Source organism: Myotis myotis, unplaced genomic scaffold, assembly GCF_014108235.1.
Source record: "Myotis myotis isolate mMyoMyo1 unplaced genomic scaffold, mMyoMyo1.p scaffold_m19_p_3, whole genome shotgun sequence".
In the NCBI taxonomy this organism is placed as follows: domain Eukaryota; kingdom Metazoa; phylum Chordata; class Mammalia; order Chiroptera; family Vespertilionidae; genus Myotis; species Myotis myotis.
In genome coordinates, this window is record NW_023416335.1 from 198,594,831 (window position 1) to 198,883,188 (window position 288,358).

Below are 288,358 nucleotides of genomic sequence, written 5' to 3' on the forward strand. Positions count from 1 at the left end.
ACCTGAGGACCTATTGTATACAGCTTTGGCTTTTTAAAACTATATTTAAAATTCTATTCCCAGCCTTGAATTATTTCTTGAACTATTTAACATTTGGCTTGAAATTTTTTCAGTATTTTAATATTTTAAACTTGGATACAGCATTCTTTATTCTTGCTATACCTGCCAAATGCTATATAGAAATTAAAGAAGATTCTATTGTGCCTATTTACTGTTTATCTACAAGAACATGAATACTCTTCCCTCCCAACTAATAAGCATTCTGAATGTCACTAATGCACATGTAAGAAAGACATGGTACTGAACCTGGTCTGGTGCAGACACTTTATTGTTTGTCCAAGGATCGCAGTCATGGTACCTGGAATATAGGGCGAGCCCACAAAGCACTGCACAGACGAGGATTACCCAGAGTCCCACAAGGTTGATGTAGAGAGACCTAGAGACGTGAAAACAAGCAAGCAAATGTCAGTTGTGATTTCCATCCCAAAGAACAGGAAAGTTATTATATAAACAGAAGAAACTTCCATGATTATATTCAATAAATGTACATTATCTTTTATCAAAAATGCTACTACCTATTTTATCCTGGCCTAACCTTCTACGTATGAATGACATTGATCAACAATGTGCTTGGAAATGCTTGGGTGACGTTTTCCCATTGAATGAATGCATTCTCCTGGTTGGAGTTCCAAGGGCATTATTAGCTTTATAATGGTATCTAATTATACTGCTTCAGGGTTTCTTGTCATGAAGATTTTAATAGTCAACAGATCTGCAACAATTACTCATTTTCCTTTTAAAAGTGATACAATTATAAACTACTAAATGTACTTAGCCTCTACATAGCAACTCATCAAACCTGTTTAAATGTGGTTTGTCATACCATCCATTAAGTATGAAAGGCAAGCCTATATTCCATGGGCAGTATCTTCCCAAACAATGTTCAGCATTATAATGCACAGCGTGCACCCCAGTGGGGTGCAAAGGTTTATAGAACAGTGCTGGAGCCAGACCTGAACATAAATCACATCTCTACCAACTATATGTGACCCTGGGCAAATGATTTAGCCTTTCTGATTCTCAGTTTCTTCATTTTCACCTAGAGATAACAATGTCGACCTCACAGAGTTATAGGACTAAATGAAATAATATATATCATATGGCACGGAGCTTGGCAAGTAATAAACACTTGCTAAATGGTAGTTGTTGATATTATTAGTATTGATGCCATTGAATGCTATGCCTTAATAATCAGTTGAATAGTGAATTTCTCCCACTAAGGTGCCTACATTTCTCCCCAGTGGTGCTATAGTAGACACTGTGATAAGCTGCCCAAGGGCAAAGAGGGGTATTACCCACACAGCCATGCAGTGTCTAATGACCAATGGATTCAGAGATTTAAAAGGCCCAGTCTCCTTACCCTCACTTGGGACAAGCCTTAGAGCTTTAGAGCTCCCCTGAGGTCTCTGTTGAGGCTGTATCACAGTCCAAATTCTCCCTCTGGCCAATCCTGTTCACTTCCCAGATAGAGGCTGGCATGCTAACTCAGAGTTGGCTTCCAGGAGACCGCCATGCAACAGGTGCCCGGCAGGTGCCAAACAACAGACTGCTAGCCTTTTCCCTTGATTCACTAAATTCACTGTGTTTTGTTATTGTCTAAAAATAGGATAAGTAACTATGTCTCATCTCTGAATCATAGAAAATATGCCTAGACACTTTCCTGTTCAGACACCTCCCTTGCTTACATGTGAGTGTAATACTTTACCATATCGTTTTATTTATTTTAATGGTATTCCAATAGATCAGTTATCAACATCTGTTGTCCCCAGTCACACAGGGTCAGTAAGTCTGACTCTTGGGCTAGGATTCATTCTTCCCATGGAACCAGTGTTGGAAAGCCAGAGAAAATGGTTCCCCTGAGCCCTGGGAATCTGCCTTGTTAAGGAGACCCATTGGGCTATTCGGAAGGAAATTGCTTCTTTTTAAGAAAGCTCTAAAGCTGTTTAGTTATAAAAATGGGCTTTTTTTTTTTTTTTTGAGCTTTGTGGTGCTCCCAACACAACAGAAGAGCATGCGCACAATTACTTTGGGAAAGGCATCAGTTCTAATATAGATTTCCACTCTGGTGGATTGCTGGATATATACATTACATGCCTTCGAAGTTCCTTCTAATACCACAACTCTTAAGCTCACTTTTGGGGGACTGCCTATCCAGTTATTGTACTCATATTCACACCGATTTTTCATTGTGGAATTATCCAAAGAGAGGTATGTCTAAACCAATTTACTCTCAATATATTGAGTTCTGACATGGGACATCACAATATTTTCATGTTCTCCTTCGAACAGAAATAGAATTGCCACTCCTTCTCCTACTCCAATCACCCTGTTACTCTTAATCACTCTATTTCGAGTTCTAAAGCCCCTAAATTCCTGTGGGCTGACTCAGCCTATTCATCAGCATGAGGAGTAGTGGTCACAAGCTTACCTGAGGCCTCCTGGGAAATAACCAGCCACTGTTCAGACTCTTGGCTTGAGCCAAGATGGGCTTGAGAGTTCTCTGATCATGTGGTCCTTCTGACCTCTGTGCTTTGTCCAAATGACTCTGCCTACCTGAAATGCTTTCTCATTCTTCTCAACCTGCCACATGTGGTCATTCTTCAGAATCTGCTGGTTGACAGGAATCTCTCAACTAGGATTCACATCCCACGATTTGAGGTGGAAAAAGGAATTCACCTTTACTAGACCCCTACCATCTGTGTGTTGAACACAGTATTCTACAGCACCCTCCATGAGATGTATAGTATGTCTTATGTTCATTTTACAAGTTTAGAAACTGAAGTTCTGAGAGACTAAGTAACTTGCCCAGGACCACTCAAGTAGCAAGTCCTAGAGCAGGATAATAAACCCATGACTGTGTTTGAAAATAAAACACACCAGCACATCTGGCAATATAATGCTCTGGAACATTCCCTCTATTGTTACAGTGTTTCGTGGAACTGTTATACCTCTCTAGTGTTATTTCACTTTTTGCATACTTGAGCATATTTTCCTAATTTGCTGCTAAGATTCTTCATGACAAGACCCATGTATTTACATTTTCCCCCACAATTCCTTATACAGACAGATGAATAATATATAACTATTGATAAGATTTGTTTTAATAATTAATATAAATATGTTTAAATATCTTATTTAAAAAATACAGTACCACTTTGTGCTTACTACTTCATCCTTTCATAAGTATAGCATTTACCTATTGGAATTTCATGATACCAAAAACAAACTTGAACAAATGTAAGCTTGACTTATGAAAGAGTTTTTATAAAGACAATTAATGTTAATAATGATAAAAAAAATACTATAGTTAGGCTTACAGTTTTGCCTGGAATCTGCTTTTACAGGAAATATATCTCTGCACTTGGGATTGGTTGACACCATACAGGCTGGTCCACGTGAAGGTCCCTCCTAAAATAATTGTCCAGAATGTGTGTCTTTGCAAAGGATTAGGATTAAAACTAAATGAAAACAAACAGAAAACAAATCTGAACTATTGGCAAAAAAAAAATCCCTACAGGAACCCCCCTTCCCCCCAGAGTAATTTTGGAAACAAGCAATGTAAACCTACATATATATATATATATATATATATATATATATATATATATATATATATATATATATATACACACACACACGTACACATTTTTTTTTTTAAATTTTATTTTTATTTTATTTTTTTTTAATATATTTTATTGATTTTTTACAGAGAGGAAGGGAGAGGGATAGATAGTCAGAAACATCGATGAGAGAGAAACATCGATCAGCTGCCTCCTGCACACTCCCTACTGGGGATGTGCCCGCAACCAAGGTACATGCCCTTGACCAGAGTCGAACCTGGGACCCTTGAGTCCGCAGGCCGACACTCTATCCACTGAGCCAAACCGGTCAGGGCCACGTACACATTTTTTAAGTAATTATAAAAGGCAGAAATATTCCTAATTTAAGTTCAATGAAATAAAATTGATGCTATCAGAGGTTTGAGAATTCTGGATGGGATTGGGGAACATTAATATTCTAGTCATTCTGAGCATTTATGTAAATTGTTCTCTCATAGCCACAGAAAATAATTTAAATAAGCCATGCTGTAATCAGAGAAGAACATGAAACAACAACAAAAAAAAAAATGCAAAAGGTCCTAAATGCATCACAGCAATAGGTAATGTACTGAAATAAACATGAAATTGATACATCTTGTGTGTCTAATTCTTCTCCTAGCACATGTATAGTCATAGTTTTAATTTATAGTCACACTTAAGAATTCAGTCAATTAATAGTTTAAAGTTTTTCATGTTCTAAAGTTACTATGCCATTATAATTGTGCTTCTTAATATGCTGTGTGCACAAGCTAAATATTAACACAGTTGAAAGTCATTTTATGACTTGTACCAAATATTGTTACAAAGAAAGCTCAACTTCCACATTTAATACATCTTTAAACCCTTCTTAATGTATCACCCTGGGAGGAATGATTCTGCTAATCTCTGATACACAATACAAACTTGAAAATTTTCCGCAAAATTAGCTTTCATAAAAACTTCCTGAACATTATAAAATTCTGAACATTTTTTTTCAAATCTCATATTTGAGATCGTTGAGTAAAACATTCCAATTCTGTGCATATTCTGGCATTCCTATGGGCAGATGAGAGCCTCTATTCCATATTTTAACCTTTAATATCAAAGTCAAGTAGTTTCAAGGGTGTTGTCACTTTATCCCATAGAGAAAGTAGCTATTATATTAGCTAACGGAAGACAAAAGCCAAAAGGATTCAGTGAGCTATTTGAGACAATACAACCTTTAGAACACCCGGCTCGGAGATTTTAGGCCATACATGTGCCAACTACAGACTGTAGGGAAAATACCACGACGAAGTCCTTCTCTTTGTTTCTCAACCAGAGCAGATCTATCACCCACAATATTCTTAAAACATAACGGAATAGCAAGGGAGATTCAATAAAGATTTTCATTATTATTTAATTGTTTGGCAACCTGCAAAGTAAAGGTCATAAAAATATCTAATCTTTTACTTTTTAAAATCTGTTACTGATGTATAAGTTATTTGAATGTGGCAATATGTTTATCCTTTTTATAAAGTGACATTTATTTTGCAGAAAAATGATTGGTTCCATACCGTCTCCCCTCGACTACTAGAAAGAGATGTAGGAGTAATCAATGTCCCTGAGTGGCCACTGCTGCTTGTATCCATTCCTCCCTCTCCTGATAACAGCAACTCAGGTTTGCTCTGGAGAAACCACTATTTCTCCATTAAATATTTTACATGGCTGTCAGTCAAAATGTCCTGCTCTGCCCAGCCAGTGTGGCTCAGTGGTTGAGGGTCGACCTATGAACCAGGAGGTCATGGTTTGATTCCTGGTCAGGGCACATGCCCAAGTTGTGGGCTCAATCCCAGGGGCATACAGGAGGCAGCAGATCAATGATTCTCTCTCATCATTGATGTTTCTATCTCTCTCTCCCTCTCCCTTCCTCTCTGAAATCAATAAAAACATATATATTTTAAAATGTCCTGCTCTGCCCTATCTGAGTGATGACATCATGGCCAAACTGGGTCAACTAGAGACTCTCCTCCTTGGAATCTGAATCTTGGGGTAAAAGGAAAATGAAATATTGAAAACAGTTAAAATTGATTCTCTGTAATACATTCCTGCAAGTTAACACAATGACCCTGTTCAATTTATGAAAAAGCTCTTCTCAAGCATTAGTGCCTATTTTCAGAAAGCCAGAAGAGAACCACCAAGAGCAAAATAATTATTTTCCTCTTGAAATAATTTTAGTTTGCCTGTCTCAAAATAGAGCTACGTAAAGAGAAAATAAGCCCATGTAAAATGAGCCCCTCTCCACATTGAACACGACGCACAAGAATGACACTATGACCCAAAAGGAAAGGTGTCTTAAATATTCTTGTAAACTGTATGAAATATTTGTGGTGAAATATCTAGTTTCTCTATTAGTTCTTCTTTAGGAAAAATGAACAGCTGTTGAACACATGTTCTATCAAGTGCTATGCTGACACTTAAGTCATCAGCCATAACTTCTCTAGTCAATGCTCTTGAAATAATATATAATAGTATATAATGCAGATTATACATTTATACATATATACTATATGGTATAATCCTAAATAATAAAGATATAATATGCAAATTAACCCTCACATCCTCACAAGATGGCTGCCTACGACTGAACAAGCAGGCTGCGTGGGGCGACAAGGTGGGTGGGAGGAGAGGGCTATGAGGGGTGACCAGGCCAGCGGGGGGTGGGGCAGTTGGGAGCAAACAGGCTGGAGGGGGGGCAGTTGGGGGCAATTAGGCTGGCAGGGACGCAGTGAGGGGCAACTAGGCCAGTGGGGGGGCAGTTGGGGGCGATCAGACCAGTGGGGGGGGCAATAAGGGGTGACCAGGGAGGCAAGCAGGTGAGTGATTAGGAGCCAGTGGTCCAGGATTGTCAGAGGAATGTCCGACTGCCGGTTTAGGCCCAATCCCCAGGATTGGGCCTAAACCGGCAGCCGGACATCCCCCAAGGGGTCCCGGATTGGAGAGGGTGCAGGCTGAGCTGAGGGGACCACCCCATGCACAAATTTCATGCACCGGGCTTCTAGTATAATAATAATAATAATAATAATAATAATAATAATAATAATAATAAATAATAAATGGCATCATAATAACATACTATATAATGCCAGGGCAATATAAATATCAGAAAATAAATTCTCCAGGCTGCTTGAAACCAAAAACTATCAAAGTGAAATCACTGTCTTTTGGTGTTTTTCTCTTAAGAGGTTTCCTTTCCTTGTCTATCTGCTATTTCTTCCCTTATCTCTCTACCCCACCCTTCCAACTCCTCCAGACTTTATTATCTGGAAGCATATACTCTTTTTTTTAAAAAAAAATAAAATATATATATATATATATATATATATATATATTTTTTTTTTATTGATTTCAGAGAGGAAGTGAGAGATAGAAACATCAATGATGAGAATCATTGATCAGCTGCCTCCTGCATGCCCACTACTGGGGATCAAGCCTGCAACCCTTGGGCATGTACCCTTGACCTGAATCAAACCCGAGACCCTTCACTCTGCAGGCCGATGCTCTATCCACTGAGCCAAACCGGCTAGGGCAGCAAATACTCTTTTGCTATCAATCTTTTCCCAGGAGGAAGTGCCATCCTAAGTACCATCTGACTGATTTAACCCCTTAGACACCTGGCGAACACTCCTTACACATTTACTAGTACTGCCAGCTTCAATTTCTGTGCCACATCCTTAGTGGCTGGTTTGTTTTCTAACGTAAGGTTACTATTTTAATAAAGATATTATTTCCACAGAAAAACAAAAATGAAAGGAATATTCTATTAGTTAAGAGGTAAATAGCAACTTACTTCCAGAAGTTTAATCTTCCACCATTACGGGCATCATTTATAATAGTGCCGATTCCCCCTTGAATCACTGAAGCTTGTATAAGCACAGAAACAAATCCCGCCAGCATGATCCCGACTTGAAACACATCCGTCCAGACAACTGCTTTAAGACCACCCTTTGAAGGGAAAGTGTATTAGGATTAATGTTTCTATCAGACATTATTAAGCACCTGTATGCTTATGCATTATGCTGTGAAAACTTATGGAATACATGGATATTGGCCAAGAAGTGCACCCCAGAGAGACAGGTTGGAAGAGCCTTCAAGAGCAGGTGATATTTAAGCCAAACTTTCAAACGTACGAGAGGCAAAGATAGAAGGTTTTCCCAGCAGAGAAAACAGCATGGGTGAAAGCATAGATAGGTCAAATTATATGGCATGTTGAATGAAGATAGATATGTATTTTGGAGTAAAGTGGAGTGGTATGGAGAGATTGTTGGGAAGAAATTTCAGAATCAAATTGCAACAGCAATATCATAGATTTTTATCCAATAGGCAGGGCTGATATTCAAACACTATCCACACAGAAGGTCATATCAATTGCTGAAACACTAAAACTTTTTTTGTATTAGCCACTGCCACACACTTCCTGAGTATCTCCCTTCATTCCCTTGACCTTGGCTGAAACAGCCCCTCCTTTTAGGAAGAGGCCCTGTCTCCTAAAAGATCCAGCAATTAAACGGTTAAACTCTAACCCACCACAGAGCTCATAAGACTTGCACCACTCTAAGGACCAGCATCCATGGAAGTATCAGTGCCCTTGCCATACTGGTTCTTCAATATTTTGACTGTCACTAAAGGCAATGGAAAGTTATCTCAGGTTTCTGAGCTGAGGAATAATATAAACACAGCTATAATAACTTGGCAACAGTAAGGTTGAATTAGGAGATAAGATTAGGGACCATTGCATGGTTCAGATGAAAGAAAACATTTTCAGTTATGATGAATGTTCTAAAAAGGATCAAATATTACCCCAGACTGAATATTCCTTACCAAAAAAAGTTATACTGTGGGAGGTAGGAGAGTAGGTGTGAACAACCCTGATTGCAGCACACAGCTACTGGAATTTTCGATTTTGCAAAAGCAAGTGCGTAGAGTGAAAGGAGAAACAATGGTCTTGACATACCAGCGTGCAGTAGAATGTGCAGACCACCCCTGTAGCCACCACTGCGCCCCACAGATCAAATCCTGTGACTGTTGAAGAAAAGAAAATGCATGTATAACTATGAACCATGTATAATAAAAGTACTTCTCAAAAAAAATCAGGGGGAAGCCATATCCTTTATTGGGTATCTACCTCTTTCCCACTTGCCTAAAACTAAGTCCAAGTCTTGTAAGATGTACCAAAACAACTGGAGTTTAAAATTCTATTTGATGAGTTAAATAGACCTGGTTTCTATCCTCAGACACCATACATAGATCCAAAAATAGCTAAATTAGATACATTAAAACACATTTGCATTGTAATTAAGCTAAGAAATGGCTTAATACTATGAGGTAGTTATTTGGACTGAATGGAGTCCTAGGTATGGTACTTGTCACCTTGGTTCAAATAAACACACTATCCTACCAACCCTTTAAAGAAAGTTGTCCATGTTACTAAAATGGGACTAAGGTAGAGAAAAGTCTATATAAGTTTCTACCATTTACCTAAGTAGTAGAGGGGCATATTATATTATATAAAGTAGAAGGATGACTCCATGACCACAAATTTGATAATGAAACAGTTCCTTGAAAGACATAATTTGCCACAATTCACACAAGTAGAAATAGGTGACCTGAGTAGACTATATCCATTAAACAAATTGAATTCATATTCTTCCAAATCAGAAAGCTTCAGCCTAGATAGGTTTACTGGTGAATCTTAGCAAACACTTAAAGAAAAAATTGTACCAACTCTCTTCAGAGGACAGAAGCAGAGGAAATACTTCCTAACTCACTCTATGAGGCCAGCATTAACCTAATACCAAAAACAAAGACATTACAAGAAAAGAAAACTACAGACCAATATCTCTCATAAACACAGATGCAAAAGTCCTCAACAAAATATTAGCAGATCTAATGATAAAAGTGTAAAAAAAATTATACACCATGACCAAGTGGGGTTTATCCCACATATGCAAGGGTTTCAGCATAAAATGAGACAAAATATAAACCAAATTAGGCAAATACCCAAATTTGAATTTGAAAAAGTGGAAATATTAATATGTTTTTATTGATTTCAAAGAGAGGAAGGGAGAGGGAGAGAGGGATAGAAATATCAATGATGAATCACGGATGGGCTGCCTTCTGCATGCCCCCTACTGGGGATCAAGCCCGCAACCCCGGGCATGTGCCATGACTGGGAATTGAACCCTGACCTCCTCGTTCATGGGTTGATGCTCAATCATTGAACGACACTGGCCTGGCTAGTATAAACTCTTAATTTAAGTTTTCTTTAATATATATTCGCTAGTTCTGTCCACTGAAAAGATCTAGAATAGATGGGGCCAGGAAATTTACAAGGTAAGACTGAAACACCTTGCCATTCCAGAAAGCATGGTAGCTATTAAACACTACTGGAAATCATGTCAAAAGAATTCAAGAGGTAACTTAAGGAGGCCCCTGCTGGACAAAAATGAGGTATTAATGTTAATGTTTTAAATATAATGATGGTATAACAATATTTTAAAAACACATCCTGGTACAAGCGTTATAAAATACATAAGTCATAGGAAAGTAATGTATAGCACGGTGAATATAGTTAATAATACAGTATTGCATATTTGAAAGTTGCTAAGGGAGAAGATCTTAAAAACTCTCATCAGAAGAACAAGAAATTTTGTAACCACATATGATGGTGGATGTTAACTAGACTTATTGTGGTGATCATTTAGCAAAATACACAAATATTGAATCATGTTGTATACCTGAAATTAACATCATGTTACATGTCAATTAAACTCAGTGAGGGGGGAAAGCATGTATTTATTTCTAAAAGACATTGAGTTAATAAAAATGATAAATTATCGGATTTACAGCAAAATAATCTAGTGAGGGAAACAGGGAGTGAATTAAACCAAGAATTAAGAATTATTAGTGTAGGGATAAGGATACATTAGGGTTCAATACACTATCCTTTCTATTCTAGTAGATACTCAAAGTTTTCCGTGAAAAAGGAAAAGACTTGACCTAGAAAATGTTCAGCTCCCATTCAGTTAAGTAAGTTTCTACTGAGCACCTGTTACACAATAAGTAATATGTCCACTGTCTTGGCAACTGTGAAATACACAATTGATATTCAAGTGGTCAAAATACAGGCCCTCAGGCTCTCATTTATTCCAAGGAAGTTGCTCAATAAACTGGTAAGAACAGAGTCCTTGGTTTCTTTACATATTGAAGGTACTGCTCTCTTTTTCCTAGAACTGCACTTTAAACCCTAAAGTCAACACCTTCTTAACACTTAAAGCCAATACGTAACTTATGAAGTTTACAGCTCAGTTTTTTACATATGAAGTGATTCATTTATGATGTTGGTACTATTGACATGGAACATGCTCCACATTTAGAAGTCAAGAGCACATTTTGTAATGGAATTATTCTTTGTAACGATACTGTTGTACTTTATAAACTTGGGTGGTAACTACTATCTATCTTGAAATTTTAAAAAACTTAGTGTGGAGTAAGCAAGGTGTTTTGTGGTTTGTGTGTGTGTGTGTGTGTGTGTGTGTGTGTGTGTGTGTTTTCATTTTATTGTACCACATTCTTCTGATCACAGAATCCATCTGTCCATTTTACAAGGAAGTTTTAGATGTACACTCCCTTCTAATGGATAAGAATTCAAAGAATGTGGAGTTTCCATGAAGCCTTTTGAGAATCTGACTTACATGAACGTAGGCCTCAATAAACTATCCCAGTTTCACTGCTATTATCTGCCCAAATCCAGAGAATATAATAATTTGTTGATCAGTACAACCTTCACACATTTGTTTATAAGAACCCTATAGCCATCTGTCTTTTTGTCACTAGGAGCAGTCAGGTATTTCAAAGCACACAGATCTATTTCTTTTACATTTTGAACCACAATAGAAGTGAGAAGAAAAGATTCTCTCCCTTCCCTTCCAGATTTTACAATGTAACTGAGCCAAATAAAAAGGGGGGGGAGGGAAGCCTCGTGGAGATGGGCTGGCCTCGTGGAGATGGGCTGGAGGTTGTAGCCACAGAGAGGAAGTATAGTCATTCACTATTTAGACTATAGGAGGCGCTCATTCTGAAGGGATGGGGAATGGCTGTTTGGCACTTCCCAGAGACTCACTTGCCCAGTGAATTCTGTCCTAAAGCGCAGACCTTTTGAAGCTATGGATCCAGGAACCCAAAGAAACTGCTAGTGTAGACACTGAGCCTACCTTTCCTAAGTCAAGCTGATGCAGGTTATTGGAAGCATTCCTCCATCTTCCCATCTCCCAGAGAATAAGGTCTACTAAAAATGAACTCCCAAATTGACATAATTGGTAACTCTAAAATGTACCTTGATTCAACGCCAGGGCAGGGGCATAAATAACAATTCCAGTATACAGAACCTGGGGAGGAAAAGAAGACCAAATAAATTATACGAATTACAATATCTATGTTTTTCTACAAATTCAATTATGAATTAAAACAGCAGTTTCAATACACTTAATAAAATTTGTTTATAACTTGAAAATGTTATTTAAGTAAGGTTGATTCTCCTTTTCCATTTGTGGTATCATCACAGGTTACAAAAATCTCTTACGACCAATTTTGTGTAAAAATAGGGACTCTCACCCTGGCTGGTGTGGCTCAGTTGCTTGAGCATCATCCTGATCACCAAAACGTTGCTAGTTTGATTCCCGGTGAGGGCACATGCCCAGGTTGTGGGCCAAATACCTCGTAGGGGTGCATGCAGGAGGCAACTGACCCATGTTTCTCTGTCACATTGATGTTTCTCTTTCTCTCTCAAAGTCAATAAAAACATAATTTTAAAAAATAGGGACTCTTCATGTGGTACTTAGTGTAGATGGTGATCCATCAACACAAGCTAGATATCAATTTTCCTAGATCTAAAATAATTAAAAAGAAATAACGTAAATTTAAAAGTGGATGGTCCCTTATTCTTATGCCTTCAAACAACTGTTAATCACTGCATATTTAATTAGGAAAACTGAAAATTTTGGAAACTGGTTGATAAAAGTTTGCATGTCCATTAATTAAACAAAAGTGTAAATTTGCCCTATAAACTGCTGAAAGTCAACCAAAATTGCATTTCTTCTTGTTTTTATATTATTCACTTTGTTCATTCATATATGTAATAAATATTTATTAATCTGGGTACAATAGTGAGTAAGATAAATAAGGTCTTTTTTTCTCAAAATATCATCTTCATTGCACTTGATCTTTCAAATATATTACATAAAAACTAATTCTATGATCACTCTATACAAACATATTATGAAAAGAATCATATTATGTAGTATTAGAAGTCAGTCCTTCGTATGGGAGATGCTAAAGCTCCCCTCTTTTTGTAAGAATGAACTAGCTTTCCAGTCATTATTCTATCTAAGTTGAAGATTTGAAAATGTTACCACAGGCCACCTTCTTAACACTAGTCCCCACTTTTCATTTCTGTTGGTATTTCTAACAATGATCCAAAGAGGGTCTGAACTGTTAGTAAATACAAGCTACTGGTCTCAGCTCTGTGTCACAATGTCTACTATACCCTAAAGGGCCCCTTCCTTTTATACTGCAAGTGTTAAGGACTGACATAAGTTATGTAATTCACAAAGACATAAATTGGAGTCTAGCCAACTAATTTACAAAGGCACTCTGCCATGCTATAGCAAATGCTCAGGTAGTTTTTGATTGGAGAGATGATCTATATATATAAAAGCCTAAGTGACCATCACAACCGAATGGACAGCCAAACAGGCTGTGTGGGGCAACCAGGCCGGCAGTGGGGTTAGTGAGGGGTGACCAAATGACCAAGCAGCAGGCTGCATGGGGCGACTAGGCCAGCAGGGAGGGCATTTGGGAGTGACCAGGCCAGCAGTGGGGGGCAGAGAGAGGTGACCAGGCCAGCAGAGGGGGGCAGTGAGGGGCGACCAGGCTGGCAGGGGGAGGGGGCAGTTAGGGTGACCAGGCTGGTGGTGGGGGGCAACTGGGGGTGACCAGGCTGGCAGGGGAGGCAGTTAGGGGTGATTAGGCAGGCAGGCAGGCAGGTGAGCAGTTAGGAGCCAGCGGTTCCAGATTGTGCGAGGGATGTCCTGGGGATCGGGCCTAAACCAGCAGTCGGACATCCCCCAAGGGGTCCCAGATTGGAGAGGGTGCAGGCTTGGCTGAGGGCCCCCCCCCGCATGAATTTCATGCACCGGGCCTCTAGTATTATAAATAAAGATGAGAATGAAAACTTCTTCCTAGACTTCCATTATAAAGCCCATCCCTAAAGCACTTAGCTGCCAAGAGAAGATAGGTATAAATCATGTGACAAAGATCATGACAAGCCTCCAGCAGCTGGATGGAGAGTGGGAAGCAATCTCTGGCACTAACTGCTTGGCAAATCTTTGCTTCCCATTATGTGAATCAGTGAATCTATACTTGCATATTCTTGAATTACTGGATTGTCTGCTTGGCTTTAAAAACACCTTTAGAGTGTATGGCTCTATTGTTTTACCCTCTGTGACTGCTTCAGTTGGGTTTCAGGTTCCATTTTTAAAAGAGAGAACACATTCACTTTTTAAGTATGCTTTCATCAAAGATATTTCCTAATGTCTTCCTACATCAATTTTTTCAAACCTATTATTTCACATGTTGCAAAAGTACTATGAAACATACAACTTGTTTTCCCAGTGTCACAATTCCTGTTCTCAGCTACTACAGCTCTTTCAAAAGTCTTTGTCATCTCAGTAATGCCCTTACTGTCACTTGGGTGGGGAGGAGCGATGGGGAAAAGCATATTTTTCTAAAACAATATAACTGTTGTTTAATCAATATAATATTTTTTAATCAATATAATATTTAACATTCACTTATATCATTCTGTTTCCCAGGAAAAAATTCATTTGTTAAACACTGCTCACTGTTTATTTGTTAAAACACTGATCTTATGGGTTGATGCTGTGTATTGACAAGTGTTTTTGCTTTTTTGTTTCCTCCTATTTTCAACATCTCTTTTTTATCTTTCATGTGTTCACCAAAAATGTGTGGCCCTAATGCCTTAAAAACATTTTAGATGACAAAAGGTAAAAATTAAAGAACTGTTACTTACTGTTTGAATAATGTAGACGATTGTTCCACAGAGACGAACATATTTGTTAAATCGAAGTTCTAAATACTGTTTCCAAAAAAGAAAAAAATGGTTAATATGTGAAACTTCTGGACACTTTTTTTAAATCAGCAGCTTAAGAAGTAAAGAGCTCATACAGAACAGTTCCCTCACCCCCAGAAAACTCCCTTATGCTGCTCTTTTGTAGCCAAACTCTCCATATTCTTCCAATATTTTTAAATATATATCTTTATTGATTTCAGAAAGGGAGAGATAGACACATCAATGATAACAGAGAATCATGGATCAGCTGCCTCCTGCATGATCCAACCGGGAATCGAACTGTGACCTCCTGGTTCATAGGTCGACACTCAACCACTGAGCCACGCCAGCTGGGTTTCAAATAATTTTTTAACTTAAATCAGTCCACATCCATTTCTGTTCAGAGCTAACAACCTTGCCATTCTTCCAACTCTCCTTGACATCTGTTATATCTCATAATATAGTCTGCTCACCTTCTATATTATAGATCAGAACTAGAGGCCAGATGCACAAAATTCATGCAAGAGTAGGCCTTCCTTCCCCTGGCTGCCAGCACTGGCTTCCTTCTGGCACCCAGGACCCGGGCTTCCCTCTGGCTGCCGGCAGGCACCCGGGACCTGGGTTCCTCTTGCAGCCCCAGCTTCGTCCGGAAGGTTGTCCGGAAGGATGTCCAGTATAATTAGCATATTCTGCTTTTATTATTATAGATGTATTATAGAGTTAGAATCATAGAACTTCACAGCTGGAATGAAGCTGGAGTCTAAGACATTCTTTCACTTAAATATTATCACATGTAGAGTGAATTTTAAGACTGACAATAGTCTTTTCATAAAGTAGAAAAAAAGAGGAAAAAAACCCTGACATTAGGTAATAAACAGGGGAAAGGATATTTTTGCTCCATAATCACAGCTAACATTTATAAAGTATTTGCTTTGTATATATACTGTCCTCTCAACAACTACATGAGTAGGTATCCTATATAATAAAGAGGTAATATGCCAATTGACCATCATGCCCTCGCACAAGATGGCCGCCCCCATGTGGTCTCAAGATGGCCACCACAAGATGGCCTGCAGGGGAGGGCAGTTAGGGGAGACCAGGCCTGCAGGGGAGGGCAGTTAGGGGCAACCAGGCCTGCAGGGGAGGGTAGTTGGGGGCAACCAGGCCAGCAGGGGAGGGTAGTTAGGGGCAACCAGGCCTGCAGGGGAGGGCAGTTAGGGGCAACCAGGCCTGCAGGGGAGGGTAGTTAGGGGAGACCAGGCCGGCAGGGGAAGGCAGTTAGGGGTAACCGGGCCAGCAGGGGAGGACAGTTAGGGGTGACCAGGCCAGCAGGGAGGGCAGTTAGGGGGACAACGCCTGCAGGGGAGGGCAGTTGGGGGGATCAGGCCTGTAGGGGAGGGCAGTTAGGGGTGACTAGGCTGGCAGGGGAGTGGTTAGGGGTGATCAGACTGGTAGGCAGAAGCAGTTAGGGACAATCAGGTAGGCAGGTGAGTGTTTGGGAGCGAGCAGTCCCAGATTGTGAGAGGGATCAGGCCTAAATTGGCAGTCGGACATTCCCTAAGGTGTCCCAGACTGGAGAGGGTGCAGGCTGGGCTGAGGGATACCCCCCTCCAGTGCACGAATTTTGTGCATTGGCTTCTAGTTAAATATAAATGCATGAGGAAATGGGCTTAGAGAGAACCCCAATGTTGCAACTTAATAATTGTCAGAGCCACAATGCAAATCTAAGAACATTTGATGCCAAAAGCTGTGCATGTAACCACGACATTATTTAAAATAAACAAATAAACAAACTGACCACTGTCTAACACTCCTATAGAGTGAGTGATAGCATTGGCACATAGTAGAACCTCCAAAAATAACTAATGGATAAAAGTTATTCAGTATAGCACCTTAGGGGAATAGTTCTAGCCCTTGTCCCAACCTTACTCCTGACTTCATCAGCTTGGGGCAGTCACTCAAAATCTCATGTTCCTTCCTCTTGAAAATAAGATCTTATAAATAATTCTTTCCTCTCTTGCTCTGCAAGGTTTTGGAGACTATCCTATATAATAAGGAGCTAATATACAAATGGTCACACACCCACATGCCATCACACCATAATGGCCCAGACACTCAACACTGGGGAGAGAGGAATGGGGACCAGCCAGGCATAAATGAGCTTGTGAGAGAGAAATGGGGACCAGCCAGGCTGCGGCCCAGGAAAGGGACAAGCTGCCCGCCCCGCAGTCCTGGGTGCCAGCGGCTGCACCTGTGCCTGCAGCCCGGGAGAGGGACAAGCCACACACCCCGTGGTCCTGGGCACCAGCAACTGCACCTGCAGCCCAGTCCAGGAGAGGGACAAGCCATCCAGGAGAGGGTCAAGTTGCCTGCCCCTTGGTCCAGGGCACCAGCAGCTGGGGCTGCGGCCTGGGAGAGGGACAAGCTGCCCACTCCACAGTCCTGGGTGCCTGCAGCTGTGGCCAGCCCAGGCGAAGCTGGCCCAGATCCTGGGTGTATGCGGCTGGCCAGAGGGAGGGAAGCCTGGGTCCTGGGTGCCTGTGACCGGCCAGAGGAGGGAATCCTGGGTCACAGGTATGGGGTGAGGCAGAGGAGGTTAGGGGCGATCAGGCAGGCAGGCAGAGGGGTTAGGGGCAATCAGGCAGGCAGGCAGGCAAGCAGTTAGGAGCCAGCGGTCCTGAATTGCAAGAGGCAGTCGGACATCCCCTGAGAGATCCCGGATTGCAGAGGGTGCAGGCCAGGCTGAGGGACCCCACCCCCTGTGCACGAACTCCTTGCACTGGGCCTCTAGTCCTATATAATAAAAGGCTAATGTGCAAATCGGCGGAAAACTGGTCGCTATGATGCGCACTGACCACCAGGGGGCAGGTGCTCAATGCAGGAGCTGCCCCTGGTGATCAGTGTGCTCCCACAGAGGAAGTGTCGCTCAGTCAGAAGGGGGCTCACAGCTGGCAAGCACAGCAGCGGTGGCAGGAGCCTCTCCTGCCTCTGTCGCAGTGCTAAGGACCCCTCAGCAGACATCCCCCGAGGGGTCCTGAACTGCGAGAGGGCGCAGGCCCGGCTTGGGGACGCCCCGCCACCCTCCACCCCCCCACACCCCCCCACCCCCAGTGCACGAATGTCATGCACTGGACTTCTAGTCAAGTGATATATAAATGGATGGGGAAATGTTGTAAACTGTTCATTCAGAAGAAAGACGTGTAGTTGGTATTCAAATCCATAGGCCTTGAGAATTTGAATCTCAGTGAATTACATGTGAAAATCATCCAAGGATAATTTGGAAGGCATTTTAGAAGACCCATCAAGTAAGCTTGGAAACAGGGCACTGTTATCTCTTCAGAATATTTTTGGTAAAACTATTAAAAATGAATGTACATGAACAGACAGAGAAGTATTTGCCTTTTCTGGGTATATGCATCTAAATTGCTGGAAATTAAAGAAAACTGAAGAGAAAAATGTGATGAAGTTAAGAATGTATATAATGAGTTGAACCAAATAACTTGGTTCAACTAAGTTAATTCTCCTATCCCCCCCGCCCCCCGAGGTTGCTGGATCCAGGAAAACCTAAGGATTTAACCTCACACAAGACCAACTCAAGACAGAACCAAGAAGTCTATCATTATCTCAGCTATCAGTGGTTACTGGGCTGCTAAAGAAATACCTGGAGACCTTCCAGAAAGAAGCTCAAGTCACTGAAAAGTAGGTTCAGAGGAGAGCTTAGGATTTCCAGACAAAGCTAGAGAAAAATAATAGGTGCCTATAGTCAATCAAGATCAGTTATAGTCCTCAGAATTTTGAATAATTTAGAGACAACAAAACTTCTACTGAATAATTTTTAAGAGTCTGGACAATTCAGTTCAAACACACAGATTTCACTGGATCCAGAAAGATACGGAAGAAGTGATGAGTGAAATTGCATTCCTGCATTTTACTCTTATCTGTGACTCTGGAAGTTGCTAAACTCCTAACAGGACTATACTTTGAAGGCAGTGATAAATAGATGTCAAAAATGCTTCTGAACAGCCGATTTTGGCTAACTGTAAACGGAGAAATCTCATACTTGAGTGAGAATGCCAGTATCACTCAATGCTGAACTCCTTATTCTCCATGGGTGGCTTCGTCATTCACCATAAAACAAAATATTCCTCCAGAAGACTCACCAGAGCCTTCAGAAGCCGCCAATATGCCCCACTGCACAGCCTCTGGTCAAGTGTCTGCTTTGCTTCATGCTCTCTTATGTGGTTTAATTTATTCTGAAGCCTCTTTGTCTGCGAAGTGGGGCTCTCATAGTACCTCCCTTCTAAGGATTGTTTTGAGGACCGCGTTTGATAATGTACGTAAAACAGGCAGCCAGTGCCTAGAATACTCAGTAAACATTAGTGGTTTTCTTGCTTGTTTTAGCTGGAACCCTCCTAACTTAGCCTCCAGCACTCAGGAAATGTGTGGGAAATGCGTTTCTGGTTGAGTTAACGTGTGCCCTGCAGGGGCACGCACGGGTCAGTGGTTATGAGAGCAGAATTCACCTGTGAGAACTGAAGTCCTCTTGCCAGATTCTTCGAACTCTTTCTGCATGTTGGACTTGGTTAACTACAGATCAGAGCTCACAGACTCAAATGCCTACAGGTCCCATTAGGTAACATGCATGAGGTGAGTGGCATTGGCCAGGTGTCCCTATATTAATATGTTGGAATATTCCCCATGTCCACTAAGAAATACATTCTCTCACAGCTCCCTTGAAACAATAACTCCCTTCACCCCTGCACAGTTTCCCTTTTGCATTTTTGATGAAGTCATAAATACAGATAAAGAATTATCTTTCTAGCACAAGAAAGTAACCATGCAAATGCAACAATGAGACCTCCATATAGAAATAAGGAGTGACGCCCTAGCTGATTTGGCTCAGTGGATAGAACATCAGCCTGAGGACTGAAGGGTCCCAGGTTAGATTCTGGTCAAGGGCACATGCCCAGTTTGTGAGCTCTATCCCCAGTGTAGGGCGTGCAGGAGGCAGCTGATCAATGATTCTCTCTCATCATTGACGTTTCTATCTCTCTCCTTCTCCCTTCCTCTCTGAAATCAATAAAAAAATATTTTAAAAAAAGAAATAAGGACTGATAGCAATGGCTGTAAATTGGAGTTCCTGTGGCCACAGGGGATATGGGCTCGGTATCACCAGTCTTTTGGGTTTCCAAAAGAAGCCAGAATCTGGAATTTTATTTGACTTCCACTATCATTAAATGCTAAATTCTTTTTTTTTTTTTCCAAAACACCATAAAAGTTAAAAAAAATAAAAAAATAAAAAAAAGACTGAAAAATGAATTTGGCCTGGAGCAGCCAATTTGTTACCTTGGAGCAAAACAGAAATTGCATCCTGCTCCCTTCTAGGGTGATGAATGAGTGCTCCCAAACACAATGACCAGAGATGAAGGCAATGCTGTCCCAGGTGTGCCTTTCCCTGGATGACATCACCAGAACCCATGATGTTTGTCACCATCACTTAGTGTGCCATTGGGGCCCTGTCCACAGCACCAGTTGAACCAGCCTTACTAGGAAACCACCTTCCAGTGATTGCAGCCAACACTAAGCTCTAGGACAGAGGCAGCTGCTGAGAATGAGGCTCTGATCCCTCCGGATAATGGCCTATTAGAGAGGAAACTTCTGCAGGTTTGTGTATGTGGCTCGTGGGTTAGTGCCTGGTTGAAGGAGACCACTGAGGGCACTGAACTGGGCCCCACCCGTTCCCTGAGCTTTTATCCCCCCCAACACTCCCATTCAACAGCTTTTTAAACCAAACACGCACCATCTTTGCAAAGCCCTTTTCTGCAGACAACTTGAGAAAAACTATAACCAGTGGACCTGCGCAACAGGAAAGATGGTTTTCCTTAAGCACCCTTCCGCAGTGAGAGAGGGTAGAACTGTTTAAGAACCTCATAACTTCTTAGTGATCCCAAGATAATCACCTCTACCACCAGCACGCCAATACCGATAGCGAATATCCATTCAGCACTTACCCTGTAGCAGACACTATTTTCATTGGTACACTTGCATCATCTCATTTAACCCTCCCAACGACTGAGTGAGATAGGTGGTGTTATTATTTTCATTTTGAAATGAACAGGCACAAAAGGTTAAATTAAGTCACCCAAGGTTCCCTAGCTAAGTAAGTGGTGGAATCTGGTCTCAAACGCAGGTACTGAGATGAGAGATACAGCACCTTAAGCCCTGGGGCGCCTGCCTCTCTTTGGAAAAGGCTGTGTGGAGGGGGAATGTCTCCCCAACTATCCTGGGAAAGTGATTGGTCCCTGAGAACCTGGAACAAGGAGATTCACTTCAAGGAGGAGGAGCTGAGACTGGTAAGACCTTCCCTCCCTCAAGATAAAAAGTTTTAAAATCTTTCTTCTTGACTCAGAATCGCAGACATTGCGGAAAGGGCCTTAGCGAGCACTAGTCCCAATCACTCCGTTTACTTTAGAAGCCTCTCTTTTTCACTGAGATCCTGAGAGTAAGTCCCAGGATTTTTTCCCCCCTCTTCCCTAAAGGGGTGGCCTGGGGAGGAGATGGACCTGCGCGGGGAGAGATATCAACTTGGTGGTGAGTCTGCTCCCTGGAAAATCCCTTCAGGAGCCTGACGAGTCATCCCCTCTACCCTCCCAGCCCACCCTCTGACCCTTTACCTCGTAGGTGCTGGTAATTCCCAGTTTATAGAACACCGGGAGGAAGATCTCCGCGCTGATGACCACCACAAGGAGGTAGGTGATGCCAAAGAGGCTGAATATGGCCCCAAAACGGTAGACCTCGGTGGGGGTGCCCAGGACAGTGACCGCGGACATGAAGCTGGCGGTAAGGGACAGCGCCACCGGTACGGCGCTCATCCGGCGGCCGCCCATCAGAAAGTCCTTGGAGGTCTGCTGTTTGTCCCCCGCGAAGGCGTAATAGATGCCGATGGCGGCCGAGATGAGCAGCATCCCAGCGAACACCACGTAGTCCCACACCACGAAGGTGCCGATACCCCGCGACGGGTCCATGGCCGCACGGTCGCCGGGTGCACCTGCGCGCAAGCTGGCGAGTCCAAGGAGCACACACAGCCCGAGCAGCTGCTTTCCCTGGGCGGCCTGGCGCGCACTTCTTATTTCTCCGCGCGGCGGGGCGTGGCGCCCTGCGGGGATTGGAGGCGTCCTCCAGGTGTCTGTCCCCGACAGTCCTACCCGCGAAGTGGGCAGGGGGAATAGGCGCTGGCAGCAACCTCTGCACCCAACACAGCCAATGGAGCCCTCGATTGGGGACTTCGGGGGGCCCCCACCCCAAGCCCAGCTAAGGACCGGCCAGGTGCCCGGCCGGGGTGGCCCGGATCTCCCTGGCGCCGCGGAATTGGAGCCTCCAGCCACGTCTGACGAACGCGCTGGGAGCGCTCAGCACAAATTTTATCAGCTGCTCGCAATAATAAGACGCACCATTTAAATGAGCAGGCCACTGATGCGGGAGTGTGGGGCGAAGGGCAGTGGCCACGCCTTTACTTTTAGCTTTCCGGTTCAAAAGTCCGGGTCCTTATGAGAAGATACGCCTGGAGTTTTTAGATTGCCTTATTTAGAAATTAATGGGCACTGAGCTGAGGTGCCCGTCCTGGGGCAGGTAAGCGATTCTAAAGGAGAGGAGGAAGTCTGTGCTGCTGGTGGCCTGCTTTTTCATTCAAAAAATATTGTTGATGCCCAACAGTCTCCATAGAAATGATAGTTGCTGTAACATTAATACTACCTACTATTTAATAAGCCTTACCATGTGACATATAACATGCTTGACACCTTAAACATCAAATAGGGATAGGGATCATCTCCATTTTTCAAATGAGGAAACTGATTTAGAAAGATACCAATGGCCTTATATGCATATATGCATAGCCCACGGACAGACAATAGTGCTGGGAAGGCCTGGAGAGGGGGCTGAAGCTGGGTAGAGGGAATAAATGGGGGGAAGGGGGGTATCTGTAATACTTTCAACAATAAAGGTAATTTTTTTAAAACCACACACACAAAAACAAAGATTAAATCACTTGCCCAAGGAAATGGTGATTAAGATGTTTAATCCAGATCTGATTTCAGAGTTTGTTCTCTTGCTCACGTGCATAGGCATAACTAGTACACTTAAATGGAGGCACTTGAAAGCACAAGGAAGACAAGACCATTTCCAGTAACAGTACTGAGGATATATTTTAAGTGGCTTGCCTTGCAATATTACTAATAACTCTCATGAGTCACACTTATAAAACAATGTGATTCTCCAGCTTTTCTTCTAAAATAGACTGTCCAGCCAAATGTGTCCAGGCATAGATAGGTCTATTTCAGGCCATCCTTGTTCATTTTCATACATCTGTATAATTTACCAGTTGGTCTTGGTCAACAATCCTTAGACTGCATTTAGCCCAGCCCAGGACAAGACAAAAGCTTTTTTTTTTTTTTTTTTTTTTTTTTGTAACCTGGCATTATTTGCATAACATTTTCACAAGGAAAAGGAAATGGAAGTTAAATCCAAGTAATGCAGTTAGTATTTAAATAAATATGTGGTTTGCAATTACATCACAACTGTCGTGTATATGAGAGAGATAGAGATAGAGATAGAGATAGAGATAGAGATAGAGAGAGAGAGAGAGAGAGAGAGAGAGACCTATAAGCGTAACACAGAGGAATCTAGCTTAATAATTCTAGCAATTGAATCAATTTTCGAGGAACTTTCTTTAAAGTCAAGAGCCCTAACCTGGAGAGTATTATGCTATGCAAAATAAGCGAGCCAGAGAAGACAAGTATATCACATGATCTCACTCATATGTGGAATCTAATGAACAAAATAAACTGGCAAACAAAATAGTTCCAGAGACATAGAAGCATGGAACAGACTGTTGAATCTCAGAAGGAAAGAGGCGGAGGCTGGGGGAGGGGGGAATGGGGGCTGGAAGAGATTAACCCAAGAATTTATACGCATAACCCATGGACACAGACAATAGGACAGTTCCCATCATTTTATGTGACAATTCCACTTATATCCCATCAGACAGAACTCAGTCATGTGCCAACATCTAGCTGCAAGAGAGACTGAGAAATAAAGTCTTTGTGCCAAGGGGCCAGGTGCCCAACTGAAAACTGTGGGTCCTATTTCCAAGGAAGAAGGGGAGAATGCATACGGGGGCCAACCAGCTGTCTCTGCCACATCCAACTGAACCACAATTTTCACCAAACAGACTTCTCAGAGACCAATTTTCCAAGAAATTTACTATTTCCTCATAGATCATCCTTAGCCGACAAAATGAGTTCTCAGATTTAAAAACACAGATCAACTGTGACAATGACTAGTTTCGAGTTTTGACCATCTCGACTTAAAATTGATAGTCTCCAATTTCTCCTCCTGTTTTTTCAACTAGCTGTTCTCTCTTTAAGAATCTAGTCAGAAGACCACTGGCACTAGGGCCACAGAGAAGCAGACAGGAGCTGCACAGGAAGTGACAGGGCACTGAGTAGCCGGTGTGATGCCTGGTCACAGTGGGCAAACCCTTCCTTGGTTGCTCATAGCCCTTGAAGAAAGCTTTTCTCAAGTGCATTCTGAAATGTGATCTGTTTTTTTAAATCCCTTTGCATGGATTTTAGGAGCACACTTAGCATGCAGAGTGAAGTAAAGTCAAAGCTCATTAAGATCATGTACAAGGCACTATCCCAATTGTTCTGTTATATGGACGGTGCTATTTTAAGGCTGGCATAGGAAAATCTCTTCAGATTATAGAAAATGTTTCAATGACATCTGTTGTAATGAGAATATCTGTGCCAGACCCGCAGTGCAAAAAAGGACAGGATTTCGAGCTCATAGAAGTTCTAAATACAAGGCAATGATAAAGATTGGTTTGGGCCTGGCTGGTGTGGCTCAGTGGTTGAGCATTGACCCATGAACCACTGGTTTCATTTCCGGTCAGGGCACATGCCCAGGTTTCAGGCTCGATCCCCAGTAAGGAGTGTGCAGGAGACAGCCAATCAATGATTCTCATCGTTGATGTTTCCATCCCTTTCTCCCTCTCCCTTCCTCTCTCTGAAATCGATATAGACATATTTTTAAAAAATAATTGGTTTGGGAGAAAATAATACTTAAAATTATGAATAGGTCAACAGTTAAGGGAGTTATGTGAGCTGACTTCAAATTTATAACTTCACTGGCTTGTTGCCTAAAAGTTATTTTGGTATAAAAACTAAAGATTTCCCTCAATAAGGTAAATGACATTAGCTATGAGATACAAATCTCACTTTTTTGTTTCTCTCCAAAACTATACTATTCAGTTTTACTCCTCTCACTAATCAATGTACTTACAAACATATAAAAATATAAAGTATTCCTTTATATTTATAAGTATATTAATTAATATACTTAATTAATTCCTTATCACTAGATAGTTCATTCAAGTTTAGAAGTATAGTTTGTGGAAAATGGCTGTTTAAACTGTAATAGTTATTTTACACACTTTTTTAAAGTTCAATTTTTCTGTGTGTTTTTAAAATCTGGCCAAGTATCTCTTTTCCCAGAAAAGTAATTGATGGCCCTGAAAATGCGTGGTCTGATACATTTGATATATACATTGAGAAAAGAGCTAACAGAGCCATACAGGTTTTCCTGGACTGAAATTATATTTGAATTTCCGATAATTCACCTCACACTGCTGGGAAGTGTTCAATTACTACTATTCCTAGAACAAGGAAACAAGAATGAAATTTACATTACAGATCACAGCACTGCATTGTTAATTACTTCACATCTTTAGGGAGTAATTTGTTTGCTTTTTCTGTAGAAATAACAGTTTTCTGGATGATTTTTTTAGTGTTTTGGTTTTTTAAAAAATATTTTTATTGATTTCAGAGAGGAGAGAGAGATAGAAATATCAATGATGAGAGAGAACCATTGATCAACTACCTTCTGCACACCGCCTACTGGGGATCAAGACTGAAACCTGGGCATGTGCCCTTAACTGGAATTGAACCTGGAACCCTTCAGTCCACAGGCCGAAGCTCTATCCACTGAGCCAAACCAGCTAGGCTAGTGTGTGTGTGGTATTTTTTTTATATTTTATTGGTTTTTTACAGAGAGGAAGGGAGAGGGATAGAGAGTTAGAAACATTGATGAGAGAGAAACATCGATCAGCTGCCTCCTGCATACTCCCTACTGGGTATGTGCCCACAACCAAGGTACATGCCCTTGACCGGAACCGAACCTGGGACGCTTGAGTCCACAGGCCGACACTCTATCCACTGAGCCAAACCTGTTAGGGCAGTGTGTGTTTGTTTATAAGCAAAGTAGCTAGAGTAGCAGTTCTCAACCTGTGGGTCGCGACCCCTTTGGCAGTCGAATGACCCTTTCACAGGGGTCACCTAAGACCATCCTGCATATCAGATATTTACATTACGATTCATAACAGTAGCAACATTACAGTTATGAAGTAGCAACGAAAATAATTTTATGGTTGGGTCACAACATGAGGAACTGTATTTAAAGGGCCAGAAGGTTGAGAACCACTGAGCTAGAGGGAGGCTGATGAAACTGGCATGACACTTGCTGATAATTATTTTCAAGTAGGAAAAAAGACCTAGAAACAGTGGTTCTCAACCTTCCTAATGCCGCGACCCTTAAATACAGTTCCTCATGTTGTGGTGACCCCCAACCATAAAATTATTTTCGTTGCTACTTCATAACTGTAATTTTGCTACTGTTATGAAATGTAATGTAAATATCTGATATGCAGGATGTATTTTCAGGGGTCGCGACCCACAGGTTGAGAACCACTGATGCTCATGCAAGGATAGGAATTCCTAAATTTTCACAAGGAGACATAACCATCCCGCTCATCTTGGAACCAGGCCACCAATTTTTCTCTCTCCTGTATGGTTCCTTTCACTTATAAATGCTCCCACCCCAACTTCTCCTGTTAGAATCTTGCCCAACATTCATGGTGGACTCAACTGTCAAAGTTTTTCATGGAATATTTCACTACTCCTATTTCCACCTACTCTACAATCAGATATGCCCTCTCTCTTTGCATGTTAATAATCACTTTCTGGCCTTCATAGTGGTACAGTGTTATAGTTATTTTAATCAAGGCAGGAATATCTCATGGACTTCATGAGTCCAAAAGCAGAAACTGAAAAACCACTCTACATGCCTGTTTGGTTTTTCCCTCTCTCTCCAGATCGGTTTTCTCTGCACTGACACAAGTACGTAGTCAGAAATGTCCAAGCCAGTGCTTATATGCCCTCAATTCAGTGGGCAGCGGAGACCAATTAGCACCTTTGAATTTTAATTCAAATCCCATAGAGAGGAAATCTGATTGGTGCAATTTGGGTCACATGTCCCTAGACCTCTAATTCAATCAGCCCAGGCCAGAGGAGCAGGGTTCCCACGGAGGCTGCACAGATTCACTCTGAGGGTGGGGAAGGCAGACTAGTTCCCCAGGTAGGAAGGTGGGGAGCTGGCTAGACTCTCTGAAAGGTGTCTTTTCTGTTAAAAGTCTGTGTCAGTTAATTATCTCCTGTGAAAGAGAGATAAGCTCCTTAGGAATAGGGACCCTGCATGTTCACCTTCATAAACCCATGAACCCAGCACTCTTTTTTTTTTTTAAATATATTTTATTGATTTTTTACAGAGAGGAAGGGAGAGAGATAGAGAGTTAGAAACATCGATGAGAGAGAAACATCGATCAGCTGCCTCCTGCACATCTCCCACTGGGGATATGCCCGGAACCCAGGTACATGCCCTTGACTGGAATCGAAGCTGGGACCTTTCAGTCAGCAGGCTGACGCTCTATCCACTGAGCCAAACCGGTTTTGGCGAACCCAGAACTCTTTATTGCCTAAAGAAAATGCTACCTCTGGCCGGTTTGCTCAGTGGTTGGAGGGTTGGCCAGCTGGTGAACGGTTCCAGGTCTGATTCCTGGTCAAGGGCACATAGCTCTGTTGCAGATTCCCCAGCTCTGGCTGGGGTGTGCACAGGAGGCACCAATCCATGTGTCTCTCTCATGTTGATGTTTCTCTCTCTCTCTTTTTCCCCTTCTTCCTCCCACCCTCTTTAAAAATCAATGAAAAAAATATCCTCAGGTGAAGATTTTAAAAAATGCTAAACCTGTTATTGCACCAATTCTACTTTACAATACTCATTGGCACTGAGAATTTTCTGAAAATTTCTAAAAAGTGAAATTCAGAGATCTGGTTGCCATCAGGAAGGGACACCAGGAGGGCCCTTAGGGTGCTAGCAATTTTTATTTCTTTATTTGAGTATTGGTTAATGATTGTTCACATTATAATTATTTGTTCAACTATGCAAATATTTTACAATTTTTTTAAAAACTGCTTTTTAAACAGTATGGCAGATTGAAGACATATATTTACCTTTTCCCCTACTAAACCTCACTAAAATCACTGTAGTGGAATAAAACCAGCATAAGCCATAAAAGATAAAGAGAGTAAAAACAAAAGAACAAGGATAAAATTTTGGAAGCCAGAAAGCATATGAATGAGTAGAAACTTACTTTAAAACCAGAGACAGCTGACATTTAAGCCAGCAGCAGGCTTGCTTATGCCTTAGAACAGGGGTCCTCAAACTATGTCCCGCGGGCCACGTGCAAATATAAATATTGTATTTGTTCCCATTTTGTTTTTTTACTTCAAAATAAGATATGTGCAGTGTGCATAGGAATTTGTTCATAGTTTTTTTTTTAAACTATAGTCCGGCCCTACAACGGTCTGAGGGACAGTGAATTGGCCCCCTGTTTAAAAAGTTTGAGGACCCCTGCCTTAGAAGCCCCCAAAGGAGTAGGAATTGAAGGTAGCAAGAGTTCTTAAAGTGGGGAAGATGATTGGGAGGGATCAGAAAAGGGAATTGGTTGAAAAAATCTGTATATGAGGAAATGTTAGCTATCCCATGCAGTTGAGCAACTGCCCTAGCCCCAGCCCCAGCCCAGCAGAAGACTGAAGCTTCACTCACAGAAGAGGTTACACCAGACTCTGGGCAGAGGACACTGGGCCCAATAGGGCTCGAGCTTCTGTACTGAGACCTGGGGACTAAGGGAATACCTACAAACTCAAAAAGAAAACCCCCCCTGCATCCTTCCCCCATTCATCACTTTCCCAGACTTTTCCAGATGAATATAAGAATATAAATGTCCACTCAGTATGTCTCCCTACATCAGGCAATCACTGCAGACTCTTTGCTCTCTGGACTGATGGGCTGCACAGTTGTTGCCCTGGGATCTCAGTTTATCATATTCCAGGGATTTTTCTGGCCTTTGTCAACAATCTCTTATTATCTGAATCTCAAGTTTCTTCTTTGGCTTGCCCCTTTGTCTTGGCTGTACACACCATCATGTAGCTTCCTGAGAAAAGAGTCCACACGAGGTAATTCTTTTAAGAGTCAGCATGGCCCTAACTGGTTTGGCTCAGTGGATAGAGCGTTGGCCTGCGGACTGAAGGGTCCCAGGTTCGATTCCAGTCAAGGGCATGTACCTTGGTTGCAGGCACATCCCCAGTAGGGGGTGTGCAGAAGGCAGCTGATCAATGTTTCTTTCTCATTGATGTTTCTAACTCTCTATCCCTCTCCCTTCTTCTCTGTAAAAAAATCAATAACATATATTTAAAAAAAATATTTTTTAAAAAGAGCCAGCATAACTAAAAAAGCCTTTATTCTCCCTTCATACTTGAGGGGATTGTTGGGTGGGGAAGCTTGTCAACTACAGTTGTGCAACGGATGACGACGTTTTGGTCAACAATTGATGGCATACACAACAATGATCCCGTAATGCTATACTGGAGCTGAAAAATTCCTATCACCTAGTGATGTGGTAGCCATGATAACATTATGGCCCAATGCATCACTCACTGCAATTGATACAGAATAGCGATGTAAAGAACTATTTTTGCACAGCTGTACAAGGTGTTTGTGTTCAGCTAGTGTTACTACAAAAAAGATGAGAAATTTTGAAAAATAGGAACATGCATGGTAAGTCATTATGTTTACGTTAAACATCTGAGAATAAAGACATATTTGAAGAAACATACAAAAATGCTAATACTTATTGGAAAGTTTTGATTATGGATTTTTTTTCTAAAATGTCCAAATATTTTGAAATGTTACATTGTTTTATTACACACACAAAAATCACATCCCAAGTGAAAGCATATTGAACTGCAAGTCCAGAGATCTGGATTCCAATCCTCACTGTGTTGTGTGATTTTAGGTAAATCTCTGAACTTCTGTTTCCTCTCAGGAAGTAGAAGGTCCTAGGACTTCTCAGCTCCAAAATGTTTCTTCCTGCCAACATTAGCCACCCCCACCCTCCCCTCTGTGGTGCCTATTCTTCACTCTGAACCAGAGGGTAGAAACGTTCTAGACGGGCAGTAGGCCATTCTAATTGAAACAGGTGGAATTATTTTCATTACTAACAGTCTCCATGAGTGTTATTTTTGTTAAAGTGATAGGCTCTGCTGTACTGCAGTGACTGCTCCAGTTTCTGGCAGTGTGGTGCGACCAGTTCTCCCAATTTCTCCAGCCAGGAGTCTAGCTGGTGGCTGGTAGCAGGAAAAAGCCCAGAACATTCCATGGCATTAGGCTCCTGTTCTTCTGGTTTGGGTGGGGTAATGGGTTGGCCCTGGGCTGGTGCTGATTTCTCTTTGCTTTCATTACATACAACACTTGCTTTCTGGAGATTCTCATCCAGAGAATCACAGGTAGGGTGAACCAGCTTCCGCTGCCCACCTGATGAAGCAATCTTCTGGGCTAAAAGGCCAACCTCAAAACCTGCGTATGTTACAGGCTGTATTTCACTTTAATTTTTTCTTTTTTTAAATCCTCACCCAATGATATTTTCCCATTGATTCATATATATATATATATATATATATATATATATATATATATATATTATTGATTTTTTACAGAGAGGAAGGGAGAGGGATAGAAAGTCAGAAACATCAATGAGCAAGAAACATTGACCAGCCGCCTCCTGCACACCCCCCACTGGGGATGTGCCTGCAGCCAAGGTACATGCCCTTGACCGGAATTGAACCTGGGACCCTTCAGTCCGCAGGCCGACGCTCTATCCACTGAGCCAAACCGATTAGGGCCCATTGATTCTTAAAGAGAGTGGAAGAAAGGGGGAGAGACAGAAAGAGAGAAACATTGATGTGAGACACACACCTCAATTGGTTGCCTCCCACATACGCCCTGAGCCTGCAACCCATGTACGTGCCCTTGACCGGAATCAAACCTAGGACCCTTCAGTACGAGGGCCAACACTCTATCCACTGAGCCAAACCGGCTAGGGCTGTATTTCATTTATTAGAGTCATTTTCAGAGCATGTGTGACCACTCCATGTGTCATGAGATGAATTAGTCAGTCAGGGTGGTACTTGAAGAATTCTCACACAGTGGCAAGTTCTCTCCATGCCAAGAAGTGGTAACAGGGGCTCAGTTGATGCTCAGTTTCCAAGTCTCTGATCATAAGAAACAATTTCTTTAGTTTCTTTGTACCTCTACTTATGACACATATGAGTCCCAATTCCATAGTAAGAGTGGAGGCCCTCCTTGGTACCAATATAATGACCATTCCCCTAAAGTCTTTCAAAAAGAATGTACAAGTGTTGCTGCATCACTGTGACTGGGATCATAAAGCAAGCACGTCACTCTGCTTACATAAAATCAGGAAATAACCCAGCTTTCTGAGCACAGAATGTTTCTTACGACAATGCTGACACATCTGTGATTAGAAGAGTCATTTTTAGGATTAAATGAGCTAAGACATGTAAAGCACTTAAAGTAGTTCCTGGCACATAGTAAGTGCTCAATAAAAGTTAGTTTTGGTTGTTTTATTTATTTATTATTTTATTCAAGTACATTTGTGGCTCCTTTTCCCTCTAGGAGGGAAGAATGCTGTTGAGGACAGAAATTCTCCCCCCAGTTGTAGAAAAATTTGAATATGCAGATAAGCGAAAAGAAGAAGACCTAATATACCTAATTTAGCCCAGGTTTTTATTATGGATATTCCTCAATATTATATATATAGAGAGGGGAAAGTATTTATAAATGTCACCAATACAGAGCATATATTGAGTAGCTACCATGGTCTAGGAACTGAGATAAAAAGAAATGAGTCACATGATCCTTGATTCCAAGGACCTTATATTCTAGTGGAGAGAGGACTTCGGAGGAAAGTGAAAAAAATCTATAACAGGAGAAAATCATTCATAAGAATAATTGTGATTTTTGTTTAGTTAGCATGTATATCCAGCTGAGCACTATTGTCCTATACAATACACATCTGAAAAAAAATGTATTGTATATGGAATTTTTATCAAGCTAATAGTTTAAGAAGTCCTGTGGTAACTCCTTCTGTAAAGGCACCTATCTCAAAGGAGAGATATATTGTCTAAGTGACTTTGTAACTCAATTTTTGCATTTCAGACTCAAGACAAGGTACGCTTCTCTGCCTCCTGAGACCTAGGAATGCCTGAGGGAGATGTCATATAAATGTGGCATCCCAGCAGCAAGCCTGTACTTGACTTTCCAGCTCTACGTGACACGGGCTGTCCTGGAAATTTTGGCAAAGGTCCCGTCCAGTCCTCTCTGTGAGAGAGCAAGCACAGAGCTATCTTTCTACTGAAGTAAATGGGCCCAGCTACTCTAAGATAAGGAGGGCCCAACAGAAAACAAACACTCCACACTTCCTTTCTCGTAAAGGGAGAAAGGAAGGAGTGAGTCCCCACATTGCAAGAGTTCTGCTCACTGACTGTGAGTGTCTCTTCTGCCCCTTTCTTCTAAGGGCAGCCGCCTGGACGAGGTGGCATGTTGGGACTTTCACTGGCCAGCACGTGTCTGATGCCAAAGGATAACTGGCTCCTGGGGAAACGTGGCCTAGCGCAGCGATGAGAAACACTCCCAGCTCAGCCCTGGCTGCTTTTCCAATTCTAGCAGTTGGGGTGAGTTTGCTAGCCAAGTGGAAAGGACCTGCAACCCAATCCAAGCTCAAGTCTGAACCTAGTAGACTAAGAGCTTTCTCTTGTCCCCAGAAATTGGGAACTTGACTGAAGAATTCTGAAAGTTGGCCAAGTGCCATTATGCTGACTCTATTGTTGATTTAATTTCGTTTCCATGGCATCCTAAGTGCTTACCCTAGTAAAAGCTCTCCCCTTCAAGTGCCATCACCAGACCCTTCCCCTCCTTGAAATGAGCAAAGAAAGGAAGGAGGCATGAGTCTCCCAGCTTATCCTCAGATCAGAAAAGGGGTGCTGAAACCGGTTTGGCTCAGTGGATAGAGCGTCGGCCTGCAGACTGAAGGGTCCCAGGTTCGATTCCGGTCAAGGGCATGTACCTGGGTTGCGGGCATATCCCCAGTGGGAGATGTGCAGGAGGCAGCTGATCGATGTTTCTCTCTCATCGATGTTTCTAACTCTCTATCTCTCTCCCTTCCTCTTTGTAAAAAATCAATAAAATATATTTAAAAAAAGAAAAGAAAAGAAAAGGGCCCAGGAGGCTTCAAACTTCATTTCTATGTTTATTTCTAGGAAAAACGGAATTAGATGATCCTGGATAAGTGGGGAGAGCCAGGTTGCATCTAGAATCTCCTAGAGCACATACCATATTGAGTGTGAAATGTAGCAAGACCCATACTTATCCACAGGTTATGCTTCTAAAATCTGTTTATTTACAAAATTTGTTTGGAAATAAGAATATATTCCATACCCTGCCCAAAGCAATCATCTCCTCCTTTTGATTTATTATTATTTAGAAATGTTTAATATTAGTTTAGTTTGGGGGGGGCTCCTCGATTTTATTAAAATGTTAATTTTATTAAACTAATCCATGTTTATGGGTAAAAAAAGTCAAATTATACTATAAGGCTTTTAAAAAAATAAGCAATATCCCCCTCCCACAAGTGTCCTCACCCCCCAATTCTAACTCCCCAGAAAAACTACTTTCTATTCTTTCCACTGTTTCTTCTAGTATTGACCTTTATATTTCTAAATAGCTAAGTACTATAGCTATTTTTTAATATTTTAAGGCTTAGGGATTTCCTACTAACTTCTTACTAGGGAAACTGAGAACTTAGCATCCTTATCAGGCCCTCTTTTTTCCCCGCCTTCACACACAAATACACAAACTTTCCATCCCCAATTTTCCCAATAGAGACATATCATAATTTTTTTTAATTAAATCTTTATTGTTCAGATTATTACATTTGTTCCTCTTTTTTCCCCCCATAACTCCCCTCCTCCCAGTTCCTGCCCCACCCTCAGCCCTCACTCCCCACCCACTGTCCTCATCCATAGGTGCACAATTTTTGTCCAGTCTCTTCCCGCATCCCCCACACACCTTTCCCCCCCAAGAATAGTCAGTCCATTCCCTTTCTATGTCCCTGATTCTATTATAATCACCAGTTCATTCTGTTCATCAGATTATTTATTCACTTGATTCTTAGATTCACTTGTTGATAGATGCATATTTGTTGTTCATAATTTGTATCTTTACCTTTTTCTTCTTCTTCCTCTTCTTAAAGGATACCTTTCAGCATTTCATATAATCCTGGTTTGGTGGTGATGAACTCCTTTAGCTTTTCCTTATCTGTGAAGCTCTTTATCTGACCTTCAGTTCTGAATGATAGCTTTGCTGGATAAAGTAATCTTGGTTGTAGGTTCTTGGTATTCATCACTTTGAATATTTCTTGCCACTCCCTTCTGGCCTGCAAAGTTTCTGTTAAGAAATCCGCTGACAGTCGTATGGGTATTCCCTTGTAGGTAACTGAGTTTCTTTCTCTTGCTGCTTTTAAGATTCTCTCTTTGTCTTTTGCTCTTGGCATTTTAATTATGATGTGTCTTGGTGTGGTCCTCTTTGGATTCCTTTTGTTTGGGGTTCTCTGTGCTTCTTGGACCTGTAAGTCTATTTCTTTCACCAGGTGGGGGAAGTTTTCTGTCATGATTTCTTCAAATAGGTTTTCAATATCTTGCTCTCTTTCATCTTCTGGCACCCCTATAATTCTGATGTTGGTACGCTTGAAGCTGTCCCAGAGGCTCCTTACACTATCTTCATATTTTTGGATTCTTTTTTCATTTTGCTTTTCTGGTTGGGTGTTTTTTGCTTCTTCGCATTTCAAATCTTTGACTTGATTCTTGCGCTCCTCTGGTCTGCTGTTGGGAGTCTGTATAATACTCTTTATTTCAGTCAGTGTATGCTTAATTTCTAGTTGGTTCTTTATCACAACATCGAGGGTCTCATTAGATTTCTTGAGGATCTCACTACATTTATCGGCAGTTTCTAGAAAATTATTGAAAGACCTTAAAAGTGTGGTTTTGAGCTCTATATCTTCCATTTCTGTCATTTCTGTCCTGTTTCTTTGTCTCCGCATTTTTTTATGTTTTCTTGGTGCACTCCCTAGTGGTCTTTGTGTGCAGTCTTGTTGTAGTTAAGCCTTGATTGTTGTAGCTAATACCAGGGAGGGTTTGACCTCCAGGCCAAGTGGCTGTGAGAATCAGCTGTGTCTGCAGTGAGAGAACTTCAGTCCTCTAGGGAGGTGCTAATCTAGCCTTTGCCTGAGGCTATCCTGCAAATGGCTCTGTGCAGGGCTTGGACTGGGTGTGTCCCAGGGGATTAACAGGGCGGGCGGAGCGAGCAGTTATGGCTGCTCTCAGTCCCATCCCCAGGTTCTCTGCCTCTCAGAGTCCCAGCAACTGCTGCAAACCTCAGAGAGAAAGCTGCCTTCGAGTTCCGACCGAAGCCAGACAGTCCCGCTTCTCCCTGAGTCTGGGTCCCTAGAGACTCGCCCGGAACTGGAGCTCAGAGTCTGGGACTCCCTCCCGATTGAAAAAGACAACTGCGCCCTCTGCCTCCAGCCCGCTCTGCATGCACTCCGCACCTTAGTATTTGACTTCAGAACTGCGCCTCCTCTGAGTCTCGGTATGCTATTTATTCTCTTTCCTCCTAGTTGTAGAACTTCCACTCATCCAGCCTTCCTGTGGTTCTGGATGATGTTCGTTCCGTCTTTTAGTTGTATTTTTGAAGTGGTTGTTCGAGGCAGCAAACTCCGGCGTTAACCTATGCCGCCATCTTGATTTCTCCGAGATATATCATAATTTTTGTTAGAGAAAAAAATAAGCATATATTTTATTATAACTATATAAATGCATTCACAGCCAAGTCACATAGTGTACTAAGAAAAAATTGACTTTCATATGTAACCGCTAGCTTTTCCTGGAGTTAATAATTGTCTCCCCCCCCCTTTTTTTATTTGCTTGTTTTCTTTGAACCTCTTAGGAATTCTTTCATCCTTAACATCCCAATTTACTCTTCATCCTCAAGCCAAGACTCAGATTTGGAAAAGCAGGAACATTTCTGAACTTTCTTCTAACTTTATGCATCTCACATTGTACTCAGTGAGATACAATTCTTGAAAAAATAATTGGCTAATCAAAGAAACTCAGTTTTTAAAAGACATTTCCTATGACAGAATGAGAACAAACTCCTTATTGCCCTCCCTGCTTTGTTGTAAAAGCCTTCTATTGGTTTTCTTGTACAGAAAAGCAACTTTTTGCTTTTAAAAATAAAACTGGAAACTACTGACAGCACAAAGAAAAGAGATTCAAAGGAAATTCCTGTCACGTATAGAAGGTATACTGTGTCCGGAAAACACTGAATGTGTAATAAGCATTATGAAAATACTTGAAAGGATACAAAAAACACATGACCACATGCCGCCTGCCTCACGGCATCAGCCCTCTCGTTTCTATGCGCCAGCTGTGTGCTGATGGTATTCCCTGCTTGGGTTATTTAATGACAAGTTGCCATTACTAAGTAATGGTTAAACAAAGGCAGGAGGCACTGGGCACGCACTTAGAAAATCTGGGACCTCTCCCCCAGAGCAGTCACAAGGAACAAGTTAAGACCAGGAACTGGTCAAAGGTGAGCCCAATTCTCAATGGGGAATTTCCCTTTGCTTTGCATTTGTTGTTGTGGTACAACTTTTCTATTTGGTTTATTCATTGTTCCCGATGATAGTACAATAAAACCAGTTATTCTGCCCAAACTCATTGAGTCGTACACATTGAATATGTGCAGCTTCTTACATGTCAATCATGCCTCAAAAAAGTGCTTTCTTTTTTTTTAAATGACTCATTTAAAGAACAAAGTCTGACTCATTAAATAATGTGTTGATTTTAAAGCGGTTCCGAGCAACTGTTTATTATGAATGTAAGAGATTGGTTAAGGTGTAATTAAACAATGTACACTAATAAAATCCACATACTGTTTGTGGCTTGTTGCCTCCTGTGTGCTCTTCTTGGCTGTAATGTCATAAAGTCTGGCAATTAGATAAGTTGATCCCTCGTTTTAAAACAAAATCTCAAGGTAGTGGCCTTCAGAAACTGTATTCTAGTCCTGTAATGCCACCATTATACAAAGCAGTTTCAGAAACTCCTCTTCCAGAATTATCTTCAACACTTGGATACGGATAGGGATGCCAGATACAATTCAGGAGCCCAGTTAAATCTGAATTTAGTATAAGCATGGAACATATTTACACCCAAAAAAATATTCATCATTTATCTTAAATTCAATTTTAAATGGGCATCCTATATTTTTATTTGCTAATTCTGGCAACCCTAAACTCAGGTACTTCTAGGAAAACACCTTAACTGATGACAGTCTTCCGTGGAAGGTGGTTGTGATTTTAGACTGTCTAAAGTCTCTCAGAGTGAAGTCTGATGCCAAGAAGGGTAATGCCACTTTTGGTTAAAAACAACATTTAAAAGTAAGCAGACAGGTTTTCTGATGAGCCTTGTAAATTGGCTCTTCTAGAAGTTCTTAGAGTTTTCCAAAATGATCTTAAAGGCAGACTTTGAAAGAGTATTTAGCCTTGCAAAATTATCAGTGAAAGGGTAGCCAGATACTGAGCAGGAACTAACGAAACAGAGCCCTGGATTTGTGAATCGTTCCAAATATTAGTATCAGATTAAAGAACTGAATATAACTACTCAACCTTTTTATATATTTGGCTCCATAGGTTATGGCTTGGTTTTGTCATTTGCATATAACTCTAAAGTCTGCTGTTCTTTGGGAAGACCTGTACAAAAAAAAAGAATATTTCTTCTGAGAAAATCAAATTAGTATCCTCCCTGGTGAATTAACTTTCTCCATTAAAAATTTCAGTTATTTTTTATACTTTCCTGTCACCCCTGATCAATAGTAAACTTCAGATTCTGTATCATAGTCACTCTATTTGCCAAAAGTCTTGACAGTATGTCTTTCCAGGGTAGCTATTCCATAAAGTATTGGTGCATTGTTGGCAATGTATCATTTTATTATTGTTGTTGTTATTTTCATAACAATACCATGATATTGGTATGGCAGAAATTATTTCCCACCTTTGCAGAAGAGGTTACTGTGGTTCAGAGAGAGAGAATTATTTGCTACCAAAAAGCATCAGACAAAAGTCCATTTGTACTAAATGGATGCTTTTTCCTTTAGTTCAACCTGACTCTGAGAAAAAGTTACATAAACAACATTTTGAGTTTCCTTCCCAACTTGAGGGTTAGGAGGTGACTCTAAAAGATCAGGAAGTTGAAAACAATATTTCACTGAAATGTGAAACATCCCAAGAAACATTTGTTAGTTACTGGACTCCACCCAGAAACCAAAAATTCAAGGGTCTTTCCAAAGTAACTGAAATATCAACCTAAATTGATGTCTATTATTATTATTTTTTATTGTCTAAAATTTTACATATGTCTCCTTTTTCCCCAATTGACACCCTCCCCTCCCCCAGCCATTTCCACCCCAGGCAAGCCCCCACTGCCCCAGCGTCTGTGTCCATTGGTTATGCTAATATGCATGCATGCAAGTCCTTTGGTTGCTCTCTAACTCCCTCCCCTACCATTTGTCTCTAGAGATGTCTATTATTGATGAGAAGTGACCTGAACTTGTGTCCCCTAAAATATCACTGAGTTTGATAAAATATAATGGAATTAAGTTTGCAAAGGTATCTTAAATAGGACACAAAAACCACTAAACACAAAAGGAAAAAAGTAATAGATTATGTTAAAATTGAGAACTTTGTTTATCAATAGACGTGATTATGAATGAAAAAGCTCCCATAAAGTTGAAGAAGATATTTGCAATCATTACATTAGGCAAATTACTCATATCCAGAATATATAAAGAAGTTCTACAAATCAATAAGAAAAAGACACTCAATAAAACAATATCCAGAAGACCTGCTCAAAAAAGATATCCAAATAGCTAACAAGCACATGAAAAAGTGTCCATCTTCATTAAGTCATCAGGGAATTGCAAATAAAAACCATAATGTGATATACTACTTATGGCTAAAATGAAGAAGATGAAAAACACCAAGACTTCGCAAAGATGAATCCTGAAGCAACCTAAATCCACATAGACCACTTGTGAGTGTGTAAACTGGTACAACCTCTTAAAAAACTGTTTGGTACTAAAGCTGAATGCAAGCAACCCTCAGACCCAGCAATTCTACTCCTATGTGTATACCCAACAGAAATGCATGCATGTATTCACCAAAACACAAGCACTAGCATGTTCATAGCAGCACTCTACATACTAGCCCCAAAATGGAAATGTCCCAAACACCCATCAATAGCAGAATGGATAAATAAATTGTGATATAGTCACGCAATGAAATTCTATGCAGGAATATGAATGAATAATTTATAACTATGACAGCAATATGGATGAATCTTAGAAACATAATGTTGGGCAGAGAAGCCAAACACAAAAGAGAGCATATGGTATTGTTCCCTTTATGTCAAGTATTAAAATAGGCAAAACTAATCAATGTTGTTAGAAGTCAGGGCAGTGGTTCTCCTTGATGGGAGAGGGGAGTAGGAATAATGACTGAAAAGGAACATACCACAGGGCTTCTGTGGTTTGGTAATATTTTTGATCTGGGTGCTGGTTATAATTTTCACTCCATTTATGAAAATTCATGTATGTACTGTTATAATATGTGCAGATTATAATGTATGTTATAGTTTTAACAAAAATGTTTTTTAATAGCTAGGATTATAAATAGATCTAATCCATATTTACCAGAATTTCTCTTGGAGAGAAGTTCGTATGTGGTTGGAAGCAGTATTTTCATGAGCTGCTTGTTACAACAGTATGGTAGAGAGCTGCTGTTTTGCCTGCGCTTATACCTCTTGTTCTTTTGGAAACAAATTCCAATTTTCCTTTGGATAATTATCTATTACATGATGAGGCTTTCAGATACAATGTCCTCCCCCATCCCCACTTCCCTACTACAGGGGTTTGCCTGCAACTCAAGCCAACCACTCAGAGAACCTTATCCATCTAAACATAGTTATTTGTCCTAATATTGGCATATATCCCCAAAAGGGTCAATCAGAATCCTTTTTAGTAGATCTGAGGTCGAGGGTGCTTGGTAAACCCTCAGATTCTCAAATACGTCAGCCAATAAACCCCATTTTCATGTAAGTTCGTTAAAGTGGGTTTCTGTTGCTTGCAGTCCAAAGAGTTCTGACCTTAGTGGTAAGGTCTCTGAAAGTATGTTCAGGTAATATAGCTGGTTTCCAAGTTACCTTGTAAGGAGGTGGTTCTATTTAACATGGGAACTTTAATTAGGTGTTATATGCAACCTTCCCAGCTCAGTACTTGTAGTAATTGATTGCTGTATAACAAATTACCACAAACTTAGTGGCTTAAAACAGCACATGATTATTACCTCTCAGTTTCTGTGGGCCAGGAATCAGGCATGGCTTAGCTCGGTCCTCTGCTTCATGGTCTCCTACAAGGTTGTAATCAAGTGTCAGCCAGGGTTGGAGGTCTCATCTGAAGGCTTGACTGGGGAATTGAACACAAATTTAAATAATATCAGTTTGAAGGGAACCAAATTATTAGCCTGCCTGGGCCATATGTTTGGGCCTGATATATATTCACAGCTAGTATAAGTATTTATGGAGTCCAGAAAGTCAAGGAGCTTGGAAATGATGCACAGCAAATTAAATTAAATCTCTAAACCAAAGTGTAAAAACACTCTATAGTAAAATTCCTCTGTACTCCTCAAACCTTGAGAAATAAAAGGAGTATCATGAACTTTATGGAAGTTTTGCTATGAAAATACCGACAGTCAGGCATTTTATTTTTTTTCCATCAAGCACTTTAAATTGCCTTTATATTAGTCATCTCTTTGGATTCTTCTATAAGTTCTTAGACATGCATCAGAAGAGGCAATATAAATTGGTGAAGATCACAGATATATCCCCCACTTAAAACTTGGAAAAAAGTGTTATATATATATAATATATATATATTATATATATATATATCACACAAATAATTATTATATTTATAATTTTTATATTTTATATAACATAAGTATCTAGTATTTTATATATTATGTGTACCATATAAAATATAATATAGATAGGTAGGTAGGTAGAGATATATGATACATAGATAGATAAATCACATTATTTCCCTTTGGTTGATGAATTCTATCTTTATTTCCACCTTACTTATGGTTCAAATTTCATATTTTTGAGGTTATAGGAAGAAATGGAGAAAGAAAACTTCTGTATGTACACTTGCGTGATTTAGAACAAGGGGATTTGTGCCAGTCCACCACAGAGATAAGAAAATAAAAACCTGTTGATTCATAGCCAATACAGCATGTCTAGCCAGCTCAATGCTGGCACACATTCTCAAACTCACAGTTTCAAGCTTATGAATAAGAAATGTTCCAAACTCTCATTTGTAAGCATGCATTAAATAGTGACTACTAGTATTATCAAAGATACACATGAACCCTGATAAATATAAAACTATTCTGAAGATATAATATAGTTAGTAGCAGTTTTTCCTGCCACAGAAAAAGCACATGTGTGTTCCAGATCTGAGTCAACAGCCTAGAGATCTTGGCACTAGGTTCTATATCAGCTATTTTCAACCGGTGTGCTGTAAGAATATTTAAAGCATGCATTACCTGACTATTTAATCAGGGACACTGACTTCTTTTCCCTTATATTGTCAAATTTAAAAAAGATGACAAGAGCCAACACAGCAATAGCCACCCAGTGTGAATGAATCCAAATTATACCTTTTTTTCTTTGTCAGATCAGCAACAAATGTATTTCTTGGAGTGCTGCAGAATTTTAGTGATTAGTTTATATATGCCACAAGATAAAAAAAAAAAAGGTTAAAAATTGCTGTTCTATATGCTGGTACTCATTGGAAATGTGATTTATCTGAAGTCCTGGTGCATTTGTGGAAGCTTGTGTTTTGAGTCCTATCTCCCTTCCACCAGCTGAACACCTAATATGACCAGAAGCTGAGCAATAGTGGTGGCTGGAAGAGAGGGGGACGAACAAAGCACCCCAGAAATCCAGAGTCTCCATTCCCATCATAGTCTAAGTGAATGCTACCCACACAGTTAGAAATATATGAAAAGTGAAAGTGCTGTCACTTTATTATAGAGACCTGTATTGAATATTTTGCCTGCCCAGCACTTCTTCCTCACTCTTTTAGTAACTACACACAGCTCAGGTGAGCTGACCACAATACACCAGGGGTGCACAGATGAATCACTCGGGCCTAATAAATCAGAGTCACAGTGATTGGTTTATGGGTGAGTATGTGGGCACACGGCCCAGTTTGAGTCAAAGAGTCAACCAAGGAACTTATCCCAAAACAATTACAAAAGAGGCATTCTGGACTTATCAGGGGGATCGTTTTGTAAGATATATAAATGTCTAACCACTGCCCTAACTGGTTTGGCTCAGTGGATAGAGCGTCAGCCTGCGGACTCAAGGGTCCCAGGTTTGATTCCGGTCAAGGGCATGTACCTTGGTTGCGGGCACATCCCCAGTAGGGGGTGTGCAAGAGGCAGCTGATCGATGTTTCTCTCTCATTGATGTTTCTAACTCTCTAACCCTCTCCCTTCCTCTGTAAAAAAAATCAATAAAATATATTTAAAAAAATAAAAATAAGCATATATAGGGACATATACATATTTTTAAAAATGTCTAACCACTATGCTATACACCTGAAACTCATATATTATTGACTATCAACTGTAATTGAAACAAATTAAAATTAAAATAGCATAACACCATCTATGATATGCTTAAAACCTATTAAAATTTATACTGTACATACATGTTTGTATATGTGTGTGTGCACCCACCCATATATGTATATCAAATCTTCGAATTCTAAAAAAAAAAGAAAGAAAGAAAGAAAAAGGCATTCACTTTGGGGCTTGTAAAATGTAGAGCCAACCTGAGAATTAAACTCTCCTGGGACAGGGTTGAAGCAGCATTTGAGTAGCAAATCCCAATGTTGTACTGAAAGTATTGCTAGTAATCAATGACTGTCCGTGGTGCTTAAATTTTGTCCTCGCTTGGGGTAGTTTCTGGTGTCCTTTGGATTCCCAAAAGGGCTGAGGAATGCCTTTACCTCACCAACTGTTAAGGAGCTTGACCTTACTTTCCTGGATTTAATCTCTATTTGCCGAAGTCCTCTTTAGTCGTTTTTCCAGATGCCCAGTATGATTTTAAACTTTAGAATACCTGATAACCTGCTTGATATGCCTGTGTTCAGGAAATGTGTATAAAGACCAAACTTAAGATGGCAAAATACCATTATTTAAGAAAGAATTTTCCAACAGAGATCCCCCAAATAAAATGGATGTCTAGTGAAGTCCCATGTCACTGGAGGTGTCTGTACTAGTAAGATTCCACAAGGCTAAGTAAATTGCCCAAGATCACATAGCTGGTAAGGGACAAAGCCAAATAACCAAATCTGTCTGTTTCCAACAGCCATGCTCCTCAAATCATGCCAAGCTACATTTTTTTTCCTAGTATCCCTATACAGATGGATTGGCAATGGCGTTTTGGCTTTCCTCTACCTTTCACTCTCCTTCAATAATCAAAGGTGTGTATTTTCAAGAAGGGTACCAAGTATGTGACCACAGAGCAATATGGACTAAATTACACAAAGAAGGACTGATCTAGAATCATGCCTAAGTCAAAACATAATATCACAGTATGTTTCTTCATTGGTAAAATGAAGGGTGTCCTAAAGAATCAGGCTCCATTTTTTGATGTTTGACTTCTGACAGCTTTTAAGCCTCACCCCTTCCTCTTGCCCCTTCTTCCCCACATCTGGATAACTAACCAGAAAGTCTGGGTGCTCCCTCCATTTCTGCTGATGAGTTCAAACCATCTGTGGGAATCCTCACCCTAGTCTCAGTCTCTCTCTCTCTCTCTCTCTCTCTCTCTCTCTCTCTCTCTCTCACACACACACACACACACACACACACACACACTCCAAACCAGTATCATTTCCTTGCCCTGTCTCAAGTCATTTTCTCCCATCTGCTTGGGAGCCACCAGCTCTCCCCAGAAAGCCTCATTACGTGAGTAATAAGCCTTTTTATACCCTCTTGGTATGTTTGTGGCATCGTCAGCCATGACATGCCAACCAAATTTTGGATGGGGGTCCTTCCTGTTTCTAAGGAGTGGTCACAACAATGGAAATAATATTATCTTCAAGGATTATTGGAAGAATGAGAGATAATGCAATAAAGTACAGTGCTTTACAATCACGTAGTGTGCTCACAAGCCTGTGATAAAGTGGAAATGAGTTAATAATTATAGAGCCACTTAGAGCAGTATCTAACAAATATTAAGTGCTTTTCTTTTTATTTATTAAATTTACGAGGGTGATGACATTGGTCAACATGAACATATAGATTTTAGGTATGGGTTTCTGTTATAAGATCTATATATTGCAATGTGTTTAAGTGCTTTGTAAGTATTTGAAGCCTCAGAAGAAGCCTTAATAGAAACGCAGCATGGCAATTTTGGCATATTTACAATATATACTCTCTCTCATGCAAGTTTAATATGCATTTAATGCAACTCCCCTATAAGCATGTGGTTGCACTAATCTGTGATCCTTCATCAAGTGAATGTCTGCAGCCCTTGATTTGAAGTGCCTGTGACCTGCAGGGAGAGGTGAGAGACCTGAGTTGCCTCAAGGAGAACTACCAAGGCCTATCTGAAGAATAGACTGACAGCTACAAACAACTTGGAAGGCCTCTAGGAAGAATAGAGCTTAAGGGCAAAATCATCATCAAGATCTTGAGCTGATGTTTGGAAGTCAATCTAACCATTCCCAACCTTAACCCCATAGGATGGTAAATGCCTCTATGAAAGATTTCCTCCGAAAACAGTAAGCAATATTAGGACTATGATGGGCCAATGGTCCCTTATTCCCATTGACTTTGATAGTACACCTATTTCCTTTTTAGAGGTAGAAAGAGGACATTGTGTTTTTAACTGGAAAATCTCTACCAGACACATTAAATTGAAATCTCTAAAGTGCATGGAAGACGATGTCTTCCAATTTTATGACTGGTATTTCTAACCAAAAACTTGGGTATGCAGCAAACGTCAAAATCATGAGAAGTTTCTCCTCTGATAAAATGGTTTGCAATGCGTGGGTGATGTATATTATGAAAGGTAATTTTAGGTGATGGCATTCAAATATATTAAATTATATGGAGGAAAAGTTATTCCTCTTAATATTTTATTGTTTCTGATTGCACCCTCAGTAAATTCTTAGTTGCTGTTGGCCTTCTAGTAGCCCGATAAACAGGGAGAATGCCTTCAACAGTATGGTGATAGCAGAAGAAAAGGGGTGTGGGGAATGGTGGAAAAGGGCAAAGGGGGGATAAATAAGGATGGAAAGAGACTCGACTTTGGGTGGTGAGTCCACAATGCAGTGCCGGGGTCCAACCCCAGCGGGTCCAGGGGTCCCCAAAGGCGTAGACGGAGTCGGCGAAGAAGGAAGGACACGGAGACAGTGTTCAGTTGATCAGCAGCCTAGCCAGGATCTCCAGCCAGGATCTCCAGCCAAGTTCTGGTCTGGATCTCCAGAGAGGTTCTGCTTCAGGATCTCCAGCCAGGTTCTGTGTCCAGTTGTCTTGCTAGGTTCTCCAGCCAGGTTCTCCAGGTTCTCCAGCCAGGTTCTGTAGCCATGTTCCATCGCTAGGTTTTCCAGTCAGGTTCTGTCCAGGTTCTCCAGCCAGGTTCAGTCTCTAGGTTCTTCAGCCAGGTTCTCTCGCTAGGTTCTGTCTCTAGGTTCTGTGGCCAGTTTCTGTCCAGGATCTTCTGCCATGTTCTCTCCAGTGAAGTTCTTCTGTCTCTAGGTTCTGTGTCTAGGTTCTGTCTTCTAAGTTCTGTCTGTAGGTTCTGTGTGTAGGTTCTGTCTTCTAAGTTCTGTCTTCTAAGTTCTGTGTTCTAAGTTCTGTGTCTTGCTGTCTTGTTGCATCTGTATTTATACCAGTTGATTCCAATCCTATCAATCTCTATTCCAAAGGTTAGGGCGTTTCTTATCTCCATTCCAGGGAGTAAAGATTATGTAGCTTAAGTGTGATTGTTCGTAGTTAAAATGATTAATTACCCGCCTAGCACTAGTTAAGAGGTTTTATTCCCTCCCTAACTTCAGGGGAAAATCCCTACCTGGGGATTCAACCTTTCTTGGAGAGGTGACCTTGGTTAAAACACAGCGCCAAGAAGGTGAGCAAACATACTAAGAACCGTATGCCATATATGCCAGGTCCCTTGAAACAGCAAGGATGGACCGGCTCCCGGCAATGCAGTGTACAGATGATGTTTCATTGAGTTGTAGACTTGAAGCCTGTATGGTTTTATTAACCGATGTCACCCCAATAAATTCAATTTTCTGAAAAAGTTAAAAGGAATATCAGGAAAGAAGTTTAGTTGGAATTTTTTCTAATATTTTCTTCGTTTTCATTATATTTACTTTTATAGGTACATTCAATGGTTAGCAAATGGTGCCTGTCTCCAATTTGATGGTATGATAGAAAGACCCTTTTCCCCCCAAAAAATTAATTTTAAGAAAGTGATTTGATTAAAAAATCAGTTCAATACTAGTACAGGTAACAGAAAGATCTTCAAATACTGGGACGGTAGTTCAGAATGATGAAGCTTTGGGAATCACTGACCTAATGTATATTTAAATTACAGGCACAAACAATTCCCAGAAGATGATATCTCTGATTAGTTCATCTCAATTCTAAATCCTGACCTGAAACACCTAAGCAGTGTAGGGAGGGTGAAACCTGAGATGCCAATATGCTCCTGCCTGTACCCTACTTTCTCTCTCCCACCTTATTCAACTTTCCAATATGCATGTGTCATCTTCAACTGCTCTTCAATGCCAGAGTGTCACCATGAGAAGAGAGGAGAGTCCAGTTTTATGGGTAAGAATAAGCTCAATCTAATCATTTTAATTCAAAAGTTATTTTCATCAAACCCACAGAAGTATCTAATCAACACTGCTGAAAACATCTTCAACTTCAAAGGACGATAACAAAGTAGTTAGTTTTGTGGTTATCATATGATAGTAAGTATAAAATAAATTATTTGGCACAAAAATTATGGGATGGTCTTCAACTGAAATCAAGGTAAATGCACTTTTTTTACTTTTATTTTATTGTTTAGAGTATTACAAATAGTAGTACATATGTCTCCTTTTTTGCACTTTTAAATGACAATGAGCTTTAGCAAAAAAAAAATAGATGATAGATAGATAGATGATTGATAGATAGATAGATAGATAGATAGATAGATAGATAGATAGATAGATGATAGACAGGTATACACATAACACATATATGTTCAAATCATTCAACATATGGAGCACTTACTATAGACAAGACAGTGTGCTACTTGCTGTAGTGGATGCATAGATGAGTAAAGACACGGCCTTGTTTACTTTAGCTTCCCCAAAAGATGACATATATAAACTTCCTGGCCCAGAGCAAGTGCTGAATAAATGTTAGTTCTCTTACCTCACTTTCTCCCTTCCATATTCTCATTCTTAATACAGAGCAAAAGAGCCTCGCGAATCCCTTTTAAGTGAAAGGAAGAGGAATGCACTGCAGGAGCCCCTTGGCCCTAATAATGCAGGTCATTTTACAACAGGCACAAAAGGTTTAACTGGAATGGAGTCAGAATTTGCAGAGCAAATAGCTTTGTAGCCTCATTATCCTGGCCTCAGACTAGCTGCAGGAAAGCTTTTGGAAAGCAGGACAGAGGCTACTCTATGGGAGGCTAACAGGGCAAGTGCCAGGAACTGTGTGTCCTGGCACCAGGCTCCACCCTGCTATCACCATCCACTGCCAGCCCTGGCAGCTCTGACCACTGCAGGTTTGACACTGATGCATGTTTGGGAAGAGCTGATTTGGGGGAATTCCAACACACTCCCCACATTATTGAGGAAGTGACAGAATTCTTTACAGGTGAGCCACGGAGCATGTTCACACTCCCAAGAATCCTGTTTGATAAAGGGAACTCCACAACCCCAACCACAAAGGTCCTTGAGAAGACATGAATAATCAGTTTTTCTTTTTTAGGAAAATGGGAAATGGGCGCTTTTTAGTTGCCCGGAGCCTAGCACAGTGCCTGACTTATCTAGGCATCCAGGATATCATGTGTTGTTTGAATAAACAATAAACTAAAAGTGTCACTTAGGAAATTGCCAGTTCTGTGTGACCTGTTAGGAGTCTAACAGAGTGATAATGATAATAGCTAAAACTTACATAGTTTCTATTATATGGTAGGCACTGTTCTAAGTGCCTAAAGTTATTACATATTTTACTCTTGCAACAACCCCATGAAATAGCTACGATTATTAACAGGAACAATTATTTTATACCCACTGTACAAAAGGGAAAATAGAGACTTGTACAGTCTAAGGCACTTGCCCAAGACTGTCCAGCAACATGAAGCTGAATGCAAGCCCAGGATGTCTGGCTCTGGAGTCAGTGCTCCTAACCACTGTACTGTACTGCCCCACAGAAAAATGGAAGCAAGTTTCCACTCATGCTGTGTCCTTCTTATGAGGAGATACTTGAACATATGTATAGCCATGTGTGTTTTAGTAAACACACACCTACATCCCGTGGAGGAAGTACAATCTGAAACTCTGGACTCTTTTCTATCTAGTTAGTGCCAGGGAACTTAAAAATATACAGTCCCTTTCAACTGAATTAGGAAGAAAAACCTCACAGCTCAGACTGAACAATAGCTTGTAAACACCTTCACATAACAACCCATAATGAAAATGTATGAACCAGACTTTGGCTTGAGGTCTTACTATGAAGCACAATCATGTATTTAACATACAGAAGACCCCAGACTGTCTTCCTGAGTACAATTATTAACTCTGAACAGGACAGAGCTAATGCAGAGCCATGGAGAAAGAAGCTCAGTCTAGTACTATTTCTTGAAGCTCCTACCTGGATCCAAGAGGGAAAAAATACAAACACGTGATTTCTTGATGTGTAGGTTTTCTCACATATTCACAAGTTAATAATTTAGTTAATTTGTAAACAAAATATGATATGAAGAAAAAATTGTTATTTAAAAGGTAACTGAAGTGCTTATAAAATATTAATTCAAAATACACTACAGAAGATGTCATTTGGTAATGGGACACAAGTTTAAAATTGCAGGTAAATGTAGTTTTTGTGAATGTGGTAAAAATCTCATTCCTTCTATATTCCTTTCTCAGTTACTGGCTTCATTTGGAAGCCCAGGTGATGAAACTAGAGTAGTGTCTGCCTGTCTCTCTCTCTCTCTCTCTCTCTCTCTCTCTCTCTCTCTCTCTCTCCATTTTCCAAATCATATTTTGGTACAGGCCAGAGTTTTAAAAGAGAAATTGATAGGCACCCTACCCATTGAAGAGACAGCTTAATACATAAAATAAGACTCAGAGATGCCCCAACAAATAAGTGATGAGTCCATGTGCAAGCCCTGGTGTGTTGACCCCAAAGCCCATGGATTTTTCACACTGCTGTTGTAAGGAATGAGGGCAGGATAAAAAAACTAATATATGGAAATTTTTCTAAGTGCCCGTCCAGTGTTAGACATCTTACATGGTTCACAAGATCTAATTCTCCCAACAACTCTACAAAGGAAATGTAAACTCAAGAGCAATCCTCAAACCATTCCACCAAAATGCCCTTAGCATGCAAGGGAGGGCCAGCTCTCCTCCCTGTGTGATCCAGAGGTGTAGCTGTGAACAGATGCTACAAACAAGAAATATTTGTGTGGTCTCATGTTTCTTCTGTAATTTCATAAAAAATTTGGGCTTCAATTCCATACAATGTTTAATATTTGTTTTAATTTTAAAAAGTGATGTTCTTTCCCCATTAAATCTTCAAGTGAAATTAACATTCCAGAAGGGTAGTCTTTGTTTGTGTTGTGGATTCCTTCATTGTGCTTCTGATGCATCACCAAGTATTAGGAGTCATTGGCAGTACGTTTATAAATGAACCTATCCAATGTCAGCAAATAGCAGGATGTAATTTGCATGGGAAGAGAAACCTTGCCTGTCTTGTTTACCACACTATCCCTAGCACATAAACCTAGGATAGGCGCTCAATACTTGTGGAATGATGAAGCAATCCCTGGAGCGTAGGCTTTTTATAGTTGGATCAAGCCCTAGCTGGTTTGGCTCAGTGGATAGAGGGTTGGCTTGCAGACTGAAGGATCCCAGGTTTGATTCCGGTCAAGGGCACATATCCAGGTTGGGGGTTCTATCCCTAGTAGGGGTTGTGCAGTAGGCAGCCAATCAATGATTCTCTCTCATCATTGATGTTTCTATCTCTCTCTCCCTCTCCCTTCCTTTCTGAAATCAATAAAAATATTAAATTAAAAAAATAGTTGGATCACTCTCTTGTTGTCTCCATTTGAAAAATTGATAAACAATCTGTATAACTGTATTAGCTCTATGGTTGTGTAAAGATAAGTCAAGATTAGTCTAAAGCTTGCCCAAATTAGGGATTTAGCCCCTCTCTTATCAAGACTTTATTTTTATTCTTGTTTTCTTTCAAAGAAAAGGATATTGAAGAAACGAGAAATAGCAGATGGACCACTAGGCACCACCCTTCCTTGGTTCCCTATGACATGTTTCACTAAGTACTATACAAACATTAGCTGTTCTGCTTCCATCTCTCAGCCAGGCATGAGATTTCTCAACCATCCACACAGTAGCCTTGTTGTCTGTCTGAGTCAATCCAGTTATTTTTCTCTAACAAGATGGATCATCAAGAATAGAGCTATTTTGCCCCCTTTTATTATCTCCTCTAGGGAAGAAGTTATGGGCCTATAACAATATCTGTTATGATCTGAATGTGTGTGTCCCATTCCAAAATTCACATGGGGAAGCTGCCAATGTGATGTTATGAGGAGTTGGGTCTTTAGAAGTAATTAGACTTAGATGAGGTCATGAGGGTGAAGCCCTCACATGGGGTTAATGTCCTTATAAGAAGAGGAATAGAACAGAGCGAGCTCTGTCCACACATAAGGACACACAGCTGGACGGCAACATCAGCAAACCAGGACTGGAGTTCTCACCAGGAACTAAATAGACTGGCATCCTCATCTTGGACTTCCATCCTCCAGAACTGCGAGAAAATAAGTGTCTGTTGTTCAAGCTACTCAGTCTGTAGTATCTACAATAATAAAAGCATAATATGCTAATTAGACCAGACAGCCGAACTACCCTCCAGACGAAGCTGGGGCGAATTTCGTGCATCAGGCCTCTAGTTTTGTTATACAGCCCAAACTAAGACAATATCCAACCACAAATCTCTTTTTAGCTTGTTTTGAATACAAAGGGATAATTTTCTATTTTTACATACAACTGTGAAAAGAAAACAATATGGTTTCTAACAAAGGGACTTCAAGAGGGAGGTGTGTAGATGTTACTTGTTTCCTTTCCTTAAAGCAAACAAGTGGCCTTTTTCTGGGAAAAGGGCACCGAAATTCGGGTATAATTTACTTAATAACAATAGGCAATTGTCATAGTATGTTAATCTCAATTGCTTCTCATGACAAGGAAAAATTGTTACCAGGCCTTGTCATGAAAGATTTTCCCAAGGGTTTCCTATAATAATGATCTATTGTTTTTTTAAAAGCAGGTTATAAAATAATATGCATTCTATAACTATAGTTTAGTAAGTATTTATAGGCATAAAGATGTTCTGGAAGGATACACTTAAGGATGTTGACAGGAATTACAACTATATATTGAAATTATGAATAATTTTTTTTCTTTTTGCTTATCTAAATATTTTAATTCTTGTGCTACAAAAAGGTATGCTTTTGTAATAAGAATTTTGTAATAAAATGATTCCACTACTAAAATAATACAAGATTCAGAAAAGCTGCATACACAGTTTCTGAGAATACCAAACTTGCACTTAGAGTTTTTGCTTTCAGAAAGGAGTAAGAAAATTAACTATTAAGTATTTGCTATGTTTCAGCAATCCTGCAAGGTTACTGATACTGTTTCCATCTTACAGATACGGAAACTTGAGGTTCAAGGGGGTTCCATGAATAATGTAAATCATAGACCCAGTACAAGACAGAGCCATGATTAAACCAGATTCATCTGACCCACAAGGCCGCCCTCTCAACTTGACTGGACAGTTTATAGAAAGTGCAGAGACCTGGTTTTACTCATCACCACTCATGGCGCCTGTATACAATAAATAAGCTGTAAATAATGGCTGCACCTCAGTTGCATCTGAGCCAAATTCCTTTCTTATAGCTCAGGGAAGGAGCACCAGGTCAGGCGCACTCACCGAGTCAAGACAATGTCTCTGATTCTTGCTACAACTTCAGTGCAAAGCGCTGAGTCTTTTAAGACTCACTGTGGCTTACATTCTTTCTGCTTGAGGCAAAAGCCCATTATTAGGGTGACTTAGAGCTTCTTGATAATTCTGAAATACACATGCTCTTAAGGGAAGCATCTCTACACCATGGTCCACTGACAACTGGCCTCTTATCTTAACAACTGGCACAACATCACAACGTTGCCTCACTTGTCTTTTGTTTCCTTGTCCTGTCGACTGCTTTGTTAAGTATTAATATAACTTTGATTCCCATCACACCAAGGAGCGTTGGGCAAGTTATTTATGATCTCTCCCTGCTGTCACATCATTTCTGTGAAGAACTTAATTGCCAAACTTTGTTTTCCCATGATTAAAATGGACACCGTAGGACACTGCGTGCTGTTATCTCATGGAGTCAGTTTGGCAAAGTGGCAAGTGAAGAATTATTGGCAAGGAGTCAGTGTTATAGGTGGAAGAGAACCAAACTCTGACCAAAACATGAATGAGTGCTGACATTTAGGGAGTGAGCAAAATTATGTGGGATGTGTGGTGATGGAGGGAAAGTACCTGTATGACAACAAGGACTATTTATGGAGCTCTTAGAATGGACAAGACGTTGGGCTAAATGCTTTACACATGTTATGTGATTCATTCCCACAAGCAGGAGCCGATCCAAGTTGTATGAGGCTGGGAAGACTACACTTTGGGATGGAGTCTCTTAATTACAAAATTAAAAATACATGTCTAAGCAACGCCCCCCCCCCCCCCCGCAATGATGGTATCCTGATGCCTAAAGTCCTTAGCTTCATGGTAAACCCATAAACCCTCTCAAGTATGTATTATCCAGTCCACATATAAGAAAGTTCAACTAGGTTAAGAAACTTGCTCGGTCACAGAGCTACCAAGAGGCAGAGCAAGGATTCTAATCGAGCTCCCAAAATCCTTTAAAAAATTCCCAAAGCCCCCAAATAGGCAATTCACGAGGACCAACTCCCTTGAAAGAGCAGTGTGACATCTTGATGTGGCTCTGAGAGTTTCCTGGCAGGGCCCAGCCCCTGTCAGAACCTGCAGGGCGTGGGCATGTGGAGTCTTGCCAGGACCTCTGCAGGAATGTGCACCTTTCAGATTCACAGACTCTGTAAGAAAAGCCCCCGTTGAGGGAGAGAGAAAGACAGGTTTTGATGACTTTGCTCTTTGCAGCTACAAACCAAAAAGTAGGGAAGAAAAAAATTTATTTTTAAGATACACATATTTAATTTTGCCCAGCCCTGGATAAGGAAATATCACTGTTCAAAGCTGAATGCAGTGATGTGCTGGTAACTAGCATGCAGGGCAGAGGGAGGCCTGTTTTGTAGCATTTGCCAATTTCTATGCTGTCAATTTCCCATATTGATAAGATGTGTGTTTCAAATGACCAGTGATTGTCTGGCTTGCAAATGTCCTGAACACTGAGCAAGCAAGCTCTTACAAGCAGGACCAGCTGCTCCAGCACACCATTCGCTGCATGTTGGACTTGGCCCTGGTGGTCATGACCTCAAGATCTTGATGAAGATCGTTCTTAAAACTCAGCGGCAAATATTCTTGGCCCTGAAATCTTGTTGCACTGTGGAAAAAGGACTTGAGATGAATTATAAAGTCTCAGGAATGTTAGGGAAATGAGTTAGGCGTTCTGCGTGGCCCACCTTGACCCATTATAAAATCTTTTCGCAACATGTACTCAATTACTGATGCAGACATGAACCCTCAGTCCCCTTCTTTTCCTAGTCGCCGTACCTATGACTCCCTCCCCACCCACCCCTGCCTCAAGCCTCTGCCATCTGCACCCCTCACCCTCTAAGTAACTACAACAGCCAATAGCACATGTCAAACCTCCTCATTTTACAGATAGGCAACTGAGGCCCAAGGAAAGAAAAATTACAAAGGCCCTATAAAATTTTAAATACTAACAGTGGACTAAAACTTAAGTCTTCTGACTGTCTATAATCCTTTCTAACACCTTGCTGTTGAAGCAATTAAGCCGTACAGTAAACATTTCGTGATGATATCCTTGAACACTACCATATCTTCCAGATTTTGTAACAACATCAGGAAAGTGATAATTTGGCTGCTTGGGGCCCTGACTCATTTCCTCTGCCTTGTTCAGTTTTCCGAAGCTATAAACATTCAGCCCTGTACAGCTAAGCTCAGGGCTGCCCAACTCAAAGACTGGCTAGATTCCCCACAGAAAACAGAGCCTCAGATAGCAGCTCACAGAGAGGTAGTTTATTTTGGGAACTAGCCTGGGAAAGCAAGGAAAAGCAACACAGGTGTGTTATCAAACTGAGCTATTGGGACTTTCCCCACTGGGACCCCAGGAGGAGTCTCATAGAATGTCTTTCAGAATTAGGGGATTCCTGCAATGTGGTACTTTCAGTGTGAAAACCAGGAAAGTCCTGGGAAAACTAGGACAAGTTGGTCACCCAATCAGAGTCATCTGCCCAACAGCCAGGAGAGAGAAATGTTTACGCACCAGCTCCCATCTTTCAGTGGCTGAGTTGCCCCAGGAGACGCCAATTCTCGCACACTTGCATGTTTGCATGTGTGAGACTCAAAGCACATTTCTTCATGTGTCCAAAGAAGTGGCATGAGAGTAGCCCCCCGAGTAGAACGAGATGCAGGGCACCTGAAGAGAGGGACTGGTGGCTGGTACTGCAGTGGTGGCGTAAAGCTGGGGACAGGATGTGCACAAGAGGCATCCCAGGCAGGGCATGAAGGGTGTACAAACAGCCTTGGTCCCTGAGCTGGTAGGAGTTCATTATCAAGTGACCCTCTGGGACCTGGGATATGGTGACTACTAAAGCTGCCTTGCAGTTCACCAGGCTGCCCTTTCATGAATCTACCCTTGACAAGATGTTGTCCCTTATATGGTTTTCCTTCCTTCCTCCGTCACTTCCTTCCCCGCCCCCCCTTCAATATTTAGTGAGTGCCTATACTATCTAGGGACTATACTATGTACTTGAGATATAAAAATAACTAAACACAATCCTTGTCCTCAAGAGGATGTAGATGAGGGACCAATCATAAAACAGTTATAATACAATATAACTCTGGCAGGGAAATGGACAGAAGGGAAAAGGGAGAAGAAAGACCTCACATAGGAAGTAACTTCTTTAAAAAAAGGAGAGAGAGAGCTATTTTTTTTTTTGATTTTTTGTTCCACTTATTTATGCATCCATTGGTTGATTTCTGTATGTGCCCTGACCGGGGATCAAACCCACAACCTTGGTGTATCCAGACAATGCTCTAACCAACTACCTGGCCAGGGACCTAAGAAGTAACATTTTAGCTGAGTCTCTAAGGAGGAGGATGATAATAATAACAACAGCAACAGAGAACTTCGATGGGATGCTGACCGTGTAGCAGGCACTGTTTTTAAGTCTTTATAGCACTAACACATTTAATCCTTACAATATCCCTGTGAAGGGGGTGCTATTGTTATCCTTGATTTAGAAATGACAAAGCTGAACTATTGAAAATGGGTTTTGGTGAATTACTATCAGTCTTCAAAAAGCTGCCACTTGCCTCATGGAGTCACTCAGTTCAGTGGAGGCATTGCATATTTCCTTCCTCATGACAAAAAGCTCAAAGCTTTTTTTTTTTTCCTCCCTCTTTAGGGCGGTTCCATTTTACGAAAGGGTTCATTATCTGTAGGTGATCATAGATGAATGTAGGATTGATGCATGCCACTTCCAGGAACTCCTCAACAAGCTCAGAAAGGATCCTAGCTGTGGTCCGAGGTGGAGGGCATTCAACAGCTTTCACCACATAGATATCATCAGGAATTTTGCAAATTTCTTCAGTTTCAAAGAGGATAATTTCTGGCAGCTTCACCCCCAAGGCTTCCTCAAGCTCTTCTACCATGCTGCTTTTTTCTGGAAGGGTGGGGTGAAGTCAACAACATAGGCTTGGCCCTCCAGGCCATCTGGATGGTGGGTAACCTTGTAACCATCTGTAATGTGCTTTACCATCCCCGAAATCATCTTCTCCATGATTTTCTTGAGGTCATGATAATCTGCAGAGGCCTTGGAGAACTCACAGGTAGTGAACTCAGGATTGTGAGTCAAATCAGTTCCTTCATTCTGGAACTGGTGTCCAATTTTATAAACCCGGTCAGTGCCACCAACCATCAGCATCTTGTGGCAGAGTTCTGGTGCAATTCTCATACATAAGTTCAGGTCCAGCTCATTGTGGATGGTGCTAAAAGGCTTGGTCACAGCTCCCCCTGGGATGATGTTCATCATGAGGGTTTCAACCTCTAGGAATCTCAACTCATCCAAGAAACTTCTTATATATGTGATGATCTTAGTGGATGATACATTTTTGCCTCACGTCATTCAGGATCAATTTCAAGTATCTTTGATGATACCGTGTTTCCTTGTCTTTAAGGCCAAAGTGAAAATGAGGCAACATATGTAAGCAAGGATACAGCACTGTGATTTCCTAGGAATCAGAGCTCACCTTTCTTGGTTTACCCAGAATTCCCCTGAACTTCAATTATGTCTCCCCGAAGCAGTTTGATGATTCTTCTGATTTATAATTCTTGGAATTGGCCATGACTTGCAACTTGATCCCCTCTTCTCAAAGGTCTTAGAAGATGAGCTTCCCCTTGGAAGCTCTTTTGGCCCATGGATCCTATCTAGAAAAAGAACTGCCACCTTTATGGTAATATCACTCAGGTGGTTCCCAGGCTACAGGTGACTGTATTCTTGGATGAAGTGAATGACTGAGACACCTCTATGGAACTTGTGTGAGTATGGGTCTTTCTCATTGGCCTTCAGCTGATGGACTGCTTGGCTGCAGATCTTGTAGTATTCGTTTGGGTTTAGGCTCTCCTTTTTGGCACCCACATCCTTGTCAGTGGTATGGTTGGTGGCAGCCCTGGCTTAGTTGTTTCTCCCTGAGCTCCTTCTGCTTGGATGCCTCCTCTGCTACTTTCTTCTCAACTTTCAGACATCTCTTTAGCTTGTTTTTGCACACTTTCAGCTCACCGCATTCCCCTCAGGTCCCTGCACCAAAGCCATCTTTCTGGAGGCTCGAACTGAAAGGAATATGGGCTGTTCCTGTGACTTGCTTTGCCCAATAGCATACAGTAAAAGTGGTGGTGTGACTTGTGACAGTTCTGAGCCTAAGCCTTTCACTCTTCCAGGCTCTCCCTTGCTATGAGAAAAACCCAGGCTTGCCTTTGGGATGATGAGAGACCACATATAACAGACATGTAGCCAAGTCATTCAAGTTAAGGCCATGTTAGATCAGCCAGTCCCCAACCAGTGGTCAGCAGACCACAGATGCTTGAATAAGCCCAATCAAGATAAGCCAAGGCCCTTTGGGGTTCTTCCAGTTGTAAAATGTAGTCATTCATGCGTTTGCATCTGATTCATTACAGGATTTGGCCATCAAAAAATACAAATTAATTTTAAAATTGGACTCCCCATTTATTACACCATGCCACCACTCCCAGATATCTGAAGCAACACTGTTTAGGTAACAACAATATCTTTGTTGTTATTTTTCTTTCCTAACAGTTGGGTAGATAAATGTTTGTGAAGTAGGTGAAAAATAAATTTCTAACTTCAACAACTTAATAGCTAAGTGCTTATGCACTGAAATGAAAACAAGAGAAAATAAATAGCATTTGGGCTCTCACTTTGGCATTTATGACTTGCTAGGTGGGCAAAATGAGCACATCCTGAGTAAAAGAGAGCTAAAAGTGACTAATAAAAAAGAAGAAAGATCAGCCAAGGCTAACCCGGAAGAGCAGAATCACCAAAATGAGCACATCCTGAGTAAAAGAGAGTTAAGAGTGACTAATTAAAAAAGAAGAAAGATCAGCCAAGGCTAACCCAGAAGAGCAGAATCAACCACAGACTTGGACACCACTGTGGCTTTTTTCCATGCAGCTTTACTGTGGCATTAGATAATGGATGCAGTTTAGCTTTCAGGCATAGCAGGTTTTAGACCTGTATTAAGCAGAACAATTTATTAATCAGGGAAATTGATCTAGGTTGCAAGCAACAGAAATCTGACTTAGATTTGCTTAAACACAAAAGGGAATTTTTTGGCTTATGTTATTGCAAAGTCCAAGGGTAGACACAGCTAGATCTAGATGCCCCAAATTTGTCATTAGGAACCTAATTCTCTCCATCACTTGGTTCTACTCTTGCCTGTCTTTGAGTCATTCTCATGCAAATACTCTCATGGGGCAAGATGGCCACCAATAGCCACCAGCTTATACTCCATTGTATTAGTTATTAAGTGGAAGAGAATGTCTGTTTTTCAATAGTTCTAGTAAAAGTCGTAGGGACAACTTTCATTAGACTGACCAGGATCACACACCTGTCCTTGACCAACCATTTGGTTTTTTTTCAGGGAGATACATGGGACCTGGGCCAGGATCATGCATGCAACCCTGGAGATAGGGGATGGGTGGGTTAGTACTGAAACCACATCGACTAAGACTAAATAAGGAGGGGATTTCCTAAAGGAAAATCGAAATACTGCAACTGAAAGAATGGGGAATAGATGTCTTCTATACTCCTCAGCATTACTAATGAAATTTTTTTTAAAAAAGAGAGTGATGACTGAGCATTGTTTTTCTGCAGAAGTCAGTTCACTCCTACCTGTAAACACTTTCCAACATTGATGCCAAAGTAGCTATTGTTATGCACAAGGCTTCTTCCACCCTGCCCAGGTGAATAGTCTAAAAATAAAATTTTGATCACATCACTCTATCACATAAGTAGATAATAAGATCTAGTGGCCATACACGTGACAGGGCTTATGACAGTCTAAGAGCAATAAGGTGTCTGAACTTAATCTCAAAGACTCTTTGAAGTGTGCTTATGAGCTACCTGAATCATAAAATTGTTTCCATGTCCTAACTGGAGGTAGCATAGTGCGGTGGCTATGAGCACAGATTCTGGATACAGACTGCCTATGTCTGGGTTCCAGCTCTGACTACTTTCTGAGACTATGTGACTTTGAGCAAGTTAATTAGTCTCTCTGTGCCTCAGTTTTCCCATCAGGAAATGGGGATCATAGAATTTACTTTATCAGACGAGTAAATGAGTCATTATATGCAAAGCACTTGGAATATTATCTGGTACATAGTCATACCTACAAAGTGTAAGCTATTAGTCATCTGGGAAAATGCATGTGGCAACAATTCCTTTCAATGTGGAAGAAAAAGCCTGACACCGGCAATTAAAGATACATGACCTTGATAAGCCACTTGCTGTCTCTGGGGTTATTTTACTTCTTCAGCTATAATATGACGGAAATTATATCTACTCCGCTTACCTCACAAGGCTGCCACAGAATCAGAGATGATGGATGCTGAAGTCTTTGAAAACCTCCAAGTCCTTTATAAATAAAAGGCCTTGTTAATATGAATTATCTTCATCCAGATGATCTGATTAATGTGCAATCAGGGCAGTGTTTCATCCTACGCTATTTTTCGCAAGGAATCATTAGGAAAGAAAATCTGCCGCTCACATAAAATAATACATTCCCCAGCCAAACCCAGTTCAAAAGCCTTTGGGACTGTGCTGGGATTTGAAATATCCTCCACCATCTTTTGTACCTAGCGTGAAGTAAAGTTGATTGTAATAGAAAAGTTATTAAACTGGGGGTGATGACACCTGGATTATAGCTCCCAGTTCTGCTGTTCATTTACTGTCATCTCACATGAGTCATTTCATTTCTCCGAGCTTCCCTAGTCTATAAAATGATGAGTGCTTATAACACTGTGACTGCACAGCTTTTGTGACAAAGGTATTCCTGGGCGTTGGGGTTCTGGTGACTTCTTGGTGGACTATCACCTTCCTGGCCACTGCTAATTGTTGGAGCACTCCAGGGTTAAACGTGGGTCTTCTCTTCTTCATCCTCCTTTTTCTCCCGTTCTCCCTAAATGATCTCCTCCAGTTCCATGGCTTTAAGTACGTCACACTTTCAGTAAAAGTGCATGTAAGATATTTAATACACACCTTCAGCCCTGACCTCCACAGTGAGCTGAAAGCAGAGATGTTTCCAATTGTCTACTTAACATCGCTCCTTAGCTATCTAAGATGTAAGCACCTCAGATTAAATATTTCCAAACAGAATTATTATTATTAGTACTCCTATTGTCTGTGTTGTTCAGCTCATAGAACAATGCATGGCCATAGTAGACTCTCAAAAAATATTCCAATGAATCAGTGAAAAAATATATATACAGTATTCACACACAACTGTTTGTACAATTATGTTTAACAACATGATATTAGAGTGACGGGGGAAACACCAAAATGTTAATGGCTGTGCATGAAATTATAAGTTTTTTTTTTAATTTAAAATTTCTATTTTTCACTTCTTGGTAGAGTATCATCTTCCTGGCCACTGCTGATTGTTCATCATAGGAAATTACATCTACCCTGCTTACCTCACAAGGCTGCCACAGGATCAGAGACGATGGATCCTAAAGTCTTTAAAAACCTCCAAGTCAAGAATATCAAACTTTAGGGCATGATTAACCAGGGAACTTATATGCAGATATGCAGAGCCCCTGGACACAGACACTAGTGTGATGAAGGCCTCGGCGAAGAGGTACAGGGATGAAGGGGTCCGTGGGAGAAAAAAAGAGGGACATCTATAATACTCTCAACAATAAAGATAAATTTAACAACAACAAAAAAAGGAGTATCAGACCTTGGAGCTGAGCGACCTCTGCAAGACTGCACTTACCTTCCTTTCTTCATATGCCAAAGGGCTTAAAAATAGGTGCCTCATTTATATTCATGCATCGTTCACAGTGCTTGAGGAACTGAGCGAAGAAATAAAATGGAGTCACTACAGTGAAGCTGCTCCATTGCGAAAACCAAGTGGTTGGAGAAAGGGGGAAAGGCTGTGTCAATGCCTGCATATACCAGAGACCTCGGATAACCCTCTGATTACCCCCTGAGGGATTCAGGAAAGAATGGACACTGATCCAGACCAGGGGTCATCACAGGTGTATCATCTTGCATCAATCCAGAGGCTAAGGATGCAGGGCTGATCCTTCTCAAGAATACAATTTAAACTATAAGAACTCCCAGCTTTTCTTTCCTTTTTCAGAATACTCTGGGTTTTGCCTAGCTGTATTTTCTGTTTGCAAGCCCTGGGAACCTTGACTACATTTTTACCACATATTTCTAGACAAAGGTTCCTGATTCGCGCTTTCCTGTGACATTATGAGCGTGAAGAACTTCGCAGGGTGCAGGATACGTACTAAGCGGTGGTGAGTCTGAGCTGATAATGTTATACACGGTTTCTTTTGTAATAAAAATACACATTTTCCTTATATACCTTTACTAAAAGGAGTAAAAAGAACTCCACCGACCTACCCACCAGCCGGCGCCTCCCGCTCCCCGGCTCCCCCGAGGCTGCGCCTGCTCCGTCCCCTCCTTCCGCCCACGTGACCCTCCAAGGCTCCTCCCCTTTCCAACATGGCGGCGCCCAGGCGCGCCGGTCGCACGTGAGAAAGAGTTTGGACACCTGGGGAGCCGAGAGCGCAAGTGTGTCAACGAGTTTCCCCTCGTTCCCTTCTGTTGCATCCGCCGACCTTTCCCCGGGCCCTCGTGGGCCGCCGCCGCCCCGCCGTCATGAAGCCAAAGCCCGTTTCCCACAAGACGGAGAACACACACCGGGTGAGCGAGGGGCCGGGGCCGCTGGAATCCCAGCCGTGGAGTTGGCCCTGAGCGGGATCCGGGGCCGCAGGGTTCTGGGCCTCGCCGGAGTCACTTGCCCGGAGGCTCTAGCGGAAGAGGGGGGCTCTCCGCGTGTAGTAAACATGGGGCGGAGAAAGAAGTCTGGCAGCTAATTTCGCCCGCAGTTTGTGGGGTCCGGGGAGTGCTTGGATCCCCTTCCGCCGGAGTTAAACTCACTCTGACAGGCGAATTCCTTAGGTCCTCAACCTGTGGGTCGAGACCCCTTTGGGGGTCCAACGACCCTTTCACAGGGGTCGCCTAAGACCATCGGAAAACACATATATAATTACATATTGTTTTTGTGATTAATCACTATGCTTTAATTGTGTTCAATTTGTAACAATGAAAATACATCCTGCATATCAGATGTTTACATGACGATTCATAACAGTAGCAAAATTACAGTTATGAAGTAGCAACGAAAATAATGTTATGATTGGGGGTCACCACAACATGAGGAACTGTATTCAAGGGTCGCGGCATTAGGAAGGTTGAGAACCACTGCCTTAGGAGCTGTTCTCCTTTGCTGTTTTATCTTTAAAAGGTCAAAGTAGGGGGCGGACCGGTGGGAGACTCTGAGTGATTTCCAGCCAATGGCCGCCACCCCACTTCCTCTGTCCCCTGAGAGTTCCTTTATTATGGTACAACCTAGGTTTATATTATGCTTAAAAACACGGTTATTGCAACGACCTAGCCGGGTACCTGTGAAAACTAACAGTAGATCTAGCAAGGCCGCATCGCCAGCTTTCACCTAGGTCCACCACAACCTAGCATGGGAATTTTATTTGAAATGACATAACTGACAGACTTATGCAAATATATTCATAGACCTATTACCTTTGTCTAGCATCGCAGTGCATTTGTTTAAGGCTCTGTGTCTTTCCATGTGTTTTTACACTTTTGATTCATCAGTGATAATCTACTTTTAGTTTCAAAACTCCATTATACAGTTTTGTGATTGACGGAAAATACAAGTCTGAGATTGCAAGTGTGAAGGGTACCATTATATGTAATGATAGTTCCTGAGTAGGCTTATCTTGATAAGTGTTAAATGATGATGTATCTTAAATATGCTCCCTCGCTCCCTTGCAGTTTCTAACATTTGCTGAACGATTGGGGAATGTGAATATCGATATTATTCACCGGATTGACAGAACTGCGAGCTACGATGAGGTAAGAGAATGTTATACTAACCAGTCTTCTAATTATTCGTAGTCAATTTTCAGTCTCTCCTCTTAGAAGTAGATTGTTTTTCAAGCCATTCCTTTATGAACATGAAATGCATTAGACCTAATACAATAGCCATGCATGGCAAATTAGATTTAAATTAAATTTAAAATTTAAATGCTCAGTAGTCACATGTGGGTAGTTGCTGCCTTATTGGACAAGTGCAGAAATGAAACATTTCCATCATTGCAGAAAGTTCTATTGGGTGATGCTGTGTTAGACAACTGACTTGATACTCAGGTGGCTTCTGTGATCCCGGCCTCTCCCTGTCCCACATGTATTCCAAGCACTGTTGCAGATTCATATTCTGAAGCTACAATTTTAGAGAAATTATGAGCAAGTCACTTTCCTGGGCTTAGTTTCCCCTTTTATTAAAAGGCACTAGGACTACATAATTACTTTCTACTTCCAGCCATGCTGTAACTCAGTCACACCTCTCAAAAAAATCTTGTTTTTTGTTGGCATCAAGTAATTAATTCTCTGCTAGGCTTTTTAAGATCCAGTATAACATGCTTTCAGCTTAGGAATTCCATCTCAGTTCTTAACTGTTCATCACTTGGCTGTAGTTGGACTCTGCTCACTCTCTCTTTGAATGCCTTGTCTCCAATGTATGAATTCAGTGTGTTAAATGATGTTCTCGAGGTAAGCACATAATGCTTGGGGAACTCACAGTTAAGGGAGCCTAACCTAAATTATTTGGGGTTGTAGGGTGGTGTGTAAAAAATGATACAGTAGCCTGGCTGGTGTGACTCGGTGGTTGAGCATCATCCTATGAACCAGGAGGTCATGGTTTGATTCCTGGTCAGGGCACATGTCTGGGTTGCAAGCTAGACCCCCAGTGTGGGGTGTGCAGGAGGCAGCCAATTAGTTATTCTCGCTCATCATTGATGTTTCTCTCGCTCTCTCCCTTCCTCTCTGAAATCAATAAAAATAAATTTTAAAAAGTTTTAAAAAGATAAAGTAATTAAAGTGATACCTGAATTTAGTCTTGTTGTTTGTATAGATTTTGGCTTGGCAAAGAGGACAGGAAAGGCTGTCTAGGCTGAGGGAGAAGCCTGTATAAAGGAACAGAGCCGGAAAATGCATGTCACATTCAGAAAACTACGAAGCAGTTCATTGTGGTTATCATTGTATGTAGGTTGTGTGCGTGTATGTGTGTGTGTGTGTGTGTGTGTGTGTGTTGATGGTGACTGGAATGGGGGAAGGGAGAACCTGGTGAGAGAGTCAAGAATCATAAAGGGCTTCATATGGCAAGCTAAGTTTAGATTTTATCCTGAAGCTATGGGAATTCTAGGATTGTAAGTTAGGGGAGTGAGTGACATGACGAGGTTGATGAGGTTTAAGCTTTAGATCTCTCTGGCTTTAGTGTGGAGGAAAAAGTAGGACTGGAGTCAGGGTAACCAGTTGTGAGGATTTGGTAGTTACCTAAGTAAGAAATGATTATGGTAGTAGCAGTCAAATGGAGAGAAGGGAAGGATTCCAGAGATATTAAATAAGTAGGATCAATAGGGCTTGTGACCTGCTGGATATCCAGGAAGGAAGGGAATGGAAGTTTTTTGGTTTCAACAACTAGATGGTTGAGGATATTATTCATCAAGATAGATTTGTAGGAAAAAGAGCGTGGGTTGGTTTTGTTTTGGGCTGGTTAAGTTTGATATACCTGTGACCATCCAAATGACGGTGTCCAAAAGACATTTGGATGTATGGATCTGGTGACTTCAGGGGTGAATTACTGACTTAACATTCAGCATATGGTTTTTAGTTTAAGTCACAGGAGAGGTTGAAAGTACTAAAGGGTTGAATGTTAAGTTGGTGGAGAAGAGAGCCTAGAATAGGATCCTGGGCTGGATGGGCTTAATGGCCTCAATCAAGTGTCTGGGACTTGTTGGTCTAGGTTGTCCTCACAGCCTCTTGCTCTCCAATAAGCTAGACTGGGCTTCTTTTCTTAATGGCAGAACCTTTCCAAGAGAGCAAAAGCAGAAACTACGAAGCCCCTTAACCTAGCTCTGGCAGTCACAGGATCATTTCCATTGCACGTTATTGATCAAGCAAGTCATGAGGCCAGGCCAGATTCAGGGGGCGAGGAAATAGACTCTGTCTCTTGGGGTAGGGGCTGCAAGTCACATTGCAAAGGGACAGGGACACAGTCTGTCACCAATGGTTGACATGTGCCAGTCACAGTGCCAGGCTAGGAGTGCCTTCTACCTTAAGGTTTTAAACTATTTAGATGTATTTCCCTTCTGCCTTAAGAGGCACTGAACAGTGTATAATTAGATTCTCTTTTTTCCTCTCTAGTCTCCATAACTATTGATTTTATTTCATTTTTATTTTTTTAAACATTTCAGTCTCTCAGAAGTAGATTTACCTCTTTTTTTTTTGACATGTGGAGGATTTAGCATGCTGTTTGTGTATGTGCTTATGTATTTGTCCTCTCTCTCTCTCTCTCTCTCTCTATATATATATATATACACACACCTACATGTATATGTACATATATATACACATGCATATACACGTATATGGTTATAATTTATTGGTCTTACCTTTCAAAATACAAAGTAATATATACTATGTTAAAAAGCTAAATAAAGTGATGAAGTTAGACTATTGTATTATCTCAGCCCTCCACCCCTATTGCTGAGGAAACTGATATTGGCAGTTTGGTGTATGTGTATTCTTCCATTCTTTTCTCTCATAAAATATGTGCGAATGTTTATAGAGGTCTTTTTTAAAAAGAAAAATTGGATCCTACTGTACACTTGGCTGTGGAACTTTTATCACTTTGGGGGGTATATCATCAACCTCCTTCTTGTTCAATATGGTATAGATCATTTTAATTGCCATATAATATATCTTAGTATGTATAGACCACAAGTTATTCCAACCATTTTCCTATGTTGGATATTTAGGCTGTTTTATGTTCTCTCCCCCACTACAATAAAGCTAAATAAACATCTATATGCTTGTATCTTTGCAAGTTTTATAAGAAATATCTCCAAAGGGGGAATTACTGGGTCAAAGGCTATACCTGGTTTTCATTTTAATAAGAAATGCCAGATTACTTCCCCTTAAGATTAAAGAACTGTGAAGAGTCAGTAGATTTTTATGGGCCTAAAAGTGTAAAAAATAATAGAAAAAAAAGTTTTTTCCTTAGTATGACTGTTTTATAGATTTTAGAGAATTATATGCTACAACTAAATTAAGCATCTCTCCTTACTGTACTATTGTATAGTACACTTGAATGCTTTTCAAGTATGTTAGCTAGTGCCCTTTTTTAAGAAATGAAAGTTTAATGCTTGACTATCGTCATCATTTTCTTAAGATATTACTCTATCACTATTGTTATTTACTTTGATTATGGTTTGTCTTTGAAATAAATAATTAATGGGTTGCTTTCATCTTGACAGGAGGTTGAAACCTACTTTTTTGAAGGTTTACTGAAATGGAGAGAATTGAACCTTACGGAGCACTTTGGTATTTTCTACTTTGTTTCTATTTTAATAACTGTCATTTGCACTTTATATGTTCAAAACAACTAAATCATGGTGTGATAGGAAAACAGAACTTCTTTTTTTTCATCCAGGGAAATTTTACAAAGAAGTTATTGACAAATGTCAATCATTCAATCAGCTGGTCTATCATCAAAACGAGATAGTTCAGTGTTTGAAGACTCACCTGCAAATCAAGAACAGTTTTGCTTATCAACCCCTTTTGGAGTAAGTAGCATGTTGAGAGAAAGCTCATGGATAGTTGTCTGAACTTTATGAATGGTTGTGTTTATAGCTACATATGACTTAGATCTGATGTTTAAAAATAAAAAATTACCTTTTCTGTTAGTCTGAATACTAGTGCATTGCCATAAAGCTGAATCTTAGGCATATATATTTTTGCTTTTGTTTCATACTTTTCAGAGAGCCCCATTTTTCTTTGATACAATAGGAATGGTTGACCATAATTTGTGATGGAATGTACCTTCTTGCTTTAGCCTTATTTTTGCTGAATTCTTGAAATATGAAAAACTTTATACCTCTCTTGAGATTTGATTCGGAAGGTTTAATTAATGTTGTCATCATAGGCGATCAACTATCATTTATGAAATTGACTTGCAGTATTTGTTTTTTGGTCTGTATGTCTCACAAATGTTACTTTTCTTGTTGTTAATCCAGTTTGGTTGTACAGCTGGCACGAGATCTGCAGACAGACTTCTATCCACATTTTCGGGATTTTTTTCTGACTGTCACCTCAATCCTGGAGACTCAGGACACTGAGTTGTTAGAATGGGCTTTCACCTCGCTGTCGTATCTGTACAAGTACCTGTGGAGGCTCATGGTGAAGGACATGCCCAATATATACAGGTGACCCTTTTCTCTCTAACAGAGGGTTTATCTTTTTTCTTTCTTTTCTTTTTTTTTGCTTTTAATTTGTATTTTATTGACAATTCAGTGCCGTTGGGTAAGTTAATAAAGTTATGCAAGCATCACCACAATACAGTTTAAGAACATTTCCATCATCTCCAAAAGATTACTCATGCCTGTTTGCAGTCAGTCCTGCTCCCATCTGCATTAGTTTTGTGAGCAAAAGCAATGTATGCATATTCAGTGTTCAAGATTGCCTCTGTGAAAACAGCTGTGTGCTCGAGGATATTAATACTCCCTACGCCAGTGATGGCGAACCTTTTGAGCTCGGCGTGTCAGCATTTTGAAAAACCCTAACTTAACTCTGGTGCCGTGTCACATATAGAAATTTTTTGATATTTGCAACCATAGTAAAACAAAGACTTATATTTTTGATATTTATTTTATATATTTAAATGCCATTTAACAAAGAAAAATCAACTAAAAAAGTTCGCGCGTCACCTCTGACACGCGTGTCATAGGTTCGCCATTACTGCCCTACGCTATAGAGTTGTGCTAAGTAAAGTAACAGAGGAAGTGCCTACATGAATGTAAGCTGGAGTCCAAACTCTTCTGCTTGGTGTTCATAGCTACCTGTTTACTGGGTAGCTTTATCTGCAACTGCCTGCCCCGACTGGTAGACGCCTCCTTGTTATCTCTTGATCATGATCATTTCTGTGAACTCTGTCTTTAATCTTGCTTTTATCTCTAGTGATATGCACTTTGGTATTCACCTGAATTCTTCTTGTTTAGGGCTTACTACAACTTTCAACTTTTCATGGAGTCCTCTCTATAAGTCCAGTACCACCAATCCTTGCTTCTTAATTTCTCTGACCTTCAGTCTTCTGTTCCAGCATGTGGGTGGGTGTCTTGGTAATCAAAGGAGATTTTAAACTTTTTGTTTGATGCCTGCTACAGATTCCTTTCATATCTAGTTCAGTGTTAGTTGGATATATAGTTGACATTTAGCTTATCTTTATTAAAATTATAATTATTAAACATGTTTTTTCCCCCCTCTCATTTATAGAATGTATAGTACACTCCTGGCTCATAAAAAACTACATATACGAAATTTTGCTGCTGAAAGCTTTACTTTTTTGATGAGAAAGGTTAGTCTGATATTTTATGTTTATTGCTCATTAATTCTCAAGAACCTGATGAACAAAAGCCTGATATCTTTTATAATGTAGTTATTATGGAATAATTATATGTGTATATATGTTTATATTTGTGTGTATATATTTGTCTATCTATGTATACATATACACACACACAGACACATCGCATAAGTATTTTGAGTTTATATCACCATATGTTTAGTCTTCTCACTAATGTGAAATAATTTGGGTCATTCTTTTGTTGTTATTTAGGTTTTTGGTAGTTTTCACTCTCCGTCTGTGTGTGTGTGTGTATGTATGTGTGTTTAAAAGTGCCACCTAATTCAAGCGAGTAAATACATGAACAGTGAAATTAACAGGAATTTTTATAATGATTTCCTGGAAGAAACTGATTGCATAGTGTCAGTTGTATTGGTTTCCATAGAACATTTTAGAGGGTTTTGTAATAAAACAAAAAACATTGATATTAAATGTCTCTTATACTCATAAAATATATTCTATAAAAGACAGAATGTCCCTTATGTAGTTTTTCTTGGTACATCCCTTATACTAATGAATTACTCTTGTGTGATGTTATAAGTGTTAGTAAAATATTATAATAGTTTGAGATGATTACAAGGGTCTTTTCCTAGAATTTTGTCCTAATTACAGTGGGGCCTTGACTTACGAGTTTAATTCGTTCCGTGATGGAGCTCGTAACTCAAATTACTTGTATGTCAAATCTCGTATCTCAACTAGCGGTGGGGTATCGGAAACTGGCTCGTAACCCGAACTTTAGCTCTCAACTCAAAGCAAAAAATCAGCCGAGAGACGGCTCGTATCTCGAAAAACTCGTTAGTCGGGACACTTGTAAGTCAAGGCCCCACTGTATATTTAAATATAAATATGTAGAATAATGAGTAAAATTTCTTCATTTGGATGTTTGTGTTTTAAATACAATTTTCCATTTACATTTTGTGTTTTAGGTTTCTGATAAAAACTCACTTTTCAACTTAATGTTTCTTGATCTTGATGAACATCCGGAAAAGGTAGAAGGAGTTGGACAGTTGCTCTTTGAAATGTGCAAAGGAGTGAGAAATATGTTTCACTCTTGTACAGGAAAGGTAAATAGCTGGGGGAAAACTTTCAGTCTCTGTGAAAGGGGTTGAAAAGAAAACAGAAAATATTTACTGAAATGATGGACAGAAGACTGCGAGAATAAATAACAGTAAATGGGGAGCATTAAGGCTTTGATAGCAGTGTTTACCTAATGTAGGCTCTGGATCAGTAGGTATTTTTACTTACAAGATCATTGCTCTCTTCTTCATCCTGAATCCTAGTAACATCAATTGATTAATGAGCAAAAGTAGGTGGGTGGGGGCAGCTGGATGATGAAATTCCCATCCTAGTTAGAAAATTCCTTTTAAGACAGTTAACCTTCAAATATCCTTGATTCCTAGATTCAATTTTAAGGTGACTAATATAATCAGAGTGGGAAATCACAGTGTAATATTTAAAAACGAAGGTTTACATGTTTATTTTAATGACTCTTGAATTCCCACAGGCAGTGAAGCTAATTTTGCAAAAGCTAGGACCAGTTACTGAAACAGAAACTCAACTGCCATGGATTTTAGTTGGAGAAGCACTAAAAAACATGGCCAAATCCACCGCTTTCTACATCTACAAGGAACATTTTGGTATATTTTTTGAATGTTTGCAAGTGAGTTCTAATTTTTCAGGATTTGTATGTAATAAGGAGTCCAAGAGTTGATTGTTCTTGCTCATTTAGCAGACCACTCCTGGTGACTGTTTTTTATAGTTGCCCTTATACTTTTATACACTTACTAGAGGCCTGGTGCATGAAAATTCATGCGCTGGTGGGGATGGTCCCTCAGCCCAGCCTGTCCCCTCTCACAGTCCAGGAGCCCTCAGGGGCAGCAGATGACCCCGTGATCAGGGGAAGGCACCCCCCATCACACCTCTGCTGCTGCCACTGCCGACAGTGCAAGCCTCGGCTGGCCCTGGTTACCTGAGCCTCAGGTGGCTGGGCAGCCGCCATCCGAGGCTTGCCTGCACCTCGGGCCAGCCCTGGGCAGCTGGGGGGCTGAGGGGACTGGGGAACTCTGGAGGCAGGTGCTTTGCCGTGCACCTGCCAGCCTGGCAGGGCTGAGGGGACTGGGCACCGCCATCTTGTGGCTGTGGGCGCCACCATCTTTGAGGGTGTGGCAGTCAATTAGCATATTCCCTTCTATTGGCTGTGGGCACTGCCATATTTGTGATGGTGTGGGGGTCAATTAGCATATTCCCTCTTTATTAGATAGGATTGGAATTTTCCTTCCTTCAGCCTCCTATACTATTTTGATTTGATTTGATACTTTGAGATGCAGTAGGGTATAGTGATAAGAAAGCAGGCTTTGCATCCAGACTGCCTGTATTTGAATCTTGGCCTTGTCGCTTATTGTTAGTACTAGAGGCCCAATGCATGAATTTGTGCACAGGTGGGGTCTGGCTGGCCTGCCCCGATCAGGCCAATCAGCCCGGCCTGGGTGGGGGAGGGGACAGCCTGGGGAGGAGTGTAGGGGACGTGGGAGGTTGGCCATCTGGTCCTGCCCCCTGGTCAAACTCACAGTCGAACTCCTGGTTGAGGGGACAATTTGCATATTAGCCTTTTATTATATAGGGTAACCTGGGAAAGTTATTAAAGTCTCTGTTCCCCCATCTTTTCATCTGGTAAGTAGGGTAATAATTTTTTCTTCTTCATGCTTGCCATGTGGATTGTGAGGAGATACTTATAAGGAGCTTAACAACCATGCACTCAGAAATGTTAGCTGTTATTTTCTTTAGTGACTCCCAGTAAGTGTGTCCTTTTTTTCTCTCTCAGAGCAAAAGTAAGTGAAATCTTTGAATGCTTCACACAATATTTTTATTATTTGGTTAACAGATCAGTTGGATATTTTATAGTTATTTTCTTTGTTAAATATTCTCTCTTTTAAATTAAATTTTTTTGTTTGCAGGAGTCACTCCTGGATCTACATACAAAAGTAACCCAAACTAACTGTGGTGAAAGCTCTGAACAGATTAAAAGGTTGTTAGAAACATATCTGATACTTGTAAAACATGGGAATGGATCAAAGATAACCAAGCCAATTGATGTTTGTAAAGTGAGTTCTCAACTTAATTTGCTTAGAGTTTGTTTATCATTAAAAGCTGATTGCTAAGTACACATTGTTTTTTCTTTTACTTATAGGTATTGTCTCAAACATTACAAATAGCCCATCTCTCCACATCTTGCCGGGAGACCCTCTTGGATGTCATTTCTGCTCTGATCCTAGGCGAAAATGTTGCCTTGCCAGAGACCCTCATCAAAGAAACTATAGAAAAAGTAATTTACTTCAGCTTAATTGAGTGATTAATATGTTTATCATTGCACAAGCCTCCTGGGGAGTATAATTGAATCATGGCAAAGGCTCTGCCTTCTGGGAATTTATAATCTTAATAATCTTTGAATTGCATGCTATAATAAGGAAGACACAGTGTGATAAAAGCTAAATCTGTTCAGCAAATGTTCACCAAATGTATATAGCCTACATTGCGCTGGGTATGGACTAGATTTCACAGTGGACACTATGGTGCCTATGATTTTCGATAGGGAACGGTGCTCTGAGAGTCAGTCATTACAGTTTGTAAACTAATCTATTGATGTCATATAGAAACATAATGGTTAGTTTTGTCTGGGGTTGAGGGACGGAGATGGCTTTTCAAAGGACTTGTATTTGGGATAGTCCTTGAAGGTTAATAACAGTCTGCCAGTCAGAGGAGGGGTTGAAAACTCTAGGAGAGGAAACAGCACAGGTGTGTTAAAAAAAAATTATGCTGTTGAGGCACATGGACACATGAGGAAGTGTGATGTGCATCATGTCAGCAAGGCTCTGCTTGGCTTTGAAAAGTTAGGTTGGATGTTATCCTGCAAGTGTTGGAGGTCACCTGGAAAAACTAAGCAGGGAAATGATTTGATGAAATTTGCATTTGAGTGGGGATTGAAAATAGAGCAGTTAGGTTCTTCCTAGCTTCATGTAGTGCATAGAAAGTATAGTGGAAAGTTTAAATCGTGCTGCTGGCTCCTATGTAATTCTCCATAGCTGGAGAGAAGCGAGCAGCTCTGGCAGAGCCCTGTGTCATCACTAGAAACACAAAGTCCTTCACGTCTGTGTAAGTTCCCGTGGAGAAGGCTTAGCAGGGGACAGATTGCTCCAGCTGCTTTCCCGCAGGGGCCTCAGTGCCTGCGTCTCCCACTGGGTGTGTCCCTCTTGCAACCGCAGACTCAGCAGTCAAGTTCTTCTCACCTCGAGTGACGGTATTAACTTGTATTGAGCATCCCACTACTTTCTGCTTGCAAGTGGAGGACCTTGAAGGTTTTGGAAGTTTTTGTTTCTTTGCTTTTTCCAGGAATGGGGAAAGTACTCCCTGTGTACTTACATTAAAATTTTTTTATTTGTGGTTCACAGACTTTTGAGAGCCAATTTGAAAGACGTTTAATTTTGGACTTTTCTGAAGTCATGTTTGCTATGAAGCAATTTGAGCAGGTGAGGAAGATACTATGTTACCATTTGTTGTGTTTTTAATCTGTTATAGTAAAATAAATGTAAAATCCTGTGATTTTTATTTCCTTTTTTTTTAAAAGGAACAGAGTATGTCTTGGATGTTTGTATTCATATATATGTATATAAATTTTTTAAGCAATTATATTCTAATTTCAGGTCACAGTGAAGTTTTATTCCATATGCTAAGGCATTTAAATTGGTTTTATTTTTTTAATTACAGTTGACATTCAATATTATATTAGTTTCAGGAACCAACTTGTTTTTAAATAATCCTTTTGGGAGTTATAAAACCATATGGTAAAATTGGGGGGGAAACCGTTTCAGAGACTTTAATGTGAATTTGAAGCATAGAAAATAGTTTCTCAAACACTTTGCATTGTAGGGTTGTTGTGAATTTGATTTCATTGCTACACAATAGATCCTGATGGAATGAAGTCGAAATCTTTCTTATCAAATCCTAAGTTTATTTTATCCCTTTCCTCTCACTCCCATCAAACATTTGCCACTCTTTGAATACTTCATGGGAACCTATCTCTGTATCTGTTCTTTCATTTTCCCTTTAGTCTTTAATAATAGATATTATCCTTTGTCTCAAAGAGAAAAAGTCTGTGTACACATACCAGCTCTGTTCCTTCCTGCCCAGTGAGGGGCCTTTATCTGCCTTTTTAAATTTAAATTTTGTTTTAGTAACTTCATCTTTTCCTTCTTCCCTGTTCCCTTTTGCCTTTTTTAAAAAAATATTATCTTTATCAGAGTACTCTATGATGTTTAAAATTTAAAGTCAAACAGGGCTAAAGGCAGTCATTGGTTTTCCACTCCCATCTTACTCAGGAGGAGCAAACCATCTAATGACTTTAGGTGTTTTTTTTCTGATGTTTACTTTATATTTTTAAATCATCTGAATTTGCTACTTTGCCTCTATGCATTAGTTTTAGCCCTCATCTATAGACTTCCTCCTATGGTAGATGAATTATGGTTCTTTTACTCCTCTCATCTTAATATATCACAAATTTTGGCTGAGTTCATATTCACCATATATTTGACTCTTATTTAAAAAGGAGTATTTTATAATTATATTCCTTTCTTGTATACCTTGACATTTTTCCTGAAATTGCTTCATTCTTTAAAAACTGGAAATTGTTTTCTTTGAATAGCGGTCAGTGAGTCTGTTTTCCAACAGCATTGTAGAATGCCTTTCACATGACACATGGTCAGATAATCTAGCAGCTCAACCTTTTCTGGAGACATTCCTCCTGGAGCAATTCTAGTCCGACTGTGTTGCTTTCTCAGCCTACTGCACAGATGTCAGACAAGAACCATCCTTTTCTTTTCTCTTGTTTCCTAGATCACACATTTTTCTTGTGTTATAGTTTACTTTCTTATTTTGATGAACATTCTTCAGAGGTTCCTTCAGAGGTTAACGGAAGTAAAATTTTGAGATTTAGTACATCAGAAGATGTCTTTATTCTCTCCTCACACTACACTGCTAGTAGGCTAGGTACAGAATTCAAGATTGTCATTTTCCCTCGGCTTTTCAGGCATCACTCCATTGTCTTCTGGTTCTTATTGTTCCTGTGGAGAGTTCTGATGCCATCATGAGTCCTGATTCTTGGTTATGATATTTTTTTTCTCTGTAGAAGTGTTAGACTCTTCTTTTCCTTAGGTGTTCTGAAATTTGTATGTTAATAGTGTGATTTTTCTTTCTTATTTTTAGCTTTTTCTACCCAGCTTTCTCTTATATATTGAGAATTGCTTCTTGATTGATGACACTGCAGTCAAAGATGAAGCTCTGGCTATTTTGGCCAAGCTTATTCTGAACAAAGCTCCACCACCCACTGCTGGCTCGATGGCAATTGAGAGGTACCCTCTGGTTTTCTCACCACAGACAGTGGAGTAAGTTCTACGTCTTTATTCCCTGTATTGCTGGTAAAAATAATGCATTAACAGTACCATTAAAAAATGAAGATCTATATGTATTAACTGGAAAGATGTCCATGATATGTTGTGATGAGGAAAAGCAAGAATATATGTGAAATACTCATTTTGCAAAGCTAAAACAAAAAGTGTATGTAAGCATAGGAAAACACATGGAAGATACACAATGTCAGGAGGATAGTAAGTGAAAGGAAGATGTGACTGTAAAATTTTTTAACCTGTTTTAAAATACATTCACATACAGTTGCAAGAAATATTTCAGAGAGGTTCCATATACTCTTCACCCAGTTTTTCCCAATGGTAACATCTTACATAAGTTTACTGTAATATCACAACTAGAAGATTGACATTGGTACAATGCACAATTCCATTTTTGTAATGTTTGAGACCTAAAGCTAGGCAAAGTTCTTAGACTTGACATCAAAGACTTGACCTTGCACCCACCTTACTCAGAGTTACCAGTTTTACATGCACTTAGCTCTACATGCGTATGTAAATGGATATAAGTTCTGTGCAGTTTTATCACATGTGTAGTCGTAACCACCACCAGGGTCAAGATACAGAGCTGTTCCATCACTACACTGATCTTTGTGCTACCTTCTAATAGCCACACTCACCCTTCTCCCACTCCATCTCTACCTGCTGGGAACCACTAATCTAGCCTCCATTTTTGTCATTTTGTCATTTTAAAAATACTATATTTTGAGATTGGCTATTTTCACTCAACACATTTCCCTTGAAACCCATCCAAGTTGTATCAGTAATTCATTCCTTTTTATTTCAAATGTCATTTCACATTCTTATTGCTGAGTAGTATTGTTTAATCATTCACTTGTTGAAAGATATTTAGGTCATGTCTAGCTTTTGGCTATTATGAATAAAGCTGTTGTGAACATTCCTGTACATACTTTTTGTTTCTCTGAGATAAATGCCCAAAAGTGAATTTGGGTTATGTGGTATGTGCATATTTGGTTTTATAAGAATCTGCCACATGGTTGTCCAGAAAGGCTGTGCCACTACCTGTTCCCCACGCAGTGAGTGACCCAGCCTCTGCATCGTCATTAGCACTGCATGGTGTCACTGTTCTTTATTTTTACCAGCGTTAATAGGATATAGTGATGTCTCATTGTAGTTTTAATTTGCAGTTTCCTAATGGCTGATGATGTTGAACATCTTTTCATGTGAATATTTGTCATCCACATGGTCTCCATAGTGAAATATCTTTTCCTTTTCTTGACCCATTTCTAACTCTATTGTTTCTTTACCGCTAGTTTTGAGAGTGCTGCATATTTTTTAGATACAAGTCCTTTCATCAGTTATGTGGTTTGCAAATATTTTCTCCCAGTCTATAGCTTGCCTTTCTTTGCTTAAAGATTTTTCAAAGAGCAAAGTTCTAAATTTTGATGAGTTCCAGTTTATCAACTTTTCCTTTTATGGAAAATTTTTTTGATGTCAGCTCTAAGAACTCCTTGCCTAGCTGTAGTTTCCAAATATTTTCTCCTATTTTTCTAAAAAGTTTTATAGTTTTATGTTTTACATTTAAGTCCATGATCCATTTTGAGTTAATTTTTATATAAGGTAGGAGGTTTTGGTCAAATTTATTTTTTTGCCTATGGCTGTCCAATTGCTCTGACAACATTTGTTGAAAAAGCTTTTCTTCCTCATAGTACTGCTTTTGCACTTTTGTCAAAAATCAGTTGGGTGTAAATGTGTGGGTCTATTTCTGCGTTCTCTGTTCTGTCCCATTGTCCTATGTGTCTATTCTAGGCTAATACCACACTGTCTTGTTACTATAGCTCTAAAATAAGACTTAATATCATGAAAAAATATTCTTCTTTATTCTTTTTCAAAGTTGTTTCAGCTATTCCTGTTCCTTTGCTTTTCTATAGAACTTTTAGAAGAAATTTGTCGATGTTTACAAAAAGAAAAGAAAAGAAAAACCCTTCTGGGATTTTGTTTGGAATTGCATTAAATCTATAGATCAGTTTGGGGAGAACTGACATCATAGGGACACACAAACTGTTAACTTTGTTTACATTACGTACGAGGCTGGCAAGAGGAAGAAAGAGGTGACTTAGCACTTAGATCATATACCTTTGCATTGTTAAAGGCCGTGGATTACTTTCTTAATTTTATTAACAGCAATGCATACTCTTTGGAACTTGAAAACAGTTCATGTAAGTAAGTGAAAGGATTCTGCTTATCACTTTTCAAATAGTTTGAGTGGGTGTGCTTCTAGAAATTATGCATAGGAATACATAGGAATAAAACATTTTCTTTTGGATTAGTTAGACCTGTTGCTGCGTTCCTTGAGTTTGTGCTGAGTAATCAGCTTTGAAGCATTGCAGCATCCCTTGAGATGGTGTCATTGTCCCCACGGTCACACAGCAGAATTAGGTTTTGAATCTGATGAGCGTGAGATTCTGAAGGAACCCATCTTCATGCGTTGCTCATATACTGACCTTAAAAGGAGCTTCTCTTTCAAAGCATACCAATGGGGTCCTGTTGGTTTTTTACTTTACCCAGCTCTGATTCCTAAGGAATGGGTACTGAATGACCTCTGTAGGATTATTCTGTTGGAACTTTTCTCGTGATTTCGCAACACCAAGCCAATCCCCAATAGGCAGATTCCTTACAGATGGCCAGAACTGTGGGTTTGGGCAGGGGGAGTCAGCTGCGTTGTTGGCTTCCCTGAGGTGAAACCAAGGGCGCCCTGAGGCCACTGGTCAGATCTGCTCACACTCCAGCTCAGCCTTCTCAAATCCTTCTTAGAATGTGGCATGACAAGAATAAAAACATGAATGGAGGCATGGTAACTAACGTGAGGCAAGCGCACAGCTTCTGTGTTCATTTCTCCAAGGAAACCTCCTTTGCCGCCTCCCCAGAAATAAGCTAGATGCGAATGTTCGGCCACCCATCCACCCACTCACAGACTTGTGAGAATAAAAAGAGATGATGGATGTGAAAAAACTCTTTGGAAGATGAATTTATTCTGGCATTTGACAGATATTTATTGTATCAGGCACTGTTCTGGGGCATAAGAATGAAAGAGAAAAAGGTTTCTTCTTTTGAGAAGATGACATTCTTGGGGTGGGGTAGTATGTGAGGCAGGGACACAAACAAAATAAGTTTAGATGGTGAGAAAAAGAAAATAGGATGTTGGGAGGGAGAGTGAGTGAGAAGCTGGACTTTCTCTAGGGAGGGGACTTTTGTGTCCGTTGTAACGATGGGAGGAGCCAGCCTGGCCAAGGAAGGCTTTCCAGGCAGAGGGAAGAGTGGCTGGGACAGGAATGGGCCCCGTGTGTGTGAGGAACAAAAAGCAAGCCTGTGTGTATAGGGAGCACTGAGCTAGAAGAGTGAGGTAGTGAGAAATGGGCGAAGGTCAGATCACTTAGGACTTCACAGCGTGAGGTAAGGGGTGTGGCTTGTATTGGAGGAGCTCATTGGCAGGTGTGACGAAACAAGGGAGTGACATGGCAACTAAAGATGCACTTTTTTAAAGCTACTTGTAAGGTTTTTGCAGTTTGTTCAGTCATGGTTAGTACTTGACAGACTCTATATCAAGAGGTAGAGATTTTTAGAAATTGCCAATGAAATTATCAGAATTTCCAAATATTCAGTATCCTGATAAGTATGACACGAAAGGGAATGCAACTTTTTGGTTCATTTTAATGATAAGGAATAAAAGCCTGATATTCTACTTCTGTTGGAAAACAAGCTAAGCAAACTGGACATGGTGGATAAATTATAAAAATATCATTTTACATGTTTTTATGCTTTTTCTTTTGATTCGATTTTTGTCTTAAAGAGGACTAAGGTATAGTTCATTGGCAAAAATAAAAAGAGGCTAACAAGAATGCCAGAGTAGTAGATACTTAAAACTGAACGTCATATCAGAAAACATCATTGAGTGACCATTTATCAGATTAAAGCAGCCGAGAAAATTACTTCTAAATCATAATCATTTCAGTGACATTTGTCAGATTCGGTACGAGAACTTTGCAGTGTCGTTCTACATGTTCTACATTTGTGAAGTATAGTATAGTGCCCCCCCCCCCCCCCCCCCCCCCCCCCGGTTATCTGCAAAGGATACATTGTTCCAAAGTCCCCAATGGACGCCTGAAATCTGGGATAGTACCAAACCCTATATATACTATGTTTTTTCTTTACATACATGCAACACTCATTTTTCTCACTCACAGGAAGTCTTTGACATATCAGAGTTGCTAGCATCACTATCCTTGTGTTTTGGGGCCCTTATTAAATAAAATAAGGGTCACCAAACACAAGCATGGTGATACCTGATAGAGACTAACGGGCAGGTAGCAGGGTGGAGAAGCTGGACAAAGGGATGAGTCACACCCTGGGTGGGGCGGGATAGTGCGAGACTCCATCACACTCCTGGGAACAGAGCCCTATTTAAAATGTATGAATTGTTTATTTATGGAATTTTCTAGCGAAACTGCAAGTAAGTTGGGGTAGAGAGGGCAACTGTAGTAAACATACCAAAAAGGAAAGAGGATGGTGGAAGTCAGTTTATTCCAATAAACTTACCTCTCCAGTTCTTAAAAATATGTGCATCAGCACAAAATTCAGAAATAGTACTTAAAACTGGAAAAGACTTCCTTTAAGTTATGAAGCAAATTAAAATGGAAAATAGAAGAAAATAGAACCAGTTTGGTTGAAAAGCCTTTCGCTAAAATCAGTAAGCGATACACATTTGTTTGTTGTGTATATTCACCCATCACCACCAGTTCTCTCCTCTTCCCAAATGCTCCACACATGGAAAGGAGCCCAATTCTATTTCCAGCTTCTTAAGGCAAGAGCGATTTCATTCCTGTTTATCTCTTATTCTTTCAGATCCTATGTAAGGCTGAGGAAGACCAGATCCAAGGGAGGAAAGGAACAGATCCCAGTATTGGACCATCTTCTATCTATAATTCAGTTACCTCCAAATAACGATACTACTTTCCTCTCATGTTCTTGGGCAGCCCTTGTCGTGTTACCTCATATTAGGTGAGAAAATACACCGTGTTTTATTTTGAAAGAGATACTTAGCATGCTGATTAAAACCTTTATTAGCCATTCCCAGCTGTTTCATGAAAAGCCAGTGTGAACTTTTCCCTTTTTCTTCCCATTTCTTGGATAGACCCCTTGAGAAAGAGAAGGTGATACCACTAGTCACATGCTGCATAGAGTCACTCTTCATGACGGTTAACAGAGGGAACTTTGGGAAAGGTCAGTAGCAATTCCTGTCTTTCTTTTCTGACGTACCCTGAGTCATTTATAAAGTCACAGAATGCCAGAGAATAGTGCTACATTGTGTTCTGGCATAACCTCTCATGTGGTAAATACGGAAAAAGGAGGGCAAGCAGGAGGTGTTGCACTTGTACTTCTTAACCTGGTGACCAGATCAGGGCAGTTTAAACATAAGCTGAATCTAAAGGTCAAGGTAATACGATCCCCCCACTCCCCACCCACCTGAGCCCAGCCTGCGTCTTGTTCCTTGTCTTCCAGGCCCAAGCTGCCCCTGGTATACACCTTCTGCTCCAGGTATTTGCTGATCCTAGGAATGCACTTCCTTTTCCAACTCTCTGGCTGCCCTTGGACATGCCCTCCTTCCTGGAGTTCTCTCTAGGTCTTTGCCATTTAGTGAATTCTCACTTGTCTTTCAAAACTCAGCTCAAGCACAACACCTCTAGTGCCGGGAGCCGGTCCATCCTTGCTGTTTCAAGGGACCTGGCATATATGGCATACTGTTCTTAATATGTTTGCTCACCTTCTTGGCACTGTGTTTTAACCAAGGTCTCCTCTCTGAGAAAGGTTGTTTCCCCAGGTAGGGATTTTCCCCTGAAGTTAGGGAGGGAATAAAACCCCTCAACTAAGTGCCAGGCGGGTAATTAATCACTTTAACTATGAACAATCATGCTTAAGCTACATAATCTTTACTCCCTGGAATGGAGATAAGAAACGCCCTAACCTTTGTAATAGAGATTGATAGGATTGAATCAACTGGTATAAATACAGTTGTAATAAGACAGCAAGAGACAGAACTTAGAACACAGAACTTAGAAGACAGAACTTAGAAGACAGAACTTAGAAGACAGAACTTAGAACACAGAACTAAGAAGACAGAACCTACACTCAGAACCTCGACACAGAACCTACACAGAATCTAGAGACAGAACCTAGCGAGAGAACATGGCAAAAGATCCTGGACTGAACCTGACTACAGAAATTGGCAAGAGAACCTGACTAGAACCTGGTGACTGAACCTGGCTGGAGAACCTGGCTGGAGAACCTGGACAGAACCTGGCTGGAGAACCTAGCGAGGGAACATGGCTACAGAACCTGGCTGGAGAACCTGGAGAACCTAGCAAGAGAACATGGACACAGAACCTGGCTAGAGATCCGAAGCAGAACCTCTCTGGAGATCCAGACCAGAACTTGGCTGGAGATCCTGGCTGGAAATCCTGGCTAGGCTGCTGATCAACTGAACACTGTCTCCATGTCCTTCCTTCTTCGCCGACTCCGTCTACGCCTTTGGGAACCCCTGGACCTGCTGGGGTTGGACCCCGGCACTCTAGAAAGGCCCTCATGGCTCTTCCAGGTGGAATGTGGCCACCCTGCCCCAAACACCATTCCCTGTGGTGAACTTGTATGTCTCCCCTCACTAGCCTGAGAACAGCATAGGGATTTTGTTTTATTCTAGCACAGTATTTTTTTTCTAACAGTAGTCATTCATTCATTCATTCAACTATTGATGTGCTGTATTCTGTGTTAGAAACTAAGCAGACATATTGGAGAATAAGGTAGCTCCCCACACTTCCAGTGCTCGGTCACACATGACAACTGGCTACCATATTTGACTGTGGCTGCTGCTTGTCCCAAGTAAGAACATTCATACCATTGCAGGAAGTTCTGTTGGGCAGCACTGTTCTCAAGTTTAGAGTAGGGCTTGGTAAAATGTTTATGTGAGGACTAGTTAGTAAATACGTTAGGTTTTGTGGACTGCATTCAGATTTGTGGTATATTCTATTTGTTTGGTTTTTGTTAAAAAAACAAAACCAAAAATACAACAACTTTAAAAATGTAAATAATTATTCTTATCTTGCCAGCCATATAAAAACACACTACCTACAAGATTTGACTTGCTGGCCATACCTTGCCAACATCTGGTCAAGGATTAAATGAATGTATAATTAATATTAATTAAGTGGATTATGGATAGTAGCCATTGGATATGTGACTTCTTATAAATTGGAGACATAAAATCTACATGAGCTTTATACAAAAATAGTCTTAGCTTTTGAGAAGCCCAAGTCTGCTCTCCTCCTAAATTCTAATTTTGATACTGCCAGTCGGTGGAACCATTGAACTTCGTCCTCATCTCAGTTAATGGAACATGCATTTTTATTCTCTAATTCTGAATATATTTTTCTCTAAAGTTACATATAACTTGGAGCTTTCTCTTGTAGTTCCTTTCTGTTAAATTCTGACATTTGATGGATTATTCTTTAGAAGGCTCAAATTTAACTTAATTTTGTATAAATAGCATGTGTCAGATAAATGAGATGTCTGGTAGTTACTGTGTCAAAGAAATAAGTACTGTGGCTTCTCCTGTTTTTCTGTGTTTAGGAAACTTGTTTGTTCTTTGTCAAGCTGTAAATACTCTGCTGAGTTTGGAAGAATCTTCTGAGCTTCTTCATTTGGTTCCCGTGGAACGTGTGAAGAATTTAGTATTGTGAGTAAACACATTCTCCATTTACCTTAATAACAAGTAAACTACAAAAGCTTCTGTGTTTGTGAAATCTTGGACATTTTATACCTGAGCTGTATTCACATTGGAGATTCATAATTGATTTAAATCCTCCAACTAAAATAAATACAATTCTTGAGAGTCTTTATATGCAGGTTCATCTTGGTAAAGGGGTGTTTTGCTGTGTGTGAATTAATGTAGAATTAGTAAAGGGTATTTCATGCTGATTAATCCCAACGATAACATTGCACAATGTTGACCTTTTGTAACTTGTTGAGTGATTCCTACACACACATTCCTGCTCCTTTAATGTTCTCTCACCTTGACACGATCAGCATCTCAGAAAACTTTCCTGTGGTCTTTATACCATATACCAGCCAGCTCTGGTTTGGGTAGTAGCACCGGGCCATTAGCCATTCATTACTGGATTTAGCCTCCTTTTTAAAAAAAGGCCTTCTGGAAACCTGGTAAACTAGTTTGTTTCTGTTTCTGGAGTCCAGAACATTTTATTCCTGTGCTTCTTAAAAACAGATTTACTCATGAATATTCATTCGCCTTTTCTCATGCACCAGCCCCCTCTTCTGGGTACTGGAAGACGTAGTGAAAGAATCACTAAATTTCCTGCCTTCAGGGAACTAACATGCTAACAAAAAGAGACAGTAAACAAAATAAGTAAGTAAAATAACTAGCATGTTAAGTGGTGGTGAGAAAATTAAAGCAGAGGCAGCCGACAGGGGATGTCTGGAGGTTGGGGACAACAGCAGTTTTAAATAGCGAAGGCCTCACCAAGAAGGAGACATCTGAGCAGAAGCCCGGAAGTGGCGAGGGAGTAAGCCACGAGGATGTCAGGGCTCTCGGGCACTCTCTCTTCCAGGCCTGGGGCGATTTGTGTACCCATGGCAGGAGGTGGGGAGAGTGTGCTGGCTTGAGCAGCAAGGAACTGTTGTGGCTGAGCAGAGCAGGGCATGGATAGTAGCACAAGAGGACATACAGGTGGGGGTGGCAGGCAGTGTATGACCTTTGGCCTTTGTAAGGCCTTGACTTATACTCTGAAAGGGGACAGAGAAGGATTTGGGGCAGGGGGATGACTTAGGCCTAATCATCCTGGCTGCTGTACTGAGAAGAGACTGAAGGGGAATAAAGAAACCAGTTAGGATCTCTTTACATTTGCCATTTACCACGCCCCATATCAAATAGCACTCCTCCTCATCCCTCACCCTCTCTCCCCTACCCCCACAACCCAGGCTCTCAGTCTAGCCTCCTTCCCCTGATTGACTTTTCTCCACCACACTCATCGCTCTCATACTGACAGTTCATTTGTTTACCGCTACCTTCCCCTATTGGAATACAAGCTCCAGGAGGATAGGGACTTAGCCTATTGTGTACTGCAATATCCAGTGTCTAGAAAAGCCCCTAGCACATAATAGACACTCAGTAAATATTTGTTAAAGGAGGGCGGCACGTAGAGGTTAAGCGGCTTGTCCAGGGTTATATGTTGATGGATGATGGGCTGCCCCACCCCAAAGTCTGTGTGCGGGACCCCTCCTCTGTACTGCTTCCTCATTAGCTCAGTGTCATTGTTACTAACAACTATATAGATTGCCAAGACAGCGTAATCCCGCCTCTGTCTCCGACTAGCTATGTGTCCTTGAGCACATCATTCATTGTCACTAGCCTCAGATTCATCTCTAAAGTGATGCTAATGTCCACGTAAAACTTTTACCTGTTCTTTTCTACATTTCCTTCACCAGTGATAATTTCCCATGGTTTCTGTTATAGTCTGAATGCTCTGGGGTATACGGGCCAGTTTGGGTCTAATAAACGTCTTGTTGCAGAATGTTTCCTTTGGAGCCATCTGTGTTGCTGTTGGCTGATCTCTATTATCAGAGATTATCCTTATGTGGCTGCAAAGGGCCACTTTCTGAAGAAGCTTTAATGGAATTATTTCCCAAGTTACAAGCAAACATTTCAACTGGTATATCCAAGGTAACATTGTCATGGCGTGTGTTCCCATCTCTCATTTTTTGTTTGTATGTGTTGCCAGTGGTTGTCACAGCTCCTTAGTCAGAAAGTGCTGCTGTGGGTGATTTCTGTTTAAAGCAGTGATTCCTGAACACTGACCTACAAACTGTTTGCAGCAGTTCTAATTGGGGAGCTTAATAAAAATGTAAATTCTGGATCCCACACCCCAGCTCTGATCCAGTGGGGGCTTTAAAGCCCTCTGGGTGATTCCACTGCTCATTGAGGTGTATAGAAATACCTGAATACATTATTCAGAGATAAAACTCACTAATGTCAATGGAATTGTCAACTTAATAAGATTCATTGCATTTATTTACGGAAATGCCTATAGTGTCACAGTTCAAAGAAACAACGTGGTTTTATGTGCAACCTTCCCTTCCCATCTAGTCTGGTCATTAAGTGCTCCATTTGAATAAGGTGTGTATTGGTGTTGAACATGAAATAAGAGATAGAATAAACTTATATTACACTGACAAGTGGTATATTTTTCATAATTCTATAAAATTTAGATCTCACTGACTATTAAATAGTTTATTCTTATGTTTAAACTTTGGACTTTGATACATGCCTTTTATTTTTTCTAGATTCGGCTTTTGACAATAAGGATCCTAAACCACTTTGAGGTTCGACTTCCGGAACTAATGGAGGTATTTTAACTGTTCGATTTGGATAACTTTTTAAAAATGTAACTTGATACATATTTTTATTTCCCAAACAAGAGGCCTGGTGCACAGATTCAGAGATAAAACTCACTAACGCAGACATCCCCGAGGGGTCCCAGATTGCGAGAGGGTGCAGGCCCACCAGTGCACTATCAGGGCCGGGGAGGGACTGCAGGAGGGCTCCAGGGTGTGTCCAGCCTTTCTCCTCCATCCCGACTGGCCGGACCCCAGCAGCAAGCTCACCTACCCAGTCAGAGCATCTGCCCCCTGGTGGTCAGTGGCATCATGGCAACTGGTCGAATATCGAATGAACCTTTGGACACTTGGCATATTAGGCTTTTATGATAGAGGATTGTGATTTCATAGGAAATTCAAACACTATGTAAATATCTACCAAAAATTGAAATTTTTTTTGTAATCCTTATTCCCGCTGAGCCAACAAGGCCACCACTGAAACTCCACAGTTAATTGGTGCATATTGTTTCAGACTTTTGTATACACACACACAATTTAAACTAATGGTGTCGTGAAGGTTTTCCATATCAGTGCCTCTCATCCTACCTCATTTCTTTTGAGGTTTGAATAGCAGCCCACAGTTTAAAATATCCTATTTAACCAATTCCCTGTTGGTGAATGGTTCGGTGAGTTGCTCACAGTTTTTCAGGATACCCAGTAATATTGCAGGGAGCATCCTTACACAGATAGTTTTGTATAGCTAAATATTTCCATAATGAAAATTATTACTTCTTGAGGTAGAAATTACTTCTACTAAAGAGAGAATTATTTAGTGAAAATACATTAACTTAGTTTTTTAACAAATGTTACCAATCAGTTTGAGTTATTTTGAGAATTACTTTCCTCTTCTCCTTATCATTTCTGTGCTAGATACTAAACCTAAATTATCTACTAGAGAGTAAATGGATTGAGGGAAAACGAATCGTTTACCTCACTCCCCAAAAGTGTTGCTTATTTAACTTAAAACATTAACATCCCAGTTTTTACTTTTTAGACCTTTGGTCACATTTAATGCTTTTTTGGAAAATCACAGCTGACATGCCTCCCTGTTTTCCCGGCTGCTCAGGATGACGGGCTCTCGGAGCGGCAGTCTGCCTTCGCTGTGCTGCGCCAGGCAGAACTCGTCCCCGCGACTGTGAACGATTACAGAGAGAAGCTTCTCCACTTGAGGAAGCTAAGACATGATGTGGTGCAGACCGCAGTCCCTGACGGGCCGTTACAGGAGGTATAAAACACCACCTTTTAGAAAAAATACTCTACTTATGCTTTTAGATCTGTTTGGCTGGCTTTGGAAAAGAGAAACATACCAATTAGTTACCCCAAAAAAGTTTTTGTAACTGGATAAATCCTCAGTTCCCTTATCAGTGGTTCTCAACCTGTGGGTCGCGAACAATGAAAATACATCCTGCGTATCAGGTACTTACATTACGATTGATAACAGTAGCAAAATTACAGTTATGAAGTAGCAACGAAAATAATTTTATGGTTGGGGGTCACCACAACATGAGGAATTGTATTAAAGGGTCGCGGCCTTAGGAAGTTTGAGAACCACTGCTTCGATGCTTTGAGTTAGGTGGCTCTGTCAGTCATTTCAATAGTGGAACTAATTTCCTGTCCCCCTTCTGAAGATGTGTCCTGTGTGAAGGAAGGTAGTGACAACAGAGGATGCAGGGTCAAGTTTAAAGCCTGATTTCTTCTCCAGACTTGTTCGCTGCTCCACGAAGTCAGCCTCTACCTTTTGTATCCGGGATTTTCTGTCCATGACCCTTGCAGATACATCACGTATACCTTTGGGAGGAAAGCCAAATGGAGGCATTCCCCTTTCAATCAGAGCAGTCTGTTCCTGCTCTCATTTATATGTTAGTGTCCTGTGTTATGTTCTGCTGCTAAAACAGCTACAGGCACCCACCCCCAAATAGTACTAGAACTGCCATTCTACATGATGCCTCCCTAGCATCAGTTAGGTGGCTCTGTCAGTCATTCTGGGATTCTGGTCATGACTGTCACTCACTGCCAAAGGTGACTGAGAAAACTAGACCTTCTGAATGGACTCCTTTAATGGCATAGTTTTGAGAACTCAGACATCTGCTTGTGAAGCCACAGCTGCCATTCCCAGCAGACTTCTTGGGTTCTTCACCATCTGTACTTTACTGATGTCTGTTCAAGTTTCGTCTAATGAGGTGATGGAGCTGGCAGTGTTTGTTAGGAGGGAATTAGCATTTAAACATCTCTTTTCAGCATGAACATCTGGAGTGAGTTTGAGTACTAGGTTTGCTTTAGTGATTCTTCTGTGTTAAATAACAAGTGACATTTTGGGGAGAGTTGGAAAATTATTGCGACTGACTTGCAGATTGGTACCTACAACTTTTCTAAAGCATGAGCTCCTTTGCAAACCTTCGGATATCTGAGTTGGGATATTTGCATCTCGGTGCTGTTTTATTGTAGTTCGTTACCCACTTACTAAATGAGTCTGTAATTGCAGGTGCCGCTTCGTTATTTATTAGGCATGTTGTATGTTAACTTCAGTGCTCTTTGGGATCCTGTTATTGAACTCATAAGGTAAGCATGAGTTAAATGGATGAAGCTATAACGTTTTAACTACTGCAGCATGATGGAGCCAGTATTAGACTCCTAGGTGTGATTTAAATGATTGAAGGGATTTATCGCTCTCATAAATCCTTTGTGGGATAAGGTGAAGAAAAAACAAACATGAATTATTCTCTCTGATGCCAGGTTTTTCAACAGTTCAAATGTTATATGTATATTTCTTTGTACATTGAAATAACTTTAGAGGACTTTCTCCTTTTACTTTATATGATACAGCTGTATTGTTGAATTTTTTCAGTACAAAGTATTGTATAATAATTGCATGATTTTATTGATATATAATCATTGAGCCAAACTTAATTTTTAAAAAAAGGACTTTCTCTAAATAGAGGCCACTCCTTCCCTTAATAGGCCATACCTCATACCCCCTGCCCATTATTGTGCCTTTAAAAATAGTCTTCTTATGGGTATCACTTAGGTTGTTAAAAATACTATTTAGTACTTTATGACTATAAAAATGATCTGTGGTCCATGCAGGCATTTTGAAGAATATGGAAAAATACAAAAGTCATTTATAGCCCTACATTTTAGTTATGTCCTTTCCTTTCACTCTTTCCAGTGAGATACCTCAGAATAAAGATCATATCACATCTTTTGTCTTGTGATCTTCTTTTCTTTAGCTCTCATGCACATGAAATGGAAAATAAGAAATTTTGGAACGTCTACTATGAACATCTAGAAAAAGCAGCTACCCATGCTGGTATGTAAAGAGGCATCAAGTGGAACTGGGAAGAAAAGTGGTTGCTTAACTTTCATTTTTACTGCTTCATTACACATGAAGTTGGAAAACAGAAATGAGAAGTGTGTTATCTTTGATAACCTTTGGATGTGGTTTATTGTTTCCTTATATTGCTAGAGAAAGGAATGCCCTGACCTGAGGGACACAAAGGACAAATGCTGACATTTCTCTGGTGGTTCTGATGACTTTTTTTTCCTTTCAGAGAAAGAACTGCAAAATGATGTAAGAGATGAGGAGAAGTTCATAGGAGATGAAAGTTGGGAGCAGACTCAAGAAGGAGATGTCGGAGCGCTTTATCTTGAGCAGTTAGCATTGAAAACCAACTGTCAGGAAAGACTGGACCATACCAATTTCCGATTCCTGCTGTGGCGAGCTCTGGCAAAATTCCCAGAAAGGGTAGAGCCACGGTCCAGGGAGCTTTCCCCGCTTTTCTTGAGATTCATCAAGTAAGTGTTCTCTTCTTGGAATATGTTCCTAGTAGCGTGTCCTCAGTACCTAGAAGAGAAGGTACAAAGTATTAAGCTCCCAAATTGGCCAAGTTATTATTATGCCTGTCATGTTTGCACATCATCGGCACATCTATAAAGCACTGGCTCTAACAACTAACCTAGTTTAGTTCACCACTTAACTTTACATGAATTTAACCAGCCCACAAATGGTGTTAATAAAATATTCCAGGTTACAAAATAAAAAGGCCTTATCAAGACCAGACAGAGTGGCACAGTTGGTTGAGCATCGTCCTGTACACCAAAAGGTTGCTGGTTCAATTCCTGGTGAGGGCACCCACTCGGGTTGTGGTTCGATCCCAGGTCGGGGCTCTTTCGGAGAGTGACAATCAATGTTTCTCTCTTCCTCCCTCTCATTTCCTCTCTCTAAGCATGTACTCTGGTGAGAATTTTTTTTTTTTAAAGACCATATTGAGTTAGTTCAGTGCACAAAGAGCTTGTTATTTCTTGCCCTGTTTGTTCATTATTTTATTGTCTGCCTACAGCTTAAAAATATTTTTCAGTAACTCAACCCCAGCCACTCTGCTTTGAACTTCTTGAATGTTTCCCATGATGCTGAGGAATGTACTCTCAAAAAATAATAAGAACGTTCTGAAGCATTGTTCTATTTTGACTAGATAAGCTGTGTGAGAGTCAGATTGCTTTAAAACTAAAGATAAGGAATGTATATAGCACAGTACATGTATGTTTTCTAACACTATTTCATTACATGGGAAAATGCTATAGGTTTAAGTTAAACAGGCTGTGAACCACAACATGTCAGGCTTGTTCAAGGAACAACAAGGAAGTCTGAGAGGCTACAGCAGTGATCCCAGGAGAAAGTGGTTGGAGATGAAGACAAAAAGTTAACAGGAGACCAAGTTGTGTAGGAACTTTAAGTGATAGTAAGGACTTGGGTTTTTATTGTCAGTGAAGTGGGAAGACATTGGAAGGTTTAACCAAGGATGACATGACTTCAGTTTTTATCAGGAGTTTTCTGGCTGCTATGTTGAGAATAGACTAGGATACCAGTAGTGAGAGTAGAGAGAGTCAAGAGTTAGGAAGAGAATATGATGGGAGACTTGACCAGTGTTACAGTAGTGCAGATAATGAGAGGTAGTTGAACTCTGAATGTTTTGAAGGATTTCAGTTCAATAAGATATTTTCAATAATTGCAACTAGATTAGCCTTTGGGATTTGCCAACAGATCAGATGTGTCCTAATGGGGATGGGGGTGGGGAGGGTTGAGGGCCAGTGTAGGAAGGAGGAAGGGGAGGAATCAAGGATGTCTCTGAGGGTTTGGCCTGAGCAACTGGAAGAAGAGAGTCACCAATTTACTGAGATTGGGAGAAATGCAGAAGCTTGCAGATTTGTGGGGAAGATCAGGAGTTCATTTTTAGTTGGGGATACTGAATAGACATCTAAATAGAGATGTCAGGTAGGTACTTGAATTTGGAATTTAAAGTTTAAGGGAAAGGTTTGGTGAAGAGATAAGTTTGAGACTCATCGGTGTGTAGGTGGGTTTGTTTGTTTTTTTAAATTATGGTCAGGGAATGCAATCACATGTGGGCATGTAAATCTAGAGAAAGAGTTCCAAGGACTGACAGCAATATTTAGAGATTAGGAGATAAGGAACCAGCAAAGGAGGCCAAGAAAGACTGATAAAAGAAGAACCAAGACCCCTTAGTATTCCTTGAAGAAAGGATTTCAAGAAGGGAGTGATCAGTGGAATCAGAAGTGTCTGAGACATCAGTCCGATGAAGAATAAGAACTGACCATTGGCTTTGGAAGAACCTTAACATGAGTTGTTTGAGTTAATCTGGTAGGGCTGAAAGCCTGATTTAAATGGGTTTAAGAGAGAATGGAAAACAAAAATGGAAATTACAAATATGAACAGTTCTTATAAAAAAAAAGCAGATATAGGTGGAAGGAGATGTGGGAGCAGAGAGGGAGCTGTTGCTGTATTGCTGTTTAAGATTTAAGCAGCGTGTATGCATGTAATGCTGCTGGGAAAGACCAAAAGAAGGAGTAAACTCACATGCAGGAGGGGATACAATTGCTAAAGTCATGTCCTTGAATAGTTAAGAGGAAATAGGATCCCTTGCATAAGTGAAAAGGTTTCCATGAATAATTCATCTGGCAAAGGTTACAAGCAAGATGCGGGCAGGTCAGTAGATGGGCTGGTAGAAGAGTAATGATTTTCTCTTTTTCACGTAACTCTTTAGTCTTTAATTTATTTATAGAATGAGGACAGTGGTATTTAACTTTCTTGCCTTGTTTTGAAGATCATATAAAATAATGTTTTTTAGTTATTCATGAATTGCAGAGGGCTCTGCATTTGCAAGCTGTATTAATGGTGTTAGTAGGATATGAATTTCCTACCATGTTAATTTAAGTTTTTCCCTCATTAAAGAAATAGATTACCCCTTAACCTACGACCTTCCTCTAATACAGAGGTGGCGAACCTTTTGAGCTCGGCGTGTCAGCATTTTGAGAAACCCTAACTTAACTCTGGTGCCATGTCACATATAGAAATTTTTTGATATTTGCAACCGTAGTAAAACAAAGATTTATATTTTTGATATTTATTTTATATATTTAAATGCCATTTAACAAAGAAAAATCAACCAAAAAAATGAGTTCCCGTGTCACCTCTGACACGCGTGTCATAGGTTCGCCATCACTGCTCTAATAGTACAAGATGCTGTGAGATGGGGATAGAGAAAGGAGCCTATAATAGGAAGTGGATCTTTGAGGTTAAGAAGACAGAGATAAAAAATATACAGTTTTTTTAAATGTTTAAATTAAGACTAGTTGACACCTATTACCTATAAATAATACTTTTATAGATGATCCAAGCTAATGGAAAACCCAAATGTCACCTTTAATCCTGACAATGAAATCTATTATCGCCTTTTTATTTTCATTTTTGGCTAGAAATTTACCTTTCTAAATTTGTGTCTAATAATTTTATATTAGAGCCAGTTTGTGAATCCCTTGTAAACATTCTCTGAGAAGAATCATATCAAGAATCAGGAACAAATGACTAACACTGGCAAAAACATCCTTGTAATAGGTGACAATGACACTTAATGAATACTTGCTATGTAAGTGCTTTGTGTGAATTATCTTAAATTTAATAAATGAGTGAGTGTGCTGTGCATGCGATAAAGGTTAAAGATATGTCATGTGGTTAATTGAATGTTGAGAGTATAATTCGGATGTTATTAAATCATTTTATAACTGACAGAGCAACTTTACTCATTTAATTTGTTCACTCATTTTTTTAAAATTTATTAATTACTAGATATTGCTAGGTGAGAATACAAAGTTGGATATGGTAGCATCTCAGCCTTCCAGTTGTAGTTTAGTGTATTAACCTGGTGTTTCCTCCAGGTTTGTTGTACAGTAATATCCTAAAACATGCTATTGTATCCGTGTATTTTTGATTTTCATACCTGATCAATTCCCTTTCATCTGTAGCTTAGAGCCATGCACAAAAGAGACAAACACACACACACACAATAATTGTTGGATGGATGAGTTAAAGTGACACAAAACAAATGAAGTGAATGACAGTGACAGCCTTCAAGATATTAGTTACCTGCAACAATGGACCAAAATTAAAGGATGGATTTCATTAAGAACAAATGTGAATGCCAACTGCACAAGCTTAGTTTAGAGGAGACGGACATAAAGACCTACTGGTTTTTATTGCCTGGACATTCAGTTGAGTCTGTGACTGCCCCCAAAAGCTATGCCGTTGATAGTTCCATCTGTTTTATCAGTCCCCATATCTAGAGGACTGAATTTTGGTACAGCCCTCTACAAAGTAGAATGCATCTGGTTTTAAAGTGACCAACATGGTCTTAATGCTGTACTTTCAATTCAGCAATTGGCAAAAGTAGGTTTATAGGTGTGATACAAATAAATAATATAATAATAAATAATAGCACAAGCATAAACTGTTTTGTGTACTCACAACTATAAACCTACTTTTGCCCACCCCTATATTTACTGTAATTCACCCTGATTCCTGCCTGTCCTGGTTGTGTTTTCAGAGACAGGGAGGCTGATTTCAGCTCGGTCCGAAGTAGACATTTCAAATATCTTCAACAGTATAACGATGGGCTGTCTTCCGCAGTTAGTGATTGACTTGTGAAGTAGGGTCCTTCCAAGGGTTGGACTACAACAGAATAATGTTTTAGAAGAGCCTTGACTAAGTGCCTCTGATGTCTCTCCCACATGTGATTCGGTGAACTGTGGATGTACGTCTGTCACAAACAGAATTAGGACATTTCAGCTTCATCTGCCTTGTGTTACTCTTTCCACTACAGCAACGAGTATTACCCAGCAGATCTGCAGGTCGCTCCAACCCAGGATCTGAGAAGAAAAAGCAAAGGAGTGGCAGCGGAGGAAACAGAAGAACCTGCTGCTGGAGACGATGAAGAGTTGGTGGAAGAGGACGTGCCCCAAGATGAACCCTCACAGAAGAAAACGACAAGAAGAGCTGCAACCAAGTAAGTTCAACATTGCTGTTACTTCACATGCCCACGGTTCTCGGAGGAATGGGGGTAAGTCTCAGAGCCTTGATGGGAAATGGCCTTGGACGAGATCACCTGCTCAGATAACTATATACATTTTACATAAGTGCTGTATCTCCCTGGGTTTATTTTTTAATTAATTAATTAATTAATTTATTTATTTATTTTTTAGAGCCCAAAGAAACTGTCATCTTCCATGCATGTTGGTTGTTTGCTTTTTATTTCGTTCTTGTTTAGCCACAGAGTATTAGAGTTGGAATCATTTAATGATAGCTTTTTCTATGCATGATATTGCTGGGGCCCAGAGCTGTTACATGGTCTTTGACCTGTGTTGTTGCCTTTTCATAGCACCAGGGCAGCGTGTTTGTGTGCTAGGGAAGCGAGTAATGGAACATCTGTCCTCTTATAAATGAGCGTGTCAGCACTTTTGCATTGCCTTTTGACTTGTCTCCTTCTGGTTGCCTTTTCTTCATGCTGTTATATTATCTCTTATTCTCTGGGTAACTCATTTACCTAAATTGTTAGAAACCTTAGAAAAGTAAGAAGTGATCATGCTTGTAGAAGTTACTCCAGCAACTTGAAAATCATCTGAATTGCGGTGTCAGAGACCCACTGGATTTGGTGCCATTGTGTTATTTTAACACTTTAGATCTCAACCTCCATCTATTTGTTGAATTTCTCCCATGAGCCATTTATTAGTTTGCCCATTCATCAACTGTATTGAGTGCCTTTTGCTAAGTGCTGGGCTGCAGATATGGACAGTACTTAGACTCTGCATTGCAGGAAGCAAGGTCAAATGCCTAGTGAAATATTTTTATAGAGGAAATATGTTTAACAAGTTAAGTGCCCAGCCTTTTTTGTCTTCCAGTTGGAAAGTATAGTGTCAGTCACCAGTGACTGACATGGGACTTAACGTTTTAAAGGAGTTATGGGAGTACAGTAAAAAATGACTTAATCCTGTATAATAAACAGGTAATATGCAAATTGACCATCACACCCTCTCAGGATGGCCGCCCCCATGTGGTCAAAGATGGCTGCCACAAGATGGTTGGCAGGGGAGGGCAGTTGGGGGCGACCAGGCCGGCAGGGGAGGGCAGTTGAGGGCGATCAGGCCAGCAGGGGAGGGCAGTTGAGGGCGATCGGGCCAGCAGGGGAGGGCAGTTGAGGGCAATTGGGCCTGCAGGAGAGCAGTTAGGCATCGATCAGGCTGGTAGGGGTGTGTTTAGGGGGTGATCAGGCTGGCAGGCAGAAGTGGTTAGGGGCAAGCAGGCAGGCAAGTGGTTGGGAGCCAGCAGTCCCAGATTGTGAGAGGGATGTCTGACTGCCGGTTTAGTGGGATCGGGCCTAAACCAGCAGTCGGACATCCCCCGAGGAGTCCCAGATTGGAGAGGGTGCAGGCTGGGCTGAGGGACACCCCTCCCCCCCCCCCGCATGAATTTTGTGCACTGGGCCTCTAGTTTTACCATAAAAGGAAGAAGACTTGTATAAAGTATAAGGCACCTTTGAAGCTGAAAGACAAAAGTTTGCCAGCAGCTAGGGCAGGGAAGGTCTCGCCAGCTTATGCAAATGGCAAGTAAGACAGAAGAAGGAAGGTCAAGGCCAAGTTTTGTACAACTAAAGTTCCTTCTCTGCTTCTGCCTTCTCACAGCTGTGAATGGTCTGTTCCCCACACTTTTTTGTAAGACACATTGCTGTTTTCTTCTTTATGTCCTTCAGCATATTAGCCAGCAAAATATTAGTCCTACTAGTTTGGTGAACAAATGAATAAGTTACCAGTCAAACCTCTTCCTTTCTCACCTGAGCCTTCCCTCTTTTTACTGTGTCCCTGCCTTGTTTCTGCCAAATGAAACTGTTCGTGCTTCAACACACAGGTCCCTTACTGAGGCTCTTCTTGTCCTTTTTTTTTTTATTTATTTATTGCTTAAAGTATTACAAAGGGTATTACATATGTGTCCATTTTATCCCCCCTCCCTAGACAGTCCCCTAGCCTCCCCTATCCCCCAGTGTCTTATGTCCATTGGTTATGCTTATATGCATGCATACAAGTCCTTTAGTTGATCTCTTACCCCCCTACTTCCTGCCCCCCAACCCTCCCCAGCCTTCCCGCTGCAGTTTGACAATCTGTTTGAGGCAGCTCTGCCTCTGTATCTATTATTGTTCAAAAGTTTATAATGGTCTCTATTATCCATGAATGAGTGAGATCATGTGGTATTTTTCCTTCATTGGGCTCTTCTTGTCCTTTAAACTACAAGTTATTTCGCCTTCCTTCAATCTTTCATAACAACCATTTATACCTCCATCATGGGGCTACCCCTTGCCTTGAATTATTAGTTAATTTTTTATATATCTTCCATGAAAATCAGAAACTCTTATAGGATAAGGTCTTAATTTTTCTGTCCCCTGTAGCCAAGACCTAGGCAATTGCTGATATATACCATGATTGAAAATGATGTTCTATGTGCCATCTCAGTATATTCATAGTCCAAGTTAATAATCCTTCGTGGAACACACCCCTCACTGGCAAGTATTTAATGAGGATGTGCAGATTAGCTCCTGTTGTCTTTGGCTCTTTGAGGCTAAATGGTACATAAAAAATACTTCATAAATGTTGGGAAAGGAGTGCATGTGTCAGTAGGATCATTTAGAAGTTTATTTGTTAAGCTGCAGGCACCCAGTGATAAGTAATTACAATGGACATTGCATCAGTCAGGGCTCTTTAGAGAAACTGAGCCAATGGAATGGAGATGCATGCATGCTTATGTATGTATGTACGTATGTATGTATGCATGGATGGATGGATGGATGGATGGATAAAGAGATGTGTTTTAAGGAATTGGCTCACCTAGTAGCAGGAGTCAGCAAGCCCAGAATTTTCAGGGCAGAATAGCAAGCTGGAAACTCAGGCAGGACTTGATGCTGTAGTCTTGAGTCTGAAATCCGGAGGGTAAGATTTCTGTTCTAGTCTTGTAATAAAATTCCTTCTTTGGGAAATACCTGTTTTTGTTAAGGCCTTCAACTGATTGGATGAGGCCCATCACATTATTGAGGGTAATCTCTTATCAAAGTTCGTTTATTATAGATGTTAACATCTACAAAATACTTTCATCTCAGCACCTTGATTGGTGTTTCATTACATAAGTGGGTACTGTGACCTAGACAAGGTTTTTGAATAATTGTCAGGGAAACTAAAATTGGTGAGTACTTCATCTAAAGAAAATAATCTCTGTTCTTTAATTTTGTAGTACCCTGTCTCTCTCTCTCTCTTTTTAAGGCAATTAATCGCTCATTTGCAAGTTTTCTCTAAGTTTTCGAATCCACGGGCCTTGTATCTGGAATCCAAATTATATGAGCTCTATCTCCAGGTAGGTAAAATAAAGTCTTGCCTCTGCAATTATTTGTAAACTATTCTTTTCCATTTTCTTTGCCAAAATAACTTTTAGGTTTTCAATAATTGTTGAATAGAGCCCTGACTGCATTCTAATATTTTTTATAATATCTTCTATAGTATTTTAAAATATATATATATATTTATAGTATATATATATATTTATAATATTTTTAAATATATATGTTTTTTAAGCTAACGGACATTTTCTGTATCTTGAGAAACAGTTTTAGACAGTACTAATTTAGTTGATTTTAAAAGCATTTTTAGTGACCAAACATTGATAGGCTGTAATAACATAATTATATCATGGGAGGTAGCTTTTAGAAGGGAGTGCAGGTTGTGCCAACAACAGTTGACTACTTTTCACTTTTTGGTAAGTTAGGCTGATGGAGGGCTAGAATTTCAGGATCTGTTATATTGAGTGGAAGCTGGTAGTTGGCAGAATGGTCTGTTAAAAGCCACAATAAATGACCCTAAATTCCAGGAAAGATTGAAGAAAAAATTTTAATGTCAGAAGCCGAGTAAGAATTGGATGTCATTCTCAGCCATCTGGGAAACAAAATTTTCTTTATCCGTTTGGATATTTTTTAGATGAAACATTTCATTTTGGCATTTCAGCAGAACTTATCCATATCTGCCCATAATTCGGATCTAATTTGTTTGTAAAGCCAGAGCTCAAGTCTCAGGTGACCACAGGAATCCAAGATCTGAACTGGATGATCAGAGTGGCTTCAAAGCAGGTCTCTCCTGGGCTTATACTGACAGCCGTTACCTTCACGGTTTTATCAAGAGCTTTTGCTCGCACAGGACCAGCTCATTTGGTGTAAATCCCGATTGTGTAGGGAATTGGTCTTGGCCAAAAGACTGGCGGACCCAAAGGTCTGGTGTACGGGATGCAGATGTTAGAGTTTTGTTTTTATTTTGTTCTTTGCTCATATTCTCTTCATCCTTGTTTAACCTCAGGGAAATGTTAGGCTTTTGTCAGGAATCAGCATTAAACCACATCTAAAAATTTGAATACTAAGAAACCTAATTTTATAGATTAACACAAATAAATTACTATCCCATGGTATGCATGTATGAGACTTCATTGATTTATTCTATGAAATATCATCCTTAGTTGTTGCTCCACCAAGATCAGATGGTACAAAAAATAACCCTGGATTGCATAATGACGTATAAACATCCGCATATTCTCCCTTATAGGTAAGTTATTTGAAGCTAAAAAAAAATGCTATTTCTTTGGTTGATTTTTATCTTTTTATCTGAGAGCCTCTTCTAAAATAACTTTATTAAGGCCTTGGAAATTTCCTTTTTTTCTAAGGAAATCATAATGTGATTTTAGGTAAGAAACTAAAACTGGGAGTATATTTATTTGTTAAGAGTGCTTCTCCATATACATAATAATAAGGTGGGAAAGAGAATATTAATTTAAAAGTATGTGTTGAGAACATTATATCATTTTTCCTTGCTTACATAATGTCTTAAAATTTTGGTGACTAATTAGCAAATCATAACAATCACTTTAAAAACTGAAGAAAGTTTTTGTATTATGCTCTTTGAAACAGCTGAATTATTGACTAAGTCTAACTCTTTATAATCCCTCTTAACATTTAAAAATTGAGAACCTATCATTTTGGAAGGTATTTCTGTGAAGATTTTCTTTATGGATGTCAACTACTTTATAGACTATTCTTTAGTATCTATTTTTTGTTACACGTAGTACTCTACCATATTACATTTTTTAAAAAAGTACTGTTGATTATTAAGTGACGATTTTTGCTGTTTTTAAAGGGAAAATTTACAGAGATTGCTTGAAGACAGAAGCTTTAAGGAAGAGATAGTGCATTTTAGCATTTCAGAAGATAATACAGTGGTGAAAACAGCCCACCGAGCAGACCTGTTTGCGGTTCTGATGAGGTATTTGTATTGTTTAAATCTGGTTTATTTTTATATTTTTAAATATATGTTTTCATTGATTTCAGATAGGAAGGGAGAGAGAGACAGAAACGTCACTGATGAGAGAGAATCATTGATCACTTGCCTCCTGCACACCTGCTACTGGCAATAGAACCCGCAACCCAGGCATGTGCCCTGACCGGGAATTTCACCATGGCCTCCTGGTTCATGAGTCGATGCTCAACCACTGAGCCTGGCTAAATACTGATTTTTTTTAATAGTTGATCACAAAAACAATTGTGGATAATAATAGATTTATGATTCTTTCAGTAGTTGTGAAATTCAACATTGCTCTAAATTTTACTGTTGAGAAGTAATAAAAATAATTCCTTTATTTGGTATGTAACTAACTAAATATGAGATATAAAAGGTATTGACTTTTTGTGTTACTTATTTAACCATTTCATCACAAAACTTTGTTGTTATTTTTAATATTTTTCATTGGATTTTCTTGCTCAAAAAAAAATAGTAGTAAATAACAGTCATCAGTCAGATTGTTAGTCTCTATTGTAAACCCTTTGAGGTAATAAAATAGAAAGTCCTTACTGCTTTTTAGGGGGCCTGGAATGGCCTAGTCCAGACATCCCCTCTAACCATATCTCTCCCATTTACCGTGCCCGCAGAGCCCACTTTAGAGTCCTGGGACTTGCCATCCCTCTGCTTGGAACACATAACCGTTAACTCCTCTTCAGTCAGCCTCATCTCCAGAATCATATTATCCGTGATGCCTTCCCTGACCTCATTATATAAGGTCACACCCTTATCACTCTAGTCCCTTACCTCTTTATTTTTCTTCACTATACTCATCATCCACCATAGCTCTTCTTATTTCTATAGCTAGAAGGTGAACTCTATGGCCTCTAGTAAATATTGGTCAAATTAATTTTGTGTCCTCTTTTATGATATAAAATCTCTTTTTCTGGTTTTTTTGTATTGGTTTTGTTGGTTTGTTTGTTTTTTTAATGATTATATTGCCTACATAGCCTAGAACAGTGGTCGGCAAACTGGCCCCTTGAGTGTGGCTCTTCGATAAAATACCACGTGCGGGTGCTCATGTACAGTGCGAATGAAACTTTGTGGCCCATGCCACAGGGCCAAAGAGCCGCATGTGGCTCGAGAGCCACGGTTTGCCGACCACTGGCCTAGAAGAACTAACTGTGGAGGCGATGGTGCTGCTGCTGGTGGTGGTGATCATCCATTGTGTTGCTTCTGGATTTAACAGTAATGCTTCTTGAACAGCCACATTTTTGGGGAAGGGTAGTATTTATTTTTATTGTCGAAAGTATTATAGGTGTCCCCTTTTTTTTCCCCATTGGCCCCCTCCACCCCACATCTGCCCCCACCCTCCCAGACCTTCACCGCACTATTGTCTGTGTCCATGAGTTATGCATCTCTATAATATTAAAAGCGTAATATGCTAATTAGACTGGACAGCCGAACTACCTTCCGGACATCATTCCAGACGTCTTTCCAGATGAAGTCACAGTGGCAGGGGCCAAGGCAGAGGTGGTCAGGGCCGATCAGGCAGGCAGGCAAGCAGTTAGGGATGATCAGGCAGGCAGGTGAGAGGTTAGGGGTGATGAGTTAGGCAAGCAGAGTGATTAGGGGTGATCAGTCAGGCAGGCAGGCCAGCGGTTAAGAACCAGTGGTCCTGGATTGCGAGAGGGTACAGGCAGGCTGAGCGGACTCCCATCCCCTAGTGCACGAATTTCGTGCACCAGGCCTCTAGTATGCATAAAAGTTCTTTGGTTAATCTCTTCCCACCTACCCCACCTTCCCTCTCACATTTGTCAATCTGTAGAACAGCCACTTTTTAAAAAATATATATGTTTTAATTGACCTATAGAGAGAGGAAGGGAGAGGGATAAAGAGATGGAAACATCAATGAGAGAGGAACATCATGTATTGGCTGCCTCCTGCATGGCCTCTGCTGGGGATTGAGCCTGCAGCCTGGCCATGTGCACTGACAGGGAATTGAAACAGCAACCTCTTGGTTTCTGGGTCGATGCTCAATTGCTGAGCCACACCAGCCAGGTAGAACAGCCACTTTTAAAGTGTGGTCTGCTTTGTCTTGACAGGCTGTCCCTTAGACACTGTTCAGAGGTTCACAAAGTGAAATTTTTTTTCCTAATACGACTGAGACATTACGTCAGAAAGTTTTATCATGCTAAGAAAGTAGCTTTTATTACTAGGTTACTTAATATGTCATGAGGAATGGATGTTGAATTTTATTAGAATGCTTATTAAGCATGTAATAATTTTTTCCTGTGAGCCATTGACCTATATTAATCTAATAGATTTTATTAAATATTATTTCTTGCATTTCTGGGATAATCCTTATTTATCTTGTTTTAATGCAGCATTGGATACTGTAATTAGAAATGTTGTGTTTTATTTTCACAGGAAGACTAGTATATAGTTTTGTTCCTTAACCCTTCTCATTATCACAGTTAGACCACCTTCATAAATGGAAAAGGACCGTTTCCTGCTTTCTCTCTTGGAAATTGTTTTTCCTTGAATGTTTAAAAAATATATCTGTAAAACTATATGAGTTCCACGTTTACTCAGGATTACTGGCCTATTTAGGTTTTCTTCTTAAGTTATTTTTGCTTATTTATACATGAGATTTCCCCCCAGGAAATTACCCATTTAATTGAAATCTTTCTAGTTTCCTTATGGTACTTGTATTCTCATTTTATTTCCTTTTAATCTATATATAGTTGTTTTCATTCTTTCATTAGACTTACCTTTGGCTTGCCTACTTTAATTGCACTGTTTTCTTCTTTATTATTTCCTTCTTCCTGCTTCCCTTAACCTTGTTTGTGTGTGTGTGTGTGTGTGTGTGTGTGTGTGTGTGTTGATGTTTAACTAAATTTCTATGTTAAATATCCAAATCCTATTTCATGCTTCCTTGTTTCATAGTATATCCATTTAAATCTGTTGAGTTGCTATGCTACCCTTTTTCAGGAAAACAAAACACGTAGTATTGTGTTTCAGGGTTAATGTGCAAACAAAATAATGTTCTTTTGACATCTTAGGATTTTGTATGGGCGAATGAAGAATAAGACTGGGAGTAAAACTCAGGGGAAATCTGCGTCAGGCACCCGCATGGCCATTGTTCTGAGGTTCCTGGCTGGGACCCAACCAGAGGAGATCCAGATATTCTTGGACCTGCTGTTTGAACCTGTGAAGCACTTCAAGAATGGTAGCTGTCAACCTCCTGACACTCTGAATGTGTGTTGTCTGCTGTAGACTTCTAATGTCTCAGGCTAGGTGTCCGCTCTTGGTATCTTTCTGATGGGATTGCTCCTCGAAACCTCAGTGGTGGTCTTTTTGGCTGAAATGCAATTCATATTTCATAACTGTAATTTTGTTACTGTTATGAATTGTAATGTAAATATCTGATATGCTATATGTGTTTTCCGATGGTCACGACCCACTGGTTGAGAACGGCTGCTTTACAGACAATTCAGTTAAACCTTAAAACAACCATATGAGGTATCATTAACTTTTGCCCCCATTTTATAAATGTAGAAACTGAGGCTTAGAGAAGGAAGTATTTTGTTCATGGCCTCTCAGCTAGAAAATGGTTAGAATTCTAGTCCAGATCTTTTTTACTACAGAACCTCTAATCCAGTTTCATAATTGCTTTAGGCAAACGTATACTAGTATATTTATTTGTAGGATAATGTGTGGCATTTGTTTTGTATTTTTTTGTGAAAATGGATCCAGCAGTTAAAAAGGTTTTCACTCAGTATAATGTTGCTCAGTGAGGGAAGCTGGCTCTAATGAATACGAGATTTTGTTCAGTGTAATAGCCTCTGGTTAAAAGGGCAGCTATAAATGATACTCTCATGGATGGAACACTTAGGTATGTGAATCAGCGAGCTATCATCTCATACCATTTGGTTAGAAATAAAGCTCAAGCATTAAAAGTTCAATTATGAAATAAGTTTATAAAGGACTATTGTTTCATTTATTTCCCAAGGGCTACAAGAAAAATAAAACATTTGATTCTCAGCCCCCCAGGAGCTTATAATGTAGCCAGATATTTTCTGTGAAACTCTGAAGTCATCATAGTCAGTGGAAGCTGAGAGAGAAAATGCTGGGAGAGTTTCTAGATGGAATAAAAGACTTAGTAGCTTGCATTTTGAGAATAGCATAAGTAGGATGAGAATTGGGCTTAGACACTTAGTTCTGTCACAAGTTTCTTACTCTTTTATCCCTCGGTTTCCTCATCTATCCTATATAATAAAAGCCTAATATGGTAAGTGTCCTGTTGACCAGTCCACCTTTCAACCAATCAAAGTGTAATATGCTAATGATATGCTAAGACTGCTCAACCACTCACTATGATGTGCACTGACCACCAGGAGGCAGACACTCCCACCGGTAGGTTAACTTGCTGCTGGGGTCCGGCCAACTGGGACTGAGTGAGATGGGCCAGACATGCCCTGGAGCTATCCCACGGTCCCTTCCCGTCTGGCCAACCTCCCATGTCTCTCCCTGGCCCCGATCATGCACCAGTGGGGTCCCTCAGCCTGGCTGCACCCTCTTGCAATCTGGGACTCCTTGGGGAATGTCAGAGAGCCCGTTTTGGCCCAATCCCACAGGCCAGGCTGAGGGATCCCACTGGTGCACGAATTCATGCACCGGGCCTCTAGTAAAGCAATAATATTAGTGAAACCTAACATACCTAGCTCATTGAACATTTGGTAAGGATCAGAAGGAGAAAATCAATGAGGAAAGTATATTATCATCTATAGATTACTATAACAATAGAAAATACTGTATTACTGAGGGAAATTGAAAGGAAGCTATAATAACAATGATAACAATAAGCTGTAACAATAACAAAATAATAACAAACTACTATTGCCTTTTACATGATACCTCTGTTCCTCTGTTTCCCTAGGAGAATGCCATTCTGCAGTTATCCAGGCAGTGAAAGATTTGGATTTGTCTAAAGTTCTTCCTGTAGGTCGCCAGCATGGTATCTTAAATAGCCTTGAAATAGTATTGAAGAACATTAGCCATCTGATCAGTCCATACCTACCAAAGATCTTGCAGATACTGCTCTGCATGACAGCGACTGTGTCACACATCCTTGACCAACGAGAAAAGGTGAGAGAGATTCTCTGTACATGCTTTTGGGGGCGCTAGTAAGAGTCTGTTGTATTTGGGAAATTGGTTGCAACTTGAATACCTCACATCCTTTCAGGTTAAATCTGTCTTATGCAAAGTGTCTTTAAAACAGTTTTTCATATAATGGAGATCTTCATTGTTAGCAGTATTTATGTATGGTCAGAAAATGCAAATTATATCAAGTGTATATTTTTTATTTATTTTTTTTATGAAAACAGATGTTTATTACAGAACATTATTTTTTCTTATTAATTAAAAGCTTTAAACAAAACTGCTTAATTCCAAAAAGTGACTGATTTGGTCGCATGCAAATATTTTAGGCTAGAGAGGCATGCTTGTTCTTGATGAATTTACGTAGAATAAATTCTCACGACATTTGGTTCCAAAATGTATGAAATGACTTAACATTAATAATTTAAAATAAAATGCAAACATAAGGACAATTTAAACACTATTATTAAGTTATGTGTCAATTTAAGGTCAGCGATTGAAAAGATATATTTAAAAATAATCTAGGGTAAAAAAAATTTTAGGAAGCAAACATTGCCTTTGTACATTTGAAGATCAAGGGCTAAAAATCCACTCTGATGAATACCATATTAAGCAAAGGATGTATAACATCCATCATACATCTGTTTCAAAAACAGCATGTTTCCAAAATTATACATTTCTTTACAAATAAACATTACAATATTAATAACTATAGAGAAACCAATGAAATCAGTTCCAAAATATGTTAACTCTCACAAGGCATCTCTGAGCCATATCTTAAGGCATACATTTTAATCTTAGGGCTTTAAGAACATCTTTGCTTTAATTGGTTTTATGTCTCCATTTTCATCTTCTTCATAATTGGCACGGTCTCTTTTCTTGGCAAACTTTTTTCCAATTATCCCCACCAAGGTCTCATATCTTTTAGCCATTTCTTCATCTGATACATCAAGCTCCACTGTTTCATCTTCAACTTCTTCTGCTTTGTTCTTAGCATTCATCTGAAGCATTAATTTCTCAACCTCAGGATTAAATCCTCTGAATGACATTCTTCCATAGAGAAGATCTTCATATAACAAGAAACTCTGCTCTTCTATTATGAAACTCTCTTTCTCTTTAAGCTCTGGTAAATCCAAGTACCAATGCTCTTCACTAATGATTTTCTTTTCTTCCTCTTCTAGTTGTTTCTTAGTTTCTGAGTCCGGTCCTCTTTGAATGACCTTCATACGCAGCAAATTCTTGGACAACTTAGTTTTACGCTCAGACGCCATGCTGGCTCCCGCTGGGGTCCGGATCTCTCAAGTGTATATTTTAAAAGGATATGAAATAGAGAGTGAGTTCTATATGCATCTCAGAAACCAAAGTCAGGCAGAGCAGAGTTGAGCTGATGTTCCTTATATTTTAATTTTAGGAGCCTAGAGATGAAGGACATCTTCCAATTCTCATTTATCCAGACGGCTGGAGACTGAATAGAATACTGTTAGCATTATCCTTGTTGTTTTGACAGATACCCAGAGCTCTTTTAAAAGTAAATGCTTGATTGCTGTACTTGCTATGTTTTGATTACAGATAAGAAGCAAGGCCAGGCAAGACAAGCCAGCTAGCCAACTGCCAAAAAACAAACAAAACAAAAAAAAAACTTCACAAGGTGCTGCTCAGTAAATATTTTCTAAGTTGTACTCAAGACAGTAGTTAGTATGCTCTGTTGAAATAGGTGTGTGAACATAACTAAACTCTGGAGTTCAGAGAAACTTAATGTTTTTATGGGCTAAAGGCTTTTGGAGAAAATAGAACATGAAGTGAAAATTCAGACTCAGATTTTTGCTGTGGATTCTCAGCTCATGATAAACAGACACAGCTTTAATTTGGCTAAAGTTTCTTTTTTTTTTTAATTAAATCTTTATTGTTCAGATTATTACAGTTGTTCCTCTTTTTTCCCCCCATAGCTCCCCTCCACCCGGTTCCCACCCCATCCTCTGCCCTCCCCCCTCTCCCCCCACTGTCCTCATCCCTAGGTGCACGATTTTTGTCCAGTTTCTTCCCACATCCCCCACACCCCTTTCCCCCCAAGAATAGTCAGTCCACTCCCTTTCTATGCCCCTGATTCTATTATAATCACCAGTTCATTCTGTTCATCAGATTATTTATTCACTTGATTTTTAGATTTACTTGTTGATTGATATGTATGTGTTGTTGATAATTTGTATCTTTACCTTTTTCTTCTTCCTCTTCTTAAAGGATACCTTTCAGCATTTCATATAGTACTGGTTTGGTGGTGATGAACTCCTTTAGCTTTTCCTTATCTGTGAAGCTCTTTATCTGACCTTCAGTTTTGAATGATAGCTTTGCTGGGTAAAGTAATCTTGGTTGTAGGTTCTTGGCATTCATCACTTTGAATATTTCTTGCCACTCCCTTCTGGCCTGCAAAGTTTCTGTTGAGAAATAAGCTGACAGTCGTATGGGTACTCCCTTGTAGATAACTGACTGTCTTTCTCTTGCTGCTTTTAAGATTCTCTCTTTGTCTTTTGCTCTTGGCATTTTAATTTTGATGTGTCTTGGTGTGGTCCTCTTTGGATTCCTTTTGTTTGGGGTTCTCTGCTCTTCCTGGACTTGTAAGTCTATTTCTTTCAGCAGGTAGGGGAAGTTTTCTGTCATTATTTCTTTTTTTCTTTTTTTTAATATATTTTATTGATTTTTTACAGAGAGGAAGGGAGAGAGATAGAGAGTTAGAAATATCGATGCGAGAGAAACATCGATCAGCTGCCTCCTGCACATCTCCTACTGGGGATGTGCCCGCAACCCAGGTACATGCCCTTGACTGGAATCAAACCTGGGACCTTTCAGTCCGCAGGCTGACGCTCTAGCCACTGAGCCAAACTGGTTTCGGCCTGTCATTATTTCTTCAAATAGGTTTTCAATATCTTGCTCTCTCTCTTCTTCTGTCACCCCTATAATTCAGATGTTGGTACGCTTGAAGCTGTCCTAGAAGCTCCTTACACTATCTTCGTATGTTTGGATTCTTTTTTCATTTTGCTTTTCCGGTTGGGTGTTTTTTGCTTCTTTGTATTTTCAAATCTTTGACTTGATTCTTGGGATCCTCTAGTCTGCTGTTGGAACTCTGCATAGTATCCTTTATTTCAGACAGTGTATGCTTAATTTTTAGTTGGTCCTTTTTCATAACTTTGAGGGTCTCACTAGATTTCTTGAGGATCTCACTACATTTATCGGCGGTCTCACCAGACTTTTTGAGGGTCTTACTAAATTATCGGCGGTTTCTAGAAAGTTCTTGAAAAACCTTAAAAGTGTGGTTTTAAACTCTATATCCAGTCGTTTGTTTTCCTCAATTTCTGTCATTTGTGACCTGTTTCTTTGTCTCCGCATTTTTTATGCTTCCCTGTGTTGGTAGAGTGGCTTTGTGTGCTAGGTGTCCTATAGGGCCCAGTGGCTCAGCCTCCCCAATTACCTGAGGTGGACACTCTTGGTGCACCCCTTTGTGGGCTTTGTTCACAGTCTTGTTGTAGTTAAACCTTGATTGTTGTAGGTATCACTGGGAGGAATTGACCTCCAGGCCAATTGGTTGTGAGAATCAGCTGTGTCCACGGTGGGAGAACTTCTGTGCTGAAGACACCCTTATGAGGCAAGACTTGCTTCAGTGGGGCTTTGGTGCTCACTGAGTCTGCCCCCTGAGTGTGTCCCTTATGGATCTGAGGAGTTGTAATTGGATGGTCCCACTCTCACCACTGGGTACACTGGCTCTTGGATCTAAGGAGGTGCTAATTTAGCCTCTGCCTGAGGCTACCCAGCAGGAGCTACGAAGAGATCTGCAGATTCCCCTTCCTTGTTTGGGGTTTGGAGGTGCCCAAATGAGGCCCAGGTGTGAAGCAATGCAAGCTGCTGTGGGGCCTTGGGTCTTCTCTTGAAAGTTCTGGGTCTGTCTGGCCCAGCTGCAGTTTGTTAGGTAATTTTCAGATTGCAAAGGCCAGGGCATTCATATGCAAAAGCCTCTGCCGCAGCTTGGGTGGGGCGGGGTCTCAGGGAATCAACAGGGTAGAGCAAGCAACTATAGCTGATCCTCAGCCCTGCCCTAGGGGCCCCGCGTCTCAGTCTCAGTGTCCCAGTAGCTGCAAGCACCTTTGAGAGAAAGCTGCCCTCGAGTTCCAAGTTCTGCCCAGTGCCAGACAGTCCTGTTTCTCCCCGTATGAGTCTAGGTCCCCAGAGACTCACCCGGAACTGGAGTTCAGAGCAGTCGGGGTCTTGAGACTCCCTCCCGATTCAAAAAGACAGCCGTGTCCTCAGTTGCCAGCCCTTGCTGCGTGCGCCTCCATACCTCTGCACTTCCGCACCTCCTCTGAGTTTCAGTGTGCTTTTCTCTTTCCTTCTAGTTGTAGAATTTCCACTCAGCCAGCCTTCCTGTGGTTCTGGATGATGTCCTTTTTGTCTTTTAGTTGTATTTTTGAATTTGTTGTGCAAGGCAGCAATTTCTGGTGTTTACCTATGCCGCCATCTTGGTTTTCTCCTAATTTGGCTAAAGTTTCATTTGTTTTATGGAGTTGCCTGGTGAACTGCCTCTCAAATATGGCCATGATTACTGAAAAATGACAGCCAAAATTTATGCTGCTTTTGGGGGCTGTGCATAGATATAAATCTGCTTTGGTAATGAAATAATATTCTCTGATTACCAAGATCCAGAATGCACCTTTCATTTTGGTAGTCACTGTTTTATTTTCCTCTTTTTTTTTTCAGTCATTACTTCAGCAAATATTAATTGAGCCCTACTCTGTGTGTGGCACTGATCTAAGCACTGGGGATGGAGAGTGAACAAAGCATTTGTCCCTTTCCTTGTTCAGTAAATACTTATTTCATCTGTGCTGTCTACCAGGCAATGTTCTAGGTGGGGAATTAGAAAGGTAAGGACTCAGTACCGTGGGGAGAAAAGTGAGAGGAAAATAAAATGAGACCCATTCATAGATCTCTAAATGTCATTCTTTGTGGAGCTCTCTCCTGTCTAGTACCCTCTTCCCCGTGAATTTTAGCTGTCTTGGCCCACCCCCTCAAACCCCATGGCTCTGTCTTCTCATCTTGGAAAGATGACTGGACTTTGCCTTCTCACACTGATGCCTGACACTCTCCAGGCGGAATGATGGGGAATGTGTAGGGCTCACCTCATCTGTTACTTCTCTATTTGGGCTTACTGTCATCTGCTGCGTGCTGTCCAGTGTCTGAAAATTATTGTTTCATATATTCTGGTAAATTGTCTCGTGTCAGAGAGGGTAGGCTAAATCTGATCCCTGTTGCTCCATTTGACTGGAATGGGAAAATCACCAGAAAGGAACAGGCAGACAGTCCTCCAACTAACATTGGCTGGGAGTCCAATATCTAGAGCAGAAACCTCCTGGTACCTGGAGCATCAAGAAGAGCATCAAGAAGGCAGGGGATTGCCTCAGGAGCGTACCCAGATTAGCCCTGGGATTTAGGATGCTTTGGTGCCACCTTATAAAGCTGAAAAAGACCACACTTTTCCCAAGTAAATGAACTGCATCCCAGAACAAAACTCAAAGACATTCAAATGATTTAAAAAAACAATAAAATTCACAGTGTCTGACATTCAGGCAAGTTTTACCAGGCATCCCAAGGAGGAGGACAATTTTATGCATGATGAGGACAAAAACTAGTCAATAGAAGCACACCCAGAAATGACAGAGATGGTAGAATTAGATAAGACTTAAGACAGCTATTAGGAACATACTCCAAATATTCACAAAACTAGAGGAAGCATGAACATGTTGAGGAGAGACATGAAGTTGTGAAGAATTTAAAATAAGAGAATGTGGTAGGGAGTGACCAAAGTGGGGGTAGATGGGTGCTGCTTTAACTAGGATGGTCAGGATCCTCACGCAGGAGGTAATATTTGAGTTTGCACCTATTAGTCCATGGGAAGAACCTTTGTAGCAGAGATTATGATTTGTAGCCTAAAGTCCCTGAGGTAGAACAGCCTCGGCCCTTTCTGAGAACAGGGCAGAAGGACAAGGTGGCTAGAGCACAAGGAGCAGGAAGAATCGTGTAATGAGCTCAAGAGGCAGGTAGGGCCTCATGGGCTGTGCCAAGGCATTGGCTTTACTTCCAAGTGTACTGGGAAACCCCTGAGAGGTTTGTAGTAGGGGGGATGATAAGCTCAGTTGGATGTTTTAAAAATATCACTTTTATTCCTTTGTGGAAAATAGACTGTGCGGGGGCCAAGAGTGGAAGCTGAGAAGAGGGCTCGGAGCCCTGGCTGGTGTGGCTCAGTTGGTTGGAGCACGACCCATGCACCATAGGGTCAGAGCAGGTTCAATCCCTGGTCAGGGCACCTATGGGAGGCAGCTGATCAACATTTCTCACATCGATGTTTCTCTCTCCCTCCCTCTCTACACTCAATAAAATAACCTATCTCGGGTGAGAATTAAAGAAAAGAGAGATTTTGGAAAATTCTTTATGTTATGAGGATGATAGGAAGCATTATGTAAAAGGTCTCTTTTATGCCTTATAGCGAGTGACAGTGACTTTATCTCTACATGGATACATTAAATCCTGAATGGTTAAAGGTTTTTTTGTTAATCCTCACCCTAGGATATTTTTTTCATTGAATTTTAGAAAGAGTGGAAGGGATAGAGGGAAGAGCGGAGAGAGAAACATCAATATGAGAGAGACACATCAATTGGTTGCCTCCCACACATGCCCCAGTCGGGGCTGGGGATCGAAGCTGCCACCCAGGTACGAATCGAACCCATGACCCTTTGGAGCACGGTCCAACTCTCTAATCACTGAGCATGCCAACTAGGGCTGGTTAAAGGTTTTATAAACCCTCTGTAAGTCTTCCGCCTTTTTGGTTAAGGTAGAAGTCAATCAGTAATACAGCCTTGCTCCTGTGTCAACAATCAGTAACTCAGAGGATCATTTGTGCAATTTCACAGTTCATTAGTCAGTGAGTTGCTAAGCTTCTTGACAGGTAGGCATTTCTCTTATTTTTTTAAAAAATTCTTGGACAAATCCAAAGAATTCTTTGAGGTGCTATAATGGATTATTGCACAGTAGTATTGCTTAAATAAGTTAAAGTTCTACCCTTGTGTGTTTGAACTACATTACACATTTACTTTTGGATCTTTCAGATCCTCTGAGGTATTGACTGGTACTCAGATGTATATTGTGAGGGTAGCTTTGGTTTGGCTTTGTTTTTCTTTACATTTAAACAGTGGAGTAACTTGGAAACATACATAAACTCAGGCCTGTTGGTTATTCCTCTAGAAACTAAAGTCCATAATTGCTGGCTTGCAGGATTTTCCTCCAGTTTATCCAACAGTTTGTGAGCAGATTGGGCAGCTGGTGCTATAGTTGCAGAAGTGAATGGAACACACAGGTCCTACCCCACGAGAGGGGGCTTGGTAGTGCGGTTGGGGGAAAGGTGGAGGGGGTCTGATTTGATGCCCTGTTTGCAAAGATTAGTTTCTCATTTGCTCCAAGGGATCATGATACCATGTGGGTTTTTTTCAAATATCAGTAGTAGTTTTTATCTTTCACCAAACATGATACAGCTGATAATTTTTGCCAGTAGAATTGAAGCAGAACAGAATGACTTGTAACTGTGTCACCTTATCCTTGCCTGTCATTTCCTGTCTTTGTGACTTGTATAAGGAGATAATTAAACAAAAGTACATGGTAGAAGCTTGCTGGGTATGTGAAATATCATGATTCCTCAGACTTGCACAGCAAATTAATGGTGTCCTTGTACATATTCACTTGAATTGAAAATGTGCACTTCCCGATTCAAATACCTCTGTTGATCAGAATATTAGGTCTTCATGAGAAATAACTTCCCTTTTAATTTTTTCATAAGATTTTGGCCATAAGATTTGATATTCATTTATTAGAGCATTTGTGTTGTCTTGAGAAATTTCAGGGTGGTTTTTAGATTTTTCTGTAGGTAATTAAAGTCATATGTAAAAATAAGTTGCCACTTATAGATCCAGAGTCCACAGTATATTTATCAAGTGGAAAAATATTTAGGGGTTGAGTCTTAACCCATGTGTTTTTATTTTGTTTTGTTTTGTTTTAATATATATTTTTATTGATTTCAGAGAGGAAGGGAGAGGAAGAGAGAGAGAGATGGAAACATCAATGATAGAGAGAATCATTGACTGGCTGCCTCCTGCACAACCCACACTGGGGATTGAGTCCACAACCCAGGCATGTGCCCTGAACTGGAATCGAACCCAGGACCCTTCAGTCTACAGGCCGGCTCTCTATCCACTGAGCCAAACTGGCTAGGGCCCATGTTTTTGGATTTTACAAATTCTGTGCTCAGGAGAAATCTCTCTGAGGCCTTTTTCTCTCTCTCTCTGCCTAGCCTAGACATCTTCATCCTTTAAAATCCATTGGAAAGTCTGCCTCTTCCATGAAGCTTTACCCTTCTCAAATTTATAATTCCTCCCCTCTCAGATATCTTTGGCATTTTCAGTCTCACATAATTTAATAAATTTTCCTTCATTAAGATTTTATGTATATATATATATATACTTTTAAATCCCTAGCCAAGGATGTGTTTATTGACTATAAAGAGAGAGAGGGAAGGAGGGAGAGAGAGAGAGACAGAAACATCAATTGGTTGTCTCGTATAAGCACCTCGACTGGGGATTGAACGAACCTGCAACCCGGGTATGTGCCCTGACCTGGAATTGAATCCGAGACCTTTCACTGTACAGGATGAAGCTCTAGCCAGCTGACCCACACTGGCCAGGGCCTTCAGTAAGATTTTAAGCTGAGGTCAGGACTATGGCTGTCATGCCATTGGACCCAACAGTGGGACTCAGTAAATTGTTCCACTCTGAGCCAGAACCAAATGCCTTCATATTTGTGATTTCTCTAATTCCATAGAGAAGGAGATGCCCCACAAAGAAGCAGCGTCTGTCACAAAAGAAGGTGCTGTTAATTCAGACATCCACCCACTTCAGCTTTGGTGCCTCTAAAGAGACACATCTTGTTTTCTTACAAATTACGTTTTTCTTTGAATTACATATTTCGAGATCTTCCCTTGCCTTATCAGTCACCACAAAGTATTTCACTGTATAGAGAGAGCATAAAATCTTTAGCTAGTTCCCTAGACTGAGTTTAACAAGAATAATTTAAAACTCCTAATTTTAACCAAGGTAAAAAAAAAAGAAAAAAAAATACACACACACACACACACACACAGAGGAATGTGACTTTCATTTGGAATGAAGGTTTAATATATTTTTCCCTAATCTAAGGCTTTGTGATGCAAAAAAATAAATAAATAAAGCTTTGTTTTGTTGAGAGTATCTGTTTATACAAAGAAATCAGGATTTTATTTGAGACAATTATTTGAGTACAGAAGTGCAACACTGTAGAACACAAAACAGCTGTTCCAGTTGTGATTTTTGCCCCTCAGGGTATGCTCCATTGTGATTTTACTGGGTAGTGATAATAGAGCACATCTCACCATTTGATTTTTTAGGTCTTTGCTTCCCCATCTTGTCCAATGAGAAAACCAACATGACTTGCACAATTGACATTTCTGTGTGAATCAGAGCCAAAGTCAATAGACTTAATAAGATTTCCAGTTTGATTCTTAGTTGTCTGAGCTAGAGCGCCTCTCTGAGAAGTCAATAATTAAAATGATGTATGTATTTTTTTAATAGAAGATCTTTGCTTTACAGATACAGCTGAGGTTTATCAACCCCCTGAAAAATTTAAGACGTCTTGGAATCAAAATGGTAACTGATATCTTTTTGGATTGGGAGTCCTATCAGTTTGGTACAGAAGAAATTGATGCTGTATTTCATGGTGCAGTTTGGCCCCAGGTAAACCTTGATGTACATTCTGCCTGGATACCCTTGCTTCTTCCTTTGTTGTTACTGCACTAGCAGAGTCTACACTCAGACATGAAAGAATGCCTGTCCTGGTCTTTTATTTCTGGAAGTTTCAGAACTCTTTCTTTGCCTCCACTACCACCTGAAGCTCAAGAGCTAGTTCCTGCAATGCCATGGCAGTTATTCTTAAGGCTAATTTGAATATGATTGTGTCCCTTACACAATATATAACTTGTAGCACCTCACATGATGTGTCTCTGGATGTTGAGGGGAAATACACAGATATTTTTGTCACACGTTTCCTTGTGTGATTTCTCTGATTATAACCACTTGGTGACAGTTAAGGTTACTTATTGCTAAGAAGACTATAGGAGAGCCTCGATTTTAGCAGATTTCTAGCTGTTTGAGCTCTGTCATCTCTGACCAGTTGAACTTAAGCTCCCTGGTTCCTTTCAGTAATCTAGCATTTCCATGCACCATCTTTGCCATTTTTCTTGTGTAGGTGTTACTTGGATTACCTTACATTTTCCCCATTCTGTCCTTTAACTGTTAATCTCTGCCTTCACTCTTTTATCCTTTGGTGCCGTTTCCATGTCTGTTCTGCTTTTTAGTTTTGTTTTTTCTAAATTCTGTATATGTTATTATTTTGTATTCTGTTTTTATTTTGTTCCTAGATCAGCAGGCTTGGAACTGAGAGTCAGTATTCTCCTACTCCTCTGCTGAAACTAATTAGTATCTGGAGCAGAAATGCAAGGTATAGCCTCCCCTCTCCCCCTTTTAAAAAGAGCAGGTAATTTAGCCAAGGGCACTAATATGACTTATGGTCTTTCCATGCAGTGAACTATTGTAAGTGCAGTTAAAGAGAATAAGGCAGTTGTATCTTAAAATACATAATTTAAAGAAAACATAGTTGCTGAACAATATCCTATATAATAAAGAATATGCAAATTGACTGTCATGCCCTCACACAAGATGGCCTCCCCCATGTGGACACAAGATGACGATCAGGGGAGGGCAGTTGGGGGCAACCAGGCCAGCAGGGGAGGGCAGTTGGGGGGGACCAGGCTGGCAGGGGAGGGCAGTTGGGGGCGACTAGGCCAGCAGGGGATGGCAGTTGGGATCAGGCCTGCAGAGGAGGGCAGTTGGGGGCAACCAGGCTGGCAGGGTAGGGCAGTTGGGGGTGACCGGGCTGGCAGGTGAGGGCTGTTGGGGGCGACTAGGCCTGCAGGGGAGGGAGGGCAGTTGGGGGTGACCAGGCCTGCAAGGGAGGGAGGGCAATTGGGGGAGCAGCCCTGCAGGGGAGGGCAGTTAGGGGGCGACCGGGCCAGCAGGAGAGGGCAGTTTTGGGCGATTGGGCTGGCAGGGGAGTGGTTAGGGGGCAATCAGGCTGGCAGAAGTGGTTAGGGGCAATCAGGCAGGCAGGCGAGCAGTTGGGAGCCAGCAGTCCCAGATTGTGAGAGGGATGTCTGACTGCCGGTTTAGTGAGATCGGGCCTAAACCGGCAGTCGGACATCCCCTGAGGGGTCCAGATGGGAGAGGGTGCATGCCAGGCTGAGGGACACCCCCTACCCCCACCCCTAGTGCATGAATTTCATGCACTGGGCCTCTAGTTATAGTATAATTCAAGAAAATGCTTATGCATGTATGCAAATAGAAGATGAAATAGAAAATGTCTAGATGGACATATGAGAAGCTGTTGATTTTACTGTTCCATGTGGAGGTTTGGGTGAGCTGATTTTGCATGTATCACTATGTCATGAACATGTCCCTGAGTCATTAAGTAGTCTTCAAAAACACACTGAAGAAGACCTTGATTTCCTCCTCAGGAAACCCAGTTACATTTTTACTGGTAGGAAGGGCTCATTTATTTCCCAATGAGGATGCACTTTCATATCTTGTTTTATCACTGGATATTTGCAAGCAGCATTCCATAGGCACACTGGAGAAATGTTTTATGTTTGTGTAATTTTTACGCAAAGGAGCCACAAAGGACTTCCATGATAGTGACTCAGTTTTATGTTAGTTGGGTCCTTCACAAGGTATAGATCTGCATCACTGGATGCCACTCATTGTCTTCTGCATTTTCTCTCTCATTTTTGTTTGGAGTAAAAATAGAAGCTACATAGTTATAGAGGAGGTGAGTGGCAGAACTTTATTTTTCTTTTCTATTTCACACTTACCTGGTAGAAATCTTTAGAAGGGTGGACTTCTCTTGAATCCTCCACAGCAATAGATATGCCTGTGCAGTTGTGCGTAGAGTGAGTGTTTCAGAACCACTTGATGGTAATGTTACTCTTCAATAAAATTTTTATTTTGAAATATGGCTCCAGTTTCATAGTGTCAGTCAGACATTGCTTACAGCTAAGGTTAAATTATCTTAGAAATTGGGTGCATTCAGGACAACAAAAACTTGCTTACTAATTAGAGTGATCATAGCCCAGCTGGCATGGCTCAGTGGTTGAGCATCGACCTGTGAACCAGGAGATCACAGTTCGATTCCCAGTCAGGGCACATGCTCAGGTTGTGGGCTCCATCCCTAGTGGGGGTTTTGCAGGAGGCAGCCAGTCAATAATTCTCTCTCATCATTGATAGTTGTATCTCTCTCTCCCTCCCTCTCTGAAATCAACTAAAATTTTTATTTTTTTTAGTAGAGTGATCAGCCCTAGTTGGTTTGGCTTAGTGCAGTGGTCGGCAAACTGCGGCCCCTTGAGTGTGGTTCTTCCACAAAATACTACGTACCGGTGTGCACATACAGTGCGATTGAAACTTCGTGGCCACACTCAAGGGGCCAAAGAGCCGCAGTTTGCCGATCACTGGCTTAGTGGATAGATTGTCAGCCTGCGGACTGAAGGGTCCCTGGTTCAATTCCCAGTCAGGGCACATGCCTGGGTTGCAGGCTCAGTCCCCAGAAGGGGGAGTGCAGGAGGCAGCCGATCAACAATTATCTCTCATCATTGATGTTTCTATCTCTCTCCCTTTCCCTTCCTCTCTGAAATCAGTAAAAATATATAAAATAAAAAAAAAATAAAAGTAGAGTGATCATAGAGTCTATTGTACAAACTAAAATGCCGGGGTCCAACCCCAGCGGGTCCAGGGGTCCCCAAAGGTGTAGACGGAGTCGGCGAAGAAGGAAGGACACGGAGACAGTGTTCAGTTGATCAGCAGCCTAGCCAGGATCTCCAGCCAGGATCTCCAGCCAAGTTCTGGTCTGGATCTCCAGAGAGGTTCTGCTGTTTATTGTCTTGTTACATCCATATTTATACCAGTTGATTTTAATCCTGTCAATCTCTATTCCAAAGGTTAGGGCGTTTCTTATCTCCATTCCAGGGAGTAAAGATTATGTAGCTTAAGCATGATTGTTTGTAGTTAAAGTGATTAACTACCCGCCTGGCACTTAGTTAAGGAGTTTCATCCCCTCCCTAACTTCAGGGAAAAATCCCTACCTGGGGAATCAACCTTTCTCGGAGAGGTGACCTTGGTTAAAACACACAGCGCTAAGGGGAGCAAACATATTAAGAACAGTATGCTATATACGCCAGGTCCCTTGAAACATATGCTGTGCAGATGTTTCTATCCTGCAGCGACTGTGTCAAGCAGCAAGGATGGACCGGCTTCCGGCACTAAAACATTCCTGAGGGTGAAGAGATGCTACAAACTATTAAGCCATAAATTGGAACTGTTCTTGGCCACTCTCTTAATAGCTGCTCTGGTTCTGACCACCATGACCCCTGAATGATTTAGTCTTTTCCTCCCCTGAGCTCTTTTCTCTCCTGGAAGACCCTGTGACTACATACTGTCTTTTTTTTATTTTTTTTAATTGATTTCAGAGAGGAAGGGAGAGGGGGAGAGAAACATTAATGATGAGAGACAATCATTGATTGGCTGCCTCCTGCACGCCCCTCTTCTGGGGATTGAGCCAGCAACCCCTGGGCATATGCCCTTGACCAGAATCAAACCCGAGACCCTTTGGTCTGTAGGCCGATGCTCTATCCACTGAGCCAAACCAGCTAGGGCGACATACTGTCTTTATTACACTCTTCTGTCTTCAGAGCTTACCTGCCTAATGCTCCTTGAAGGCAGAGACCATTTTGTATTTATTGTATCTACCCATCTTAATCCACAGTTAGTCATTATTCATTGCATGTGATGAAGTGCTTAAAGTTGCTGGCTGAGCCGTACACTCAAGCATAGAGCATACCCATGTGGGCTTCAGTTCTGTTGTTCAAGAGGCACACTTAGAAGTGGCATCGGATCTGATGGGCTCTCGCTAGGACCTTGCAATTGAAAGCAGTTCTCTCACCTTTTCTGTTTAAAAACATCTTAAGATAACCTACAACATAGTGGTAAGAGTCGTCGCTGAAGCCACACAAATCCAGCTTCAGGTTCTAGCACCACTGTATGTTTTTTGGCAAAGCTGGCTTTCCTGAGCCTCAGTTTGCCACCAGTAAAATGGAAATAATAACAGTACCTACCTCATTAAAAATATGTAAAGCCCCTTCTTGGTGCCTGTCTATACTGTGCCGAGTATCTATTGGACAAAGATGTATGAATATAATCTTTTAGAACTTTTCTATCAGTGTGTCAGTGCTAAGTATATGAAAGTGCCTGGGGTCTTTTTCCCAGTGATGATTGACCTTCCTACTAGTAGTAAGGATTGCGTGTCTGACTGTAAAATGATTTGCCCTTGGCTGGAATGCCTCTGTGCCCTCCACCCAAGCTGGTGTGTTTCATGGCCCAGGATGCTCTCATCGTCTGAGAGTTGTTCAGTATTGGGGATGGACTCATCCACCTCCCCCGACAGATGGCCCTAATCTCTGAACAGTGCATATCCTGACACAGCAAGGCTTATCATTGAAAAATAGCCAGTCAACAATACATTTGTTTAGACTCTGGAAATTCATGGTTCTAATCTCAGCTCTACCACTTATTAGCTCCAAGGCTTTGGACAAGTCTGTTTCTTCATCTATAATATAGAGATAATGATACTACCTCACAGAGATGTTATGATAATTAGATGAGAAATGTGCATAAAGTGCCTTTGTAATGATGTTGGTGAAGTGCCTAACATTATTATCCATCGAATTTTAGACCTTAAAGTAATTTACCTTTTGAGTATCTTATTAAGATTCATATAACACATATTTGTTAAACTGACTATGAAAATTCATGTAGAAGATATTTTTACAAATAAGCATTGAGAAATAAGATGACTATTTCAGTATTTTTTTTCCTGCAGATACTTCCCTTTTCTGGCTAAACAGAAACCAGGGCACCCAGAATGTGACATCCTGGTCAATGTTTTTGCGATTCTCTCAGCAAAGAATCTCTCTGAAGCCACAGCCAGTATTGTGATGGACATAGTTGACGACCTTCTCACCCTTCCTGATTTTGAGCCCACAGAAACAGTCTCGAGCTTGCCCGTGACTGGATGCGTGTACACAGAAAGTGCAGACGGTATGTGTGCTGCACCAGGCAAATGATTCTTAGACCTTTGAGGTAGCGTTCGTTCCCTCAGAAAGGAAAAAGTCAGTAGAATTTGACTTTTCTTTTCTTTAGAAATGGATACCAATTTACATAAACTGAGTTTTCTTTGCAGTGGTAGAAATTCAGGTTACTCACGCTCCAGAAAGCACAACTATCTTCTGGAAAATGATCAAATGATTTTCACTGTCATGTCTCTGAATTGTTCCTACCATATTGTGCTAACAGTTCTTTCACCACTAACAAAAATGGCTTAAGGTTCTCGTATCAACTTTTCATTCAGCCATTATGTCTAAGAAGAAAGTTATTTAATTTTTAGAGTTGAAATTTATTAAACTTGCATAGTAATTGAGTGCTTCCCTTGTCTGTCATTATGAAGGTACTGTACAGTTATCCTATAAGAGAGTAGTTAATTAAAATCAAAATATTTGTCACCATTTATTTCAGAGTCTATCACAATAGGAGGACGATTAATTCTACCTCATGTATCTGCAATTCTCCAGTATCTCAGCAAAACCACAATAAGTACAGAAAAGGTGAAAAAGAAAAAGAACAGGGCACAAGTCAGTAAGGAACTGGGCATTCTTTCCAAGTAAGTGATACATATTCTTAAAAGATCACTTCACCGTCCATGGTCTTAATTTTTTAAAATTATATCTAGTTTTCAGTTGTTTAAATGTGATGATAAGCTAAAAAGATTTTCAGTATTTTTGAAGGCCCTTTATTTTTAAGTTAGTGTAGAATTCTGTTTCTCTGCTGGAGTATTCATTTTAAACCTTTTATGCCATCTGCCTTCATTTAAACATAAAAGAGAACAGACTTCAAAATTCTAAAGTAGACTAATAGATTTGCTTGTTTCACCTTTGCATGTTTTGTTCAGTTAAAGTTTTAGTAACATGAGATCATACAGTGTTTTTGTTTCTTAAAATATTTTTACTGATTTTTAGAGAGCGAGGAAGGGGGAGGGAGAGAAAAACATCCATATGAGAGCAACACATCAATCAGCTGCTCCTGTACGCCCCCTACCTGGGATGGAGCAGTAACCCAGGCATGTGCCTTGACTGGGAATCAAATTGGCAACCTTAGTGCATGGGACAATGCCCAACCAACTGAGCCACATGGGCCAGGGCATAATCATATAGTTTTTATTTTGTTTTTACTTTGATTGATAAAAATAATTAATTTAAAAGAATAGTTTGTTTTTTTAAGAGTTAAGATCTCGAAAGGGTTTTTAAAGATTCTCTTTGGCAATAGACCTAGTAGTATATAGTTATGATTTATATAAAGAGCAAGGTTGGTAAACCTGAGTACAAAACATGATTCTATCTTAAGTTTTAATTGTTTTAGGACTCAGTTGTTGAAACTTTATTTATTCTTTGATACTTTCACCAACATCAAAAAGTTGTACGTTAGAATCTTTCAGGAACTTCTTCTAAACGTTTCATTTATGCTGTTGTATTTCTAAATTATGTAGAGTGGAAACCACACTGAATGCACTGGTTAAATTTTAGCACAGGCTCTGTGGTAGTGGGAAGATGATAGATCAGGCACCAGAAAGACCAGTGTTTGGAGGGCCTGCTCTGTCACTTCCCAGCTGGATGACATCAACTTCTCTGAGTCTTGGTCCTCTGGAGAAAGTGGAGCTAATAAGTCCCACATTGTAGAGCTATGGTGGGAGTTAAATGAACTACTTTTTATAGTCTTAAACAAGTCTTGGCACTTAAAAATGTTATTTCCTTGTAAAATATGAAATTACTAATGGCCAGATTGTAGCATTGGAATTTACTTTAACCCACCTAAACAATCAGACATTACAAAAGAAATAGAATAGTAGCCGGGAGCCTGAAGGTGGAGAGAAGAGTGGGCACTGCTGAGAACCGAGTTAGACTTTGTATACAGGCACACATACTTAGTCATCTGTGACTTTTGTCACTGATGTTTTCTACAAAAAGTTTTAGCTCCTTAGAGAAATACGCTTAACTTGTTTGTTTTTCTTACCTATGAGTTATTTTCCTTCTCTAGGATCAGCAAGTTTATGAAAGACAAAGAACAGAGTTCTCTCCTCATTACACTACTGCTTCCCTTCCTCCACCGTGGCAATATTCCTCAGGTATATACACAGGACGTGACTTTGCCTTCGAAGTGGTGCTTGATTAGGGTTATTTGCAAACAGTAATTTTATTGGTTAGAGTCTGTGATGTATTTGCCTGCAAGCATTTATGAAAAGATTTATACAGAATTATAAACTTGAAAATAGAAGAGAAAAGTTGGGACAGAATTTTGGGAATGGGAAGACATCATCTACTGTAACAATATAAGTGTCAGCCCCTTTTTTCCTTTGCTTAGCTTCTCATCCATTTCAGGATTTTGTTTTTCCTGACTTTGATCAATTACAAATCTGGAACCCAAGAAGTGCATTGTGTAATCTCAAATACGGATCACAGTGGCAAAACTGAACGAAAAGTCAGACTGTTTTAATATTCAGACATAGCTAAGAGTTTCTCATATGATTTTCAAACCCCAATTCAGTCTGATTAAAAGAGCCTCCCTGTGGCTCAAACTCATTTGCCAGGCCTTAGTAGTTATACTGGGCATCTACTATATAGTAATTCTGTTTAAAAGGCCACAGATCTGGGCATAACCAGAGGCGTAAATTCTTCACCAAGCTCATGTTTCTTGGCTCTTTTTGACTTGACAGTAGGAGAAAAGTTGTTTGAAGACCATGCATATTTTCTATTAGAATTAAAGGAAGAAACTGTTAATGGACATTACTGTGGGTTTTATGTTAAAATGCTAAGAACTTTTAAAAGACTGTGGAACAGCTTTTCCAATGATGAGTTTTACTTCTTATTCATAATTATTTATTTTGTGTGCTATAATATATGAAAGTCAAGTTGACCAGTTTTATAAATTATTGAAATGTAATTTCTCTTCCTATTTCTTCCTAAGGATACGGAAATCGATATTCTGGTGACAGTGCAGAACCTGTTAAAACACTGTCTGGAGCCCACAAACTTCCTCAAGCCCCTCGCAAAACTCTTCTCGGTGATTAAGAACAAGCAGTCGAGACAGCTGCTTTGTACAATTTTCCAGGTCTGTGATACTCATTTCCACCTGAATCACCTTTGTGAGTGAGAGCAGGGAACCGAGGGGTAGTGGGCAGAAAAGTTAAAGTTTTATTCACTAATGTACTCTTTTCATTCCTTTTAGACTCTTTCTGATTTTGAGAGCAGGTTAAAATATATAACTGATGTTGTCAAGGTAAGAAAGAAAAACTTTATTTCTCTTTTGCTTCAAAAGTGTTATATCATTTTTGTTTACTTAAGTTTTATATATCTTCACTTACATGGTTCTAATGGCATTTCTCACAGCTTAACGCCTTTGATCAAAGACATCTTGATGATATCAACTTTGATGCTCGCTTCTCAGCATTCCAGACCATCACCTCTCATATTAAAGAGATGCAAACCGTGGACATTAACTACCTAATTCCAGTTATGCATAATTGCTTCTATAATCTGGAGGTAGGTTTTTATAGCAAAACTTTGCCAATTATTTTTTATTGTTTTGATAATACAACTACATGACCTAATTTCTTAATTTGTGTTTTGAGGAGGACAAGGGTTTTTTAGTATAAAATTTCTTTAAGTTGTGGAATATTTTGTTTGGCAAAGACCATATTGTTATTCTCATGATTTGAAAAACTAAGATCTACCAAAACCGGTTTGGCTCAGTGGATAGAGCGTCGGCCTGCGGACTGAAGGGTCCCGGGTTCGATTCCGGTCAAGGGCATGTACTTGGGTTGCGGGCACATCCCCAGTAGGAGATGTGCAGGAGGCAGCTGATCGATGTTTCTCTCTCATCGATGTTTCTAACTATCTCTCTCCCTTCCTCTCTGTAAAAAAATCAATAAAATAAAAAAAAAAAAAGAAAAAAAAAAAAGACTAAGATCTAATATAATAATAGAGGAATATGCAAATTAGCCGGGACACTGTAATGTCACAACCAATCTATAAGCTGCGGAGAGCTACATTCCATATTATATTAGTGCATAGAATTATTTGGGTGTTTTCCTGTGTCCAGTTAGGAGACATGTCTTTAAGTGATAACGCCAGCATGTGCTTGATGAGCATCATCAAAAAGCTAGCTGCCTTGAACGCCACGGAGAAGGAATATAGAGAAATCATTCATCGTTCACTCCTGGAGAAACTGAGGAAAGGATTGAGGAGCCAGACAGAGGTATTGGGGTTTGTAGTTGTTACTTTTTCTCTTAAGTTTGTTATGTTTCTGTTTTTCTCTACTTAACTACTTAGAAAAAGCAGTCAGGCCTAGTACATTTAATTAAAATACTTGATTATGTAATACTTACCAAACATTTAGGAGGGGGAATGGAACAGAGCAATCCCTTTTGATGTAGCTTGTTTTTATAATGAGAATGTTTTACTTTTTTAAAAAAAAATTGATTTTTTTTGTGTGTGGGAGGTGTTTTTTTTTGTATTATCTAGGAAGCAAATTCTAATAAAAAATTTTTTCTCAACTTGGTATTTTCAGAGTGTTCAACAGGATTATACCACACTGCTTTCCTGTTTAATTCAAACCTTTCCCCATCAACCAGAATTTAAAGATTTGGTACAGCTTACTGATTGCCATGACCCGGAAATGGACTTCTTTGAGAATATGAAGCACATTCAGGTAGAAAACATTTCTGTTTTTTTCCCCTGCCTATAAAATAAGCAGTTCACAGGTCTGTCTCTTTTTAAAAGATACATGTTAATTTTCCAAAAAGTTGTGAATGTCTCATTCTTGGTCTTCATGATATCAATCAAATTTGTGTAGGAGATGATCATTTTCTGGAGTCTGACTTCCTTGGTGGTATCACAAACTACATTAACAGTGTTACCTTTGTCATTTTTAAAGAAGCTTACTCGCCTTTGGATCCATTGTTAAACAAGTGCTATGGATTATGTCTCCGGAAGCAAGTCAAGGCACAGGTGTTTGCTCATGTAACAAGGACTGTATTGTACTCCTTAATCTTTCCATGGCAAAGGAACATGATACTGAAATGGAGTTGGCTGTAGGTGAGATTATTCAGTAACTAATTCATATTTTATCTAACTCAGATCCATAGGAGAGCAAGAGCCTTGAAGAAACTAGCAAAACAACTAACGGAAGGCAAGATTGTGCTATCTTCTAAATCTCTTCAAAATTACATCATGCCTTATGCCATGAGTCCAATTTTTGATGAGAAAATGCTCAAGGTAAGGCATTAAATCTAGAAGCTGGTAAATCTCTACCATGACACACTTTCCAAAATGTAGATGGGGGAATGGCATCTAAATTTTGTGGCATCCATATTGATGTTGTCACCATAATTAGAAGGTTAGAAGAGTTTTAAAGCCTTAGAATTGTGCATGGCACATAGTAAATGCCCTGTAAATTATGACTGTAGTTTTATTTTTGCTGCTATTAGCTCACAAAAGGCCAAGCACAGAATATTTCCCCTGTTAGCAATGATCATATTACTAAGATCAGCTGAGTAGTTGTCTTCCCAAGTGGCTCATAAGAGATGAAATAAAATAATAGCTACTTTTTCTTTAGCACTACACCAGATACAGGCACTATTATAAGTACTCGAATACATAATATTACTTCTTCCTCACCACAACTCAACCCTGTGTGGTAGACACTGTTATCACTATTTTACAGAACAGTAAACTGAGAATAAATGAGGTTAGGTAACTTTCTCAGTGACACACAGTTTCAGAACTAGTATTTGAACTTAGGACTGTCTTCACCATTATGTTCATAGTGCATAGAACAGTGCCTGGCACGTTATAAGGACTTGATAAGTATTTACTGATTAAATAAATTAATGAAAGATAGTACCCAGAAATTCAAGTCTAATTTCAGCAATATAAGGATTTGTGACTTGAATTTATACTGGATTGATTACATGGTCTTATAAAAGGATAGATTTGCTCTATTGTTTCAGGGTATTAAAAAATTTTTAAAGAATTGCCTAAGTAAATAAAAGAACACTCCTTTAAATTCCAGTTTAAAGAGCCAGTAAATACAATCAACTTGGAGTTTGATGGCAATAAAATAAGAAAGAGATATAGATGGGAAAAATAAATTATATTTAGGTTTAGTTGGCGTTAGCATGGTATATCTTTTTATAGTCTTATTTTTAACCTGTGACTTTACTCTTAAAGGGAGTATACTTTTTAAAAATATTTTATTGATTTCAGAGAGGAAGGTAGAGGGAGAGAGAGATAGAAACATCAAAGATGAGAGAGAATCATTGTTTGGCTGCATCCTGCACGGCCCCTCCTGGGGATTGAGCCCACAACCCCGGCATGTGCCCCCAGAATCAAACCGTGGCCCCGTGGTTCATAGATTGACACTCAACCACTGAGCAACACTGACCAATGTACTTTTGAATGTTGAGCAGTGCAATATATAATTAACTTTGACATTTGTCAAGTTTTACATATTCACAGTCTGTAGGGTTGAACCTATCAGGGAGGTCTAAATGGAAAGAGTCTAAAATGTATTAATGTTTTTCAATTAAAGGAAGATGAATTGACAGCATCTTTTCTTAGGGGGTGAGAATGGAGTATAGTTTGAGTATTCTGTCTTTTCTATAACTGTTAATCATCTATTGTCTACGCTTATTAATGTACCACATTAGCTCTATATTTTATTTGCAAATGCTTGCTCTATGTTGATGCTCTCAATTTGTTTTACAGCATGAAAATATAACCATTGCTGCCACAGAGATTATTGGAGCTATTTGCAGACATCTGTCTTGGTCAGCATATTTATATTACTTGAAACATTTCATTCATGTCTTACAGACAGGACAGATCAATCAAAAATTGGGGGTCAGGTACAGTCAAACTTCTTATTTTTGTTAAATGTAAATTTTGGATTATTTACTGAAATCATTTTTCTATAATCTAATTTTACTTCTACATTATATTAATGAGGTTATGCTCATGTTTGTTAAAGTCAAAAATACCTGAAACCGGTAAAAGTAATTCTAATGTTTATATATGTTTAAATTGCCTCTCCTTTTTAATCATCAAATGATATTATTAAGCAAATAAATATTTCTGTCTACCTTTTTTTAACAGCTTGCTAGTAATAGTATTAGAAGCATTTCACTTTGACCACAAAACTCTTGAAGAACAAATGAGAAAAATTCAGAATGAAGAAAGTAAGTTTTTAAAACTTTCTTAAACTATATTGCCATTGCATTTTTGGATACTTTATAATAATTAATTAAAGATTTACCCAGAGGAAATTCAACTTATTCTTTGTTTTTACTCTTGTAGCAGTGTGTCAGGCGGAAGTTAAAATGAGTACTTTGAGTATACTTGTAAAAACTTATGTAATAATAGGGAAGGCCAGTCTAAGTGATATAGGTGAAAAATCCGAGCTGTAGACATGGAAATCCAGTATTATTGCCATCACATTTGGAAAGAGCAATAAGCAATGAATGCAAAGGAAAGAGCAACAGTTAATGAAATATTAAGTAGATACAGTAAGGAACACTAAAAGTAGATATTTGACAAGATTATAAATGGACAAGCCTCTGGCAAAGTTGATCAGTGGAAATAGAAGGCATAATTAACAATATTGGGAACTTTAAAAGGTCTCAATGAAATGAAAAGGTAAAATATTATTATGATCTCGGTACTTATAAATTTGAGTACTTGGCTGAAACGGACAAAATCTAAAAACAATAAAATACAAAAACTAACTTTAGTAGAAATAGAAAACCTAACCACTAAAGACATTAAGTCTGTAGTTAAAAACCTCATGATGAAAATGCCAGCCTCAGACTGTTGTATAGGCAAGATCTACAAACATTCAAGAAATGGATAATTTCAACCTTAACACCAGCTGTTTCAGGTGATTGAAAAAGAGGACGCCCCCACTAAGTCATGAAATTGCTATAACTGGTTAATGGAATTTAACATATTAGCATACAAAAAATATTGATCATCTAAATATACACAAGGGAAATATTGATTAAATTCAATATCTATGTATGATAAAAGCTAATATCAAGCAAGAAATAAATAGAAATTGAGTTAGCCTATTAAAAGATGTCTTTTAAAAGCTAATACAACATCATAGTCAATAATAACGGATTAAAAGTCTTTGCTTTAAAACTAGAATGAGGCAAGGGTATCTACTACGACTGCTCATGTCGAATATCAGTCTAGATTCTAGCCAGCACAGAATAATAAGGAAAAGAATGAACACTCAAGTAGGCCACGGTATCTGTCCTAATTGTTTTTGGCTAAAGATGTTGAACTATTCTAGCCCTCAGTTTGCATTCCTCTATATTCTTCCTCAAAATTTTCTAATTCTTTGATTCACGGTAAAGTCATTCTAGAACCACACTAATGAATAGAAAGGACTGGTTTGAATGTGTGGGAACTATATGTGTTTTAAACAATTAATGTATTAAAGCCCTTTAACAGTATGTTTAGCCAGCTGCATCTGCATTTTGCATATGTAGAAACATTAGAAATTTTAAATACTTAATTTGCTTAACTAGCTCTTCTTAGATATGTCTGAAGTTTAAAGCATTTTTTGAGCACCTACTATGAACTGGGATTTTATAGACATAATATCATTTGTCCTCATAAGAACCTTACAGGCACTGTAATTATTAGTTACCCAGTATTTTTTATAAGAAAAATTAAGATTAAAAAATGTAAAGTAACTTTCCCAAAGCCACACAACCAGTAAACAAAACAAAGACTAATAATTAACATGTTTTGAAAGTCAGTGAAGTATCAGAAATACATTTTAGGCGCATTATAGCCTTCATCTCATTTACTCCTCACAATAGCCGTGCAAGGTGCTGTCTGCATTTTACTGGTGAAGAACCCAGAGCCCACTAGGCTTAAGGTAACTGACTGTGGTCACATGGCTGGTTAGCAGAGCCACGGCTGGACTCAGCCCACAATGGTGTGCTGCCTGATTTTCTTTAATAAACAGAACCGTAATTGTCAGTATACTTGTCTCTATTCCTCATTAGACTCTAAACTGTGAGAAAAAAGCAAAACAAAACCATAATCCCAAAACCCTCTCATTTACTGTGACTTCTTCAGCACTTATCTTGCCTGCCCATAGTTAGTGACTAGATGCTTTTTATTGATGTTGGTAGAAAAGACTACTTTAACACAACTGTGTTGTTTCCTTATTTGATTTAAGATGCCTTTGCTGTTTACTAGATATGGACACAACAGAAGCGACTGAGTTGCCAGAGCCTGAAGCCATGGAATTAGAGCCAATGGATGAAGAAGAGATGGAAAGGAGATGTAAGAGTCTGTCAGATGGCAACGAAGAAGCAGGAAACCCCGACCCAGCTGATGGTGAGGAAACACCAGCCAAGGAAACCGAGTGTGTCACCAAGTCCTTCTCTTCCCTTCCCCGGAATAAGGAAGAATTGGAGAGAACAATTAAGAATATCCAAGGAGCCATAACAGGGGATATCCTACCCAGGCTCCATAAATGCCTGGCATCTACGGTAATTATTCTGCTTGGGGCCCACAGGTCTGTGTGAAGCGGGGTGTTTGTGGGGCCCTGTCAGCGAGAGGCTCTTAACTATTATTGATTGATGTCAGCGTTTGGATTTTCTTTTATCTCAACATTTCAAAGTTCACTTTCTTTCTCCTCTAGTCATCTTCGGGTTCATCTCCTGCTGCAGCTAGGCAGTAATGTTCCTTCTGCATTATGATTTCACTTGGTAGATAATATGCTTTTCTATCTCTGAAGTAGATAGTAAGATGACTCCCATTTCTAAAACAGGTTATTAAAAATTACTGTCTGTTTCCCTTTTTTCTTTCTTGGCTACTTACCTGCTGTTCAAAATTATCTTCCCCATGGTTAACAGGGATAACTTTTAGCAGTGGATTCTCATGATGCCATAGCCCTTCCTACTCAGTATAAAACATGGATTGGCAAACTGTGGCCATAGGCTGAATCTAGTGGCCTATTTTTGTAGCTAAAGTTTTGTTGGAACACAGTTAAACTTGTTGATTTACATATGGTCTGATTCTGCTTTTGCATTACCACAGCTGAGTTGAGTGGTTTCCACAGAGATCAAACCAAAAATACTTATTCTCTAGCCCCCTAAAGAAAAACTTTTGCCAACCCCTGGTGTAGAATATTAACTTGGTCATTTTATATCTTAGTAAATAGCTTTATTTGAGACACTATATTTCTTATGAACCAACAATGTCACTCAAACACTTGAAAGTCCCAATTGATACATATTTTATAGGATTTTTGTATATTTCATAGCAGTCTTAACCCACTGTAGTGTAAACTTGGCTTTATTTTTTTCTGGTTGCTCCTTTGAAAAACATTGCATTGCTATTGTTTTTACAATTTCTAAAGGTTTATTCTCAAAGTGCATAATTTAGTTTGTTTTCTAAGGCATTACACTTAGAAATGGACATCAGTTATATCAAAAAAGCTTCTCTTTCAAATGAAAGATTGTAGTGTTAGTGGGTCCCTGATCTATTTATCTTCATTTTAGTTTAACCTAAAATTTTCTTACAGACTAAACGGGAAGAAGAACACAAGCTCATAAAGTCCAAGGTTGTGAATGATGAAGAAGTGGTTCGCGTTCCTTTAGCTTTTGCCATGGTTAAACTAATGCAGTCCCTTCCACCAGAAGTTATGGAAACTAACCTCCCAAGGTATGTTGTGTGACAATTGCAATAGTTCCGTGAAAATCACAGATTGCCTCTTTCTTCCTAACTTGAAAGTCTTTTATCAGGAAGAAGAGAAGTACTGTCACAATTTGCTGTGCTTGACAATCCTAAGTGGGAAATCTGGGTTATGGGCAATGAAGAAAGAAAAGGATGTTTATATTTTTATTTGCTTCTGGGGTTTTTTGGTGTGTTTTTTGTTCTGTTTTTTTGATTAGTCATTTTTCAATTTCTCATTTTCTAGTATTTTGCTAAAAGTGTGTGCCCTCCTCAAGAATAGAGCACAAGAAATCAGAGACATTGCACGCAGCACTCTTGCAAAAATAATAGAAGATCTGGGTGTGCACTACCTGCAATATATTTTAAAAGAATTACAGACTACCCTTGTCCGGGGCTATCAGGTAAACTGCATTATGTGCTTCATTTTTAAGTTGGGTTGGAGTTTTTATATTTGCGGTTTGAACACTCTTAAGTCATGCTGCTTTGGGCCTATCTTCAGTATAGTTGATCCCCTTAGATAGCTGTCAAGAATAGTCAAAAGTTTCTAGTCAGTATTTTTTAAAGCTCCAATATTTTATTTTTGAAAATATCCTTCTAGGTCAAGCTTATATAACCTGTCATTTTTCTCTTAAATCACTTCATGTCAACTTCTGCATTCTCTGAGTCCTTAAAAAAATCTTGTTGAATGCATATTGAATGTATTGCAACAAATGTGAGCAATAAAGAACATACACATCTATTTAAGAGTTGAAACAGTGTTGGGCACTGAGCATACAAAAGATAAATCAAGTACAGCTCTGTCTTGGAGGATTTAGTCAAAATATAAGGGAGCATCTACAGTATTTAAATAAGTAGCCCTTTAACCAACTGTTTTTCAAGCCCATCCCATCCTATATAATAAAAGGGTAATGTGCAAACTGACCCTAACAGCAAAACGACTGGGAACGACTGGTCGCTATGATGCACACTGACCATCAGGGGGGAGATGCTCAATGCAGGAGCTGCCCCATGGTGGTCAGTGAGCTCCCACAGGGGGAGCTCCATTCAGACACAAGCCGGGCTGAGGGTTGCCTGCGAGTGCAGCGGCAGTGACGGGAACCTCTTCCGTCTCCTCGGCAACACTAATGAGCTTCTCCCGCCTCCTCTGCAGCACTAAGGATGTCCAACTGGGGCTTAGGCCCGCTCCCCATGGGACATCCCCCGAGGACTCCCGGACTACCAGAGGGATGTCTGACTGCCAGTTTAGGCTCAACCCCCCCCCCCCACCCCAGACCCCCCAAAGAATGGGCTTAAGCTGACAGGTGGACATCTCCCGAGGGGTCCCGGACTGTGAGAAGGCACAGGCCAGGCTGAGGGATCCCTCCCCCCGAGTGCATGAATTTTCATGCACCTGGCCTCTAGTTATTTATTAAAATAATTAAAAGAGGGAGGGGTAGTAAAGGGTAAAGGGGGTCAAATATGTGGTGATGGAAGGAGATTTGATTTTGGGTGGTGGTCACACATGCAATATACAAATGACTTAGAGAATTGTATATCTGAAATCTGTATGATCTTATTAACCAGTGTCTCCCCAATAAACTTAGTTAAAATAGAGGACATCTGGTCATGTAGACACTACCAAAATTGTACTATTCGGCTGTCATTCTTCATCCTCCCAAAAGTATTTTTTAAAATTATTTAAAGCCTCAGGAAACATTTCAAATATGTAAAAGCCCTAAAACATCACAAGTAGATACATATGAAACTATGCCTTTGAAATCCAGACTGTGTCTGGACAACCCAGTGTGCTTCCTTAGCCTGTGATCATTATCTGATGTTTACCTTGGAAGCAGTATAAAGAGTCAGAAAGCCTGAGAGCAGCGCAGCGTAGTGATCGGGCTCTGGTGCCAGCCCGTCTGCTTTCAAATCTGACTCCACCACTTCCTACACACGTAACCTTGAGCAAGTTACTTGACCTGTCTGTGCCTCAGCTTTCTCTTTAAAAATGCCGCTAACACCCCACCTACCTCAAAGAAAGAATGGGTGCAGATTAAATGATTCCCTACATGGGAGGTATTAATATGTGCCTAGCCTGTGGTAGGCTCTTAGGAATGTTAGCTCTGGTTACTCTTGAGGGCAAAAACGTATTTGTGTCCTTCACAGCACGTTATGTATCAGCTTTGATTGCATTCAACATTGGCACACTCTTTAATTCACAGGTTGGTTTGTAAAGTTCAGGGCTCTGTGCCTTTATACACCCCTGGCCTGGCTTAGTCACAATAATCCGAACCATGGTCGTGTGTTTTCCAAACAGCTTTTGTACAAAATGACTGGTCAAAGGATTTTAGGTAGTGATAAAAGTACGTGTCATTTGTCAAAACTTCTCCCAGCAGTAATGACAGACATGTACCTGAGTGCTCTCCTCGCAGCAGTTCTGAGCTCTTACTTTTTTCTTGTGTGGTGTCTTAACCAGTTATACCTTTTTCCACATTTCATTTTAGGTCCATGTCCTGACTTTCACTGTTAACATGTTGCTGCATGGCCTCACCTACAAGCTGCAAGTCGGAGATTTGGACTCTTGTTTAGATATAATGATTCAGGTAAGGTTTAGAGAAAGGAATTCCAATTTTTTTTAAATAAGCCAAGGACACCAAAAAGTCAGTTTACAAAATAAGAGAATAATAGCCTATGAAAATGAAATTAATGTTCTGTCTCATATCTTAGATTAGCAGGTTTAAAAAGCTAAGACTCAGGTGAAGTGAGCTGGTGTGCTGCTGTTGTTTTCTGGAAGGAAAATTGGCATTGAGCAAAAATTTCAACCACGTCAAAATATCTGTTTTAAAAGAATAATCAGAGTTGTGGTCTTGGGTTTATATAAATGTATATTTACCAGAGCTTTATTTATAATAGTGAAAAATTACTAACAGTCACCTTTTAAAATTGAATCATTTGATAATTTGAGGTAATATTTGGAAGAGACTAAATTTTTTTTAATATATTTTTATTGATTTCAGAGAGGAAGGGAGAGAGAGATAGAAACATCAATGATGAAAATCATTGATTGGCTTGTCTTCTGCACGCCCCTTACTAGGGATCTCCCGCAACCCAGGCATGTACCCTTGACAGGAATCGAACCTGGGACCCTTCAGTCCACAGGCTGACGCTCTATCCACTGAGCCAAACTGGTAGGGCTGGAAGAGATTAAATTTGCTACACAACATTTTGTTCATTATTTAAAACTGCAGATAATAACATTTTGAATTAAATGTATTAATTTTGATTACTAAGTTCAGATGTCATGAGAATTCTTAAAAAGAAATTAAGCAGCTCTGGTAATACCTAAAACTTGTCTGCACATTATGCAGTTATATGTATAAATCTGTGCAGCACAGTAGGTACTTGAATAATGTCATTTCATTATAACACTAGAGGCCCGATGCACAAAATTCGTGCAAGGCGGTTGGCCTCAGCCGCCGCGGCTTTGTCCAGAAGGTCGTCCAGTCTAATTAGCATATTACACTTTTATTATTATAGATTGCTGAAATGTTTGTATCTATTAGCCTGTGGTACAACTGGTTTTGTTATGTGTCATTTTGCTTAAGGTTGCAGAACCTATTCACGGCAATGAAAACAGTTTTCTTCTTTTGTTTCCCATTAGTATAAACCTTCAGGTATTTCTGTATTTGTTATTTAGTAATTGGTTCCTAAACTACATTGAGAAAAGTGAACTATAATAGAAACTTCTTCCATCTAATTTCAGTCCAGTCCAACTCGCTTTCCTTGATTTGGACGTGCCAACGCTCTTTTCCAAAGACTGCTTATGTTGGCATATCTCGCTGAATGTACATAACTGCCTTTTGACCTTTTTCTTTTAAAGATTTTCAACCACGAGTTGTTCGGTGCCATTGCCGAAGAGAAGGAAGTGAAGCAGATCCTCTCCAAAGTCATGGAGGCCCGAAGAAGCAAGAGTTACGATTCTTATGAAATCCTGGGCAAGTTTGTAGGAAAAGATCAGGTGACAAAACTGATCCTTCCGCTAAAAGAGGTGAGGACCTGAGTGCTGCACAGGGATCTTGAAAAGAGCCTGGCAGGGCAAACCTTGCCGCCCTTGATCACCATTTCCCTGGTGTAAGGACACCAATACCATGTGGCCACTAGTCGGCAGCCCTGAGTTGAGCGTTCTAACCCAAAGTTCAGAGTCCCTGCTGTAAACCCTGAGATGCAGGAGGAAAGGCAAGAATCAAAGAGTGGGTGAATAGTACATCTGGGACCAGTCAGCAGCTAAGAATGTAGCCTTTGGAGCCAGACTGCTTCTCCCAAAATGCCAAGAGGAAGAAAACTGGCATTTGTTGAACATACATAATGTTCTAAACATTGTGCTTCGTTATCTGTTGTAATCTGCACAACCACCCTGTGAGGTCTATGGTACCTCATCTTAGAGACAAAATTCAGGCTCAAGAAGGTAGAAAGGAACAAAGTTAAGGAGGAAAGTCAATATTTAGTTCCATATCTTTCTGAGCTGAAGCTCACATTTTTCCACTGTTTCTTTGCTGCCTCCTCTTGGGCAGGGACTGTAATTCACCTCCCTTCATAGAGTTCTCTGTGCCTATTGCAGGGGTGAACATTCAATAAACATTATTCTTTCTGTCGCTGTTATATGTACTAAGACTAGAGCAAAAAGCACTATCTAATGGCATGAGTTAACTATAATTCCAAATGTTTTTGTGCTGTATTAACTCTATAGTTGCTCCTAAAACGCATTTAACCTGATCTAAGAGTGTTAGCTATGCTTTGAGGATGAAAAAGTCAACAGAGCACATATATTTTCCATGTGTATCATCAAATCCCTCCAAGGAAATGACAGTTATTATTACCAGATCTATGTAAGGAAATGGCTTTAATGCACCGGGAGGGTCAACATCTCACAAGTGTCACATCCTGTCTCCAGCTGTGTGTCCTCGGGCCTTACCCACAGAGAGCAGAGAGGGGCTGCAGGACACCTGGGGGCGCCCACACTGCTGACCCTGGTCTTCTCTGGGGTTGAGGTGATGGGTAAATTTGACTCTGTTATATCTGTTTGAAATCTTATAAGATTAGAAAAATTTTAATTAGAAAAATTAGAACAAAGCCCAGTGCAGTTCTTTGTTACCTGAGCATGACATTTGTGTTTGCCTCTAGATCTTACAAAATACCACGAGTTTAAAACTGGCCCGGAAAGTTCATGAGACCTTACGCCGAATCATTGCAGGACTGATTATAAATCAGGAAATGACAGCAGAATCCATTCTATTGCTCAGTTATGGTTTGGTCAGTGAAAATCTCCCCCTGTTAACAGAGAAAGAAAAGTAAGTTTGAAAAACAAAAACTCTCATTTAGGTGCTTGTTTCTGATAAGACATTCAGTTTTAAATGGTTTAATTTAAAAATTTGCTTTAGTAAAAAACAATTAATATTTAAGTTAAAAGATTTGTGGTGTTTTCTCTGATTTCATTTCTGTTTGGGATGTTGATTGAATCAAAGTTAGGATAGAGTTTAAATATCCTATATACCTCTTACTCTGGTCAAATAGAGATTTAGATCTTGAATCCTAATAGCAACTCTACATAGTACTGTCTTTATTTCACAGAGTAGCTGACCCTCTTCACCAATCTACTAAAGGTGGTTTTACCATTTAAATATCAGGACAATCTCATTTCACATACCCATAGTTTCTTAGATTAGAATCTGATCTCCCTAATGCCTTGAGATTGAGCACCAGTTTACAGTTCTCTTTATTTTACAAAGCATACCATAAACTACTTGGCAAAAAATAGGAGCTCAATACATATTGTTGCTTCTAAGGAGATTTAGATCTTAAAAGATTTAAAAATGCCATACTGGTAAACTTCCTTTAGATTTTGTTTCTGTGTTGTTCTGAAAGAGACTCCTTGGCACTTGTTTTCAGACATCAAAGAAAGGGAGTGTACCCCTGCTATTCATCTGAATTTGGGAGTGTCCTCTGTGTCTCATGGTTAAGGGAGAAAAGACCCCTCAGCAAACAACACATTAGCTAGTGCTCAACTCTCATCCCCAGAGAGGGCCACAGTAGCCTATGGGAACGCAGCATTTGTTTTTATTCCACTGTGATTGACAGAAATCCGGCAGCCCCTGCCCTGGATCCACGTCTGCCACCCCAGAGCTGTCTTCTGCTCCCCCCAACTCCAGTTCGAGGCGGGCAGAAAGCTGTTGTGAGCAGGAAGACCAACATGCACATATTTATTGAGTCTGGGCTTCGGGTAAGAATTAACCCTAAAGTGAGACTCACTGCACTTGGTGGGTCTGTGCCTTTTCCTGCTGCTGAATCTCAGTATTGCTTAGTTCCACTGTAAATGTTTTACTCGAAGTAAGTTATGGAATTTTTTTAAAGGTGCACTGGTCCAGTTACTATTTATATTGATCTCTTCCAGTACTTACTTTGATAATGTAGCTCTCTCAGAATTGATGATTCTGACTTAATATTATTATGGTTTCATTTTTGCTTTGCCCATTAGTTTACACCTCTAAAACTGAATTCTTTTAAAAGGTGGTGAGCTTTTAAAAACACAAGTCTAATCATTTCATTTCCTTTTAAAACCCTTTCATTGGCTTCCATTTATCCTGTGAGCGAGCCAATCCTGCAATCGGGCTGCAAGGGCCTTTCATTGCTTTACTGTAACCATTCCAACACACGTTCCAGCCTCACGTGGCTTTCCCTCGGTTCTTAAAGTCTCCACACTGTTCCTGCTCCAGGGCCTCACCACCCACTCTTCCCTCTGCCCAGATCCCCACAGAACCCTGCATTTACAGTTATTTCCTAGAGTCTGTCTCCCTGGCTAAGATCCATCAGTGCAGGGACTGTGTCCATCTTGGTCATTGCCGCGTCCTGCGTGCTAAGCCAGGGCCTGGAGTCTCAGCAGGTGCTGAGTAAGCATTTGGTAAATGTACTTGGAATCTCAGCTGCACAGTAAGCTCCCACCTCTTCACTTACCGAGACTCTCCCAGGCAGTGTCCCGTTTTTTCCAAAAGTTTTATATATCAGAAAGAAGCATCTTAACATTTCAGGCTGTCTCTTATGTTATTTCACTTCTGCCTAACTCATTTGGTCTTATGGGCACCTGCTGTGAAATGTCTTTTTAAATCTTTTAGCTGCTGCATCTGAGTCTGAAAACTTCCAAGATCAAGTCTTCGAGTGAACGGGTTCTGGAAATGTTGGATCCTTTTGTGTCTCTCCTCATAGACTGCCTGGGTTCCATGGATGTGAAGGTGAGCACCTGTCCCTCACGGAGCTGGTCCCGCAGAGTACCTAGAACTGAACTCTTAGGCCTATGCGACATAAGATAGTTGGGTTTTGCTCTCCAACTTAGTAATCCCGTATGTTCGGATTGTCCTTAACAGTTTATAAAGCCCTTCTAGGTACATTAATTATTTCATTTAATCCTTGCAGCAGCTTCATGAGGGTGAGTGGTGGGTCCCCATGTCAGTAATCATCCTCACCTCCTCGCCATTGTCACTACCCCTACTCCCTGCTGTGAATCCTCAGAACAGTTCATGGGGTATTTATTCTTGTTTCTGCTTTATAGATGAGAAAACTAGGCCTTGAACTAAGTGACTTGCCCCACAACATAGATACAGCATATGAGCCTCCATCTCAGATTCCAAAGCCCACACCCTCCCCCTTCCTCAGATTGTCTGTTTTACAGAAGGTTCTGAGAGCTGATTTGCTCTAGTCAGTTAGGTAAAAGCTGCAGAGCTGGGATCTGTGCCCTGGTCCTCCTGACTGGAGCCCAGGAAGGCCATCGGCAGCCAGAGCAGTGACGGTCTTGTCAGGTAGAGCTGAACTAGGTGAATAGGGTGAAGTTTCTTTACCAAATGCTTACTCAGCACCTACTTTGATTCCAGGCACTGGCTTGGCTGGAGGTTCAGGGATTCTCACGTAAATCACTTGGGGTTTTTTTAAATATATTTTTATTGCTTTGAAAGAGGGAGAGGGAGAGAGAGAAAAACATCTGGCATCCTTTTTTGTATTCCTACTAATTAGAGTGTCTTGTATACATAATACAAGCTTAGTAAGAATGATTAAATTTAAATATCATTTTAGAAAATAGAAAAATCATTTATAATGTGTTGTTTTTTTAAAAAAAATTGGCCAGCCTGTGCAGTTATTTACCCGTATAGGTTAAGAATGTGGTAAGTGAGCTTGTGGGTCATCCTACAGCAGTAAGTTCTTCTACGGGAAACCCCCTGCCTTCTTACACTTCGGCACAGTTCTTCCGGAGAGCTGGGCAGAGCATGTCACTCCTTCAGCATGGCTGCGACTGTGCAAGAGTACCCTGCCTCGGCGCTGGGTCACTGAGTGCGGTCGCTTCGTATGTTGACTGGTTTTGTTTGGTTTTGTTTTCAGGTGATCACAGGTGCTTTGCAGTGCCTGATCTGGGTCTTGCGGTTCCCTCTGCCTTCCATAGAAACAAAAGCGGAGCAGCTGACGAAACACCTTTTCCTTTTGCTGAAGGACTATGCAAAGCTCGGGGCTGCCAGGGGTCAGAACTTCCACATGGTGGTAAATTGTTTCAAGGTGAGGTGTTTTCACTTCCACTTAGAAAAAGCCAGGCCCAGGATTAACATCAAAGTTAGTTTTCCACATCGTCCTTTGTGGTCTTGGTCAAAATGTTTTCCAGATTCATTTGCTAAGGCCAGAGGGCTGGTTTCCTGTGTGAAAAGCATTGATAATGTATTAAATCCTCATGATGTCACTGGATCCTGATCTGTGGGACATCCTGGCATTAATCTCACCATTGACCTTGCAGTGTGTGACCATACTTGTGAAGAAAGTGAAGTCTTACCAGATAACCGAAAAGCAGCTCCAGGTCCTACTAGCATATGCTGAGGAGGACATTTATGATACAACAAGACAAGCCACTGCGTTTGGTCTCCTAAAGGTACGGGGTCATCAGAATGTTGGGCTTTACAGTTTATGAGCCTCGAATCACATACTTAAAATAACATGGAACACAGTGTTTTGACTAGCAGTAGACTTTCAAAATTATGTGATTTATAAAGATGATGATTTTGGTCATTAAAATATTTGAAAGTGAGCCCTGGTAATACTTCCAGGGAATTCTGTACAAATACAGGTATGTACCTGTACCTATCATATTGGACATTGTTTTCCTTTTATTACTTGTGGTGAAAATATACATAACATTAAATTGCCCGTTTTAATGATTTTTCTTTGGGAGGTATTTTCATTATGCTTGAAGACTGCCTGTGGCTACTTTGACACCAGGTTGGCTTACCCATCTGCAATCAAACGAAGAGTATGTCTTTTCCTTCTTTATTAGGCCATCTTATCAAGAAAGTTGCTGGTCCCTGAAATCGATGACGTCATGCGGAAAGTATCCAAGTTGGCCATTTCTGCTCAGAGTGAACCTGTCCGGGTCCAGTGCAGACAGGTTTGTAGAGAACCTAGTCCCATAGCAGGGGTCGGCCTGTCTTTTCCATTTGGTTTTTAGATAGAAAGATGGCAACATTGACTAAATTCTGAAGACAGCTTTGTGCCGTGTTGATGCTTTATTCTATGATTCAGGAACCCATTGCACTCCACGTGTGAGGAGGGCACTTTGAGAACAGCCCACCATGTGTACCCTGTTTAGATAGATAGAGCGTGATAGCCTGCAGCAAGGATTCCCATGCAGTGGTCCAGCCATCGACTGACTACTTACATACATCCTTGTGTGTCAGGTGCTGCCAGAAGAGGGTCAAGAAAATTCTTACAGTCCCTGTGTTACACCAGGCAGGCACAAAACAAAATGCCACAAATAGTTATTTAATTACAGACATCGTAAGTGCCAGGAGGAAAAGGTATTATCATATTGCATCACAGGACACACCATTATTTATATGTCTCAAAAAAAGCTATGACACCAGGGTCGGATGCTACCAATTGTAAGACACATCCCAATTTCAGATATATGAAAATGTGAGCTTCTTAGAGCTGATGAACTATGGGAGTGTATGATAAGAGCATATGATCAGGTGGAGAACCACCTTAGTCTGAGAGCCAGGCAGGGCTTTTCTGAGCATTGGCATGGAAGGAAGATTCGAAGGAAGACTAAGGCTTCACCTCCCAAGTGAAGGGAGTGGCAAATGCCAGAGGAAATAAGCCTTGAAGACGGTAAGAGCTTAGCTTGTTGGGAAGCTAAATGAAGGTAAGTGACATGAGGAAGGGAGCCAGGTTAGAGAGACCGTGTGGTCTTGTTAGATTCAGGGCTTTGTTCTGAGAAGAGCAAAAAAACGATTGAAATCAATAGGCGAGGGAGTGACACAAGCAGATTTGTGTTCAGACATGTGTGCATCCCTCATGGGAGCAGCCCAGGGGGTGGAAGAGCCTGAACTGGAAATACGAACTCAGAGTTAAAGGAGAGTTTGGGCTGCTAAGTAGGCCAGGGAGGAAAGGAAAGAATCTTGTCTTGAGAAAACGTTTCCTTAACTACTATTTTTCAGGAAGGAGAGCTAGCTGCTATTTATTAAGCGCTAGCTGTGTGCCCAGCACTTTGCATACAGGACTTCTATTTGTAACTATCTTTCAAAAGAAATAGTATCCCCATTTTATGGCTGGGGGGAAAACAGGCCTGGAAAGTTTAATGATGTGCCTGGTTCTCACAATCTATATATATAAAAGGCTAAGTGACCAACTGGTAGCTATGACGCGCAATGCCCACCGGGGGGCAGACGCTCCAACCGGAAGCTATGAAGCGCACTGAGCACCGGGGACAGATGCTCAACGCAGGAGCTGCCGAGCTGTGGTAACTTGGCAGCTGCGGTTCTCTGGTGATGCACCCTGGAACCAGAGAGGAGGAAGCCTGATTCCAGGATATATCACCCGAAAACCGCCCTCTTGCAATTGGGACCCCTCGGAATGTCGGAGAGCCTGTTTCAGCCAATCACAGCAGGCCAGGCCGAGGGACCCCACCTGCCGGAGGGACTCTGCAGGTGCGGCCATCCAGGTAGGGACTTTGGGAGGTTGGCTGCAGGGCGTGTCCGGCCAGTCTTGTTCAGTCCCGCCTTGCCGGCCACCTCCTAATTAATTTTCTTTCAGTGTGCACAAATCCGGACCTCTAGTTCATTAATAAAAGAAGCTGAATAGTATATGGTTTGAAAGCAGAGCATTTGGATGCAGATAGACTAGGCATGGCCATCTGAGCAAGTTACTTATTTTTCTGCCAAACTCATTCTCTTCATCTGTAAAATGGGGCAACATTACCTACTTCCTAAGGAAGTAATGAAAATTAACTGGGAAACAACCCAGTGTTGGGCACATAGAAGGTATTTAGTAAGTGCAATAGTTATTATCAGTATTAATATTATTACCACCATATTGTTATTCTTAAGAAGAAATACAGGGTTGAACCACAATCCATATTCAGTCCACCACATCACACCACCTATCAGAGCAAGAAGTGTTTCCAACACGTGAGCTTAGATTTGGAGCCCTAAACAGCCAAGCCAGGGGTGGGCCAGGACTTGACTCTTGGTCAGGTGTGTAGGGGGGGACCTGGGTAAGTGAGGTGGGAAGAGAGAGGAAGGGGTACAGTTCTCAGCTCAGGAGGCCAAGTTCACGTAAGCGATCACTCTTCTGAAAAGTGTTTTTAACCTACCAGCCTATTCCAGAAAGCAGCTTAGGAAACAGGAATCCTGGAGTGGTAGGATCCCAATAATCTTCTGTGTGACTTCTGTTCCTAGGTTTTTCTGAAATATATTCTTGACTATCCCCTGGGTGATAAATTGAGACCGAACTTGGAATTCATGCTTGCTCAACTAAAGTAAGTGTAAGCCATAAAACATGCAAAGGCAGTGGGGAAGTTTCTTCTCTCCTTTTAATGTGGCGGCTGTCTTGAAAAGAACAAGACTAAACATAAGGGCATGTTCTCTGAGGACGATCTGTGAGTCACTGACTTAACTAGCAAACATAGCAGTTCTGAGTAGCTTTCACTTCAGTATGACCACTGATGGTCACTGGAGTCCACTGAGGAGAATGGTAAAGATCTAACAAAAGTACTTGTAAAACTGCACAGCAGTTGGGAAAATGGAGTGTTTTCCACTTTTTAAAAAATAGACTGGCATCTTGAGACAATATTTTAAATTCTTAAAGATAATTGATCAATTTAAAAGATACTAACGAGTCCTGCTGCTGTTCTTGCCCTAGCTATGAACACGAGACCGGCAGAGAGTCCGCCTTGGAAATGATTGCTTATCTCTTTGACACGTTCCCTCAGGTACCCTCTGTCACAGAGACAAACTGGTAACTGTGTTTCCCTCGAGCCCTCGGGTGCCCACGGTCCTCCCGCGGTGGGGCATCTTGGGATTCCAGTCTCAGTGTGCTCATATGTGCCCGTTTTCTTTTAGGGACTGCTCCATGAGAACTGTGGGATGTTCTTTATTCCTCTTTGTCTGATGATGGTGAATGATGACTCTGCCTTGTGTAAAAAGATGGCATCCATTGCGATCAAATCCTTACTCAGTAAAATCAACCTTGAGAAAAAAGATTTTCTTTTCGATATGGTTACCACCTGGTTTGGAGCAAAGAAGGTTAGGGTTGCTTTGAACCATATTCCAATGGAAACTCTTAGCTTTTGGTGTTCGTACTTTAAATAAGAACATATATTCATTGTTGAATTAATTTTTCCCAAATAGCTTGATTATTTTTATTTGTGTATGTTAATAATATATTCTTATAGTAAAATTTCAGAAGATGTAATAAGTTGTAGATGTAACATAAGAAACACCCATATTCCCACTACATGGTTAATGTCAGCCAGTTATTAAGAATGTGTCTTAATTCACATAACCAGCCCCCATTGATGAGTACTTTTGTTTCCAATTTTGCTGTTCAGTTGATGGAATGTAATTTTTGTCAGTGATTGTGTCCACTTGCTGACTTTACCACTATTAACACTGGCCCATCTTTTGTGGAATATAAACAATACATCATAACGTAATACTGGTTTTAGTATTAAAGTCAGAAGGTGGGGCGTGGCAGGATGGTATGAAACTTTTCAATTTTTTAAACATTTAAAATAAGAAAAAATCATTCAGTGGATAAAGATGAATCACTTTTTTAAAAAAAATATATTTTATTGATTTTTTACAGAGAGGAAGGGAGAGAAATAGTTAGAAACATCAATGAGAGAGAAACATCGATCAGCTGCCTCCTGCACACCTACTAGGGATGTGCCGCAACCAAGGTACATGTCCTTGACCGGAATCGAAGTTGAGACCTGTCAGTCCGCAGGCTGACGCTCTATCCACTGAGCTAAACTGGTTAGGGCGAATCACTTTTTTAAAATGTTTTTCTTGGATATGAAGATTTCTCCATATTCTTGTCACCAATGATCCATTTTCCATTGATTTCTGTTTCATAAGGAACTGTTGAGAACAGAATCATGCCCACTTTCATAATTTTATAGTTTTGGAAACAGCCTCCGAGGTTGTGCTGACATTGTCTTTTGGTGGCTTCTCTTTGGTAGAGCTTAAGTAGACAGCTAGCTGCCCTGGTCTGTGGAGTGTTTGTGGAAAGTGAAGGAGTCGCTTTTGAAAGAAGACTTGGAACTGTTCTCCCTGTGATTGAAAAGGAAATTGATCCTGAAAACTTTGAAGATGTAAGTTATTGGGAGGGGAATGAGAGTTTTGCTAATTTTTGTAGTTTTGCTTCAGGTGATACAGCTAATAGATTTATTAATAAAAGCAGTAGTTCAATGCAGTTGGATCTTTTGTAAATGTGGACTAAAGTAAGTTTTCTTCCCACAGTATATGACAAAGGTTCTCAAGCAGGGTGATTTTGGCTCCCAGAGAACATTTAGCAATGTCTTACTGGCATCTAAAGGTTAGGAGCCAGGGATGCTGATAAACATCTTATGGTACACAGGGCAGCCTCCCACAGCAAAGGATTGTGCAGTCCAAATGTCAGTAGTGTTGAGATTGAGAAATCCTGATGTACATTTGCACGCTGGGATAAAAATGTCCATCACATGCTTTGCAATTGTTGTCTTAATTGATTTGCGTCCATCCTGTTTTTAGATCATGGAAGAGACTAAAGAAAAAGCTGCAGATCGCCTTCTGTTCAGTTTTCTCACACTGATAAGTAAACTCATCAAGGAATGTAATATTATTCAGTTTACCAAGCCCTCTCAGACTTTGGGTAAAATCTGGAGTAAGTATTGTCTTTTTCTTTAAATCTAAAAATAAGCACATTGTGATACAATTATTGAAAACAAATTTGGGAAATCAGAATATGAATATTTCAGAAAGTGTAATGTCAGGGGAAAAGTCCATAAAAAAAAAAAAAAAGATTAAAAGGCCTTTTCACATTGATTACAGAGAAAAATGTTTCTTTGGGTGGGGGAGAGGGGGTTAAATATATATATGTGTATATACATATATATTAATTATAAGTAATACATTTCATTTCTAAAAGAAAGAATATTAATTATAGAGAAGTATAAGAATGGAAAATACTCCCCAAAGTCCTCCTTGCTATTTGATGATACCTTGGTATATATTCCCTTCAATCTTTTTGGGGTTGGTTTGTTTTTTTGAGGTCGCATAATTCCATATAAACTTTTATATCCTGTCTGTTTATAGTAGTAGCTATCCCTTTAAATAGCTATAAATAATCCATCATGTAAATATGCCATACTTTACTAAACCATGTCATTTTTGTGAGTTATATGTCACTCTTTAAATGAAAAATATCCCAGAATTTTTAATTTAACATATTCAATTTTGTTTAGTCAGTAGGAAATAGACATTGGAATGAATGCTCTAAGTACCCACCTGTTTCAAGAGAACTTGTGGTCCTATGAGAAATATATGGCCTCCTCTGCTATGGCTCCCCTGAGACATGCCAGATTATTAGAAAGGATCATGTAGAACCAAAGTAAAACCATATTCATGAAATACAGCGACAGAAACTAAAACTCAGATATGACATGATTCAACCACATCCTTTTCCTCATCTGTAATCTCAGATGGAAATGACAGTTCCAACCTCACAGAACTGGTGTGAGGTCTAAAAGCCCTTTGCCTGGCACCTAGAAAGCATCGTAAGTGATACCTTTCCAGTCAGCTATTGGGAGCCACCAGTTTCAATCATTATGAGAAACACATGTTCGTACGTACGTATATATGTATGTATATACACACACATTCATTTTAATTTAGAAATTGTAAATGTTAATGCCACCTTATCTCCCTCCAATCTGAAAGTAGTTCTTAGGGAGCTGGTTTGTTTTAGGCTTACCTCTCCCGTGTCATTTACCACGTTAGGAGCTGGTTTGCTAGTTGTTCGCAGTGTCTCTCACCTCATTGCTCCCTCATGTTTAGTTCCCAAATCCAGGCACATCGTAGGTACTCAGGAAATGCCTGTTAGTCCTATTTACCACCAGAGTCCAGAAATCTGTTGACATCTGAGAATGCATTTTGGTTCCCTTAGGCCACGTGCACGCTCACCTGAGACATCCACACAACTGGGTGTGGCTCACTGCAGCCCAGATTGTTGGATTGCTCTTTGCCTCTTGCCAACCAGAGGAGCTTATTAGAAAACGGAATGCCAAAAAAACTAAAAGGAAACTCTCAGAACCTGTAGCAGTCAGGTTCCTAACAAGTGACCTTGACCAAAAGGTAAGGTTTCTCTAAAACCTTTCTTCCCTCGTGACCCATGTGCGATGTTCATTCTGGTTCATGTGATATCTTGGGGTTAGCCCTTGGGAGAAATTCTTCCAGCCAACAACTTATTGCGTATGTGAGTCTATAGGAATCTTAGGAACCAGAAAACAGTCATCCTCAAGGCCAAGTTTTTTCAAAGGTAATTTTTAGACTGTCAATCTAGTCAGATATTTGCTTTGCTTATTTAGACCATTCAATATCTTAATGTCTAAGTATCGACATTGGAAAATAAGATTAATACTGTCTGTCCTGCCTCCTTCGTAACCTTATTGATAATTAATGAGGTCATGGTTCATGAAAATGTTAGGTAGGGACCATGTTATTTCCATCTCCGATTCCCTAGGGAGCAGCACAATGCCTGGCTCATAGTGGGAACTACGTATATATTGATGAAAGAGAAGAGTAAGAAGGGAAGAGGGGAATAAAGGTATTGGAGTGTTGTAAAAGTCCCTTCTAATAATCTCAGAAATCACAGTCTATATCTCCCCAAAGCTTAAATGTTTGTGGCAGGTAGAAGGGAACTGTTATATAATTTTTAGTCATGAACCTTCCCTCTCCAAATCCACTCAGAAATACCTTGTATTGTATCTTCCAATGTCTATTTTCACAGATGAAAAGTATCTCCCTAGCCTCTTGCCATCAGTTACATTCCAAATTCTTGGATCAGTCTCAAGGAGAGCAGGTAAGTATAATCCTATCCGGTTAAATAGAAGGGACCTATTCTACCAGCAGTCTAGGAAAAGGCTCACATTTGGTGTTTGGTTTTTGTTTTGTTTTCCCTAGTTTAATGCTTGGGGAATTAACTGAAATATAAACATATACTCAAATACATGTTCAGTTATGCCCATATATCTAATTGACTCTGGGATCCATTGGGGATTATTCTTGGCTACCTTTAAAATTCCTGATACAGACAGTACAGTGGGAGGCTCTTTATTAAATATTTTCATCTTTAGTCTTATCTACTCCACATTGTGACTAATTATTTTCATATTAAATTATAATATTGAATTCCTTTTCTTAGTATTTGAAGAGAAAGTAATGTTCTTGCTACTGGGTGGTCTGAGAATTGTCTTAACAGAAGACAAGTAATTCTATCACAAAAGCTTTATATATTTCCATATTATAAAGTTTAACCACATGTAAAATTATAGAGAAGGCATTTATAAATATGCAGTAAATGTAAGTTGCTTTTGAATAGTTGGTCTGCTGCTCCCTTCTCTCTTTTGATAGTGCAGTTGGACTGGTAGTGGTGAGGGAACACAGTGTGGCATATGGGCAGGAGCAAGGCCCTGGCACGTCTCTTGTGAGCTATTATGGACCAGACAGAGCAATACAAATTAGGAAACTAGAAACTAGGTGAATGCTGTATCTAAAGTGTGATCTCAGCTGGCATACCAACACTTTCGTTTTATTTTTTAGGTTGTTAAGAATTTGTTGTTCGTAGCTAAAGTCTTATATTTACTGGAACCTGATTCTGGCGATAAGCAAGGTCGGATGAAAGAAGGCATGGAAGAACAAGAAGCCGTAGCAGGTGGTGTGGCCAGAGAGGCAGTGGAACATGAGGCCCATGCAGATGGGAAGGCGGAATCTGACCAAGAAGAGGATGAAGAGGGGAAGAAAGAGCACAGCAAGCCAGCCACGCTGCTGTGGTTGATCCAGAAGTTGTCTCGGATTGCAAAACTGGAAGCTGCTTACTCACCTAGAAACCCCTTAAAGGTGTGAGACATGTACAGAGTGACTCAAAGTGGCTTTTATGTTTTTTAAAAATATTTTAGTGGTGTTAGTGATCCTCCCAAGTTCTTAGGAACTTTTGCACCCAAAACGGAAGCAATAATATCTGCCCCCAAATGGACCTTGTTTTCTATATTATTTGTATGGCTGCAAGTATTAGAGAAACACTTTTAACGTATATTTTCAGAGAACATGCATCTATAAGTTTCTCGGAGCTGTGGCGATGGATCTTGGAGTAGACAAGGTGAAGCCGTATCTCCCAGAGATCATAGCTCCTTTGTTCCGAGAACTGAACAGCACCTATTCGGACCAGGGTAACCTCTTCTGAGTACTTTGCACCTCTCTCCTGAATACTTCCTTCTTCCTTCTTGCCCTCCCTCCCTGCCAGTTTACGTTAACACATTTCGTACCGCTCAGCTTTCTCATGTTTCACGCGCCGTCTGTCAAGGACCGCTCACGAGTGTTCTCGTTTTTCACGCCCATGGAAAAAGGAGCGAATCTAGATACTTACGTAAATTTTGTTTGGTCCCTCTTCATAGAGGAAAATGTTTTACGCAGTACCATACGTTAAAAAAGTACTAGGAACTTTAATTGTTTAACTGTTTTTGTAAACAAAAATGTTATAATTATTGAAAAACAACACCTAAAGTCCATTATGATGATTTAAATAATGCAGTTTGCCCAAAAACGTGCGGTCCCTGGCGTATGTCTTAGAGATTTCTATGCGGTACACAGTGTGTTAAGAAAAGATAATTAATAGCAAACAAATAAGGCATGCTTGTGTTACATTTGACTACCTTCGTCTTGCTTTCTTGTGTGTCTAAGAGTGAACGTTTCCTAAAAGATGTTTTACTCCTAGGCATGAATATTCAAAGAAAACTATAATTTAGGGTGGTTCTAAACCTCATAGTGCTATATGAATCATGAACTGTGAAATATAATTCTCAAGAACTATACAGCAGAAGTGTGAAATGTTCAGTTTAAATATTTCACTTTTTCCTGTCAGCCTCACTGATCCTAAAATGTCTATTTTGCTAATAAGAAAAGAGGGAATTGGGGATTGGAAAGAGAAAGTAAAGCAGATGTTAAAAAGTTTTAAAGTAAAGCAAATGAAGTAAATGTCAAAGCAGGACCTGCTGTGGTCCTACAACCTTGAGCGTTTCCTTCCTCTTAAAGAGGCAAAGCAGTGGTGAAGGTCAGGTCTGCTTTGGTTCTCATCAGCCAACATATACTGAGCACCTAATATCTGACAGGCACTGGGGGTTCAACAGTGGAGAAAAGGCCTAGTACCTATTTTCTGGAAACGTGAACAGGTACACTGAACTCTCCTGAAATTGATGCAGAAATCTGGGTTCTTTGCATTTCGGAGAGAGGAGGCAGGGAAGCTTTTCATCAGCTTCACAAAGGAGTCTTTAATCCACACACACAGAGTTATGGCCAGAGGTAAACCTCTGTGACCTGTGAATCAGCGAGGGCCTGGAGAAACACTTACCTTCCCCCACATCTGCAGAGCTGAGCAGGTTAACCAAATGTAGCCCAGAACAGTGCTGTCCAGTTCTCAAATTAATGTCTTCTGAGCCAGGATTCTGCTAGGAAATGGGCTTCATGGTCTCTGGTCTCTTGTTGACTCCTGGATGAGATGGTGGCTGGGAGCTGTGTCCAACACTTTTGCTGGTTTTCTCATCTCAGAAGTGTAGGTGTTAGTTTCAGATTAGCGTTTAATGTTCAAGTAATAAAAGTGATAATGCCGTAGGAGTTTATATTTCACGTTCTTGATTTTGTAGATATTCAGATGTATCCTTTCCTAGGTAACTGTCTGTGGTTATTATTCTGTGTGTGAACAGATCCTTTGCTGAAGAATCTATCCCAGGAAATCATAGAATTACTCAAAAAGCTGGTTGGCCTGGAGAGCTTCTCATTAGCCTTCGCCTCTGTACAGAAACAGGCTCATGAGAAAAGGGCACTCCGGAAAAAGAGGAAGGCTTTGGAGGTAAGTCTGCTGTTTGAAAATAGAGCACGGCATGTCCATCCTGCTCAGTGACTATTTTTAACCAGGGTGTGTGCGCACGTGTGCACTGACCCACGGAGGAAGAGGAACTGGCTGTGTTTGAGGAGTGCGGACATTATAGCTGGGGCTCCAGCTTTTCTTTAGTGGGCGTGTAAACACTTGTGATGCTTGAAGGTGAATGAAATGGTCCATATGTGCATTTGATTTTTATTAGTTTAACATTTACTTTAAAAGTAATAGAACATTTCTATTCTTTTTTCAAGTTTGTAACCAATCCTGATATTGCCGCCAAGAAGAAGCTGAAAAAACACAAAAGTAAAAGTGAAGCAAAGAAAAGAAAGATAGAGTTCCTGCGTCCTGGCTATAAGGCCAAGAGACAGAAGAGCCACAGCCTGAAAGATTTAGCGATGGTGGAGTAATGTGCCCCCTGTGCTACAGTGTCTCATGGACTTTCCAGTGTATCTGCTAGTCAGAAGTCACAGCAGGTTTTATTATTTAAGCTAAACTTTGGCAGAGATTGTATATTATACAGTTTAATATAATCATGCTCATATTTTTTTTAATTAAAACATTTCTAATACTACTGTATCTTCACTGTCTAAAAATCATGCAATACTAACAATGGAGTTTTTAAAAAGTTTTAAGATATACTTTAAAACAGCAAGACAGCCCTGGCCAGTTTGGCACAGCATCGGCCTGTGGACTGGAGGGTCCCAGGTTTGATTCCAGCCAAGGGCACATGCCTGGGTTGCGGGCTCGATCCCTAGTGGGGGGTGTGCAGGAGGCAGCTGATCAATGATTCTCTCTCATCATTGATATTTCTATCTCTCCCTCTTCCTCTCTGAAATCAATAAAAAAATATATTTTTAAAAAATAAAACAGCAAGGCAAAATATAGAAGTTAGGGGTAAATCAAATACGATTTATAATACCCTTCTGTAGGAAACTAATACTTCATCAAAAAGCATTAGGAAAAATCTGCACAAATAGGGAAATGTAACCATATTCATAGATAAGAAGATCCAGTATCATAAGAGGCTAATTATTCCCCAAACTGGATCCCATTGATTCAATGCATATCTGAGCAAAATCCCCAGTTCTTTATATTTTATTTCATATTACGTAAACCAGCTGATTCTAAAATTTTTTTTGTTAATCCTCACCCAAGGATATTTTTCTTTTTTTTTTTTTTTTTTTTTTAGAGAGTGGAAGGGAGAGGGAGAGACAGAGAGACACATTGACTGGTTGCCTCCACATGCACCCTGACCAGGGCCAGGGAGCCTGAAACCAAGGTATGTGCCCTTGACTGGAATCAAACCCGGGACCTTTCAGCCCACGGGCCAAAGCTCTGTCCACTATGCCAAACCGGCTAGGGATGATTCTAAAATTTATACAGAAGATAAGCTGAGCCATGACGCTCTTAAAACAGAACAGGGTGTGGGGCTCCTCCTGTGAGTTATCAAAAGTGAGACACAGTGCTATCTATAGGAGGAACATGTGGTAAATTCTACTTCGTTATAATTAAGACTTCTACTTAGAAAAAGACTGGGATATGGTATGTACTGATAAAGGGTTATAATGAATCCCTGTGAATCAACAAAGATAATCCAGTAAAAAAGTGGCATTGCACAGAAGAAATATAAATGGTCCTTAAACATTAACAATTAGCCATATGATTAAATACTAAAGTACTTATGTACTGGTTGGTAAACAGTCACTACCTTGAGACCCCCACACCAGAAATTAAAGGGTTACTATCTAGACGGGTAGGGGGTCCTCCTGCATCAGCTATGTCTAGTTCAGTGTTTTTAATCACTCCTGTATCCAACCTCATTAATAATTAGGAAAATGGAAATTCCATTTAGAAACCTTCAGATTGATAAAGCTGACAATGTCAATGTTGGCAAGAATATTAGCCTTTTATTATCTATATATAAAAGCCTAAGTGACCGAATGACCAGTCACTATGATGCGCACTGACCAGCAGGGGGCAGACGCACAACGCAGGAGCTGTCCCCTGGTGGTCAGTGTGCTCCCACAGCAGGAGCACTGCTCAGCTGACCAACCCGTCCGTCCCAGTGGCCCACCAGCCGGGCGGTAGCCACTCACTCCCTCAGTAGTCCTGCAGTTCCAATCTCCGGAGAGAGGGCCAGGTACCAATGGACCGGCACCACGGGCCTCCTGGAAGTTGGCCTTGGGCACTGCGGCCGCTTCCTCTCCCTAGATGCTCCACAAAGAAATGATATAAAAGTGGCTGCCAGATGGCTTCCAACCAGCACAGGGATCAGCAGGATGGATCTGAATCCCAGGCTGGCAAGGGTGTCCCACCACCCACCCAGAAGGCCAATTGTGTCCTGGCCCTCCCGCCCCCCCCTCAGGAAGGGCACCAGACGCAGGGCTCTCCTGATCGGGACTGACAGGGCGCAAGTCCGCAGCAGGCGCAATGGGGCTGGGATGAGCGTGAGCAGCAGGTGGCATTGGACTGCAGGTTTCAACCCGATCCCCGCAGGCACCCGAGGGACCCCACCCGTGCACAAATTCGTGCACCAGGCCTCTAGTATGGGACAATGATGGAGTTAGAGTAGTATAGCATATGGCATCTGAATCAAATATTCAAACATTCATAACTTCAGCACCTATGTTTTGATGTAGATTGTGTCTCAAACAAGAGTTCTTACACTTCGAAGGAGTTTGTAATGTACCAAAAGAAAAAATGTGGGGGAACTTGGAAGGCCAATTTCCATTAATTTTAAGTGATTTAAAATGCATGTATTGCTTTATTAAGTTTTTAAATATTGAAAGTTAACACTAAGACAAAATCAAAAAACAAATACCTCAGGGATATTGAGCACAGCTTTGTTTTAATTAGTATTTATTGAGTGCCTACTATGTGCCAGGTGCACCACACTAGATGCAAAGGATACTAACAGTAAATAAAGTAAGGTCCCTGCCCTCAAGGAGTTTACGTTTCCACAATTTAAAGTGCATCTCAAATATCCCGCTAACAGAATCCCACAACTCTCAATTTAATTTTCAGTGTAATCACATCATAGCATACCTACAACCAGTTATAAAACAATGTTAAAACTAAAACATACCTTTGATATTATTTGTCCAAGTCTCTTGTTTCTTAGAAAAAATTGAAGGAATGGCCACGTGCCTAGAACTCATAGGTTGTTTTTTTGTTTTGTTTTTTAGATTTTTATAAATACCAACATTCAACTCATGTAACATACCTGTACAGTTGTTTCCCGCAAGACAAGGGCTTTATAATTCATATCATATTAAAATAAATGTATGCTCTTTTATCCCATCTTATTCTTTGCAATAAACCAGAGGGATCAGGATCATCTAAGTGCTGAACTTGGCTATAGCTTCCTGGGCCCTCCTCAGAATTCAAGACTGGACAGCACCTGCCCGTCATGGCCTCACTTCCCCATACTTCTATTTTCACAGTGATCCTGAACTTCTCCACTTGACACTGAGACCAAACAAATTAGGAATGGGTGCTGGAAAATAAGAGTAAATCCCACAGGCAAAAAAAGCCACATTCACTGGAGTAGAGAGAATGACCAAAAGTGTGAGGGCAAGGCCAGAGGCCAACATCTGGTAGGACAGTGTCAGGGACAGGAAGTGAATCCCTAGTGTTTCTGAAAGGTGAGGAGCACAATAGTATTAAGCTCACTTTACCAGCATCTACTATCTTGAATGCGGTTATCCAACTTACAAAGTGAAAAAATTTCTCCCCAATTTTAGTAATTACTGAGGACTATATTTACCTCTGTTACACTGGAGCCAATTCTGTGGTAGAATGGGCAGTTTGAAAAGTTCCTTTGACCATAACTGATAACCTACGAGTAAACCTAATTTCTAAAACCAAGAATGCTCAATTTCTCCCTGTAGAACCAGTAAGATTTTGACTTCACCAATAAAATTTATATGTCCAATTACAAGTAGGTAAAATGAAAGACAGTAAAAACATCTTTTACAATGCTTCTTAAAATATATCTTTATTTCCTTCAATGTGAGTATTTTTAATGTGTTGTGAATTCATCAAATATAACCATTTAGGACTGTTTTTACTACCTCTACTAGTATGGACAGATAAATTTACAGGCATTATTTTGAATGTAGTCTACTTCAGTTAGCATAATTTTATGTAGGGAGTTATATCATTTGAACTTACATGTGGTGTAGTTCATGGGACAAGCTTCTGACCCTGAAGTCTCACTTTGAGCCTGGCTCCCAGCTTACTAGCAGTTGGGCAAGCCAAGCTATCAACCCAAGACTCAACACGTCCATAAAACAGAAACATTACATTACAATCTGTCCTATCTACATCACAGGGTTCTTGTAAAAACTGACTAGGTATCAATATACATTGAATTTTTTTTCAACTATAAAGTACTATAAAATAACAATTACAGATACATCAGTGACTTTAACAAAATAATTATTTCAACTTCTTGCCTATAACCAAAAGCTTTTAAATGACACAGTTTAAATAAAGTGGTTACTGAGCAAATGAAACTATATTTACTCACACCATGTTCCTAGACTAGCCTACTGAGTCTACTTTTTGGAAAAATTTAATTCATTTTAGAGGGAAAAAATCTGAGCTAAGGTATTTATTAGTGTTTATATAAACAATCTGCAACCACTCATTCAAAAATAGGGTTTTTCCCCCTTGATAAGAGTGCATTTTTTAATAGGACTGTATTTGAATAAGAATTCCACACAAATAGAATATATACCTTAATAATACAAGAAAGCAAGAAAGGAATATTTTACATCATACAGACCAGTCAGTTGGTTCATTCAAGATGAGCTATCCTTCCAACCAAATACTTATTTTTTATATTTATTACAAATGTGTAGCCAGTTCAGTATATGCCAACAATCATACACACAGCTTTAACATTTAGTAGTGTGAAGCACACTTAACTATTTCCAAAGGGACATGGGATGTGGTCTTCATTTCAGAAGGAGAAGTGATTGGATTACTGCCTGCTCTTTAATGCTTCAACTAACCTGTAAAGAGAAAATGAATGGTTTCATAAATTTAACTTCAAACTTTCAGGTATAGAGTATGATCATTTATAAACTTTATACTGGAGATGGATTCCAAAGCACTTTAAAATATATTTTTATTGATTTCAGAGAGGAAGGGAGAAGGAAAGATAGAAACATCAATGATGAGAGAGAATCAATGATCGGCTGCCTCCTGCACGCCCCCTACTGGGGATCGAGCCCACAACCCGGGCATGTGCCCTTGACTAGAATCGAACTGGGGACCCTTCAGTCCGCAGGCCGATGCTCTATCCACTGAGCCAAACCAGCTAGGGCTCCAAAGCACTTTAAATGATAAAGGTTGAGATAGTTATATTAGAAAAATGAAGTTATAGACTCGATTTCGAAGAAGGTTTTTAAGCTTTCATTTGTCATATTCTTTTGAAAGAATAATCAAAAAACCTACTTTCCAGGCTGCTACTTCTACAGCAGGGCTAGATGTGGATAATTCAGAGGTGGTAACTAGTCTCAGTCCTCAAGGAGCTAATAATCTAATAAGGAGATGTACAAATCAATTACGAGATGGCGTAACAAGTATTGTATCACTGATCTGTGACAAGGACGTTGGTGTGTGTGTGTGCTAAGGCAGTGGGCATGGAGATATGTCAGGAAAGACTCTTGAAAAGAGGAAAGCCTTAACCAAGGTAAGAAATTAGAGGATAAAATGAGGCAGGAAAAAGATAGAAAAATGGGAAAAGCTGGTTTTCTAACTGTAATCAGATAGGTATGGTTGAAATAAAAGCTAAGGCACATTAAGTCAAGTGGAAGATAAGGCTGGAGGAACTTATCAGACCGCTGTACCGATTTTTCGGTAATTTCCGAATCCGCCACTATACCGCTGTACCTAATTTTCGGTACTTTGCCTAGACCTATTTTCTACAATGTCTCCAAGTTCCATCTTATTCTAACCACTTGTTTGCATGTAACTAACATTTTTCTGTATCATGCTGGTTTTTTCTCTTTAATGCTCAGGAGCCCAGGTATAGGGGACAGTTAGGTTCAGGGCCTCAGGTCTGGTATTGTTAATACAAGACATTAAGTAATAGGAATTTCATCCTTAAGACATAAGGGAAATTACATGTGTGCACAGCTGCATACACGCACACACACGCACAGATGGCTTCTAAAAACATGATGCTTACCATTCCATTGCCTCATCAAGGCCAGTGCCTTTGGTTGCTGAAGTTTTGAATATTTGCCATTTTCGGTCCTTCAAGGCAGGTAGCCCAAGTGAATTTGCCATCTCTGAGGGAGTCATAGCCTGTTCCATGTCCTGCTTATTTGCAAATACCACCAAAATGGCTTTTCTCAGCTCTTCTTCCTAAATAAACAGAAGATATTTAATTTCCTTTAATCAATGTGCTCCCTTGAGTTTAGGCAGACATGCCCCAAATACAATATTTTAAAAGTACATTTCCTAATTATTAAGACACAATGTTCATTATAAATTATTTGAAATTATAGAGAAGTACAAGGAAAAGAAGCTTTACCCCAATCCTATCTCAAAAACATGGTCACTGTTAACATTTTAAGTATTTTCTACAGCTTTGTAATTCAGATATTTATGGTTTATTTAGTAAATAAATTTCTATATTTAAAATTGCATTTACAGTTACATGCCCTGCTTTAAAACTAAACATTAAATCCTGATTTTCCAAACAATCAAAATTTTCTTACACACAAAAAAAGGTTAAATATACTCTACACTATAATTATATGCACCATAAACTATATGACTGTTTTCCAGTATTAAACTCTCTTTAGATTCTTTTTACTTACCTATTAGAAAAACCCAGGTAACACAGTCATTATATAGAAATCTTTGAATAAATCTCTATTTCCTTAATATAATTCTTTAAAAGTGAAATCAAAATATGAAAACTTTTTCTGGTTCTTGTTACATGTATTAATAAACTGCCTACCAAAAAAGTTGTAACAATTTCAATCCCACCAACAGTATACACTGAGTGGCCAGATTATTATGACCCGCCAGATTATTATGACCGCCCCATCAATACTTTGTTGGGCCACCTTTTGCCTCCAATACTGCAGCAATTCTTCTTGGCATTGACTCCATGAGATGTTGAAAAGGTGATGCGAGGAATCTGACACCATGCCTAATGAACAGCACTGCCCAGTTCTGTGAGATTTGATGGTTGTGGAACCAGCTGCCTGAAGGCTCTTTTAACTTCGTCCCACAAATGCTCAATTAGATTGAGATCTGGTGATTGTGGGGGCCACCTAAGCAAGGTAAAGTCTCCCTCATGTTGAAAGCACTCCTGCACAATACGAGCACCGTGGCATGGCGCGTTGTCTTGTTGGAAGAAGCCATCTCCACTGGGATACGCCATCAACATGATAGGATGAACTTGATCAGCAACGATAATTAGTTAGATATGTTGTGCTATTCAGACATTTGTAATGATCTGGCTCTCTAGCAACTTCAGCGCGAAATTGTAGCTAATTTGCCTACAAACGTCAAGTGGTCAGAATAATCTGGCCACTCAGTGTATATGACAGTGCCTATTTTCAATGCAGCCTTGGTAGAACTAGAAAAATTATATACTTTTCCAGACATAGCATCCTATTATATGATTACTAGAGGCCCGATGCATGAAAATTCATGCAAGAGTAGGCCTTCCTTCTCCCCACTGCTGGCACCGGCTTCCCTCCGGCACCCAGGACCCGGGCTGCTTCACTCCAGCCGCCACCGCCAGGCACCCTGGACCCTCCGGCCCCGGCTTCATCTGGAAGGAAGTCCAGAATGACGCCTGGAAAGATGTTCGGTCTAATTAGCTTATTACCTTTTTATTATTATAGATTAGGGTATTACAAATGTATTATTAGCAATATATTTTTCTCTTGTGAACTGTAGTTTATGCCTTCTGCTCACTTATATAATGAGTGGCAGATATTGGTATTATTAAAAACACTAATCCTTGCCCTGGTTGGTTTGGCTCAGTGGATAGAGTGTCGGCCTGTGGACTGAAGGGTCCCGAGTTCAATTCCAATCCGGGGCACATGCCCAGGTTTCAGGCTCAATCCCCAGTAAGGGGCATGCAGGAGGCAGCTGGTCAATGATTCTCTCTCATCATTGATGTTTCAATCTCTCTCTCTCCCTTCCTCTCTGAAATCAATAAAAATATATTTAAATAAATAAATAAATACACTAATCCTTAGTCATTGATTGTAAAACAGTGTCCCTGGTTCTGTTTTACTTTAATTTATATTGTCTGGCATCTGAGCTTTGGGGGGATTTTTAGTATGTATTAATAGAATTAAATCTATCTTTTCTTTTGTAATTCCTTCCAATCCTTTGATTTAGAAAAACCTTTTCTATCCAGAAATTTTAAACATACCTCTTATATATTCTTATAATTAAAATCATCCACGATTTAATGTTTTCATTTTTTACAGCAGGTATAGAACTATGTGTAAATGTGATTTTAAATGTATACATTTATTTACTAAATAAGCTGAATTACAAAGCAGTAGAAAATACTCATTTTCTACATTTAATTCTTTACTCCATTTAGAATCTATTTTTGTGTATGAAAAAGGTAAAACAATTTTATCAATAAGTTTTGATGCAATAATCCTGACTCATACTTTACCTGTGCTTTATATCACATAATAAATGAAATCAAGAATTATCATTCAAAGAAAATTACAAGGCTGGATTTTTTTTTCCCTCTACAACCATCTACCCAACAATATTTCTGGAGTAGGAAGTAATATGCATAAAAGAAAATTATAATAATGGCATGGAGGGTAGGGGAAATCCCTGCTCTCCTTTTAATTATTCCTGCATGTAATAATAAATGATGGAAACAGCAAGCAAATGTAGATGTTTCCCCACAGTTTAGTAAGATTTTCTTACCTCCAACATGGCAACTAACTCTGATTTGGAAATGCCAATTCGATCTCGGTCACAACTGTCTACTACATAAATGACGGCATCTGTGTTTGAATAATAACATCTCCAGTATGGCCTAAAGAAAATTTAGAAAGGGAGCATATATCATTATTTGAAAAAAGATTAAGCTGATATGTTAGTTTATATGCTAGGACTTGGCGAGGCAGGTGGTAGTTACCTGCCAATTTGGTCCCACCCATGTTAGAATCACTACCATAATGATATAGTGTTTCCAATTGATATCTATCATATCCCTCAGACGTAAAGGTGGAAAGAATGTTAATAAACATTAACTCACAGGAGTTCAAACTTTAGGCTGAGAAAAATCTATTTATAACCAATAGCATCACTAAACGTACTGACAAAAATGTTGTACACGGACCTGATCGTTATATCTTACAAATCTTTAACTAGGAATTAAGAGGAATGGGTCCCTAAAATTTTTTTTTAATAACTTTATATAACAGGCATTAAATTGATCACTAAAGACACAAAGGAGTCGAATGGATAAAGTTAGAAACAGAATCAAAAGTGATTCAAGAAATAAAACATGATAAAAGGAAGCAGGACATTTGGGGAATGCACTACTGATCTTTTAAGATGGAACCACAGTGAGCAACCACTGACAGTCACCACACATTTACAGTTGCCACGTCAAAGCACAAATGCTAGGCAGGAGACCTGAGTCCCCCAAGGCATCTATGTTCCATTAGCCCCAAGAAGTGGGCCTGAAAGGTATTTTTATGAAATCTAAAATAGTCTGTCTCACAGAGGAAGGGGCTGGCAAGAACTAAATGGAAGACCCTTTTAGTAAAAAAAACATTAAATCTTGAGTCTCATGAAAACTTTTTTCATTTAAGTGATATCTGAAGAACTGGTCCTTAGATTTTAATTCAATTGAGAGAACAGGCAGGTTTACCACATTTTAAACTAGGTGCTACTCAGCCATCAGAAAAGATGAAATACTGCCATTTGCAACAACATGGATGGACCTTGAGAATATTATGCTAAGCAAAATAAGTCAGTCAGGAAAAGCTAAAAACCACATGATTTCACTCATGTGTGGGATATAAAACTACAACTCACAGACAAAACAGTATACTGGTTACCAGAGGGGGATGGGAGTGGCGGTGGGGAAAATAACCTTTTGCCTGCCATAAGAGTCTATAGACCAAGTTTAAAATCATTTTTTTTTTAAATTTTCAACTGAAAATATTCAAGAACACCCGAATTGTAATACATTTATTTTCATAATATTCATTGCAAACTGATTTTTTAAATTAAATTCAAAATATCATGGCGTGTGGGGATGGTTTCCCTTTTGGACACATGGCAGTTAACTGGTTAAAGGATAAAGGGGGCCAAATATAGTGACAGAAGATGATCAGACTTGAACACAGAGTGCAATATACAGATCATGTATCATAGAAATGTACACTTGAAAACTATATAATCTTATTAGCCAACTAGAGGTCTGGTGCATGACATTCGTGCACTGGGGTCAGGGAGGCCCTCAGCCTGGCCTGCACCCTCCTGCAGTCTGGGACCCGTTGGGGGATGTCTGCTGAGGGGTCTTTAGCACTGCCGCAGAGGCAGGAGAGGCTCCCACCACCACCACTGCGCCAGCTGTGAGCCCAGCTTCTGGCTGAGCTGCGCTCCACGTGGAAGAGCACTGACCACCATGGGGCAGCTCCTACATTGAACATCTGCCCCTGGTGGTCAGTGTGCATCATAGCAACCGGTCGTTCCACCATTTGGTCGATTTGCATATTAGGGTTTTATTATATAGGATGTGCCCCAGTAAATTTAATTAAAAAAATAAAAATCATTTTCCAAAAAAAAAACACTAGGTGCCTTCCATTTAAATTACAAAAGAAGATATTTTTTGGTGTATTGCTGTTAACCCTACAAGAGCCGATGTTAAATACCACAAAATAATCTGATCTTTGCACCATACCTGATACTGGTCTGTCCTCCTAAATCCCAGACTTGAAATTTAAGGTTTTTGTATGTTACCGTCTCAACATTAAATCCAATGGCTGAAAGATAAATGAGTAATTTATGTAGACACTAATGCATTCTATCTTCAAAGTACCCAATCTAATTGAGTTTCTGCAATAAATGATAACTGTTGAATTACATTATTGGTTAAGATATTCCATTTAAGACAAGTCAGTATGCTGTGCTACACACACACTCTCACACACACAATTAGCAAGATCAGCACCACCTTCCGATTATATAAGAATCCCAGGTCTCCTCTGCAAACACGTAATTTTTAGCTCAATAGAAATCCTATTATGTTAAACTCTCATAATACAATACTAACATACAAAAGTGTTCGGAAAGTTATATTTAAAAGGAAAGTTGTAGATTATTCTAAAAATCTGAATTTTGGTAGGTAGCAAATAAACAGGACAAAATCAAGAAAGCCCAGATTCTAAACTTCAGTGGGTAAGGACACAGCAATGGCTGTTGATTGCTTTACGGAAGCTGGGTTCTCCAATGCTGGCAATTTCAGACCCTCTGCGGACTTCCTCCAGCACTCGCTGGCAATAAGGTCACAGCTGGATGACCAGAGGGAGATGCCCCATCCCTTCCTCTGCCATCCTTCTTAGGTGGAGCCCTGACACCACACAGATAAGGCAGGAGACCACTATTTTCATTGAAAGGAATCTAAGAGAAAGTGCAGAGGATGCTAAAGAAAATTAGGAGTTATATATACAAAGTTTACTATGATTTGACAAGCTTAAAAAAAAAGCACAGTAAAAACTGACAGCTGTAGCTGAATAATTTTTATTTTAGACTTAGTTTGTATTGGTAAATGATTCATATGTGTATATAGCAAGTATGCCTATTAACTAAAAAATAACTATACTATTATAAGCAGCCGGAGCAAAAACTAAAAAGCAAGTTCATAATGTCTCCCTTAGACTTAGGTAGGAGTGTAATCACCATCTTCACCAAGATTAGGAACACAGTTTCTATGCAAAGAATAAGAGTGTGGTGTAAATCAGCATTCACTGAAATGCAATCCACTGAGTTATGTGCACTGCAGGGATGACAACGACCAAGACAGACACAGAAGTGATGGGCAATTTTGAGAATCAAAAAAAAAGGGAACTGCCCTGACTGGTTTGGCTCAGTGGATAGAGCGTCGGCCTGAGGACTCAAGGGTCCCAGGTTCAATTCCAGTCAAGGGCATGTACTTGGTTGCGGGCACATCCCCAGTGGGGGGTGTGCAGGAGGCAGCTGACCGATGTTTCTCTCTCACTGATGTTTCTAACTCTCTATCCCTCTCCCTTCCTCTCTGTGAAAAATCAATGAAATATATTTTTTTTAAAAAAAAGGAACTAAAATTTACTGAAGGTGGCAAAAAGAAAAAATGATGTCACAGTTTTAAAAGTTCTTTTCATAAAAGCTAGCCTTCTTTTTGTAATTTTAAATTCAAATGCTACTAAAAAGAAATACCTTGAATGACAGAGTAACTTTAGAGGCATAATTTAAGTACTCTTAAACAGCCAAGCCAGTGTTGCTCAGTGGTTGAGCATTGACTCATATACCACTTGGTCAGGTTCAATTCCCAGTAGGGCACATGCAGGAGGCAGCCGATCAATGATTCTCTCTCATCATTGATGTTGCTGTCTCTCTCCCTCTCCCTTCCTCTCTAAAATCAATAAAAGTGTGTGTATACAAATATATATTTTTTAAAAGTGTTATCAACAATATGCTCATACTAGAAGTTTACAATATCCTTATCAATTACTTTATTATATTCTTAATTAAAAGTAAAATTATGATAGAAAAGAGAAAGCTCTTATAATTTATCATACCAACACTTACTAGGAATAGTAGTAACAACCTCTCCAACCTGTAATCTGTACAAAATTGTAGTTTTTCCTGCTCCATCTAATCCCAAAATTAAAATCCTCATTTCCCGGGTTCCAAATAGACTCGAAAATATACTTGAGAAAAAGCCACCTAAAAAATAATAAAAGCAAAAAATGTATTAAGTATCATTTTTTGAATTGGTCCACAAAACATTTACTCTTGCCCCTTGAAAGCTACACCAAATTTAATATTATTTCCCTGGATTCATAAATGCACATTTTTGCCCCCATTGCAATATGTTATTCAACACACAATAAGTAAACTCTTGTTATCATGTTCTAGATAAAGTATCAGACAAGCACAGAAGCTTCACTGAAAATAAGAGATACATGACCACCACCCTCAGGGAGCTCACTTTCTAATCAAGAGAATTTGGGCACCTTAGCATGCTGTCCCCATGACCACTAAAACCCAAAGGGCAAATCTGAATGACAGGGGGACAATGAGATCCTTGCACAGGAAACACAATTATCACTGCTGTACAGCAACCGTATCATCATAACTACACCTTTAACCAGTAAGATGTCTTATTAACAACAAAAAAATAAAAAGTGAGACACAGAAGCCCAAAATAAAAACTGTTCTTCTTGGTAGAAAACTCACTGAAAAAAATAATGCTAACATTCAATGCATCACGAAACATTTCCAGAAAACTTCCTATATGCAAGGTACAGTGCGATCGAAAAGCACTTGTAAACAGAGAGTAGAACTGTGGTTGCTGGAGGCGGAGGAATCGGAGAAAGGAAGAGATGTGCACGCTTTTGTCAAAAGATGGACAGTTCTGAGACCAAAAGTACAGCATGGTGATGACAGTTAATAATGTAGTAGACACTGAAATTTGCTAAGAAAGATCGCCAGAGGTTCTCGCCACACACACACACACACACACACACACACACACACACACACACACACGGTTCTCACCACACGCACAGATTAGTGTGACTGTTATTTCGCAAGGTATACTTATATCAAAATATCATGTTGTACCTCAAAATACATACAATTTTTGTCAGTCACACGTCAGTAAAGCGGTGGGGGGAGGGAGGAAGTAATTAACATTAAAAAATCCTTCTAGAAATGGACTGTGTTTAAGTAAAATAACCCTAAAAGTAAGGAAGGTGGAGATTTAGAGTCTTTATTATTCTTTTATCAACAAATAAAGCTTTAAAAAAATGTTTTTTCTTTTATGATTACCAAAAAAAAAAAAAAAAAAAAAAAAGCACTCTGGTTTGACTCTTTCCCACCAAAAGCCATTAGATTGAAAGGACGTTACATTAAACAGTGTTTTAAAGGTTGACAACAGAAGCGATGCCATTCAACAGTACATGGCTACTGGACAAAGAAATGCGAGCGAACCTTGGGAAGGTGTGACAGAGGGGGTGGGGCGTGACAGAGTTCTTTCTACCTTTTACAAATTTTATATATATATATATATATATTTATTTATTTATATATATATATATATATATATATATATATATATATATATATATCGGAATAGCAAAACCAAGGCGGTTATGGAAAAAGACAGAAAGGTGCTTGCGCCGCTCCAGAGCAGGAAGTAAAATCCCTAGAAAAAAACCCGGGGAGGGATTTAAAGAAGTCAGAGGCTTTCCAGCCCCAGGACCGAGCTGCAAACGAGGGAAAGAGCCTGTGACTTCCTCTGGACTCCCCGAGGGAGGCGGCTTCGTTTCACCCGCAGCTCGGGAGGCCGCTCGCTCGTCAGCGAGACCCCCCCGCCCCCTCCCCGCTCTGCTCTCTGCCAGAAACGCCGCAGAACCGCAGACGGACGGCGCGGCGGCCGCGGGACGAAGGACGAGCCACGCCCCCCAGCGGCCAGCGAGGGAGGACCCAGCTCGCACCCGGGGGTCGGAGCTCCCTCCGCCCACGAATCCTCAGCCTGCGCCCCCGGGACAGACACTCCGCCGAGCCTGGCGAGACCAACTCGGCCCGGCGAGTCCAGCGGGGTCCGAGGGGGTGAGGGGAAAGTCCATGCTCCGGGGAGAGGCCTCGGGCGGCTCCCAGGGCGCAGCGCCGGGGGCCCCGCGCAGCCCGGACCCCGACCCCGCTCTGGGGACCGGGAAAGGGGCAGGGGCGGCCGCGCCAGGCCGGTCCACCCCCGCAGGTGAGCGAGGTCCCAGCGCCCCGCCCCGCCCCGAGAGGAGCCGGCGACGCAGGGCGCCCAGGCCGGCCCCGCTCCTCCGCCCGTCCCGCCCGCAGCCCGCGGCCGCAGCCCCTCCTCGGACCCCTCACCCATGATGAAGCGCCCGTCCGCCCTCGTCGATCGGCAGACACAGGCCCCGGTCTCGGCAGCGACGCTACTGGATCCCCGGTGCCGCCACCTCCGCTCGTCTCGGCCTCCGGCGGCTCGGAGGCGGTTTCCTTGGAAGCCTCGTCAGCCAGCAACTTCCACGTCGGCCACCCGGCGTGGGCGGGAGCGAGCGGCCGCCGCGACTGCGCGACTGCGCGGCGGAGGGCGGCCTGTGCGTCCGCGTCGTTGCTTTCGACGCAAGTTCGCGGCGCGCTGGGTGATAAGTGGCGTGAAAGCCAGGAGAGAAAAAATAGGCAAGCACCCGGAGTCTCTCCTGCCTCTGTTTCCTTGGACAGGAAAGGTCTTCCGAAACACAGAACTTGGAATTTTCATTTTTAATTCTAACTCCAAAAAGTAGCGAATCCGTTAACCAGGAACGCGAGTCGGGCTTCCTTCAGCAGCGCGACTAGACGCGCGCGGCGACTGCAGCTTCGCAAGAGCTGCTGGTCCTGAAGCGCCCGGCGGGGGAGCCTCCACTTGGCCTCCAAGGCTATCGGACAACGTAGTAATCGGGGGGGGGGGGGGGGGACCCCCTCTGCCACCGATGCGCCGCAGCCTTCCACCGAAGCCTCCAACTGCAGACCTTGGGCGTCGCCATGCCCTGCACGGTCCGCGTTAGAAGCCCTGCCCCCTTCCTTCCACCTGACTGCACACCTGGCCGCCCGTCCGCGACTGGCAGTGTGGACGGGCGCGCCCCGATCCTGGGGATTTGGGTTGGAGGCCTGTTCCCTGGGGGCTGGGGGCCAGGAGTAATGTTGATCTTGAAGGCAGCCACACTTGGAGGATGGGGAGAAGGGATGATCCTAGACCAGCGGTTCTCAACCTGTGGGTCGCGACCCCTTTGGGGATTGAACGACCCTTTCACAGGGGTCGCCTAAGACCATCGGGAAACACATATATAATTACATATTGTTTTTGTGATTAATCACTATGCTTTTATTATGCTCAGTTTGTAACAATGAAAATACATCCTGCATATCAGGTACTTACATTACGACTCATAACAGTAGCAACATTACAGTTATGAAGTAGCAATGAAAATAACTTTATGGTTGGGTCACAACATGAACTGTATTAAAGGGTCGCGGCATTAGGAAGGTTGAGAACCACTGCCCTAGACTCTAATTTTGTTTAAAAAAGGCTGCGCATGCGTCTTAAAATTTCGCAAAGAGCCACGGAAAACTAAGCCTGTCCCAAGCCCCTCATCCTGCAGTTCTCCCTAGAAGTAACCATTGTTAACATCTTCTCGGGGTCTCTTACCAAGTAGAATATGTATATATCATGTACTTAGTTATAATAGACGTGTTCATCCGTTAAACAAGTTTATGGACTGCCTGTGGGTTTTGTTTTTTTTTATTTCAATTTTCAGATCTCTCCAGCTGCCTAGACGTGGAACTAAATTTAAATTTGCTGATTGCTCTCGACTCTCCTTCCTGCTCCCAAATCATAATTTCGCAGACATTTTTCTTGTAAGGAAACGTGTTGGGGTTTTTGTTGGTTGGTGTTTTGGATTTTCCTGTTTTGTTGTTTGAGAAGGGGGGAGTTGAGCGACTCCTCGCCTAAACACCGGGGCTTTTGTAAGGCTGTGCTTGCTTTGTAAGCATTGTGTTGTGCAGCTTCTGGACCTCAGCGTGCTGACTCCAGCGGGCTTTCTCACCTATTCTTCGTCCACCTCCAGGCCCTCTCCTTGCCAAGATTAGCTTCTGCCTCCTGGCACATCTTGGCCACCAGTTAGTCCCCTGGAAATAGATTCCCCTTGAAGAACTACAGGGAAAGAGACTGCACACTGTATTCACATTGTATATTCTGAACCAAGTAAGCAAGGGAGATACATGCGAGGATGCTGTGTAACCGGAAATGCTGTGTACATGTTAAAAAGTGTTACTGCCCTGGCTAGTGTGGCTCACTTGGTTGCGTGTGGTCCTATGCACCCGAAGTTCTCGGGTTTGGTTCCAGGGTCAGGGCACATTCCCAGCAAGGGGAGAGGAGGCGGCAGCTGATGGATGCTTCTCTCTCACAGCAATGTTTCTCTCCCCCTCTCCCTTCCTCTCTCGAAAATCAATAAAAAGAATTTTTAAAGTGTTGTTAATATTACTAGATAGCGTATCAGCCTTTCATAATGCATATTAAGCACCTCAATTACAAGTCACTATGGACACAAGTGATAAAAAAATAAAAACTCTTTAGGCAATTTGATGGACTTTATTTTTCAAAATTTACCCATTTCATTCTTTGTTTTGACTGTGAAGATCAGATCTAATTTCCTGGATGCATCAAAAACAAAATAAAATTCTCCATTCACTGAAAGCTTTGATCTAAAAACAAATCCCAAAATGTTAAGATAGTGTTGCCCTTTACATTTTTCTAGAGTGGGTTTGAGACAAATTTTTACTGTTTATCATGTTTAAGGCCTTAATGCTATACCGATGAAATACTCTAGAACAGTCTCTAAGAATTTCTAAATTTTAGAGGCACTTATTAACCCAAGAGTATTTAAGACAGAAAATTAAAGTGGTTTCAAAAAGTTCTGAGCCCTAGCCCGTTTGGCTCTGGATAGAGCTTTGGCCTTCGGACCAAAGGGTCCTAGGTTCCATCTGATGAAGGGCATGTACCTCAGTTGCAGGCTCCTCCCTGGCCCGGCTAGGACCTCTGCAGGAGGCAACCAATCAATGTGTTTCTCTCACATTGATGTTTTTCTCTGCCTTTCCCTCTCTCTTCCAAGCTATTGCTACCTTGTTTACCTCTGACTATAAAAATAAAGGCTCAGTTTGCTAGGGATCTTTCTCTGTGGCCTCAGCCAGGCACAGGAAGATCCAAGGAGACTAAAGAGAGCTAGAGAGTTCTGAACGCTGTCTCCATGTAAAACATACTTCGCCGACTCTGTCCACACCTTTGGGAACCCCTGGACCCCAGCACTCACCTCTTTCTAGTCTTTGCTCAAATATCATCCTATTTAAAATTGCAACCTACTTGCCTGGCCAGTGACTCAGTGGTTGAGCATATGCCCATGAACCAGGAGGTCACCATTCAGTTTTAGGTCAGGGCACATGCCCAGGTTGCAGGCTCGATAACCAGTAGAGGGTGTGCAGGAGGTAGTTAATCAGTGATTCTCTCTCACTGATGTTCTCTCTCTCTCCCCTCTTCCTTCCTCTATCTGAAATCAATAAAAACATTTTTAAAGTATTTCTAAAATTGCAACCTACTCAACATCCCTCTTATCCTGATTTTTTAATACACCTTCCCACTAAACATATAATTTACTAATTTATTACACTTACTATTTATCGTCTACTTCCTTACACTAGACTATAACATCTATGAATGCAAGTATTTTTTGTTTACTTTGTTCTTGTACTTGGTCACTAAACAAAAAATATTGAGAGAATTTTTTAAATTATAAAATAAGTACCTAAGCCCAATATCATAAACATTAGTTAGTTTAAACATATATTATTTAATGTTATTAAATATTATTAAACTTGTTTCCTGAAATAGGCCTATCTGAACCACTTGCCCTAATTTGACTGGAAAGGCCAACCTATCGTTTTTCAATGAAGTTGTCATATCAGGAGAGTAGCCACCAGGTGGTGCTATTGCTTTAGACTAGTTCTCAGCATGAGTTCAGTTGGTCCAATTTAATAAATGTTGAGTGGACAATTTAATCCTTTTCAAATTTTATGATTCAGTAATAATTTACAGAGTTTTATTTTCCCATCACCATTTGTCCCTTCTATGCCCTCTTTCACTTCCCCTGCCCCCGCCCCATAATTTACTGAATTTTAAAGTGTGTATGTTTGAATGCAGTCTGAGCAAGTAAAACAATTGCAGAACACCTTTGACTATAAAGTCGAAATAAGATCAAGTAAGTTCATAAATTTAAAACTAGAAGGAACCTTCATTCCTACCACCACAACTTCAAATAAAGAAGTAGAACCAAGCTAAGTGATAATGCCAGGAGAGCAACCCTGATCATTTGATTTCCAGGCCTAAAGTAATCTATCCTATCTAATAATAGACAAAGATGCACATTGACCATACCTTCGCTACACCCAACATTGGCTAATCAGAGTGGTATGCAAATTAACCACCAACAAAGATGGTGGCTAATTTGCATATACCGGCTGGGAGCGAAGACTGAAGACACCGTAGAAGGAAGCCAAGCAACGGAGCTGAGGTAGTGGAGAAGGGCGGGGTAGGAATGGCAGAGATGGGAGCGAAGTCCTATTCTTGTAGGAATCTTCCTGCAATGGGCCTCTAGTATATATATATAAGCCTAAGCAACTGCCCTACCATCCAACTGGTAGCTATGATGTGCAATAACCACCAGGGGGCAGATGCTCAATGCAGGAGCTGCAGAGCTGCGGTGACTTGGCAGCTGCAGTTCTCGGGTGATGCACCTGGAACCAGAGAGGAGGGTGCCCGATTCTGGGGTGTGTCACCCTCTTGCCATCCAGAATCCCTTGGGGGATGTCAGAGAGTCATTTTTGGCCCAAACCCTGCAGGCCAGGCCGAGGGACCCCCACCTACCGGAGGGACCCCATTCACTCCGCAGACACCCTTCAAGCCATGGTGCTGCCCCAGGTGGCCGGGGAGGGACTGTGGGAGGTTGACTCCAGGGCATGTTTGGCCCCTCTTACCCAGTCCTGCCCCACCGGCCACCTTCTAATTAATTTCCTATCAATGTGCACGAATCCATGCACCAGGCCTCTAGTTAACATTATAATACCTTCTATGCAGGAGAACCAAGATGGCGGCATAGGTTAACGCCGGAGTTTGCTGCTTTGAACAACTACTTCAAAAGTGAAACCAAAAAACGGAAGGGACATCACCCAGAACCACAGGAACGCTGGCTGAGTGGAAGTCCTACAACTAGGAGGAAAGAGAAACGCATACGGACACTCAGAGGAGGCACAGTCAAATTCTGAGGTGCGGAGTGCGCGGAGCGGGCTGGCGGCGGAGGGCGCGGTTGGCGTTTTCAATCGGGAGGGAGTCGCAGACTCTGAGCTCCAGATCCGGGCGAGTCTTTAGGGACCCAGACTCAAACGGGAGAAGCGGGACTGTCTGGCTTCGGTCAGAGCGAGTGTAGCTTTCTCTCTGAGCTTTGCAGCGGGTGCTGGGACTCAGAGAGGCAGAGCCCCTGGGGACAGGACTGAGAGCCGCCATAACTGCTCTCTCTGGCCCACCCTGTTGATCCTGTGCGACCCGCCCCGCCCAAGCCCTGCACACAGGCATTTGCCGGATAGCCTCAGGCAAAGGCTAGATTAGCACCTCCCTAGAGGACAGAAGTTCTCACACTGCTGACACAGCTGATTCTCATAGCCACTTGGCCTGGAGGTCAAACCCTCCCTGGAATTAGCTACAACAATCAAGGCTTAACTATAAGCTGTGCACAAAGATCACTAGGGGGTGCACCAAGGAAGCATAACAAAATGCGGAGACAAAGAAACAGGACAAAATTGTCAATGGAAGATATAGAGTTAAGAACCACACTTTTAAGGTCTCTCAAGAACTGTTTAGAAGCCGCCGATAAACTTAATGAGATCTACAAGAAAACTAATGAGACCCTCGATCTTATATTGGGGAACCAACTAGAAATTAAGCATACACGGACTGAAATAACGAAGATTATACAGACTCCCGACAGCAGACCAGAGGAGCGCAAGAATCAAGTCAATGATTTGAAATGCGAGGAAGCAAAAAACACCCAACCGGAAAAGCAAAATGAAAAAAGAATCCAAAAATGCGAGGATAGTGTAAGGAGCCTCTGGGACAGCTTCAAGCGTACCAACATCAGAATTATAGGGGTGCCAGAAGATGAGAGAGAGCAAGATATTGAAAACCTATTTGAAGAAATAATGACAGAAAACTTCCCCCACCTGGTGAAAGAAATGGACTTACAGGTCCAAGAAGCGCGGAGAACCCCAAACAAAAGGAATCCAAAGAGGACCACACCAAGACACATCATAATTAAAATGCCAAGAGCAAAAGATAAAGAGAGAATCTTAAAAGCAGCAAGAGAAAGAAACTCAGTTACCTACAAGGGAATACCCATACGACTGTCAGCTGATTTCTCAACAGAAACTTTGCAGGCCAGAAGGGAGTGGCAAGAAATATTCAAAGTGATGAATACCAAGAACCTACAACCAAGATTACTTTATCCAGCAAAGCTATCATTCAGAATTGAAGGTCAGATAAAGAGCTTCACAGATAAGGAAGAGCTAAAGGAGTTCATCACCACCAAACCAGGATTATATGAAATGCTGAAAGGTATCCTTTAAGAAGAGGAAGAGGAAGAAAAAGGTAAAGATACAAATTATGAACAACAAATATGCATCTATCAACAAGTGAATCTAAGAATCAAGTGAATAAATAATCTGATGAACAGAATGAACTGTTGATTATAATAGAATCAGGGACATAGAAAGGGAATGGACTGACTATTCCTGGGGGGAAAGGGGTGTGGGAGATGCGGGAAGAGACTGGACAAAAATCGTGCACCTATGGATGAGGACAGTGGGTGGGGAGTGAGGGCGGAGGGTGGGGCGGGAACTGGGAGGAGGGGAGTTATGGGGGGAAAAAAAAAAGAGGAACAAATGTAATAATCTGAACAATAAAGATTTAATTAAAAAAAAATAAAAAATCTGATCATAAAGTGTATATGAAAATTCAGAGGACTTAGAGTGGCCAAAATAATTTAGAGAATGAGCACAAAATTGGAGGACTTAGAGTACCTGACTTAAAGTTGGTGCCACGGTTCCCAGATCTGACCCAGAAGATCGTTATAACTTCCCTATAAAGCCAGAGTAATAAAGACGATGGGACTGGTGTAAGGAGACATGTAGAGATCAAATGGAACAGAATAGAAACTCCAAAAAATAAACCTTTATTTTTTGGGTCAATGGATTTTAAATAAAGTTGTGAACGTAATTCAAAGGGGAGAAGTGAGAGTGCTTTAGTAAATGGTGCTGGAACATTAGACAACCATAGCAGCCCCCACCCAAAGATTTAGCTTTCTGCCCAACTTCAGAGCCCACACAAAAATAACTCAAGATTGGTCACAGACCTAAATTTCAGATCTAAACTATAACATTTCAGATGAAAAACAATAATCTTTGTGATGTTGAGTTAGGCAGAGAAAAAAAAAAAAAAAAAGATTATAATACCTTCTATAATGGAGCCATTTACCAGATGACCTATACATTTGGTAAGCTGATTTTCAAACACACACAGCCATGCCTCAAGAATTAGCTGCAGTTTCCAAAGTTAGAAACGTAAAATTTCTGTGTGATCCGTTGCCTTGTAGAAGTTACATTCTTTTGCTCAGATTTTATTCCATGAAGCAGAAATCCATTTAATATGATCAGTATAAACATATAAGTATAATTAATATAAGCTTCAGATGGTTTATCTTACTGTCTATTTAGAATTGTATTTTAAAGTAAGGAGTGTGATTTTCACAAATCAAAATATGTACTGTATTTCAAATGTTTCCTTTCAATAACATGTACTTTACCAACAGAGCAGAACTTCTCTTTAGACTAAGTGGTGTGTTTTTTCTTAATTGAGATATAATTCACATACAGAAAAATTCAGTATTTAAGTGTGCAATTCAGGGTGGTTTTTTTAGCATATTCACAAGGTTTGTGACTGTGATTACTATCTAATTCTAAAACATTTTCATCACCCCAAACAGATATTCTATACCCATTAAGCAATAACTCCCCACTGCCCCCTTTCCTGGCCTCTGGTAACCTCTAATGTACTTTCCATCACTATAAATGTGCCTATTCTAGCTATTTCAAATAAGCAGAGTCATACAGTATTTATCCTTCTATGTTTGGCTTTTACATAGTATAATGTTTTCAAGTATATCCATAGCATGTGTCAGAATTTCATTCATTTTTATGGCTGAATAATATTCTTATGTGTAGATATACTTTTTTAAAAAAAATTCGTTCATCAGTTGATGGACATTTGGGTTGTTCCTACTTTGAGGCTATTTGAATAATGATGCTATGAGCTTTTGTGTACAAGTTTTTGTGGGAATATATGTTTTCAGTTCTCTTTTATATATACCTAGGATTGAAATTGCTGGGTCTTACGGTAAGTAACTTTTTGGGGAACTACCAAATTGTTTTCCACAGTGGATGCATTGTTTGGTGGGACTGTTTCCCACCACTTTACATTTGCACCAGCAATGAGGGTTTTTATCTGTCCACATCCTTGACAACATTTATTATTCACTTTTTAAATTATAGCCATTGTGATGTGGAATGGTTTTGATTTTAATTTTCCTGATGTTTAATGATAATTTTTTTTTGTATCTTATTGGCTATTTGTATATCTTTGATGAGATGTCTATTCCAGTTTTGTGCCCATTTTTAATTATTTGTCTTTTAATTGTTGAGTTCTAAGAGTTCTCTATATATTCTGGATACTAGACCCTTATCAGATATATGATTTACAAATACTTTATCCTATTCATGAGTTGTCTTTTCACTTTTTGATAGTGTCCTTTGGCAGCTGATCAGTGATTCTCTCTCATCATTGATGTTTCTATCACTCTCTCTCTCTCTCTCTCTCTCTCTCTCTCTCTCTCTCTCTCTCTTCCTCTCTGGACTCAATAAAATATATATATTTTTAAAAATCAGTTGGCCAGAAATGTACAGACTTATTTCTGGACTCTAACTTCTAATCCATGATGTGTATGTCTATTCTTATGCCAGTAGAACACTGTCATGTAGCTTTGTAGTAGGTTTTGAAATCAGAAAGTGTGTGCTCTCCAACTTAGTTCTTCTTTTTCAATATTGTCTTGTCTATTCCGAGTCCTTTGCACATCCATATGAATTTTAGGACCAGTTCATTTCTGAAGAAAAAGAAGAGGCAATTGGAATTTTGATATAGATTGCATTGAATCTGTAGATTAACTTGAGGAATATTGCCATCTTAACATATTAAGTCTTTCAATCCATGAACAAGGGATGTCTTTCCATTTATTAAGGTCATACTTATTTTTTTTCCAACAAAGTTTTGTCGTATTCAGTGTATAGATCTTGCACATTGGTTACACTTATTCCTGAGTATTTTGTCTTTTTTGAGACTAAGGGTTCTTAACCTGGCAACATATAAATCTATAGATAGACTTCTGGAAGCCTGCAAACCTACCAAAATTGGTCCTCCCTGGCCCCCAGAAAATCTGTCCAAAATTTCCATTAGATTCTCAAAGGATCTGTCTGTGACCCAAAAAGTTTAAGAATTACTCTTTTATATTGTGTTAAGTAAGTGCTTTTATATTAGATTATATATGTAGGAGTTTTTCTTTCCATTTATATTAAAGACTAGAGGCTCAGTGCACGAAATTTGTGCATGGGTAGGGTCCCTAGGCCTGGCCAGTGATCAAGGCTGATTGGGACCTTCCTTCCCCCAACTGCCGGCTGCTGGCCAGGGTCTTCCTTCAGTCCGTGCTGGCCCCTGGTGGTCAGCACACGTCATAGTGAGCGGTCAAACTCCTCGTTGGTCAGACTCACAGTTGGTCAAACTCCCAAGGGGACAATTTGCATATTAGCCTTTTATTATATAGGATGGAGGGTGTCTTGGGGTGTTAAATTTTTAGGACAAGGATTTTATTATCTCTGAGAATGTCCTGCCACCTAGGGATGAGAATATTTATTTATTTTTAAAAATTAATCTTGAAAAATTAGTCTAGGTTTGCATAAAATAAAAATTAACAATTAAGCTTTTAAAAAAACTTTTTGTCATGAAAACATTCAAAATACACTGGTATAATGCACAATTTCAAAATACTCTATTGAGAGACTAGTTTCAGTGAACCTCCGTGTACGTTACACCCATCTGCAGTAGTCACCCGCATATGGCCATAGTTCACAGCCTCTCTTGTTTCATAATTATCCCTACCATCTGCATCCTCTCTCCCAGCACTCACGCACTAAATTCTTTGGAATCACATGCTCACACTTGCGCTAATTAACTGTGGCGAGGGGGATCAGTACCCACGGGAGGGTCATATTTGCATTTTTCTACACCATATGCACAGATAAAGGTGCAGAAAGGAGGAAGTTTATGGAAAGTGCGCTGAGAACACAATTGGTATTCACTATAGATATTTTCTAATACCATTATTTGTCCCCTTGGAGTAGATGTGGCTGGCATTAAGTACAGTGCTAATAGCTACTCTTAAACTATGGTTTGCTATTATGGTCCTCATTGTTCCTGAGAACTGAAAAAGCATGACTATAAGGCACAGTAACCCAAAGGGCTATGTTCTCAGATCTTCTATAGAGAATGCCCTCTTTACCAACCCCACCTTTTTCCTTTTCCCAGGGGCAAGACTGGCTTATCTCTCTCATTATTATACCTAAAGTGAGCGCTTCTATCTCATTGTTTCATTTTCTTCTAAATCTCATTATAGAAGGGGGGTACGGAATGTTTCAATTATTTACTGCTGTGTAACAGACTACTGCAAACTGAGTGACTTGAAACAACAAAGTTGTGAGAGGGCTCACCCCAATGCACTTAATAAGCCTCTGCTGGTGTCTCCACGGCCAAAGCAAGTTCCAAGGCCAGCCCAGAGTCAAGGCTCACGGGTAATGAATTCTTGGAACAGTGATTGATTGACGGGGAGCTATTATTTGTAACAACTGTGTTACAGAGTCTATCCTTTGGCCTCAATAATTCACATATCTCCCGCATGCAAAATAGATTTTTTTTTCCCCTCCAAGGACTCGCAACGTTTCATCCAATCATGGCATTAAGTTTGAAATCAGCATTCTTGCAATTTGCATCAAATCTGGATACAAGTGAGAGTCTTTATGTACTCAGTGTACAGTGGTGAGACAGGAAAAAAAACACTAATAGTCCCATTCCATTCCGGGAGGAATGAAAGGCTTGTATGCTGGGGTCCAACCCCAGCATGTCCAGGAGTCCCCAAAGGTGTGGACGGAGTCGGCGAAGAAGGAATGACACGGAGACAGCATTCAGTTGATCAGCAGCCTAGCCAGGATCTCTAGCCAGGATCTCCAGCCAAGTTCTGGTCTGGATCTCCAGCGAAGTTCTGGTTAGGATCTCCAGCCAGGTTCTGTGTCCATGTTCTCTTGCTAGGTTCTCCAGGTTCTCCAGCCAGGTTCTGTAGCCATGTTCCCTCGCTAGATTCTCCAGCCAGGTTCTGTGTCCATGTTCTCTTGCTAGGTTCTCCAGGTTCTCCAGCCAGGTTCTGTAGCCATGTTCCCTCGCTAGGTTCTCCAGCCAGGTTCTGTCCAGGTTCTCCAGCCAGGTTTAGTCACCAGGTTCTATTCAGGTTCTCTTGCCAATTTCTGTAGTCAGGTTCAGTCCAGGATCTTTTGCCATATTCTCTCCAGCGAAGTTCTTCTGTCTCTAGGTTCTGTGTAGGTTCTGTCTTCTAAGTTCTGTCTTCCAAGTTCTGTCTTCTAAGTTCTGTCTTGTTACATCTGTATTTATACCAGTTGATTCCAATCCTATCAATCTCTATTCCAAAGGTTAGGGCGTTTCTTATCTCCATTCCAGGGAGTAAAGATTATGTAGCTTAAGCATGATTGTTCGTAGTTAAAGTGATTAATTACCAGCCTGGCACTTAGTTAAGAGGTTTTATTCCCTCTCTAACTTCAGGGGAAAATCCCTACCTGGGGAAACAACCTTTCTCAGAGAGGAGACCTTGGTTAAAACACATAGTGCCAAGAAGGTGAGCAAACATATTAAGAACAGTATGCCATATATGCCAGATCCCTTGAAACAGCAAGCAGGGACCGGCTCCCGGCACTTGTAGTAGTGAAATTCTGCTAGACATGTTACCAAGGCCCCCTGCTCTGGGAGCAGAAAATGCTCTTTGATTATGACCAGTTCTGCTCCCTGGGAGTGGTTGTCCTCTCTCCAGTGTTTTCTGTGGCTCTTAGCCCTGACCTCTGAACTCCTGGCTCCATCATGAGAAATCCTTTCTTTTCCATAAGAAATGACTCCTATTTGCAAATTAGGTTGCTTTTTACTTATTTTCTGCCCCAGTATGTTGGGGACTTATGGGTGTCTTCCCCACCCGCCACCCCCCCTACCCCATGGGTGTCTTTTCATTTTTAATTGTCTCTGTTGCTTTTACTCTAAAATGAAAGTACTTTCACCAATATAATTCTCTTAAAAACTGTAGATTTACCAAGAATATTATGAAGGTTGATTGCATGCCTCAAAAGCTACATTCATAAGTCTTTTAGAAACAAACCCCACTTCTGGTACCGACCTCTATGTCAGTTGTTTATTGCCATGTAACAAATGACTTCAAACTTAGGGACTTGAACCAACAATAATTATTATTTATCACAATCATAGGGATTGGCTGAACAATTCTTTTTTGGTCTTACTTGATGTTACTCATGCATGCAGCTGTATTCAGTAGGTACATTGGCTAAGTTGGTTGACATCTCTTTCCATATGGCCTTTCATCCTAGAGAAGATAGGATAATTTGACATGGCTATGGCAGTGCCTTATTCCTAGGTATAGACCTAACAGAAATGCATACACATGTACATGAAGAGGCATATACAAGCTCTGCTGGTGTGGCTCAGTTGGTTACATCATCCCATGCACTGAAATGTCACAGGTTCAATTACCGGGAAGGGCACACACCCAGGTTGCGGTTCGAACCCCAGTTGGGATGAGTATGGGAGGCAACAGATTGATGTTTCTCTCTCCCATTGATGATTCTCTCTCTCTCCCTCTCTTCCTTTCTCTCTCTCTCTCTAAAATCAATAAAAACATATTTTTAAAAAGAGGCATGTACAAGAATATGCAGCATTACTCATAAAAATAAAAAACTGGAAATTACCCAAATTTTGCAATGTATTTACATTATAGAAATCCATATAACAATGCAAATGAAAGAACTAGAGTTGTACACAGCAACCTGGAGAAATCATCACACAAACATATTATCGAGCAAAAGAAGCCAGACACCAAAAAATGCGTAGTATGTAAGATTCCATGTATATAAGTTCAGAAGCAGGCAAAACTGAACTCTGATGTTAATTTTTTAGAAAGGAGAAAAAGCTAAATGATTAAGGGGGAGCATAAGGTTCTGATATTTTATTTCTTGACCTGACTCGTTTGCTTCTTTGATAATTCAGTGAACTGCACACTAATGTTTTGTGTGCTTTTCCATGTGTTCTATTTCAAAAACATTTCAAGAAACCACATCATGATGTTATTTTCATCTATCTAATTGGTACATTTTTTTAAGAAGTGGCATGTGGGAAAGTTGTCACTCTTACCCACTGTGAAATCTTTGACTGGCAATCAGGAAGTATCCACATACCAGATTTTAAGTGCACATACGGGTGACAAAAATGCCAATTCTAGGAAGTGATATAGATATGCTTGCACACTTACACAGCCACATGTGTATTGTACCATGCTTGCATGTACATGAACATTCTGAAAGTTTACATAAGAAACTCTTTTTTTAAAATATATTTTATTGATTTTTTACAGAGAGGAAGGGAGAAGAGAGATAGAGAGTTAGAAACATCGATGAGAGAGAAACATCGATCAGCTGCCTCCTGCACATCTCCCACTGGGGATATGCCTGCAACCCAGGTACATGCCCTTGACCGGAATCGAACCTGGGACCCTTCAGTCCACAGGCCGACGCTCTATCCACTGAGCCAAACCGGTTTCGGCAATAAGAAACTCTTAAGAGTGGTTGCTCTACAGATCTGAAGTGCAGGGAGACTTATTTTTATCATATACCCTTTTATACTGTTTGAATTTTATACTATGTGCATGGATTACTTCCAATAAAAATACACTAGTTGGCTCTTTTTTAGAAGTTACTTGCCCAAGATCATCTGGTTAAAACGTGACAGCCTGGATTTGAGCCCTATTCTATTTAGTTCCAAAGCCCATACCATTCACCATAACTCTAAATTTCCTCCTGCAGAGTCTCTTTGGTCTCCCCTATAAAGTGAATGAATTCACCTACATCACAAGCATCTCTTTGGAGACCAATATAGGAACTCTTGTTACATAAATGAGCCAGCATGGCAAATAGGTGAGAGAGATCTACTACTACGTAGCGGCATCAGTGCCCAGGAATCACCCCGGACACTCCATCCACCAGGTCTACTGTAGCGGGATTCATTCAGTCCCTATAATGCCACCGTATATGTGCCAGATAGAGGCGCCTACAGAAGCTAGCAGTTTGAATAGTCAGTATTGAAGGGGGGGAAGAAAAAGAGCAAGCACATACTCGTCACATATAGCAGTTTCTAAATCTGCGTGTTCATATTAAATTACCAATTAACTTCAGAGGAATTTAAACCACCCAGCTGTGCATTAACTATAATAAGCATTCATACAGTTGGTTAAATTTTATAGGATATAGGATGGCTGTGGTTTCTGAAGTTAGCCAATGCATTTTAAAAGTGAACACTCACAGACAAAATTCTACTCCAGTAGAATTTTGAAGATGCAGTTTAAGAAAATAGATTGGTTATCGGCAATTTTTGTTGTTATTGTTGCACTAACGGGAAAAGGAAATAAAGTGACATTCCTGAGCGTATGGTTGTGACTGAGATTACTAAACCACTTGTATTGCTTGCAGCTGACAAAGCAAAGGCTTAGGACCTTTATTTTAAAAAACAGAATGTGCCCAGCTGGCGTGGCTCAGTGGTTGAGCATTGACCTATGAACCAGGAGGTCAAGTTTGGATTCCTGGTCAGGGCATATGATGGGCTCGATCCACAGGAGGCAGCGGTCAATTATTCTCTCTTGTCATTGATGTTTCTATCTATCTCCCCCTCTCCCTTCCTCTCTGAAATCAATAAAAATATATTTTATAAAAAATAACAACAAAAAAACCCAGAATGTAGCTAGCCCCCTACAGATGACTTGGGACAGCACAGTCAATGATATTGACTTCCCAGTAAGGAAAATGGGTTGTTAGGAAGACAAAACATCCACTCAGTGATTCTTCAGCCCTGCTTTTCTCTTAAGCTCCAGTTCTGAATCTCAAATTCCTTACTAGAGAGTTCTTTATGAATATTCATTCAAGATCTGCATGTCTAAAACCAAATATCTCTCTCCCCTTAACTAAAAAGTAAAGCAAACAAATTTCCAATAATCTGGTTCTCTCTCCCATCTTCCCTATTTCTCCACTCAGGGATATGAATTCTACCTTGCCTTATGGTAACCTCTGGGTTAATGCAGACTTGCTTCTTTGGTCTTCCATCAACCTCACATTGACCAAAGTGTTTACTTCTTACTCTTGGGCAGTAGCCACTTAACTGATCCATCTCTCTGTTTCTTTCCACTCCCAAATACTCTTGGATACCACAATTTTGCAAGTACTAGGTACTCAATGAATGTTAACTGAATAAATCATGTTAATTTCTCTATTATAAACCTTTAAAACTCACTACAAAGATATTTATAATTGTTGGTTCCTTGCTTCCCCAGAAAGCTGTGAGCTTCTTAGTGGCAGAGCCTGTCTTATTCGTCTCTGTATCACCCAGTGCTGCCACATTGGAGTTCAATAAATGTTTGTTCAGTTCATGACTAGATGAGGCCTGAGCTTCTTAAGTGGGCATTCAAATACTCCCACCATCAGATCCAACTTACTGCCTCCCTCCTGTTCAGGCAAACATTGTGAAATTGGGGAGAAAACTCCCTGTTTCCAGGACTCTTTCTAAAGTGAGGTTTGCATTATCTTCAGGGAAGCCAAGCCATCCAGCCACTCTCTGGTTCAGATCCCTCTGAAAAATGGATTGGCTTAGATTAAAACTCCTCAGACTTTAATGTATATACAAAGCACCCAAAGGCCTTGAACATGCGGAATCAGATTTTGATTCTGTATTTCTACAAGCTCCTACAGGATGCTAATTTGCTGGCCCAAAGACCACCCCTTGAGTAATTACAAAGTTCTATGCTCTGCAACCTACTTATTATCTTCTGGACTTGACTTCTGCATGATAATGTTTTGTATATTGTTTCTCCTCCCTGGGTTACTCTCTGCATTTATTTCCTCCTATACAAATACAAGCCATCTTTTCGGGCTCTTTCTCTTGGGCTAAGCCTTCCCTGAGTACTCTAGTGTCCTACTCCTTGATCTTTTTTATTTATTTTATTTTTTATTTTTTATTAAAGCATCCATTGTTGGTACTTGGAGTTTGACCCATCATCTATAAACAGGTATTGGTTATCATGCAACTACCCAGTTATGAACTCCTTTTTCTTTCCTTGAGGCTTACTTAGCATGTCTCACATAGAGTTAAGTTCTCAACAAATTGTTGTTGAATACATGAATGAATGATTCACTTCAGCATTTCTACTCCATAAAGAAATCAAATGTCTTACTGTTCTATATTATCATATCCCAGAATATGGAGGAAAGAACCAAAATGGAATTTCCCTAATCTATTCAAATGACGCAGTCCAATGTAAACAATTTTTTTCTATTAAAAAACTAATGACATTAAAATAGCTATAATGAGTTTATGTTAAAATTCAAATTTTTTCTCTTCAGTTTCTGAAACAATGAAATTTGCTACTGCTATTTCTGTACTACTTTCCAAAACCAAATGAACATATTGTATCATGCATTTATGAGAACCTGACAGTATATCCAATAAAAGATTAGTTCTATAGAATATGACTTAGTGTTATACAACAATTTCAATAGCCTGATTAAACAACTTGCTTTATATCAAATATCATGTTGCATATCAAATGATGCAGTGGATTCCCTGCCTGGTGAAAAACAAAGAGTCTTTATTATTGATATAGAGAAGTTGTTTCAAATTTTAAAGTTAAAATAAGGAAGTGCTTTGAATATTGCCTAACTCACTATTGTGGGAAAAAAGTTAGAAACATTTCAGAACATATCACCCTATTTTGCATTAAACATTTTTTTTACCAACTTGCAGTATTTGTTTTATAAACTTTAACCTAAACATCAATTTATCATTTTTGACAAGAGAAAAGAGCTGTATTATTTATTATCAAATTCTTGATAGATGGATGTTTTAGTTTTAAGTTATTAAACTGTAAAATCTCTTAGTAAATTGTGAAGCACCAGCTCCACAAATGTAAGGTATTCTCATCATTATCATGCATAAGGTATAACATTTCCGCAAAATGCTGAAATATATAAGTTAAATGAGCACACCAAGTAAAAGTGCTGTATCATTTGAATAGGAGATATTTAAAAAAATTAATCTTATTCTTAGTAGATCTTAGTAATTTAAATCAGTTTGTTTTATTTAAACTCCAAAAGATTTCCATTCTTAATTTAGTTTTCCCCACCTCTGATGGAAACTTCTCTTCACAAATTAAATTACAAAGTGAAAATATTCAGAAACAGATGTTTACACCGATTTTTAATTAATCTTTATTTGGTTCTCTAGCTTCTGATAGTCGTGGAAGAAGCTTATTTTTAATAGTTGAGGTTTTGCTAAGCTCTCTGTCACCTCCTAATTGGAGTTCATCAGAATGGAGTAAGTAATGCAGAATATAGAATTGGTAGCGACTGGAAGGACTACGCAAGCATGGCATTTCTCAGTAGAATTGTTAGATCCAGAAGAACCTCAGAGGTCATCTGGGCCCATTTCTTTGTTTTACTAGTGGGGATACTGTGGCCTTGAGGTCACCCAGCTCATTAGTTAGAGTCAACCTTGAACTATTCTCTTTCTCTTCATGAAGTCCATGATTCTTTCCACCTGGATAAGTGACATATGGGAAAACTAAGAATAGTAAGTGCTCTGGGTGGCGTGGCTCAGTGTTTGAGTGTGGGCCTATGAACCAGGAGGTCACAGTTCTATTCCCAGTCAGGGCACATGCCCAGGTTGTGGGCTCAATCCCACTGTGGGGCATGTAGGAAGCACAAATTGATGATTCTCTCTCATCATTGATATTACTATTTCTATCTGTCTCCCTTTATCTCTGAAATCAATAAAAACATATTTTTTAAAAAAAAAAAGAATAGTAAGAGCATCCTGAAAGACAAGTAGATGAAGGAGGTAACAAAGTGTTTTCTAGACTGGCCAGGAAGCTCTGCCATTTTACCCACACCCATTCAACTCTCAATGGTCTGCTGTCCTTGGGAAACTTAAACCTCAACCAATAACTAGAAATTACCAGCTTAGTAATTACACAAATGGAACTTCTCTAAATGTGTTTTATTATCTGTCACTTGGTGTCCGCATTGTTCAAAAAGGAAAACAAATGTTGACTTTACCCCATTAATCTTCACTGTTGTATGATCTTCATTTGCATCCTATGCACTTTCAAATAGTAACATTTATCAAGTGCTTACTTTGGGTCAGTCAGTGGGCTAATCATGTCAACTGCTTTATTTCCTTCAATTTTCATAAAGGCCCCCCAAAACAGGAGATGCTGTCATTTCCCCACATTTTAAAGACAGCAAAATAGAAGCTTAGGTAGGTTAAGTAATTTACCAAGATGCAAAACTAATAAATGACAGTTAAGCTTGATCCCAGGTTGTTGGACATCAGAACCAGCCCTCTTAAGCACTATTGTTGCATTCTGCTTCTGAGAAAGAAACTGGACTACCCATAATAGGAAAATTCGTATTTAAAAAAGTATAGATATATATGAAAACCGAAAATATCTACATCAATGGTGTGTTCTTTCTTTTCTTTTATTTGGGATACATAGTAATAGTCAATATGAGCAAGTTCAAATGAACTTACCAGTCACTTTCAATTTTATGTTTTGTAATGCTTGTTTTTATGAGCTATATATAAAAAATAATATATTTATAATAAGTATCTATGTTAGATGCATATATATCTCTAAAGAAGAAACCCAAACAACCCAAAGGAGCGAAGAATGGAAAGTCTCTCATCCACACTGACTTCCTCACCAAGTCACCTTCTCAGAATGGACCACCGTAAATGGTTTTGTGTATCCTTCTAAATATACCTATACTAATAAAAGGATAATATTCTAATTAGGCCAGATGTCTTCTGGACGTCCATCCGGATAAAGCCACAGCGGCTGTGAGGGCCTAAGGCCAGCGGCACGGGAGAGGCGCCACCATGGGAGAGGAGGCAGCACTGCTGTGGGAATGGGAGGCAGCACTGCGGCCGCCACTGCCCCTTCCACAGAGGCAGCCACAGAGGCAGTGGCATGGGCCCGGTCTTGGCGCAACTCCTCTGCAGAGGCCGGATGGGGTGTGACCTGCTGTGCCTCAACCTCCCACAGCCCCTCCCCAAGCTGGCCTGGCCCCAGATGCCCCCCACCCACAAGTGGGCAGGCGGCAGGGCCAGTGTTAAGAAGTGAGGGCCAAGGGCTGGCAGCTGCAGCAGTTGGCAGTGGCAGTAGCAATGGGGTGATGGGGGCATCACCTTCCCATGATCAGCCCAGTTGCTTCCTACAGAGGGAGGTCAGACTGTGGCTTAGGCCCACTCTCCACAAGGAACGGGCCTAAGCCATCAGTAGGACATCCCCTTGAGGGCTTTCGGGCTGTGAGAGGGAACAGGTCAGGCTGAGGGACTCCCCTCCCCAGTGCACGTATTTTCGTGCACCGGGCCTCTAGTTCTATATATATACATGTATATGTAAATTTCCTTTAATATGGATACTAGCATAATATTTATACTGTTCTCCATCTCTTTACACTTAACAATAATAAATCTTTGCAAATATTCTATATCAATACATGTATATTTACTTTATTCTTTTTTTTAATTGACTTTAGAGCAGCGGTTCTCAACCTGTGGGTTGTGACCCCTTTGGGGGTCAAATGACCCTTTCACAGCGGTTGCCTAAGACCATCGGAAAACACATATATAATTACATATTGTTTCTGTGATTAATCACTATGCTTTAATTATGTTCAATTTGTAACAATGAAATTGGGGGTCACCACAACCTGAGGAACTGTATTAAAGGGTCATGGCACTAGGAAGGTTGAGAACCACTGCTTTAGAGAGAGGAAGGGGGAAAGAGAGAAACATCAATTGGTTGCCTCCCACACGTGCACCAAATGTGGAATCAAACCCCAAAACCTGGGTCTGCGCTTTGACTAGAAATTGAACCCGCCACCTTTTGGTGTACCAGACGATGCTCCAACCAACTGAGCCACACTGGCCAGGGCTTTACTAGTACCTCATTCTTTTTAACAGTGGCAAAACATTCTATTCGGGAGGTATGGGAGAAAAAAATAAAATGAAATAGTGAAAATTTATTAGCAGTAGTAACCAGTGTTTCTTAGGCTCTGTCTTCTACTTGAGGCTGGAAGATTCCTAACCCCCTTGCAAATTCTGCAGATATATCTTCTCAGCTTCCAATATTGGGGAAAGATCCAGGTGGACCCTCTGGTGCCATCACACAGGAAGGTCCATACTGTGCTACCTCCACACTGCATAGGATATCATTCCTTTCCCCACCACATTCCACTAAAACTTTTCTGTCCAGTTCTTGCTTTTGACATGATGCACAAACTCTTCAAATATGAATGACAAACAACAATGCAGCATTCAAAATTGGCTTTCTTCTCCCATAACTGAGTAATTCTTTTGAAATAAGTCTTCCTAGGAAGCTTCTGAGCCGTTCATGCAAATAGACCTCTGGTGGGCCCTTTCCAATTAAAGTTTAAATATTCCCAAGTTGAGTCTCAATCTGTTTAATGAAACTATAATAATTGGCTCAAGATGAGTCACCCCACCTACTTCTCATTCCCTAAACACATACAAGGAGGCACTTCTAAAGAATTCCCATTGCCGAAACCAGTTTGGCTTGGTGGTTAGAGCGTCGGCCTGCGGACCGAAAGGTCCTGGGTTTGATTCCGGTCAAGGGCATGTACCTGGGTTGCGGGCACATCCCCAGTGGGAGATGTGCAGGAGGCAGCTGATCTATATTTCTCTCTCATCGATGTTTCTGACTATCTATCTCTCTCCCTTCCTCTCTGTAAAAAAATCAAGAAAATATATTTAAAAAAAAAAAAAAAAGAATTCCCGTGTCTCCTATGAGCCCTTCTCTGAGAGAAAGGGGTTCTTATTAGTGGTAATAAAAATTGACTTTTATTTATGAGGTCAAATTAATATTAGTGTTGTCATTCACAGGGGAGGAAAGTGAATATAAGTACCATACATGGAAATAGTGGATCCTGGGGGTTTAAGCAGGGGACTGATTGTAACTGATTAAAATCTTGACAGCCTCCCCAGGACTGGGGAACCTCTGCATCCACAGACATTCCAAACCCAACCTGTATTCAAATTCCTATTTCCTATTAAGGGCACTGTATAAGTTTGATTATTTATTCATCCATTCATTGAAAAATATTCACTGAGCCCTTCAGATAGGACAGACACTGTGCTTAGCCCCAAAGGAGGCAGAACATGTCTCAGTCAACATGCCAACAAATAAATAAACAAGATACCTGTAGAATGCAATGAAGTCTATGTAGGAAAGGGAAATGTGATAACCAACTGGGGAGAAGGGGCTATTTTAGATGGAAGGGTCAGGGAAGGCATCAAAGAAGGTGACATTTTAGCTGAAGCCGGAAGGTGAAAGATGAGAAGGAGTCAGTCACAGGAAGACGGGGAAGAGTGTCCAGGCAAAGTAGAGAGCGGCTACTTGATCTTTTCAGTTCACTTTGACATGGCACACCGCTGAACTCAAAATATACTTCTCATACAGATTGGTACTTACAAACAGTCATGCGGATGCAAAGTACAGCATAGGGGATCTATAATAATAAAAGTGTAATATGCAAATTGACCGAGTGACTGAACAGCAGAAAGACCATCCAGACGACCTTCTGGACGACCATGCTATGACACCCACTGGCACCAGGCCAGCCAAGGCGGGTGTGATGCAATTAGTCAGGGGGCCCAGCCATTGCCCCACGATCACCTCACAGAGGGAGGCCCAGGCCACCCTCTGCAGGGCAATTGATGCGGATGCTCCACGATCAATCACTCCAAAGAGGGAAGCCCAGGCCACCCTCTGCTGGGAAATCAATAGTAGGGCTCTGCAATCACTCCAAAGAGGGCGGCCCAGAGACACTGTGGTGGGTATGCGGGGCCAGCCAGCGATCATCCCATAGAGGGTGGCCCAGGCCAGCCAAGTGATCTCATCCCATGCCTGTCACCTGCAGAGGGAGGCGACCTGTGGCAGGGGGCGGGGGCGGGGGCAGCACCACAAAGATGGCAAGTGTCAGGGGCAGAGCCAGCTGCCAGCAGCTGGGGGAAGGAAAGCCCCAATAGGCCCTGATCACCAGCCAGGCCTAGGGATCCTACTTGAGGGGTCCCGGATTGTGAAAGGGTGCAGGCTGGGCTGAGGGACAACTTCCCCCGTGCACAAATTTTGTGCACTGGACCTCTAGTATAAGCAATAATATTTAATATCTATGTGTGGTGGGTACTAGAAATATCAGGGAAACACTTTGTAAAGTATGATTGTCTAACCACTATGCTGTACACCTGAAACTAATACAAAATAAGATTGAATGTAAAATGTAATTGAAAAACATTTTAAATAAAAAACTAAATGAAAAAATATATATACTTCAAATGAAAATGAATTCACATTGCTTTGCTAAGTACTAAAACATATATATATTTATCCTCACCCAAGGATATGTTCACTAATTTTAGAGAGAGAGGAACAGAAGAGAGAAAGAGACGAGAGAGAGAGAGAGAGACATTGATGTGAAAGAAACATTGATCGGTTGCTTCTGGGATGCACCCCAACCAAGGATCAAACTCGCAACCTAGGTATATGCCCTGAATAGGAATTGAACCCTTTTTATTGCATGGCAGGATGCTCTAACCACTAAAAATAGTTTCTATTTTTATATTAGTTAATTATTTTTATACATTTCCTAATATGTATTACTAGTGACCCAGTGCACAAATTCATGCACACTGAAAGGAAATTAATTTTAAAAAAATTAATTAGAAGAAATATTTTAATATCGCTATTCATCCTTCCTCTATAATAGAAGTGTCAGAGATGAAAGAAAATTAGTAAAATGTACATGAAAATAATATATAAATTGCTTAATAAATAAACAAAAACAACATGATATAACAATGAATATTTTCCATGAAATCTTTACCATCAGAGTCTTCTTTATCATTAATTTTTTTAAGTATGCCAGGTATTCTGGAAAATTTATATCATTTGGACAAACTTTGCCTTTGCTACAACATCAAGTAAATTTTCCATCAGATGGTTTTTCATCGGAGAAATTTAAGGATAGGCAACATTGACATGTAACAGTCATTCCACCACAACTGTGCTTGATAATTGCATCCGCATTTACCTCATTTTTGCTATGAAGGCAGTTCCTACCAGTATTGGTAGTACTTGTCGATGACTGTTCTTCAGACATATTCTGTTGACAACATCTCTTTCTTTTGGTTTCAGAGGTATGTTGTGCCAATAGTTGGTCTTCAGACATATTCCGTCTATAATTTTGGCTTCATAATGTCAACAAAAATGTGACATCATTACCTGGTACCCACAGCCACCATTTGCAGGCTGGGCTGGGCTGTGGGCCACATTTTGTGCCATGGTAGCATTGGCTGTAATTTGGTGGGCTGTCATTCCGGGGTGATGGTAGGGCCTGTGTCTCACTTGGGGGAAGCCGAGTGTTGCTTTGTCGGTGCCAGGTTGGCGGTGACGTTTCTCTGTGCACTTCATGGCAGCTCCTGCATTGAGCATCTGCCTCCTGGTGGTCAGTGTGCATCATAACAACTGGTCGGACAGTGGGAAGGACACTTAGCATATTACCCTTTTATATATATATAGATAAGAGATGGTTTCTATTTAATATTAACAGGCATATTATAGTCCTTCAACAAATATTTATTGAGTTCCTACTATGTGTCAGATCCTCTGCTGGACTCTGATAATAAAGTAGCAAAGCAAAAAAAAAGTTTATTTGAAATGAATACTAAATTGAGATTACACTGGGGTCCTCAGTCCATCCCCTCTCTCATCAAGGCAGCTTTTGTATGTTTTATATGTTGACATTTAACATGAGAGTCAATTATAGAAACTATTCCCACTACTTAAAAAAGAAAAATATTTTAAAATCATTAGGTCCCCAAATCACTTCTGTAATAATCAATATATGTATTATTATGAAAATGTTTTCCTTAGAATACCTTGTAAGCTATATGTGGATTTAATGTTTGAGAAAACTCAAGAATAATATGAAATAGCATGAATTACTTTGCTTAAATGAATTTTAAAAATTTACTTTTAACACAAATATACCATTTCTCCCCAAAATATAAAACATTAATCTAAGTTCCTTAACCTCTCAAAGAAACCTCATATTTAATTATTTCTGATATTTACAATTCTCCTTGTCCTAGCAGAATTTTTAAAGAACAGTCTACATGCATTTCAATTGACTTCTTTTTTCCTTTCAAAATATCTGACAATCTTTTAAGCAATAGGGAAGGAAATACCAAGCTGGCAAAATGTGGGATGTGAAAATGGTGCTATGGGCATGAGAAAAGTGTTGCTATTATGTTAGCAAGTTTCGAGTCCTTTCCAAAAAGAAGAACTGATTTGTTAATACCAGTTTTGCTTAGTCATATAATTTTTTTTAAAGTTATTTTGCAGTTATGTATTGGTTTTTTTCGCTGGCATCAACGTGGGAATCAAAGTCACATGAATCGAAGTTTGTGCTAATTATTTTTCTGTCCTTTCCCTCTTTAACACCTATTTAGGGTATACGGATATTATGAAACTCATAGCAAAGACCTCTTCCAGTTATTGGGAGGATGGGGGAAATCATACCCCTTTCTTTTCTTGCTTAGAGGATTTTGGCTCTTTCTTCCTTCTTTCTTTCTTTCTTTCTTCTTCTTTCTTTCTTCTTTCTTTCTTTCTTTCTTTCTTTCTTCTTTCTTTCTTTCTTTCTTTCTTTCTTTCTTTCTTTTCTTTCTTTCTTTCTTTCTTCTTTCTTTCTTTCTTCTTTCTTTCTTTCTCTTTTGTTCTTTCTTTCTTTCTTTCTTTCTTTCTTCCTTCTTTCTTTCTTTCTTTCTTTCTTTCTTTCTTTCTTTCTTTCTTTCTTTCTTTCTTTCTTTCTTTCTTTCTTTCTTCCTTCCTTCCTTCCTTCCTTCCTTCCTTCCTTCCTTCCTTCCTTCCTTCCTTTCTCTCTTTTGTTCTTTCTTTCTTCCTTCCTTCTTTCTTTCTTATTATGTAAGACCACTATTCCACGTTATTATGGTACTTGGTATGAGGTAGTGAACTTCTTTGGTAATAAGCATGCCAGGTACTCATTGTTGGCCCATGACAACATTGTGAAGTAAACATATTGTTCCTTGATCTTTCATTTTGGGTGATCTTTTCTACCTGGCAGCTGGGCCTTCCTACAGTGTGCTTACCTCTACACCCCAACCAAGTCTGCATTCTCTGGCCAAGTCCCTCAAGCTCCAGATATTTCTGAGCTCTTTCCCTTGCTTATCCATCAGTGACTTCCAGCTTCCATAAGACATTCACACTCATGTATTAGGGAAAAAAAGAATGGTGTTACACCCAAGTAAACACTTTCATTGTTGTTCAAAGGTATTCTGAAAAGTTGTGAATAATATGGGATTTCAGGGAGCTATTTCCTTCCCACCCTCAGCTTTCTCCAGGTGTTTTTCAAATTCTACCCCAGAGAGGGTTGTCTTTGCTAAGTGGATGTAAGCTTCCTGCCTTTCTTTCTCAATGATACTTGCTGACTCATAGTTCACAAAGTTCCCCTGAAGATGATTAGTAAGCATTATTCCAATGTTTCAGCAAAAACACCGAGAAAGGCTGCCTAACATGATTGGGTTGGATTTAAATTAGCTGCATGAAGAGAAGTCACATTGCCTTATCTGTTAGCCAATGTTTCTGCTAAATTAGGCATTTTTAATTTTATTTTTAAAAGTGTTCATATAGCCGAAACCGGTTTGGCTCAGTGGATAGAGCGTCGGCCTGCGGACTGAAGGGCCCCAGGTTCGATTCCGTTCAAGGGCATGTACCTGGGTTGCGGGCACTTCCCCAGTGGGGGATGTGCAGGAGGCAGCTGATCGATGTTTCTCTCTCATCGATGTTTCTAACTCTCTATCTCTCTCCCTTCCTCTCTGTAGAAAATCAATAAAATATATTTTAAAAAAAAAGTGTTCATACAAACAAGGGAAAAAGATGAATTCACAAAGAAATGTAGAACGTTAGGGCTGGAAGGAAGTTCAAGATCAGCTTGGTTGATGTACATTATTTTACAGAGAAACTAAAGAAGCCAAGTTACCCAAGATCACCCAGCTAGTGTTAAACCTCACTCCTCAGTTACAGCCTCTCATGGTGTTGCTGGAGGATTAGGTGGGTGGAATTCTTTGGTCGCTAGTGGGAGTTGGGGGTCTTGAGGTACCTCTGGAGTAAGAATTTCTGGAGGCCCCCATGGAAAGAGGAGATGTGGTAAAAAGGCTTTATTTTCATGGAGTCACATCCCTTGGTTTGCATTATCCCTTAAACCAGTCCTGGAAAATATGTAGCTGGGGCTTTAGCAGAGTCAAAAACAGGCCCAATGTCCAGTTTCCATTTCATGGTGGGGTTGAGTCCAATATAGCATCAGGCTAATTAAAGTCCATTAGTCTATTGTGCAGAGTCAACATGGCTGTGGGCCACTTGGGTGAGTGTAGAGCAGGCGAGCCAGGATTCAGATGCCAGCAGCAAGAGAGAGAGAGAGAGAGAGAGAGAGAGAGAGAGAGATCCTTTTTTCAGGCATTAAATACCTCAGATTTTGGGCCCCTGCAGTGGCCATGCCTATTCTGCCCACTGACTCGCTCCCAGGTGTGACTGACAGATAAGCATCTTCCCAGCATCCAGACCTTACTAGGCATGTGTCTATTGTCCACTCCCTTCCCCTAGTTATCTTCAGGGAACAGATTTGGCGAATGTTAACTGCAGTTTTCTGGCAAAGCTGTATAAATGGCATGCTTATACTATCTAGTCTTCCCTCTACTCTTTTCCTGCTAATAATAATCAGGTTATTAATGGTATCAATGTCACCATGGTCTTCTCCCTTCTTCTTAGCATAACACCACTTATAATTCTGCACCTGCCTATGTCATTACTTAATTAATGGCAATCTTCCCCACTAGACTATTACCTTCATGATTGCAGGTCCTCTACCTGGTTTTGTTTGCCACTTGCCACAACAATCAGGCAAGTAGTTCGTCAGGCTAATGCTCTAACAACTGAGCCAAACCACAATTAATTTTTGAGGGAAATGCACTTACTAGTTAATTAAAGGAAATGATAAGGGATACAGATAAACAGCCAGATAAAGAGATACATAGGAGCATAGGGTGAGGTGGAGTGTGGGGGTTAAGTGTAGGAGCTTCTGTCCCATAGAGTTGGGGTACATCTCCCTCCCAGAGTGGATGTGTTCACCAACATGGGAGCTCACAGAACCCCATGCTCTTGAGATTTCATGGAGGCTTTCTCATGATCAAATGCTAATTCTATTTCTAACCCCTCTCCCCTTGAATATTGACTTGGCCTTTCTGGTGACCAGCCATCATCCATGAGCCCACCCAAAGTCACCTTGATACAACAAAAGATGCTCTGAGTGCACTTAGGAATCTACAAGGGTTTCAGAAACTCTGTGTCAGGAACTGGGAGGGGAAACCAATATATTTTCTGTTATCTTTATTTTTAGGACATATACACTGAGCTATTTAGACAAAAAAGGAGCATGCATGATGACTGAAACTTGGTTTCAAATGGTTCATAATAAATAATACATATAAATAAAAAAATAGAGAATGTCAACCATAAAACAAAAGTTGACCAGGTAGTCTGTCACCAAAAAGGATTTATTTGGGGAAAAGAAAGGATTGCAATCTGGAACATACACAGGTGGTGAGCCATGGGCATATTTTGCCAGTACAAAGATGGAGAAAGTATTTATAAGGGGCAGTTTTCAGGCTGACCAAGCCCCCGGCTTTGTCCAGAAGGACGTTCGGAAGATCTCCTGGTCTAATTAGAACATTCTCTTTTATTAGTATAGATTATATAGTTGAGAGTATTACAGATGTCCTCTCTTCCCGCCCCCCCCCCCCCACCATTGCCCTCCTCCACCCAGTTCCTGCCTCGCCCCACCCCAGGCCTTTACCACACTATTGTCTGTGTCCATGGGTAATACATATCCTATATAATAAAGAGGTAATATGCAAATTGACCACCATGCCCTCACACAATATGGCCACCCCATGTGGTCAAAAGATGGCTGCCACAAGATGGCTGGCAGGGGAGGGTAGTTGTGGGAGATCAGGCCAGCAGGGGAGGGCAATTGGGGGTGACCAGGCCAGCAGGAGATGGCAGTTGGGGGTGACCAGGCCTGCAGGGGAGGGCAGTTAGGGGGTCCAAGCCGGCAGGGGAGGGCAGTTAGGGGGTCCAGGCTGGCAGGGGAGGGCAGTTGAGAGTGACCAGGCCAGCAGGGGAGGGCAGTTGGGGGTGACTGGACTGGCAGGGGAGGGCAGTTGGGGGCAGTCGGGCCAGCAGAGGAGCAGTTAAGCATTGATCAGGCTGGCAGGGGAGTGATTAGGGGGTGATCAGGCTGGCAGGTAGAAGCGGTTAGGGACAATCAGGCAGGCAGGCAGGTGAGTGGTTGGGAGCCAGTAGTCCTGAATTGTGAGAGGGAAGTCCAACTGCCTGTTTAGGCTCAATAAAAGGGTAATATGCAAATAAACCAAATGGCAGAACAACTGAACAACCAATCAAAGCACAATATGCTAATGATATGCTAATGTTGCTCAACCACTCATGATGATGTCACTGACCACCAGGGGTAGACACTCCAACCAGTAGGTTAGCTTGCTGTTGGGGTCCAGCTGATCGGGACTGAGCAAAATGGGCTGGACATGCCCTGGAGCGCTCCTGTGGTCCCTCCCTGGCCCGTTTGTGCATCAGTGGGGTCCCTCAGCCTGACCTGTGCCCTCTCACTATCCAGGACCCTTCAGGGGATGTTGGAGAGCAGGTTTCAGCCAATCCTGCAGGCCACTCCCCTTGGGAGGGCACCAGATGCAGGGCTCATAGCTGGCGAGCGGTGCTGCAACAGTGCAAGCATCTCTGGATCAGAACTGATTGAGCGTGAGCCCGTAGCAGGCACAGTGGGCCGGGATGAGCAGGAGTGGTGGGTAGGAGCTGCAGGCGGCATTGGATGGCGGGTTTTGGCTGATCCCTGCAGGCCACCCAGAGGTACCCCACCCGTGCACAATTTCGTGCACTGGGCCTCTAGTATGCAAATAAGTTTTTTGGTTGATCTCTTCCCACCCCTTCCCTCTGAGATTTGTAGTCTGTTCCATGTTCCCATGCCTCTGGTTCTATTTTATTCATTAGTTTATTTTGTTCATTAGATTCTTTGTTTGCTTATTTTGATTTTTAGATTTAATTATTGTTAGATATGTATGTATTGCCATTTCATTCTTCTTTTCTGTTTGTTTTTTTATTTGTTTGTTTGATTTTTGTTCATCCTCACCCAAGGATATTTTTCCACTGATCTTTTTAGAGAGAGTGGAAGAGAATGGGAAAGACAAAGCGAAACATCAACGTGAGAGAAACACACTGATTGTTTGCCTCCTGTGCATGCCCTGACCAGGGCCTGGGCTGGGGAAAAGCCTGAAACCAAGGTATGTGTTCTTGAGCAGAATCAAACCTGGGACCCTTTGGTCTGCATCTGATGTGCTACCCATTGAACCAAAGAGGCTAGGGCTATTTTTCATATTTTTTACCTTTATTTTTTTCTTCTTCTTAAAGAAGACCCTTCAGCATTTCATGTGATACTGGTTTGATGGTGATGAGCTACTTTAGGTTTCTCTTGTCTGTGAAGCTCTTTATCTGACCTTCAATTCTAAATGATAGCTTTGCTGGGTAGAGTAATCTTAGTTGTAGGTCCTTGCTTTTCATCATTTTGGATATTTCTTGCCATTCCCATCTGGACTGCAAAGTTTCTGTTGAGAAATCAGCTGGCAGTCATATGGGGGCTCCCTTGGAGGTAACTAACTGCTTTTCTCTTGCTGATTGTTCTTTTTAAATTGATTTTAGAGAGAGAGAAAGAGAGAAGAAGAGAGATAGAAACATCCATCAGCTGCCTCCTGCATGCTTCTACTGGGGATGGAGCCTACAATCCAGGCATGTGCTCTGGCTGGGAATTGAACTGGTGACCTTTTGGTGCAAGAGGCAATGCTCAACTACTGAGCCACACTGGCCGGGCAAGAAATTGTGTCTTAAAAGACAGAATAGACCTGGCTGGGTGGCTCAGTTGGTTGGAACATCCTGTGCACCAATAAGATTGCTGATAAGATTCAGGTAAGATTCCCCATCAGGGCACATACCTAGGTCAGGGGCAGTAGGAAGTGGGGGAGAAGGGGGGGGCAGCAGTAGTGAACATGGGGAGGATGCGGCAACCAAAGGATGTTTTTCTCATCGATGTTTCTCTCTCTCTCTCTCTAATAAAAACATATTCTCAGGTGAGGATTAAAATATAGCAATAAAATAAAAATATAAATACACAATAGGCTATAAATCAGAAAATTGAAAAAGTAAAGATTAGCTGTGAGAAAACAAAATCATTGATATACCAGGAAAACTATTAACTGAAGCATAAGCATATTTTCCACGCTCCATGGATTTGTTTTATCCAACCAGCCATCATCATTTTTGAAAGAGACATAAAGCTGACTTTCAAATTTCTCTTCTGAAGGCATGCTTCTGAATAGAACAAAAAATACAGAATAAATGCCTAGGCATGGTGGCTCAGTGGTTGAACATTGACCTATGAACCAGGAGGTCACAGTTTGATTCTTTGTCAGGGCACATGCCTGGGTTGCATGTGTCCCAGTGTGTGGCAGCCGATCAGTGATTCTCTCTCATCATTGATATTTCTAGCTCTCTCTACCTCTCTGAAATCAATTAAAATATATATATTTTAAAAACTAGAATAAATTATTTAATATGGGTAAAGTGCTTAGAATAATTCCCATGCACATAGTACATTCTCAATTAATGATAGCTTATTTATTAAATAGAGGCCTGGTGCATGAAAATTCATGCACTGGGGAGGGGGTTCCCTCAGCCCAGGCTGCCCCCTCTCACAGTCCAGTAACCCTCAAGAGATGTCCTACTGATGGCTTAGGCCCGCTCCCTAAGGGAGTAAGCCTAAACCACAGTCTGGCCTCCCTCTGTGGGAGGCAATTGGGAAGATCAGGGGAAGGCACTGCCCCCATCACCCCACTGCTGCTACTGCCATTGCCGGTAGCTGCGGCTGTGAGGCCTGAGCCCCGGGCCTCACAGCCACAGGAGCTGCCTGAGCCGCCACCCTCGCAGCTGCGAGAGCCACTGCTCATGAGCCAATGGGAGGAACCGGGAGGTGCTCAATGCACCTCCTGGTGACTGGTTATTTGGTCATTCTGGCCGTCACGGACACTGGCTTTTTATATATATAGATGACACCAAACAAACTAGCTAACCAACTCTAGAAGGATAACATCTGTGTTTGGTCCCACTATTCCCAGGTGCATGACCTTGACAATCTGGGCATCTAGATTTCCTTGATTGCATATTAGAGCTAATGATAGTATTACACTGGGATGGGGTTGTTGGGTGGAATAAATGAGCTAACAAATGGAAGGATGTACGTCAGCATCCATCCATCACATGAATTGTTTCTTTCTGGGATTTTCCATTTAGTATTTTTGGACCACGGTTGCCCAAAGGTAGATGATACTTCGGGCAATAAATTTTTTTGTTGCTATTGCTGTTGCTGTCTTGTTTATTTTAGATAGTAGGAGGGTGACTTGATTCACAGACTGCTCAAAAACACAGGCTGAAGAGAATAGGGATTTGGATTGGCTCCCTTCTACCAGCAAGTCATAAGTTTTAAGTTGCGTGCCATTCTGAGTGTGATGAAATCTCAAGCTGTTTTACTTTAGTCTCTCCCAGGATGTGAACCAGCCCTTTGTCCATCGTATTCACACTGTATATGCTACTCCCGGTCAGTCACTTAGTAACTATCTAGGTTATCAGATCGACCTTAGTGGTATCACAGTGCTTGCCATCCCTATTTTACTTAATAATGGCCCTAAAGCCCAAGAGTAGTGATGATGACAATTCGGATATGCCAAAAAGAAGCTGTAAAGTCCTTCCTTAAATGAAAATGTGAGTACAGCACAATGAAATATTATGAGAGAGTGAGACCACATACACATAACTTTTATTATAATTATTATAATAACTTTATTATAATTACTGTAATTATTAGTATATTATTATAGTATATAGTATATATAGATTATCTATGAGCAAACAAAATCACTTATATATCAGGAAAAATATTAACTGAAGCATAAATATGTTGTATGTTTATATATAGTATAAAGTATATATAAAATAGAATATTTATAATAATACTAGAGGCCTGGTGCATGAATTCATGCACCAGTGGGGTCCCTTGGCCTGGCCTGCGGGATTGAGCCAAAACCAGCTCTCCAACTGTGCTGGGCTGCGTATCTGGCGCTTTGGCCAGGCGGAGCATGCTGTGCTCTCTGTTCCTAGAACACATAGATAGGAAGGTGGTCACTGTACTGATGCTGTACTGTGTCGGGAACAAATTGTGTAAACAAGGCTTTGTAACTAACTTTGTGGTTTTTGCAAATAAAAATGCTGTAACTCCTGTAGTTGGCACTGCAGTTCAGCCTTTGCTTCGGCAGGGTGCTGTAACTGTAGTCACTGGCCAGCTTAACAAAGGCTCCTAAATCTTGATCTGAGTCCCTGGTGGTCATCTCCGTGGGTCACCCCATTACATTTGGAGGCCCCCAGTAAGATCCACTCCAGCCGAGTTGCCAGTGGACACACTGGATGCCCCAGGCGAGGACACTCCAGTCTCCGTCCCGGGTCCCAGGGAGGTGGAGTGTTTTCCTCCCAAAACTGCAATCCGAAAACGACGAGCCACCTGGACCTCCAGCGGGGAGGTAAGAATCTGGTATCTGTCTGTGGAACGTTCCCTTTAGGACTCAAAAGAGGGCTGGATGCAGTGGAACCTCGGAGTCCGACCGCCCCGGACGCGACAGCGTCTGAGGGTCCTGGTCTGGGCAACCTTAGGTTGCATTTGTCTGGTTTGTTTTGTCTTTGTTCTTTGTTGTCTTTGTCAAAATGGGTCAGGGTCAGTCATCTTTGTCGACCCCCTTACAATGTTTTCTTGAGAATTTTCAGGACTTCAAGAGACACGGAGAGGACTACGCCACCCCCGTTAATTATTTTTATTTACAGAAATTTTGTGAATGAGAGTGGCCCACGTTTGGGGTTGGGTGGCCATCCACCGGGTCCTTTGATCTAGGGACAGCATATCAGGTTCATCACATTGTTTACGGTTGTCCTGGCCACCCTGACCAAATTCCCTACATCCAGATAAGGGTAGACATCCTCACTGAGAAACCCTGGTGGTTAAAGAAATGCCTGCCAATGCCCCAAACAAAAATTGGGACAGAGACAGACTATTTTGCTGACAGAGCCCCCAAGAGGCTGAAAAAAGACAGGCCCTAAGGTCTTGCCCAATGACCCCGAGGATGAGGTCTCAGGACGACAGCCTCTACCTTATGTCCCCCCACCTGGGGCACCCTTGGGAAGCGGACCCACAGCTCCTGTGAAGTCATCTCCCCAGCCTCCCCCGGGTACTATTCCTGGCCCAAGTCTAAGTCCAGAGGCAAAAGCCGGAGCAGGTCTTCTGGGGGCTTCTCCCCTTTATCCTCAGATCCCCTAATGAAGCATCCATCTTATATAAAAACTGCTGTTTGAAATTTTAACCCTGATAATATGGCTTCTGTAAATGCTTGCTTGCTTAAATAATAAGGAAAATAAGACTACTCCCATTCCAGAGAGGCCGTAAACTATGCCCCAGATAGAGTTGTCAGTGCTGACACCCAGACAGTTGCCAGGCCTTGAGATATGGTCTCATGGTCTCTTCCCAGCATGCAGGCCTTCTTTCTCAGAAGGCCCAGAAGTCTCATTCCAAATTTGGGAGACAAAGGACTGGAAAAATTATAAATAAAGAGAGTTTCCTCCATACTGGGGGCCCAAAATTTAAAAGACACATTTTTCTCTGGGCCTGCACAGAATTTATGGAGGAGCCTTAGACTGGGGGACAGGTGAATAGTCAGAGAGGTCAAAAGTGGTAAAAGAGGAGAAGGATTTGAGCCTCTGAGGCTTAGAGTAAAGAAAGAAAAATCTAGGAGGGAGAGCAGCTAAGGACAGAGTAAATGGTTAATGCAGAAAAAGGGGGGCGTCAGCAGGGAGAGCAGGGAGAGATAGTTTTTGTTGATTTTTACTTATCTGAACTATGCTGGACTCAAGGCCACAAGCTACTACTAAGCACAGTAAGTTTTTCTCTGTCCTGTTTTGTTCTCTTTAAACCTTCCAATACTAAATTAGACTGATACAATATACTTGAAATTACATAAGGAAGCAGTTCTTACCTGTTCTTAGTAATCTAAGAAATACTGGCTGTTTACTTTATAGTAATCATTAAAGGATTAAGGTTTCTAAGAATAAGGAATTACTGAGAAGAAGGTCTGAGGCATGGTTATGCATTTTTAAAGGACATAGAAAGAAGGTTTAAAGGCTAATTTGAAAGTATAAAATTTATAAAGGTTGTGTATGTAATAAGAAGGAGAAGAGAAATGTTAAAAGGAAATTAATTAAATAATACAGGCCGGTAAGCCAGGAAGAGTAAATAAATTATATTTTGCCTCCTTAAACAGAAGGTAAATAGTTATGCCCAAGTACTTAGGGGGGACTGATAAAAGAAATCCAACAGTTACTGTTTTGTTATAACTCTGGAGAGTCCATAAAAGGGTCTGACAAGGAAAATCAGAAGATCTTAAGGCAGGTCAGTAGCCTTTTTCTCCTTATGTAATTCCTCCGAAATTTGGCAATACTTAATAAATAAATCATGGCAAGAGGAAACTAAGATGGCGGCATAGGTAAACACTGGGAAATTGTCGCCTCACACAACAATTGAAAATTACCGCAAAGGACTGAGCAAACATCATCCAGAACAACAGAAAGGCTGGCTGAGTGTAAATTCTACAACTAGAAGGAAAGAAAAGCACGCTGAGAGCCAGAGGCGCTGCGGAGGTGAAGTGCAGAGGTACGGCGGCTCGCACGCGCGAGGAAAGGGGGTGGCACCTGAGGACCGGCTGTCTTTTTGAATCACAAGCTCCCGACTGCTCTGAACTCCGGTTTCGGGAAGTCTCTGGGGACCCAGGACTCATACGGGGAGAAGCTGGTCTGTCCGGCAGCGGGAGAACTTGAAGGCGGCTTTCCCTCAGAGGTGCTTGCAGCAATTAGCGGGTCACTGAGACCCGCGACTCCGGGCGTCCGGGCGGAGAATCAACCATAGCTCCTTGATCCGCCCTTGGATTCCCTGAGACCCCGCCCCACCCAGGCTGCGGCAGAGGCTTTTGCATGTGAATGTACCTAACTGCAGCCTAGCCAGGCAGACCCGGAACTTCCAAGAGAAGGCCCAAGGCCCCGCAGCGGCTTGCATTGCTTCACAGCTGAGCCTCTTCGTGGCTCCTGCTGTGTGGCCTCAGGCAGAGGCTGAATTAGCACCTCCTTAGATCCAGGAGCCACTGTACCCAGTGGTCAGAGGGGGACCATCCAGACTGCAACTCCTCAGATCCATAAGGGACACACTCAGGGAGCAGACTCAGTGAGCACCAAAGCCCCACTGAAGCAAGTCTTGCCCCAGAAGGGTGTCTTCAGCACAGAAGTTCTCCCACTTTAGGCACAGCTGATTCTCACGGCCAATTGGCCTGGAGGTCAATTCCTCCCAGTGATTCTACAACAACCAAGGCACCAAGAGTGCACCAAGAGTGTCCACCCCAGGTAACTGGGGAGGCTGAGCTACTGGGCCCTACAGGACACCTGGCCCTCAGGGCCACTCTATCAACACAGGGAAGCTGCCAAAATGCGGAGACAAAGAAACAGGTCACAAATGGCAGAAATGGAGGAAAGCAAACGATTGGATATAGAGTTCAAGGCCACGTTTATAAGGTTTTTCAAGAATTTTATGGAAACCGCCGATAAATTTAATGAATCCCTCAATAAGTATAGTGAGACCATGGAGGACATGAAAAAGGACCAACTAGAAATTAAGCATACACTGACTGAAATAAAGAATAATTTACAGAGATCCAGCAGCAGACAAGAGGATCCCAAGAATCAAGTCAAAGATTTGAAATACAAAGAAACAAAAAATACCCAACTGAAAAAGAAAAAAGAAAAGAGATTCCAAAAATATGAAGATAGTGTAAGGAACCTCTGGGACAACTTCAAGTGTACCAACATCAGAATTATAGGGGTACCAGAAGGAGAGAGAGGGCAAGATATTGAAAACCTTTTTGAAGAAATAATGACAGAAAACTTCCCCTACCTGGTGAAAGAAATGGACTTACAAGTCCAGGAAGCGCAGAGAACCCCAAACAAAAGGAATCCAAAGAGGACCACACCAAGACACATCATAATTAAAATGCCAAGAGCAAAAGATAAAGAGAGAATCTTAAAAGCAGCAAGAGAAAGACAGTCAGTTACCTACAAGGGAGTACCCATACAACTGTCAGCTGATTTCTCAACAGAAACCATGCAGGCCAGAAGAGAGTGGCAAGAAATATTCAAAGTGATGAATAGCAAGAACCTGCAACCAAGATTACTTTATCCAGCAAAACTATCATTCAGAATAGAAGGTCAGATAAAGAGCTTCACGGATAAGAAAAAGCTAAAGGAGTTCATCACCACCAAACCAGCATTATATGAAATGCTGAAAGGTATTCTTTAAGAAGAGGAAGAAGAAAAAGGAACTCTTACCATTTACCACAGCATGAATGGAACTGGAGAGCGGATAAATACCACATGATCTCACTCATTTGTGGAATATAATGAACAACATAAGCTGATGAACAAGGACTGATCCAGAGACGGAGAGGCATTGATTGGACTGTCGGGACTTGGAGGGAAGGTAGGGGAGGGTGGGGGTAAGGGGGAAAGATCAACCAAAGGACTTATATGCAAGCATATAGGCCTAATCAATGGACATGGACAACGGGGGGGGGGGGGGGTGAGGGCATGAGCGGGGGGGGTGGGGTGGGGGGGTAGAGGGTAACGTGGGGACAAGGACACATATGTAATATCTTAATCAATAAAAAATATATTAAATAAATAAATAAATAAATAAATAAATAAATAAATCATGGCAATACATTTCTTTGCATACATTCAATAAGACCGGTTTCCAATGGTGGTTTTATTGATCGAAAACTTTGACTGGAGTATCATGTTTTAAAGAGCCCTGTCTGAGCTGTGAAGACCTGAAGCCAATAAGAGTGCCATGGAGAAATCCTGGTATCTTGCTTGGTAGCCTGAAAATAGCTGGCGCTGGAGCATCAGGCCCATGCCCTACCATCACTGGCAGTTGGTCAGAGTAGAAGGGGAGCAATAAGGATGCCTCTGCATCCCTGCGGAACCCCCACACACTCTGGGCTGTGACAAGTAGGAGGGCTGCTGAGAAAGGCCTTAAAGCAAGGACAATGGGCCCGACAGAGCCACTGCAGGTGAGGCATTCACCTAACTCAGCAGACATTGCAGGCAGGCCTGATGGCAGCTAGATGGCTTGGCTTCCTGGCCCTACGGGGCACATTAAGATTCAATCATGAAATTCCAGCAAAGATAGTCAGTTACCATTCTTGTTGTATTTATGCAAACAATCAGGCCAAATTGAATACAGTAAATAAATTAGTATTTTAATAAACAGAGGGATAATTTTAAGGAGAAAAACTCTATTTCAATAGAGGTTATTAAAACCGAAATGTTTTCTTTCCCTTCCACCAGACCATTTGTTACAGTTTGTCTCTGCCAGGTCACAAGCCTACCTCCTTCTATGCCCAGGCCTCATTGTCCCTCTGACAGACAGCAAGGATCTCTTGGCTCTGAGAGAAGCTTCTGACCCTCCTCAGCAGGAAGTAATTACAGAAGAAATCCAACGTCCATGTTCCCTGAAAGAATTCAGAGCCAGGATCCTTGAGGTAATATAGTAGGCAGTTAGACAGACATGAGCAGAGCAAGGACGATGGGCCAATTGGCACTGCCAGATGTAACTAAGTCTTTCCATTTCTATGTATGTAAGACAAGGGGACTCCCCAGAAGCAAGAGGGAACTAGGCTGCAGACGAAGCAGCCTGGGAGGCTGCCCTAAAACCAGTGGGGCCTTTACAGATTCTAGTGACTCTTCCAGACCCTGAACTACCCATCTCACCAGCTTACATGGAAACCCAATCTAGAAAAGCTGAAATACATAACCAATCTTTACTCAAATTGTTACAGGCTTTACAGTTTACCTAGAAAGCAGACCAGAAGCACCTCTGAGATGCTCTGCCTGTATACGGTTCATCCCTTCCAAGCTGGTAACTCTGTTTGAGTAAAGAAATTTGCCACCCAAGGACTGACTCCTACCTGGAAAGGACCACTCCCATGGCAGTCAAGGTCGACGGGATCCCGATGTGTCTTCATCACACCCGGCTTAAGACAGCCAGGCAAAATAGAGAGTCCAGGACTCTTCACACCCTCTAGAGATTATTCCTGGCCCTCATTCCAGGCCATTATCTTATAAACAGGCCCACTGACTTTATTTGGCAAAGAATTAATTCTATCAAGCTTATAGTCCTCAGGGTTCAATATAACTCTCTCCCCAACAATGACCCAAAAGAGTCAATGATTTGACTCATGTACATAAGACCAGTAGGGAATGTGCTGGGCTGCATATCTGGCGCTTTGGCCAGGCGGGGCACGCTGTGCTCTCTGTTCCTAGAACACACAGATAGGAAGGTGGTCACTGTACTGATGCTGTACTGTGTCGGGAACAAATTGTGTAAACAAGACTTTGTAACTAACTTTGTGGTTTTTGCAAATAAAAATTCTCTAACTCCTATAGTTGGCACTGCAGTTCAGCCTTTGCTTTGGTAGGGTGCTGTAACTGTAGTCACTAGCCAGCTTAATAAAGGCTCCTAAATCTTGATCTGAGTCCCTGGTTGTTGTCTCCATGGGTTGCCCCATTACACAACAATCCCCAAGGGGTCCTGGATTGTGAGAGGGTGCAAACCAGGCTGAGAGACCCCACCTGTGCATGATCGGGGTGGGGAGGGACCGTGGGAAGGCTCCAGGGCATGTCTGGCCTGTCTTGCTCAGTCCGGATCAGCTGGACTCCAGCAGCAAGCTAACCTACTGGTCAGAGTGTCTACCCCTGGTTCACATCATAGCAACTGGTCAACCAGTAGACTGTCTGCCCCCTGGTGGTCAGTGTACATCACAGTGAGTGGTTGAGCAGTCTTAGCATATCATTAGCATATTATACTTTGATTGGTTGAATGGATGACTGGATGACCGGACACTTAGCATATTAGGCTTTTATTATATAGGATACTACTATATACTACTAGGGGCCCAGTGCACAAATTTGTGCACCTCACCTTGAAAGTAACTGTGGGCCACAAGGGCAGGTCTTGGCCCATCCTCCGAGCTCCACCCAGCCCCTCCTGCCACAGCCCTCCAGTCTCCTGTCTGCAGGCAGGCCCGCTCCCGCCACTGCCACTCCCGTGTGCTGACAGTGCAGAGCAATTGGGGCCGGAGCCAGCAGTGGGTGTGAGCAGGGTCATTGCTGTCAGTGGGTGCGAGCAGCAGCTACTGCCCCAATCACCCCTCAGGAGCAGGGGGAGGTGGAGAAGCCCTGAGGCGAGATTGGGTCCAGCAGCCACCGCTCGCACCTGCTAATGGTGCCTAGTGATTGTGGCCAGCGCGGGCGCTGGCAGTGGGTGCAAGCAGTGGCTCCGGCACTGGCAGCAGGTGTGAGTGCATGGCGGGACTGTGGCGCATGGGAGCAAAGAATTTTCAGTAACCACCAGAGGCTTGCCTTGTTCTGGCGCCCCCACTTACCTGCTCCACCATCCCGCCGCAGCCAATGTCTGCCATGTCCTGTATTCTACCGCCTGCTGCCGACACCTGCCATGTTCCGTGCACGCCCCCGGTGGTCAGTGCACATCATGGCGATCGGTTGTTTGGTTGTTTGGTTGTTCCACCATTCAGTCTATTTTCATATTAGGGTTTTATATATATAGATACTATATATAGTATATATTATAGATAGTATCTATTATATACAGTATTGCCAGTTATTGTTCATCTCTTACTGTGCTTAATTTATAAGTTACTGTACTTAATTTATAAATTACTTTATCATAAGTGTATACAGTAAAATACAATATGTACAGTCATGAACTTCATATGACCTTTGGGTCAATGACAGTCCACATAAATGATGGTGATCTCATGACATTATAATGGAGCTAGACAATTCCTATTACCTAGTGACAAGTAGACAAAATTGCCTAATGCATTTCTCAGAACGTATCCTTTGATTAAACAGAGCATGACTATAGGGTTCAGTATTATCCCTGGATTTGGGAATCCAATGGGTGTCTTGGAATGTATCCCATGCAAATAAGGGGGGACAGCTGTAATCAACAAATACGATAGCTGGCACTGTTGCAGCTGTTTCACTTCTGTGCCATCAATTCCTTCAGTTTGCCGAAGGACTGGTTTGCCTTTTCAGTTTTAAAATTGAAAGTCCCACATCCAGGGAACTCTTTTGATCACTGCAGGTACAACAGACTAGTTGTGCTGATTCACTTTGGAAGACTACTACAAAAATACTATGAACAACTATATGCCAACAAACTGGACAATGTGGATGAAACAGATAAATTCCTAGGAAAATACAATCTCCCAAAACTGAATCAGAAAGAAGCAAAAAACCTGAATAGGCTAATAGCAACAAATGAAATAGAAGCAGTAATCAAAAAACTCCCACCAAACAGAAGCCCAGGTCCAGACAGCTTCACAGGGAAGCTATTCCAAACATTCAAAGAAGAACTAACACCTACACTCCTCAAACTATTTCAGAAAATCCAAGAGGAAGGAAGACTTCTAAACTCTTTCTATGAAGCCAGCATTATCCTAATTCCAAAACCACGTAAATACATTACAAAGAAAGAGAATTACAGGCCAATATCCCTGGTGAACATAGATGCTAAAACCCTCAACAAAATATTAGCAAATCGCATCCAGCAATATATTAAAACGATCATACACCATGATCAAGTGGGACTTATTCCTGGGATCCAAGGCTGGTACAATGTTTGCAAATCAATAAACATAATACATCACATAAATAAATTGAAAGACAAAAAGCACATGATCATATCAGTAGATGCAGAAAAAGCATTCAACAAAATCCAACACCCATAAAAACTCTCAGCAAAGTTGGAATAGAGGGAGCAAATCTCAACATGATAAAGGCCGTATATGACAAACCTATAGCCAACATCATACTCAATGGGCAAAAACTAAAACCATTTCCCCTAAGAACAGGAACAAGACAGGGATGCCCACTTTCAACACTCGTGTTCGACATAGTACTGGAAGTGCTAGCCATAGTAATTAGACAATAAGAATTAATAAAAGGCATCCAAATTGGAAAAGAAGTAAAACTGTCATTATTTGCAGATGACATGATATTGGGCATAAAAAACCCCAAAGACTTCATAAGAAAACTACTAGACTTAATAAATGAATTTGGCAATGTAGCAGGATACAAAACTAACACCCAGAAATCTATGGCTTTTTTATACACCAATAATGAACTCACAGAAAGAGAAACTAAAAAATAATCCCATTTACCATTACACCAAAAAAATTCAGACACCTAGGAATAAACTTAACCAAGGAGGTAAAGGACCTGTACTCAGAAAACCCCAGGACATTGAAAAAAGAGATAGAGGAAGACATAAACAAATGAAAGAATATATCATGTTCATGGATTGGTAGAATCATCATCATTAAAGTGTCTATACCACTGGTCGGCAAACCGCGGCTCGCGAACCACATGCGGCTCTTTGGCTCCTTGAGTGTGGCTCTTCCACAAAATACCACATGCGGGCGCACACGTACAGTGCCATTGAAACTTCATGGCCCATGCGCAGAAGTCGGTTTTCGGCCTGGGCGAGTCTATTTTGAAGAAGTGGCGTTAGAAGAAGTGGGGGGTGCCGGGTATGTTGGGCGATGGGAGACGTGGCGAAGGAAGGCCATGGGATACACAGCACGGGGGAGGCACATGCGATTCATGCACCAGTTGAGTGAGCCAGTCAGTCAGCAGTCTCATGTGCAGTGGTTAGTACTAGTCACGTCTGCAAATTGTGCGCGGGTGACAAAAGTACCTACGCGAAGCATAAAGTTACCTGTATTTTTCCAACCAGCTGCAAATCCTACAGGTATTTTTGTCATCAATTTAAGAATTGTAATTATTTTGTGATGGTGGCTTTATTATTATAAAATGAAACATTTTTTTAGGTATGTTGAGATGGTTTGGACATATAGAGAGGATGAACGAAAGGAGATAGACGAAACAAGTATACAAAACGAGTGTGGATGGGAGAGTTGGAAGGAGTCAACCTCAGCGAACGTACCTCAATCAGATTGAGGATGTTTTTAGCAAAGGCCAGCTTAGGAGTACCCTAATTAAGTTAATAACAATGTACCTACCTATATAGTTTAAGTTTGAAAAATTTGTCTCTCAAAAGAAATTTTAATCATTGTACTGTTGATATTTGACTCTGTTGACTAGTGAGTTTGCCGACCACTGGTCTATACTATCCAAAGCAGGAGCCATTTCTTCGAGATGATTCTGAACAGCATATTTCAAAGCTGCCCTTCTAGTGTCCTTGCTCTCTGTGACTTTTCTGATTCATTCCAGCTCCACATCTAAGCATAATTAAGCTCCCAGAACTCTTTCCTCATGTCTATTTTTCATATGTGCTGTTTCTTCATTCGCCTCCCCTTTAGACTGTCAGGGCCCGGAGGACAGAAGTCTTGCCCTGATTTTGCGCAGGCTCAGTCGATGCTTGTGGGTTGGACTGATTTTTGCTTTCCTGGTTTTGCTGGGTGGGTCAAGATTAATTTGCTTCTGCATAGTACTTCCATAAAGGTGAGGCTTTTCTCCAAGAAGATAATGCTATGTAACCTTGGGCAAGTTCCATAACCCCTTTGAGTCATATAATGATGTCATTGTGTTGATATTGATATTAGGCTTAGGAAAAAATTGAATTTGGAAAATGGTGGAGCTGGGATTTTAAACCAAGGAGTCTGTCTCCAGCCTTAAGAGTCTGAGCTCTGAACCAATTTTCTTGATTTCTTATATTGAGAAAAGAAAAGAACAAAGATATTGAGAGGAAATACAGGTAGAAATATAATACATAAGTGAGTTTGCCTCAAAGAAGGAGTACAGATACACAACAGCAAGATCAATAAATTGCAGATTCAATTTTAAACTCTAGATTCTGCTGCACTCATGTTCTAAAATCTTCACCTTTTTAAAAAAGTATATTTTTATTGATTTCAGAGAGAAAGAAAGACGGAGAGAGATAGAAACATCAGAGAGAGAATCATTGATTGGTTGCCTCCTGCATGCCCCATACTGGGGATTGAACCCGCAACCCAGGCATGTACCCTGACTGGGGAATTAAACCGTGACCTCCTAGTTCATAGGTTGATGTTCAACCACGGAGCCACGCCAGCTGGGCTTCACCTTTTTGAAGTATAAGTAAAAAGAAGGGCCAGTTTTCTCCGTGGTTAGAGCGTAGGCCTGCGGACCATAGGGTCCCGGGTTGGATTCCGGTCAGGGGCACATACCTTTGTTGCAGGCTCCTCCCTGGCCTGAGCCCTGTTTGGGGCACATGCAGGAGGCAACCAATTGATGTGTCTCTCTCATATCAATGTTTCTCTCTGTCTTTTCCCCTCTCTTCCACTTTCCCTAAAAATCAATGGAAAAATATCCTCGGGTGAGGATTAACAACAACAACAAAAAGAAATAAATGAATGATCTTAAGAAAGAAAGAAAGAAAGAAAGAAAGAAAGAAAGAAAGAAAGAAAGAAAGAAAGAATTTTCTGTTGAAGGGAAGTAAAAATTCAATCTAGAGACCTGTCTTCCTCTCCTACCCATTAGTTCTGCGCCAACAGGAGCCAGGCCAAGAGATGTGAGAATTTTTATTTATTTTTTAGATATTTGAAATACAACTTTATTCTGATTCTAAATGAAAAGGAATGGGAATGACAGTAACAAACAAGGTTTCACCACTGAGTGTTGTGATGCGATTGCAGCATTCTTATAGTTGAAACTCAATAAGGAAACAACTGTTGCAAACCAGCCAAATATGCAGTTCCAAAAAGCAAAGGTATTTTTCATTTGCCACATTCACTCCGAAGCCCATTCATCTTTCCGCATCCCAAGGATCAAGCACAGGTTCTGCTTAGCTGTATAATGAAGTGCCAAACACACGGCACCACTGACATCACAGGACAGTTGCCTATAAAACTAGACTACGGATGCTGGACTCCAGCCTTAATTTTCTTGTCTTTGATGTCCGCTTTATTGCCACACAAGACGATGGGATGTTCTCACTCACACACACCAGGTCTCTATGCCAGTTAGGCACATCCTCGTAAGTAACTCTTGAAGTTACATCAAACACTATAATGGCACACTGGGCTACATACTTCTCAAATTCACCCATCAGGTGACATTTCATAAAGATCATTTTCCCTGGGACACCCCCCCCCCCTACTTTCCTAAGCCTCAGATTTCAGCACATGACCTACGCATATTTAGAAACTACTGTTTGCCTGTTTGGGTATCTTGGGTGACAACTGGCCCAAGTCTGGCCATTTTGGCAGTAGTTGCTCGGGAGGTAAACATTAAGAGAAAAGACTTCCACAGCTCCAAAGGGTGAGAGGCCGCTCATGCCTAGGCTAGAGCTGCCTGGTCAGCCCAAGGTAGAGCCACGGCTTGATTATCCAGAGGAAATTAAATATGTTTATATCAAATTAAAAAAAAAAAAAAGATCATTTCTCCCAGCTCTACTATCACCAACCAAAACAAGTTTGAACTCAACTTGAGGTTCTCCTTGGGCTTCCGTGATGATGTCACTTCCCGGAGCGACATCAGTCCCGGGGTTGTCTGACTCGAGAATTTAAGAAATGTTATTACATTCTCTCTCTCACAGCCGGCTGAAACCCGGCGTCAGCCCCGAGGGAGGGAGTCTGTTTTCTTACCTAGGATAAAAGCATGCAGCATAGGGATCAGGGTTACATCAGCCAGCTGGGGTAGCTGCCTAAACAGCAGTAACTCTCGAAGTTACATCGAACATTATTAAGGAAGATAGCAGTTGTCTGGTGGGTGAATAGTCAATCAGCGAGAGGGCAGTTTGGGGTTCGTGGGGTGGAGAGGAGGGCTTGAGTCAAGAGGAATGCACCTTATCTCGCTTCTGCAGGTGTGGGCCTGTTGCTTCAAGCTATGGGAGAAAAACTGATAACTATATTTCAGAAAAACGATCTAAACAAGAGAGGTTAGTGGTAGCGCATCCAAATACTAACCCACTATCAAACGTTCATAAAGACATATCAAGTAAGACTTGATTTTCTACCAAAATCAAATTGGGAATTGCAAGGTCAGGATGAAAAAAAGAAAACATTCTTTGAGGAGAGAGGGGCTGTGCCGCCGCAGAGGCGATGCCTGAGGCACTAGGCTGGTGGGAGCTGGTCCCATCAGTCCTCAGCAATGCTGATGATAAAGACTAAGAACAGTGAACACAAAAGAACAAGAAGGCAGCATAAACTGAGTTAATCTTAATCCCAGGAAATATTCCAAGGCTGGAGAAAGAGCAGAGTTAGAAGATCTAAAGATAATGCTGGATCTTCTGTTGCCAGGTAAAAACCATGGTGCAGAGAAAACTGCACCCGATTTAGGGGACCTGGGGTCTAGGCGGGGGACCAAAACTTAGTTATTGTAGTAAGCAAATTCTTTTGCCTTTTCAACTTTAGTTTCCTTCCTGGGATGTTTGAATGAACTCCCTAGAGCACCTGCAGCTTTAAAATCCGATAATTTCTCAAAAACGGAGTTTAATAAAATTACCAGCCCACTCCTGTGCCCTAGTATCTTTTTAAAAATATATTTTTTTATTGATTTCAGAGAGGAAAGGAGAGGGTGAGAGGGATAAAAACATCAGTGAGACTTACGTAAAACTGTAGACAATAAAAAAATTATAATAATAATAAAAAGAAAAGCTCATGTCAATAAAAACCTCAGTAAAGGAAAAAAAAAAAAAGATGAGAGATTGCCTCCCCATACTGGGGATCAAGCCAGCAACAGGAATTGAACCTTGACCTCCAGGTTCATAGGTCAATGCTGAAGCACTGAGCCACACCAGTCCGGCTGTGAATTTCAGTTTTATATCCCACACATGAGTGAAATCATGTGGTTCTTAGCTTTTCCTGACTGACTTATTTTGCTTAGCATAATATTCTCAAGATCTATCCATGTCGTCCCAAATGGCAGTATTTCATCTTTTCTGATGGCTGAGTAGCCACCTAGTTTAAAGATAAATATCATGCCCTAGCTGGTTTGGTTCAGTGGATAGAACATTGGCCTGTGGATTGAAGGGTCCCAGGTTCGATTCCGGTCAAGGGCACATGCCTGGGTTCCAGGCTCAGTCCCCAGTTCGGGGCATGCAGTAGGCAGCTGATCAATGATTCTCTCTCATCATTGATGTTTCTATCTCTCTCTCCCTCTCCTTTCCTCTCTGAAATCAATAAAAATATTTTTATAAAAGAATAAAGATAAATATCACATGATCTCACTCATTTATGGATTATAATCCTATATAATAAAAGGCTAATATACAAATCAACCTAATAGCGGAATGACCGGTTGCTATGATGTGTACTGACCACCAGGGGGCAGATGCTCAATGAAGGAGCTGCCCGTAGTGGTCAGTGTGCTCCCACAGGGGGAGCACTGCTCAGCCAGAAGCCCTGAGCTGGGCTCATGGTTGGCGAGTGCAATGGCGGTGGCGAGGCTCCTGGACTGCAAGAGGGCAAGGCCAGGCTGAGGCCCCCTCTCCCTCCACTGAGTGCACGAATGCCGTGCACTGGGCCTCTAGTGATCAACATAAACCGATGAATAAAAACAGATCTAGAGACAGAGAATCATTGATCAGATGCTCAAACCTCAGAGGGAAGGTAGGGGAGGGTGAGGGTATGGGGGAGAGATCAACCAAAGGACTTGTATGCATGCATCCTATCTAATAAAAGAGAAACATGGTAATTAGCCGTACATCCGCTACCCTTCCCATTGGCTAATCAGGGCGATATGCAAATTAACTGCCAGCCAAGATGGCGGCCGGTAGCCAGGCAGCTTGAAGAACATGAGGCTTGCTTGCTTCAGTGCTGGAGGACTCCAACGTTCCCTACCTGCCGCTGCCGGCCTCTGAGCTTGCAGTTTGAAACATTGTTACAAATATAGAAGCTAAACAAAACCCCAGAAACCTGCTTTCAGCCAGCCAGGATCTCAGAGCTGGAATTGATACAGTGTTTTGATTATAGAACCCGAACAAACCAGATACCTGCTTTCAGCAGCAGAGGCCTCAGAGCTGGAGCCAGAGCTAAAGCTGGCCCAGAATAAAAAAAAAGAAAAAAAGGAGCAGTTGGGAGCTTCAGTCACTCGCCAGGCTGAAAACAGCCCTCAGCCCCTCACCCAGACTGGCCAGGCACCCCAGTGGGGACCCCCACCCTGATCCAGGACACCCTTCAGGGCAAACTAGCCGGCCCCCACCCATGCACCAGGCCTCTATCCTATATAGTAAAAGGGTAATATGCCTCCCAGCACCGGGATCAGCAGAGCCACAAGGCCTCCTGGCACCGGGATCAGCATGACAGGGGGCAGTGCCCAAACCCCCTGATCACCCTGCGGTTCTGTGTGTGACAGGGCGCAGGGCCACAACCTCCCTATCCGCCCTGCTCTGTTCATGACAGGGGAAGGCGCCCCAACCCCCTGATCAGCCCTGCTCTGTGCCTGATAGGGGGGAGCTCCCCAACCCCCTGATCGCCCTGCGGCTCTGTGTGAGACAGGGTGCGGTGCCCCAATCCCGCCCCCCCCATGGGCCCTGCTGTGTGTGTGACGGGGTAGAGCCATAACCTCCCCATCAGCCCTGCCCTGAGTGTGAGAGTGGTGGCGCCCAAACCCCCTGATCCGCCCTGCTCTGTGTGTGACAGGGGGTGGTGCCCCAACTCCCCTATCGGCCCTGCTCTGTGCGTGACAGGGGGGAGCTCCCCACCCCCTGATTGGCCCTGCTCTGTACGTGACAGGGTACGGAGCCCCAACCCCGCTTATGGGCCCTGCTCAGTGCGTGACGGGGGCAGCGCCCCAACCCCCTGATTGGCCCTCCTCTGTGCATGGCAGGGGGTGGCGCTGCAACCTCCCCATCGACCCTGCCTTGAGTGTGACAGGGGGCGGTGCCCCAACCCACCAATTGGCCCTACCCTGAGCGTGACTGAGGGTGGCATCGCAACCTCCCGATCCGCCCTGCTCTGTGCATGACAGGGGGCGGTGCCCCAACTCCCCAATCGGCCCTGCTCTGAGCCCGACCAGGGGCTGCACCTAGGGATTGGGCCTGCCCTCTGCCACCCGGGAGCAGGCCTAAGCCAGCAGGTCGTTATCTCCCGAGGGGTCCCAGACTGCGAGAGGGCACAGGCCGGGCTGAGGGACACCCCCTCCCGCCCGAGTGCACAAATTTTTGTGCACTGGGCCTCTAGTATAAGCATAACCAGCGGTTCTCAACCTGTGAGTCGCGACCCCTTTGGGGGTTGAACAACCCTTTCACAGGGGTCGCCTAAGACCATTGGAAAACACATATATAATTACATATTGTTTTTGTGATTAATCACTATGCTTTAATTATGTTCAATTTGTAACAATGAAATTGGGGGTCACCACAACATGAGGAACTGTATTAAAAGGTCACGGCATTAGGAAGGTTGAGAACCACTGGCATAAGCGATGGGCTCAGACAACAGGCGGTGAGGGTAAGGGTAGGACTGGGGGGGTGGAGGGACAATGGGAGAATAAGGACACATTTGTAATACCTTAATCAATAAAGAAAAATAAAATAAAATAAAATAAAATAAGGTAAACCTGCCTGTTCTCTCAATTGAATTAAATCTAAGGAAACCAGTTCTTCAGATATCACTTAAATGAAAAATGTTTTCATGAGACTCCCAAGATTTAATGTTTTTTTACTAAAAGGGTCTTCCAATTTAGTTCTTGCCAGCCCCTTCCTCTGTGAGACAGACTATTTTAGATTTCATAAAAATACCTTTCAGGCCCACTTCTTGGGGCTAATGGAACATAGATGCCTTGGGGCATTCAGGTCTCCTGCCCAGCATTTGTGCTTTGTCGTGGCAACTGTAAATGTGTGGTGACTGTCAGTGGTTGCTCACTATGGTCCCACCTTAAAAGATCAGTAGTGCGTTCCCCAAATGTCCTGCTTCCTTTTAACGTGTTTTATTTCTTTTTAAAAAAATATACTTTTATGGGTTTCAGAGAAAAAGGAAGAGGGCAAGAGAGAGAGAAAACTTTTTCATAAGTGTACTTAGTTTAGAGAAGCCTTCCTATTTGTGGCATCTCAGTAAGTTGTATTTTTCAAAGAATTTGCACATTTCATCTAAATTTTTTGTTGTTGTTAATCCTCACTTGAGGATATTTTTTCCCATTAATTTTAAAAATATATATTTTTTTATTGATTTTAGAGAAGAAAGGAGAAAGAAAGAGAGAAAGAGAGAGAGAGAAACATCAGTGATGACAGAGCCATTGATTGGCTGCCTCCTGCACGCCCCACACTGGGAATTGAGCCCGCAACCCAGGCATGTGCCCTGACCCAGAATTGAACTGTGATGTCCATAGGTCAATGCTCAACCACTGAGCCACACAGGCCAGGCTCCCATTAATTTTTTTGAGAGTGAAAGGGATGGGGAGAGACAGAAACAGAAACATAGATGTGAGAGAGACGCATACATCAATTGGTTGCCTCTCACATGTACCCTGAACAGTGCTGGGGATCGAGCCTGCAACAGAAGTACGTGTCCTTGACCAGAATAGAACCTGGGATCCTTCTGTCTATGAGCCCACGCTCTCGCCACTGAATCAAACTGGCTAGGACTCATCTAAATTTTTATTTACGTTTTTATTTATGGACATAAAGTTGTTTGTTATATTCCCTGATTATTATTGGGTTTTAAAACCATCTTTATTGAAGTAATTTACATACAGTAAGATTCACCAATTTTAAATGCACAATGAGTCTTGACAAATGATTACAATTCTGTAATCATCACCACAATTAGGAAATAGAACATTTCCATCATCCTCAAAAAGTTCCCTTGCTGTTCCTTTGCAGCCAGTCTCTTCGCCTGGTCCCTGGCCCTAGACAACTATTGATCTGGTCTCCGAATTATAGTTTTGCCTATTCTAGAATTTCAAATAAATTAAATCATACAGCATGTAGTCTTTTGTGTCTGGTTTCTTTCATTTAGCATAAAGCTTTTAAGATTCATCCAGGTTGAATGGGTGAGTATCAATAGTTTGTTCCTTTTTCTCCTGAGTAAAATTCCATTGTACGGTTATACTGCAACTTTTTTATTCTTTCCCAAGTTGACAGAAATTTGGGTTACTTCCAATTTGAGGCTATTGTGAATAAAGCTGCTATGATAATTTTCATACAAGTCTTCGTGTGGACATGTTGTTTTCATATCTCTTGGGCAAATATCTAGGACTGGAATGGCTGAGTCACATAGCAGGTGCATGTTCAACTTTATAAAAAACTGACAAACTATTTTCCAAATGGCTATCCCATTTTATAGTCCCACCAGCAATGCATGAGAGTTCCAATTGCATCATATTCTTGCTAACTATAGCCATTCTAGTAAGTGTGTGGATGTAGCTCAGTGTGACTTTTAATTTGCATTTCCCCAATGACAAATGATGTCTTTTCATGCGCTTATCATTTGTGTATTTCTTTTAATACAGAGTTTAAATATTTGGTCCCCCTTTTAAGCTTGTTTTATAAAAACAAACTTATAGATACAAAGAACAAACTGATAGTTGACAGATGGAAAGGAGTTGGGGGAATGGATGAAAAATGTGAAGGGATTAAGAAATGCAAATTGGAAGTTATAAAATAGTTACAGGAATGTAAAATATAGTATAGGAAATATAGTCAATAATCTCTATATATAAAGAGCCAGGGGCCATTGCAACTGAACGGACAGCCAAACGGATGACCCAAAAGGTTGAGTGGGGCAATGAGGGATGACCAAATGACCGAACAGCAGGCTGCGTAGGGTGAGCAGGCTGGCAGGGGGTTATTGAGGGACAACCAAAAGACTGAGCAGCAGGCTGCGTGGGGTGACCAGGCAAGCATGGGGTCAGTGTGGGATGATCAAATGACTGAGCGGCAGGCTGTGTGAGGAGACCAGGTGGCAGGGGGGTGGGGGCAGTAAGGGGCGACCATGCTGGCAGGAGCGGCAGTTAGGGGTGACCAGGCCAGCTGGGGGGGGGGGTAATTGGGGGCTATCAGGCCGGCAGGCAGAGGCTGTTAGAGATGATCAGGCTGGCAGGAGGGCCAGTAGGGATCATCAAGCAGGCAGACAGGTGAGCAGTTAGGAGCCAGCAGTCCCGGATTGTGAGAGGGATGTCCCAGATTAGAGAGGGTGCAGGCTGGGCTGAGGGGATGCCCCCCCACCCGCATGAATTTCATGCACCGGGCCTCTAGTATTGTAATAACGATGTATGGTGCCAGGTGGGTGCTAGCCTATGGTGGAGGAATCACTTCATAAGTTATATAAATGTCTAACCACCATGCTGTACATCTGAAACTAATATAATATTAAATGTCAACAATAATTGAAAAATATTTTTTAAAATTAAAACTAAATAAATAATGAAAAAAAATCAAATAATAAACTTGATTTTAGTCTTTTTATTGAGTTTCAGAGTTTGTTTTTTAACTTTCTAAATACAATTTTTTTTTTTTATCAGAAATAAGTTTTGCATACATATTATCCCTGTTTATGGTTTGGCTTTGTTTTTCTTAAATATACTTTTTGATTTCAGAGAGGAAGGGAGAGGGAAAAAGATAGAAAAATCAATGATGAGAGAAAATCATTGGTCAGCTGCTTCTTGCATGCCTCACACTGGGAATCTAGCCCTCAATCCGGGCATGTGCCTTGACTGGGAATCAAACCATAACCTCCTGGTTCATAGGTCCACACTCAACCACTGAGCCACACTGGCCAGGCATAAATGATACTGTTTTTAAATTCCAGTGTCCAATTGCTTATTGATAGTATATAGATATACAATTGTTTTTTTGTATATTAATCTTATACTCTGCAATTTTGTAAATTCATTTATTTTTTAGATTTTTTAGAATTGTTTACATGGCTAATCATATCATCTTCAAATAAAGACAATTTTACTTTTTCCTTTTCAGTCTATATCCTTTTGATTTTCACAGTTGTCTTCTCCTTTCTTTTATTCTCTTTATTTACTTATTTTTATGCCTTTTCTAATCTCTTACTTGGGATACACAGCATTAATTTTTGTTTACTTGCTTGTGTTTGATTTTGTTCTTTTTTAAAACTAATATGAACAGATGGGACTAAACCCATCGCTTCTGCTCTATCCCATAAGTGTTGATAGAGAGTGCTGTCACTATTATTCCATTCTAATTATTTATCAACTTTTTGTTATGATTTCTTCTTTGACCCAGGAGTTATTTATAAGTATGTTTTTAATTTCTAAATATGGTATCTTGGAGGCTTTTAATATGTTTTTGTCCTTAATTTTTAACTTAATAGTGGCACTGTTAAGTTAAAAATTAATAACAAAACCAGAACTCAGCAAACTTTTTTTGTATAGGACCAAGTAACAAATTCATGGTTTCTTTTGCATATTCTTCAATGGAATGTTATGTAACCATTAAAATTAGGCTTTGTTTTTATATCAATATGGAACTCTAAGACATATTATGAAATCATCCTATCTAATAAAAGACAAAAAGGGTAATTAACCATACCTCCGCTATGCTTCCCATTGGCTAATCAGCGAGATATGCAAATTAACTGCCAACAAAGATGGCGGCCAGCAGCCACTCAGCTGAAGTGAGCAGGAGGTTTGCTTGCTCCAGTGATGGAGGAAGCCAAAGTTCCCCGCCTGCCGTGGCCTGGGTCTGAGCTCCGAAAGCAACAGCTCCAAAAGCAACAATGTTTCAATTATAGAAGCCAAACAAACACCAGATACCTGCTTTCAGCCAGCCGAGGCCTCAGAGCTGGGTGCACCAGTGAAGGCAACAGAGTTTCAATTATAGAAGGTAAATAAATCCCAGAATTAAAAAAAGAAAAAAGAAAAAAAGGAGAGACTGGGAGCTTCAGTCACAGGCTAGCCTGAAAATGGCCCTCAGCCCCTCACTAAGACTGGCCAGGCACCCCAGTGGGGACCCCCACCCTGATATGGGACACCCTTCAGGGCAAACCAGCCGGCCCCCACCCATGCACCAGGCCTCTATCCTATATAGTAAAAGGGTAATATGCAAACTGACCCTAACAGCAGAAAGACTGGGAATGACTGGTCACTATGACACACAATGACCTACAGGGGGCAGATGCTCAATGCAGGAGCTGCCCCCTGGTGGTCAGTGCGCTCCCACATGGGGGAGCACTGCTCAGCCACAAGCCAGGCTGATGGCTGCCAGTACAGCGGTGGTGGTGGGAGCCTCTCCTACCTCCTCAGCAGCGCTAAGGATGTCCGACTGCAGTTTAGGCCTGCTCCCCGCTGGCAAGTAGACATCCCCCTAGGGTTGCCGGGCTGCCAGAGGGATGTTTGACTGCCAGCTTGGGCCCAATCCCCCAGGGAGCAGGCCAAAGCCAGCAGGTGGTCATCCCCTGAGGGGTCCCAGACTGCGAGAGGGCACAGGCCGGGCTGAGGAACCCCCCACCCCCCGCGTGCACAAATTTTTGTGCACCGGGCCTCTAGTATATAATAAAGAGGTAATATGCAAATTGACTATAGCACCCTCACAAGATGGTGGTGCTCGCAGTAGGAGCAGGGCAAGCTGCTCCATGTCTGCATACCCCACTGACTGAGGCTCAGGAAAGCAGGGCCAGCCGAGGCTCAGGCAAGGCTTGGATAGTGGCTGCCCAGCCACGCAGGTCCAGCCCAAGGCTCAGGCAACCAGGGCCAGTCGAGGCTTGTGCTGCCAGCAGTGGCAGCAGCAGAGGTGTGATGGGGATGTCGCCTTCCCCTGTTCGCTGGGTTGCTCTCATCCCTGAAGGCTCCCGGACTGTGAGAGGGGGCAGGCCAGGCTGAGGGACAACCCCCTCCAGTGCATAAAATTTCATGCACCAGGCCTCTAGTATAAATATAATAGGTTAGTGTACATAGCATAATTTGATTTCTGTTTAAAGAAATCTATTAAATACTAGAGGCCTGGTGCACAAAATTTGTGCACACGGGGTGTTTGTCCCTCAGCCCAGCCTGCACCCTCTCCAATATGGGACCCCTCTTACAATCCAGAGGGGCCCCCAACCACTGCTGGCCCCCAACCACTCTTCTGCCTGCCTAATTGCCCCTAAACGCTTCTGCCTGCCAGCCTGATCACCCCCTAACCACTCTGGCCAGCCTTATCGATGCCTAACTGCTCCCCTGCCAGCCCAATAGCCCCTAACTACCCTCCCCTGCAGGCCTGGTCCCCCTCAACTGCCTTTTCCTGCAGGCCTGGTGGCCCCTAACACTCCTCCCCTGCAAGTCTGGTCACCCCAACTGCCTTCCCCTGCTGGCCTGGTCACCCCTAACTTCCCTCCCTTTCCAGCCTGGTCCCCCCCAACTGCCCTCCCCTGCAGGCCTGGTCACCATCAACTGCCCTCCCCTGCAGGCCTGGTCATTCCCAACTGCCCTCCCCTGCAGGCCTGGCTGCCCCCAACTGCCTTCCTCTGCAGGCCTGGTGGCCCCTAACACTCCTCCCCTGCAAGCCTGGTCACCCCAACTCCCTTCCCCTGCTGGCCTGGTCACCCTTAACTTCCCTCCCTTTCTAGCCTGGTCCCCCCAAACTTCCCTCTCTCTTACTGGCCTGGTCACCCTAACTGCCCTCCCCTGCTGGCCTAGTTTCCCCCAACTGCCCTCCCCTGCAGGCCTGGTCCCCCCCCAACTGCCCTCCCCTGCTGGCCTGGTCCTCCCCAACTGCCTTCCCATGAGGCCTCCCCCGCAACTGCCCTCCCCTGCAGGCCTGGTCCCACCCAAATGTTCTCCCCTGCCGGCCTGGTCCCCCCCAACTTCCCTCCCCTGCCGGCCCAGTCACCACTAACTGCCCTCCCCTTGCCGGGAGCCGGTCCATGCTTGCTGTTTCAAGGGACCTGGCATATATGGCATACTGTTCTTAATATGTTTGCTCACCTTCTTGGCACTATGTGTTTTAACCAAGGTCTCTGAGAAAGGTTGTTTCCCCAGGTAGGGATTTTCCCCTGAAGTTAGGGAGGGAATAAAACCTCTTAACTAAGTGCCAGGTGGGTAATTAATCACTTTAACTACGAACAATCATGCTTAAGCTACATAATCTTTACTCCCTGGAATGGAGATAAGAAACGCCCTAACCTTTGTAATAGAGATTGATAGGATTGAATCAACTGGTATAAATACAGATGTAACAAGACAGCAAGACAGAACTTAGAACACAGAACTTAGAAGACAGAATCAAGAGACATAGAACTTAGAAGACAGAACTCAGAAGACAGAGCCTACAAAGAGCCTAGAGACAGAAGAGTTTCGCTGGGGAGAACATGGCAAAAGATCCTGGACAAAAACTGGCAACAGAACCTAGAGACAGAACCTAGCGAGAGAACATGGCAAAAGATCCTGGACTGAACCTGACTATAGAACATGGCAAGAGAACCTGACTAGAACCTGGTGACTGAGCCTGGCTGGAGAACCTGGACAGAACCTAGCAAGAGATAATGGACACAGAACCTGGCTGGAGATACTAAGCAGAACTTCGCTGGAGATCCAGACCAGAACTTGGCTGGAGATCCTGGTTGGAGATCCTGGCTAGGCTGCTGATCAACTGAACACTTTCTCCGTGTCCTTCCTTCTTCGCCGACTCCGTCTACACCTTTGAGAACCCCTGGACCTGCTGGGGTTGGACCCCGGCATCCCCTGCTGGCCATCTTGTGGTGGCCATCTCATGTCCACATGAGGGTGGCCATCTTGTGTGTTGGAGTGATGGTCAATTTGCATATTACATTTTTATTATATAGGATTATATATGCTTATATATGCATGAAATAGCCTGGAAAGATATTTAAGTAATTGCTAAAAATTAGTATCTCTGGGGAAAACTAAGCACTGGGTACCAGAGATATGAGACTCACTTTCACCATATACATTTTTACTTGTTGAATTTTTTTTAAGAGAGTTTATTAGTGAAGGAGTGGGACAGAGAGAAGGCTGATCCAAAGGCAGAACAGCCTCCTTGAATTTTTAAAATATCATATGTATTACCTAGTTTAAAAACTATTAAACCTTTTTAAAAGGCTGGCATTTTATCATATAACATATGTTTAAATATACTTCCCTTCTTTGTCTGGAAGAAATTTTCCACAATCAGGAATAAAAGATACTGTGAAAACAAGTAAGGCTAGTTTATTAAGTCTAGTAGAATAAAGAATCCTCTTATATTTGCACACACACACACAAAGTAAAACAAAAACCTTCACCCACATTTTAAAACTGGCTGAGTGTGGCCTTTGAAAGTTACTTCTTTTTTTTTTTTTTTTTAAGATCAACAAAATGGTTTGGTTTTATAAAAATAGAAAAGGCATGAATGAATGTATTGAGTTCTTATAGTTTTCAGCTCTAGAGTTTTCTTTGTTTCTCCTTCAAAATTGCCATGCCTCCAACCTCTGACATTACAAAGAAAGAATAATTTCCATTTCTGTGCTGAGATTTTTAATCTTGTTTTTTTTTGTCTCCTCAAACGATCCTATATAATAAAAACCTAATATGCAAATTGACTGAACAGTGGACCGGCAGAATGACCAGTTGCTATGACACACACTGACCACCAAGGGTCCCGGGAACAGCTCCTGCATTGACCATTTGCCCCCTGGTGGTCAGTGTGTGTCATAGCAACCAGTAGTTCTGCTGGTCCACTGTTCAGTCAATTTGCAAATTAAGCTTTTATTACATAGGATTGTTGGGGGAAGCTCCTGCATTGAGCGTCTGCCTCCTGAGAGAGAGGTGGTGATCAGGAGGCAGGGCCAGCCAGCGGGCTGTGACAGGCTGCCAGCCAAGGTGGGTGCCAGTGGGGCAGGGGGGCAGCTATCATCCTACCTGCCAGTCGCCCCACAGATGGCCCTGATTGCCAGACAGGCCTAGGGTCCCTACCCATGCACGAATTTTGTGCATTGGGCCTCTAGTATAAACATAATTAGTTTAAGGTCTGTATTTGACAATCCCAATGTCAGAAGCCTTGTGGTTATTTCTATTGTCTGTTCTCCTTCAAATTGCCTAACTTTCTGTGCCTGATGATTCTTTCATGTCCGGGGGCATTGTATTTGATACAATCAATGTAGAAATAACCCGATGGCATCTTCTACCTAAAAGTGCCTAAAGAACAAAACAAAAACAAACAAACAAAAATAATAAAAGAATAAAAGTGCCTAAGGCCATAGTAACAGGAATTACCTTAATCAACTTTAGGTATTGAAATGATGGATGAAAACCTGGGCTGAAGTACCTAGAAGGGCTGGTCTACGGACCATTGTTTTATTCTTCTTATAAAGGCCTGCAGGCTCTCACCCCAAAGCTAGATGCTGCCCCTACCCAGAGCAAGTCAGCTTCAGGGAATTTTTCATGGCATCAGAAGAGATGGAAACATGTGGGCATCTTTAGTAGGCTTCTAAATCGGTGCACACTCAAATCCAATATGCTTGGAATATCAATCCTACACTTCAAGCATTGAGAAATGAGTTCTGACTGCAGGAAAGGTGGAATAAAGAGCACCTAAAAAAAAAATCACTTTCATCAAGACCCCCAAATAACCAACATGATAAGCCTGTAATTAACTGGGACTCTCTCCCTCTTAGAAAGCTCTTGGCTCCTTGACCCAGTAGCTCACAGGATGCTCCCTCTGCCTGGATTGTCTTCTCACAGATGTCCACATGGTTCACTTCCTCACCTTTTTCAAGCCTTCACACAAATGTTATCATCTTAATAGGCCATGTCCCGATGACCCTATGTAAAAGGGGAACCTCTTCAATTCCTGCTTCTTCTGACCCTGTTCAGCTTTCTATTTTTTTTCACGATCAACTTGTCTTCTACTATGCTGTAATTTGCTGATTCATCATGCCCAGGCTCTGTCTGCTTTGTCCACTGATGCCTCCTGGCATCTAGATCAACATCTGTTTGGTGCTCAGTAGATGTTTGGTAAGTGAATAAGTGGTGGTAGTTCAGAGGTCTCATGGATACAATAGGGAGTCTCTCAGAGGTCTCTAAAAATCCCTCTGCCCTACAGCTTATCAAACATTTCTTTGTTTATTTATTTTTGGTGCCTGTGACCGGAATCGAACCTGGGACCCATGAATCCACAGGCCAATGCTCTATCCACTGAGCCAAACCAGTCAGGGCCAAATACTTTTTTGTTCCAACTACTTATAGCCCTGTCCTTAAGAGGAATTTGAGTAAATGTATTTCCCCTACTTCCATGCATTTCTGGTGATATTTTAGATTTAGGTATTGTAGGTTATAGTTCTTGGATCCTGCTGCCTGACCCACCCTCTGGTTCTGCATCTCACTAGGAGAAAGGTCTCCTCAGGGATGCCTGGAGTATTCTTCAAAGTCATGGACCACTATACCCTGCATCCATCTCCACAAAAGCAACAATTCTGCCCAGAAGCAGATAACCTCTCCTTCTGGATACTTCTTGAATAGTCTAGAACAGGCTTCTTTCTTGGCTTCCTTGACTAGCAATGAATGAATGAGTCATTCAGACCTCCTTTCTGAATGGCTCATTCATTCTCTCTTTCTCCCTCTCTCTCTTTTTTTTTTTTTTTGTTAATCCTCACCTGAAGATATTTTTTTCCCCACTGATTTTTAGAAGAAATGGAAGGAGTGGTAGAGACACATCAATGGGTTGCCTCCCACACACGCCCTAGGGATGGAGCCAGGGCTGGAGCCAGCAACCGAGGTATGTGCCCTTGATCACATTTGAACCCAGGACCCTTCAGTCCCTGGGCCGACACTCTAACCACTGAGCCAAACCAGCTAGGGGGACTCATTCTTTTTTTGAATATTCCTTCTTGCTCATCTCTTTCAGGAGACTCTGAGGTTGGTTTTATTCTCCTTGCTGTTTAATCAAAAGGGAACAATATTGCCTTTTCTCTTTCCAAAGGACTGCCACGCTGGACCTAAGCTGAGGGCGATCCTTTGAAACACACAAACATTCAGGCACATTAGCATGCAGGACCTCAAATCTGACAATTGCCTCAGTAACTTCCTCTTTCGCAGAACCCGTGGGAACTTACACCGTGAGTACAACAGGAAAATAACTGAGCTCTTTTGTTTCTTATCAAACAAAATAAGTTAGCCATAGATGCCTTATCAAATATATTTAAAATTAGCGGGGTCTGCTTTCAAATTTTTCCAACTGGCACACCAAGAAACGCGAATCTAGACAGTCCATATGTGCTATCTGATGGCAAAATCGTGCCCGTAAGAGTATAGGGTTTCAAACAAGAAATAATGCTTGGAACTGCCTGGAGGCTGAGATGAGGGGGACAGAACCAGTTCTCTAAACTTTGGTACTTAAAAAAAAAAAAATATACATATATATATATATACATATGTATATATATGTATATATTTTATTTTTTACAGAGAGAAAGGGAGAGGGATAGAGAGTTAGAAACATCAATCAGCTGCCTCCTGCACACCCCCTACTGGAGATGTGCCTACAACTAAGGCACATGCCCTTGACTGGAATAGAACCCGGGACCCTTCAGTACACAGACTGACACTTTATCCACTGAGCCAAACCGGTTAGGGCTAAACTTTGGTACTTTTTATTACTGTCATACTTCTTCATTACTGTCATACATTTACATGGGTTGTATTTAAATTATGCTAGAGTTTTAATAGAATAAAACATGTAATCTTACAACACTGATGACTGTTTTCACTGTTCAAGGCAAAGTTGTTTCCTTAGAATTTTCTTTTTTGGAATCTTACCTGCTTTGTTAGGTAACCTTCTTTTATATCCCTGTTCTCATTGACTGTGGTTATTTATTATTGTAGTATGTTAATTGAAGCACATAGAAGCACATGCATGCTGTCATTTTAATAAAATGAATACCCATGAACCCAGCTCCTAGTACAAGGGAAAGGCAAGGGTGTACACTTGAGAAGGAGAGTGCGAAAAACTAAGCATTTTAAATAAATTATTTGCTACTCTCCTGATCACCTCCCTGCTTTCCCATTCCCAGGAGTAGCCAACTGCCCCACGTTTCCTGTTAATTATTCCCTTGGCTGACACATATACACATCAACCATAGAAAGATAGATGATAGATAGATAGATAATAGAAAAAAAGAAAGGAAGGATGAAAGAAGGAAGGAAGGAAGGACAGAAATAGGAAGAAAGGAAGGAAGGAAGGAAGAGAGAAAGGAAAAAAAAGAGAAGGGGGAAAAGCTGGTTAAAACATATTTAGTTGTTTGTGAACTCTAAAAATCCTGCCATATTTTAAGTTTTTTCCTGGGTTTTACTTTTTTCACTTAACATTATTCTTCCTTGTAATGCATTTAGCTATAATTGATCCATTTTCATTTTTCTATATTATTCTATTATGTGGGCATATCACAATTTATTTATTTATTATTATTATTTTTAATTTATTGGTTGATTAAGGTATTACAAATGTGTCCTTATCCCCCATTCCCCCTCAACCCCCCACCCCCCACCCCCACTCATGCCCTCACCTCCCTGTTGTCTGTGTCCATTGGTTAGGCCAGTGGTTGGCAAACAGCGGCTCATGAGCCACATGGGGCTCTTTGGCCCCTTGAGTGTGGCTCTTCCTAAGCCTTAGGAGTACCCTAATTAAGTTAATAATAATGTACCTACCTATATAGTTTAAGTTTAACAAATTTGGCTCTCAAAAGAAATTTCAATTGTTGTACTGTTGATATTTGGCTCTGTTGACTAATGAGTTTGCCGACCACTGGGTTAGGCTTATATGCATGCATACAAGTCCTTTGGTTGATCTCTCCCCCTTATCCCCACCCTCTCCTACCTTCCCTCTGAGGTTTGACGGTCTGATCAATGCTTCTCTGTCTCTGGATCTGTTTTTGTTCATCAGTTTATGTTGTTCATTATATTCCATAAATGAGTGAGATCATGTGATTTTATCTTTCTCTGACTGGCTTATTCACAATTTACTTATTCATTCTCTTGTCATGGTGTGTATATATATATATATATATATATATATATATATATATATATATATATGTATGTGTATGGGTGTATGGGTGTATGGGTGTTTTTTGTTTTTTGGTTTTTTTTTTTGTATGGGTGGTTTTTTACTAGTCCTGTGTCAGAGGAGTTTCCTTCATTGGTATGAACACAAGCAGGAGTTATTTGTGTGTTTTTTGTTTGTTTGTTTTGTTTTTGCTAATCCTCACCTAAGGATATATTTTTTCCATTGATTTTTAGAGGGAGTGGAAGGGAGGGGGAGAGGTAGAGAGAGAGAAAAACATCAATGTGAGAGACACATCAATTGGTTGCCTCCTGCATGCGACCTGATGGGGGTCGAGGATCGAACCTGCAACTGAGGTCTGTGCTTTTGACTGGAATCAAACCTGGGACCCTTCAGTCCGAGGGCTGATGCTCCAACCACTGAACAAAACTGGCTAGGGCTAGCAGGAGCGATTAAAGTAACTACAGTAAAGGCATGAAGCCTATGGAGAATATTTGTGCAACCTGGTTATTGGGAAGAGGCACCAGGGACCGGAAGGGAAGATCTGGATTTGAGTCCTGGCTCTGCCACTTGCCAACTAGCCTACAGGTCCCAGATGTGGTAAAATAGGAGTTTTTGGTGATACAAGGTTACATTAGTGCATATTCACTAGTCCTTCTGCGCAATCTCAATAAAACCTTTCCAAAGCCCTTTGTTATAAGGCAATTATCGGTTATCGAAATCTTATTCTCATTCAGTCTTACTCCATAGATAAGAGCGCAAAGTCAGCTGAATGGTTAAACAGTTTTGGTTGGAGTTAGGTAGAACTGGTTTGAAAACCCTCACACCTTTACTCAGTAGCTGTGTGATTTTGAGTCAGTCACTTCACCTCTTTGACCTTCTATTTCTTCATCTGTGAAAATAAAGTGGGACCTGACATTTATTGAGTGCTAGAACTATCTAAAGTACATTAACATGGATTCACTCAGATTTTTACAGTAGCTCTATGTGATAAAAAAAATTATTATCTACATTTTACAGAGAGGGATCAGAGGCTAAGTGATCTGTTCAAGTTCACATAGATCTGGAGCCGCAATTGGAATCCAGGGATAATAATACCACCACATAGTATTATTGTGAAGGTTAAATAATCCATTATGATAACATCTAAAGTAAATATATGCTGAGAGTAGCACAAAGGATAAGAAGAAATGAAAAAGGAATTATACTGAATATACCGATAAGTATATTCTTATGTTATGCATGAATGGTATAATCATAACTAGAGATAATCTGTGATAAATTCAAAATGAATATTGTAATTCCTGGAGCAACCACTACAAATAAATTACAGAAGTATATTATATCATAACATGCCATTACATTATAAAAACTTACATTATTACATTATTAAACTTAGCCATATCAGTAATTACTAAATTAGACTAAAAAGGCAGATATCGTTAAACTGGATAAGCAACACCCCCATTACATGTTGCTTAAAGAGACATATTTTAAATATAAAGACTCAATGTGGACATGTTGAAAGGAAAAAGGATAAAAAGTAAAAGGAAAGTGAAAATCCTGGTGTAGTTAATGTCAAAGTAGACTTCAAGGATTACCAGAAAGAAAGACAGAAGTTTTATGATAACAAAAGGCTTAATTCACCAGGAGCACATAATAATTCTAAATGAGTATAAACCTAGTAATAGAGACTCAAAACACCGGAAGCAAAAGTTGACAGAACTGAAGGGAAAAAATAGGCAAATCCACAATTATAGTTGGATATTACTCTTTGTGGTGTCTAACCTTATTGAAAAGTCAATAAGGATGTGAAAAATTCGAACATTATCAACCACCTAGACCTGACATTTATTTGGCCCTTCATACAATAATTGCAGAATATACCTTGATTCAAGTGCAATTGAAACATTCATCAAGAGAGATACTATGTTGGGTTTTCTTTCTGCTCTAGGCCTGAGTGGCTGCCTTCGAAATGGGCAAGAAGCCCGGGAAGGTGGTGCTGGTCCTGGCTGGACGCTACTCCGGATGCAAAGCCGTCATTGTGTAGAACATTGATGATGCCACCTCAGACTTCCCTTCAGCCATGCTCTGGTGGATGGCATTGCCCTCTATCACCATAAAGTGACAACTGCCATGGGCAAGAAGAAAATTGCCAAGAGGTCAAAGATCAAGTCTCCTGTGAATTCCAGTCACCTCATGCCCATAGGTATTCTGTGGATCTTCCCTTGGACAAAATTGTTGTCAGCAAGGACCTCTTCAGAGACCCGACTCTAAAATGCAAGGCTCAACAGGAGGCCAAGGTAAAGTTTGAAGAGAGGTACATGTCTGGCAAGAACAACACATGGTTCTTTCAGAAGCTTCGGTTTTAGAACATTTTTTGTTTCAGTTATTAAAAATCCAAAAATAAAGATAGAAAGAGAGGTCCTATGTTGAGTCTCAGAACAAGTCTCAGTAAAATTTAAAGAATAATTGAGAGCAAGTAATTATTATTCTTTAAAAATATTTTTTTATTGATTTCAGAGTGGAAGGGAGCGGGAGAGAGAGAGATAGAAACATCAATGATGAGAGAGAATCATTGATAGGCCACCTCCTGCACACCTCACACTGGGGATCTAGTTGGCAACCCGGATGTATGCCAGGACTGGGAATCCAACTGTGACCTCCTGGTTGATAGGTCAAGGCTCAATCACTAAACCATTCAGGCTCAATAGGATTATATAAAACATCTACATTTCAGAAGAGGGATGGTGTGTATATTTGCAAAACAAAACAGCTCAACAAAGTAGTTTAGAACAATAGTACCATATCAACGGTGATTTGGGATTCCAAAATGCTGATTAGAAAAATCTCTCCCCCACCCTGTGGAAGACTGACTAGAAATCCTTGGGTGGTTTCCCCCCTGGCTACAGGTGACAGCTATTAAAGCGGCAGAAAGTTGCGGTGAGTTAGGTTGATGCAGGCTTGTGTTTCAGAGGAGTGAGTGATTTCTACCTGGTACCTGTGGATGCTAGATTGGATTCAGAAGAACAGGTAAGATGGGTGGGCTGAGAATGAAGCATTTTTAGGTGGACGGAGCACCCATAGTTTCCATCAGAGCCACTGGAAACCAACACAAAGAAACCTTCAAGCTAAAGAAGAAAACTTGACACCCTTGGCAAATGCAGCAGCTTCAAGCAGTTTACTGGTAGATCAGCACCCATCAATCTCTACTAACTATTTGCTAAACCTCTACTAACATCTACAGGGTCCAAGCGTGCAGGGAAGCAGTAGCACCTCCTCTAAAATGAGTGCTGGTAGTTTTGGTTGGTTTGGCTCAGTGGTTCGAGCATCGGCCCGTAGACCAAAGGTGTGATTTCTGAATTCCCGGCGAAAGGTACTTACCTCAGTTTCAGGTTGCTGTTTTTTTGTTTGTTTGTTTGTTTTGTTTTTTTTAATCTTTGTTGTTGAAAGTATTACATAGGCCAGTGATGGCGAACCTATGACACGCGTGTCAGAGGTGACACGTGAACTCATTTTTTTGGTTGATTTTTCTTTGTTAAATGGCATTTAAATATATAAAACAAATACCAAAAATATAAATCTTTGTTTTACTATGGTTGCAAATATCAAAAAATTTCTATATGTGACACGGCACCAGAGTTAAGTTAGGGTTTTTCTTTTCTTTCTTTTTTTTAAAATATATTTTATTGATTTTTCACAGAGAGGAAGGGAGAGTAATAGAGAGTTAGAAACATCGATGAAAGAGGAACATCGACCAGCTGCCTCCTGCACATCTCCTACTGTGGATGTGCCCGCAACCCAGGTACATGCCTTTGGCCGGAATCGAACCTGGGACCTTTCAGTCCACAGGCTGATGCTCTATCCACTGAGTCAAACCAGTTAGGGCTTTTTAAAAAATATATATATTTTATTGATTTTTTTTACAGAGAGGAAGAGAGAGGGACAGAGAGTTAGAAACATCGATGAGAGAGGAACATAGATCAGCTGCCTTCTGCACACCCCCCACTGGGGATGTGCTCACAACCCAGGTACATGCTCTTGATCGAAATTGAACCCGGGACCTCTCAGTCCGCAGGCCGACGCTCTGGGCCAAACCGGCTACAGCTACCATTGTTTTTTTATCCACTCATCTGTTATTGGGCATTTAGGCTATTTTCAAATCTGAGCTTTTGTAAATTGTGCTGCTAGGAACATAGGGTGCATGTATTCTTTTTTCTTTTTTTTAATACATTTTTTTTATGGATTTCAGAGAGGAGGGGAGAGGGAGAGAGATAAAAATATCAATGATGTTGTATGCACCCTGACTGGGAATTGATGACTGGGAATCAAACTGGGGTCTCCTGGTTCCTAAGTCAACACTCAACCACTGAGCAACACTGGCTGGACTGAGTTGCAGGTTTGATCCCTGGCCCCAGGGTCGGGCTCATGTGGGAGGCAACCAATCTGTATCTCTCTCATGTCAATGTTTTGCCCTCTCCCTCCTTTCCATTCTCTGAGGCTCAATGGAAAAAATATCCTCAGGTGAATATTATAAATAATGCATAAGTAAATAAATGATAAATAATCAGAGATGAGTATTATAAATAAGTAAACAAGCAAGTAAGTAACTAAGTAAGTAAATAAATAAATAAAATGAACTATGGTCAATAGAACTAAGGCTGGAATGAATAGCCTCCAATGCCAAGGCAAGGCCTATGCCTTTAAAAACTCGTAAGTAAGGCAATCAGTAAATCACGGTATGAGTAAAGAAGTTTGAGAGTAAAGAGACCCATTTGGGGAGATCAGAATGAGACAGCTGCTAAATAGTCCGAACAAGAAAGGCCCTATATTGCCCTGCTGGCATGGCTCAGTGATAGAGTGTCGACCTATGAACCAGGAGGTCACAATTCAATTCCTGATTAGGGCACATGCCTGGGTTGCAGCGGGGTGTGCAGGAGGCAGCCAATTAATGATTCTCTCTCATTGATTTCTCTCTCTCTCTCTCTCTCTCTCTCTCTCTCTCTCTCTCTCTCTCTCTCTCCCTTTCTGAAATCAATGAAAGTATATTTAAGAAAAATAAAAAATACATATAAAAAAAGAAAGAAAGGCGATTAAGGTCCAGAATCAGGGGAGAAGGAACAGGAATAAAAAAAGAGGAGGGGCAAGCATTGTACAGGTCAGAGTTTCCAATAGGGCTGTGCAGGCCTAAGGGCTGCAACTTACACTGGGTGGGGGTTTCATGGGGTTTGTTCTAATGCTTTGGCCCATAGGATACAAACTGTTCTGCGCCTCTTCAAAATATTAGCCCCTGGTGTCCACTGGCCCTATCATGACAGAGAAATTATGAAGGCACTGTATCTTTTAAAAAAAATCCCCTTTTGTAGCACTTCCTTAAAAACAGCTATTTAATGCAATTCTGCAGTGAGTTCTTGACAGTTCTGTCTTAACGATTCTGATATTCATGAAACATCATTGTAAGGGGTTGAAGTGCCTTCCTGGTAAGTGTTAAACTTGTTCTTTTCAAAGCGTCTTGTAAAAATGGTTATTCATTTTCTCCTTTGGTCTAATGAGTGGTTTTTTTTTTTTTTTACTGGCTGTCCTGATACAAGATATATGAAGCAGCAGAGTGATCAATACGTTTTCAAACTTTTTTCTTCCCTTTGAGTTTGCTGCTTTTGAGAGTTGTGGCAGTTTTGTGGGGTATTGTAGTAAAAAAGGAGTAGCTTCATTTAAGTATTTAATTCAAAGTACAACAGTATTTGCTTTGGTGCTTGCAAGTAGAGACATATATAATTGAAAGTCATGGATGTGGCTTTTGAAAAATACATTTTTCCCAGCTTTTATGAGGTATAATTAATGTATAATATTGTATAAATTTCAGGTGTACAACATGATGATTTGATATAAGCAAATATTAGGAAATGATGACCACAATAATATTAACACCCATCATCTCAATAGTTTCGGATTTTATGGCTTTTCTTTTCCTATTCTCTTTTAACTGACATGATATAGTGATCCTATCATCTCATTGTATAATGCCGCATTAAATATTAGAGTAAGCTCATTGTGTTTGCAGGATAAATGTTAACAACTTGTATAAACAGTTGTTGGGTGTCCTAAATGAAATGATAAGCAATGTTGGTTACCCCATACACTTTATTGTTATGTGGATTTATTTGTGTGTGTGAAGTTTTATAGAAAGTAGAATTAAAAAACATTTAATGTGGGTCAGTGTGATAATTGTTTATTTAAAACAAAAATCTAAATTACTTACAGGGATAAGAAAGTAGATAATATAAAATTATGGATCAGGGTTCTTAACTCAGGATTTTAGGAAGTCCATGGATGGGTTTCAAAGCATGTATTTTATTTGTGATATAATTCTACATTTCATAAGGGAAAAAGTATGTCTTTCACCAGATTCTCTGAAGGCTATAGAACATCAGAAATGTTTAAAAAAATCACTGCTAAAACCAAATAGCTATGCTTAATGGAGAAAATAATTTTGATTATCAGAACTTAGAAATACTTTTAAATATTTAAATATATACGTGAGTTATTTCTGTATTCTCTTATAAGTTAAACCATGTAGGTAATTAATTCTATTTAGCTTTTTTAAATTGAAGAAGTTTTGTAATGATAGAAGAGCAAAAAAAATGTTTATAGGAAGAAAATTTGTACTCATCATATATACTAATCAGATGGTACTCTTGGTTTATGTAAGACATTTTTTAGAAAAAATTTTGAGTAAGATCTTTTAATTCAGAGGAAAATTAAATAGAGACACTACTTAATTTTGTTTTTTAAATATTAATCTTTTTCAGAATTGCCAAGTTAATAAGAAGTATGGTAAGTGGTCATGTAAAAATCTTTATTCATTTTCCATTTTGAAAATAAAATACGTGGATTAGATTAATAAGAGTAAGCAATGGTTTGCACAACCCTTCTACTTTAAATCTTTTTTAAAAAAGCTTATTTATTTATTTACTAGAGGCCCAGTGCATGAAATTTGTGGTTAGGGGTGATCAGGTAGGCAGGTGGTATGTGGTTAGGAGCCAGTGGTCCCAGATTGCGAGAGGGATGTCCGACTGCCAGTTTGGAGAGGGTACAGGCTGGGCTGAGGTGTTTGTGGGAGGCAACCAATTGCATCAATGTTTCTTTCTTTGTCTCTCCCACTCCCTTTCACTCTCTCTAAAAAAGCAATGGAAATATATTCTTGGTTGAGGATTAACAAAAGAAAAAAAGAAATTAAGAGCATTTTGTTCTTAAATAACATTTCAGATTCTTGATTAAAGGTAATTTTTAAAAATATATTTTATTGACTTTTTACAGAGAGGAAGGGAGAGGGAGGGCTAGAAACATCGATGGGAGAGAAACATCAATCAGCTGCCTCCTGCACATCTCCTACTGGGGATGTGACCTCAACCAAGGTACATGCCCTTGACCGGAATCAAACCTGGGACCTTTCAGTCTGCAGGCCGACACTCTATTCACAAAGATAATTTATTGGTCCCTTTTTCCAAATCAGTCTTCAGCTCTACAATTCCTTGAAAAATGTTACAAGAATGTTAAAATACTTTACTATAGCCCAGCTGGTGTGGCTGAGTGGCTGAGCATCGACCTACACACCAGGAGGTAGCCAGTTCAATTCCTGTCCTGGTCAGGGCACATGCTCAGGTTGGAGGCTCAATCCCCAGTGTGGCGTGTGCAGGAGGCAGCTGATTGATGATGTTTCTTTTTTTAAATTTTAATCCTCACCTTCACCTGAAGATATTTTCCCATTGATTTTTAAAAAAAATATATTTTATTGATTTTTTACAGAAGGAAGGGAGAGGGATAGAGAGTTAGAAACATAGATGAGAGAGAAACATCGATCAGCTGCCTCCTGCACACCTCCTACTGGGGATGTGCCCACAACGAAGGTACATGCCCTTGACCGGAATCGAACCTGGGACCCTTCAGTCTGCAGGCCGACGCTCTATCCACTGAGCCAAACCGGTTAGGGCTCCATTGATTTTTAGGGAGAGGAACAGACAGAAATATCAATGTGAGAGAAACACATGATTGGTTGCCTCCTACATCAGGGCCTGGGCCTGGGAGGGGCCTGCAACACAGGTACATGCCCTTGACCAGAATCAAACTCAGGATCTTTCAGTCTGCAGGCCGATGCTCTACCCACTGAGCCAAACCAGCTACAACAATAATGTTCTCTCTTATCAATTTTTCTATCTCTCTCTCCCTTTCCTTTCCTCTTATCCAAAAAATCAATAAAAAACAGCATTTAAAAAATACTATACTATATAGTATGAATACTGGTCTCCAAATATGTATTATAGAGCAATGGCTCTCAATTAGGGTTGAATTTGTTCCCAGGGATATATTTGAATATATTTGAGACATTTTGATTGTCACAGCTGTTTGAGTGCTCCTGGCATCTAGTAAGTGGATGGAGGCCTGGGATGCTGCTAAACACCTTAAAATACCCAGAACAGACCCCCGATTTCCCCCCCAAAAAAAGGCTTGGCCAATCTAAAATGTCATAGTGCCATGGTTGAGAAACCCTCCAATTGGTAATTTCGCAACTCCAGAGTATTGCTATTGTTCTAGCAGGCTTGTGTTGAACAAGATAGGCTGGGCCAAGCATTTGAAGATGCTTTTGACGTACTGAGGCAACATTCAACTGGAGATCTTCAGTACCTGCCAGGTAAGATGTTACCTCCTTCTTCTGCTGCTACATCAAATGGCTGGTTGGTAACATACATATGCAAGAATAATGATCAGGACAGAGAAGACTGTTTTTACCCAATGCAGCTAGAATTAATTCTAACAAAGGCAAAATGCATCCAGGGTTACCTAGCCTAAATCAATCTAAAGTCTCACATATAAAATGCAAAATACGTAGAGAACAACATTCCACACAGGAATACTAAGACATATCATTTTTTATCAAGCACTAGAGGCCAGTGCACGAAATTCATGCATGAGGCGGAGGGGTCCTTCAGCCTGGCCTGTACCCTCTTGCAATCCAGGACCCCTCGGGGGATGTCTGACTGCCGGTTTAGGCCCGATCCCACAGGGATCCCTGTGGGATCGGGCCTAAACCTGCAGTTGGACATTCCTCTCACAATCCAGGACCACTGGCTCCTAACCTCTCACCTGCCTGCCTGCCTGATTGCCACTAACAGCCTCTGCCTTCCTGCCTGATTGCCCCAACCACTTGCCTGCCTTCCTGATTGCCCCTAATCACTCTGCCTGCCTGATGCCCCTAACTGCTCACCTGCTTGCCTGATCACCCCTAACTGCCTCTGCCTGCCTGCCTGATCTCCCCTAACCACTTGCCTGCCTGCCTAATTGCCCCTAACCTCTCTGCCTGCCTGCCTGATGCCCTTAACTGCTTGCCTGCCTGCCTGATCACCCTTAACCACTCTGCATGCCTGCCTGATTGCCCCTAACCACTCACCTGCCTGCCTGATTGCCCCTAACTGCTTGCCTGCTTGCCTGCCTGCCTGCCTGAATGCCCTTAACCACTCTGCCTGCCTGCCTGATTGCTCCTAACTGCTTGCCTGCCTGCCTGATCGCCCCTAACTACTTGTCTGCCTGCCTGATTGCCCCTAACGGCTCCCCTGCCTGCCTGATCATCTTTAACCACCTCTGCTTCGGCCCCCACCACCATGGCTTCATCCAGAAGGATGTCTGGAATGACATCCGAAGGTCATTCGGCTGTCCGGTCTAATTAGCATATTATGCTTTTATTTATTTTTTATTATTTTTTAATATATTTTACTGATTTTTACAGAGAGGAAGGGAGAGGGATAGAGAGCTAGAAACATCAATGAGAGAAAAACATTGATTAGCTGGCTCCTGCACACCTCCCACTGGGGATGTGCCCGCAACCAAGGTACATGCCCTTGACCGGAATCAAACCCGGGACCCTTCAGTCCACAGGCTGACACTCTATCCACTGAGCCAAAGCGGTCAGGGCCGCTTTTATTATTATAAATATCTTACTGACATTTTCAGAAAGGGCTCTTCAATTATTCTAGTTTATTTTAAAGACCTTACACCCAAGCAAAATATACTCTACTGGAAAAAATAAGTATGCTATTCTTTCTTACCCATTATCCCATAGACTATAGAAGTATAGCCTAGATGAGATGCAGATATTTTAACAATTGAGTTTACACAGGGTATTGTGGGAAGTTCCAATATACAAGAACTCATGCGATCTCGTCCTGCAAGGAGCATGTACGCTAGTAGGAGAAATGGAATATATAAAAATGTATCTGTAATATCAGCATAATGCCATAAACACCCTAAGGAAATGGTAAGTGATGAAAAGAACATGGGTGGAAGCAATTGCATACATCATAAGCTTATACGTATAAGCACATATACACACAAACATAAACTTTATCTTTTTAAATTTCTGTTTTTACCTTAGATTGCAAAGACTATGTGAATGTCCTCAACCACTGTTATGTCACAGGAAGTCCCAGCTGCTATGGTATGCTGCCTCCAGAGCAACCTGTCTATAACTGGAAAACAGTAATAGTGAGTATACGCACCAGGAGGCCTCTCCCCAAACCCCCGCAGTAACAGGTAAATTTCCCCTTCACACCAGCTTTCCCCTTGGCACTTGATGAATGATAGCTGAAACCCAGCTGAAAGCACAGACTGCTTACTCATGGTTGCTTACTCATGGCTACCATCAATCAGGGTATGAATTTTTTAAAAATATATTTTATTGATTTTTTACAGAGAGGAAGGGAGAGAGATAGAGAGTTAGAAACATCGATCAGCTGCTTCCTGCACACCCCCTACTGGGGATGAGCCCGCAACCAAGGTACATGCCCTTGACCGGAGTCAAACCCGGGACCTTTCGGTCCTCAGGCCGCTGCCCTATCCACTGAGCCAAACCGGGGCCAGGGTATGAATTTGACAGGCAATCTGGGTGACGATGAGCAGTGCTGTGAAGAAGGAAACTGCCCTTTGTTATTGCTCCTCACCCAGTGGCAGACTGGTTTGAATGACTTCTAGAAAGAGGAGGCGCTTTCAAGGTTCTAAGATCACTGCTTCTCTTAAGTCCATCCGGAAAATTGCAGAACAGTTATGATGGGTCCCTAAAAACCAGAGGGCAAACGCCCAAACATCCCCTGCATTGGCTTTACCTACAATTTTGTATTCATCTGTCCTATTCCCCCACACCCCAAGCACTAACTATATGTATTGGACCAATTAATTTATATTTTAGTAGTTTCCTGCAAAAGTAAATATCCCCACCATCTCTCTCCATCCGTGTGTTCTTTTACATTGTTCTGATGTGTCCAATTTGTTAAAGCAGTCTTAATGTAGTGGGGAGTAAATAGGAAATGATTTTCCTTTTTCTTCTGTCATTACTTGCAACCGTGCAAAAATGCAAAAATCTTTTTTTGTGACCCTGTACATTGTTCTGTCACGGCCTTTCCACGGGACATTTCTTTGAAGAGGGAGTTTTTGGTTCCAGCTTAAGCTCTTCTGCTTCCATTTAGGGTTGCCAGGTAAAATGCAGAATGACTCATATTTCCATTTGCTAAATCTGGCAACCTTCCTTCCATTTCAATTCCCACAGCCTGGCATACACAAACTGCACTGCCTCTTGTGGTTGGGAAGTCCTTGGCTGTTAGGCAGCCCTCTTGCATGGGGTGTGGTAAGATCGCTCAAGTTCAGCCCCTTTCACCCATGGAGATCCACATATCCTTGACATATGTAATGGTAGGAGCTCCTGCCCCCTTTCTTGGTTCTGCCTTCCTTTGGTTGCCATCTTTCTCCTCTTATCTCCTCTTGCCTGGATAGGCATCCAAAGCAAGAATGGAAGCCCACCTCCCCTTTTTGCTGACACCTAAATTCCTGCTACTGACTCTTTTTGGACTTGCGTTCTCATTGGTATTTTCAGGGGAGGGAAGCCATCCCCTGTCCTTTCTCATCGGCAGAGGACAATATGGAACTCCTCACAAACCCGAAGAGGACCCTCCATCCCTAGGTCCTCTGCATATATGCTAGTTCTGCCCTGGGAGATATCTGGCTGCAGTTGAGGGTAGTGCTTTGGAGAATCTGGATGTTTAACACTCTTTTGCCCCCAGCGTTTGACTTTAGCCACCAACTGAGGGCCACATGGAAAGTCCCACTTAACATCCTGCTGCATTGTTTGTATAGAATCGTCCTGTGGATCTCTGTCTTGAAGGGAATATTCATCAATCTCTGCAGAACATCCCTGAAAACCAGATGGTACAATTTCCTGTTCTCCAGCAAAAGGGAGGAAAAGGTACATGGATCCATCGTGTAAAAGAACCAGGTCTCCCTCAAACCAGTTTTAAGGGGATTTCATATCTGTTTGGAATTGTATTTGCAAGATATTCTCTAATCACGATTGAGCATAATTTAACTCAGACAGACTGAACTACTCCAAGCTGTTCATCTTGCATGAGCTTTCTTATTGCTTCATAGAGATATTACAAAGCTGCAAAGTATCCACTTAGCTCAAATAAATACATAATGTGTATATATTATATTTTAGGTATCAAAAGGGAATTTTTCACAAGTAATTTTAGCATTCTTATTCCAGTTGTGAAGTCCTTGGGATAGAAATCATCTTCTTTATTAAGTTTTCTGCAAAAAAAAGTTCCATAATAATTTGAACTCCTGATGTGAGAGAAACATGGATCAGTTGCCTCTCGTATGCCCCTAGGGATTGAACACAAAACCTAGGTTATGTGCCTGAAAGGGAATTGAACCCTCAACCTTTAGGTGTAGGGGACAACACTCCAACCTAGTCACCTGGCCAGGGCACCATTTGTAATTTTTTAAAGAATATGCATGTTTGTATATGCAAAAAATAAGAAAAACACTTTCGAGAAATATGTAAGATAGACTAGAACTTTTACTTTCACTTTATGCTTCTGTTTTAATCATTTACCATGAGCATATAATATTTTTATTTAAAAAAAAAATTTAAATATTTTTTTAAAAAAGTTGTGGATTCATTATAATTGATTTAACCACTGGATGAGAGGCAGTGAGTTTGTTTAAGGTTGTGACTTTTATTTTTTATTTTTTTATTTTTTATTTTTATGAAGTGTGTGTGGGGTGGGGGGGGGAGGGTGGGAGGCGGGGTCAAGGTTGTGACTTTTAATTCATGATTTGTTTTTGGTAAGTCCCTTTCATTACTCAGTTCAGAAACTCAAGATAATACAACACAAAAGATAATCTTTGTAGAAACCTTTGAGGTTTTTGGATGACTGATGACTGATGCAAGAGTATGACTCCCCAGAGGCTGTTTAAAGCAGTTTGGAAATCCAGTATTTTACTTTCTCAAAGGGGAAATGGAATTTGGCCATGGATTTTTTTTTTTTTTTTTTTTTTTTTTTTAGCTCCTGACAGATCTGATGAGGCATGGCATTTACAGGCCAACCCCCAAGTTACAAAATGGGTGGTCACCTTTGTTCTTTGTTCTGCTAAAAATATCCAATCAACCAACCAAATAAAAAACCACAACAAATCTTCCTGAAGTTTCCTGTCTAGTAGTTCTAAAATGTAAAGGGCTATGCTCCTAATGAGAAAAACTGGCAGTACCATTTTATGTAACAGCAATGAAAAAATATCACAGTGCCCATTGTCATTGCTCATGAACAATATCAGAATGTCATGAAGATATTTTGGCATTTTCCACTCCAGTTTTCTCTATATTTGCTTTTTCAAGAAATTATGCAGACCCAGATTTCGCATTTTTACCTAAGCCTCTGTTATCAGTTTCACTTAGGTTTGCATAGTGTTTTGCCTTTTACAAAATGGATTCATATTCCTTACCTCATTTTGACAACTCATTTGAATAAAGACCTTCAAATGACTTGCTTTCTGAAAATGGCTTTTGGGGCTTCTCTTTAAAACCACTAAACTTGGTCATCCATTCCTGAAGTTTCCTGAGTTTTTGCTCAGTTTCATTGGTCTGTAGAAAGTTTAACACTTGATATAAAAATACCAGTTAAGATTTAAGTATAGAAAAAGACCACATGAGAAATGGGAGATTCAGGTAAAGAGGTTCCAGGCTTCTCTTTATCATTGAAGGATGATACAAGATTTTTTTTTTTAATATATTTTATTGATTATTTACAGAGAGGAAGGGAAAGAGATAGTTAGAAACATCGATGAGAGAGAAACACTGATCAGCTGCCTCCTGCACATCTCCTACTGGGGATGTGCCCGTAACTGAGATATATGCCCTTGACCAGAATCGAACCTGGGACCCTTCAGTCCACAGGTCGACGCTCTATCCACTGAGCCAAATCGGTTTCGGCGATGATACAAGATTTTTTGACAACTTTTCCAACAAATAAAGGTCCAGTTGAAAGTTCAAGGTCAAAAAGACTCTTGACTTTCAAGTCCCATAAAATGATGCCATAAATGCATGCCTACATGAATGAGAAGGAGGAAACCAGTCCCAGAACAGCTTTCCACGTTGTAGTCAATAAACCCTTCCTGAGGATGTTCCTTGTTACAGCAATGAGTGGAGTATGATGTTGTTTTCCTCCTTTTTAGGCAGGAAGAAGCTCCGACTGTTCGAATACCTTCATGAATCTCTGTGTAATCCTGAGATGGCATCTTGTATTCAGTGGCTAGATAAGACCAAAGGCATCTTTCAGTTTGTATCAAAAAACAAAGAAAAACTTGCCCAACTTTGGGGCAAAAGAAAAGGCAACCGGAAGACCATGACTTACCAGAAAATGGCCAGAGCACTGAGGAATTATGGAAGAACTGGGGAAATCATCAAAATCCGGAGAAAACTAACTTACCAATTCAATGAGGCCATTCTCCAAAGACTCTCTCCATCTTATTTCTACTCACAGTATGTTCAACCTGGTCAAGGATATCTAAGTTTAAATAGCTGGAATGCAAATTGTAACTATACATATGCCAATTGCTGTGAGCGGAGTTACCATACTTGCTAAATATAATCTTACATATTACGATTTCCTAATATCAGAAATCCCCGAACCCACAATACAATGTATAACTAATAAATTATAGAATTGTATACTATATAATTTTATTAACCAGTCACACTAATAAAATTCAATAAAAATTTAAAAAGAGAAATATCTATAAATTTCAGGATTTTTCTCTTTTATATTTAAATCTTTATTGTTCAGTATTACATATATGTCCTCGTTCTCTCCCATTAACCCCTTCTAGCCCACCCCACCCCTTCAACACCCTATTGTGTGTGTCCATGCATTATGCATATATGCATACAAGTTCTTTTGTTGATCTATTCCAACCCACTCTCCCCCGCCTTCCCTCTGAGATTCGATAGTCTGTTCCATGCTTCTATGTCCCTGGATCTATTTTGTTCATTAGATTCCACATATGAGTGATTTCATGTGATACTTGTCTTTCTCTGACTGCCTTATTTCACTTAGCATAATACTCTCCAGGTCCCTCCATGATGTCTCAAAGGGTAAGAGATCCTTCTTTTTTACTGCTGCATAGTATTCCATGGTATAAATGCACCACAGATTTTTTATCCACTCATTTACTGATGCGCACTTGGGCTGTTTCCAGATCTTAGCTATTGTAAATTGCACTCCTATGAACATAGGGGTACATACATTCTTTCTGATTGGTGTTTTGGGTTTCTTAGAATATATTCCTAGAAGTGGAATCACTAAGTCAAATGGCAGTTCCATATTTAATTTTTTGAGGAAACTCCATACTGTTTTCCATAATGGCTGCACCAGTCTGCATTCCCACCAGCAGTGAACTAGGGTTCCCTTTTCTCCACATCTTTGCCATCACTTGTCATTTGTTGATATGTTGATGGTAGCTATTCTGACAGGTGTGAAGTGATACCTCATTGTCATTTTAATTTTCATCTCTCTGATGAGCAGTGATTTTGAGCATTTTTTCATATGTCTTTTGGCCATCTGTATATCCACTTTGGAGAAGTGTCTATTTAGGTCCTTTGCCCATTTTTAATTTGGATTTAGATTGTTTGTCTTCCTTTTGTTAAGTTGTATGAGTTCCTTATAATTTTGGATAATAACCCTTTATCAGTTGTATTATTGCCAAATATGTTCTCCCATTCAGTGGGTTGCCTTTTCATTTTGTTGACGGTTTCTTTTGCTGTGCAGGGGCTTTTTATTTTGATGTAGTCCCATTGGTTTATTCTCTCCTTAGTTTCCTTTGCCCTACAGTGGTCGGCAAAGACATTAGTCAACAGAGCCAAATATCAACAGTACTTCTTCAAAATAGACTCGCCCAGGCCAAAAACCGACTTCTGCACATGGGCCATGAAGTTTAAATCGCACTGTACGTGTGCCTGCATGTGGTATTTTGTGGAAGAGCCACACTCAAGGGGCCAAAGAGCCGCATGTGGCTCACTAGCCGCAGTTTGCCGACCACAGCCCTAGGAGATATATCTGCAAACATATTGCTATGAGAGATGTCTGAGATTTTGCTGCCTATGGGTTTTTATGGTTTCATGAGTAACATTTAAGTCTTTTATCTATTTTTAGTTTATTCTTGTGTATGGTGTAAGTTGGTGGTCTAATTTCACTTTTTTGCTTGTATCTGTCCAATTTTCCCAACATCAATTATTGAAGAAACTATCTTGACTTCATTGTATGCTTTTTCCTCCTTTGTCAAATTAATTGAACATAATGGCTTGGGTTGATTTCTGGGGTCTCTGTTCTGTTCCATTGATCTATATGTCTGTCTTGCGGCAGTATTAGGCTGTTTTGATTACAGTGGCTTTGTAGTATAACTTGATATTTGGTATTGTGATCTCTCCAACTTTGTTCTTCTTTCTCAGTATTGCTTTGGCTATTCAGGATTTTTTGTTGTTGTTCCATATAAATTTTTGGAGTATTTGTTCTAGAACTGTGAAATGTGCTGTTGGTATTTTAATAGGCATTGCATTGGATCTGTAGATTGCATTGGGTAATATGGACATTTTAATGATATTGATTCTACCAATCCATGAACATGGTATATTCTTACACTTGCTTAGATCTTGCTCTATCTCTTTTTTCAACATCCTATAGTTTTCTGAATATAAGTCTTTTACCTCTTTGGTTTAGTTTATTCCTAAGTATCTTAATTTTTTTTGTTGCAATGGTAAATGGGATTGCTTGTTTAGTTTCTCTTTCTGATAGTTCATTGCCATTGATTTCTGGGTGTTAATTTTGTATCCTGCTATATTGCCAAATTCATTTATTAAATCTAGTAGTTTTTGGTGGAGTCTCTAGGGTTTTTTTATGTACATTTTTATGTCATCTACAAATAATGAGTGTTTTACTTCCTTCTTTCCAATTTGGATACCTTTTATTTCTTCATGTCTGATCACTGTGGCTAGAACTTCCAGTACTGTGTTGAATAAGAGTGGTGAAAGCAGACATCCCTGACTTGTTCCTGTTCTTAAGGGAAATGGTTTTGTTTTGGCCCATTGAGTAGGATGTTGGTTGTCTTTTTTTCACCAGATTAGGAAAGGTTACTGCCATTATTTCTTCAAACACATTTTCTATCTCTTTCTCACTTTCTTCCCCTCTGGCATTCCTATAAAGTGAATATTGTTACATTTCATGTTGTCCCACAGCTCCCTTAAGCTGTCCTTGTGTTTTTTAATTGTTTTTTTTCTTTTTGGTTCTCTGAGTGATTTTTTTTTTTTTCCTACCCTGTCATAGAATCCACTGATCTGACACTCAGCTTCCTCTAATCTGCTGTGTATTCCTTCCAATGTGCTCTTTATTAGTGCTATGACATTCCTTCCAACTGGTCTTTTTTCATAGTTACTATATCTTTTTCTCATGCTGTTGAGCATCCTTGCCATCATTATTCTGAACTCTATGTCTGATAAATTTCTTATCTTCATTTCATTTAGCTCTTTTTCTAGAGAATTCTCTTGTTTTTCATTTGGGGCTTATTTGCCTTCCCATTTTGGCTGCCTGTTTGGGTTTGTGTCTACACTGAGTGGCCAGATTATTATGACCACCCATCAGTACTTCATTCACACTTCCAAAAATACTGAATATTGAAAACTTCCTAAGCAAATACTCTCAAGGTTTTATTATTATTATTATTATTATTTGCATAACTAATTCCCTTCATTGTACTGATGGGGTGGTCATAATAATCTGACCAGTCATAATAATCTGACTGGTCATAATAATCTGGCCACTCAGTGCATGTATTAGGTAGATCTGCTATGACTCCAAGTCTCTAGTGCAGCACCATTTCAGATGCTGTTTTTGACTGGCCCTGAGTCCCCTGTTTGGAGATATCAGCAATCCTCTGTTGGGGCTGGCTGCCTTTGGAAAGGACCAAGATTGCATTAAGGTCTGCTTTTTCTAGTTCCAGGCCCTGAATTAGATCAAGCAAAGACTTATAGGCTCCAGAGACCTGCCTCTTCCTGAAGTCTGATTGTTATTCAGACTGATTGACCTCAGGCTATCAACCACAGGATGGAGTGAGAGGTTTTCCAACAGGGTAGGGCAATTGCTTCTGCCTGCAGGCTGATTGTTATTCTCACTCTCTTAATGGGCCTCATAAGCCCCACACGGTAGGTCAACAGTTTTCCAATAGGGTGAGGCAATTGCTCCCCCCTCCCAGCTCCAGGCAAAAGCTGCCTGGATGGTAATGGTCTGCTGGAGAAAGATGTCCTCTGCAATATGAGGGGATGACTCAGCACAGGAAATGGGAGTCGGGCTTCTGAGTTATAATCCCAGAGCCCCCAACCCTGGCTTCTGTTCACACAGTCCAATCCACTCTGCCTTCACTCTGCTGGAACCCAAGGTGAGTGCTGCACACATAATTTTGTGCAATGGCTGTTTAAGAGGTTGCCTGTATTTCTAGCCATCTCTCCCTAGCAGACAGCAACCCTGATGCTATTCACAGCCAGATATTCTGTGGTCACTTTTCTTAGTTCTGGTGCCCTGGGCTGGGGAACCCAGCTTGGGTTTAGACCCCAGAGTTCTCAGTGAGAACTCCCCACAGCTGAGATATCCCTCTAGAACTTCAGCTGCTGTCTGTGGCAGAGGGTCTGCCCTTTCACACCTCTGTACTTCCTACCAGTCTCTATGCAGTTTCCGCTTTCCATCCTTGGTTATCAGGGTTCTCTCCAGCTAGTCTTCAGTTGATTATTCAGGATGGTTTTTCTGTATTTTAGTTATAAGTCCAGTTTGGTCCTGGAAGCAAGTCAGTGTAGCTTCCACTTACTCCACTGCCATTTTGGAATCTCCAGGATTTTTCTCTTAATGCAAATGCTGAAGAGAAGAACTTCACTGTTGCTATTTTTTATTAAATAGCATATAATTGCCTAGCCAGTGTGGCTCAGTGGCTGAGTGTCGAGTCATGAAAGAGGAGGTCCTGGTTTGATTCCCGGTCAGGGCACATGCCGAGGTTGCAAGCTCAATCCCCAGTAGGGGGCGTGCAGAAAATAGTCAATTGACACTTCTCTCATCAATGTTACTATCTCACAATCCTTTTCCCTTCTTCTCTTTGAAATCAATAAAAACATACTTTTAAAAAATAATAGCATATAATCTATAGCAACTTGGTGAGATACTCTCCCAGCAAAAGATAAAATGATCAAGGCTTATATGAAAGCATAGACTAACTGTCCTTGCTCTTAGTATTGACTATATACACTACTTTCTTCTAGATTAACAATGTCTGAAGAGATTACTTGATTTATATATTCACTTAAACATTTTCCTGCCATACTAAACAAGCAAACAAAAAAATCACTAACACCTTATGGCTTTAGCAATAAAACCAAAACTGATTGTGATGGTAGTGTTTATTTCATGCTAATATACACTTAATGGCTTTCCAATCTTCAGTGGCTATCCTGAACTGATATTTTCTCTGCCCTTGAGAAATATATATGATCTATATAATCTGTGGTGCCAAAGAAACAATGGTCTAAGGAAAATGCCACCGAACTTAAGGAAAGCTTTTACCTCTCAAAAATTATTTCCTTTCATTTCTTTCTTCCATAGAGTAGATCCAGAGCTAATGCTTCTTGCTCTCCTGCCACTAAGCCACAGGGAGGGGCTCTTGCCCCATTATCTTTCTGGTGCAAACCTGGAACATGACCTCCCTTTTCCCTTGCACAAGTCCAGCTGAGACCAAACTGGAAGTTGAAAAGGAAAAAGACTGATAAATGATAGAAACTAGAAAATACTAAACCTAGAGTAAAACCAGAATTTAGTCAGTCTGGCTTGAAAGCTATGGTTTAATCTCCACATTACATAAGGAACCCTGGGAAGAAATACTTTGCTTCTTACTTCCTGCTTGGCAGGTTCATGCCTGTTCCATCCATATAACTGTGAAGCAAGAGAGCTTCCTAGACCACATGAGCCGTTTCCATCCAGGCCAAGAGCCCCCTGGAGCCTGCCCTTTCCAATTTGTAGCGTTCCCACTCACTTCTTTTTCTTTGTGTCCTCCTGGTGCTCTTCCCCAGGGACTCTTAAGAAAAAGAACATGTGTGGGTTATAAAACAAAAAGCAACAAACTCATAGTTAGAAACAGCAGAATGGTAGTTACCAGAGGGGAAGGGGGTGGGGAGAAGACAAAGAATGTAAAGGAGGTCAAATATGTGGTAACAGAAGGAAGCTAGATATTGAGTTGTGAGCACACGGTTGAGTATACTGGTGTATTATAATGTACACCTGAAATGTATATAATGTGATTAACCAATGCTACCCCAATAAATTCAGCAGAAAAAAAAATAACAACATGACAGAGTGATTAAATGAAGGCTAACTTGATATTGGTCATCTCTACATGTAATCTGGGTTTCTGTTATAGACTGAATGTGTACACCCCCGAAATTCATGTTGAAATCTACCCCCAATGTGATGGCATTGGAAGGTGGGGGTCTTTGGGAGATGATTAAGTCATGAGAGTAGAACCCTTGTGAATAGTTTGAGTGTCCTTATAAAAGTTATCCCCAGAGAGCTTTCCTTCCCTTTCCACCATGTGAAGACACAAGAAGACAGCCATCTTTGCATCAGGAAGTGGCTCTCACCAGACACTGAATGCTCTGGCACCTTGGTCTTGGACTTCCTAGTCTCTTGAACTGTGAGAAATAAATTTCTGTTGTTTATAAGCTACCCAGTTTATAGTATGCTATTATAACAATCTGAACAGACTAAGACAGTTTCAATTAGTGCTAACATTAAAGTAGGACTCAGCAATTACACTCATTCTCCCACCAAGAAAATATGCTTTATAAAATATTAATAAAGAACATAAATTTAAAAAAAAATATATTTTTTTATTGATTTCAGAGAGGAAGGGAGAGGGAGAGAGAAAGATAGAAACGTCAATGATGACAGAGAATAATTGATCAGCTGTCTCCTGCATGCCCTCCACTGGGGATCGAACCCAAAACCTAGGCATGTTCCCTTGACCAGAATCTTATCCAGGACCCTTCAATCCACAGGCTGATGCTCTATCCACTGAACCAAACTAGCTAAGGCTAAATTTGACCACAGATTGCAAAGAGGAAATGAAAAGGGTTTAATCATTCAGTCAGCGACAATAAAATTTCATAAACATATTCTCTCCATTATCCTTCCTATATCCAATACCAGCCTGAGGGGCTCATCTGAACAGAAAGAAATATCGATGTGAGAGAAATACATCGATAGGTTGCCTCCTGCATCGATTGGTTGCCTCCTGACCAGGGCTTGGGCTGGGGAGGAGACTGCAACTGAGGTACATGCCCTTGACTGGAATCAAACCTGGGACCCTTTGGTCCACAGGCTGATGCTCTATGCACTAAGCCAAACTGGGCAGCAATTACTTGTTTGATTGGGCACTCATATATAGTAAAGTGAATAAAGTGCATTAAGGTGGAGCATTATTATACCTAACCTTAACTGTATAGAATGAGATAGACACCTGCATTGCCGGGAGCCGGTCCATCCTTGCTGTTTCAAGGGACCTGGCATATATGGCATACTGTTCTTAATATGTTTGCTCACCTTCTTGGCACTATGTGTTTTAACCAAGGTCACCTCTCTGAGAAAGGTTGTTTCCCCAGGTAGGGATTTTCCCCTGAAGTTAGGGAGGGAATAAAACCCCTTAACTAAGTGCCAGACAGGTAATTAATCACTTTAACTACGAACAATCACACTTAAGCTACATAATCTTTACTCCCTGGAATGGAGATAAGAAACGCCCTAACCTTTGGAATAGAGATTGATAGGATTGAATCAACTGGTATAAATACAGATGTAACAAGACAACAAGACACAGAACTTAGAAGACAGAACCTACACAGAACCTAGAGACAGAAGAACTTCACTGGAGAGAACATGGCAAAAGATCCTGGACAGAAACTGGCAACAGAACTAAGAGACAGAACCTAGAGAGAACCTGGCTGAAGAATCTAGAGACAGAACCTGGCTACAGAACCTGACTAGAACATTGCTACAGAACCTGGCTGGAGAACCTGGAGAATCTGGCTGGAGAACCTAGCAAGAGAATATGGACACAGAACCTGGCTGGAGATCCTAACCAGAACTTTGCTGGAGATCCTGAGCAGAACTTGGCTGGAGATCCTGGCTAGAGATCCTGGCTAGGCTGCTGATCAACTGAACGCTGTCTCCGTGTCATTCCTTCTTCGCCGACTCCGTCCACACCTTTGGGGACCCCTGGACCTGCTGGGATTGGACCCCGGCACTGCATAATAATCATCTAGATTAAGAAAAACAACAACTTCCAGCACTCTATAAGTTTCTCTCACTTTCCTTCCCAATCTATGTCTACCTTCTTGAACATTATTATAAACTAGAAGCCTGATGCACAAAAATTTGTGCACTTGCGGGGGGGGGGGGGTGTCCCTCAGCCCAGCCTGTGCCCTCTCGCAGTCCGGGACTGCTCAGGGGATGTCCACCTGCTGGCTTAGGCCTGCTCCCTGGGGGGTCAGGCCTAAGCTGTCAGTCAGACATCCCTCTGGCAACCCAGAAGCCCTCAGGGGATGTCCACTTGCCAGCAGGGAGCAGGCCTAAGCTGCAGTTGGACTCCTTAGTGCTGCTGAAGAGGTGGGAGAGGCTCCTGCCACCACCGCTGTGCTGACAGCCTTCAGCCTGGCTTGTGGCTGAGCAGAGCTCCCCCTGTGGGAGTGCACTGACCACCAGGGGACAGCTCCTGCATTGAGCATCTGCCCCCTGGTGGTCAGTGTGTGTCATAGTGACCAGTCATTCCCAGTCGTTCTGCTATTAGGGTCAATTTGCATATTACCCTTTTATTATATAGGATAGAGGCCTGGTGCATGGGTGGGGGCTGGCTGGTTTGCCCTGAAGGGTGTCCCATATCAGGGTGGGGGTCCTGCTGGGGTGCCTGGGTGAGGGGTTGATGGCTGTTTGCAGGCTGGTCAAGCCCCCCAGTGGGGACCCTCACCTCATGGAGGTGTGGCCTGCCTGGGTGAGGGACTGAGGGCTGTTTTCAGGCTGGCCACGCCCCCAGGTGACCCAAACTCCCAGCCTCTCCTTTTTTTCTTTTTTCTTTTTTCTGGGATTTATTTATCTTTTATAATTGAAACTTTGTAGCCTTGAGCGGAACCCAGGGACAGCCAGGCAGGCGGGAAGCTTGGCTTCCTCCATTTCCGGGGGCAACCCAAGCCTCCTGCTCACTCCAGTTCTGTGGCAGCCGCCATCTTAGTTGGGTTAATTTGCATACTTGCTCCTGATTGGGTGGTGGGCATGGCTGGTGGGCAAGGCTTGGGTATAGCAGAAGGATGGTTAATTTGCATGTTTTCTCTTTTATTATATAGGATGGAATCACACAGTATTTTCTCTTTTGCATCTGGTCTTACTTTCCTCAATATCATATCTATGAATTTAATCAATGTTGCTGGATATTCCATGAGTTTATTCTTTTTTATTGCTTTTTAAATTGATTTTTAAAGGACAGTGCTGATTTTTTAACAGCCCTAAAATCTCTCCTTTCCAGTGGTTCTCAACCTTCTGGCCCTTCAAATACAGTTCCTCATGTTGTGACCCAACCATAAAATTATTTTTGTTGCTACTTCATAACTGTAATGTTGAAACTTTTATGAATCATAATGTCAATATCTGATATGCAGGATGGTCTTAGGTGACCCCTGTGAAAGGGTCGTTCGACCGCCAAAGGGGTCGCAACCCACAGGTTGAGAACTGATGCTCTAGACGTTGAAAATATAAAATGGACCCCAAATATTTCCAATATATCCATTATCTCACATGGATAATGTTACTTTCTGGTTTGAAAACTGTTCCTCAAAGGGCTGGAATGACTTTTGACCTCAAGAACATTAACTTACCTAACACTGAATAATTTCACAAATTAATAAGCGTAACACAAATAAACCTATTTTTCTTGTTTTCTGAAAGCAAATTTCCCGTTGCACACACCAAACAAGTCAGTCCAAGACTAATTGCGTGGCAATCGGCTGCTAAAATATTCACTGCTAGTATTAGTGGAGAGAAATGCTGCACCTGTGCATAAGGCACATAAGGGAAATGAATGCAACATAATTATGGTAAACAATCATTAGCGAATGTTGTAGTTTGTTATTAATAATTATGTATAACAGGATATTGTAAAAAGTTACAAAATTTTTATTAAAACATTTCTTATATACCTTATATTAAATGTATTAAAGAAATGTATTAAAACATTTCTTATAGTGACTGGGCCGCAAAAATACTTGTGGGCTGTATGAGGCCCGTGGGCCGCGAGTTTGACATGCTTAATATAGACTCTAAATTGGTTGGTTTGTAATTTAAAAATTGCAGTGGACTAGAGGACTCTCCCTGGAGAGGTGTGGGGAAGATGAGGGTGGCAGTTGGCTAAGGCAAGGTGACTCAGGCATATGATTGGGTTGTCCAGAAAACCAGGTGTGTCTGGCATATGCATACAGGGCAGATGCAAAACATCAAGTTTACAGAAGCTAAAAACATGGTTAATACAAAACATTCAGTAGTCTCCTCTGATCTGTGACTGGGTTTGCTCTTCATAGTCCAGCAATAGACAATAATATAAGGTCAGAGTGAAAAAGGACAAGAGCAGAACACAACTCCCAATCACTTTCCCATAACACACATTTCATCCAACTGCACAGGAATGATAAGATTCCTGCCTGGGGAGGAATAGATTCCTTGATCAATCAATGGGACTGGTCCTATTTCCATTCTCTTCAGGGAATACCCTTTATATGTCCTTCATGATCCCTGGTTCTGCCTTTTGGGATAATCTGCCAGTTTATTTTTTTCGTATAATGGTATCTGAAATGGGCATTCAAAAGATGTGTTTTCTTAGTACCAAGCAGTACTGTGTTAATACGAGTTCAGAAATCTAATATTGCCAGTTCCATATTTTAGCATTTGCTACTGACAACACCCCACTTCCTGGTACTAAATTTTGAAGCAGTAAACTTTCTTGGTTATAGCTAACTGAAATCAGCTTTGACTCACTGAAATACTGGAATTTATTGAAAGATATTAGATTGCTTACAGAATTTCTGAGAAGCCTGAAGACCATGCAGCCTTTGGATCATAAATACCAAACCACATCAAAGACCTGGTCAAGTGAGGACATTGCTGTCATTGTTACCAATCACTAGATGCCTCCAGTTACATCATCTCACATGTCACTGAACAGAACTAGCATCCATCATTGCTGCCCCAGAAACTAACTTGCTACAACTGTCATTGCATTCAGAGACAGTTGTCTACCATTCCTGCTTCTGTACATTGAAGGGGACTTCAGATTAGCGGAGGTTTGCTCAGGCGCCTATGTTGGCTATAAAGAAAGCTAGGAAAGCAATTATCTGGAACTTTCAATTTTTATACTGGGAGACTATTTCTGCATCCTACCAAGACTCATAAGGTCAAGAATTCCCCAAACATAGGAAGGGGTTCACATGCTGGGCAGCCAAAAGAATGACAAAAGTTCACTTGATTTTTAAACGACAATAACAAAGATCAGAGCATGTATAGTTTAATTTTAAAGACCTTTGACATGCCTGGCCAATTTCCCAAAATTCTCTTTGTTCTTGGTACTTCTGTGGTCATAAAAACTTAAATAGTCTCTAAACAACTTTATCTTTCTGAGAAGGCAGTTTCAGCGTAGTATTTAAATTCTCTCAATATCAAGTAAAATTGTAACATATTTCTATAACTGAAGCTTATCTAAGAAACTGGGGTTTCTAATTTTCGCAATATGAAAGTTTTATTAATGTCTGTCTCCCTTGCTCAGGAAGTATTTATGATGTTCCAGTTTTATGATTTAATTTTATTGGGATGAAGTTTGGAGAGCTGGAAATATAATCAGTTACAATTATAAAAGACTAGTGGCCCGGGGCATGGATTCATGCATATTGAAAGAAAATGAATTACTGCCAAGTCACTGCAGCTTGGCAGTAAACCAGATTTTGGGCCAACAGTGCCCTAGCAACAACGTAACCCACGGCCAAGGTGGAATCTTGTGGCCCCCATGAGGAATCAGGCTCGCTTCTCTCTGGTTCTGGAGTGCACAACTCGAGAACCACCACTGCCAAGTCACCGCAGCTTTGCAGCTCCTGTGTTGAGCATCTGCCCCTACTGGTCAGTGTGAGTCATATGTACTGGCTGGTCAGCCGGTCAGACGATCAGATGGTCACTTAGCCTTTTATATTTATAGATAATTGATACTGATTCTTTTCCCAAGAGCATTTTTCTGGTTGCCAGAACTCACTCTGAGGATGTGAGGGGTACATTGGAAGTGCTCAGGGTAATGGCCTCTTAAGAGCAGCTCTCAGTCAATGACAGATGGGATTTCATAAGTACTTACCTCTGTTTCTTTACTGCATAATTGAAATAATGCTGAGACATGTCCTTATACTTCCCTCTTCCCCTAATGCTGTTTCTTGCAACCTCCTCTCAAACTACTAATATTCATGTTCTTGTTTCAATGTCAGCTTCTGGAGGAAGGAGAGGACCCAATATAAGCTGTTAAATGACTCAAGTCACTTATGCCATTAAGATGTATCAATTATGGATGAGAACAATGGACTAGCACTTAGAGCTTACTGCAATATTAATATGTTTCTTCTTCTTCTTCTTCTTCTTCTTCTTCTTCTTCTTCTTCTTCTTCTTCTTCTTCTTCTTCTCCTTCTTCTTCTCCTTCTCCTTCTCCTTCTCCTTCTCCTTCTCCTTCTCCTTCTCCTTCTCCTTCTCCTTCTCCTTCTCCTTCTCCTTCTCCTTCTCTCCTTCTCCTTCTCCTTCTCCTTCTCCTTCTCCTTCTCCTTCTGTCCTTCTCCTTCTCCTTCTCCTTCTCCTTCTCCTTCCTTCTCCTTCTCCTCTCCTTCTCCTTCTCCTTCTGCTTCTCCTTCTCCTTCTCCTTCTCCTTCTCCTTCTCCTTCTCCTTCTCCTTCTCCTTCTCCTTCTCCTTCTCCTTCTCCTTCTCCTTCTCTTCTTCTTCTTCTTCTTCTTCTTCTTCTTCTTCTTCTTCTTCTTCTTCTCTCTCTCTCTCTCTCTCTCTCTCTCTCTCTCTCTCTCTCTCTCTCTCTCTCCACACTATGGTGTCAGCAGCCCCATTTCCCATTTATATCAATAGAAAAACTGAAAGAATAATTTATGTATTTTTTCTAAAGTCATCCAGCTAATGAGTGTTCCATTGTCTGTACTCAGGTCAATCTAATTCTTTCTACTGTGCTATACTGTCTGCTGATGTAAAGACTACCTTAGGAGTAGGTTAATATATGTTCTCTACCTGTGCTGATGCCAGATCTTCATAACATTATCATTCTGGAGAAAAACATCTGCTAAGTGTATTATTCAGTGTTATTAACAAAAGTTGTTAATATACTCATAGAGAGACCCTGGAGAGACAAATTCCTAGTTTTGGGGGTTTCTCAGAGTAGGTTGAATAAGGGTCTGGGATCCCACTATTCAATAAGCAGATGTTCACTTAATATTAAGGGTTTCAGCTTCACACTTCACTCTACCCTTTAACCTAAGTTAGAATCCTTCTGATCCAATTTCTCCACATAACAAACCTGTGATGTCTTATTATATGGACTAGTTACTTACCTTTCTGGATAGAGAACCTGAGGATGCAACTGTTCCATTTAAAAAGCTCACGTATGCTTTTATGTGTATTTATTGTCTGCTGCTTCATGGCCTTTGGGGAAGTAGATATATTTTACATATCTATCACTTTGCTTATTTTATTCATTGTCTTTTTTTTTTTGTACGCTGACTGAGTCTTTCTTCAAAGACAGTGGCATGATTTATTAATTTGTGTGGCATTTTATTATTTTATAATACCTATCTTATTTTCCCTTTATTAATTAATGTACTACATGTGTGTCCTTATCCCCCCATTGACCCCCACCCCACGCCTTCACTCGTGCCTTCATCCCCTTAGTGTCTGTGTCCATTGGTTAGGCTTATATGCATGCATACAAGTCCTTTGGTTGATCTCTCCCCTTCCCCACCCTTCCCTGCCTTCCCTCTGAGGATTGATGGTCTGATAGATGGTTCTCTGTCTCTGGATCTCTTTTTGTTTACCAGTTTATTGTGTTCATTATATTATGTGTGGCATTTTATTAAAATCACTGGGAAATCAACCCAATCTAGAACTAGAAGGTTAAATGATCAATGTAAAATACATTAGTGTTTCTTTGATTATTTATAAGGAATTATTATATTGCTATACTTTCACATATGTAAGGCACTTTAAAATACAAGGAAAACCTTTTGTTCTATTCATTTGGTCTCAGGAAATTATTATTTCTTTTAGGTTTCTCCCTGCAAATCTCTTTCAAAGGCAAAAGCAACCCAATGCTTTTATGGATATTTTTAGAAGCATTTATATGTAGGGACTACATGATATCAGGATGATGTAAAAATATTTTTATAGGGCAAGAATACCTATCATATCCACTGAGTGGCAGAAGGAATATGTCATTCCATCTCATAAAAATACTTTTGCTATCTTATGACCACCATACTGAGTAACTTACTCGGCTCAGTTGACTTGTGGAGTAAAAAGAGACTAATTTTCATTGCAATAAATAAGAGAACTTATAAAATTATTTCTTAGATTGCCATATGGCTTTTGGTGAGAAAACAGTAACTACCTGAGGAGTAATTTGTAGGAGAAAAGAAATCTTGAGTAAATTAAATAAGTGAAATAGCATTACAATGAGACTTATGGCATAGGAAATATTAATAACAAAATATAAGGCTGTTATACTTTTAAAAATGTGTTAGGTTTCCTCTGAGAATATACACTAGAGTGAGTCTGAATCTTCAGTCTTGGACAGTGACTTAAATTCTTTGAGACACAATTTATTTATCATTATAATGTAGATATTGCTCTCTCTCTCAAGGTTGTCTTGAGGGATAAATGACATACCAACATCATAGAAAAACCATATTCACTTCAATGAAGGGACCCCAAATATAACTTGATTCCTCATTTTCTCGATTAGAAGTCTAAACAATACGTTTTCAACCACTTGAAAATACAAACTTCAAGGGTATAAATTAGTAAAATGACTATGTTTTAGCATAGTAATTTTGCTACTCCTACATATTTAAAATTGCACATGAAAAATAGCAAATAGCCGTAACTGGTTTGGCTCTGTGGATGGAGCGTTGGCCTGTGGACTGAGGGGTCCCAGGTTCGATTCCGGTCAAGGGCAGGTACCTTGGTTGCGGGCGCATCCCCAGTGAGGGGTGTGCGGGGGGCAGCTGATCGATGTTTCTCTCTCTCATCTATGTTTCTGGCTCTCTGTCCCTCTCCCTTCCTCTCTGTAAAAAATCAATAAAATATATTTTAAAAAAATAGCAAATAAACAACCATTATATTAACTATATAACTATTTATTGATTTAAGGAGATGCACATGGTACCAAGTTGATAAGGGGTTGATTTGTAATGGTTAATTTTATGTGTCAACTTCACTGGGCCATCGGGTGCCCAGACATTTGGCTAAATATTCTTCTTAGTGTGTCTGTAAGGGTGTTCCTGGATGAGATGAACATTTGAATCAGTAGCCTTAGTGAAGCAAATTGGCCTCCTTTTCATGCAGACGGACCTCATCCAGCAGATGGAAGACATGAACAGGCTCAGTAAGAAGGAACTTCTGCCTGCCTGGTGGAGCTAGACATGGATCTTTTTCAGCCTTCGATCTTAGACTGAAACATCAGCTTTTCTTGGATCTCAAACCAGCCAGCTTTTGGACTGACCTTTATACCATAGGTTCGCCTAGTTCTCAGGGCTCTTGGCTTGGACTAGAACTACACGTGGACGCTCATGGGGTTCCAGCTTGGAGACTGCCGATCTTGTAACTCTTTAGCCTCCACAGTTGCATGTAGTTTAAATAAATCAACATGTAGGCAGAATATCCAGCTGAGGGAAAATCGAGGGGGAAAACCCTCTCTCTAAATTGAAGAGCTAGGAAAACTGGAATGTGGCAGATGAATTCGACACTGGCACATGGTGAGGTAAGCTTTCTATTTCCTCTGCAACATGTCCTCCACATTGACTCTCATGGTCAAGGTGCCTGAAGCACTTTGCCTACCTTGCAGACTTCATTTCCTCTTCTCCCAGTGCTCTCTGCCTTTAGTAGGCTTCTGTTATCCCTGCGCAAATAGAAGTCCTGGCCCCAGCCAAAGAGTTCCATGTTCATTAGTTCCTATGAACTGACTATAAACCTGTGGGTATAATAGCTGATTAATTTTCCATAATCACTTGGTCAGGGACTTCTTTGATCACCATGTTTTTTGGTTCCAGATGGAAATAGCTTCATTTAAAAAAATTGTACACACATAATTCATACTTCTTATAAAAAGCTCGCAAAGTATAAATATAAAGGCATAATAACCACCTTTAATTATTTGTATTGCCTTCCAACTTTTCCTTTTTCTTTTTATAATATACATATAATAATTGATTTTTAGAGAGAGAGGAAAGGAGAGGGGGAGTGACAGAGAGAGACATTGATGTGAGAGCATCAATAGGCTGCCTCCTACACACACCCTACCTGGGATTTTGGGCTCAAGCTCGCAACTAGGGCACGCACCCTGACAAGAAATCAGACCGGCAACCTATGGTGCCCAGGACGGTGCCCAAACAACCGAGCCACATTGACCAGGGCTCCTTCCAAACTTTTTCTAGGCGTATAATAAACATGCATATACTTTACAAAATGATGCCATAAAAATATACTCTATTTGAAATCATCTCTTTTCACAGAGAAATGCAGCCTGAACATATTTTTTTTTGTGGACAAATAAATCTTCATATTTTCCTTTTAAGAGTTGCATGATATTTTTTATGTAGATATGGCATGGTATATTTAATAGATTACCCATCTTGCTCTATGACATTTTCCAGAAAAATTTCCAGATTTCACATCTATTTTTACCTTTAAAATTGTATTTATTTATTTTGAGAGTATGTTTATTAAAGCTGGGGATAGTGAAACAAGGAAGGGCTTGGGATAGAAAAAGCAACAGGAGAGAGACTGGGCAGGCTGCTTTGGTTCTCTAAAAATGTTACAGGAGAGAAATGAGCCGAGATGGGGCTGCTGTCAGCTCACTGGAGAGTCAGAGAAAAGGGGGCCATGGAGGCAGGTGCAGGGGGTAGCCTGGGATGAGCTGATGCTGCTCATTGCTCCCCTGGCTGCAAGTCTCATGGGGTCCGCTGGAGTTTAGGAGATGCATGCCTGGGGGGGGGGAAATGGGGTAAGGGACAGGCATAGGCGTGCTCTTGGGAGGGAGAGTGGCAATTTTTACCTTTTTCTTAGATGCCAACCTTTTTAGGTTCAAACTGCAAGTTTTAGCAATAAAAATAGAAACCCAGGGCACTGATGGCTGAGCCCTAACTCCTATCAGGTCACATCCTCTGCGGGGTGCCACCCTTTTTCCACTGTGAAGCATTATTTGAACAGATTCTCAAAATAGCACTGCCTCTTTTTAGCATGCCAGCGTCTCCCTGGTGTTATCTGGCCTTCCCCAGTGGCCAGCAAGAATTCTCGACTCCTCGTCCCGGAGTCTCTCTGTCCCTGTGCCAGACCAGACTTAGCAATCAGGGCATGACGTCAGATTGCTGCAGGCAGTTGGACCTTTGGGACAGCAAGTGGGAATGCAGACTTGTGGAACCGTCCAGCTCCCTGTCTCCACCCATAGCCAGAGATCCTGGTGTCACGCGTACAAGTGTTCTGAGTAGGGGAAAAGGTCAGGGGTACAGGCAGATGGCGTGTTCTAAACCCAGTCTAACCAGCTTCCACTTTGGACTTGGCTGTTGCTTATAAATTACAGAGAAGATTCAGGGAGGTCGTAGATTTTTCAATTCTCTAATTTTCACTAGATATCATATCACTCCGTAAAAGAGCGTGGGCTTCAGAATCAGTCTTTTCTTTTTTTAAAAAATATTTTTATTGATTTTAGAGAGGAAGAGAAAGGGAGAGAGAGATAGAAACATCAATGATGAGAGAAAATAATTGATTGGCTGCCTTCTGCATATCCCACACCAGGGACTGAGTCCACCATCTGGGCATGTACCCTGACCAGGAATTGAACCATGACCTCCTGGTTCATAAATCAACGCTCAAGTACTGAGCCATGCTGGCCAGGCAGAATCAGACAGTCTTAAGTTCAAGACTATACCTTCCACTTACCCTCCATGAGACCTGATGCATAAGGCAGTCAATAAGCACTTAGTAGATGTGTTAAAGGTATGTCTGTGACTGTCCGTTTCCCCAGCTGTAAAATGGGGGTGACAACAGTACCATGTCACAGGGTTGCTGTGAGGACTAGTTGATGAATGCATAATTAGCATACAAAATGTGCTCCATAAAGCAGAGCTGTTACTTTATTACTTTAAAAAGAAAAATTAGAGCTCTTCTTGCCAGGCTGTCTTACTGGTACAGTCCCTGTTGCCACACTTATTTGCTCAACAAATCATTATTAAATAGGCACTGTGATAAATACTGGTGAAATATATATATATATATTTTAGAGAGAGAGGAAAGGAGAGGGGGAGTGAGAGAGAGTGTTTTATTTTCCACGTATTCCCTTATCACCGGGAAACGTAGCTGTTAGAAATGCAAACTCTCAGGCCCCACCAGAGTTTGTTACCCGAGAAAACTATATTTATGACTTTTTATATTTATGACTTAGTATACACAAATGAGTTTTTATACTCATCTAGATGAGTATAAAAGGAGAGTGGGGCGGGGGACTGGATAAAAGAAGGTGAAGAGATTAGCAGAAACTCATCTAAACATGTATAGATTTAGCACTTTTTATATTTATGACTTTTTTTTTTTTAAATGAGGCCTCACATATTGTAATTGTTTAAGATACACTGATACATGGGACAGACTGACAAATGTCAGAAGGGATGAGAGTGGGGGTGGAGGGAGACTGGATAAAACAAAGTGAAGAGATTAGAAGAAACTCATCTAAACATGTATAGATTTAACACTTTTTATGTTTGTGACTTTTTATATTTATGACTTTTTTTGTGTGTGTGTGTGTGTGTGTGTGTGTGTGTTCCAAAGACATTTTATTCATGGACTGGAATCGGAAGCTCCTAGGATTTGTGTGAGTCACAAAATATTCTTCTTTTGATATTTTTTAAGAGAAGTGGAGGATAAAACACCGAATCTTAGGTCACAGGCAAAACTAGGGTTTTATATATAGATATGCATGCCTATGTGAACATCTGACCATCTGACCAGTAGCTATGATGCACAATGACCACTGGGGGCAGACGCTCAATGCAGGAGCTGCTGAGCTGTGGTGACTTGGCAGCTGCAGTTCTCAGGTAACACACCTGGAACTAGAGAGGAGGGAGCCCGATTCCAGGGTGTGTCACCTGAGAACTGCCCTCTTACAATCCTGGACCCTCAGGGGATGTCGGAGAGCCGGTTCTGGCCCGATCCTTGAAGGCCAGGCTGAAGGACCCCACCTGCTGGAGGGATGCCACTCACTCTGCAGATGCCCATTGAGCCTTGGTGTGGCTGTCCCTCCAGGGAGGGACAACAGGAGGTTGGCTCCAGGGCGTGTCTGGCCCATCTTGCCCAGTTCTGCCCCACCGGCCACCTCCTAATTAGTTTTCTTCAATATGCACGAATCCCTGAACGGGGCCTCTAGTCTTACCTAATAATACACAAACATGTAAATTAACCATCCCTCCACTATGCTCACCAGCCAATCAGGAGAGCATGCAAATTAACCCAACAAAGATGGCGGTTAATTTGCATACATAGGGGTAAAGCAGCAGAGTGAAGACTGAAAGCTCTGGCCGGAGCTGCGAAGACTGAAGGCTCCGGCCAGAGTAAAAGCCTGGGTCCCGGGTCCTGGAGGAAAACCAGTGCCGGCAGCCAGGGGAAGGGAAGGCCTATTGCACGAATCTCTTCGTGCAATGGGCCTCTAGTATATAAAAGGCTAAGTGACTGACTGTCTGTCCATCCGACTGTCCGACCAACTGACTGGTACCTATGATGCGCACTGGCAATTTAAAAATAAACGTTGACTCGCACAAGGAAAATTTTCCCATTGAATTTCTTAATAGTATTACACCTTCAGGAATGCCATGTCATAAATTAAAATTGAAAGTAGATGCAATAATCATGCTACCAAGAAATCTTAATAGTAAATGGGGTCTTTGTAATGGTATTAGATTTATTATCAAAAGATTGTGACCTAACATAATCAAAGCTGAAGTATTAATGGAATCTGCGGAAGGAAAGGTTGTTCCGGTTCCAAGAATTGATTTGTCCCCGTCTGACACTGGCCTCCCATTTAAATTAATTCAAAGACAGTTTCCTGTGATGCCAGCATTTGCGATGACAATTAATAAATCACAAGGTCAAACTCTAGACGGAGTAGGAATATTCCTATCTGAACCCATTTTCGGACATGGTCAGTTATATGTTGCTTTCTTTTGAGTTTGAAGAGCCTGTTAGGTTAAAGTTAAAGTTGTAAATATTTCATTACAGGGAAATGAGTCAAGCACTCTGAAAGTGTTTTTACTCTTAATGTGGTGGTATACAGGGAGATATTAGAATAAGTTTAATCACTTTATCAGTCATTGTTTCTATCAATGTTGTTTTTATATCATGTCTGTTGTTTTTATATCATGTTGTTTTGTTTATTAACAAATCTATATATTATTTTCATGTACATTTTACTAATTTTCTTTCATCTCTGACACTTCTATTATAGAGAAAGGGCAAATAATGATATTAAAATATTTTGTATTTTAATTTTATAATACTATATTATATAAACTATTTTGACATGTAATTTTTTCCAGTAATGTAATTACCACACGAATCTTTCTTCTAATTAATTTCCTTTCAATGCAAAAAATTCCATGCACCAGGCCACTAGTATTGAATAAAACACTGTCCAGGGCTACAATCTAGAATTATCTTTTCAGTCATTCATTGAACACATATTAACTCATCACCTATTAGCCAGATACTGAACACAGTCATTTACCTTCAAAATACAGGGTATCCAAAAATGTGTATACACACTTTAACAGCTGATAGCTCAATTTTGAAAATGAAATATATTTTAATAAGCATCTCCTTTATAATTATTCAAAGTGTGTGTATACATCTTTGGGGGATACCATTTATTTCTTGGATTTGTCTACTTATTTTCATCTCCATTGTCATCTTCCTAGCTATTCTTGACTCTTTAAAATCATTTCGCATCCAGAATGGCTTTTTAAAACTATAAATAAGATCAGGGCATTCCTTTGTTAAGCGTAAAATCCCACTTAAAATAAAATCCAAACTTCTTTCCTTGGCCCATGTGGCCCTCCATGACCTGGCCCCTTCCTACATCTCCAACCTTAGCTTAGCTCTCCCAAACCCTTATACCCCACAGCCTGTCAGTTCCCAGAACCAGCTGAGCTCTTTTTCACCTCCAGGCCTTTGCACATGCTATTCCCTCCACCTGGAATGCCATCCCCTAGGATGACAGGCTTCTTCTCTTCTGTCATGTATCAGCCTAAAGGTCATTTTCTCAGAGAAGGCAACCGAATGGCCATCATTTTCCCCCTAACACAGCGTCTTGCTTATTTCCTTTTTACTACATTTTGCAATCTGCATTTATTGTTTTTATTTATTTGTTTACCTGCTTGTTATCTGTGTCTTTTGTAGCAGAACAAAAGCCCTAATGAAGACAGGAGCCTTGTCTCTTATTCATTGTTCTTCATTGCCCAAGTCTGTGCCTGCCACAGAGTAGGTACTCAGTGTTTTGTTACGAGGAGTGCATGAATGAATTTGTATTGTTTAAAAACCTCCAGAAATAAAAATTCCTCCAGGAATAAAAGTTCTGAACCTCAGGTTGGCACATTCTAGGATAGATGCAAACACTTATTTTTATGTTGGACTAAATTTTTAAAAAGTAATAGAATGAGATCTAGAGAGAAGGGAGTCAATCTCCTCTAGGAGAAGAGCGAAGAGAAGAACACTCCAACAGCAGAGAATTTAAAAACTCATTTGTATTTAGAGACACTATCAGTGAGTTCCTTTTCCACTATCCATTAAGACCTGTTGGTGAATAGGATGAATATCAGAGCCAGGAGCCTGAATTTGTTGTCGTCCTAATTAACTAGTTAATATTAATAAAGGGAAGAAAGCAAAGACATTAAAAGTATGGTCATCTGGGCAGCTTCATCAGGAAGCTACAGTTTCATGCTCCCCAGGGAACCACGGGCCCATTCCCGGCAGATCACTGGGTAAAGAGACGAACAAAGGGGGAGATGGGTACAGGTACAGTGAAGTTGAGGTGACAAAGTCAAGGTGCTTGCCTGTCAGTCTAGCCTGGAACAAAGATCATTGGCTAGGATGGTGGAGCTACTGCAAGCATGCAAAATCTTTTTTCTATTTAAATATTTTAAAAAATCTAAATTTCTATGTCCCCTTTTCCCCCCATTGACCCCCTCCAGCCTGTCCCTGGCCTTCACCACTTTATTGTCTGTGTTCATGGGTTATGCATTCAAGGACTTTGGTTGATTACCTCCCACCCACACACCCTCCCTCACCTTCCCTTTGAGAAGCATGCGAAATCTTAAAAAGGTGATTGGTTACTTTGAAGAAACTCCTGGTTAAAATCTTCAGACAGAGTTCCCTCTCTCTTGTTCTCTCTTGTTCTTGCTCTCTCTTGCTCCGTGACCCGCACTCACCTGTGAAACTCACCTGTTCTCTCTCCATAGGCATGTGGCCTTAACCACACGGTCCATGGCCCTGCAGAACCCATGCACAATGGACTGCAGCTGGGAACACAAGCTAAGCCAGGCAGATGTTGGACTGGACTGTAATATGGAACAGACATTATGGGCAGTGGCCTTAATTCTGGCCTTGCTGAAGACAAGATTGGACTTCTTCCATGGCGAGGCGGTAAGAGATGGGACCTTGGTGGGAAACCTCTTAATTTTACATCATCAATAAAGCTTTCCACAAAACCCCATCCTCCCATGGGGGCCTTTTCCTTGTGGCACCCCAAGAACTCTACTTCCACTGATAACAGATTCGCATCCCTGCCTCACCACTTGTTAGCTATGCGACCACAGGCAAGTTAGATAATGGCTCTGAGTCCATTCGGGTGAGAAATTGACTCCCAAATCTTCTACAAAGTAAGTGCTCAACGCATGTTAATTAACAATTATTTCTTTTATTCTGCTAAAATTATTTTTAAAGGCATACCATAGCCAGTGTAAAAGATACCAATAACTAAAGCCTAGCACGGTGCTGGGTGTGTCAGGTATCAGTGAGAGGGCTGGTTAAGACACAGAGGGTTGGAACCCTCCAGGAGTTTCCGATTTAGTAGTTCTGGTGGGGCCTGAGAGTTTGCATTTCTAACAGTTACGTTTCCAGGTGATAATGATGCCGCTGGTCTGGGAACCACACTGTATTTGACAGTGGTTAAGTACACCAACTCTGGTGCCAGGCTGGCTGCGTTCAAGTCCTAACTACACCTCCCTAGATATATGATCTTGACTAAAGTCCTTAATCCCTCTGGCCTCAGCTCCCTCCTCTGAAAGTAGAGATAATAATAGAGCCTTTCTCCAGAGGTCATTAGGAGGTTTAAATGAGGCCTCACATATTGTAATTGTTTAAGACACATTGATACATGGAACAGACTGACAAATGTCAGAGGGGAGGAGGGTGGGGAAGGGACTAGATAAAAGAAGGTGAAGAGATTAACCAAAGAACATAAATGCACAGCCCATGGATACAGACAACAGTGTGGTGAAGGCCAGGGAAGGAAGTGGGGCTGGCTGGAGATGGGTAAAGGGGGGGAAGTGGCGAAAATCTGTAATAGCAAAAGAAAGAATAAATATTTAGGTCATGTCTTCAGAACTTTAGCCTGGCGTTGTGATGTTCTTTTTGTAAAATATATTTTTATTGATTTCAGAGAGGAAGGGAGAGGGAGAGAGAGATAGAAATATCAATGAGAGAAAATCATTGATTGGCTGCCTCCTGCCCGATGCCCCCCACTGGGGATCGAGCCCACTGTTGTGCCCAGATTCCCAAGAACCCACAGGGAGCCAGTGAGTCCGATGCAAAAGCGAAGAGTCATTTATTTCAAACCTAGGTTTGGCTCCCCTGCCCCCCTTACTGGCACAGCAGCAGGTTGCAGAGAGAGAGCAAACTGTGTGGAGAGAGGTTTTATAGGGGGTTGGGGTAAGGGGAGGAGAAAGGACTGTGGGCCCTGCCGATTGGCCAGGCGCGAGTCGGTGTCTCATTACACAGGATGTGGTCATAGTGATGGCGTGCAGAGAAATCCTGGGCGTGGCCAGCAGCGGTTTGGCTTCCGGGAAGAAGCCTTGCTGAGCACATGGCCAAGGTAAGATGGAGGGCATAGCCGTTACCCTGGGGCAAGGTGGAGGGCGTAGCCCTTACCCTGGGGCAAGGTGGAGGGCGTAGTCCTCCCCCTTTCACCCACAACCTGGACACATGCCCTTGACCAGAATCAAACCTGGGACCCTTCAGTCCACAGGCCAATGCTCTATCCACTGAACCAAACCAGCTAGAGCTGTGATATTCTTAAGGGATCGATTGGACTGCCCCAATGCTGTATTCCTTGGACTATTCTACCCAGTGCCAGGAAATTCCAAGTCCAGGACTCACTCTTCACATTTCAGACTTTACTGAGTCTCCAGGCATCACCATTTCATTTTATAACTCTGCGAGATATTTTTAGGTCTTATAAAAAAGTTTTCTGGAGTCATCAGGACCCACAATGCTTGTGGTCCACCTCCTTCTATTTTTGCATGACCAACATGGCTAATTACTGTGCACCTTTGCAGCTTGAGATGAAAAAAATAGAAAACTTAAATCCTGAAAGAGGCTTCTAAATCAGAATGGGAAAGCATGACAGAGGGTGAGGGGAAAAAAAGCTCAGACTGTGATGGAGGGAGTTTTGGCAGCTGGACAGAGAGAGCAAGGACAGACATTGTCCTCTTCTGTGCTCTGAGCCATGACCACCATAGCCCCCTCTACTTCCCACGGAGTCCCTCTCTTCTTGTTTTTGTTTGTTTGTTTGTTTGTTTGTTTGTTCCTCCCCTCTTTCATGGCCCCACATTCTTTCTCCCTTAGGGTCTGCATGAAGGAGGGGAAAGAGCCCATATTTTCTCAACATAGTAAGGCAAAACTCTTGTCTGACTTGGGAATAAAAGGACAAATCAATGAATGAATGAAGTTGCTGAGTAGAGGGACGTATTATGTTGATAAGCCCCAAGGTAAATCATCAAGAGGGATAGTTTTTCTTCTATAAGTTGGGGGAGGGGGGGGAGTGGAGAGGGAGGGGAAGACCAAGAAAAATGTAGATTGGTTGTTGGTATCTGTCCATCAAAGGCTTGAGCCAGGAGAGTCTAAAAGTGAGGAAGCATTCTATACAATGAATAGCATCGCAGAGCTACATGTATTGAAGAGAATAGCCAACATGTCTTGCTGCTTTTGGATTTTACTGCTGGTAATCTCAGTGACATCTCGGCTGCTCTTCTTTCTTTCCATATTTGTTACCTCATCATTCATGCCAACAGTGCATTCACATTGCTAATAGTCCTATACAAAATGCAACTATTGGCAATGAAAGGCTCTGCTACTAGATTAAGAGACAGTCTAATATAGTATAAGAGTGTATGGTTTAGCTCAGTGGATAGAGCATCGGCCTGCGGACTGAAGGGTCCCAGATTCAATTCCAGTCAAGGGCACATGCCTGGGTTGTGGGCTCAACCCCCAGTAGGGGACATGCAGGAGGTAGCTGATCAATTATTCTTTCTCATCATTGATGTTTCTATCTCTCTCTCCCTCTCCCTTCCTCTCTAAAATCAATAAAAAAATATTTTTTTTTAAAAAAGTGTATGGACCAGCATTGTCAAATAGAAATAGGATGAAAGCCATGAATGTATGTCATTGAAGATTTTCTAGTAGCTACATTAAAAAAGATGAAGCTAATTTTAGTCATGTCTTATTGAAATCTGTGTATCTGAAATATAATTTTAATATGTAATCAGTAGAAATAACTATGAGATATTATATATATTTCATAGTGTTTTCAAAATCTGACATGTATTTTATACTTGTAGCACGTCTTAATTCTGACTGACCACACTTCAAGTGCTCAACAACCACCTGGGTTACTAGGCACTGTCATGGACAGTGCAGATGTGGGCTCTGTAGCCATAGTACCTACAGGTATAATCTTGGGAAAGTTATACAACCTTTATGCTTCAGTTTCCTCATCTGTAAACTGGAAAAATGATAGTCCCTACCTTGTTTAGAATTGTTATGAAGATTAAATGAGCACTTAGTACATTGTCTGTCAGAGTTGGCTATCAGTTAATGTTCTCTTTTATTATCATCAGATATATGTTTAACTACATCCTTATAATGACCAAAGCAATCTTTCAGAAAGATCTTACTCTGGGCTTTCTAAATGGGGACTATATGTTTGATGCCTTGCAACAATAAAAATCATCAGAATTTCTACTTCAAACAGAAATTATCAGGAGCAGTTTGGTCTTAAGCTGTGCTTTCACAAAGCTGGGTAACCTATAACTTGACAAATTTCTTTATACTATTAAGTCTGCAAATAGATTCCTATTGAATTTTCCATATAAGCAATATCATATTTTTATTAGGATACTTACAGTTATAAAATTATCCCAGATTGCTTTTTTAATGAGCTCTTAAGAGATTAAAACCATGCTTCATTACAGTAAGAAGATAGCACTGTTTTCTTGAAACTATGGCACAGAGCCATAAATTCATATTAATATCACAGGATATAATTGAGGGCCTAAGCACCATAATATATAAATTATACTTGGGACACTCATATGACCCTTTGGAATAAACAGTTGAGTAATTCTATAACAGTTGTTTTGGGCCACTTAAAAAATATATCTTAGAAGTTTCCAAATCTCAAATTCTTTCATGCATTTATGCATTCACACATTCATTTATCAACTATCTGTTTATCAAGCAAATATGTGTCGAGCACTTACTGTGAACCAGAAACTTGGCTAGGTAATGAGGAGTCTATGGTTAGCAGAACATACAGTTCCTGCCCTCATGAGCTTACAATTCAGTGGGGTAGAAAGACGTTGATCAAATAATCACACCAATAAAATTGCCAACTAGCATAACTGCTCTTACGAAACGAAATGGTTGCTTTGGGAGTCTATGGGGAGGGAATTTGATTTGGTCAGGAAAGCTTTCCTCAAGGAAGTGCTAAGGGGACTGAGGACTGAGGAGTAAGAGGAGTTAACTAGGTGGAGAGGGGAGGCAATTGCATCCCAGACAGAGGGAGCAGCCTGAGCAGAAGTCCTGAGGTGGCAAGGTCATGGTGAAGGGGAGAGACTGAAAGAGAGCTGTGGCCCTGAAACAGGTGCTCCTGCACCGTTGGCCCCTGGGTGAGTAGGTTACTACTTCTGGGTTACATTTAATAAAAGGTTCCGGAGAACCAAGATGGCGGCATAGGTTAACGCCGGAGTTTGCTGCTTTGAACAACTACTTCAAAAGTGAAACCAAAAACGGAAGGGACATCACCCAGAACCACAGGAACGCTGGCTGAGTGGAAGTCCTACAACTAGGAGGAAAGAGAAACGCATACGGACACTCAGAGGAGGCACAGTGCTGAAGTCAAATTCTGAGGTGCGGAGTGCGCGGAGCGGGCTGGCGGCGGAGGGCACGGTTGCCGTTTTCAATCCGGAGGGAGTCGCAGACTCTGAGCTCCAGATCCGGGCGAGTCTTTAGGGACCCAGACTCAAACGGGAGAAGCGGGACTGTCTGGCTTCGGTCAGAGCGAGTGCAGCTTTCTCTCTGAGCTTTGCAGCGGGTGCTGGGACTCAGAGAGGCAGAGCCCCTAGGGACAGGACTGAGAGCCGCCATAACTGCTCTCTCCAGCCCACCCTGTTGATCCTGTGCGACCCGCCCCGCCCAAGCCCTGCACACAGGCATTTGCCAGATAGCCTCAGGCAAAGGCTAGATTAACACCTCCCTAGAGGACAGAAGTTCTCACACTGCTGACACAGCTGATTCTCATAGCCACTTGGCCTGGAGGTCAAACCCTCCCTGGAATTAGCTACAACAATCAAGATTTAACTATAAGACTGCGAACAAAGACCACTAGGGGGTGCACCAAGGAAGCATAACAAAATGCGGAGACAAAGAAACAGGACAAAATTGTCAATGGAAGATATAGAGTTCAGAACCACACTTTTAAGGTCTCTCAAGAACTGTTTAGAAGCCGCCGATAAACTTAATGAGATCTACAAGAAAACTAATGAGACCCTCGATCTTATATTGGGGAACCAACTAGAAATTAAGCATACACGGACTGAAATAACGAATATACAGACTCCCGACAGCAGACCAGAGGAGCGCAAGAATCAAGTCAATGATTTGAAATGCGAGGAAGCAAAAAACACCCAACCGGAAAAGCAAAATGAAAAAAGAATCCAAAAATGTGAGGATAGTGTAAGGAGCCTCTGGGACAGCTTCAAGCGTACCAACATCAGAATTATAGGGGTGCCAGAAGATGAGAGAGAGCAAGATATTGAAAACCTATTTGAAGAAATAATGACAGAAAACTTCCCCCACCTGGTGAAAGAAATGGACTTACAGGTCCAAGAAGCGCGGAGAACCCCAAACAAAAGGAATCCAAAGAGGACCACACCAAGACACATCATCATTAAAATGCCAAGAGCAAAAGATAAAGAGAGAATCTTAAAAACAGCAAGAGAAAGAAACTCAGTTACCTACAAGGGAATACCCATACGACTGTCAGCTGATTTCTCAACAGAAACTTTGCAGGCCAGAAGGGAGTGGCAAGAAATATTCAAAGTGATGAATACCAAGAACCTACAACCAAGATTACTTTATCCAGCAAAGCTATCATTCAGAATTGAAGGTCAGATAAAGAGCTTCACAGATAAGGAAAAGCTAAAGGAGTTCATCACCACCAAACCAGGATTATATGAAATGCTGAAAGGTATCCTTTAAGAAGAGGAAGAGGAAGAAAAAGGTAAAGATACAAATTATGAACAACAAATATGCATCTATCAACAAGTGAATCTAAGAATCAAGTGAATAAATAATCTGATGAACAGAATGAACTGTTGATTATAATAGAATCAGGGACATAGAAAGGGAATGGACTGACTATTCCTGGGGGGGAAAGGGGTGTGGGAGATGCGGGAAGAGACTGGACAAAAATCGTGCACCTATGGATGAGGACAGTGGGTGGGGAGTGAGGGTGGAGGGTGGGGCGGGAACTGGGAGGAGGGGAGTTATGGGGGGAAAAAAAGAGGAAAAAATGTAATAATCTGAACAATAAAGATTTAATTAAAAAAAAAGAAGAAGAATGTCTAATATGCTTCTGATCAGATGCAATTTGTTTTAAATATTTTAAAGTATTTTTGTCCTATGCTTACAATAAAATTTGATTACTTAAAAAAAATAAAATAAAAAAATAAAAAATAAAAAAATAAAAGGTTCCATTTTCTGCAGCCCAGTTCAAGCAAAGCTATTTGTAACCCATTTAACTTGTGTGTCTTCCAGGGTGCTTGCTCCCAGAAGCAGTTTCAATCTACTGATAATCTTTAGGTTGCAAGATAAGCAAGAAGAATGACCACTCCTCATTTCCAAGATATTACCTCATGTGATTTTAAAAAAGTGGTAGATTTGTTATCTACCACTGCATTGTAATACCAAGAGGCCAAAAATGGAGCAACTATAATAGGGTAATTGACATGGTCAATGTGGCAACTTCATGTGATTTAAAACAACCTTGGTCATTTGCTTTCATTTCATTTTTTACTTTTGTGTTTCCAGGATCTACATAGTGCATGGACTGTAGATGCCTCTGCAGCTTCCACTCGCCACTTCCTCTTATAATTTGCAGTGGGAATTTGAAAATTCTATAATTACCAGTGCACGTATTTGATTAAATTTTTTTTAATTCGTATGTCAACTTGATTTATATCCCATTGGATGGGGAAAAGAGATACTAGCTTTGTCTGAAAGTTGATGGTTTTAAAGCAGCCCAGGTTGACAAACTTAGAAAATGAGTTTGAAGCAAGTGACCATTCAGAGCTTAAAAGTTAAAGGTACAGCTATTGCTTCAATATGAGACACCAAGAAGGACAATGTTAGGTAGTGCCTTGGTCTATACTCTTTAAAAGACAGGCTTGAGTTGGTATTTGACAGATGTACCTAATATGAAAAAGGAATCTCCATCAAGAGCATCAATAATGCCGAGTGAAATATGTCATTAACTTACTTGAGTATGCTCTTCCAAAGTGGCCTTATGCTTCCAGCTGAAATTTTTCAAGATATACATAACTCCCCTTTTAAAACATGTAACAATGTCCTTCTTTTCTTTAAGTCCCCATCCCCTCAGCTCTCAGCATTTTGAGTTCATTAAAAAATATATTTTAAGCCACTTTTGCAATCCTCTGGAAATGTTACTGGAATAAACAATCCAGTCCCTTCTCCAGGTAGAGTGACCCTACATAACACTCGGTGCCTCAGTTTCCTCCCCGTCAAAGGAGAGTAGCAATAATACCTACCTCAGAGGGCTGTTGTGGGGAATAAATAAGTCAACAAATAAGTCAAGTGTCTATATATGTAGAAAAACTATAATCAATTGCTTTATTATTATGATTATCAATATTATTATTATATGAGAGCTGAGTGGCTGGTAGGAGACATTCCTGGCCCAGCATTCTCTTGGGAGGATATCAGAAAGAGAGAGTGAATTGACATTTGAGAGTTCTTGATCTGTCCAGGGCGGATGAATATGTCTGTGTCCTTTCTGTACCCACCAGAGATTCATGTGGACCTTACACCCTGCCTGTAAGACTTTTCTAGGGTCCACTGAATCATTGAGGCAATTGATTTCTTGAGATTCTAACCACTTGCCATTTAAACTTATGGATCCAAAAGATAATACCCTCCACCCTTATGAGGAGCCCAAAGTAGCCAGGATTTGTTATCTACCACTGCATTGTAAACCCAAGAGGCCAAACTAAAGCAACAATGGAGTGACCATAATAGGGTAATTGATATTGTCAACATGGCAAAGCACAATCTCAGGAGACAGGCCCTGCTCAGCTTTTTATTTAAAGAATGTTAGGCCATGTTATTCCTAGTGCTGATCCATTTGCATAGCAACCCCTGCTCCTCACCCCTCACCCCTCACCCAGGGTGTGCTTTATACATGGTGAAAACACACCAGCTAATTCTCTTTGAGCCCAAATCCCCCCAGGCTTGCCATTTGAAGATGGTTTGTGGGCACAGAGCTCATTTCTGGAATGCTGAAAGAGCTAAATATTTACCCAGTGGGCAATGCACCAAAGGCGGCCCCAGCTCTTTAGCTTTGATGACTGTTTCAGGGTAGGATTTTGCAAATCTATCTTGCTGCACCCTTAACCATAAAGATAGACTTCTTGGCTTTAGGAAGATGATCCAATTCACAAATTCCCTTTACCGAAAATGAGTCAATTCCCTACAACTGCCCCAGTTTCCTGATTTCAAGTGTAATCCTTTTACATTACCCCTGCCAATGAACTATGACCACAGAAAGGTCAAGTGCTGTAGATAAAATTCAAATTAATTTTGAGGTAAGGAATTATCTCAACCGAATTTGAGGAGGCTCATTCCTTTCAGCATCTGGTGTTGCAGTCTCATACGATATCAAAGTATTCTGTCGAAATGCCAGTCCTACAGATCTGGGGGCAGGATATAAGGTAGATCTAACCAATCAGGAGATACTTTTCATGCCAGCTCAAAGTAACTCACAGATACCTGACAGCTGCAGCTGTCTGGGCCCCTGGCGATGGCATTGGTCTATGACTCAGAGGGATGTTTATGCCAGAGAATGTTGCCTCTGCAACACTACCCCAGAGATGCCCCAGGATAAAGTAATTGGAGCAAGGAGCGTGAGAGGAAGGTCTCTGGGCAGATTTAAGTCAAACCCAGCTCCATATCTGAGTGCAAATATCGGTAAATGGCGAGGCAGAAAATGCCTGGGCTTTGGGTCGGACAGACCCGGCCACAATTCTTAGCTCTGGGTAATTTATTTTTTATTTTATTTAATTAATTAATTTTTAAAAAATATATTTTTATTGATGTCAGAGAGGAAGAGAGAAGAGAGAGAGATAGAAACATCAATGATGAGAGAGAATTATTGATCAGCTGCCTCCTGCATGCCACACACTGGGTATTGAGCCCACAACCCATGTGCCCTGACCAGGAATCAAACCATGACCTCCTGGTTCATAGGTCAATGCTCAACCACTGAACCATGTCAGCCAGGCAGCTCTGGGTACTTTATATTCAGTCAGTTATTTATTCATTTATTCATTCATTCACTCAACTATCTTTATTGAGGAGTTACTACTGGTATGTACCAGCCACTGTTCTAGGTGTTGAGATATATGAAAAGAAGCACTGGCTACATAATTTGTGGGGTCAGTGCAAAAGGAAAATGCAGGGCCTCTTCTTCAAAATGTATTAAGAATTTCAGGATGGTGGTAGCAGCACATTAAACCAAGCATGGGGCCCTTTATTCCGCATGAAGCTAATTCTCATGATAAACCTTATGAGACAAGAGGCATAGTGCTCATAAAGCTGAATTTCTTGGGGGAGGGGATTATTTAATCACACCAAGTAATCTATTTTATTTTACTACTTAAACATGACTTTATAAGGACTGTTGAAGGACAGGAGCATGATGCTATGAATATCTATAAAATGGGGTGTCAGTTCAGTGTACCATAGATTGGGTGGCTTAAACAACAGAGATTTATTTCCTCACAATTTTGGAGGCCAGAAAGCTAAGATCAGGATGCCAGCTTGGTCAGGTTCTGGTGAGAACTCTCTGGCTTGCATCTCAAAATTATCTCCCTTCCCCGGAGGGGAGGAAACGAAGGTATTTATCCTCCAATTCCCACTCACTTGGCCTGGCTAAGAAAAGGCCCTTAGGTGAAGATGACTTCTCAGGCAGGTACTGGAGTGGTTAATGCTCCGGGGACAGGGATAGACATAGACAGGGATAGACACAACAGGGTCTGCTATGGAGAAAGATAAGCAAAGCAAAGAGTACAAACAAAGAGGAGAAGAAAGGAACTGCGCGCGCGTGTGTGTGTGTGTGTGTGTGTGTGTGTGTGTGTGTGTGTAGAGCAGCGATTTTCAACCTTTTTAATCTCATGGCACACATAAACTAAATATTAAATTTATGCAGCACACCAAAGAATATATTATACTTTTTTGCTGACATGACAAAAAAATATGTACAAGTTTGATTCATCCACATCAGACGACTATTGTGTTAACTGTTGGAAAAGAGGTCAGTGCCCCTGACGAAATAGCCAGGTATTGCATGTTTTAAAAATTCTTGCCTCTCTCTCTGCCTTTCTCTATATCGACAAAAATAAAATTCTTGCAGAGGGCCCCTCAAAGTCCTCTAGACTCCAAAGGCTCCTAGTCATGCTTGAGGATGAGCCTTTCAAAGAGATGCTCGCCCAGCCCATCCTGGGGCCGGCCAGCCTGCAGAGGTGAGTCAGGTGGTCGCCCATCTTCTTGATGAGTTTCACCTGCTCACCCAGGAAGTGGTTCTGCTCACCCAGGAAGTGGTTCTGCAGGAAGCCACCGAGAGGAGGCTCTGCGCCGGCAGAACCCAGGGCACGCAGATCCAAAAGGGCCTGGTTCGGGTTCCTCTCCAAGGCCCTGGCAGCTTCCATGGTGACCTGAGTGTCACCCCACTCATCCTGGGAAGGCTTCAGCACGTCCTGGAGAGAATGTGGCCACTCCGCTGGTTTTGCATCTTCAGGAGATGCTCAGCGCCCTCGCGCTTCTCCTCAACTCTGGGAAGAAGTGGCCCACGCCCTGCAGAGCCACATCGTAGAGGTGGAAACCGAAGCCCAGAGAGAGGTAAGTGCAGGAGGCCCGCGGATGCTGTGTGACCAGGCGGGTGACGGCAGCCTCTTCCTCGGTGGAATAATTCGGACGAACTTGGGAGATCATGGTTGTTCAGCATTATGAAGTTAAGGTCAGCCCTAGCTGGTTTGGCTCAGTGGATAGAGCATTGGCCTGTGGACCAAAGGGTCCCGGGTTTGATTCTGCTCAAGGGTATGTACCTCAGTTGCAGGCTCCTCCCTGGCCGGGGCCTAGTCGGGGCTCATGCAGGAGGCAACCAATTGATGTGAGAAATTTCTCTCTGTCTTTCCCTCTCTGTCTAAATAACAATGGAAAAATATCCTCCAGTGAGGAAAAAAAAAAAAAAAAAAAAAAAAGATAGAGAAGTTAAGGTAAAAAATATCCCCAAAAAAGGTGTTAGCTGGTCTTGAAGGCCAAGATGGCTGATGATTCCGAAGGTAGTGACTGGAAAAGACAGTGGAGGGTGGCCGGAGGCTGGAAGAAGGGGTATCCCTGGGTCTGTTCCATCCAAACACTGTTGAAGCAAAAGACAGACCCGGGGGACCCCCAGAGCACTGTACCCTTTGGTTCTTTCTGGAGTCTTTCCTGAATACATAAAAGCACCAGAGTACAATGATATTTATACAAGGATGTTTATTGCAGAATTATTCAGGCAAAAATATTATTTCACCCCAATAAATTCAATAAATAAAAATAATAATTCCATTAGTATGGAAAAATGGAAAATATGTGTTATATCCATATTAATAGAAATAATAAATTAGAGCTGTGTGTTGTTGACTTTGAGTAACATTTATAATATAGTGAGAGAAATTAATAAGTTGCACTGTGATATGTATAGTTCAGTCCACTCAAATAAAAAGTAATACCATTATATTTGAGCTAGAGAAAGGTATACAAGAATATTCTTCAACTCTTACCACTAATTACCTTGAAGTTGGGGGGCATGGTGAGATTTGTAGTTGAGGAGTACTACTGATGAAAACATTTGTTCATTGTGTTGTCTGGCCTATGGCAAAAACCAAACAGGTATTCCTTTTGAGGTATGAAAATAAAATAAAATAAAATAAAATAAAATAAATAAAATAAAATAAAATAAAATAAAATAAAATAAAATAATAAATAAATAAAATAAAATAAAATAAAATAAAATAAAATAAATAAAATAAAATAAAATAAAATAAATAAATAAAATAAAATGTGAAGTAAAAGACCCTCAGTGCTGGTAGATATATTGACAGACAATTGGGGGCCTTGAAAATCAGTGGTTTTGTGGAAAGGATCAGAGTACATAAATAAGGGTTCTAAACTGGGTAATATTTTGGGATATATCCCGACAAAATAGCTTCCCCTCCCCTATCCTTTAAAAAAGAAAAGGTATAATTTTTTCGTTAGCAGTGCCATAGAAAACCAACATAGCCAAAAACTAGGGAGTAGTTCAGCAAATCATAATGTACTAAGCACATTGCAATAGACCAGTAACGGCCAAACAAGGTATCTGTTGGGTCTGTGTTTGACTTCTGGCTCTTTTACTTGCTGGTTATGTAACTTTAAGGATCTCGCTTAGAATCTTGGAGCTTTAGCTTCTTCATCTTGAAATGGGGATAACAATAGTATCTAAGTCACAGGTTTGCTCCGAGGGTAGGAGGATTGTGCATATCACTATGGTTACTACTACTTCTTCATAGTAAAATGAATGAGTGAGTGAAGAGATGAATGCAGAACTCTATGAGATACCAATAAGTGAAAAAATACAACACAACATGTGCTTTACATTAATTATGTAAAACTTATTTACACAATACTTAAAATCAAAAAGTCAAAACATTTTGTAAATGCCAGTAGTTGGTACTTTAACATGGTAATTATTTGCCTTTTTAATTTTGATGATCTTTAAAGTTGGTTAATTATGTAACAACTTACATGTGTAATATTAAAAACAAATCCAAGAAACAAAATTGTTTAATCTTGGACAATAAATATAATATTTGTGGTGTGATTGGGATGAATGTTTATTATATCTCTTTCTCTCTCTCTCTCTCTCTCACACACACACACACACACACTCACACACACACACACACACACACACACACACACACGTCTCCCAGAATATCCCCAGGTGCTGGTTGGAAGTTGAAGTCTTACCAAACTAGAGTGTCTTCTAGGATGTCTTGCCCGAAGGACCAAAGTCCAGGCTGGTAGAGGCATTAGAAGCAGTTTCACTTAGAGTGAAGGGCAGGGACACACAGATACTGTGTACTGTGCAGGAAAACTATATAAGCCTGGTTATTAATAAAAAGAGGAAGTTCAAGTTCCTTAGCAGAGTAGATAAGGCCCCTCAGAACCTGGCTCAGCCACTCTGTCAGCCTCCACTCCTGGCACTAGGCAAGACCCTACCGGCACCCTCGAATCAGCCCCACTAGTCTCTGAATACAGCTTGATGGTCATGCCTTTATGCCCTTGCCTGGGCTGCTTTCTCTGTTAAGAATGTCCTGCACACCCTCCAAGGCTCCTCTGGGAAATTTCCCTCATTATTCTCTTCTCTTCTTTCCATAGAAGATAGCATCACTGTCCACTACGCATGGCATTGGGTACAGTCTCCGCTGGAGCACCTACCGTCCTGGGCTGGAATCCACTCTTGGGTTCTATAATGTGACACCCCCAACTACATTATCATCCCTACCCATTTTTGTTTCTCTTTCACCCTGCAGTGACTAGTAAGCAGTAGGCATCCTATTGGTTGGCAAAATACCTGGTGAAAGAAAACACAGAAAGAGAATTGCTTATTCAGTGACATCCAAGAACAACTGAATTCAGTACCTCACTATGACACAACCAACTCTCACACAGAATTAAGTATGAACCTCGGCCATGTTCAAACATAGTAATACACATCACTTGATATTGATTGCCTTTCTTTTATTCCCTCTTTTCCTTCCTAATCATTTGATTCATACAACAAATTTGGACCAAGCACTTAGTGTTTGCTTGACATCAAGCTATGGGGATACAAGCATGAATCAAATGTAATTCCTGCCCAGCTGGCATGGCTCAGTGGTTGAGCATTGACCTATGAACCAAGAGGTCATGGTTTGATTCCTGATTAGGGGCATGCCCAGATTGCGGGCTTGATCCCTAGTGTGGGATGTGCAGGAGGCAGCCAATCGGTGATTCTCCCTTGATGGTTCTATCTCTCTCCTTCTCCCTTCCTCTCTGAAATCAATAAAAATATATTTTTTAAAAAATGTAATTCCAACAATATTTAAATTTAGAATCTTGGTGCTATCAGTCAGTAATAACGTGAACTTTGGGAAAAATAACCTCTCTGACCAGAGTTTCCTCATCTTTGAATTGACCTAGCTTTTCTTCTATTAAGTAATAAGAATCTTTTCACTTTAGGGCTCTGGAAGAGGGAGAATTCTCTTTAGTAGGACAGAGAAGAAAGAAGTTGTGGATACCCTTACATGACTTTCTTTTTTTGTCCCATCACAAGGATGTTTGGCAACCTGTAAGAAAAAATGTGTCATAGTCAAATGTAAGAGGAGAGCCAAGTTAGGAGGAGTGGAAAGGCACGTGAAAGGAGTAATAGCAGGTGGGTTTGCCAGGATGGAGAGGACCCATTCACCTGGTTGTAACTTAAAATATCTTTTCTACTCATTGATGTGGCTATGGAATGTGACTGGTGTGGTAGAATTTGTACAGTTGATGAATGAATTCTATCCATGGGTATAAAATAATCTGATATCTTTGGAGAAGATGTTTTGCTTAAATTTTTAAGTACCATGAGTGAAAGTGAATTATTGAAGAAGCAAATCAGGAACAAACACATCCCACTGAATTGAGCTCAAAAAACATGAATGATCAAAATGGTTAATGGACTTAAATGTAAGATGGGAAACCATAAAAATCTTAAAAGACTCCATAGGCAGCAAAATATCAGACATATGTTGTAGCAATATCTTTACCAATATAGCTCCTAGGGCAAAGGAAACTAAGAAGAAAATAAACAAATGGGACTACATCAAAATAAACATTTTCCGCACAGCAAAAGAAACCATCAATGAAACAACAAAGGAAACCAAGATGGCGGCATAGGTAAACACTGGAAATTGCTGCCTCCCACAACAACTTCAAAAATACAACTAAAAGACAAAACGGACATCATCCAGAACTACAGGAAGGCTGGCTGAGTGGAAATTCTACAACTAGAAGGAAAGAGAAAAGCACACTGAGACTCAGAGGAGGTGCAGTGCGGAAGTAAAGTGCAGAGGTACGGAGGCGCATGTGGCAAGGGCTGGCAACTGAGGACACGGCTGTCTTTTTGAATTGGGAGGGAGTCACAAGCTCTTGACTGCTCTGAACTCCAGTTCCAGGAAGTCTCTGGGGACCCAGACTCATATAGGGAGAAACTGGGCTGTCTGGCAGTGGGCAGAACTAGGAACTCGAGGGCGGCTTTCTCTCAGCGGTGTTTGCAGCAATTACCAGGACGCTGAGATGCGGGGCCTCTTAGGGCACGGCTGAGGATCAGCCATAGCTGCTTGCTTCACGCTGTTGATTCCCTGAGACCCGGCCCCACCCAAGCTGCGGCAGAGGCTTTTGCATACGAATGCCCTGACCCTTTGCATTCTGAAAATTACCTAATAAACTGCAACTGGGCCAGACAGACCCAGAACTTCCAAGAGAAGGCCCAAGGCCCCAAAGCAGCTTGCATTACTTCACAGCTGGGCCTCCTCTGGGCACCTCAAAACCCCAAACAAGGAAGGGGAATCTGCCGATCTCTTCGTAGCTCCTTCTGGGTAGCCTCAGGCAGAGGCTAAATTAGCACCTCCTTAGATCCAAGAGCCAGTGTACCCAGTGGTCAGAGTGGGACCATCCAGATTACAACTCCTCAGATCCATAAGGGACACACTCAGGGGGCAGACTCAGTGAGCACCAAAGCCCCACTGAAGCAAGTCTTGCCCCAGAAGGGTGTCTTCAGCACAGAAGTTCTCCCACCATACACACAGCTGATTTTCACAGCCAATTGGCCTGGAGGTCAATTCCTCCCAGTGATACCTACAACAATCAAGGCTTAACTACAACAAGACTGTGCACAAAGCCCACAAAGGGGTGCACCAAGAGTGTCCACCTCAGGTAATTGGGACGGCTGAGCCACTGGGCCCTATAGGACACCTAGAACACAAAGCCACTCTACCAACACAGGGAAGCAGCCAAAATGCGGAGACAAAGAAACAGGTCACAAATGACAGAAATGGAGGAAAGCAAACGACTGGATATAGAGTTCAAAATCATACTTTTAAGGTTTTTCAAGAATTTTCTAGAAACTGCTGATAAATTTAGTGAGACCCTGGAGGATATGAAAAAAGACCAACTAGAAATTAAGCATACACTGACTGCAATAAAGAATAATACACAGAGATCCAACTGCAGACAAGAGGATCACAAGAATTATGATTTGAAATACAAAGAAGCAAAAAATACCCAACCAGAAAAGCAAAAAGTAAAAAGAATCCAAAAATATGAAGATAGTGTAAGGAGCCTCTGAGACAACTTCAAGCGCACCAACATCCGAATTATATGGGTGCCAGAAGAAGAGAGAGAGCAAGATATTGAAAACCTATTTGAAGAAATAATGACAGAAAACTTCCCCTACCTGGTCAAAGAAAGAGACTTACAAGTCCAGGATGCACAGAGAACCCCAAACAAAAGGAATCCAAAGAGGACCACACCAAGACACATCATAATTAAAATGCCAAGGGCAAAAGACAAAGAGAGAATCTTAAAAGCAGTAAGAGAAAAACAGTCAGTCACCTACAAGGGTATACCTATACGACTGTCAGCTGATTTATCAACAGAAACTATGCAGGCCAGAAGGGAGTGGCAAGAAATATTCAAAGTGATGAATGCCAAGAGCCTACAACCAAGATTACTTTATCCAGCAAAGCTATCATTCAGAACTGAAGGTCAGATAAAGAGCTTCACAGATAAGAAAAAGCTAAAGGAGTTCATCACCACCAAACCAGTAATATATGAAATGCTGAAAGGTATTCTTTAAGAAGAGGAAGAAGAAAAAGGTAAAGATAAAAATTATGAACAGCAAATACATATCTATAAACAAGTGAATCTAAAAATCAAGTGAATAAAAAATCTGATGAACAGAGTAAACTGGTGAATATAATAGAACCAGGGGCATAAAAAGGGAGTGGACTGACAATTCTTGGGGGGAAAGGGGTGTGGGGGTGCAGGAAGAGACTGGACAAAAATCGTACACCTATGGATGAGGACAGTGTGTGTGGGGGGGTAAGGGCAGAGGGTGGGGTGGGAACTGGGTGGAGTAGAGCTATGGGGGAAAAAAAGAGGAACAACTGTAATAATCTGAACAATAAAGATGTAATTTAAAAAAAGACTATTCATTGTTATCAAATCTTTGAAACTTTGGAGGTCTGAGTAGAGTTCAGAAAGACTCAACAATTGAGGGCACTTCTGATCAGGCTATGAGAACAAAGCAAGCCCCAATCATAAAGCAAAGCTGGAAGTCAGACATATCATCACCCAAAGAAATAAAGACAGGTTGTGGGTTGAATTGTGTCCGTCAAAAAGATATGCTGAAGTCTCAACTTCCAGTAGCTATTGATGTGACCTTGGTCTTTAGAGATCTGATCAAGTTAAGATAAGGTCAGAGTGAAAGGCTGGTACTGATGCTGTTGAAACTGGATTACTCACACACTGATGGTGGGAATGTGAAATGGTACAGCCACTCTGGAAAATAGTCAGTTTCAGAGACAATTAAACAAAATACACCTACCATGTGGCCAACAATTGCATTCCTTGGCATTTATCCCCAAGAAATAAAAAAGTATGTCCACACAAAAATCTGAAAAAAAAAAAACACAACAAGAAAGCCCACTGCATGGAAGAACGTATTTGCCAATGCTATTTCAGATAAGAGTTTAATCTCCAAAATTTACAGGGAACTCATACAACTTAACAAAAGGAAGATAAAAAATCCAATAAAAAAAAAAGGGCAAAGGACCTAAATAGACACCTTTTGAAAGAGGCTGAGAGACATATGAAAACATGCTCAAAGTTACTAATCGTCTGAGAGATGCAAATCAAAACAACAATGAGGTACCATCTCACACCTGTCAGAATGGCTAACATCAACAAATCAACAAACGACAAGTGCTGAGGAGGATGTGGGGACAAAGGAACCCTCATGCACTGCTGGTGGGAATGCAGACTGGTGCAGCCACTGTGAAGAACAGTATGGAGTTTCCTCAAAAAGTTAAAAATGGAACTCCCATTTGACCCAGTAATCCCACTTCTAGGAATATATCCCAAGAAAACAGAAACACCAATCAGAAAGGATATATGCACCCCTATGTTCATAGCAGCACAATTTACAATAGCTAAGATTTGGAAACAACCTAAGTGCCCATTAGCAGATGAGTGGATTAAAAACAGTGGTATATCTACACAATGAAATACTATGCCACTATAAAAAAGAAGGAACTTTTACCATTTGCAACAGCATGGACGGAACTGGAGAGCATTATGCTAAGCGAAATAAGCCAGTCAGAGAAAGATAAATATTACATGATCTCACTCATGTGTGGGATATAATGATCAACATAATTTGATTAACAAGAATAGATCCAGAGACAAATGGCAGGGTGGGCGGAGGGGGGGGGGTAAGAGAGCAACCAAAAGACTTGTATGCATGCATATTAGTATTAACCAATGGACACAGACAGGGCAGTGGGGGCTTGCCCTTGGGGGGTGGGAGTGGCGGGGGGGGGGTCAACCAGGGAAAAAAGGAGATATGTAATACTTTAAACAATAAAAAACAAAACAAAACAAACAAATAAAAAGACAAATGAGATTATTGTTGAGTGGGGAAGACAAAATGAGAGCCTGAGGATGTCAGTTTCTGAATATGGGCTTAGAACAGCGGTCCTCAACCTGTGGGTCGTGACCCCTTTGGGGGTCGAATGACCCTTTCACAGGGTTTGCCTAAGACCATTGGAAAACACATATATAATTACATATTGTTTTTGTGATTAATCACTATGCTTTAATTATGTTCAATTTGTAACAATGAAAATACATCCTGCATATCAGATATTTACATTACGATTCATAACAGTAGCAAAATTACAGTTATGAAGTAGCAACAAAAATAATATTATGGTTGGGGGTCACCACAACATGAGGAACTGTATTAAAGGGTCGTGGCATTAGGAAGGTTGAGAACCACTGGCTTAGAACCTGACAATCTAAAGTCTAATCTCATCTCCACCACTTACTAGCCATGAAACTTTGGGCAAAATACTGAAACTTTTGTTCCTGGGTATCCTCATCTGTAAAATAAAGATAATAATACTACCTACCACATAGGATTATTGTACTTGATAAACTGTAACCGAGAATATGTAGCCCTCTTGTGACTGAGAATTGAGAATGTTTTTCTTCTTATATTAAACTAGTGACCTGGTGCACGGATTCGTGCACATTGAAAGGAAATTAATTAGAAGGTGGCCAGCAGGGCGGGATTGGGTGAGATGGGCTGGACATGCCCTGGAGCCAACCTCCTGTGCCCCTCCCCAGCGTCTGTGGAGTGAGCAGGGGTCCCTCTGGCAGGTAGGTTCCCTTGGCCTGGCCTGTGGGAATCAGGCTGAAACAGGCTCTCCGATATCCCCCGAGGGTTCCTGGATTTCTAGAGGGCACTCTGCAAAGTGGCTGTAGTACAGGGTGTGGAATGCAAATGCAAGTGTGCAGTAAACCAGATTCGGGGCCAACAGTGCCCTAGCAACAACATAACCCATGGCCAAAGGTGGAATCACGCAGTCCTGCAAGGAATCAGGTTCCCTCCTCTTTGTTTTTGGAGTGCGTCACCCGAGAACCGCTGCTGCCAAGTCAGAGCACCTCAGCAGCTCCTGCATTGAGCATCTGTCCCCTGGTGGTCAGTGTGTGTCATAGCGACCAGTTGGATGGTCAGACACTTAGCATATTAGCTTTTTATATATAGAGATGTTTTGATGAAATAGAACTTAAGCATTATAGTTAAATCTGAATGGGGTGAGGAAAGAAAGTAAAGGGCCAGGGAGAAATTTTCATTTGCCTCAGTTATTGCCTTGGATAATACAATCGTAGTATATTACAAGTGGAGAGAGCATTGCTGATATTTTTGGGGGGCACTGCAGATTTTTGACCAGATATTCACATAAACCATTAGCACTTTAATATAAATATATATTTTAATTGATTTCAAAGAGGAAGGGAGAGGGAGAGAGAGATAGAAGCATCAATGATGAGAGAGAATTACTGATCAGCTGCCTCCTGCATGTGCCCTACTGGGGATTGAGCCCACAACCTGGGCATGTGCCCTGACCAGGAATTGATCTGCGACCTCCTGGTACATGGGTCAATGCTCAACCACTGAGCCACACTGGCTGGGCCCATTAGCACTTTATATGTCAGAAATTAAAACCTAACCTCATGAGGAAAGTAGTTTGAGTCTATATTTATAACTACCCTGGAAGTCTATTGTTGGAATGAAAGATCTTTATTTATTTGAGCCTTAGTCAATTCAGGTCAATGAAAGGAAGGCACTAATCTAAGACAGGGCTTGTGATAGATGTCTTAACTTGTCACAGATATGTTTTCCAAAGGAGATATGAAGTAATGTTGAACTTGGCAGGAAGTTCATATTTGCAACTAACCATAGTATGGTTTGTTTATTCTTTTTTCAAGTGTTTTTCTCTCTATTATTTTTTAACATGTATTCTGCTATATTTTTCAGAGGAAAGCCTTGAAGGCTTGAATATTCCTGAATTGCTTATCTGCAAGGGAACATGACTTTGGGCATGTACGCTTGGTATTGCTATTTTTCCTTTTTTAAATGCAACTCCCACCATTACTCAGAGCAGTGCTGTGAGGTTGGCTAAAACAAAGTGTAACTAAGATTTTCATACTTTACCTGTGGCCAACTATATCATATACCCACTGTGTTTCATCAGTCCTATCCAATGTTCCCTTCAGCAGGGGATTACAAATCCTATGGGAAAACAGGACTAAACATGGGCTTGGGAATGCTATGGGTTTTGCAGGAGAAAGGCAGACCAAAAGAATGGAAAAGACCCCTATTCACTAGCCTTTCGGTTGGGGTTTCACAGTTGCTTCAAATTCTAGACACTTAAAACACTTTACTCCCATCTGCAAAAGCAAGTCAAGGAGAGGTTCTTTGTTCAAGGTTCAAGTAGTCTTGTGACCATCCCAAAATAACTCTGAGTGTAATACAGTAGAGTCTCACGTAGCTAAACACTCAAGACTTGGACCTGTCATCATTGTCACCCCAATCATTCTTTCCTCCTTTCTTAGGTGAGTCAACCACTTGAATAAAATTTTCCATCAGCACTCAGTTACATAAACCCCTTCTTTTTGCCTTTCTGAATCCACTAGGAGTCTCCCTGTCAGTTAAAGAGACAAGTACATAAGCTGGGCTTATCAAGGACTTCTTTTCTAGCCCTAGCCGGTTTGGCTTAGTGGCTAGAGCGTTGACCTATCCACTGAAGGGTCCCGGGTTCAATTCTGGTCAAGGACACATGCCCGGGTTGCAGGCTAGATCCCCAGTACAGGATTTGCAGGAGGCAGCAGATCAATGGTTCTCTCTCATCATTGATGTTTCTATCTCTCCCTTCCTCTCTAAAATCAAGAAAGAAAGAAAGAGAGAGAGAGAGAGGGAGGGAGAGAGAGAGAGAGAGAGAGAGAGAGAGAGAGAGAGAGAGAGAGAGAGAGAGAGAAGAAAGAAAGAAAGAAAGAAAGAAAGAAAGAAAGAAAGAAAGAAAGAAAGAAAGAAAGAAAGAAGAAAGAGGGAGGGAGGGAGGGAGGAGGGAGGGAGGGAGGAAGGAAGGAAGGAAGGAAGGAAGGAAGGAAGGAAGGAAGGAAGGAAGGAAGGAAGGAAGGAAGGAACTTCTTTTCTAGATAAGTTTTCCTAGCGGCTTATACTATTTTTCACTCCAATCTGAATCAGATTAAGTCAATCTTCCCCATTGGTTTTATTTCACCAAAGGTCTTATTTTCATAATTTGTGAGATTTTGCAAGAATTGTGACCATTTCAACCAGCTGTTTATTCCTGAGGCCATGTGTGCCACTGTTCAGCATGTATTACTTATTCCACCAGCCAAGTCATTGTGCTGAGTTGAGCATTCAAGAAATTCGATCGTTTCCTTGGTCTCTGTTTTGGAAGAAGCTGGAGTTTTATCCTTGGTGACAGCATGAAAACAAGATTTAAATGGGGTTAACAAAGAGATGGGAGGATAAAACTGCAAATGTTTTGTTTTAGACTACTTCCAGATACAGCATAGGAAAAGAAAATGGGGCAGTTTCTAACGTTATGGTAATGTCACAAGAAAATGCAGCAGATAAAATGTATGTGTATAGAAAAGTGTGACACTGACAATAAAAGGAAGGAAATATACCAATAACATCGAATACTTGGGTAATGAAATTTCAGGTGATTTATTTTTTTCATATATAATATGAAATTTCCCCTACTCTATTTCTATAGCTTCCCTATATCTTCTCTATAGCTACATGATTTTACATAATCTTCACTGTTTCATGCAAGTGTTTTTTGTAGAATAAATTCCTAGAAAAGAAGTGGTATATGTAAACCCCTCCCCCTCAATTTAAGAGTCTAAACCATTTTTTGTTTCAGAAATGTATAAAATTTAGATAATAAAATATTACATAGCCCAGCTGGCATGGTTCAGTGGTTGAGTGTCGACCTATGAGTCAGGAGGTAACGGTTTGGTTCCCTGTCAAAACACAATCCCAGGTTGTGTGCTCAGAGGGCATGCAGGAGGCAACCGATCAATGATTCTCCCTCATCATTGATGTTTCTATCTCTTTCCCTTTCTCTTCCTCTCTGAAATCAATAAAATATATTTTTAAAAATATTACATAGCTAAAACATTGAACATTTTTTATTTTCCTTTAAAAATAATTTGTGTTGGTTTCCTTTTATCCTAGTTACAAATGGTATATGGTATAAAAAATGAAAACTGTTACTACTTTAATGACTAAGCCTCCCTCTTGTAATTATAACTAGTGGCCTGTGCACGAAATCCGTGCATAAGGGGTGTCCCTCAGCCCAGCCTGCATGCTCTCCAATCTGGGACCTATAGGATTGGGCCTAAACTGGCAGTTGGACATCTCTCTCACAATCCAGGAGCACTGGCTCCTAACCGTTCACCTGCCTGCCTGCCTGATTACCCCTAACCATTCTGCCTGCTGGCCTGTTTGCCCCAAACTATCTCCCCACCAGCCTTCTCACCCCCAACTGCCCCCCCTTGCTGGCCTGATTGTCCCCAACTGCACCCCCCTGCTGGCCTGATCACCCCCAACTGCCCCCCCCCCCCCCCGCTGGCCTGCTCACCCCCAACTACCCCTCCTGCTGGCCTGCTCACCCCCAACTACACCCCCTGCAGGCCGGATTACCTCCAACTGTGCCCCCTGCTAGCCTGCTCATCCCCAACTGCCCCCCCCCCCCGGTTGGCCTGCTCACCCCCAACTGCCCTCCCCTCCTGGCCTGATCGCCCCAGCCCCATTCTTGGGTCCCTAGGGTGGCCCAGGAAGCCAAGCCTTCCCACCTGCTCTCCAGCTGGCTCTGTGGCTCTGGCTGGTCCTGCCATCTTTGTCACATCAATTTGCATATTCCC

General features: G+C 41.0%; 5 protein-coding genes, 1 long non-coding RNA gene and 2 pseudogenes across 18 annotated transcripts in view; 3 read left to right on the plus strand and 5 right to left on the minus strand.

The window, feature by feature from the left end:
- Positions 1 to 22,215, minus strand: part of SLC5A8 (solute carrier family 5 member 8) — a 45,634-nt gene extending 23,419 nt beyond the window's left edge. Inside the window, exons 1-7 of one of the 2 annotated variants that reach the window (XM_036298671.1) lie at positions 21,480 to 22,215; positions 14,767 to 14,832; positions 12,013 to 12,064; positions 8,632 to 8,699; positions 7,468 to 7,622; positions 3,378 to 3,518; positions 307 to 436 (exon numbers count right to left, since the gene is read on the minus strand). In XM_036298671.1, the coding sequence (XP_036154564.1) occupies positions 307 to 436; positions 3,378 to 3,518; positions 7,468 to 7,622; positions 8,632 to 8,699; positions 12,013 to 12,064; positions 14,767 to 14,832; positions 21,480 to 21,830 (963 nt within the window). In that variant the 5' untranslated portion in view covers positions 21,831 to 22,215. The remainder of the gene's footprint in view (positions 1 to 306; positions 437 to 3,377; positions 3,519 to 7,467; positions 7,623 to 8,631; positions 8,700 to 12,012; positions 12,065 to 14,766; positions 14,833 to 21,479) is intronic. The other variant, XM_036298670.1, reaches the window with a different exon arrangement.
- Positions 22,216 to 56,103: 33,888 nt separating this feature from the next.
- LOC118650746 lies at positions 56,104 to 59,491 on the minus strand (annotated as a pseudogene).
- Positions 59,492 to 59,896: 405 nt separating this feature from the next.
- LOC118650312 lies at positions 59,897 to 61,994 on the minus strand. Its single transcript, XR_004965990.1, has 3 exons — positions 61,957 to 61,994; positions 61,319 to 61,397; positions 59,897 to 59,958 (listed from the first exon to the last, which is right to left on the minus strand). It is a non-coding gene; the product is annotated as an uncharacterized LOC118650312 (long non-coding RNA).
- Positions 61,995 to 62,057: 63 nt separating this feature from the next.
- On the plus strand, positions 62,058 to 151,010 carry UTP20 (UTP20 small subunit processome component). 12 transcript variants are annotated; one of them, XM_036298257.1, is made up of 62 exons: positions 62,058 to 62,259; positions 63,412 to 63,492; positions 66,954 to 67,020; positions 67,130 to 67,262; positions 67,713 to 67,901; positions 68,968 to 69,049; positions 70,024 to 70,161; positions 70,602 to 70,757; positions 72,052 to 72,198; positions 72,285 to 72,419; positions 73,543 to 73,620; positions 75,353 to 75,531; positions 80,434 to 80,589; positions 80,723 to 80,811; positions 83,212 to 83,317; positions 85,168 to 85,318; positions 85,939 to 86,001; positions 87,098 to 87,256; positions 88,514 to 88,590; positions 89,259 to 89,338; positions 89,580 to 89,823; positions 94,200 to 94,382; positions 97,678 to 97,768; positions 98,915 to 99,000; positions 99,589 to 99,714; positions 102,792 to 102,958; positions 104,669 to 104,877; positions 114,600 to 114,743; positions 115,427 to 115,506; positions 119,989 to 120,206; positions 120,681 to 120,825; positions 122,256 to 122,343; positions 123,183 to 123,326; positions 123,444 to 123,494; positions 123,605 to 123,757; positions 124,317 to 124,472; positions 124,785 to 124,925; positions 125,354 to 125,491; positions 126,983 to 127,122; positions 127,370 to 127,452; positions 129,488 to 129,783; positions 130,821 to 130,960; positions 131,217 to 131,373; positions 133,453 to 133,551; positions 134,829 to 134,996; positions 136,130 to 136,296; positions 137,084 to 137,225; positions 138,115 to 138,231; positions 139,370 to 139,540; positions 139,773 to 139,904; positions 140,307 to 140,417; positions 142,708 to 142,787; positions 143,171 to 143,240; positions 143,371 to 143,553; positions 144,492 to 144,623; positions 145,042 to 145,174; positions 146,456 to 146,643; positions 147,299 to 147,370; positions 148,111 to 148,407; positions 148,610 to 148,736; positions 150,267 to 150,412; positions 150,694 to 151,010. In XM_036298257.1, exons 1-62 carry the CDS (start codon positions 62,215 to 62,217, stop codon positions 150,847 to 150,849), a joined length of 8,382 nt encoding a protein of 2,793 aa, XP_036154150.1. In that variant the 5' UTR covers positions 62,058 to 62,214; the 3' UTR covers positions 150,850 to 151,010. The 12 variants fall into 12 exon arrangements, 10 of the variants coding, with proteins under 10 accessions (XP_036154150.1, XP_036154151.1, XP_036154152.1 ...); XM_036298258.1 differs by lacking the exon at positions 144,492 to 144,623; XM_036298259.1 differs by lacking the exons at positions 148,610 to 148,736; positions 150,267 to 150,412.
- LOC118650183 (M-phase phosphoprotein 6-like) lies at positions 105,488 to 106,176 on the minus strand. Its single transcript, XM_036298268.1, has one exon. The coding sequence runs from the start codon at positions 106,158 to 106,160 to the stop codon at positions 105,687 to 105,689; it is 474 nt and encodes a 157-aa protein (XP_036154161.1). The 5' UTR covers positions 106,161 to 106,176; the 3' UTR covers positions 105,488 to 105,686.
- A 2,261-nt stretch (positions 151,011 to 153,271) lies between the features above and the next one.
- On the minus strand, positions 153,272 to 165,763 carry ARL1 (ADP ribosylation factor like GTPase 1). The gene is made up of 6 exons (XM_036298792.1): positions 165,563 to 165,763; positions 163,259 to 163,396; positions 161,373 to 161,454; positions 159,380 to 159,491; positions 156,642 to 156,820; positions 153,272 to 155,460 (listed from the first exon to the last, which is right to left on the minus strand). The coding sequence occupies exons 1-6, from the start codon at positions 165,564 to 165,566 to the stop codon at positions 155,430 to 155,432; spliced, it is 546 nt and encodes a 181-aa protein (XP_036154685.1). The 5' UTR covers positions 165,567 to 165,763; the 3' UTR covers positions 153,272 to 155,429.
- Positions 165,764 to 229,130: 63,367 nt separating this feature from the next.
- Positions 229,131 to 229,527, plus strand: LOC118651939 (annotated as a pseudogene).
- A 3,052-nt stretch (positions 229,528 to 232,579) lies between these two features.
- SPIC (Spi-C transcription factor) lies at positions 232,580 to 242,199 on the plus strand. Its single transcript, XM_036302122.1, has 6 exons — positions 232,580 to 232,635; positions 233,965 to 233,989; positions 235,751 to 235,844; positions 237,582 to 237,691; positions 239,333 to 239,441; positions 241,712 to 242,199. The coding sequence occupies exons 2-6, from the start codon at positions 233,987 to 233,989 to the stop codon at positions 242,119 to 242,121; spliced, it is 726 nt and encodes a 241-aa protein (XP_036158015.1). The 5' UTR covers positions 232,580 to 232,635; positions 233,965 to 233,986; the 3' UTR covers positions 242,122 to 242,199.
- The last annotated feature ends 46,159 nt before the right edge of the window (positions 242,200 to 288,358 follow it).

Coding starts and splice junctions, on each gene's coding strand:
- SPIC (XM_036302122.1), top strand. Junction 235,845..237,581: donor AGATCTTCAGTACCTGCCAG/GTAAGATGTTAC, acceptor TTTTTACCTTAG/ATTGCAAAGACTATGTGAAT. Junction 237,692..239,332: donor ATAACTGGAAAACAGTAATA/GTGAGTATACGC, acceptor TTGTTTGTATAG/AATCGTCCTGTGGATCTCTG.
- ARL1 (XM_036298792.1), bottom strand. Junction 159,492..161,372: donor GGAGGACAGACCAGTATCAG/GTATGGTGCAAA, acceptor AATTTTCTTTAG/GCCATACTGGAGATGTTATT. Junction 156,821..159,379: donor AGTTAGTTGCCATGTTGGAG/GTAAGAAAATCT, acceptor CTGTTTATTTAG/GAAGAAGAGCTGAGAAAAGC.
- UTP20 (XM_036298257.1), top strand. CDS start 62,215: ATGAAGCCAAAGCCCGTTTCCCACAAGACGGAGAACACACACCGG. Junction 67,263..67,712: donor GCTTATCAACCCCTTTTGGA/GTAAGTAGCATG, acceptor TTGTTAATCCAG/TTTGGTTGTACAGCTGGCAC. Junction 146,644..147,298: donor CAAGTGACCTTGACCAAAAG/GTAAGGTTTCTC, acceptor CTATTTTCACAG/ATGAAAAGTATCTCCCTAGC.
- LOC118650183 (XM_036298268.1), bottom strand. CDS start 106,160: ATGGCGTCTGAGCGTAAAACTAAGTTGTCCAAGAATTTGCTGCGTATG.